The 288,358-nt window shown below is 41.0% G+C and overlaps 4 protein-coding genes, 1 long non-coding RNA gene and 1 pseudogene across 26 annotated transcripts; 3 read left to right on the top strand and 3 right to left on the bottom strand.

Annotated features, from left to right (window-relative positions):
- The first annotated feature begins 47,200 nt into the window (after positions 1–47,200).
- On the top strand, positions 47,201–91,719 carry KLHL24 (kelch like family member 24). Of its 9 annotated transcripts, XM_064584605.1 has the most exons (10): positions 47,226–47,348; positions 47,850–47,940; positions 52,175–52,305; positions 53,831–53,889; positions 61,149–62,125; positions 73,014–73,198; positions 74,165–74,283; positions 77,878–78,066; positions 79,608–79,796; positions 86,733–91,719. In XM_064584605.1, exons 5-10 carry the CDS (start codon positions 61,206–61,208, stop codon positions 86,931–86,933), a joined length of 1,803 nt encoding a protein of 600 aa, XP_064440675.1. In that variant the 5' UTR covers positions 47,226–47,348; positions 47,850–47,940; positions 52,175–52,305; positions 53,831–53,889; positions 61,149–61,205; the 3' UTR covers positions 86,934–91,719. The 9 variants fall into 9 exon arrangements, with proteins under 9 accessions (XP_045759246.1, XP_045759248.1, XP_045759244.1 ...); XM_045903288.3 differs by lacking the exon at positions 47,850–47,940 and having other exon boundaries at positions 47,213–47,348; positions 52,175–52,301; XM_045903287.3 differs by lacking the exon at positions 47,850–47,940 and having other exon boundaries at positions 47,213–47,348.
- A 23,932-nt stretch (positions 91,720–115,651) lies between these two features.
- YEATS2 (YEATS domain containing 2) lies at positions 115,652–220,869 on the top strand. 6 transcript variants are annotated; one of them, XM_064584548.1, is made up of 32 exons: positions 115,652–115,847; positions 133,954–134,032; positions 135,499–135,616; positions 139,514–139,611; positions 140,460–140,552; positions 144,329–144,574; positions 146,563–146,678; positions 156,862–157,023; positions 160,035–160,146; positions 166,049–166,097; positions 168,419–168,595; positions 174,485–174,724; positions 176,595–176,753; positions 178,194–178,297; positions 179,847–179,954; positions 180,642–180,824; positions 187,325–187,583; positions 189,975–190,136; positions 191,750–191,901; positions 192,918–193,076; positions 197,181–197,357; positions 199,492–199,675; positions 204,656–204,784; positions 205,273–205,371; positions 209,928–210,030; positions 210,920–210,993; positions 212,334–212,413; positions 213,060–213,261; positions 215,317–215,543; positions 216,434–216,508; positions 217,476–217,549; positions 219,119–220,869. In XM_064584548.1, the coding sequence occupies exons 3-32, from the start codon at positions 135,517–135,519 to the stop codon at positions 219,225–219,227; spliced, it is 4,212 nt and encodes a 1,403-aa protein (XP_064440618.1). In that variant the 5' UTR covers positions 115,652–115,847; positions 133,954–134,032; positions 135,499–135,516; the 3' UTR covers positions 219,228–220,869. The 6 variants fall into 6 exon arrangements, with proteins under 6 accessions (XP_064440618.1, XP_064440622.1, XP_054360281.1 ...); XM_054504306.2 differs by lacking the exon at positions 133,954–134,032 and having other exon boundaries at positions 115,653–115,847; XM_064584546.1 differs by lacking the exons at positions 115,652–115,847; positions 133,954–134,032 and adding an exon at positions 115,893–116,041.
- Positions 131,147–132,862, bottom strand: LOC123862873 (small ribosomal subunit protein eS27-like; annotated as a pseudogene).
- Positions 220,254–233,839, bottom strand: MAP6D1 (MAP6 domain containing 1). Of its 4 annotated transcripts, XR_010409423.1 has the most exons (5): positions 230,151–233,839; positions 225,179–225,296; positions 224,416–224,564; positions 223,541–223,744; positions 220,254–222,545 (listed from the first exon to the last, which is right to left on the bottom strand). XR_010409423.1 is itself a non-coding variant. In XM_064584584.1 (3 exons), exons 1-3 carry the CDS (start codon positions 230,525–230,527, stop codon positions 224,484–224,486), a joined length of 576 nt encoding a protein of 191 aa, XP_064440654.1. In that variant the 5' UTR covers positions 230,528–233,839; the 3' UTR covers positions 220,254–224,483. The 4 variants fall into 4 exon arrangements, 2 of the variants coding, with proteins under 2 accessions (XP_064440654.1, XP_064440645.1); XR_010409418.1 differs by having other exon boundaries at positions 220,254–223,744; XM_064584584.1 differs by having other exon boundaries at positions 220,254–224,564.
- A 148-nt stretch (positions 233,840–233,987) lies between these two features.
- PARL (presenilin associated rhomboid like) lies at positions 233,988–281,857 on the bottom strand. 5 transcript variants are annotated; one of them, XM_064584558.1, is made up of 11 exons: positions 281,681–281,857; positions 273,479–273,674; positions 271,758–271,898; positions 269,207–269,255; positions 253,253–253,381; positions 251,351–251,446; positions 250,617–250,766; positions 247,995–248,065; positions 238,909–239,010; positions 238,672–238,830; positions 233,988–234,313 (listed from the first exon to the last, which is right to left on the bottom strand). In XM_064584558.1, the coding sequence occupies exons 1-10, from the start codon at positions 281,803–281,805 to the stop codon at positions 238,708–238,710; spliced, it is 1,182 nt and encodes a 393-aa protein (XP_064440628.1). In that variant the 5' UTR covers positions 281,806–281,857; the 3' UTR covers positions 233,988–234,313; positions 238,672–238,707. The 5 variants fall into 5 exon arrangements, with proteins under 5 accessions (XP_064440628.1, XP_064440625.1, XP_064440634.1 ...); XM_064584555.1 differs by having other exon boundaries at positions 238,672–238,769; positions 281,681–281,854; XM_064584564.1 differs by lacking the exon at positions 238,672–238,830 and having other exon boundaries at positions 281,681–281,856.
- A 71-nt stretch (positions 281,858–281,928) lies between these two features.
- On the top strand, positions 281,929–284,264 carry LOC135363600 (uncharacterized). Of its 2 annotated transcripts, none has more exons than XR_010409425.1 (2): positions 281,929–282,214; positions 283,979–284,264. It is a non-coding gene; the product is annotated as an uncharacterized LOC135363600 (long non-coding RNA). The 2 variants fall into 2 exon arrangements; XR_010409426.1 differs by having other exon boundaries at positions 281,940–282,188.
- The last annotated feature ends 4,094 nt before the right edge of the window (positions 284,265–288,358 follow it).

Below are 288,358 nucleotides of genomic sequence, written 5' to 3'. Positions count from 1 at the left end.
TTTACTATTTTTCTTAGACTGGCTCTTTTAGCTTCTTCATCTTTACAAGAGAAAACATGACTGTTACCACCACCCACATTTATGTACAACTGTCTCATCTTTCATGGCAAACAATTACCCAGTGCTTAAAGGGATATGTAAGATATTACTTGTAAAAGGCTAGAAAACAGAGGCTTTGAAGAGATTGAATGACATGTGGAGGAATTAACATAGCCTCATCAGAAAGCAAATGGTTTTCCATTTGTCTACTGAGAAGTTGAACTGACCTAGATTGTCACTTCTCTGTTTAGACTTAATCTCTTATGATTCAGCCTGCCACCTTTTAACCATGCTAATTCCTGGTAACCTCCTATTCCTTGGAATTAGATTACCTTTTGTTTCCAGCATGGATCACAGGTACCTCCATGTCTTAATATACACTAATGATATGTTGGATGTCAATCTTGACCCAAATTTACTTGAAATCAACTTTTTTTTTTAAAGATTTTATTTATTTAACAGAGAGAGAGACAGCGAGAGAGGGAACACAAGCAGGGGTACTGGGAGAGGGAGAAGCAGGCTTCCCGTGGAGCAGGGAGCCCGATGTGGGGCTCGATCCCAGGACCCTGGGATCATGACCAGAGCCGAAGGCAGACGCTTAACGACTGAGCCACCCAGGTGCCCCTGAAATCAACTTCTTGCTTTACAGCATTCAGCTTCTCTAAAAGGCTCACATCCTCCAAGATTTAGCATAGAGATGGTAGGAGAAAGGTAAGACAGGCTTTGCATTTTATTATGCCTATGAAGTGTTTTAGCACAGTGAGGTATAAGCAGAAGATCTCCCACCATAATGATCATACCATCATTTGTCAGGCCCTTTCCATGTATCAGAGCCTTAAACCTGAACAACTTAACAAAGGTAATTATTCCTTAAATGGAGAAATTAAGATTCAGAGAGGTTAAGTAACTTGCCCAAGATCATTAAGCCAGTAAGTGACAGAGATATAATTCAAAATCACATGTCTGGCCACATGCTCATGTGCTTCCCACCATACCATGTTGATCAAATATTCATGGTCATCTATTGCTATTTGCAATTTGAATTTGGTTGTGGAGGAGGGCATGGAAGTTATAAACATAGGATGGTATCACAGAATTTCTCATCACTTCTGTGACTCACAGCAACTTATCCAAGTCACCTTGGATCCTCTATTAGCTGGGTGTACATTAAATCAGTTTTCAGCTGTAGGAGGTCTTGAGGGCTCCAGTAGAGGCAAGCGCTCTGTCCCTGAGAAGGGAGATCTTCACCCAGGCCCTCTGACTGAAGGATTTGTTACTCAGTCTGGCCATTACAGAGTGAAATACTTAAAGTGTTGCCCTTTTCGCCATTCTGATAGGATTTTCTTGGGGAGAGGCTGCCCAAGCCTTAAGTAAATTTCCTTCTCTATCATCTTCTGGCTGCAGAAAAGAGAAAACAAATTAATGATAACATGTATCTTCTCTGGACCATGAGGATACTATACCCCTCTTCCCAGGTAACATGGCAGAGTGGAGCATGTCACCGTGAAGTGACATCCTCCCCTCTGAACAAACTTTAGGGCCCCTATGATTTCACTCTGGGCTCTTCTAACTCAGGTCCACCTGGTTTCTTCAGAGGATACCTACTCATTGTTGGATGTTTCCCCCATTTGTTAAATAGAAAATAAAATAAGTAAACAGATAAGATCATTTAAATTTGTGATAAGTGCCATCGATACAAGAAATAAGGTGATTAGATAGAGAATAACAGAGGATTCAGAAGGAGCTCCTTTAGACAGGTTGCTCAGGAAAAGCCTTCCCAAAGAGGTGATATTAGAGCAGAGACATGAAGGCTGAGAGGGAGTCCGTAAAAGAGCATTCCAGGCAGAAGGAACAGAAGTGCAAAGTCCCTGCGGTAAACAGAAGACTGGGCCATTCAGGGAAGAGTGACTGCAGCCCAGTGAACAAAGAGGGGCTGGTCAATATGAACTTAAAAAGGTAGACAAAGACCAGATCATAAAGGCTTCTGTAGGCCATGATTAGGAGCTTGAATTTTACTTTTATGAAATAGGAATAAAATAGAGGATTTAAGCAGTGATATAGACTGGATTTAAATGTTTAAAATTCATTCTGGTGTAGGACACCTGGGTGGCTCAGTTGGTTATGTGTCTGCCTTCAGCTCAGGTCATGATCCAAGAGTCCTGGGATCAAGTCCTGCATCGGGCTTCTTGCTCAGTGGGGAGCCTGCTTCTCCCTCTGCCTGCCGCTCTCCCTGCTTGTGCTCTCTCTCTCTGACAAATAAATAAATAAAATCTTTAAAAAATAATAAAATAAAATAAAATTCACTCTGTGATGTAGAAAACAGACTAAACAGGGATAGAGTGGAAGATAAGAGACCAGGAAGGAGGGCTTGGACCAGTCCAGGAGAAGCTGATGGTAACTTGGAGGAAGGGATGATAGTAGAGATGGAAAGAAGAGGATGGACTAGGGATATATTCTTCAAATAGAACTGATAAGACTTGGTTATGGTCTGGAAGTAAGGGATAAAGAAAAGAGGAAAATCCAAAATGACTTTTTAAATTTAGGGGTGAAGCAATTGATGCTCTTTATTAATTATGGGAAAGAACTGGAGAAAAACAAATGATGGAGATGGGACAGGAAAATTTGCAATGTAAAGATGCCTATTAGACTAGCAAGAAGTGGAGTTGCCAGTATATTGGATTCATGATTCTGGGGCTCAGAAAATGTTTGGGCTAAAGGTACACATTTGGTACACATTTGGAAGGCAGCATTAAGTGAGTCAAAGCCATACAATGAGATAGGATAACATATCAAGAAAATGTAGACAAAGATGAGAAGAAGACCTAGGAGAGGTCTTGGGCACGATCTCATTTAGAAGCTGGATGAAAGAGGAAAAGGTCCATCTTAATGATACATTGAGCAAGAGGGATGCACTTGGTATTATCAGAAAACCACTTTATTCTTTTTTTCCACTACCTGTTCAAATCATCCCTTCGGTGGAACTGGTTGTTCCCTGCTCCTTAAATAAAATCAAAGGCAATTTTGTGACTTTTCTAGACTTTCTTAAGTAATAAAACGCCATCAGGTTACCTCTGGTCAGACACACAAACAGTTTCATTTCAGTAAGTATTACAAGTGGTCCAAAGCAATAACAACTTCCCAATCGATGAAGAGGTGAAGCTTCTCCACCACCCCGCAACTTGAGTGTGCTCCAATCTGGCTGCCTCTAGTGGGAAAAGGATATAGTGGCTCTTTTTTTCTTCTTTTTTTTTTTTTTTTAAAGATTTTATTTATTTATTTTAGAGACAGAGCACAAGAGTGGGGAGGGTCAGAGGGAGAAGCAGACTCCCTGCCGAGCAGGGAGCCCGATGCGGGACTCGATCCCGGGACTCGATTCTGGGACTCGATCCTGGGACTCGATCCTGGGACTCGATCCTGGGACTCGATCCTGGGACTCCAGGATCATGACCTGAGCCGAAGGCAGTCACTTAACCAACTGAGCCACCCAGGCGCCCCAATGTGGCTCTTTTTTTCTTTCACCTAAGACCTTCAGCTTCTGCTTCCTCAGGGTGGAAACAGACTAGGGAGGGAGAAAAGGTATGGGACAGGAAAGATCTTAATTGACTTATGAGCTAAACAAAGTTACTTAGGTTTTGTAGGTATTTAAAGCATATTCTTTATTTCATGGGACTATTTTGTGGCTTTTTTAGAGCTCCATCATCTCAGGAAATCTCACAATGGCAGTTCCCTTTTTCAAAATAAATGCATTTCCCATGGTTGGTCACTTAAAATTCTCCCCTTATTATCCCAGAATCTAAGGGTATATCTCCAGGGTTTGTTTGTTTTTCCCCAAGCAGCTCTCTTGGGCAGGATCTAAGAAAACCCCATACCTGCTCTCTATGCATGTACTATATAACATCTGTGGGAAGTTCTGAAGCATCATTTGTCCAAAACTCTGGGAGAGCAGCCATCCCCAAGACAGCATCACCTCTTTACCCTGCCATCAGAGCAGCTAGTCAGCCACAGTCAGACTCCAGTCCTCTGTGCCCCCACTCTCCAAGTGCTCCCCAATGAAGCCCCTTTCACTAAACTGACAGAGAAGAGCAAGCATCCCCACTGCTTCCCTACTGTGGGAGAAAACTTGTATTGCAGATCACTAAAGTAATTTTCTCTCCAATTTCTTAAAAGAGGTCGGTCTCTTCAACCTCTTTTATAAGGCTGGATTTTTAATCAGCTAATAGACATAAAACCCACTCTTCGCCACCTCCTTTGCAAGTCCTGGCTAATCATCTCATTCCTTACTTTGAAATGTTGGAATCATCTGATTTGTTGGGAAGATAAAGCTGAAGACAAAATAGGATGAGTCCTGTTTTACAATCCTGGTACACAGAAAACCAAGAAAAAACAACTAGAGAGAATAGAAAAACCAAGAGAACATGATGTGGCAGAAGCTAAAGTGTACTCAAATAGTCAAATGTTGCTAAAAGGTGGAATTAGATGAAGACAAAGAATGCTCACTGGAATTTGTGTCTTATGCAATTTCATCCCAGTGTAGTGTTGAGGACAAAAGTTAAACTGGCATGTTAGATACTTCGCTAAAATCTGTTCTCTCTTTCTTCCTTCAAATAGAATCCTATGGCCAGCTCCCATGTAAATCCTGATTGGTGCAAGCCAACCACTATAATCTACTTTCCTCTAGCAATATGTTTAGGAATGGGTATGTGATATAATTCTAACAAAATGTGAGGGGAAGTTTGTTGGAGGATTTCTGTAAAGGTCTTTTTTTCCTTAAAAAGAAACATAAAGAAAAGACAGCTTTTCTTCCATTGGCTACTGTCATTTCTGCATGTGACATCTAGTTCTGTAGAAACCGTCTTGAGGGGCGCCTGGGTGGCTCAGTCGTTAAGCGTCTGCCTTCGGCTCGGGTCATGATCCTAGGATCCTGGGATCGAGCCCCGCATCGGGCTCCCTGCTCCGCAGGAAGCCTGCTTCTCCCTCTCCCACTCCCCCTGCTTGTGTTCCCTCTCTCGCTGTGTCTCTCTCTGTCAAATAAATAAATAAAATCTTAAAAAAAAAAAAAAAAGAAACCGTCTTGAGGATAAAACCAATGCCAAGGAGAAGAGCAGACTCAAGAGAATTGTCACAAAGCAGAGCCAGAACTCATGCCTGAAGGCTGCTCTATCTGTGCTGTTCTTGTTATTTAAACTCATAAATTCCCAGTTGATTCAGAGTTTTCTGTTATTTTTTTAGACTTCATTTACTTATTTATTTGAGAGACAGAGAACACCCCGGGGGAGGAGCAGAGGGAGAAGGACAAACAGAGCCCCATGTCCCATCCCCAAGATCACGCCTGAGCTCAAACCAAGAGCTGGACACCCAACCAACTGAGCTACCAAGGCACCCCAAGAGTTTTCTGTTATTTAATGCCAAAAGCATCCTAAAGATAAAGTATAGTCTTAATGGAGGTGAAAAATTAAAGGCAGAGTGTAGGTAATTCTTTTGAGATGTTTTTCTGGGAAGAAAGGCAGAGAGATGGTCTGACAGCTGAAAAGGGACGAAGGATCTAGTGTAGGCTTTTTTAAGATGGGAGACACTATACCCAGTCTGTAAGTTGATGAGGATGAACAGTAGAAAGGGGAGAGGGCAGAGCTGCAGGTACAAGCATGTTCTTGTCACCTCATTTAATGTGCACAACCTCTCTTGGAGTCTCCATCACTGATCTTGCTGATGCCCCAACAAGGAAGAACCACCAATTCTCACACTATTGTTTGCACTGTCTGACTACAACTGCTTGCATACTCCCTCCCTGGTAGTCTGTTGGTAGAATCCTTCCAGCCATCTCTGAGCTGTTTCTTTGTCTGGAGAAAAGTCAGTGGCTGATCCCTGCAGGGCTGGGCCCTTTTTTTTTTTTTTAACACGATTTTATTTATTTATTTATTTATTTATTTATTTATTTATTTATTTATTTATTTATTTGACAGAGAGAGAGAGAGAGAGAACACAAGCAGCAGGGAGCGACAGGCAGAGGGAGAGGGAGAAGCAGGCTCCCTGCTGAGCAAGAAGCCCGATGCGGGGCTCAATCCCAGGACCCTGGGATCATGACCTGAGCCAAAGGCAGACACTTAACCGACTGGGCCAACCACGCACCCCACGGCTGGGCTCTTTAAGACAAACTCTGGGCTCAACTGAGGCCAGCAAGAGCCCAGCTTTTTATCCTCTTGAGGTTATTCTAAAGGAAGGGCCAATCCTCCAAATTTTTACTTACCGTCACAAAGAAACTCAAGAGGCTAGGCTACCCAAGAGCCTAGCCTGCAGTTATTTGTTTATCCCCAAGCTGAGCCTACCCCTAAGCCACACTTCACCAAGGGCTGCAGGCAGATCAACTTAATGGAGCTTGTTGTTACTTAACCCCTCCCTCCTTAACATTCCTATTTTGTTTTTTTTTAAGATTTTATTTATTTATTTATTTATTTATTTATTTATTTGAGAGAGAGTGAAAGCGAGAGAGATCACAGAGAAGCAGACTCACTGCTAAGCAGAGAGCCTGATGCGGGCTTGATCCCAGGACCCTGGGATCATGACCTGGGACAAAGGCAGACACTTAACCAACTGAGCCACCCAGGCGCCCCATAACATTCCTACTTTCTAATTACAATTGCACGAAAGGACATGCACCCATGCCTGTTGGAGAATATAGCCCCTCTCCTCAACTGGGGGAAGCCTGGTCCCCAAGTCAGCACTCTCTCCCTTTCCTAGCCACCTGAATCATATGCAAATTAACTCAGGTTATAGGGCCTTTCCCCAGCGGAAAAGAAACATTCAGTCCCAGCTGGGGTTTGCACTGTATCAGATACCCATTTACTGATCAACTAAATGATGATCCAAAAGGGCATTGCTATAAAGTATTTCCAGTAAAAATATAAAAACAATACAAAGGACCAAGTCAAGAACAACGTTGATTTACCTTTCTATTGCTTCCTGTCCAGAGTAATGATTTGTTCCACATTTTACTTCCCCTACTCAGTTAGCAGTAAAACAAGATACCTTGCCTAAAATGTTTAATACCCATGCTATGGGGTACAATTAGCTATAGTCATATAGAAACACCTGGTAAAGCCAGACAACTGGGTTTCATTTCCTTATGAAATTTCAACAATTCGTTAACCAAAACATTACAATTGACCAAGATATTTTAAATATGTAAACCTAGCTCCCTCTGTTGATTAAATTCAAATTGATTTACTAGTTCTTGTTTTATTACATTTTCTTACTAATTTAATTTTGGCTAAAATACAGACTGCATTTAAGTAAAAAGAAACAAACCAGCCAAATACTCACTTTTTAAAATCTCCACACTTAACTGTAATCACTAGGAATAAAACTTTCCACTTAGAACAATAACTTAAACTAAGCCACACTTGAAATTTTTAATGATTTTGGAGTAAAGTATTTTAATACTAAATTTATGTATTTTCCAGGCTTATTATATTAAAATCTGCACCTGTACATACTTTAAGAATTAGCTGCCTCATATCATTTTCAGAATAAGGCAGTTATTAATTAATTATTTTGTAATGATCTTTCTCTTGTTGATGAGTCCTTGCAATGAACATCAATGATACCTGGCTGTAAGAGACTTTTTCTGGGATTCTCCTCTGAGAACTGCCCTTTCCTAAGGGGGTAATTTCCATAGGTATGTTCTTGTTGATTTCACATTCCTGGCCACATTTGATTGGTCCAAGGATAGACACCTGGCCAAGCTGGGCCGAGCAGATTGTCTCTTACGGAAATTTGGAATTGGATATAGCCATTCTAGTTAGGCTATAAGGCTACTGAAGAGAATGGATGAGAGGCTGAGCAGACAAAAAAGCAAAGGAAAGAAAAGAATGAAGCACGCTCTCAGAACAGAAATAAAAGACCATGAGGCCTCACAGAGAGAGGTAAAGAGGAAGAGACAACTTGGTTTCTAAACGGTGGCTTTCTGGAATCCAATCTGGTGCCTCACGAGGCTCTCTCTAGACCTTTGGTTCTGTGAAACACGTAGTCTTGTGTCTCTTTTTAGCTTATGCAAGTTTGAGTGAGTTTCTGGAACTCTGAATTAAGTCTTCTCTAAAATAACCTCAGGGCCTACTAAATTATGGAGAACAACTGGCAACAACAATAACACTAAATTTCCACAATTTATGCTTGCTGAGTTCTTGAGTCTGCTCTTTCTTTGATGTGTTAAGCACCTATATAGACTGAATAATGCTTTCAAATGTTTCTGACCACAACACACAGAGTGAAGTCATCAAAATGGTGAAATAAGAGTTTTCTATGATCTTCCTCCTAAAGAACACTAACTCTGACAATCACCCATGAACAAGAGTGCCTTTGTGGAAGTCCAGGAATCCAATGGAGAAGTTCCAGCACACTGTTGGAGCAAAAAAATATCTGATGTTGGATACACTGAAGAAAGTAAGAGGAAACAATTTCTCTTTACCCATGTCACCCTTCCCCCAAGGCAGCACATCTCAGTGCCAAGAGTGACCTACTCAGCCCATGATTTCTCCCACAGGGGAAAGTGAGAGTGTGTAAGTAAGTGCCCAGCATCCCCAGATGTCCACAATGCTGCCAAGGGCCCACTACTTTTTCACCCATCCAGAATACTGAGGAGTACTGCATGACCTGGCGGTGGGGCCAGGGGAGGTTGGGTCAGAGAATGGCTGGAGACCAGCAGACAGGGCTCTTGAAGAGCATCGGAGGGACAGAGATTTTATTAACTGTGTCATGTATTCCATCAAGAAGCCCAGCTATGAGGTGCTGGGGATGCCTGACCTGAAGATCCCCCAAACAGCCCACAGGGACCCACAACAAAGCTCAACATGCCTCACCCACATACATCCACATCCTATGGCCAGCTCCCTGTGTGTGTCCTGAAGGGCAATGAGAGTGAGGTTTGCAGAAAGCCTAGTGAGCACACACAGAAAGCTGACCAAGCCCTGCAGATTTAGGTGAAAGTAAACAAACTTAAGCATTCAGCATCACCCCAGAGAAAGCAAAGGGGAGGCTGTCAGCACCTAGCCTGGCTTTGCATACAATCTTAAGAATTCCACCTGGGGGCGCCTGGGTGGCTCAGTTGGTTAAGCGACTGCCTTCGGCTCAGGTCATGATCCTGGAGTCCCGGGATCGAGTCCCGCATCGGGCTCCCTGCTCGGCGGGGAGTCCGCTTCTCCCTCTGACCCTCCTCCCTCTCATGCTCTCTGTCTCTCATTCTCTCTCTCTCGCAAATAAATAAAATCTTAAAAAAAAAAAAAGAATTCCACCCGCTCCCACGAGGGAACAAGAAATATGAAGCAGGGATATCCATAGAAAAGATCTGAGAAAGCCTCAGAATCCTTAACAGGGCTGACAAAAGGTATTTCTCTCCCAAAGCCAGTCAGTAAAGGCTAAAGGTAACTGTTTCTTCAGATGTGAAAGCAGTAATGGAAGACTTTGGGAAACATTTTAAAAATCAAGGAAACATAATACTAGCAAAGAAAAACAGTAAGTTTCCAGTAACGGACCTCAAAGAAATGGAGGACTGTGATTTGCCCAATAAAGTATTCAAAATAGTTGTTTTAAGGAAGCTCAGTGAACTACAAGAAAACACAGAAAGACAATTCAACAAAATCAGGAAAACAATACATGAACAAAATGAAAAGTTTAACAAAGATAGAAATCACAGAAAAGAACAAACAGGAATTCTAAGAATTAAAGAATTCTTATGAAAGAATACAATGAATGAAATGAAAAACACAATAGAGAGCATCAACAGCATACTGGATCAAACAAAAAGAATATGTGAAGTAGAAGACAGGTCATTAGAAATTATACAGAGAAGGGGCACCTGGCTGGCTCATTTAGAAGAGCATGTGACTCTTGATCTCAGGGTTGTGAGTCAAGCCCCATGTTGGGTGTAGAGATTACTTTAAAAAAAAATAAATAAAAACTTAAAAAAAGAAAAGAAATACATTATTCAGAGGAGAACAAAGGAAAAAAGAATGAAGTAGAATGAAGAAAGCCTAAGTGAAATATGGAACAGTGTTAAGAAAAACATTCTGTGCATTGTTGGAGTTTCAGAAGAAGAGGGAGTAAAGGGAAGAAAGTTTATTTAATAAATAATGACTGAGAACTTATCAAATCTGGGGAGATATTCAGACATACAAGTTCATGAAAATCACAGGTTCCCAAAATATTTCAATTCAAAAAGATTTTATTCAAGACATATTATAATAAAACACTCTAAATTCAAAAACAAAGTGAAAATTTTAAAAGCAGCAAGAGAAAAAGAAATTCCTCACATACAAGGGAACTCCCATAAGGCTCTCAGTGGATTTCTTAAAAGAAACTGCAAAGGCAAAGAGAAAGTGGGATGATATATTCAAAGTGCTGAAAAAAAAAAAAAACCCGCCAACCAATAATACTTTACCCATCAAAGCTGTCCTTTAGGAATGAAGGAGAGAAAAAGACTTCCCCAGAGAAGCAAAAGCTGAGGGAGTTCATCACCACTAGAATAGCCTTACAAGAAATGCTGAAAGGAGTTCTTTAGAGGTTGAAATGAAAGGACACTATTAGGGGGCCCTGGGTGGCTCAGTCAGTTAAACGACTGCCTTTGGCTCAGGTCATGATCCCAGGGTCTTGGGATCAAGCCCCTCATCGGGCTCCCTGCTCAGCAGGAGCCTACTTCTCCCTCCCCCACTTCCCCTGCTTGTGCTCTCTCTCTTTCTCTCTCTCAAATAAATAAATAAATAAAATAAAAGAACGGACACAATTAGTAACATGGAGATATATGAAAATATACAACATGCTGGTAAAGGTAAATATATAGTCAAATTCCGAATACTCTAATACTGTAATATGTTTAAGTGTTAACCATTAAACTCTAAGTATAAAGGTTAAAGGACAAAAGTATTAAAAATAAGTATAACTATAGGGGCGCCTGGGTGGCTCAGTTGTTAAGCATCTGCCTTCGGCTCAGGTCATGATCCCAGGGTCCTGGGATTGAGCCCCACATCGGGCTCTCTGCTCAGCAGGAGGTCTGCTTCTCCCTCTCCCACTCCCCGTTTGTGTTCCTTTTCTCACTGTGTTTCTCTCTGTCAAATAAATAAATAAATAACTCTTATTTGTTATAGGATACATAATATAAAAAGTTGTAAATTATGACATCAAAATTTTAAAATGGGGGGAGCGAAAGAATCAAGTTTTTATATATAATCAAAGTTAAGTTGTTATCAGTTTGAAGTGGACTGTTATATCTATAAGATGTTATATTTATAGGATGTTTTATGTAACCCCCATAGTAACCACAAAGCAAAAACCTACAGTAGACACACAAAAAATAAGCACTATGGAAAACCATCAATTCACAAAAGAAGACAGCAAAAGAGGAAAAAAGGAACAAGTGAACAAAGCAGCCAGAAAACAATAATGTGGCATTAGTAAGTCCTTACCTATCAATAATTAGTTTAAATGTAAATGCATTAAATTCTCCAGTCAAAAGGAGCATCTGGTGGCTCAGTTAAACATCCAGCTCTTGATTTCGGCTCAGGTCATCATCATCTCAGGGTCATGAAATCAAGCCCCACATTGGGCTCTGTGCTGAGTGTGGAGCCTGCTTAGGATTCTCTCTCCCTCTATCTCTCTCTCTCTCTGCCCTCCCCCCCGCCCTGACTAACATGATCTCTCTCTCTCTCTAAAAAAAAGAAAGACAGGGTGCCTGGCTGGCTCAGTCAGTTGAGTGTCCAACTCTTGGTTTTGACTCAGGTCATGGTCTCAGGGTTTAGGATATAGCTCCACCTTGGGCTCCACACTCAGCGGGGAGTCTGCTTGGGATTCTCCCTCCCTCCCTCTCCCTCTCTCTCTGCCCCTCCCCCCAAATAAATAAATAAATCTTTAAGAAAAAAAGGCACAGAATGGCTGAATGGATTTTTTTTTTTAAAAGGCAAGATCCGACTTATATGCTGCCCACAAGAGACTCATATAAGCTTTAAGGACACACGTAAGCTCAAAGTGAAAGATGGTAAAAGGTTTTCCATGCAAACAGAAACCAAAAGAGAGCAGCAGTAGCTATCCTTAACATCACACAAAACAGATTTTAAGTCAAAAACTGTAACAAGAAACAAAGAAGGTCATTGTATAAAAAAGGGGTCATTTATCAAAAGGATATAAAAATTCTAAACGTATAGATTACCTTTAAAAAAAATCAGAAAGGGGCACTTGGGTGGCTCAGTTGGTTAAGCGCCTGCCTTCAGCTCAGGTCATGATCTCCAGGTCCTGGGATGGAGCCCTGCATTGGGCTCCCTGCTTAGCAGGGAATCTGCTTCTCCCTCTCCCTCTGCCTGCCACTCCCCCTGCTTGTGCTCTCTCTGTCAAATAAATAAATAAATAAATGCAATCTTAAAAAAAAATAAAAAAGAAAACATAGGGGAAAATCTCCTTGACATTGGTCTTGGCAACAACTTTTTGGATATGACACCAAAAGCACAAGCAATGAAAACAAAAATAAATGAGTGAGACTACATAAAATTTAAAAGATTCTGCACAGTAAAAGAAATAATCAACAAAATGGAAAGGCAATCTATAGAATAGGAGAAAATATCTGATAAGGAGTTGAAGTCATAAATATGTAAGGAACATATACAACTCAATCGCAAAAAACCCCCAAATAATCTGATTTTAAAATGGACAAAGAACCCAGAGAGACATTTTTCCAAAGAAGATATACAGATGGCCAACAGGCACATGAAAAGATAGACATCATTAATAAGCATCAGGGAAATGCAAATCAAAACCACAATGAGATATCATCTCACACCTGTTAAATATCCATTATCAAAAAGACAAAAAGTAACAAGGGTTAGCACCATTGTGCACTGTTGGTGGGAATGTAAATTGGTACCATTACTATGGAAGACAGTGTGGAGGTTCCTTAAAAAATTAAAAATAGTACTACCATATGATCTAGTAATTCCACCTCTGGGTATATATTCAAAGGAAATGAAATCACTATCTTTTTTTTTTTTTTTAAAGAGGTGGAGAGAGGGGGTGCCTGGGTGGCTCAGTCGTTAAGCATCTGCCTTGGGCTCAGGTCATGGTCCCAGGGTCCTGGGATCGAGCCCCGCATTGGGCCCCCTGCTCGGCAGGAAGCCTGCTTCTCCCTCTCCCCCTCCCCCTGCTTGTGTTCCCTCTCTCGCTGTGTCTCTCTCTGTCAAATAAATAAATAAAATCTTTAAAAAAAAAAAAAGAGGTGGGGTGAGGAGCAGAGGGAGAGGGAGAGAGAGAATCTTAAGCAGGCTCCACATCCAGCACGGGGCCCATCATGGGGCTCGGTCTCACAATCCTGAGATCATGAACTGTGCCAAAATCAAGAGTTGGACGCTTAACCAACTGAGCCACCCAGGCACCCCTGAAATCGCTATCTTGAAGAGATATTTGTGCCCTCATGTTCATTGCAGTTTTATTCACAATAGCCAAGACATGGAAGCATCCTAAATGTCCGTTGATGAGTGAATGGATAAAGAAAATGGAGACACACACACACACACACACACACACATAAACACACACATACATATAGTGGAATATTATTCAACCACAAAAGGGTGCCTGTGTGGCTCAGTCAGTTAAGAAATCTGCTTTTGGCTCAAGAAGTGATCCTGGGTTCCTGGGATTGAGCACCCAGTCAAACTCCCCACTCAGCAGGGAGCCTGCTTCTCCCTCTCCCTCTGCTCCCACCCCTGCCCATGCTTTCACATGCGCACTCTCTCTCAAATGAATAAATAAAATCTTAAAAAAAAGAAATGGAGGGGCGCCTGGGTGGCTCAGTTGGTTAAGCGACTGCTTTCGGCTCAGGTCATGATCCCGGAGTCCCTGGATCGAGTCCCGCATCGGGCTCCCTGCTCTGCAGGGAGTCTGCTTCTCCCTCTGACCCTCCCCCCTCTCATGTGCTCTCTCTCTCTCATTCTGTCTCAAATAAATAAATAAAATCTTAAAAAAAAAAAAAAAGAAATGGAGAAAATCAAAATAAAATTAAAAAGGTAAAGAAAAATAATGTTTAAGGCAAATAAAACAACAGAATGTAAAACTATAGAAATAAAAAACTATAGAAATCATCAATATTTGGTTTTATGAAATATTTAGCAAAATTCAAAGTTAGCTGAATTTTTTAAGTAAAATCACAAATGAGAAAGAAAACAATTTTTTTTTAATTTAGGAAGAACTGGGGTGCCGGGGTGGTTCAGTCCATTAAGCAGTCAACTCTTGACTTCAGCTCAGGTCATGATCTCAGGGTTGTAAGATTGAGCCCTGTGAGAGGCCCTGTGAGAGACTCCGTGCTGGGCATGGAGCCTGCTTAAGATCCTCTCTCTCCTCTGCCTCTTCCCTGCTCTCCCCTGCTCTAAAATAAATTAAATAAATAAATAGATTTAAGAAGAACTATTACTTATATTCTATTAAATGGAATGTCCAACAGAAAATTTGTAATCAGGGGCACCTTGGTGGCTCAGTCGGTTAAGCGTCTGCCTTCGGGTCAGGTCATGATCCCAGGGTCCTGTGATCAAGTCCCACGCATCAGGCTCCTTGCTCAGAGGGGAGCCTGCTTCTCCCTCTCCCTCTGCCTGCCACTCCCGCTGCTTGTGCTCTCTCTCTTTGTCAAATAAATAAATAAAATCTTAAAAGAAAATTTGTAAGTTGTTACACAGATATTAGTTTGTATAGTTTCTGATAAGAACTTTACTCTCAACCTCACCTTTGTTCCTCTTTGTATAATTGTCCCTTTTCTGTTTTTAAGACTGCCTTTTTTTTTAGATTTTACTTATTTTTATTTGAGACAGGCAGCGCATGTGTGCACCTGGTGGTGGGGCAGAGGGAGAGGGAGAAGCAGACTCCCCACTGAGCAGGGAGCCTGGGCTCCATCCCAGGACCCCAGGATCATGACCTGAGCTGAAGAAGGCAGATGCTTAACTGACTGAGCCACCCAGGCACCCCTAAGACTGCTTTTAAGTTTTTTCTCTTTATACTGGTTTTCAGCAATTTTATTATAATATGCCATGGTATGGTTTTCTTGGTGTTTGTTCTGCTTGGTATTCATTATACATGGGTTTATAGTTTGCATCAAATTTGGAAATATTTTAGCCATTATTTCTGCAAATACTTTTTCCTGTTTCCTCCTTTAACCCCTCCTTACTTCTCCTTCTTGACTTCCAATGACATGTATGCTAGACCGCTTATATTATCCCACAGATCTTAATACTTTGTTCATATATTTTCAGTATTTTTTCTCTGTGTGCCTCACTTTGAATTTGAATTACTATGATTCCAGATTCACTGATTTTTTTTCTGCAGGAACTAATCTCACATACCATATTTTTCATTTTATATATTATATTTTTCATCTCTAGAAGTTGCATTTGGATCCACTTTGTATCTTCCATTTCTATCTTAGGTTTTCCTCTACCTTCTTGAAAATATGGAGTGTATTTATGGAAGCTGTTTTAATATCTTTGTCTTCTCATTCCATCATGTCTGTCATTTCTGAGACTGTTTCTATTGATTGACTTTTCTCTTGCTTATGGATATTTTCCCACTTCTTTGCATACTTGGCAATTTTTTTTTTTATTAGATGCCTGACATTGTGAATTTTATCCCTCCAGTGCTAGATTTTGTTCAATTTCCTCAGTTGATTTTGGATTGTGTTCTGGTGTAATCACATCACTTAGAATCAGTTTGTTCTTTTCAAAGCCTCCTTTGAAGCCAGAGTAGCCTTTAATTTAGTCTAGGGCTAATTCAGCCTTACTACTAAGAAAATAGCTTTCTGAGCTGTCTCCCTGATGCCTTATGAGATCCTTCTACTCCAGCTGCTGTAGAGCACAAACTATTCCCATCTCCATGGGAGCTCTAGGAATTGTCTGATTTACAGCTTCGTGGTGATCCTTTCCATGGCCTCAGTAGTTTCCTCTTACAAATGCGCAGATCACTTGGGGCGCCTGGGTGGCTCAGTCAGTTAAGTGACTGCCTTCAGCATGGGTCATGATCCCGGGGTCCTGGGATCGAGCCCCGCATCGGGCTCCCAGCTCTGCGGGAGGCCTGCTTCTCCTTCCCCCACTCCCCCTGCTTGTGTTCCCTCCCTCGCTGTGTCTCTCTCTGTCAAATAAATAAATAAAAATCTTTAAAACAAAAACAAATGTGCAAATCAGTCAACCAAACACTTAAGGGGATCTCTCTGTAAATATACAGAGCTCTCTCTTTGTGAAGTTCCCTCCCCTCCTTTACTCAGCCCCACAAGTTCTATCTGCATTGACCTCTCCAAGGGAACTCCAATTTATATTTACAGCCTGCAGTGTTAGTTCCTTTTCCCTGCACTCAGTCCATCCAGGCAGTATACTGAGTCAATTGTAAAACTCACCTCATTTGTTTTTCTTCTCTCAGGGATCACAGGTCTATTCTACCTGCTGTCCACATTCCAAAAACTGTTATATATTTTGTCCAGAGTTCTAGCTGCTTAAGGCTGGAGGGTAAATCCAGTCCCTATTATACTCTATCATGTCTGGAAGCAAAGTCAGCTCATATCTTTCTTTCTTTCTTTTTTTAAGATTTTATTTACTTATTTGAGAGAGAGAGAGAACGTGTGAGAGAGAGCACAAGTTGGGGTGCGGTGCAAAGGAAGAGGGCCAAGCAGACTTCCATGTGGGGCTCGATCCCAGAACCCCGGGATCATAAGCTGAGCAGAAGGCAGATTAACCAAATGAGCCACCCGGGCACCCCAAAGTCAGCTCATTTCAATCAAAAACAGAAATCAGACAGAAGTCACCTCTTTTATTTAATTTATGGCAACTGTTATTAGCACAATAGAAATAATATCAAGGTGACACTGTTATGTATTTAGCAAATTCAAACAAACTACCTATACTGTGCCAAGATTATTCCTGGTCTTGCAAGTCTCAATGTGGTTCTTTGACAGTTGTAGTTAAGAATAAAATGTTCCAGGAGCGCCTGAATGGCTCAGTCATTAAGTGTCTGCCTTTGGCTCAGGTCATGATCCCAGGGTCCTGGGATGGAGCCCTGCATCGGGCTCCCTGCTCCAAGGGAAGCCTGCTTCTCCCTCTCCCACTCCCCCTGCTTGTGTTCCCTCTCTCGCTGTGTCTCTCTCTGTCAAATAAATAAATAAAAATCTTTAAAAATAAAAAAAATAAAGAATAAAATGTTCCAGTGCTCAATAAACAGGACAGCTTGGCGAATCTACGTAAAGAAACCAGTAAGACAATGACCCACACTTCTCTGCCTATTTCAATCAATGCTTAGTTATGAAGTTACAATCATGTTGCCCTCTTACACTTCATTACCACTAAAGATCCTTTATATCATATTTTTCTTATTTTTAAATGTATACTGTTTCTGCATGTTCGCTATAGAAAAAATTAGAATATACAGATAAAAATAGAATGAACATTCACCCAAAATTTGCACACAGATTGTAGGAGATAACAATTAAAATACCATATTCCAAAAAACTAAAACTCCTTGGTGAATTTTAATAAAATAAAACTAGCAAGAATATGGGGGCACTTGGGTGGCTCAGTCAGTTAAGCATCTACTATCTGCCTTTGGCTCAGGTCATGATCCGAGAGCCCTGGGATGGATCCGAACTGGGCTCCCTGTTCAGTGGAGTCTGCTTTTCCCTCTCCCTCTGCCCCTCCCCCTGCTTGTGCTCACATGTGCTCTCTCACTCAAATAAATAAATAAAATCTTTAAAAAAACTAGCAAGGGTCGCCTGGGTGGCTCAGTCGGTTAAGCGTCTGCCTTCGGCTCAGGTCATGATCCCAGGGTCCTGGGATTGAGCCCCGCATCAGGCTCCCTGCCTGCTTCTCCCTCTCCCGTTCCCCCTGCTTATGTGCTCTCTCTCTGTGTCAAATAAATAAAATCTTTAAAAAAAAAAACTAGCAAGAATATGAATGACCATTTAAACAGACATATCATAATTAGGAAATCTGTTTGATATGGGTCTATAATCAGAAAAAATGACTCTCTCAAATAAATAAATAAATCTTTAAAAAAAATGACAAATGAAATTGAATCAAGATCCCAGAAACAGACTCAAAATATCAGACCATAAGCATAAGCACCTACTGTACAAAATAAGCAACACATATGAAACATTAGGTAATAAATCTTGGCAAATGGATTAATAATAAGTCTTTAATACCCACAGTTAACTATTTAAAGCTGCAGATGTGTTAGAGAACCAAAAAATTTTTATTTTAATGGATGATAAATTTATAACTATTAAAGAAAAATAAAATGCATTTTCTATTATAAGATAGATATATTTTATAGAAAGATATATACAAAAACTTCAGCACAATAAAATGGAATAGGACTGTACCACAAATAACACAGACTGTAGAAAAATATGCAAGGCAAATATGATTGAAAAAGCTCATTAAAAGTATGAAGATTTGAATCTTATATAAAAGAGAAGGTCTCAGCACCCATCACAAATTTAAATATTTTTAAAGTATCATTATTGACCAGACCTTGGAAATAAATGCACCCAGATACTGCATTTGCATTTCAAATTGGTCCAATGTCTCTAAGTACCAACTGGCAGGCTACAAAGCTGTTTACACCTTTGACCTAATCATTTCACTTCTAGGAATATAGTCCTAAGGAAACCTGCATTCTGGGCAAAAGTGTTTATGGTAGTACGGTTTTGAATAGTTTAGACAAACAAGACTTAGAAACCTTCAAAACCTTAGGATGCCAAAAACTACAGCTACAGAAATAATTACTCTAAGATATTTTAGTGGAATATTATACAGAACAATATTAACAATTTTAACCATCTACTGAGCACTTGCTATGTGCCAGGTACTGTGCTGGGTGTCTTGAGTATTCTATTTTGTATTTGCATTTAATTGCTTAATAGTCTCTACCTTAGGTAGATATCTACAGATGGAGAAATTAAGGCTCAGAGAGATTTTGTAATGGGCTCAAGTTTGCAGTTAATAATAGCAGACAACTCAGATCTGCCTGACTTCAAAACCTTTCAAAAACTCCTTCCACTTTATCATGAAGTTGCAGGATCCAAATAGGGCAAATCCCAAAGTTCACAGAAAAATATCAGGAAACATAAACCTTTGAGGACACAGGATGCAGTAATCAAAATTAGATGCTCTTTTACTGGCCACCTATAGAGATCTTTCCAGGAAGATTTGTAATTGTGATTACAATATAAATTTCAACACTGTACTCGGGCACCTGGGTGGCTCAGTTGGTTAAGCGACTGCCTTCGGCTCAGGTCATGATCCTGGAGTCCCAGGATCGGGTCCCCCATCGGGCTCCCTGCTCGGCAGGGAGTCTGCTTCTCCCTCTGACCCTCCTCCCTCTCATGCTCTCTGTCTCTCATTCTCTCTCTCTCAAATAAATAAATATAATCTTTAAAAAAAATTTTTTTCAACACTGTACTCTTTAAGTACCGTGTGTTTTAGTTGATGTAATACCATTTTCAGTCAAAAATTTCATGCACCTGCCTTGGTCCTCCTTTCAAACCCTTTCTCCGTACCTTCCTTCTGTCTCCTTGACACCCTTGTTGTCACATGTACCCTCCTCTTGTTCCATCAATTCCTGCCGGTCTCTTGCCTTCTCTCATCTCTTTCACCCATCCCCCATGCCTTCCCTGCAAAGAGGCCGATCTTTCCGCTGTGGAAGGAACCAAGCACATCTCTCCAGAGTTGGGAAAGAAAATTCTAAACTGATGAAACAAATGGTCCTGAAAGCTCATTGCTGGGTGCTAAACAGAGCAGAAAGATACTGAAGAGGGTGGATCCCGCAACTCCAGGAGACCACATCCCAGACAGAGGGGACTGAAGTCCAAGGGGCCCAGGATTCCTTCACTATATCGAAGGCATGAATTTAAAATGCAACTGGTAGAAGAAGAACTATAGATTTTTAAACAGTGTCATCAGGAAAAGCCTCACATACAGAATACTTCAGTGATTGATAATGCAAGAGAAGAGAGAAAATCTACCTGCATTTACCTAGGACTGTCCACAGGAGACAGACAGGACTCGGTGACTTCTAATCTCTGGAAAAGTGCACCTTATAAAGGAGGAGAAATTCACACTCTGTCACACCCCAGCTGAAGCAAAGGGTACACACACAAGAGAAACAAACAGGAAACGGCTTTGTCTCCTAACAGTGTCTTTTAATGTGCCTTTTTAAGCCCCTGGACAACCAACATCCCAGGAAGATCTTGAAGTTTTCCAGGATCTCCAAAGGTTATATGAATAGCTTCATCTGGGGCCCTTTAAAAAACAGACACACACACACACACACACACACACAAAACCAGTCCATAGTAAACAAACAAACAAAAACACCTTACATCTAATTCAATACTTCCCACCCCTCAGGCCTGACCTGTGGCTGGAGGATCCACATTGGATAAGGAGGCATGTGTGGTGTGCCATTTCTCTGGCTACCTCATCCACCGCTCCTGGCTCCTGCGGGATTGGGTTAGGGGGTCGGGAAAGGTCTTTTAACCTAGTCTGGTACAGTTTGTGATCTCTTGACTAACACTGGACCGATGTTTAAGTGTTAGGTCTTTTTTCCTTTTCTTTTCTTTTTTCAGGCCAGGAAGAGCACTGGGCCCCACCTGGCGGGAGGACCCCTCGGGGGGAACAGAGGGGCTCGGCCCACACCCGAGGGTAGGTAGTGGGGGGTGCATTTCCGCGGAGGAGGGGCGGCGCGGGGGGGGGGGGCGTCTGGCACCCCAGGGCACGCCCTCAGGTCCGTGGAGAAGGCTTTCTCGCGAGGGCACGTCGCCGCCACCGACTGTCCCCACCGGCGGGAAGGCATTCAGAGACGCCAGGACGTTGGGCAAGGGTGCGGTACCGGCAAGCCTAGGACATCGCAAGCGTCTGCGGTGGGAGCCATAGCCCCGTGCTGCCACAGGCTCGTCCCCTTGCCTTCCTCGTCTCCTCGAAGTCTTACTGAGCATCCCGTGTTGCCTGGAAGTTCGCTTTCCGGGCAGGAAAGGAGCCCAAGCGTACACACATATCGGCCACAGGGCAGCTCTCAGATGGCCAAAGCGCCGCGTGGCTGGCTCTGCCCGCCACCCTAGCCCACAAGGCCGCGTTCAACCCACCACCATCGCTCACACGGCCGCATGCAACGCGGCAGAGACGACACGCGGTGCGCCCGGGAAACAGCGGGACGACGAGGCCGCCCCCAGAATGGGACCGCTGTGCCGCCCTTACCTACTCCACCCGGCTCCTCCGACACTCCGCCGCCGCCGCTGCCGCCTCAGCGGGTCGCTGGGAAGGGGAACCCGCGCCTCCGCTCGGCCTGCCGCTCCTGAGCGACCCCGACGCCGCCTCAGGCGCTGCGGGGGCACCACCGAGGGCCGCGCGCCGGCGCCAAGGCTGCGCGCGCAGCTGCCCGGCCCTCCAGCCGCGCACCGCCGCGAGGGTGACACGCGGTCTCCTGGGAGAGCGCTGCGAACGAGGACGCGGCCCCGGAGGCAGAGGGCGCCGGACTCGCCAGCCCCACACGCTCCCCCAACCTGCAACCCCACCTCCTCCTTCCACAGGCTGCCAGTGCGCGGGGAGCACAGGTGAGGAGCGGTGGGCAGAGCGAGAAGAGCGGCCCCTTCCGCCTGAATGCCGCTCCCTCCCCTCCTGTGGTGTGGCTTAGGCCCAGCCAGGGAGAGCGTCGTCACATCCATGAGTACTTCAAATGCTAGGTCTTCAGAGGGGAAGCATCTGCGGGTTCTTCAGAAGGCCCCCCACTACCTTTGTAGCGCATGGTTCCCTGATGCGGGTGATGTCTTCTCTCACTAATTTATTGTGATCCACCGCCTTGGCTTCTGACCCCTGGAGATAACCCCACTTTGCCTTCTGCTAGAGTCCTGGCAGCTAGCTCTGCGGGACAGGATCCCAACAAGTAGCTCAAAGCCCACCCCTTACTGCAGAGTCCACTTCACCAAGGAGCTCACACATCCTTGCCCCACCAAACTGTTGCCCTCTCTCTTTGACCCTCCATCAAGGTCTGCTCTAGCCTGCCTTCTCCTTTCAGAATTCTCCAAGGGAGAAGAAAATACCAGTGTTTATTTCACTAGGACCACCCCTAACCCCATCACTACCTTCCACCTCAAACTTCAGGGTCTGTATATCAGGCTCCCCCTAACTCTCTTAGCCCATAACTCTGGCTCTATGAAAGCACAGGCACTGTGATTACTTGTCAGCCCATCACTTAATCACATCACATCCTCATAGGCAAATTCTGAAATAAGCCACCTTTGAAATCTTAGCTTCCTATGAGGCTGGAGGTAAATGGCAGGTTGATTAGTCACAGGGCCAGCTGTCATCTTTTAGGAAGCCCTGAAGGTATGTATAATGACATTCTTTAGAAAAGGAGAGGTACTTATCCTTATCACCAGCTTTGAGAATTTAACCACAATTCTGAGACTCTAGAAAAATTCCATTCCATATCCTTTTATATTAACAACAGCAATTCAGTTCTATTTCTTGACACAGTTGCTGGTTACTTGGGTGTATTCACATTGGGAAGAATTCACCGACCTGTGTGTTTATGCTTTGTGTACTTGTCTTTATGTATGTTATACTTGCATAAAAAGTTTATTTACAGGAAACGATCCTGAATCCATTGTACATTGGATTCTTTTTTTTTTTAGAGATTTTATTTATTTATTTGACAGAGAGAGAGCACAAGCAGGGAGAGCAGCAGGCAGAGGGAGAGGGAGAAGCAGTCCCCCCACCCCCTCGCAGTGCAGGGAGCCCAACGTGGGGCTTCCCTTCCACCAGAGTGGAAGGCAGACGCTCAACCGACTGAGCCACCCAGGCGACCCTGTACATTGGATTCTGTGCCAGGTGTTTTGCATATCTTATCTCTTTTAATCAGGGTGACTAACATATATTAAGTGCCAGCTATATGTCAGCATTATTTATTATTATTTACATTCTTTCTTTAAATTTGTACTGTGATATGTAACATATACCCAGAATATGTTCAGTTTAACAAATAGTTATAAAGTGAAATGTAACCCAGATAAAAAAATATATTGCCAGCACTCCAGAAGTCCCTCATGACCTCCTGATCATACCTCCTGCAATATTCCGATCATAAGCATTATTTAATTTAATCCTCACAACAATCCTGGGAAATTATAATCAGTGGCTGCCATTTGAAAAATTCTCAGAGTTTACCTAGATCTGGGACACATTTGAGTTCTGATCAGTGCAGAAACCTCTTAGAGCACCCGAGATACTCAGTAAAGACCCCAGAGTCACATCTCACTAACAGGACATTAGTCCAAGAATAAAGGCTACTCTAGACCTACAATAACAAAACTTTAAAATAAGCTTCGGGGCGCCTGGGTGGCTCAGTCGTTAAGCATCTGTCTTTGGCTCAGGTCATGATCCCAAGGTCCTGGGATCGAGCCCTGCATCGGGCTCCCCACTCGGCGGGGAGCCTGCTTCTCCCTCTCCCTCTGCCTGCTGTTCCCCCTACTTGTGCTCTCTCTCTCTCTTTCTGTCAAATAAATACATAAAATCTTTTAATAAATAAATAAATAAATAAATAAATAAATAAATAAATAAATAAATAAATAAAATAAGCTTCAATGGGTGCCTGGGTGGCTCAGTCAGTTAAGCATCCAACTTGATTTCAGCTCTGCTCATGATCTCAAGGTAGTGAAATCAAGCCCCACCGGACTCTCTGCTGGGCATGGAGCCTGCTTAAGATTCTCTCTCTCCCACTCCCTCTGCCCCTCTCTTCCCCCCACTCATGTACAAGTGCTCCCTCTCTCAAAAAAATAAAATAATAATAAAATAAAATAAGTTTCAAAAGGATCACACTGATCTTCTAATAATTCAACTCCTACCAGAACAAAGGTCAGCATTCTTTAAAGGAAGAAAGAAAACTCCCATGCTCAACAAATGTCAAAATGCCCAACATCCAATCATATATTACAAGATATGCAAAGAAACCAATAAAAAAAAATTAAACCATGGGCCATCTGACTGGCTCAGTCAGCAGAGTGGGTGACTCTTGATCTCATGGTTGTGGGTTCAAACCCCACATTGGGTGAGAGTTTACTTAAAAAAATAAAATCTTTTTAAAAAATTGAACCATGACAAGGAGAAAAATCAGTCAGTTAAGAACAATTAGAAATAACAACAGTAATGGAATTACCAAAAATGTATGCCAGAACAACCATTATAGCTATGTTAAGGTATTTAAAAGAAGAATAAACATAGGGGCGCCTGGGTGGCTCGGTCGTTAAGCATCTGCCTTCGGCTCAGGTCATGGTCCCAGGGTCCTGGGATCGAGCCCCGCATCGGGCTCCCTGCTCGGCGGGAAGCCTGCTTCTCCCTCTCCCACTCCCCCTGCTTGTGTTCCTCTCTCGCTGTGTCTCTCTCTGTCAAATAAATGAATAAAATTTAAAAAAAAAAAGAAGACTAAACATAATACAGAGAGAAATGGAAGATATAAACAAAACCAAGTGGAAATTCTGGAGGTGAAAAATAGAACGTCTGAAATAAAATTTAATAAACATCTGAAAGGGATTAACAAAAGGGGCACCTGGGTGGCTCAGTCCATTAAACATCCAGCTTTTGAGTTCAGCTCAGGTCATGATCTCAGGGTTGTGAGACCCAGCCCCACGTAAGGCTCCACACTCAGCAGGGAGTCTGCTTGAGATTCTGTCTCTCCCTCTGCCCTCCTTCCACCCCCCTCCACTTGCTCTCTTCAAAACAAATAAATAAATCTTAAAAAAAAAAAAAAGTTTAGGCACTGTGGAAGAAAAGATCATGACCTTGGAGACATAATAATAAAAGTTTTCTAGCCTTTTTCTAAAGCACACAGAGAGAAAAAGGCTAGAAAAAACTGTACAGTCTCAGTGACCTATAATAGCAAGTAGTCTAACATATATATAATAGGATTACAAGAGGAAAAAGTGGGGGAGTGACAGAAAAAATATTAAATGGAACAGCTGCTGAAATTTTCTAAATTTAATGAAAACTCTAAACCCATGGATCCAAGAATCCCAACAAAGCCCCATGCAAGATAAATACATACACATAGACCGCCCCCCACCTCCTGCCGCACACACACATATTTAAAAAAACAAAAAAGCAAGGCATATCATAATCAAATTGCTGGAAAAAAGGTGGTAAGAAAATATTAAAAGTAGACAGAGGCTACTGGTTGACTCAGTCAGTGGAGTATGAAACTCTTGATCTCAGGGTTGTTGAGTTCAAGCCCCACATTAGGTGTAGAGCTTATATAAATGAATGAATGAATGAATGAATGAATGAATAGTCTTCAAGCAAAGGGAAATAATACCAGATGGAAACTTAGATTGTCTAAGTTTAGACTTAGCCTGGGTGGCTCAGTCGTTAAGCATCTGCCTTTGGCTCAGATCGTGATCCCAGGGTCCTGGGATCAAGCCCCGCATTGGGCTCCCTGCTCAGCTGGGAGCCTGCTTCTCCCTCTTCCTCTGCCTGCCATTCCCCATGCTTGTGCTTTCTCCCTCTCTCTATCAAACAAATAAATAAATATTAAAAAAAAAAAGAACAAAGAGTGACAAAAATGGTAAATATGTGGGTAAATATAAAAGAATTTTTTCTCTCATGTTTTAATTCTTATAAATGTTAACTATTTAAAGCAAAAAAAAAAAAAAAAAGACCCCACAAGTTTTTGTAGAACTTATAATATATGTAGAAGTACAATGTATGACAACAGAAGCACAAATGACAAAAGGGGGGGGAATGGAAGTATACTCTTATAAGTTTCTTACATTATACATGAAGCAGTATAATATTATTTGAAAATAGACTGTTCTAAATTAAAGATGAATATTATAAATCTTATAGCAACCACTAAAAAATAAGCCAAAGAAAAGAGATATAGATAATAAGCTTATTGTGGAAATAAAATACTCCATTAATCCAAAAGGAAACAGGAAAAGACAGGGGGAAATGAGCAAAGCAAATGGGACAAATAAGAAATGAATGGCATAATGGTAGATTAAAACACAACTATATCAAACATTACATCAAATGCAAATTATCTACCACTGTACTTAAAGGATAGAGATGATCACACTTGATAAAAAAGCAAGATTCAACTCTCAACTGTAAACTGCCTATAAGAAACTGACTTTAAATATAAGGATACAGGGGTGCCTGGCTGGCTCAGTTGGTGGAGCATGTAACTTCTGATCTCAGGGTTGTGAGTTCAAGCCCCACATTGGGTGTAGAGATCACTTCAAAATAAAATCTTTTTTAAAATAAATAAATAGGGATGTCTGAGTGGCTCAGTCGGTTAAGCATCTGCCTTTGGCTCAGGTCATGATGCCAGGGTCCTGGGATTGAGTCCTGCCTGCATCAGGCTACTTGCTCAGTGTGGAACCTGCTTCTCTCTCTGCCTGCTCTGCCTGCCGCTCCCCCTGCTTGTGCTCTCTCTCTCTCTGACAAATAAATAAATAAAATCTTTAAAGAAAAAAATACATGAAGCAAAACTAATTGAACTGAAAGAAGAAAGACAAATTTATAATTATATCTGGAGTTATAAATACTTGTCACTCAAATATTGACAGAACAGTAAACAAAATCAGTAAGGACATCAAAGATTTGAACTCTTATCAGGTCGCGTGGGTGGCTCAGTTGTTAAGCGTTTGCCTTCGGCTCAGGTCATGATCCCAGGCTCCTGGGATCGAGCCCCGCATTGGGCTCCCTGCTTGGCAGGAAGCCTCCTTTCCCTCTCCCACTCCCCCTGCTTCTGTTCCCTCTCTCGCTGTGTCTCTCTCTGTCAAATAAATAAATAAAATATTTTAAAAAAGAAAAAAAGATTTGAACTCTATCGATTAACTTAGCCTAATTGACATTTATAGAACACACCACTCAACAACGGAAGATACCTTCCTTTCAAGTGTACATTAAATAGTCACCAAGATAGACCATATATTTGGGCCATCAAACACAAATGGGACCACTAATGTTTTAAATCCTGTTTTTTGGATCAAGCATCTTTTTGGGGGGTAACTCCATGGTTTAATGAGGTATATATTGTGTCACTCTGTCTATACAGCAGAAAACGAAAATGCCAAATACTACAAATTTTTAAATATTTCAGGTTAAATGAAAATCCTCTCAAATGATGTTAAACACAAAAAGACACCACAAATATCTTTTACCCAAATCAATAGGAAGTCCCAAGTCCCAGATAACAATGCCCAAACTCATGGCCACGTATTATATATACATTTTTTTGTCTTTTTATCTTTTGACCCCCTTTACCCATTTCTCCCACCCCACCCCCACCTCCCAGTAACCACTAATCTGTTCTTTGTATCTATAAACTTGGGGTTTGTTGTTGTTGTTGTTGTTTTGGTTTTTTAGATTCCACATATAAGAGAGATCATATAATACTTTTCTTTCTCCATTTGACTTATTTCATTTCACATAATGCCCTCAAGGACCATCTATAGATCAATCATCTTAATCAGGAATTGAGTCTTAAGTCCCTGCTCAGTTTCTATGATACTGGGTTCTGCCCTGTTCTCCATACCCCAGAGGGTGGACCAAGTTCCTAAGGTCCAGTCCCTGTACCTATAACTCTTGCAATGCTCTGCTTATCTCCCTGACATTGAATTCCTAGACTTGCCTGACCACTGGCCACCAGAACTTACTCCCTAGGGACCCTCATGAGTCCCTATGCTCTGGTTCCAATTACCCAGGGTACCGCTCACTCATTCATTCAACAAGCATTTATTGAGTACCTACTATGTACCAGACACTGAGCAAGGTCCTGGAGATACAACCATGAACAGGGCAGACATAGTCACTTTTCCAAAGTAATTAGTGTAGTGGGAGATATAGATAAGCAGTAAGACAATGACAGAACATTGTGATAAGTCTTATGAGCTGGCAAGCCCAGGGAGCTTTGAAAAGACAGAGGATAAATGCTTAATTTGGACTTCAGGTTTAAGAAGGACTTTCTAGGAGGGCACCTGGGTGGCTCAGTCGATTAAGCGGCTGACTTTGGCTCAGGTCATGATCTCGGGGTCCTGGGATGGAGCCCCGCATTGGGCTCCCTGCTCAGCGGGGAGTCTGTTTGTCCCTCTCCTTCTGCCCATCCCCCCTGCTCATGAGCGTGCTCTTTCTCTCTCAAATAAATAAATAAATAAGATCTTGAACGAAAGAGAGAGAGAGAGAAATACTTTCTAAGGGCCCCTGGCTGGCTCAGTTGGTAGACCATGTGAGTCTTGATCTTGGGGTCATGAGTTTGAGTGTTAGGTGTAGAGATAACTTAAAAAAATAAAGCATTAAAAAAAAGACTTTCTAAAGGTAATAAAATCAAAGCTGAGACCTAAAGGATGAGTAGGAGTTAGCCAGAAGGATAGGAAGAGTAATAAAATGTTTTAAGCCAGCACTTCTCAGAATGTGTTTCCAGACCAGCAGCAGCATCAATTGAGAACTTGTTAGAAACACAAGTTCCCAGACCCTTCCCCAGACATACAGAATCAGAAATTCTAGGTACTGGGCCCACCAACATTTGTCTTAACAAATCCTCCAGGCAATTCTGGTACCTGGTAAAGTTTGAGAGTCACTGTTCTAGGCTGAGGAACAAAATGTACAAAGGCCTGGAAAATATGTGTCCTTCTTGTCACACAAGTCAAACTCCAGTTATAAGAATGTGATTCCAGTGCCTCATCTGAGATGGTAACTCCAGGCCCAACCTAGTCCCTTCATAACAGAAAAAAGAATGAGGAAGGACTACTATTTGTTAAATACATCACGTACACCAGGTCCTACACTTCACATTGTTTCTTTTATCTAATCCTCACTACATCTCTATTATTGTGCCCATTTCACAGATATGGAACCTGAGGTTCAGACACATTAAAGAACTGTCCAACATCACTCAGCTAGTTAAGTACCAGAACTGGGACTTGACTCCAGAACCCAAAGAGTTTTCTACAGCCCACTACTTCCAGGGAAAAGAATTTAAGTTTAAGAGATTAGGACAAGATCTTGCCCTATCTTGTTTGGGCTCTTGCCCAAACAGTACCAGCTAGGGTGGAGGAGGGAAATTCCAGTCTCTTCCTATGTTCCCATCTCTCAGACTCTCTACTCCACAGAAAGGAGATGACCAATAGGCAAGAGCAAGGAGGCCAAGGGGGCCCTGGTTGGCTCAATTGGAGGAACATGTGACTTTTGATCTTGGAGTCATGAGCTCAGGATCAAGAGTCTCACACTCCACCGACTGAGCCAGCAGGTGTCCCTCACACACAGTATTTCTGTGACCACAAGAATAATCATGATATATTATTAAGGAAAAAAGTGGTATAAAAATTTATATATACACTGTGATTCCAATCGTGTTAACATGCTTAATAAAAAGACTAGAAAGAGGGGCACCTGGGTGGCTCAGTCAATTAAGCATCCAATTCTTGATTTTGGCTCAGGTAATGATCTCAGTGTCCTGAAATGGAGCCCCCACATTGGGCTCGGCACTCAGCAGGGAGTCTGCTTGAGATTCTCTCTCCTTCTCCCTCCCCCTCACTCTCCCACGTATGCACGCTCTCTCCCTCTCTCTCAAATAAATAAATAAATCTTTTTAAAAAAAAAAGACTAGAAAGAAATGTACCAAAATGTTAAAATAGCTTCTCCCTCATCTAATATCACAATCCTGTTATAATAATCATGTCCACTCCACAGATGTAGAAGCAGAGTGATTGCCTCTGAAGAATGGACTTGTGGTTGGCTTATTCCAGTTCTTTACCACTTCTTTCTATATTTTCTCTAATTGCACCCCTTGTAACTATCCCAAGAGCTAGGAGGGTGGGTCTGAAGGAAAAATCCAAAAATGATCCCTGAGGTTCAAATGAGTCCCCTCTGCCCAATGACACAGCCTGTCATCTGTCATGAACCTCTAAGGAAGTGAATGGAGGTGGGCATTTGGCTTCCCTGAGACGTCTAGTCGCTAGAAGGTCTAGGAAGACTATCTTGTGGGTGCAATTGTCCGTAAAATTTAATTTAATTTTTAAAATTTAAAAACCTGAGCCATCCCTGATTAATTAAAATTAACTCGATTTCATTTTTAAAAAACCCCATCTAAGGCTATAGGGCTGTGACCTCCTCTCAGGGAAATTTGAAAAATTCCTGATGCCATCTCTGCCCCCCCACCCCCACCCCACCCCCGCCCAGCCTCCATTTCTGCCTTACCCACTGCCCTGGTTCAGAATCTCTTTGTAAACCAGAGAAGCTGACTTCCCTCTGATTGTTTACTGATCTGATACCTCTTCAGGCCTCAAGCTTGCCTGGATCCTGTCTGAGCCTGTTGGTGACCCAGCCCTTGGCTTCCACTATGCCCCTGACTCCCTGCTCCCTGCCCCTGCTGGCCACTGACCCAGCCAGCACCCTTGCAGCAGCTCTTGGTCATGTCTTCAGCACGCTTTTATAGACACAACATTTGTTAGCGAAGGTAGCGATCCAGAGAAGTCAGATTTTATTTCTGATGGTGACATCAGCAGTGTTAGAGTAGCTCCTGGCTATAGTTAACAACAGAAACCAGCTCAGACAATTCGAGTGCTCTCTATTTTTGCCATTTCTCTTTGTCTGTACTTGCTGCTGCCTCTCTTTTTCCACCAAGCTTTGCTGTTACCATTAAATTTGTCTCATATAGAAGTTCTCTGAAAAAAAAAAAGTTCTCTAATTCTGAACAGAGTCAGATCCATCAACCAGACCTGAAACGCTTCAGCTGCCAATGGTTCTTTTAAAAAAATTTCGGTGCTCGTGAAATAAGCAGCGGGAAATGTTCTGCAGTGCTTTAAAATTCTATGTCTCTCGACTACAACTTCAGCCTAACCTTACACTACTGGGCAAATTTCATTCCTGGGCAATTTGAGGCACCTGGACCAATAATTCAGACCTCTGTATCCTAGTCTGGTGGCCGGTTCTATTCTGAATCTGCTAAAAGAATGGGAATGGCTTGTAACTAAGCCCCTGTCTTGAAACCTCAGGTGACCTTGATCTCCTGTCTGGATCTCCAAGGCAAAGCCAGCCTGGCATCCCAGGAGCATGAAGGCAGTTCTCTTGTAGGAGAGCCTTGTCCTCCTCAGCTACTATCTCAGGTGCAGTGATGGGTGCTGTTGTGAAATGTGAGCAGAGGTAAAAGGACATAACCTGGCCCCTTGGCTCAGCTCTGGCCCAAGGCAAAGAGGATGGACTTTGGGTACTCACCAAGGGGTGTCAGCCAGACTGCAGGGAGAAGGAAGCCTTAGAAGTTGATCCCAAGCCACCAGCTGCTGGCACTCTGCCCTTTTCCTGTCAGACTCTGAGATGGCTCCTAAATTAGGTTGGGGTTAGTCAACAGAGGACATATAAGATGACAGTTGGGAGGGATGGGATCAATCAAAGCCAGACTTTCTTTCCCTGTGTTATAGTCTGGGTTTCCCAGAGAAAAAGAACCAATGGGACATGATAGGTAGATAGATAGATGATAGATAGATAGATCATAAAGAATCAACTCACACAATTATGGAAGCTGAGAAGCCCCAATATTTGCACTTGGCAAGTTGGAGACCCAGGAGAGCCAATGGTATAGTTCCAGTCTGAGTCTGACCCAATGGCAGGAAAAGACCAATATCCCAGCTCAAAGACAATCAGACAGAAAGCGAATTTTCTCTTCATCTTTTGTTCTATTTAGGCCTTCGACCGATTGGATGAGGCCCACCCCCACTGGAGGGGGCACTCTGCTTTACTCAGTATACAGACTCAGGTGTTAATCTCATTCAGTAACACCCTCACAGACACACCCGGAAATAATGTTTGACCAAATATCTGAGCACCCCATAGCCCAATCCAATTGACACTTAAAGTAACAATCAGACCCTCACTGGGCCTGTTTCCTCAGTTTTACAATGAGGAGATTGGTTATGGTGATCTTCAATCTTATTTCTGGTTCTATGAACTTACCAGAAGACCTAGCCCATTCTGTAATCAGACAGGATAATAATATCACCTAAAGGTATGCATTGTAAAAAGCAAATTATACAATATGTATGAAAGTGTAAAATGGGGTGCCTGGGTGGCTCAGTCGTTGGGCGTCTGCCTTCGGCTCAGGTCATGGTCCCAAAGTCCTGGGATCGAGCCCTGCATCAGGCTCTCTGCTCCACGGGAAGCCTGCTTCTCCCTCTCCCACTCCCCTTGCTTGTGTTCCCTCTCTCGCTCTGTGTCTCTCTGTCAAATAAATAAAATCTTAAAAAAAAAAAAGTGTAAAGTAGTGACATTATTATTATTTATTGAGATTATTGAAGTGCTCTGTAAGTTTATAAAATTATTGTTGCTACTAATTATCATAATTATCATGCCCTCTCCCTGGCTGTTAACCACTATACCCTATAGTTAGTGCCACTCGTCCTGTCGGTTACATCTTACAGCCCTACTGTCCCCCTCTGTTGTCACAGTATCTCAGCCACCATTATCTTAGTCACTGTCAACCTTAGTACCCTGTCTGAAAATGCAGGGGAACAGTGGCCCAAAGGTGAGAGTCCTGTGAGAACCCAATAAGGCAAGCGATGGGGATATGGTCTTAGATTGGCTGGTTTACATACAAAAGATACTCTCCTAGGGGAGTTATTTGCTATCTGTAGGAATCTGTAGGAATTTGCTAACCGTGGAATAGACAGCACCTTCTAGTAGGCAAGGCCCCACAGAGCATCAAAATAGAAAGACTTAATACACACCTCAATATTTAATACATACCCTAGGAGGTATTGATCTTTACTATCATAGTTAATCCCATTGAAACTCAGAGTTCACAGTTAAGAGAAGTCCTTTCTCTCTCTATCCTTCATTTGTTCACTCAAAAAGTATTAAGTACTTACTATGTACTAGATATTATGTTAAGTCCTGGGTACAAAGGAGAAAAACAGTCCTTTCTTTAAGTGGAGTAACATAATGAAAATGTTAAAATGCTTGTGATAAATGTTATGATAATAGGAAGTCTAGTGTTCTGTAATAGGAGAGGCACCAAACACAGCCTGAAAAGGACAAGATTCCTCAGTGCCATCTCCCCTCCCCCCACACTATAAAGTTGGGGGGCTCAGGCTCAGAGCCTGTGGCAAAAGAACTGAATACACTCCCCTTGCCTTCTCTCAACAGCTCCTCCAATAAGGTCCTTCTGAATAAAATTTTTGAGGAAAATCATTTTCCCTTTCCATTTCTGAGAACTAAGCATAAGGAAATCATGCAGTAGAAGCAAAAATCTATATGCAGAAAGATGTCCATTGCAGAGTTATCAAAATTGGAGGAAAAAAAACCCTAGATACAATAAAAGTATCCAAAACTAATGGAGTAGTTGAACAAAATGTAGCACATCTAGCAATGCACAATATGACGCACAATAACTGTAATGGTTCCGAAGGAGCACAGACCCTGGAGTCAGATTTTCTAAGCTTCATTCTTTGGGCAAAGTACTTACTGTTCCTGAGTCTCAGAGGCACCTGGGTGGCTCCGTCAGTTAAGCATCTGATTCATGATTTAGGCTCAGGTCATGATCTCAGGGTGGTGAGATGGGGCTCCGGCTCAGCAGGGCGTCTGCTTGAGATTCTCTCTTCCTCTCCCTTTATCCCTCCCCCCACCCAAAATAAATAAATCTTTTTTTAAAAAGATAGTTAGTGTACCTGAGTCTCAGTTTTCCCATTTAAAAAAATGCAGTTAGCTGATTGGGGCGCCTGGGTGGTTCAGTCAGTTGAGCATCTGACTCTTGATTTCCACTCGGGTCATGATCTCAGGGTCATGGGATCGAGCCCCATGTTGGGATCTGTTCTCAGTGGGGAGTCTGCTTGAGATTCTTTCCCTCTCCCTCTGCCTTTCCCCCCTGCTCATGGGCTCTCTCTCTCTCTCTAAAATCTAAATTTAAAAAATGGGGTTAACTAATAATAGTTGCTATCTTACAGTGCTGTTGTGGAGATTAAATAAGCTACTCCAGGTAAAGCACTTAATGAACACCTAGAGTGGTGCTCAGAAAATGTTGCCGTTACTGGTATCATTATTAATGTGAAGTTAATTGGGTGCACTTAATAAAGGGGCACCTGGGTGGCTCAGCCGTTAAGAGTCTGCCTTCGGCTCAGGTCATGATCCCAGGGTCCTGGGATCGAGCCCCACATCAGGCTTCCTGCTCAGCAGGAAGCCTGCTTCTCCCTGTCCCACTCTCCCTGCTTGTGTTCCTGCTCTCGCTAACTCTCTCTGTCAAATAAATAAAAAATAAATAAAAAATAATAATAAAGCATAGAGAATGTTCCCAGTACAGTTTTAAGTGAAAAAAATATATAGAATAGTACATAGGGGCGCCTGGGTGGCTCAGTCGTTAAGCGGCTGCCTCTGGCTCAGGTCATGATCCCAGGGTCCAGGGATCGAGCCCCACATCGGGCTCCCTCCTCGGCAGGAGGCTTGCTTCTCCCTCTCCCACTCCCCCTGCTTGTGTTCCTCCTCTCGCTGTATCTCTCTCTGTTAAATAAATAAAATCTTTTTTAAAAATAAATAAATAAATAAATAAAAATAAAATTTAAAATGTGAGGATGTGGTGCCTAGGTGGCTCAGTCAGTTAAGCATCTGACACTTGATTTCCAATATGGTCATGATCTCAGGCTTGTGAGATCAAGCCCTGTGGGGAGCTCAGCACCCAGCACAGAGTTTGCTTCAGATCCTCTCTTCCTCTCCCTCTCTCCCTCTACCCCAACCCCCCGCTTGCCTGTGTGCACATGCAAAAGCGCTCTCTCTCTAATAAATAAATAAATACATAAATATTTTTTAAAATTCTCTAAAAAAATCAAAAATAAATTTTCCCTGGGTTTCATGTTTGCAGAGTTGATGAGCCTATATGACCTTCAGTTTGGGGAGAGACATCTTTCTTTTAGCATATAAAACTCCAATTGATCTCAATATTTAGTAATAATATACAGATGAAAGCTAATTCCAAGATATAGGTCAGCATGATTGGGACTGCCAAGAGGTAGATTGAAACAGATCAGAGAGAAGAAAATAGAAAGCCACATATTAAATGTTAACATATAAGAGTTTCTTTCGTATGTATAGTATTAATTCAAATATGCAAAAAAATGTATAAATAGTTGTAGATATATTAATATAAACATAAAGAAGTAAAAGATTGGAAATAGATTGCTAAGAGTAGCTATCTTTGGGCTGGAAGATCACAGATAATACCCAATTTCTTCTTTGTCCTTTCTAAAGTTGCCTACATGGCATGTAATACTTTTAAGTTGGGGGAAAGGGAACTTTAAAAATTATTCGTTTATTCTTTTTATAGCAAGGGCCTCTTAATGAGGACGTAAGAGGGAGAACGCAAGCCAGTAATGTCGTAAATTCCCTAGTGCATGTGATTGTTTACTCTAAAAGTCCCCCAGTTAGGACCTAAAAATAATAAGAGCTGGGGGCTGAATTTGGCGGGCGGCGGCGGGGAGGGGGCTGTTACAACAGGTCCCACAAGAAAGGCTATGAACGGGGCAAACTGGGATTCAGCACAGGAGCAGGGTGACTGAGGGAGAGGGCAGGTTGGCTCAGGGCTCCCCATTAGGAGTGGGGACTGTATAGGGAAGAGGTGCTCAGCCAGGGATGCATCTTGGAGAGGCTTTGTGGAGGGCACTGCTTCATGAGTGGGAGTTGTCTTAAAGGTTCAGTGGAGAAGCCAAGTTCAGTGTGATCCTCCCCAGTCTTATTAGCCTGTCAACCAGGTTTCCACTCCCAGACCTGCAACCTGATTTCTGGTGATGTGTAGCCTTTTATATCCATCCAATTTCTTCCCAAAGAATTTTTTGTACTCCCAGGTATGTCCTGATGTGGGTGCTTCTTGAACTAAAAGAACTCTTCCAATGAAGTCTTTTCAATAAAGAAATATGCAGACTTCCTATACTTCCAAAACTAGACCAGGCCTTTGGAAACACCTTAGCCAAATGCCCTCATGGGCTCAAGGTACTATGCTCCTTTTAGAGCACTAGGGCCTGAGGGGTTTAGGTGATTTATCCAGGGTGACTGAGTAAGCTATGGCAGCCCCCCGCCCAGGATCCCTCTTTTTTCTGTGGGTTTTTTTTTTTCCCCATTACTCCATGTTGTTCCTTGTTAAACAGGAAGAATCTTCCTTTGCTAGGATACATCAACACAACATTAGTTCCTGTCATATTGGTACTTATCATTATATCTTGACAAATAATACTTAGCATATGTTCTGACTGAATAACAGTTACCATTTATTGAGTCCTATGTGTTCCTTTTATAAGCTGTCATTTAATTCCCATAATAAAAACGTATATAGGCTATACCACCTGTTAGTGGTAGCAGAGTCAGGATCTGAGCCCAGTCCATCTGAATCCAAAATTACCTTCTTGATTCTCCATAAAAACACCCTGGTTGAGGGGGGCCTGGGTGGCTCAGTCACTTAAGCACCTGACTCTTGATTTCAGCTCAGGTCATGATCTCAGGGTCGTGAAAGTCATGAGCTCGAGCCCTGAGACAGGCTCTGCACTCAGCGGGAAGTCTGCTTGAGATTCTCTCTCTCTCTCCCTCTCCCTCTGCCCCTCCCCACCGCTCTCTCTCTCTCTCTAAAGTAAATAAATAAATCTTTTTTATTTTTATTTTTTTTAAGATTTTATTTATTTGCGAGAGAGAGAATGAGAGGCAGAGAGCATGAGAGGGAGGAGGGTCAGAGGGAGAAGCAGACTCCCCGCCGAGCAGGGAGCCCGATGCGGGACTCGATCCCAGGACTCCAGGATCATGACCTGAGCCGAAGGCAGTCGCTTAACCAACTGAGCCACCCAGGCACCCCTAAATAAATAAATCTTAAAAAAAAAAAAAACCCGGGGGTGTGTGAATGTGTGTGTGTGTGTGTACATATACATGTTATATAAATATATATATATAATGAAATATTATTCAGCCTCAAAAAAGAAGGAAATCCTGCCATTTGCAACACCACGGATGAATCTGGAGGACATTATGCTAAGTGAAATAAGCCAGACACAGAAAGACAAATATTGCATGATCTCCCTTAAATATGGAATCTAAAAAAAGTTGAAGCTATAGAAGCTGAGAAAAGAATGGTGATTGTCAGGGGCTGGGGGACCAAGAAAACTGGAAGATTTTTACCAAAATACAAAGTTTTGGTTATGCAAAATGAATAAGTTCTGAGATCTAATGTACAACAATGTGACTATAGTTAACAATATTTTATTGTATTCTTTTTTTTTTTAGATTTTTTTTTTTTAAGATTTTATTTATTTATTTGAGACAGAGAGAATGAGAGAGAGAGAGCACATGAGAGGGGGGAGGGTCAGAGGCAGAAGCAGGCTCCCTGCCGAGCAGGGAGCCCGATGCGGGACTCGATCCCTGGACTCCAGGATCATGACCTGAGCCGAAGGCAGTCGCTTAACCAACTGAGCCACCCAGGCGCCCTATTTTATTGTATTCTTGAAATTTGTTAAGAGGGGAGCTTGTAAATGTTCTCACCACATTAAAAAAAAAAGAAGAAAACAGTGGGGCGCCTGGCTGGCTTAGTTTCGTAGAGCATGCGACTCTTGATCTCAGGATTGTAAGTTCAAGTCCCACATTGAGAATAAAGATTACTTAAAAATAAAATCTTTAGGGACGCTTGGGTGGCTCAGTCAGTTAAGCATCTGCTTTCTGCTCAGGTCATGATCCCAGCATCCTGGGATAGAGTCCCACATTGGGCTCCTTACTCGGTGGGGAGCCTGCTTCTCCCTCTGCCTGCCCTCCCCCTGCTTGTGCTCTTTCTCTCTCTCTCTCTCTGACAAATAAATAAATAAAATCTTTGAAAAAAGTGATAACTATCTGATATGATAGATATGTTAATTTGCTTGATTGTGGTAATCATTTATATATATAAATTTCATATATATATATGTATATATATATATATCTTGACAATACTTAGCATTATGTCCTGACCCTCTCTCTCTCTCTCTCTATATATATATATAAAATCATCAAGTTGTATACTTCAAATATATACAATTTTTAATTGTCAACTATATCCCAGTAGAAATTTTAAAATAAATAAATAAAAATACTTTGACTATACAAAAAAAAAAAAAATACCCTGGTGTGGCTGTCCTTTCAAGGAGCTGGTTCTTATCAAAGTAAATTCATCGTGGGGCACCTGGGTGGCTCAGTTGTTAAGCGTCTGCCTTTGGCTCAGGTCATGATCCCAGGGTCCTGGGATCGAGCCCCACCCACATCAGGCTCCCTGCTCTGCAGGAAGCCTGCTTCTCCCTCTTCCACTCCCCCTGCTTGTGTTCCCTCTCTCACTGTGTCTCTCTCTGTCAAATAAATAAAAAAATAAAATCTTTAAAGTAAATTCATCATTCCCTAAAGTTCTCTCATTTGTGAAATTGTCTTTTCTTTGATGAAAATGGCAACATTTAAGCATCTTGACATTATATGAGAACTAAATTCCTAAATTGTATTAATTCTAAACACCTCCATAGAGTTACCAGGATAAGAATTTTTACCCTGGACTTGTTTTTATTTCATTTGAGTGTGCAAAGTATTATTATGATGTATTACTATAATATGGTAATGCTTTGCATACTCAAGTGAAAAAAAAAAGGAGGGGCGCCTGGATGGCTCACTTGGTTAAGTGTCCAACTCTTGATTTCAGCTCAGGTCATGATCTCAGGGTTATGAGTTCAGGCTACATGCTGGGCATGGAACCTTCTTGTGATTCTGTCTCTCCCTCTGCACCCCCCCACCTCTCTGCACTTACTTGCTCTTGCTCTTTCAAATAAATTAATTTTTAAAAAAGAAAAAAGGGGGGCGCCTGGGTGGCTCAGTCGTTAAGTGTCTGCCTTCAGCTCAGGTCATGATCCAGGGTCCTGGGATGGAGCCCCCCATCGGGCTCCCTGCTCTGAGGGAAGCCTGCTTCTCCCTCTGCCACTCCCCCTGCTTGTGTTCCCTCTCTCTCTGTCTCTTCTCTGTCAAATAAATAAATAAAATCTTAAAAAAAAAAGAAAAAAGGAACTCAGGGTAAAATTTTTGTGAGAACTGTAAAGGAGAAATCTTAGGGACTCCCTGTGTTTTATTTTATTTTCCGTTATTAACAGCAGTCTTCATAAGTTTTATATTATGAAACATCTACTCTGACACTTGAATTAATAAATAAAAAGCAAGGTGCCCTCCAATTCCTTACTAGTCTTCAGGACAAAGATCATTCAGAGTTCATCCTGAAAAGCATCTAAATTTAGAGATTTGCTGCCGGAGCAAAACTTTCATGTACCAGTAATAGAACCAGGCTGGCTATCCAAAGTATGTCAGACATGTGCTTGCGATGCTGTCACAAGCAGGGTCCCTGGCCTATCAGTGTATGGGAACTGCTCTGAGATCTGCATTAGAGCTTTGGGGAGGTTACACTGTTCAAAAGGAGTGCGTTAGACAGAAGATCTGATGAGCACAGCATCATCAGATGAGCTAGGTGACCTAGGAAGCCTGCTGTTTCTAGGCCAGTCACAAAGAGATCTGAGGCTGGAAGCAAAGGAGGTTGCACAATAGTGAGTACATTTGTCAGGCAAGGGTTTTTTAAAACATTTTTGTTTAATTTTAAAACTGTATATATGCACATAGTGTTATTGTTTTTGTCTTAATGTCAAAAGCTTACTGAAGAGGACATAGGTCTCCCTCAACCCCTGACTACTAGCCCCTTGATCTGCAACTCAGAAGCAATCACAATTTAAGCTCAATTATGTGGCCTTTGAGTGTGGATATTTTAAGAGCAGAGGAAAACTGCTTTCCGACATCCGGTAGTCAGTCTCTCTTTTTTAATCTTACAAATGCCCACTGGCAAAGACAAAAGAAGTTAGAGGACAGGACCCTGTTGAGTATTCAGAAAGCCTGTTTTGCCTTGTTTTTCAAATATAGATAACAGAGGTTATAAGTTCTATTACTCTTCCTTTGTGTCCTTCTTTACCCCTCCTATTCTGGAGCAAAGGACAAAGCATAGAGGACATAGCTAGAAATGGTGGGGGAGGGGACAATAAACACAACAGTAACAGCTGTGGTTGTTATGGAGCACCTACTATATTCCAGGCACTATAATATATTTTTTGCTTTTCTCATTTCGTCTTCATAACAATTCTATGAGGTAGGTGTTTTTATCCTCATTTTTACAGACAAGGAAACTGGGAAAGATTAAGTAATTTACTCAAGGATCTATAGCTACTAAGAAACAAAGCAAAATTTTGAAAGATTTTTTTTTTTTAATTTGACATAGAAAGAGAGAGACAGCGAGAGAGGGAACACACGCAGGGGGAGTGGGAGAGGGAGAAGCAGGCTCTCTTCTGAGCAGGGAGCCCTGGAATCATGACCTGAGCCGAAGGCAGACGCTTAATGACTGAGCCACCCAGGCGCCCCAACAAAGCCTAATTTTGAACATAGACTCTTCAACTCTGAAACCCCACTGGAAACAGATTTTCAGTCTTCGTAGGGAGACAGAGGACATGACCGGCAGAGTGCTGAACTTGCCTAAGGAGTGAAAAATGACCTAGCACAAATTAGGGTGGTCCCTGGCCTATCAGTGTATGGGAACTGCTCTGAGATCTGCATTAGAGCTTTGGGGAGGTTACACTGTTCAAAAGGAGTGCGTTAGACAGAAGATCTGATGAGCACAGCATCATCAGATGAGCTTACTAAAGTGAGAATTCTCAGGCGGGAGATTAGTGTGCCAGTCTCAACAGACACAATTTCTTAAGAAACTGGATGGGGGGGAGGGTGGAGGGGAGAGGCAGAGAGAGAATCTTAAGCAGGCTGCACACCCAGCGTGGAGCCTGACATGGGGCTCAATCTCATGACCCTGAGATCATGACCTGAGCCAAAATCAAGAGTCGGACGCTTAACAGACTGAACCACCCAGGTGCCCCGAGGTTTCTTCTGAGACCAAAGAAACCACCTGAATTCTCACTACTGGGGAACAGAAGGGAGGTGAAATCAGATGTCCTCGGGGCAGAAGAATGAAGAGCAGAGCGGGGTTTGGCATCACAGAGCAGGAAGGGTGCAAGTATGCCTCAGCCATCTGATGTCAGAGCCCGGGACTCATGGTGATGACCAGTCACCCTTATCTGCACATACTGTAGCAAGTTTGGTAACAAACAGGATCCTGAAGCCATCAAGGCACCGACTACTAGTATCTCATTGACCTCAACCTGTGATAGTTCCAAGAAAAAAGCAAGGATTGCCACCCTACCCTACCAGCAAGAGATGGGTTTGTTTCAATTGTGGGGAAAGATACCTTGTGGCAGGCAAGAAAAAGCTCATGAGGAAAAAGCTCAGGGAAGAGGAGAGGGAGCTTACCTTCCAGGTGGCAAAGTTACCTCTTTTCCCAGATCCCCAAATGGAAAATTTTCCAGCTGTAACTTCCCTTGTTGAATCCTAATGCTACTGTGTTTGACCTTAAGCTTTAACTGGCCCAGTCTGGGTTGGGATAGGAGTAGGACCTCACCAGGGTAACCAAAAACTTTCCCAGTAACTATACAGCGATGGAGAGTCAGAACTCTGCATTCAAAGGGCTTCAGAGATGAATCACATCTCACCTCACCAGAGAAGAAGGGAGGGAAGGGGTGGGCCTCAAGACTGGAGAGACTCGGGTGCCAAGAGCAAATAGTGTACTGTGCTTACTCTCCCCTTCACTCAACACTCTGAGGTGGTATCGTGTAATAGACTTGCCGAGATGTTAAATTGTCTGTGGAGGAAGATAAGGTGGGGGTGGGGTGGGCAGAGATCATTTGTTATTTATGCTATTCTCTGTCTTCTTTTTATATTTTTAAGTTTTATTTATTTAAGTAATCTCTACACCCAACATGGGGCTTGAATTCACAACCCCGAGATCAAGTGTCGCACGCTCCTCCAACTGAGCCAGCCAGGTGCCCTGCTATTCTCTGTCTTTTGAAGAATGGCACGCTCTTGTTTGAAATATGATGAGCATGTGGGGTGCCTGGGTGGCTAAGTTGGTTAATAGTCCGACTCTTGATTTTGGCTTAGGTCATGATCTCAGGGTTGTGGGATCAAGCCCTGAGTCGGGATCTGTGCTCAGGCAGTCTGCTTGTCCCTCTTCCCTCTGCTCCTCCCCCTACTTGCTCTCTCACTCTCTATCTCTAAAATAAATAAAATCTTTTTTAAAAATTAAAAAGAGGGCGCCTGGGTGGCTCAGTTGGTTAAGCGACTGCCTTCGGCTCAGGTCATGATCCTGGAGTCCCGGAATCGAGTCCCACATCGGGCTCCCTGCTCGGCGGGGAGCCTGCTTCTCCCTCTGACCCTCCCCCATCTCGTGCTCTCTCTCTCTGTCTCATTCTCTCTCTCAAATAAATAAATAAAATCTTTAAAAAAAAAATTAAAAAAAAATAAAAATTAAAAAGAAAGATGATGGGGCGCCTGGGTGGCTCAGTTGGTTAAGCGACTGCCTTCGGCTCAGGTCATGATCCTGGAGTCCCGGGATCGAGTCCCGCATCGGGCTCCCTGCTCGGCAGGGAGTCTGCTTCTCCCTCTCCCGCTCCCCCCTCTTGTGCTCTTTCTCTCTCCCACTCTCTCTCTCAAATAAATAAATAAAATCTTTTAAAAAAAAAAAAAAGAAAGAAAGATGATGAGTGTGAAAATGCAAATTGCAGAAAAAGAGATGGGCGTGTCCCAGAGGAAGGTGGCAGAGATTATGGAAAGGGAAGAAGCCCAACTTTGTGGCTGAAGAGAGGCCCAGAGAGAGGGCGTCTGGTGGGCAAAGAGGAGTAGCTGGTACCAACAGAGAAGCTGAGATGAAGGAGCAGAAATGTTTGAAGGGATTTGTTATGTAGTTTTTCAGTGTGAAATACCTTATGATTCTCATTGTAAAACCTTCAGTAAAATCTCCATTCATCAGTACTTTGTAACTGGGATTTGTTGCAGGGGAAATCAAATGACCCCTGCATTCCAGGACTGGGTATAAACACAGTGCGAGTGTCACATTCTAAAAGACCTGAAAGGGGTGCGTGGGTGGCTCAGTTGTTTAAGCGGCTGCCTTCAGCTCAGGTCATGATCCCACGGTCCTGGGATCGAGCCCCTCGTGAGGCTCCCTGCTCAGCAGGGAGTCTGCTTCTCCCTCTGCCCTGCTCATGCTCTCTCTCTCTCTCTCTAATAAATATAATCTTTAAAAAATAAATAGGGGCGCCTGGGTGGCTCAGTCGTTAAGTGTCTGCCAAACCCTGGGATCGAGCCCCATAGGAGCCCGCTTCTTCCTCTCCCACTCCCCCTGCTTGTGTTTCCTCTCTTACTGTCTCTCTCTGTCAAATAAATAAATAAAATCTTAAGAAAGAAAGAAAGGAAAGAAAGAAAGAAAGAAAGAAAGAAAGAAAGAAAGAAAGAAAGAAAGAAAGAACCTGAGAGAGATGCCCAGCCTCACAGCAAGTCAGGGAGAGAGGAAAGAATCAGAGGAAGCCCCATAGGAGAGGTGGCACAAGAGATGAGCCTTACCCAATGACCAGCATTTCTACTGCAATAGTGCAGGGGGACTAAGTTGTGAGAGGCCAAGAGGGGAGGCAGAAAGGTCTGAAAGTGTTCCATTGATGATTTACTATGTCCTGACAGGCTGGAGAGGGAAAAAAAAAAAAAAAGAATGGCTGGAAGAACTATGGATGATGGGCCACCTTCAAACATTTAAGGCTGTCATGGATGCATTGGAGAGCAAAACACGGCCTGGAATGGGGTATTTGCAAGAATAGACTATGGCACAATTTGCTATATCCCTGAAAGGAGAGGAAATAGGTCTGAAGATTCTCTGATCTCCCTACTCCAAGTAGCTGCCTCCTTCAAATGACTAAGCCAACCTGGATTGTAAACACTGCAGAAAATAAACCATGTTACAACTTAATTTCACTCAACTTCAGTAGATTCCCCCTGGACTTGACAGCTCTGCTTCTATTCCAGTCCTAGCTGAGGAAAAGGCTGCCACCCAGCCATGCTCACTGATTTGTGGGGTAGGTCTAACTCCCAGGGCCCTCCACCAATGCTGAAACTACCTATATTCTGGCTGCCTGAGGAGCTCCCACACCCACCAATAGGCCTCTGCTTGTCTTCAGGGCTGCCTGTTCCGTGGGTCCCCTCAATCTCCTCCACTCTCAGAACTGTGGTTGATCACCCCATCTGCCCCAAGAGTCTGAGGACCTCCTCATGTAGATCCAAGTGAATCCTAGGGCATATGGTGGCAGTTTTTTTTTCACTCCCGTCCCCATAACCTCAAGAAGTAGAGATCATTCCATCAGTTAACAGATAAATATTGAACATCTACAAGGGATGCTATGATACAAAATTAATTAGACATGGTCCCTGGGGTGCCTGGCTGGCTTAGTTGGTGGAGCGTGTGACTTGGGGTTGTGAGTTCAAGTCCCACATTGGGTGTAGAGATTACTTAAAAATAAAATCTTAAAAAAGAAAAACAAAGGACATGATCCCTGACCTCAGGGATCTCAGTTGAGAGAGACCTGTAAATAAACATGGACAATTAGTGTGAAAACTGCTGAGAAGGAGGTAAGGAAGTGCTGCTGTGGGAAGACTGAGGGGAGATCCTTAGTCCAGAGGGCAATGAGGAGGAAAGGAGAGTTTCCCAGGATTCTTGGAAGGAAAAGCAGGAGTTAGCCAGTGATTAGGATGAAGGAATGGAGGTGGTATAAGAGGCATAGGGAACAGGTATGGATGGGAATGGCCTGGAGAGCGAGTCCTTCGGGCAACAGTGGGTAGTTCATTGAAGCTTGGTGTTCAGGCAGCACAGGTGGACCCTAGGGTGCATCAAGAAGGATCCTGTGGGGTGCCTGGGTGGCTCAGTCGGTGAAGCGTCTGCCTTCAACTCAGGTCATGACCCCAGGGTCCTGGGATCGAGCCCCACGTCAGGCTCCCTCTCCTCCCTGTTCCTGCTCTCTGTCACTATCTCTGTCACTATCTCTGTCTTGCAAGTAAATATATTAAAATTATTTATTTATTTATTTATTTATTTATTTATTTATTTATTTATTTATTTATTTAACAGAGGTAGAGAAAGAGCACAAGTAGGCAGAGCAGCAGACAGAGAGAGAGGGAGAAGCAGGCTCCCTGCCGAGCAGGGAGCCCGATGTGGGACTCCAATCCCAGGACCCTGGGATCATGACCTGAGCTGAAGGCAGCCACTTAACCGACTGAGCCACCCAGGTGCCCCAATAAATAAAAAAATTTTTTAAAATTTTTTTCTTAAAAAAAAAAGAAGGATCTTGTATGCATTCCCAGGAAGTTGAGACTTTATGAAGGCAGTGAGGACCACGGCTTAATACTCTAGGAAAAAAAAAAAAAAACATACAAGAAAGGAAATTGTATACTATTTAACTCAGCACTGAATAATAAATACACAGTCTTAATAACATAAACATTAAATATTAATTTAACCAGAAATTATAATATTGGAAGGATGGGGGACTGGGATAACAGCTTTCTTAATAGGAAATAACCATGTTATGTGAAAAAATATATGTAAATAACCAGAATCACTCAAATAATTGTGGTTTGCTTCTGGAGAATCAGGAGTGGGGAAGGATGGGAGATGAGACTGCTTTTCACCACTAGCCTTGGTTATTTTTTTTTAAGGTTTTATTTATTTATTTAACAGAGAGAAAGAGAGCACAAGCAGGGGGAGGGGCAGGCAGAGGGAGAGGGAGAAGCAGGCCCCCCCCCCACCCCGGCAGTGCAGGGAGCCCAACGTGGGGCTCAATCCCAGGACCCTGGGATCATGACCTGAGCTGAAGGCAGACGATTAACTGACTGAGTCACCCAGGCACCCTCACTACTAGCCTTGTAATATGTAACTTTGTAAATAAGCTTTTTAGAAAGATAATTATGTACTTATATTAATATAAATAAAAACTTTTTTTAGTATTTATATGTGAACCTCAGCTTCATCACTCAATAACTGAGTGACCAGGGGACAATTCTTTATCCTTTCTGTAGCTGAGTTTCTTCATCTGTAATAGGGGATAACAACACCTATTTTGCAGGGTTATTATGAGGACTAAATATGTAAAGTGCTTAGCACTAAGTTTGGAGCTTAATAAATAATATTACTATTGTTCAATATTTATTACATACTTAATATATAAACTTAATAAATGACAGGCACTTTTTTAAAGTTTTATTTATTTATTTTAAGTAATTACTCTACACCCAAGGTGAGGGTTCAACTCACCACCCTGACATCAAAAGTCACCTGCTTTTCCGACTGAGCCAACCAGGCACCCTGAGCTCTTTTGTTTAAAATAAGAGATGGAAAAGAGGCCTAAAAAGCATATTTTAAAGGCCTGAACACATGCTTTCTTTATTATTTCCATCACTGGTCATTGGAACACGTTCCATTATTTAACAAGAGCATGGCTGTATTCATAAAGTATAGAAGAGAGAGAAGTTATAATTCCGATATCAGAAGCCAAAAACTAGTTAAATGTTTCAAAATCAGGAGGTATACTCATCCTTGAAAAAAATATTTGCAGAAACAAAGGAACAAAATAATGTGCTTTGAGCAATCTATCTGCCTGGGAAAACAGGGCTTTGCGATAACATTGTTCCACTTGCACGTACGTTTAAAATTAAAAGGTAACCTAGGATTTGATATGACTGACATGAACAGATTTGCAGGGAAAGGCGGTTTCCCTGGGCTGTCTAGCGACCAGAGTTCTAGTCCCTTTCACCCCTCAGGCCCTCAAATTTCCCGATTGTGTATCAAGGGGTCAAATAAAAAGATCTCTATGTCCTCGGCCCACTCTCTAAGGTTCTGATAATTCTTGGTAATGTGCTTTTGCCTTGGGACGTGGCAATAAACATACGACTCAGGTTTCTCACTAAGGCTCCCAACATGGGTGGATTTCCTTAACCCGTCTCTAACTAAAAGTGTTTCCGAATCAGCAACCCCTGGACTGGGTCTCCTCACACTCCGCACCGACACCCACCCTATACCGGGAAACCCAAGTGGCCCCGGCGGGCGCCCCCAGAGTGGCAACTACATATCCCAGGGTGCCCCAGGGCGGGGGGCGCTCACTCGGATTGGCCAGGGGTCGGTGACGCTCAGTGTTTTGGCCCGGACGGTCACATGTTTCCTTTGTTGTGAGCTGCCGCAAACACTGGTGGCTGGAGGGAGACGCCGGCGCTGCAGAGAACGCTACGCTGCCGGCCGCTAAGGGAAGGCCGGGGCTGCCGCTGCTGGCCGTTTCCAGCCTTCGCCGAGAGGTACCCGGGGATGACAGCTCTGGAACTAGCCGAGAGGCGAGGAACCGGCTAGAACCGGGGGCGGAGGGGCGACTGAGGTCGCGACCATGGGGGTGTCTGCAGGAGGGAAGCCAGCGTCGGCCGACTCGGAGCCAGATGTGGGGTCTAAGGAGAGATTGCGGCTGGGACTTGCACGGTCCCTGTCTGGGGCGCGGCGTCTCCAGGGCACCCTGCGGCGGGGGGGGGGGGGGAGGGGGGTGTCTTCAATGTCCGCACGGTATCGGCAGTCCTGAAGGGAGGGCACCCCCTCCTCCTGGCACTACCGCCCCGGAACCGCGGCGTTGCTGGCGCGGCCCGCCGGGGGCGGGTTGGGAGGAGCATGGCCGCCGGGGTTGGGGGTAGCAGGTGCGGGTCACCCCGCTGCCCCAGGGGCAGGGGCAGCTGGTGGACGGGGCTGGGCAGACGGGCCCCGCATGTTGCCGGTGGGCTTTGAACCGGGCGCTGCTCTTTTTTTAATCGAAGGAAGCACTGAGAATGCGAAGGTCTCAAGTCAAGTCGTGTCGTTTGGTGGGGGCAACCGTTGGTCCTGTTGGGGAGGACTGACGGGGTCAAGGTGGGTCTTAGGGCTTCGGGCCAGAGAAGCCCCATTAAAGCGGTTGCGAAATGTGCTAGGCACCGTCACCTGACCGTTACCCCCGCCCCCACCCCCGAGAGCCTTTGTTTACCACGGATGGCGGCTGAGCCAGCGCCGGGAACCCGGCCCTAGAGCGACCGTCCCCGGGGAGTCGGGGCGGGCGGGGGCGCAGGATTTCAGCTGGCCGAGTCTCCGCCTAGCCTCCCCACCTTCCTACCAGTCCAGGACGAGGTTTCTTAATTTAGTTCCTAATGTCCCCGCCCCCAAGTTCTGGAAGCTCGGGGCGCAGACTGTTACCACAGCTGGGATTGGTCGCCTGCGGCGGACTGCGGGCGGGACGACTGGGCAAGTTCCGAGTGTTTATTGGCGGGTGTCTAGTCGCTCTGCCCAAGCAGTTCTCCCCCGCCCCCTTGAAGGTGATCTGGAGGACGCGCGGGAGCGCGCGCTCTCCCCTCTGGCGCCCCTGCGGCCCAACTGGAACTAGCGGCGCGCGTTTCCGCGCGGAAGGACTGGAGCTTGAGGCCGAGCCACCCTGCTGTCCCTCGGTGACCGCTGCAGCTTCTGCCCAAGCCTTAGGCAGTTCTGGGACAGCAGCGGACGGCCCTCCTTTCGGAGACCGGAAAATTAACCCCCTTTAACTAGTGTTTGATTACCGACATGGTGGAAGTCCTCTTACGAAATTGTCCTTGCTGGTTCTGTAAACAAGATTTAAGTAGCAAAATAAGGACCTTAGGATGCCTCACTCACCCCTAAGGCAGTGACTATTCACAGTTGATTTTAGTGATTAATCACTTGGTTTCAAGTAGCTTTTTCTCAACCAGTTTTTTTAAGAATTACGACTTAGTATTTGCAGCTATAGCCTTTTAGGTCCACCAGCTGAGTTTGATTTTTATTAGGAATGTAAAATAGATTTAAAATCTGCCTCGTGTCGACCAAGATTAAAATTAGAATTCTACTTTTTAAAAAAAAGTAGCTTAAGGGTATTTTCCTAAAAGTTAAGAGTCTTCTATACCCCGGTTTAGATGAATAGTTTTCCTTGTTTAGAGGACGGTGGCACATTCTTATATATTAATCCCCGTGGTAATTCAAAATTTGAGTGAATTTCAGATGTGTTGTTTTAAAATTGTAAATTAAGAGGACATTAGTAAAATCTCCAAGAAAGTCATTGTAGCCGTAATGTGTTGAAGATATAATTTGCCTAATTTCATGAGTTAATAGCGTACTTGGGCTTTTTCAGATTTTCTTTTCCTGTAAATTTGTAGGAATTGACCCAAGACCCAATGCATATTTGTAGAAGGTAGATGGAGTTCCCTGCGTGAAGCACGAACTGAATATGAACAGTTCTCATTTGTTATGCATTCTTAATATATTTTTGATATTTGAGTGGAGATGACTACACCATAAGGGCAGCTTCTGTGATCCCAAACTGTCTCATCACTTGTGCATTGAGGGCATTTAACATATTTAAATAAGTGCAAACTGCAAACCTCTAACCTTTTTTTAAAATCAACAGTCAAAAGCCTGCTTATCTAGACAAAGCCTGCAACTTAGTCTAAGAACAGGAAAAAGAAATATTTTGAGTTAAGGTTATAAGTTTTAATTTAAACTTCCCTAGCTTTTGTTCAAGTTGCTAAAACCTTAATGCTGTTTAAAAAAAACAAACTTTAACTTCCTTGTTTTTCTGCCATTTCATTAAAACCCAAAAGTCAAGCCTGTGAAAAATAAATACTATTACATAAATGACAGCAGTTATTTTTGTAAATTTGAGATCCTTTTTCAATAAATATTTAGGTATGGACTGTATGCTGAAAAATGTAAATAAAATAGCCTTATAAGTATATCCATCTAACTATATGAAAAATACATTTTGTATAATTCTAATTGTGTGACTAAAACAAAATGTGGCCATGTGACAACTGTTGACGTTTTAAAACCTTTATTCTTTCTACTACTAAAAACACAATAGCTAAACTTTTAATTGATGAATTTGTCACTCTGTCTAAATTCATCATCCAAGGGCTTATAATTTTTCAGCATTTGGCACATCTTAAAGTCTACTAATTGATGTTTAAAAGTGATTAGGCCCGGGCGCCTGGGTGGCTCAGTCGTTAAGCATCTGCCTTCAGCTCAGGTCATGATCCAGGAGTCCCTGCATCTGGCTCCCTGCTCGGCGGGAGGCACGCTTTTCCCTCTCCCACTCCCCCTGCTTGTGTTCCCTCTCTTGCTGTGTCTCTCTCTGTCAAATAAATAAATAAAATCTTCAAAAAAAAAAGTGATTAGGCCTGGGGCGCCTGGGTGGCTCAGTTGGTTAAGTGTCTGACTCTTGATTTCAGCTCAGGTCTCTATCTTGGGGTTGTAAGTTCAAGCCCCACATTAGACTCCATGCTGGGCTTGGAGCCTACTTAAAAAAAAAAAAAAAAGTGGTTAGGCTTTACTCTTTACTCAAAAGTTTCTAAAAGTTATTTCTGTAAATAATTTGTGTCACCGCTAGGTAAATAAAAATCACTGACAAAGATATTTTTATACATAGAGAAGTCATCTGAAATACTAGATCTCAAACTTGTTCGAGTGGCAGAGCAGAGGGTAGTGTCCTTGCAGATTTAATTTGATTTTAATAAAGAACATGCATTAAATACTTAAAAGAAACATGTTAGCAGGGTAAAACCAAATGACGTTAAGTTTACATGTTAAGTCTAGTGAAAAGCATGAGTAGGCTCAATAGGCAGCTTGATTGCAGGTGTGATGCTTGATAACATTTTTTTTTCCTTTGTGGGTTGGGGAATATTAGTAACCAAAAGTTTTAACGCAAGCGAGAGAAACAATGAATGGAGATACTTGATTTTTTTTGTTCTGTGATTTAAGATTGTTTAGTTATAGAACCATATTGTTAAGTCTGACACATTGTTTAGGCACTGCTAAATTTTTCATCATTAGACACTTACTTTTTTTCTCTCATTAATCACAGTCAGGGGGCGCCTGAGTGGCTCAGTCGGTAAGCGTCTGCCTTCGGCTCAGGTCATGATCCCAGGTCCTGGGATCGAGCCCCGCATCAGGCTCCCTGCTCCGCCGGAAGCCTGCTTCTCCCTCTCCCACTCCCCCTGCTTGGGTTCCCTCTCTCGCTGTGTCTTTCTCTGTCAAATAAATTAAAAAAAAAAAAAAAATCTTTAAAAAAAAATCACAGTCAGAATGTATTGACCATTTGAATTCTAGTCAACAAGGGATAATCACTAGTTGCTGTAATCCTAAGCAAAGAAATTTAAGTGTCAGTTGGTTTCTGTTGTCTGATGGTGGGTAAATATGTTCTTGGTGGTTCCATTAAGAAAATTAAAATGTTGAAAATAACATCTTGTTTATTTACTATTTCTTAAATTATTTTTCATTAGCTATGTAAAATAAACTCTTCTTCTTCCCCTCAAAAGAAAAGAACAGAACATCTTGAAGACTGGACTTTAAATACTGCATTTGTAAAACTTGGTTCAGGAACCACTCACTGCTCCCAGAGTAAAACTTTAAATTGAAATTTTAAGAGTGTAAATTTATAGTTTTTAAAAAGTCATTAAATAGAATATTTCTAATAAATAAATTAGCTTTTGAGAAAATAAGGTGAAAATACTTGAAATGTATAAAAACTGCATGGTTTTATGTAGTACCATGTTAAGTATAATTTTCTAGTCATTTTTAAATAATGGACTTACTATGTTGTACTTTTCTGGCTTTCCTTCTTTTGCTTTACTTTATATCTGTATAGCTTTATATATCTTTAAAGATAAACCTCTTCTTGGGGCACCTGGGTGGCTCAGTCGTTGAGCGTCTGCCTTCGGTGCAGGTCATGATCCCGGCGTCCTGGGATCAAGCCCCGCATCGGGCTCTCTGCTCAGCGGGAAGCCTGCTTCTCCCCCTCCCACTCCCCCTGCTTGTGTTCCCTCTCTTACTGTCTCTGTCAAATAAATAAATAAAATCTTAAAAAAAAAAAAGATAAACCTCTTCTTGGTTAGTCTTCTGGTTGTCTGCTATGTTTTCTGCACTCAAAGTTAAATTTGAGAAAATGGAGTGGTGTAGAGCATAGTATTTGGCAGTTCACTATCACTAGTTGTAGGAATCACAATAGTGAATATGTTGGTTTCCTTTGCTATTTGGTATTTATTAGTCTTTAAAGCTCCTCCTTAATCCACACTATCTTTAAGACTGATGGTAATTTCTTTATTTTGTATAGGATTCCTGCATTCTAAAGGAAAATTAAGCTTGGTTGCAGTACAGCTACATTCTAGATCAATTCTGATATTATAACTCCTTTGGACTTTGTACACTGACCTCCTCTGTCCCTTGCCCTTACCTATTAGGTTGGTAAGTATTACCTTAAAACTCCACTCAAAATGCCCTAGTAAATTGCCTTGCCCTTCTTCTCCTCAAGGTAATAGTTCTAGACCAGATCAGTCATGAGAAAATTTATTCCAATCTGTGTTTTCTACTAGCAGAACACTAAAAATTTTAATCTATTTTAGTATCAGTTATGGAGTTTTTTGTTTTTTTTTTTAAGTTTTATCTATTTATTTATTTAAGTAAACTCTATACCCAGTGTGGGGCTTGAACTCACAACCCAGAGATTGAGTTACATGTTCTACTGACTGAGCCAACCAGGCACCCCAACCCTGTAGAGTCTTGAATTGGATCTGAATCCAGTATTTGTGACCCCAGCGCCAGACGGAAAAATAAACATTTCTTTAGTTGACCTGGATACCTACGTTGGCTCAGGATTTTATTGTCCACTGGGAAAAAACACTTAGCTAGGATTAACAATCTCCTAATTTGACTAAGTTGAAATATTCTTTACCAAGGGTACACACAAGTTAGACTTACTTCCCGGAGTAAGGAAACATTCAAAATAACTTTTATTTCACGATTGTAGCAAAATCAGGGCATACAGATACGTGTTTGTGTACATATATAGGGAAAAATCAGTAGTCCATATCTTGGTTTTCATGATCAACTTTTTTTATTTGCCTTAATTTGTTAAGACATTATGAGTTCTGTTTGTAGATATTTGGGCCAGACACCAGAATTGCTTATGTTTAATTACCATTGCCATTCTGTGCACAGTTCAAGGTTCTGGTATTTTCTCTTAAGCATTCCTCTCCTTCCCATCCACCAAAAGAAAAAAAAAGAATTGTGCTGAATTAGTTGGTTTCCACAGGTACTAAGTTTATAAGGTTTAACAAAGCAGAAGAAATAATATATATTAATGCATTAAAATGCATATGTAATAATGCATTTGTATATTCTAAAATAATTATTTGAGATTCTATATGGATAATCTAGATAACTAAGGATTAAAAACTAAATTTTTTTTCTTGAATTACCAAGATATTTTCTGATTTTCTCAATTTGAATCCATACTTTTATAATACATAATGACTAAACTGTCAATTTTTGTAGTATTGCTAGACCAACTCAGAATTATTTAATGGCTGCAAACTCAGATGAGACCTCAATTACCAGACACTCTTCAAATATCCATTGCAGAATTATCACAGGATATATATTTTGTCATCTCAGTGCCACCAGTTAGCTTGCTGTTGACAATAATCTTTGTTTACTCATCTTTCAGGAAACTTTACTCCAAGATAATATTGTCAAGTAAGGAAGTTGACAAATAAGGAAACTAATTTGTATGTAAAAGAGCATAATATTATTAATTTGCTTTAAGGAATTGTTATTCAGTAATGATTTCCTATGCAAAAGTAAACTTTTAAACTATGCAAAAGTAGAAACTGAAGTCTAAAAACTTTTTTCAACATATTAGTAAATAATGCCAACTATGCATTAAGTGATTAGTATCTGATAATATATTACTGTTCTCCATTTATTTTAGGTGTGGAAATTAAAACAACACAAATATTTTGGGGATTTGATCAAGCAAATGCTAAAAAGGTATTATATTTATAGTATTTATAAAGTATCTAAGGGGTGCCTGGGTGGCACAGTTGGTTCAGTGTCTGACTTGTGGTTTTGGCTCAGGTCCTGATCTCAGGGTCATTGAGATAGAGCCCTGTGTCAGGCTCTGCGTTCAGTGCGGAGTCTGCTTGGGATTCTCTCTTCCTCTCCCTCTCCCTCTACCCCTCCCACTTGTGGGCTCTCGCGCTCTCTCTCTCTCAAATACATAAATCTTTAAAAAAAAAACCCGCAACTAAACATTGTTATTAGGGAATCTAAACCATTTTCCTTTCTTTAACCAGGGATTACTTAAGCCAATCAGAGTAATGGGGAACAATTCTGTCCTCAAGATCATAAAAGAAAACAATATCATAGTCATTTTTTTTTTTAAGATTTTATTTATTTATTTGACAGAGAGATACACAGTGAGAGAGGGAACACAAGCAGGGGGTAGTGGGAGAGGGAGAAGCAGGCTCCCTGCCGAGCAGGGACCCCGATGCTAGGCTCGATCCCAGGATGCCGGGATCATGACCTGAGCCAAAGGCAGACGCTTAACACCTGAACCATCCAGGCACCCCGTCATAGTCATTTTTGTTACCAAATAAAGTATCCACTCTTTTCACTTCCTCCCTCCCTCAGTCCCTCTTCTACATTTTTCTCTAGCCTTAGAGATACTAAAATAAGTTATCTCTCCTCATTTTTCTGAGACATAGGCCAAAAACAATTTTAAATCTACCTAGCAATTAGGAACTAGGTCTACAACATGCATGAGTTCTGCAATTGGAAATAAACCCTAGAGTACCTTTAACCAGAAGAATCTTTGTGTTAAGAAAAATCTTCCTTTCAAGTGAGGGTATCACTTCAGGAATTAAGCTCCTGAAGAAATGAGGGAGGGAAAGAAAGATACTAGCTTTTCTAGACAAATCATGCAACTGGCAGTCAGTTGCTGACAAGACAATCTGATCACCCTTGCATTTGCTATCTTTATCTAGATAAAACTTTGTCATTGTATTTCTTTGGAACAAACATTTTCCCCTCTTATTTTATCTAGAGATGCTTAACTTAGTTGCTTACTTTTTCCTGAAGGGAATGATGATACTTTGATATTTGCTAAATTTTTAGAAGAATTCTATCTGTAATTTATGTTTTGTTTGCTTGATTGTGTATGAATTCGTTTATTATAAATCTTGAACCTATATTAGATACTGTACTCTGAGATGTGGTTAAACTTTATATTTTTAACCATTACTTAGTTATTGTTATTAGGGAATTAAGTTAAAATACTTCGCTTGTGTAAAATGGGAAAACAAAAGCTAGTAAATTACATCTGGAAGCCCAAAAGATGCACTTTGAAATGTATCTCCTATTTCTAAGACCCTCCTGTGTGAATTATTTACCCTGTCATCAATAGGCAGAGTTTACATTTTGTGTTGTGGAGATTGGTTAATGGGCGAGTTCTCAGAACTTTCTAGGGGAAGTGAGGATGTACAAAAGCCAGGCCAAAGCTGCTTGGAAAGAAATAGCCCAGATCTATGAGATAGCCTATCTACATACAAAGCAGTAAACAAGTATCTTGTTGCTGTTGAATACTTTGTAATAGCAGGTGATTTTATAGCTGTTCTAATCCAGGATTTTCAGTTTTACACTGGGCGAAAGCAGTGGAAGACTTGCTAGTCAATAGTCAAGGAACTAGCTACGAGAGTAAGAGGCAGAAAATAATGTAAGACAAACCCTTAACTCCTATAAAGGTTTTATCAGCCTTATATTAATACATAACTTGCTCAATCTGCTATCTCCAAATTTATCAGATAGAGATATCAGATAACAAATACCAGACACAGTAAAATTATTGGATACAGAAAGCAGAGTACCTTTTCATTTGTTTTCTTTTTTGTCCCTTTTAGCCAAAAGGGAAATTCTTAGTTTTTGCAGTATGTTATTTTATTTTGCATTTTGTTTGTATTCTGTTGCATTGTTTTGCATTCATTTAAACACTGAGAAGGGGCAGCTGGGTGGCTTAGTCAGTTGGACATCTGACTCTTGATTTTGGCTCGGATTGTGATCTCGGGGTTGTGGGATTGCGCCCCGCGTCTGGCTCTGTGCTCATCGCAGTCTACTTGGGATTCTCTCTCTTCCTTGCCTTCTACCCCTCCCCTGGCTTATGAGCCCCCCCGCAAAATAAGTGAATAAATAAAAAATCTTTAAACACTGAGGGAACAAAAATGTAGAACAGAAAAGGCATAAAGTTGGAGATTGTTTTCAGTAACACCAGTAATCACACCACTAGTCAAAAACAATAATTTGTGAATTTTTTGAATCTGAAATGCAGTAAGAAATTAAGTAAGCTGATTTGAAGATAAATTCCTGTTTTGAAAGCTGACTTGTGACTGATTCAACCATAATTTGAATTTAGCTTGGTAAAGCATTAAAGTAAGTTATATTCCATATCATATTTGTTTATGTTTATCATAATTGAATGGTTATCACTTGTGATATTACATGCTTTGAACATTTTTCAGTTTCAACAACAAAAAATTGGCATTCAGGCACAGTAGTGATCTCTCATCTATGGGAGATAGGTTTCTGTGTATTGAACCATTACTGAGATAACTTCAGATTAAAAGTGTATTTGAGATATGTGCTACTGCACATGTATGGGAGCTTGCAATTTAAAAGTGATGATATGTACTATACGTGAATTTTTAAATTTTAACACATGTATATGTGCATGTATTTATGGATGGCACACACATGTGTGGGCAGCCATAACCCAAGAAGTTGAATGACCTGTAGTAAGGCAAACATGAACTCTCTAGTCAGGAAAATCTCAAAAGAGATGGGAAGAAACATCTCCCTTTTTTTTAGTTTGTGATGATACATTTTAAAACTAATAGTGAAATATTTTAAACCCATGCAATTTTATTCATTTAGTTATTAAAATTAACAAAAGAAGATTTTTATTCTCAGGCAGAGATCTGTTACCTAAAACCTCCCAAACATAATTAGATTACAGTTCAAAATCTGGCATTCTTGGACCATAACATATGTGTAGACAAATATTCTCTCAAATTTAAGAAAAGCTAATTTTACTGACTAAATATCCAATAATTGACATTGCTCCAAAAACCAGTTATTCATAAGCATTCTCTTAGGTTTATTTTTACTTGTGTGTTTATTTAAATAGGCCTTCTACATGAGTTTCCACTGTTCTCTAACAGTTTCATTATATTATAAACTTTGTTACACATTTAAAAAATAAATGACATACGTATTTGAATACTTAAAATTTTCTGTTTGTTTTCTTAAACTTAAAAGTGAGGGTAAAGTTTATCCCTGTCAGTCTTTCACTTACCTTGTAAATAGTTCCTGCCTATTTAGAAAAATCTGTCTTGGGGAGCCTGGGTGGCTCAGTCGTTAAGTGTCTGCCTTCGGCTCAGGTCATGATCCCAGAGTGCTGGGATCGAGCCCCGCATTGGGCTCCCTGCTTGGCGGGAAGCCTGCGTTCCTCTCCCACCCCCCCGCTTGTGTTCCCTCTCTCGCTGTCTCTCTCTCTGTCAAATAAATAAATAAAATCTTGAAAAAAAGAAAAAAAGAAAAAAAGATCTGTCTTAATCCTGTATATAAAGTCCTAAGGCTGTAAACAATTTTCTTGTTAATTGTAATAACTTCATAAGGTTGTTGGGAGGTTTAAATTAAATCTGTATGAAGAGTTTAGAAAGTTGGGGCACCTGAGTTGGGCATCCAACTCTTGGTTTCGGCTGGGGTAGTAATTTCATGGGTCGTCGAATCAAGCCTGGTGTTGGGCTCTGCACTGAGGGGGAAGTCTGCTTGAGGATTCTCTCCCTCTGCCCCTCCCGCCTCAAATAAATAAATAGATCTTTTTATTGTTTTAAAGATTTACTTAATTTATTTGAGAAAGAGAGAGCAGGGGAGGGGCAGAGGGAGAGGGAAAGAATCTCAAGCAGACTGCCTGCTGAGCGCAGAGCCCCTTGTGGGGCTGGATCTCATGACCCTGAGATCATGACCTGAGCCGAAATCAAGAGTCGGTTGCTTAACCAACTGAGCCATCCAGGCACCCCAATAAATAAATCTTTAAAAAAGAGAGAGAATTTAGAAAGTGCCAGGCACATGGCAAGCAGTTTTAAAAAAAAAGAAGATTAGTGTTGTTCTGTTTTGTTTTTTAATGTGTATAAGGAAATACAGCCCCCATGGTATCGTCAAACCAGTTAATACCCAATTAGTACACAGATTTGGCTCTTAATAGTTCCTACAGCCTTACTTGGTAGATTTCCAAGAACTTCCTCAGTTTTTGCCAGAATTCTTAGAGGGAACCTAAATGACCCTTCTTCGGTCATTTTAGGACTTTTTAAATTCAAACAATCCACAAGAACACAGCAGGAATTTCCCTATTAGCATACTGTCTCTGAATCCCCACCTGGTGATCCCAAATGAAAAAAGTATTTGTTTTACTTGCATCTTTATTCCATTTGACTAATAAAATTGCTTGAATTTTTTTCTGACTTTACCTGCAAAATTAAGAGATGAAGAGAGGAATGGAAGAGAAAGGATTTTGTACATGCAAACATTTAGGTGTCCTTCAAATGTGATTACAACCAGGTACTTTGCCCTAACAATTAGAATAGCCTGCTGTACATCTGCCTAGGGAAAATCCTAACACCTGGACTTCAGAAAGATTAAGTGCTAATTTATATGAAGAGGTAGAAAACATTTAATAGAAACTTAAGTGGGAACTGTGCTATCCATACCGGTGTGGCATCATATCGCACATACTACCTTACTGTTTTATCTTTTTGTGAATATGCTTTGTTGCAACTATATTAAAAAAAAAAACCAACCTCAACAGCAACATCCAGTAATATCTTACATCTCTGAAAACCATAGGCTGAGCACAGTATCCTGACAATGGTAGGCACACAATAAATATTTGTTGATAGGAATGGAAGTGACAAAATTAAGTACACTCAGTGAGGGAATTGATGAAAATTGGAAGTATCTAGTGAATATTGTAACTAGGGTATCTGGGTCATTAGAATGATGAGAAAAGAAGGCAAATATAAGAATAAATCAGGGGGCACCTGGGTGGCTCAGTTGGTTAAGCGTCTGCCTTTTACTCAGGTCATGATCCCAGGGTCCTGGGAATGAGCCCCTCATTGGGCTTCCTGCTCGTGGGGAGTCTGCTTGTCCCTCTCCCTCTGCCCCTCCCCCCGACTTGTGCGCACGCACTCTCTCTTTCTCAAATAAATAAAATCTTTTAAAAAAGGATAAATCAGAATATGAAAGAGAATGTAATAGAATGAGTTGCTTCTTGGTTTGGTTTTGTTTTTTTTTTTTTAAAGATTTTATTTATTTGACAGAGAGAGGCACAGCGAGAGAGGGAACACAAGCAGGGGGAGTGGGAGAGGGAGAAGCAGGCTTCCTGCCGAGCAGGGAGCCTGATGTGGGACTCATCCAGGACCCCTGAGATCATGACCTGAGCCGAAGGCAGACGCTTAACAACTGAGCCACCCAGGTGCCTGGTTCTTGGTTTTGATAGTTCATATTTTCTATCTTACTATGTCACATAAGGATTCTAAAAATGGGGTACAATTTAATGTGTGATGGGTATACAAAATACAGGGTTTTTTTAAAGGATTTATTTTTAGAGACAGAGTGCAAGTGTGGGCACACGTAAGCAGGGGAGGGGCAGGAGGAGAGAATCTTTCAAGCAGACTCCCTGCTGAGCATGGAGCCTGCCCTGGCTCAGTCTCAAGACCCATGAGATCATGATCTGAATTGAAACCAGGAGTCAGTGGCTTAACTGACAGGGCCATCCAGGAGCCCCACAAAACACAGTTCTAAATTAAGATTGTTAACTCTCAAGTCTCCATTTTATTTGTGGCTGGTGAATGTAGGACAGCATTTCATTTGGGGGTTATCTTTGATGTTCTTAAGCATTCTTTAGGCTTAGTTAGGCCTGGATGTCTGTTGAAATATTTCAGGAAGAAGCTGGGACCTTTAGAAAGAATTGTGTATGAGATTATGAGAGAATGGGAATAGTTGAGAGTTATTCTCAGTGCTCTTAAGCCAGTTACAGATACATTTTGGATCACATATTAATTTATGTAGATGTGAAAAGAGATTAGCTGTGGAAGAACCACCTTAAAAATCAAAACTTAAAAAGAATTGATAGCCATAGCCCAGTGCCTCAGTCCATTAGTTTACCTATTCATATTCATTTCTGAGAGAAGTTTGGGGATGTTTCTTATTAGTGAAAGGGAGAAGGGCATAGATACATGTGTTTTAAAGATCTGAAAACAAAATACTACATATTTATAGTGGAAATTGGGTGAAATAGAGGAAAACAAAAGATAAATAAATCACTTAACATTTTGGCATATATGCCTCCTTTTTTCTATCCCTAAGATACACTGATACAAAGTTTTTTCTATTTTGAGCATATGTTTTACGATCCGCTTTTCACTTACTATTTGACATACTTCCCTGTGTCATTAAATAGTCTACATAATTTTAAATGGCTGCATAGACTAAGATGCGGTATGGTTTAACTCATCTGCTATTGTAGGGCATTTAGATTGTTTTAAGTATTTTCTATTAATAGAGCATTGAACATCTCTGTAGATCTTTCCACATATTCCAGATTATTTCCTTAGGATAGATGCTAGAAATGGACTTGCTGGTCGAACAATACACAATTTTTTTAAGTAATCTCTATACCCAACATGGGGCTTGAATTTACAAATACAAGATCAAGAGTCGCATCCTGTACTGACTGAGCCAGCCAGGTGCCCCAATACCCATATTTTTAAAGGCTGCTGGTAGATATAACTGAATTCCTCTCTCACAATATTATATTAAGGTAATAAACATTTATATTAGGAATCTGAATATAGTCAAATTCTTTGTCTTACAGCATTCAGACTTAACTCTACAGTCAGTAGATAAAACCCAGTTGTGTAAAAGGGGAGACAGAGGTTATTAGTAATTCAAAAAGTATATAATATCTTTGGGGGGGTGGGCTTAAGGAGTACTATGGCAGATTATACCCATAATGCAAATTTTTATTTATCAATTCTTATTAAAATGAGATAGTACTCTATACTCCACATAAGATAAATATATATATAAGATATATATATATGAATTTGTTGTAATGTTTACATCAAAATGAGACTATGTAGTCTGAGTCCTGAATTTTTCATATATTGAAATGTTTACCTTTTTTTTTCTACTTTTAGCCACATAAAGAAGATCCTTAACATTTCTCAGCAATTATATAGTCAACTGATGTAACAATGGTACTAATATTGGGACGAAGACTAAACAGAGAGGATCTTGGGGTGCGTGATTCCCCAGCAACTAAGCGTAAAGTTTTTGAAATGGACCCTAAATCTCTGACAGGCCATGAATTTTTTGACTTCTCCTCAGGATCATCCCATGCTGAAAACATACTCCAGATATTCAATGAATTCCGAGACAGCCGCTTATTCACAGACGTCATCATTTGTGTGGAAGGCAAAGAATTTCCTTGCCATAGAGCTGTTCTCTCAGCCTGTAGTAGCTACTTCAGAGCTATGTTTTGTAATGACCACAGAGAAAGCCGAGAAATGTTGGTTGAGATCAATGGTATTTTAGCTGAAGCTATGGAATGTTTTTTGCAGTATGTTTATACTGGAAAGGTAAAGATCACTACAGAGAATGTACAGTATCTCTTTGAAACATCAAGCCTCTTTCAGATTAGTGTTCTCCGTGATGCTTGTGCCAAGTTCTTAGAGGAACAACTTGATCCTTGTAACTGCTTAGGAATCCAGCGCTTTGCTGACACCCATTCTCTCAAAACACTCTTCACAAAATGCAAGAATTTTGCATTACAGACTTTTGAAGATGTGTCGCAGCATGAAGAATTTCTTGAGCTTGACAAAGATGAACTTATTGATTATATTTGTAGTGACGAACTTGTTATTGGTAAAGAGGAGATGGTTTTTGAAGCCGTCATGCGTTGGGTCTATCGTGCTGTTGATCTGAGAAGACCACTGTTACATGAGCTCCTGACACATGTGAGACTCCCTCTGTTGCATCCCAACTACTTTGTCCAAACAGTTGAGGTGGACCAATTGATCCAGAATTCTCCAGAGTGTTATCAGCTATTGCACGAAGCAAGACGGTACCACATACTTGGGAATGAAATGATGTCCCCAAGGACTAGGCCACGCAGGTGAGAAAACTGTTTATAAATGAACTACAACATAATTAACAAACGTTTTTATTTTTAAAATATTTTTAAACCTCCTGAGTGAAATCTCAGTGTAGTCATTTATATGTATTGTCTACATGTGGCTTTCCATAATTTAAGATTTGTTTTGGATTATGTAAATCATTAAAATGTCTCTCCCCCTCAAAAAAAAATTTTTTTAAAAGCCTTTGCCAGTGAACACTAGATTCAGCAGTATCATTCTTTGTTATTCTGAGCTATGAAAGGGTATTGCAAAGGGTCTTTGCAACTGTGAACATCTCAACATATTTCTGCTTATTTCTCTTAATCTTTTCTCTTAATCTCTAATCATTCCACTTTTCTTTCCAAAGAGTCTTTGGATATAAAGTAGACTAAAGATTTTGGTAGACTGTCGGGCGCCTGGTGGCTCACTTGGTTAGGCAACTGCCTTCGGCTCAGGTCACGATCCCAGGGTCCTGGGATCGAATCCCACATTGGGCTCCCCCTGCTCTGTAGGGAGCCTGCTTCTCCCTGTGCCTCTGCCTGCCACTCCCCCTGCTTGTGCTCTCTCTCTCTCTGTCAAATGAATAAATAAAATATTAAAAAAAAAAAACAAAAAACTTTGGTAGACTCTCTTGTACTGCCTCTACATATAAAAAACAATTGGTAGGGGTGCCCAGTTGGTTAAGTGTCTGACTCTTGATTTCAGCTCAGGTCATGAACTCAAGCCCTGCATTGGGCTCTGCACTCAGTGGGAGTCTGCTTGAGATTCTCTCTCTCTCAGATAAATAAATAAATCTTTAAAAAAAAAATTGGCAAATTCACAGACTTCCTTTTTTCCTAGCAGACAACTTGAGATATAAAGGTGAAGTAAGTAAGCTGATATATATTGAGTACATTCTTTTTTTTTTTTTTAAGATTTTATTTATTTGACAGAGAGAGGCAGTGAGAGTGGGAACACAAGCAGGGGGAGTGGGAGAGGGAGAAGCAGGCTTCCCACCGAGCAGGGAGCCCAATGCGGGGCTCAATCCCAGGACCCTAGGATCATGACCTGAGCCGAAGGCAGATGCTTAACAACTGAGCCACCCAGGTGCCCCTATTGAGTGGATTCTTGATGTAAAATCCAGGTTTCAGATCTCTTCTCATTGTCACAGTAATTTAATGTCAATCTTAATTTTTTAATTTTTTTTCTGATTATAAAAATTATATCATCATTAGAGAGAATTTGGAAAACATATTTAGAGGTAGGAATTCAATTCAGTATTACACTTGTATCTTCTTATAGTGCATTATTTCAGTAAAACATACAGATTTTAATTTATAAGCTATAGGAAAATAATATCCATGTCTTAATAATTGAAGGAATAATATTAAATGTACTATACTGTGCATAGGCAAGAAATGGCTATTGTGAGAAATATAGTAAAGAATCTTGCAGGGCGCCTGGGTGGCTCAGTCAGTTAAGCGTCTGCCTTCTGCTCAGGTCATGATCCCAGGGTCCTGGGATCGAGTCCCACATCAGGCTCCTTGCTCATCAGGGAGCCTGCTTCTCCCTGTGCCTGCTGCTTCCCCTGCTTGTGCTCTTTCTCTCGCTGTCTTTCTGATAAATAAATAAATAAAATCTTTTTTAAAAAAATCTAATATTTTTCAACAAAGTTAATTTTTTTAAATTGTGGTTAAAAAACGAATAGCATAAATTTATCATCTTAACCAATTTTAATAATTGTACCACTCGGTAGTGTTAAATATATTCACATTGTTGTAAAACTGGTATTTACTTTTATTTTCTCATATCATCTCCACTTTTCCTATAAATTTACTAGAGCGTAGCTCTCAAACCAAAATTTTAGCTTTGATTTTGATTATTATTGTTTTGGGATATGATTAAAATTCAGCATATGATGAGATAGCATGTCTTTAAAATCTAGTTTGAACATAGCAAGATTTAATCTTTTTCCTCATATGTAAAGTGAGAATGATGATAAATAGTACCTATCTCACAGGTTCTGCCATTGAAACTATTAAATGCAATAATCCTTAAGGTACTCATCATCGAAAGTGGTGTAGAGAAGTAGTTAAAAATTATTAGCTATTATTATTTATATAGTGTAGTGTAGGTTTGACCCACTTAAGAAAACTCCCAGGGGTGCCTGCTTGGCGTGGTTGGTTAAGAGTTCGATCCTTGGTTTCAGCTCAGGTCCTATATCAAGGTCTTGAGATCAAGCCCCGAGTGGGGCTCCTCTCTTAGCTCAGGGTTTGCTTAAGACTCTCTCTCCCTCTCCCTCTGCACCCCCTACTTGTGCACTCACATGTGCGTGCATGTGCGCACTCTCAAATAAATAAATCTTTAAAGAAGACTCCCAGTACTTGACAGTCTGAACTTTTTATAAATTGGATACAATATTGGGTAATTATTATTATAAAAAATTAATACTTCTTTGTATTTAGGGTTAGAGTACATTTTTTTCTTCAAAGTCAACTGAATTTAGTGAAAAGTAACAATTGCTTTGTAAGAAAGAAGTATATTTGACCCTTTCAGTTTTTTAAGAAGGAACAAAAAACATAGAATTTTATTATATAAATATACTAATTTTTTAAGTCGTTATTTTTTTTAAGTACTATTAAGAAACATGGGCTGAGCTTAAAAATGTGAAAGACCAGGGGGCGCCTGGGTGGCTCAGTTGGTTAAGCGACTGCCTTCGGCTCAGGTCATGATCCCGGAGTTCCGGGATCGAGTCCCGCGTCGGGCTCCCTGCTCAGCGGGGAGTTTGCTTCTCCCTCTGACCCTCCTCCCTCTCATGCTCTCTGTCTCTCATTCTCTCTCTCGCAAATAAATAAAATCTTAAAAAAAAAAAAATGTGAAAGACCAAGGTTCTTTTTTTTTTTTAAGATTTTATTTATTTATTCATGAGAGACACAGAGAGAGAAAGAGAGAGAGAGAAGCAGAGGGAGAAGCAGGCTTCCCGCTAAGCAGGGAGCCCAATGCGGGACTCGATCCCAGGACCCTGGGATCATGACCTGAGCTGAAGGCAGACACTTAACCATCTGAGCCACCCAGGCGCCCAAGACCAAGGTTCTTAAATGTATTGATTAAGAATGCTGAACAGCGGGCGCTTGGGTGGCTCAGTCAGTTAAGCTCTGCCTTCAGCTCAGGTCATGATCTCAGGGTCCTGGGATTGAGTCCCACATCAGGCTCCCTGCTCAGCGGGGAGTCTGCTTCTCCCTCTGCCCCTTCCCCCTGCTTGCTTGCTCTCTCTTGCTCTCTCTCAAATAAATAAATAAAATCTTGAAAAGAATGTTGAACAGCTTTGGGACTGTTCAGAACTTTTCTGGACACATAGTATCCCTCCAAGGGGAAAATTGTGTATTTTTTCAAAGAGACTCCCCTTACAGCAGACAGAATGGCTTTGGGTCAAATAGGGCTAATAATAACTTTCCAGCATATATCTCCTATATACGCATAGGATTAGAATTAGGGACCAAGGGTTGTATGTTGTAAAATCAAATAAGTTATTTGTTATTAACATTATTTATAAAAATATGATGTAGATGAAATCAGATTGCAGTCTAAAGGTAATTAGCCTTAGATAATACATAGATAATTTTCCAATTCCCTTAATTATTTAATTTGTAAAAATGTATTTTATATCCAATTTTTAAGGGAATCAATCCATTTCATACAGTGAAACACATCTATATATAAGATTTCAATGTCATCTTTCTTTAGGAGGTAAGTAGGAAAAAAACCATAGTTATATTGAGTTTACAGACTATTGTAAATATAATAGAAGATATTTATGTAGCCATTGTATAAGGAGTATAAAGAGAAATACTTTATGTTACAACTCTACCATCACCTCCTGTTCCTTCTATTCCTTCACTTACCTGTTACTGCATATTAATACCAATCACTAGGAATTTCATTATCTGAACAATGTGTATTGTTTTTCAGGTTCTCATCTTTCTGAGAAACTCCAAACTTCTTTGAAAGAGGAGTGATGTCTTCACTTCAACTACAGTTCACTCCTCTGACTTCCCCTCCAGTCACTTGACTGAAACTCCTCTCAGGTCATCACTGACCTTCTATTTGTTATTTGTTAGCCTCTTTTCAGTCTTTATTCACCTTGATTTCTCTTTAGGGTTTGACTTTATCAATTGCTTTACTTTTTCTTGAAATTCCTCCATTAGCTTCTGGAACACCATTTTCCTCATGGTCCTCTTCTCCAGCTGCTCTTTTTCCATTTGATGGTTCTATATCTGGCCTTTGAAATGTTGATAATCCCCTCGGTTCACACCTCTCTGTTTTGCCTTACATCACATCTTCCTAGATGATCTCATCTACTCTCTTGATTTTAATTACCATACATGCTATTGACTAGCAAACCTATAACTCCAGCCCAGACTTTTCTCTTTCATTTATTCACCCATTCATTCAGCCGATTTATTTGTTTGCTTATTTTTACCTCAGGATGCATCTCTTTAAAACAATAACATAGGCTAAATAACATCCCATTTGAAGTTAATATTTCTTTCATATTAACTAATACCCAGTCTGTATTCATATTCCCCAGTCTTTTCCAAACTGTTCTTTAATGAACCTTGATCCGATCCAGTACCGCTTATTGCATCTGGTTATTCCCATGAAGTCTCTTATTCCAGAACAGTTTCTTTTTCATGATTTTGTTGATGGGCAAGTTGTCCAGAAAATATCCACCTTCTGTATTAGGTTGCTTCCTTATGCTGTCACTTAGCTGAATTTAGCTATGTTTTCTGGAAACTGGAAGTTAGCTCAACAAGCTTCCACTTGATGGAGACAAGTTAAATATTTTTGGCTAGAGTTCATCCTAGGTAATGTGTATATTGTATTGCATCACATTAGGAGACACAGCATATCTGGTGGTCCCACCATTAGTGATGCAAAGATTAACTCAGATTAGGGTGATAACAGTCTGTTTCCACCATTGTTCAGTTAGGTTACAGTCCTCACATCAGCCAGGATTTCTTCAGGGAGTGTTCTCCAGAGTTCAGTCCATACTGAATATTCTACCTATATATACCCACATGTCTCTTAAATAAGAAAGAAATAAGAAAGAAAACTCCAACATACATTGTATTAAAAACAGAGTATGATAACGGGTACCTAAAAAGAGGATAAGGACCAATCTAAGAGCACAGAAACTTTGGTAATCTGCACTACCAGTTGTAAACCCTCGGGAGAAAAAACAGTAGAGACCAATCATAGGAGTAAAGCTTAGGAATAGTTGTCTTTTTATTAATATATATGATGCAGCTTGAAATCTCTGTACTACTACATAATGACTACTTTTTAATAAATGACAAGTGCAAGTATCATGATGTGTTCAGAGTACTGGCTTCAGAATCAGGTCTGGACTGGGATTTGGCTCTATACAAATAGTTAATACCATAACCTTAGGCAAAACATTTTAACTTCTCTCAATTTTCTCATCTGTAAAATAAGCATAATACCACCTCGTAAGATTGTGAGGATTGGAAATAGATATGAAAAGTACATAACCTAGTATTATACACAAAAATGCACAATAAAAATTTTTGCTGGTTTCATGAAGAAAATAATCAAAATTCATTGTAAATTTGTGCTCTGCTTTTACAGAATAGGAAATGTGGTTTGAAAGACAGATATGCTTGATATCAAATAGTTTAAGAATAGTTTGTTCATGTCTATGGAAAAAATTGATGCTCTTCGCCACATTCCATTGAGCAATAGAGATAGCTAAGATTTAATAAGCTTGTCATTTTAAGGTTGGAATTAGTTAATTAAGTACTTTTCTAAAAACTTTCTACTACCTCTTGTCTAACAATCAGTTATTACATAATGAAAATTATGTCCATAATGAAGACAAAGTTCAAATTCCTATTGCAAACCAATAAAAACATGAAGATAATGATTAAGATTTTTTAAAAAGATTTTATTTATTTATTTGACAGAGAGAGAGAGCACAAGCAGGGGGAGCAGCAGGTAGAGGGAGAAGCAGGCTCCCCGCCAAGCAGGGAGCCTGAGGTGGGGCTCGATCCCAGGACCCTGGGATCATGACCTGAGCCGAAGGCAGACGCTTAACCGACTGAGCCTCCCAGGTGTCCCTCATTTTTATTTTTAACTCAAACATTTTTCATGAAAGTATACATGTAAGTCTCCATCCACCTGATCCTTTATAGATCAGTTCTCCCCAAAGGATACCACTGTTAACCAGTTTTTTGAACTCTTTAAAAATATTCTTTGTGTGTGTACATATTCTAGGTATATGTATATACACACACATACTTCCCTGTTTTTTTTATACACTCAGTTCTGTGCCTTGTTTTTATCATTTATAAGTATCTTGGAGGTTATTCCACATCGGCACATACAGATCTTTAAGCCAGTCTGTTCAGCATATTCTTTTTTTTTTTTTTTTTAAGATTTTATTTATTTATTTGACAGAGAGCGAGAGAGGGAACACAAGCAAGGGGAGTGGGAGAGGGAGAAGCAGGCCACCCGTGGAGCAGGGAGCCCGATGCGGGGCTCGATCCCAGGACCCTGGGATCATGACCTGAGCCGAAGGCAGACGCTTAACGACTGAGCCACCCAGGCGCCCCTAGCATATTCTTTTACTATGGACAAATCACTAAGTGGGAAGCCAAAGTTTTCAAAGGTTGTTTGGCAAGCATGGAATCCAAACAAAGAGGGTTAGTAGATCTTTAGAACAGGAGTCCCCTCAGCTAGTATAGCTTGAGGAAGTCTGACCCACCATAAAAATATTCTTACCAAAGAACCAGTAATGTTCAAGTTAGCTAAGCTAAGATTCTCTCTCCCTTAGACAAGACCTTGAATGGGCACAGGAGATGTTTGCCTTTGTGATTATTTACTTTTTCATTCATTTACTTATTGCTTCTATGATTAACCAGTCCCTCTTTTGATACATAGTTCTTTCTTTAGATATATTAATACATTGAGTTTAGTAACTATCATACCTTACAGACTAGAGAGCCAGGTGGTCTCTTTAGGGCTTTAAGTCTCATATCTCTATTTTAGTTAATTATTTTGTTTGATAGCTCAGTTTTCAGGTATTTTTGAGTCTTGGAATGATGAATAGATTATATTACTAATATCATTCCCTTCTTTCTTCCAATTTCCTACTATATGTAAACACTGCCTTTCCTATTGTGCTTTTTAAATACGTTCAGTTATTCTTCCCAGTAGCCATTAACCATTTCCAGTGACTCCTTTTATTGGTAAGAATTAGTTTAGCCTATCTCTGGCATATTTGGCATTAATAATAAGTAGGTCTGTTATTTCACCCAACAAGTCCTGTATTTTGCCTTTTGAGATTCTTTTTTTTTTTTTTTTTTAAGATTTTTTTTTAAATTTGGGGCGCCTGGGTGGCTCAGTCGTTAAATGTCTGCCTTCAGCTCAGGTCGTGATCACAGGGTCCTGGGATCAAGTGCCTCATCGGGCTCCCTGCTCAACGGGAAGCCTGCTTCTCCTTCTCCCACTCCCCCTGCTTGTGTTGCCTCTCCCACTGTGTCTCTCTGTCAAATAAATAAAATCTGTTAAAAAAAAATCTTTTTTTAATTTATTTATTTGAGAGAGCACGAGCAGGGGGAGGGGCAGAGGGAGAGAATTATTTTATCTTTCACATAAATCAAAGAATGTAATCTTTTAATTTGATCTTTTCTTAAATTCATGATAAAAGAGGATGATGATTTTTTAAAAACAATATTTGCCATAGTAAAAAAAAGGATAATTTAGTTGTCATACTTTCCCAGGAACAAAGGGTAAGATTTAATACTAAAACAGCAAATATTTGTTATTTTATCACAGCAGAATCAGGATTTTCACTTTAAAGCATTAATAAAATAATGTTCACTCTAAAAAATAGGTTGAATAGGGTATCCAGACTTTTATTCATCCTGTACTATCATCTTGACTGCCTTTTTGTTCCAGTTGCCATTATCAGCTGTAGTAACTTACTTCCGTTAAGGCAGTCATCTCCCTGCCTTAGATAAAAATTTTTCCAAGCTCAAGAAATAAAAAATAACTTTTAAAAAAGATTTATTTATTTTAGAGAGAGAGCCCTCACACAAGCAGGAAGAGGGGAAGAGGGAGAGGAACTCAAGCGGACTCCCCACTGAGTTGGGAGCACGATGCCAGGCTTGATCCCACAACCCTGAGATCATGACCTGAGCCAAGACCAGGAGTCAGCCACTTAACTGACTGAGCCACCCAGGCGTCCCTAAAAATAACTTCTGGATTAACAGTCTCTAATGGGAACACCAGACTTGTCTCTAATTAAGTTAAGAGCCATTTGGTTGCAAATAAGACCTTCAGTACAGGTAAAACTACTAGTTTGTTGATCCTTTCAGATAAAAACACATTTCCATAGACACTGAAATGATCCTTTACTTAGTGGGACTAATTGTTTTAGCCATTAGTTTTTGGTGCTATTTTCTCTTCTTATTCCAAGGTATAAAAAGAGACAATATATGTTTATTAGGCTAAGAAGTCTTGAAAAAAGCAAGCAAGTTTAAGCAAAGAGAAACTGTAAAATAAATCATATTTTGGGACACCTGAGTGGCTCAGTTGGTTAAGTGTCTGACTCTTGATTTTGGCTTAGGTCATGATCTCAGGGTTTGAGATTGAACCCCACGTTGAGCCCCATGCAGGGTGTGGATCCTGCTTAAGATTCTCTCTCTCTCTCTGACCCCCCCACCCGTGATGCCCCTTCTGCTCTCTGTCTCTTAAAAAAAAAATAAAAAATAGGGGCGCCTGGGTGGCTCAGTCATTAAGCATCTGCCTTCGGCTCAGGTCATGATCCCAGCATCTTGGGTTCGAGCCCCACATCAGGATCCCTGCTCCGCAGGAAGCCTGTTTCTCCCTCTCCTATTCCCCCTGCTTGTGTTCCCTCTCTCGCTGTGTCTCTCTCTGTCAAATAAATAAATAAAATCTTTAAAAAAATAAATAAAAAATAAATAAAATGTTATAAGGAAAGTGTATAAAACACAATTCTATAATATATAATAGTTACCTTGATTTTACATTAAAATAATTGGGGGTGGTTGAACCCCAGTGACAGTATTTAGCAACTTTTGTTTTGATCAATCAATAAGTAAGGAAAATCACATGGATTTGTTTTAGAGGTATTTGAAGTATAATTTTAGGAAATGATACTTTTATGGAAAGCAGGATAAGTTAATAGTTATACCAAGTATCTGCTGTTATTCTGTATTTACTTTAATAGTTTCATTTTAGAATTATTTGGAAAATAGTATTGATAACATTTCAGTCCTTCTGATAATGTCTAACTATATACTAGATTAGGGTTATATGATTTGCTGGGTTCCTAAAAGTAATTTTTATTACATCTATGAATAGGATTCTTTTCTATAATATATTTTTCTGATTTTATAATGGAAAAGTATGCCTGGCATGGAACAGGTGAATGATTATTAGTTGAAAAAGCTATGAGTAAATGTAGCTAGAAATAGTATCTGTGTTAAAGTGACATACCAGTATTACTTAATTTTGTTTTTTTTTTTTCTAGTGTAATTGTGAAACATCATACTGACTAAAACTACAAATCAGTGTTCTGATGTGGTCTTTTTTCCGTCCACATTTAAGTTAAGAGAAGAGGGATTGTTAGCATTTTGCTTCATGAGATCAAAATTGTAACAACCATAAAATGTAGTTACAGGACCTTTTTCATTTCAGTTATATTTGTGAAAAAATATAAAAGCCAAATAATTTTAAAATTCCAAACTTTCTATTGAGCCTTATGAATAACAACAAAGAACTTGAATAAGCTTTTAGTTTTTCCTGTATCTATCTTAAATTTAAACTATAAAATAAAAGAAGTCCATGATAACATAAACCTTAGGATTCTCTTAGTGCTCTAAATGTTGTTTTTTTTCCACTCTAAAAATAGTCCATGTTCATTATCATTTTGAAAATTTGTGTTGATAGAAAGAAGGAAGCCGCAGTATCCAGAGATAACCATCATTAGCACTTTGGTATATTCTTTCCAGACACAGTTTTTACATAGTATTGATCAGACCTTCTGTACAATTTTTTGTCTTGCTTTTTTTCCTTTAACATTCTTTATTGTAAACTCTGTTAACACTTTAAGGACTGCTTGGTGTTTTGATTTGGATTACTTTCATGTACTTAACTTTAAAAAATTATTTTAAAAAATAGATTCTGAACAAATACATACACTCCTTTAAAGGGTACTTAGATTATACTATGAATTAGTTTTTTTAGAACTAGCAATATGAGGTGCTTGGGTGGCTCAGTATGGTAAGCGTCTGACTTCAGCTCAGATCATGATCTCGGGGTCTTGGGGTCAAGCCCCTGCATTGGGCTCCCTGCTCAGCAGGAGTCTGCTTGTCCCTCCCCCTCTGCCCGTCCTCCTGCTCTTGCTCTCTTTCTCTTAAATAAATAAATAAATAAAATCTTAAAAAAAAAAGAACTAGCAATCTGATGAAAAATCACTATTTTCCTATATTATCTTACCTTAGTATGGTTATACATATCTGAATTACTGCAAAACTGCATTTGAAAGTCATCCTTACTATTCCCAGGATTCCAGTTGAGTTAGGTAGGATCTTTGGATTGCTTTACAATTTTTAGGGCAAAACTCAAAGAAAAAAAATACCCATAGAAATTTTCTGTGGAAAATGATGTCACTAAAACCCCTTGCAAATGTTCTCAAAGTCATTGGCAGCCTGTATTATTTGGCACATGCTCAGAGAATAAACTTAACTGTTTACTTTATAATAATGTTCTACTTTCTTTATGTTAGTGGTATGTTTTTAGAGTTTTCAACAATCTTGAGTGTATTTTATTATTTATACATTCTTATAATAATTATTTTAGGTCTACTGGCTATTCTGAGGTGATAGTTGTCGTTGGAGGCTGTGAACGGGTTGGAGGATTTAATCTTCCATACACTGAGTGCTATGATCCTGTGACAGGAGAATGGAAGTCTTTGGCTAAGCTTCCAGAATTTACCAAATCAGAGTATGCAGTCTGTGCTCTAAGGAATGACATTCTTGTTTCAGGTAATTAGAGAATTATTACAGTAGCTACTTTTAATTTGAACACAGCTTGGCTGTTTTAAACAATAGTAGTGTCTCAGGAGAAAATATGAAAGTGAATATACCCACTTTCAGCAGAAAGTATTTGTTATACAACAAATAAAACTGAGAATGACTTTTTGCTCTTAAAAGCAGGCTCAAGATGATCCAGAATGATTTATAAAAGATCCACCAGAAAAATGCCTTTAATTGTCAATTTTAAATGATCTCAAGTGCATATAGGATATGGTATAATTTTTAGAACTTTTACCTGTTAGCTTTGTTTTAAGGAACACAGTGAAGTATGCAAAGTGAAAATTACTCATAGAATTAATTAAGCATCTCTGGTCCATCCAGGTTTTCTGAAATTCTCCCCAAAGTTTATGAAATAGGATTTCCCTTAAAATTCTTAACTTGAACTTCTTTTATGTGATGTTACATCTAAAATCTGAGACAATAAAATGACAGACTTAGACAAAGTATAACTACATTATCAATGGTTTTGAGTCTGTTATTTGGTTAATAATTTTATCAGCTTTTGAGTTACTCTATTACTACATGTTGAACAATATAACAACACACACTTTATTTTGTACAATGGTATGCTTTTGAAAAAAATGGGTGATTTTTTAAAAATCTTTTTAAAATTTTGTTGTTTGGGTGCTTCTGATGTCTGATTCAAATCAATAGTCTTACACATTTGTAAAATTCATATTCTGCATTTTATTATTTGGGGCCTATAATTCTGAAGATCACAGTTGGCAAAGTTTAAATCTGCTCTGTAGAACTGTTTCCATTAAGATCTAAGACGGTCCTTTTTCATTTATTGAACTGAATTCACAAATTCTTAGACGGGATGAATAGCTCCCATGTTATAATATATCTATGCCTTGAGCATAAATCCCTTGGTGATATACATATTATTGTGTGTACATTGTTTTGCATTTAAAGGTGGAAGAATCAATGGCCGTGATGTGTGGATTTATAACTCACAGCTAAATATTTGGATCAGAGTTGCTTCTCTAAATAAAGGCAGATGGCGTCACAAAATGGCTGTCCTCCTTGGTAAAGTAAGAGAAACCACTTTTTACTACTATTGCTGGCACATTTCCAAAATAAATACCACAGTTGAATCCTTCATCTCACTGTCTGGGTATCTTGGATTCAAATTGTATTTCCTTCCATTTCTAACCTCAATAGATAAACTGAAGGTATAAACAATTTGACACTGTACTTTTGAATGGATACTTTGTTCTCCCAATTTGGAATTTGTGGCAGTGCAGCACATTTCTCTTTTCATGCTCCATTGGAGTCTGAATGCCTAAGAAGCATTGGAAAATAAAGGAGTTACATCAAGTACAAAAACAGGCCAATGTCTAATCCAAGCAATCGTTTTCCCTTTACTGACTTTGGCAGTCAGGCAGAGATATATTTATCTAGACTGATGTTATTTTTTTTCTTTATGCAAGTTAGGGACAAAACAAATTTAAAATAGTGTTAAAATAAATTCACCAATGTATTTTATTTTTTTATTTATTTTTTATTTTTTATTTTTAGATTTTATTTATTTGAGAGAGAGAGACAGAAATAGTGAGAGAGAGAGCACAAGTGGGGAGGAGAGGGAGAAGCAGGCTCCCCATAGAGCAGGGAGCCCGATGCAGGACTCGATCCCAGGACCCTGAGATCATGACCTGAGCCGAAGGCAGACGCTTAACCGACTGAGCCACCCAGGCGCCCTCACCAATATATTTTAAAGAAAATTGATTATTGACTGCAGCTAATAAATATTTAAAAATATATAATTTGGGGGGCGCTTGAGTGGCTCAGTTGGTTAAGCGTCCGACTCTTGATCTCAGCTCAGGTCTTCATCCTCAGGGTTCAAGCCCCATGTTGGGTTCCATGCTGGTCATGGAACCTACTTTAAAAAAATAAATAAATAAATGTATGTTGGTCCTGAACCATTCTCTGTCCTTAGGAACCTGAGAAACACTTGTGGACTAGTGGTTTCCAAACACTTTAAAAGCAGCCACACCTTCTTTTTTAAAGTTAAAAAAGTTAAATCTAATATAAAAAGCCATTACATAGATAAAAATACAGCAGTATGCCAAGGGCTCTTTAGCTTTTCTTTGCCTCCATCTCTCTTAGCTCCTTCAAAGCTACCATAAATTAATGAGCAGTCTGAATAAAAGCAGCATACTTGCTTGCACATGTATTTCTGACTGGTTCCCTGATACCCCCTTCTAAAAAGATTGTTGCCTCTTGGGCCCTCGCGGAGACATTTTAGAGCAACCAGTGAGAAAACAGAACTGCTCTAATAGAAACAGAGATGGTGCAGGAACCCTTCCCAATCAGCCTCTCATCAGCCCTGGTCTGTTTCCCCATAGAGGCTTCTTGAAATTTCTATACTACAGAATATTAGAGTTTCTCAAAGCACAGTTTTGAAAGCTACTGTTAATTCCTAAGGATATTGGTCTATTGTGCTGCTGCTGTCAACAAGGTCAGTGAAATAATGAGGACCTTGGGATAGATGTAATGGAAATAAAATACTAATTCTAAAAAAAAAATTTAAAATTAAATAAAATACTAATTCTTTTTGGATATTTTCCAAAATCACTAGTTTGCCAGTAATTACTATATTATATATAGTTTTGGTAGCCATGCCTCAAGAATGATAAAATACTACTGAAAGGGACAGCTAAGATATTCAAGGGGTTGGAAAGAGAAGAGATCTTTTAAAAAAATTGTAATTATTTAGCCTGGAAGTACAAAGGCAAATGCATATGACTTATGTCTCAAATATCATGTATGGATTGGTGAACACAAATTTATTTGACAAATGTTAGTATACTTGTCTTGAAGTTACTTAAAACTTAGAAGCAGTAAATCAAGACATGAAAGGAATCTTTCCTACCTTACATAGCAAGTACTCACATCATGGAAACTGTTACCCTAAAAAAATTACAATATAAACTGAATTCAAACCTATAAAAGTATTTAAATTTATAAATGGTCTCTATTTAAAAAACCTAGGTAAGATGATTTGGAATAGAGAATCTGAGAGTAGGAAGGAATCGTAGAGAAAATTTCGTGTAACTTTTTCAATTTATAAAGAAACCTAATTCAAAGAGATCAGTCACTTGCCCAAGGTTACACAGAAAGTGATAAAGCTGGGGCAAAGCAATGTTCAGGATTTTCTTAATCTAGAGTCCTTTCATCTTGGTGCCCACAACATATATTTTTAATTTATGCATGCAGGAGAATGGTAAAAAGTTTAATCCTCAAAATTATGTGATAGGTACTATTACTGTGTACATTTTTATTAAGGAAACAAAGACTGACTCTCAGAGGGTAAGTAAACTGCCCAAGGTTTACATTTCATAGCAATGCTAGATATTGAACCCTGCCTCTCCTGACTTCAAAGCCATGCCCTTAATTGCTACATTGTGCCACAGTTTCCATATACTCTTCCAGCTGGGTGACCTTGAGTAAGTTACTTAACCGCTCTGAACTTCATAGTGTTTGGAGAACAAACCCACCAAGAGATCATTTTAACATAATATGAGAAATACAACATTGAAATACAAAATAGCATTGGCTACTCAAGAAATTTGGAGGAGTACAGAAAGATAAATTGTGGACAGACTTGAATGTCGGTATATGAAGTTTGGCCTTGACCACTTAGGCATCTGCTGTTGAACTATTAAAAGGAGTTGATGAAGTATTTTAGGAAGATGAATCTGTGGTTGAGGGAGCACAAGAGTGGAGACCAGGAGATTAATTGAGAAGTCTAAAATGGTATGGATCCTGAAGTAGGATAGTGGCAAAGGGAAACAAAAGGAGGGGACAGATGTGAGATGCTATGAAAGAAGACTCAGTGGGACTTAATAGTTATTTAGATATGGAGGGAAGAATTGATAATGACTGTTGATAAAGGAATTGTGCATGTTAAACTGAAAAAACTCTTTTAAGTTAAAGTTTCTTGTGTATCTCATGATTCTTAATGGGTTATCGGCATATAGGTCATTTAATAAATGGCTTGTTGATTAGTTCAGATGTCACATAAAGATACTAATTTGTCTGCCTTCCTCATATTGTGGAAGCCCTTTGAAATATATAGTATAGAGTTCATTATGTGTCAGGTACTTTGCTAAGCACAGTAGATAAGTAAAATGAAAAACAAGATAGGCACTGCCCTCAGTGATCTTACAGTCTAGTATTCCTTATCTAATATTTTAGTTTTATAGCTTTATTACTTTATAATAGTCAAACATTTTCATCATCCATGAGTGTGAGCATTAAAGAATCATGTAATTCTCAGTGCGAGCAGTATCACTCTTAAGGGTGTGAAGATTGGTTCTTGGGGGTGAAAAAATTATACTCTTTCATATATAAAGCACACAGATATACATACAGTACATAAACAGATATACAATATATCTGTGGTATTAAAACTTCATTGGAGGGTGCTATTATGAAAAAAATGTCTAAAAAGTCTGCTCGGTGGTGAGAAGGTGCTAATAAAAGTTTCAAAAACTAAGCTAAATTTATTGCAATTATAGTTATCAAGGGCTTTTTAAAGGGGACAGATCCCTTAACTCCTTAGCCAACTAGTTAAAAATTCAGACTTTTGACAATTAGGATTTTTCCATGTATTTTGCATATAGGTATATGTTGTTGGAGGCTATGATGGACAAAACAGACTTAGCAGCGTAGAATGTTATGATTCCTTTTCAAATCGATGGACTGAAGTTGCTCCCCTTAAGGAAGCAGTGAGTTCTCCTGCCGTGACTAGCTGTGTAGGCAAATTGTTTGTGATTGGTGGAGGACCTGATGATAATACTTGTTCTGATAAGGTAAGCCATGTTCTCTTACAGAAATTACCAATGATGTATACGGGAAGAAGAATACACAAAGCTTATCAAATAGATAGCAAGGTCCCTTAGTGTGAGGGAACCTTTTAAAAGTTGTCTAGTACTTTATACTTTGGGGGAAAAACACTGAGTTTCAAGTTACTGAAGTGAACTCCTAATATATCTACCAATTTTCTGTAAAAAGCATTACCTAATCTTTTTTAAATGAAACTAATCTCAGCGTTGGGATATTATACTAAATAAATTGTTTTAAACCTTTTACTGCTATAGTCTATAGAATCAAAAAATTACTGACAAAAAACACAGTTGGGAAGTGAATTAGCAGAGGGTAAGATACAGTAACTACACTGCTTCCAAGTGGGTCATCTTCTGCATACTTTAAAAGTATTTTTTAGAACAAAAAAGAGGAAAGGAAACCCCTGTAATGTCAATAGAGGGCAGCTCAAAGTTGCTACAGTTTATCGAATTCCTGGGACAAAAGAACATTTCCTTCCTGACATCTCAGAAAATACTGTTATTCTGGAAACAATTGTCTGATGCCTAACCTGTTTAGCAATTGTTAACTGAATTTTGTCAATCAATTATTTATTTTTCTAAAGATTTTATTTATTTGAAAGAGAGAGAACATAGGGAGGAGCATAGGGAGAGGTACAAGCAGACTCCGTGCTGAGCACAGAGCCTGATGCAGGGCTCCATCTCACAGCCCTGAGATCATGACCTGAGCTGAAACCAAGAGTTAGACACCTAACCGACTGAGCCACCCAGGTGCCCAATCAATTATTTAATTAAACTTTAATATAATGTGGTCAAATGTTACATTTTTAGAATTCAGAATTTGTGATAATTCAAAGTATACTAAATTGAAGTTTACTTGTGTTCTTTTGAAGAAAGGACTTCCTAAAAGCATAAAGAAATTGTATTCAGATTGAGGCATTGTTATCCTATATGACACAGTTTTTTAAAAATCTAGACTGTTGGGGCACCTGGGTGGCTCAGTCGGTTGAGTGTCCGACTCTTGATTTCAGCTCAGGTCATGATCTCAGGGTTGTGAAATCAAGCTGCACATTGGGCTCCATGCTCAGCAGGGAGTCTGCTTGAGATTCTCTCTCTCTCCCTCTCCCTCTGTTTCTGCCTCTTCTCCCGCTAACGTGCATTCTCTCCTCCTTTCTCTCTCTAAAATAAATAAATCTTAAAAAAAAAAAATCTAGACTGTTAGTTTAGTGGAAGTAAGTAAAGAAAACTTATCATGGTAGTGTAGTATCCATTCATCCTGGAAATAACCTGTGTTTGTTACTCTATTCTGTTTGATAGTAATAAATTTGCATTTCTTTTGAGAATTTTATAAATCAGACATTTCCCTATCAAGCTAACCTTTCTTAATTCTGTGAATTAATGTGAATTAATTGATGTAGTTAATGGGATTTAATTTTTAATCATGTTTCTATGTATTGGTAGACTTTTTTATTAAGTAAATTTGCATTTTTGTTTATAAATTTCAATAAAATATTTCTGTGTATTACTAGGTTCAATCTTATGATCCAGAAACCAATTCTTGGCTACTTCGTGCAGCTATCCCAATTGCCAAGAGGTGTATAACAGCCGTATCCTTAAACAACTTGATATATGTTGCTGGTGGACTGACCAAGGCAATATATTGTTATGATCCAGTTGAAGATTACTGGATGCATGTACAGAATACATTCAGCCGACAGGTAATGACATAAAACAGTCCAAAAGAAAAAATCAATCAAGGAGGGTCCAAATACGTGGCCATTATAAATATACTGTAATTTCACTGTTAATGTATTTCATGTGTGCTTGAATTATTTCATAATTTTTAAAGCCACATAAAGCATATAGTATGCCTGTTTTGAACTCATTTCAGGGAGTTGTTTCATTGAAATAACTTATTTTGTACCATCCCATGGTGAAGCAGCCGTTGCACTTGGGCTGGTAGTTTTTTTTCCCTTGACCTCTTTCAGAATCTACTCCTGTCCTTATCCCTATCTCTTACATATTTTGAAAGAGAAGAAATGCTCCCAAACTGGTTTTCTTTCCTTCTGTGGTTTTTATTATAAAAGAGATGGATGGGCTCAGGTCTCCCTCATCCGTGCACACTACCTATACCCCTACTCCACCTCCACCCCCTGCCTCCCAAAAAGCCTTCTCTCAGCCTCTGATTCATGGCTCTACCCTCCCTCCAACCACCAACATGCTTGATGGTTCTAATGCTGGAAATCTGGATCTACCTATATACTACTCTAGAGTTCTACTCAGAGGTCATTACAAATAATCTCCTCAGTCTCATCCATATTCTCTTATTTTTTCTGTCAACCCTTCAATATGGGCATTCCTTGAGTCTCTTTCCCCTACCTGCTTCCTAGTTTATTCCTGAGTGGTCACATTTATTGCCCAGTTCTGATGACTTCAAATCTTTTATCTTCATTAAAGCCTCTCTCTTGTGCTCCAGACTCAAATTTCCAACTGCCTATTTGGTATTTTTTATGATGTCCTAAGAGATCAAACTTAAAACAGAATTCACCTTCTTCCCCAAGCCTACATTTTCTGTTTCCAAACAACCCTAGTGAATGGAAAAACTGTTGCTTCCTTACTAACACTCACAACACTTCTGGCACCAGATACTGGATTTATTCCCACCAGTTCTCCATCTCCAGCTGAATGTCTTACAGTTCAGTTCTGACACTCTCTACCTGGAGTTAGCATCAGATTCCGCAAGTTGAGGGCTCAGTTCAAGACTGCCACTGCTTTAGATGCCAAACGCTAGTTCCAGCTTGTCCCCAGTACTTTCGACTGACTGGCTATAAATTAACATTCCCACAGCCTCCTCCTTGGGTTCAATTATTTGCTAGACCAGCTCACAGAACTTAGGGAAATACTTATGTTTATCAGTTTATTATATAATAAAGGATATCATAAAGGATACAGATGAAGTGGCACATAGGGTGAGGCCCCGGAGGGTCCCAAGCACAGGAGCTTCTGTCCTGGAGTTGAGGTGCACTACCCTCCCAGCACAGGGATATATGTTCACTAACCCAGAAGCTGTTCACATCCTGTATTTTGGGAATTTTTATGGAGGCTTCATCATGTAGTTACTAAGGTAATTTCCAGCCCCTTTCCCCTCTCCAGAGAATGGGGAGTGGGGATGAAAATTTTAAGATTCTAATTATGGCTTGATCTTTTGGTGAGCAGCCCCCCCCATCCAGGAGCCAACCAACAATCACCTCATTAGAACAAAAGACTTTCCTATTGATAACTCAGGAAATTCCAAGGGATTTAGGAGCTCTGTATCAGGAACTGGGGGCAGAGACCAATATATGTTTTTCTATTATTTCATACCTAGACTTAATTTCTTAGATTTTCCTCACTTTCTCCTAAATTTGAATCCATTATATCAGTTCTATGTCCTCAGAGTTTTTCCTGTTCTTTTCCATTCCTGTGGTTCCTGCTTTTGTTCAAGTTCTTATCAGTTCTTCCCTAAACAAAAACAGGATTCTAATTAGTGTTCTTTAATGTCTTCTCTCACCCATTTTGCCACTAGTTATTTTCCCATAAATCTTATTATGTCTCTCCTCTGATTGGAAACATACTGAATAAAATCCAAGTTTCCCCACTTCATTCTAGGCCTTCTGTCGTCTGACCTCTGCTTGCCTTTTCAGCTTCACTTTCTGCAACTTTATCCCAATTATATTAAGTGTCTGTAAAATTGCATTTGCTATATAGATCGTATGTGTTCTTGCCTTGGTTCATGATGTCCTCTCAGACTCTAATGTCTTTTCTACCCTCTCTACTTGTAATTCTACTCTTTCAAGGATGACTTTATAGTTAGAACAAACTGAAGTTTCCCTGTTCAGGATTAATCTTCTTTTCTGATATGTCACTCCACTTACACCTCTATTATGGCAGTCATAATATTCTGTTATGGGTATAAATGTTTATTTCCATACCAGAATTCCATCTTCTTGAGAATACTATTTTTTCTAACTCATTTTCTATGTATCTTGCATTAATTGGTGCTCAGTAAATACTTATTGAATAAATTAACAAATGAGACAGTGCAGTAACAAGGGACCTAATTTTAAGAGTCTTATATGCAAGATGCATAAGAGATACAGACTGTAAAGGTAATGAGTAGGGTTTGAATGTAACACCATTTTTCTAAAGTTTTTGACATTGAGGTATAGTCTCTAATTAGTAATGTATTCAAAGTAACATTGCCTCAACTGATGAAAGGGACATAATAAGACCTTCAGCTTCATGGTATAGAGGGAATATAATCTTCTATCCCTCTTGTATCACATTTAAGTAAAAATGATTCACATTTCTCTAGTTCAGTGGCCTTTCCTGGAAAGGACAATCTCCAGGTCTGTAGAGGTGAGGGTGTGCCCTACCATATAAGAACCCATATTATAGTCACATTCACCTGTGCGACAAGTGTTTACACTTATTTCTAAATTTTTTTTAAGTAAACTACCCCCAACATGGGGCTTGGACTCCTGACCCTGAGATCAAGAGTCACATCTACCAACTGAGCCAGCCAGATGCCCCAATTTCTAAATTTTTTAATCAAAGCTAATCTTTATTGGCTTATAGTGAATATTTTAAAGTGTAACGCAGGGGCGCCTGGGTGACTCAGTCATTAGGCGTCTGCCTTCGGCTCGGGTCATGGTCCCAGGGTCCTGGGATTGAGCCCTACATCAGGCTCCCTGCTTGGGGGGAGGCCTGCTTCTCCCTCTCCTACTCCCCCTGCTAGTGTTCCTGCTCTCGCTATGTCTCTCTCTGTCAAATAAATAAATAAAATATTTAAAATAAATAAGGTGTAATGCATTTTTGCCAAGAAGTACTGTTCATTCAGAACTTGGCTATACTATAGAAAATGATAATTTAGGAAGATAATTTCCAGCATCTAGTATAATGCAGGGCATACAGTGAATATGTTTCTAACTACATGATTGAGATAAAACTAAGGAAAAACAACAGGACAAACATGGAACATTTTTTCTAATTAATGAATAACCCTGACTTTGAAAATTTCAAAGAAAAAACATTTAGCTCAGAAGTGTATTAAATCACGGGGTGCCTGGGTGGCTCAGTCCTTAAGCGTCTCCCTTCGGCTCAGGTCATGATCCCAGGGTCATAAACCTGGGATCAAGCCCTGCATTGGGCTCCCTGCTCAGCGGGAAGCCTGCTTCTCCCTCTCCCACTCGCCCTGCTTATGTTCCCTCTCTTGCGGTCTTCCTCTCTGTCAAATAAATAAAATCTTTTTTAAAAAAAAGTATATTAAGTCTATTATGACAAAGACAAATCATTGAAGTCCAAATTAAATATTCTACATCAAATCTCTTGAAACAAAAAACACTGAGATTTCTGGGATTATCTTTTCTCCTCAGTTCATTCTTACTACCAGTACCTCTAAGTATATATCTTTGTTAGGAGTGCCTGGGAGGCTCAGTTGGTTAAGCGTCTGCCTTCAGCTCAGGTTATGATCCCAGGGTTCTGGGATCAAGCCCCGTGTGGGGCTCCCTGCTCAGCAGAGAGCCTGCTTCTCCCTCTCCCTCTGATGCTCCCCCTGCTTGTACTGTCTTCTCTCTCTCTCTGTCAAATAAATAAATAAAATCTTTTTAAAAATCTTCATATCTTTGTAAATGTTATTGATTGGTAATTTTTGAACTATCTGTGTTTGCCTACCATTTAATGCTAATCAATGAAAAAGGAAAAATCAACTGTAATTTCATATTAGACAGTTGAGTCAAACTTTTTTTATTTTTATTTTTTTTTAAGATTTTATTTATTTGACAGAGAGAGACACAGTGAGAGAGGGAACATAAGCAGGGGGAGTGGGAGAAGGAGAAGCAGGCTTCCTGCTGAGCAGGGAGCCCCATGCAGGGCTCGATCCCAGGACCCTGGGATCATGACCTGAGCTGAAGGCAGATGTTTAATGACTGAGCCACCCAGGCGCCCCTGAGTCAAACTTTTTTTAAATGTTTAGAATATTAAGTGACAAAAACGCTGAAAAAATGAGCTCTTCGTTTTGCAGATCTAATGGACCTAATGCAGCCTTTTTCTCTTTCTGTCCCTTACCATTTCCATGCCTCTTGACTCTGCATAGTTCCTAAAAGCCACAACTTGCTATTTTAAACATATTTTGCTTTTTAACTCTTGTCAGGAACATCCTTTGAAAAATTGTGGAATTTTTTTTTAGGTCCATGATGAAGTTTTTTCAATCCCTCTTCAGTAGCCCAGGTATTTAAAATGTCATTAAAGTTTAGAATAATAAATGAAAAAAATCTGACTCTAAGTTGGAATTTTAACATTTAAGCATTAAGCGTTATAAAAAATAATAATTAAGGGGAGGGTTTTTTTTTTTTAATATTAGGATCTGTTTCATTCCAGTCTTGAAAAATAACATTAAAACTTCATGTATTGGGGCACCTGCCTGGCTCAGTCAGGAGAGCATGCAACTCTTGATCTCCGGGTTGTGAATTCGAGCCCCAGGTTGGGTGTAGAGATTACTTAAAAAAATAAAATCTTGGGCGCCTGGGTGGCTCAGTTGGTTAAGCGACTGCCTTCGGCTCAGGTCATGATCCCGGAGTCCCGGGATCGAGTCCCACATCGGGCTCCCTGCTTGGCGGGGAGTCTGCTTCTCCCTCTAACCTACCCCCTCTTGCACTCTCACTCTCTCTCTCTCTAATAAATAAATTTTAAAAATCTTAAAAAAAAAAATGTTAAAAAAAAAATAAAATAAAATCTTAAAAAAAAAAACTTCATGAATTAAAATATTTTTCTCTTTTTTTAAGACTTTATTTATTTGACACAGAGAGAGAGAGCATACAAGCAGAGGGAGCAGCAGAGGGAGAGGGAGAAGCAGGCTCTCTGCTGCCCAGAACCCTGGGATCATGACCTGAGCTGAAGGCAGATGCTTACCGACTAAGCCATTGAGGCGCCCCAATAAATTATTTTTCTTACTAGCTGTCATTACTCTTGAGATTCTAATAGAGTGAAATAAGTTACTATATCTGATACAAGTAATTTCCTGATCTGAAGGAATAACTGATTTCAAGGTTGCTTGCTTCATTTATTTCTGAGCATTATTACCTGAAATGACATTGTTTTTTGTTTTTGTTTTTGTTTTTTAAGATTTTATTTATTTATTTGACAGAGACACAGCTAGAGAGGGAACACAAGCAGGGGGAGCGGGAGAGGGAGAAGCAGGCTTCCTGCGGAGTAGGGAATGACCTGAAGTGACATTGTAATAAGATCCTGTAATTATATAGTTTAAGAATCACCATTAAAGTGACCGTAAGGTTCAATACTATAGGCTAGGTTCTATATGAAAACTGAGGATGATATTGTTTTTTATTGTATTCAGAACTTTTAGAATTTATAGAAAGAGCTCCCTGTGCTTTAGATGAAAAATGTTGTACTTTGGCACATAATTGGTACAATTCATGGGTGATATTCTAGATAAAAGTTTGTCGTTCACTAATGATAATGGGCCAGGTTATTCTGGGTATGTGTAAACTCTAATATAGGTATTTTTAAGTACTCACGAATTTAGACCTGAAGATATTATCTTCTATTATGTAAGTCTACCAAGATTTAATTTCTTCTATAAGAGCAAAACTTAGGGGCACCTAGATGGCTCAGTCTGTTAAGCCTCTGCCTTCACTGATCTCAGGGTCCTGGGATCAAGCCCCACGTCAGGTTCCCTGCTCAGCCAGGAGTCTGCTTCTCCCTCTCCCTCTGCTCCCCTCCACCTGCTCATGCTCTCTCTCTTTCAAATAAATAAATAAAATCTTAAAAAAGAGCAAAACCCTACATACACAGCAAATCTTGTCAAGTAAAAATGTTTATTGTACTGATTGGTAGAACCTATCTTATTAGTTATATAGAAACAGGATGATAGTAATATGTAATAACTTTCTGAATTAAAGTAATTGAAAAATTAAAGTAATGTAAATAGAATATTTGACCTGCAGCATAACCAGATCCATGAAATAGGGAGACAATTTTAGTGTCATTTCTTTCTTGGAAGGATCACTCTCATCCTTGCAAGAATATTTGTTTTTTATAGTAATTATGTATTGACAGAAAAGAGTAAAATTCAGCTAAGAATCCCATTGTGTACAAAGTTAAAATATTATTTGGGGAGTTTCTATATCCCAGCCAAGCCCCTATAACAGTGCTTTGTTAATTTGTTTATAAGTCTTCCTCTCATTCATTCATTCAACTTGTGGGTAATCCCACATAATGATTAATGTTCCTACACCTTGGCCATGTAATAGCCACTTGCTGTAATAAAGGACCTCCCTGTAATAGGAGAAGCAAGCCACACTCTCCGAAAATATTTTTGTTCAACTGCTGTTAAGTTAAAACCCTTCTCTCAGTCCACTACCCCCACTTCACCTCCTACATCTGGGCCCCAATCATAACATATATTTTATTTTAACATTTCATTCATGCACAATTATCTAGCACTCACACATAGAGCAGGAGTTAGGCAAAAGGGAGCTTATTTCATGACTTCTTTGTCTGTTAAAGCAGGTCTTATTTTACTTTTCAGTTTGCTACCAAATCCCTTACCTTCAAGAGTTAATTTTTTTTTTTTTTTTATGTATTTGGTTCAACAGGAAAACTGTGGTATGTCTGTGTGTAATGGTAAAATATATATCCTGGGTGGAAGACGGGAAAACGGAGAAGCCACAGACACTATTCTCTGTTATGACCCTGCAACAAGTATCATCACAGGGGTGGCCGCAATGCCCAGGCCAGTGTCCTATCACGGCTGTGTGACTATACATAGATACAATGAAAAATGCTTTAAGCTCTAAAGCCAGGATACCTCACCCAAGAAGCCACACTGATCCAAAATGAGAGGCTCTAAGAACTCCAGAGTGGGAACTTGACATATCTCCTTTGTGCCATGTACACAAAAAAGTAAAAATAGTAATTGTGGTGCCTTTCCCCCTGAAGTATCAATCTTTCAAACTGTAATAAAGCCTTTCCTGTAATTGGGAAAAAAAATTTGTTGTTGAAAGTAATAGTGGTTATTGCTTGGGTTTTGAGAGTATACCTTTGTAAGTATTTGTAGAAACTCATGTGGAGTAGGAAATAATGTCTGCCTGTGTAACTTTTAGGAACTTGTGAATGGTTTCTCCATTTATATATGTTTATCTGTAAGCCTGTATGTTCCTTATTTTGTCATACATGTATAGAAAATTGCATGACTTAGGCTCCATTTAGGTTGACTCACATAATGCTTAGAATGCTTACAAAGGGAGGAAGTCAGTTTAAAAAATCTTTTTCACTAAAAATATATCCAAACTGATTAATTTTATTGAAGGTTTTTTTTTTCAGTAATTGATAAAAATGTAATGACAACAATTTGAGTATTATAAAATACTGAATTATCATGACTTCTTAGAATTGCTTATATTAAACGTATTTTTGGAAGAACATTGGGTAGGAGATAGAAAAGCAAGTGCCCCTAAAATGCAGATTAAAATTATAGGTTAATTCCTAAGAAAAAATTATGTAAGACCATTGAAGGGAAAAACGATCCACTGTGGCTCTCAAAGTACTTATGTATCATCTCTAAATCCTCTAAGGAAGCACCTTTTCTTGAACCTGGCAAGAGAGTCGAAATCCATTTTGTGATACTATTTTGTAGAAAACAAGGACAGGTTTTCTCCCTAGCCCAGTAGGGTTTGACTTCATTAGTATGGTGCTTTGGGTGAGGACCTCTTCCCTGGTTATCCTCCTTTCCTGTGAACAGGAAAAATGCTGGAGTCTCCACTCTTGAGTTGCCTTTAAAGGATAAAGCAGGGACCACCTATCAGTGGGTCCATTTTTTAGCTATCCAAAAAAACTAACAGTGGTATTCGCAGTCTTTTAAGATAAACCTTTCAGTTGGTACCAATTGTGGAAAATCCTGGTCAACATGCTCAAGCTTCTCTACAACAAATTGCCTTTGTCTGGGTTTTTCAACTCCAGTTTATAAGCTTACTGGTTTTCAGAGAGGAATATAAAATTTTTTCTAAGGCAAATGGAATGGCAGGAAGTGTAGTATAAGTGATTACTGTTATTCCTGGGTGAACATATAATTCACCACATTTTAGGGATGTTCCAGGGCTGTACCAGGTAGCCTGCTGGGTTTCGGCTGCCCAGGCACTATTGTTGTCTCACATAATTATATACTCCTTGTCACAGGAGAGATGATGCAAATGTGTGATTATAGTGCCACCAGATTTCTGTTAAAACCAAGTTAGTAATAAAAAAAACCTAACATAGATAAACCATTTTGTTTTCTCATCTCAGAAGGATACAGAGATTTCTAAAAACTATATGGCATCAATGCCAATTTAGCTGGAATCTGAATTCTGAGGAAAATTCTAAAGATCTTATAAATGTTTAGGGAATTAAATTTTTCAAATCATAATTTGGAAATGATATGTACCTTTTTCTGATAATTGTCAGAGCAATTCAGGAAATAATTTTCTATCATTTTAGTTGAAAGACCATTGTAAATACAATTGGGATACTTGTTTTAATTCTAAAGTAAACATCTGCAATATACCTTTTGTAGATAATGGAACCTATTTAGTTCAGAGATTCTTTGCGGTAGATGAGATAATGTATGAGAAAAGTGTTTTGTAAATGCTGAGGATTATACAAATGACACTTGTTATTTTCATGTCTATTTGTAAGATCATGCCCATCCATAAATACAGACACTTCACACACAAACTTTCTCAAGATCACTTGTATTGTAGTACTTTTGTCTATTGTAAAAGTATTAAGTATTTACTTGTATTTCTTTATACATTTATTTTTAATATCCATGTGTTTATTGTACTAAATTTGAAATGAAATCCTATAAAACAATTTGTTTAAACATAGACCTCATGACAATATTGTTTAATTTTTTTCTACGTAATTTAAAGCTACATGAATTAAGCCACCAAAAACTTAGCTTGAATCCTATGAAATTAACAATTTTTGAAATTACTCAACTGGTATTTTAATATCCTTTAACTATTTATCTTCCTTTACCGATTGTTGATAAGTAATGGTGTTAGCATTGATAAAAGAATTTTAGGGTATAATTAGTATACCAAAAGGGATTCATCAACCAAATTGTGTCAGATTATATTCATACTGTCATCGCATAGTTGACAGATTTCCTTTTGATAGGAGATGCTCATATAAGCCTTTGGGTTAGTATGTATGTATATACATGTATAGATAGATAGTATGGCCATGTACACACATATATACAAACACCAAGAATTTGATCAGTTTGTGATGATCAGAAAGTAAGAATTGGTTGACTTCATTAAATTCATTTCCGGAAGATTTTTTTTATTGAGACATTTCTATAATACTCTTTTACATTTGAAAGTACATGATGAGGGGCACCTGGCTGGCTCAGTCAGTAGAGTATGCGACTCTTGATCTTGGGGTCATGAGTTTGAGCCCCACATTGGGTGTAGAGATTCTTAAAAAAGTTTGAAAGTACATGAGTATTAGTATAATGACTTGTATACAGTCAGAATCTATGTAATACATAAATTTTCATGAGATCAGAAAACAAATTGGAGGTAGAGACAAGTTTGCTAAACCCATCTGTGATATCTCGGTGGGAAAAGGAATTCAAGTGTATGTTTTGTGGATTAACAGGAAAGTATACTTGTTTTTTGTTCATGAACGTGTGTTTTCCTATTGATGAGTGGTCTAAATTTACAACAGTAGACCTTTGTTTTCAAATTTAATCTTCCCACTGACTACTGCACAGGTATGAAATAGCTTATTGAATCTTCAGTGACCTTTTGTTTCCCTAGATGACTGAAATATATTTACTCCATTTAAACCAGGTGGTAAGAAAAAAATGATGTAAATACTCAGGGAGGATATTAACTTGTCATTTTTGCCTATTTGGGGTGTTTAAAGTGCCATAACTATATAAACTTCATGATCCTAGAGTAAATTTAATTCGGTAAAGGGGCTTCACACAGGTGGTGGTTGAACATTCATTCTTTTATATTTAGAAAGATGAAAATGTTTTGTGGACTGATACATTTTCTCTTAGTGAATACGAATTGTTTATGTCTCTCTACTGTCATATACCCTTGTGAAACTCAGGAAAGACAAAGGTTCAGTTATACTACTTTTGTCAATACGCAAACCAGGTGTGTATTTTTTTTTTTTTTCCTGTTGTCTGGATATGGCAATAGATTTTTTTAAAAAAAGAATTGCTGTGAGAACCCAAACATGAAAAGAGAGGGTTTGAATTGTTGTGTGTGCCTTTCGTGTCTTGAGATTTATATGTGGAAAAGACATCTCCAGAGTGTATTTTCAAAGAGAAGAGAGAGCTATTTATGTGGTGCCAAGTGATAAGATAATGTCTCTTAAAGGTTTCCTATGGAAGCCTTTATTTGACTAAACTCAAGACACCAGTTAACCTCAACATAATTTTGGCCTTACTAGAATTTCTTGTGCATTATATTGAAAGCCAGGTTTACATCACCTCACCCCATTATTCTTTTTAGTTAAATAAACAAATTCGCCATATCAGGTAACCAGAATGGGGGCAATTTGGTTGGCCTTTAAGTAGGTTTGACTAGGTAGCTCTACTTACTGTCACATCTAATGCTAGACATCAGAAAGCACTTGAGCCAGAGTGTGAACTGATAATTCCAGAGACATTTTCAACATATTTCAGACATTTTTTAATGTTTTTTATGACTGTTACATTTGTGTGATTGCCTTAGATATTAAATTTACTTAGTGCTAAAGATGATCATCATAAATAATTTTTTTAAAACAGCAGTAGTCATATAACTTATTTTATATATTGTTCCAAAGAAAAAGAATTTGTTCTAATGTTTTCAAAATAACTGCATCTGAATTTGTTTATGTGCCTTAAGTTCTCTAGTGCTATTTCAACTTTTGTTTTCATACTAAATGAAGCTTACCTTAGATGAGTTTCATATTGGTTTCCTACAGAGTAAGTAAACTCCCCTTCTTAAATTTTTTAATAAGCACCATGTGGTTGCTTGGCAGAATGAGAATATTAAGAAATGTTGTTGACTGTTTGGAGTTTTATTATATTTGAGGGTTTTGTTTTTGTTACCAAGGTGCTTTTTAAGATATTCAGACAAACATCTAACATTGATGAAACGTTTGAAAACATCATTTGCAATATCTACATCTAATGTCAGAAAAGTAAATGTACTTATTTTTGTTCCATCCTTATGTACAATTTTTTTCCTTCTATAGTCTTTTTTATTTCCTGAAAGTTCTTACTCTTGCTGTCCCCATCATCCCTCCCCGCCCCCAGTTTCTTTATTTAAATTATTGAGAATTTCTGGAGCTAAGACAACAATTACAGAGTTGAAAAAAAGCATAATATGCTTTACAACTTGTATAGACCTATGGCAGCCAAATGTCATTGGCTTTCAGTGAGAGGCTCCAAGAATTCACAGTGAAAAAAAATGCTTTGTCATTTGTTCTCAATTTGGTTGTAGCACAGTAATACTTAATGTCTTGTTTAGATATACTTTGTGCATAGTTTAATTTTTGTAAAGTTGTATCTAATAAAATGTCCTTTAACCATTATTATTTGACTATACAGTTGTATTAAATTTTGTTTACCAAAAACTTGTTGTTTTGTTTTATTTTAAATACATCCAAATGAGGGGTGCCTGGGTGGCTCAGTCGTTGGGTGTCTGCCTTTGGCTCAGGTCGTGATCCTGGGATGGAGCCCCACTTAGGGCTCCCTGCTCAGTGGGAAGCCTGCTTCTCCCTCTGCTGCTTCCCCTGCTTGTGTTCCCTCTCTGTCTCTCTCTCTGTCAAATAAGTAAATAACATAAATACATCCAAATGGTTGTGCAAAAAAAAGGGATGGAGGAAAATTCATATTAATATATGTGCAAATTTACTGGTATGTCCATAAAGTAACTAGAAGAATAAACTAAAACATTGGTGTATATGAAGAAATACGGTGGCTGAGGAGCAAGTAAAAAGGAAACACCCCTGCATACTCATTATATAATTGTATGTAATTATGTATAAATATGCATATAATCAATGTTTTAGTCTGAACCACATGGAAGTGTTACCTATCCACAAAAAAAATTTTAATTACCAGAAAGTTACCCATAACGTGTACTCTAGTGTTCTTTGATTTGACTCTCAAAAGTACCCCTGTAGTGATATTAAGAGTAAAGGACTTAAGAAATTTTCTTTCAGATGTCAAAGAGAGGGCATATTACTTATGGGAGAGGCAATGTCTGATTTTACATTAACAAAAGTAAAATTTTGAGAAGATAACAAATAACGTTATAGAAGCATGTGGCTTAGCTTTTTATGCTTAGTTTTTAAATTGTGCCATAAAAATGGCAAGTTAGAGTGCTTCTTAAATAATAAATGCTAACAATTTTTCCTTTGACTCAATTCCTTTGTAGCAACACCTGGAAAGTGCATTGGCTTCATCAGAACTGATTCCAACCAGTGCTCTACCATAAAGCCATTTAACCCCTGAACCATACTTTCCTTATTCTAGGACAGGTCATGATCCCCACTTCACAGGCTTGTTGTAAGAAGATGAGCTAAGGGGACGTGTGTTAAAGGGTGAATAGTTCTGGCACGGAAGAGAACATAAATGTTGGCTCCTTGTCCATGCAGGTGGTTTAGGACAAAAATGCAATACGTAAAAGTAGGGAAGGAGTTGAAAAAATAAAAAGTATTTGTTAGCTTAAAGTTGGAAAACCATGGACAATGGTTAAGGAATAGAAGCCTCTTGTAATTTCAATTTTATCTTTAAAAATCACCTGCACTCTTGAGGCGCCTGGCTGGCTCAATAGGTAGAGCATGTGACTCTTGATCTCAGGGTTGTTGAGTTCAAGCCCCATGTAAAACATAAAGAGCTTACTTTATTTTTTTTTTTTAAGATTTTATTTATTTGAGACAGCACAAGCAGGGGGCGGTGGTGGGGGCAGAGAGAGAGGGAGAAGCAGACTCCCCTGCTAAGCAGGGAGCATGACTCAGGGCTCAATCCCAGGACCCTGGGATCATGACCTGAGCTGAAGGCAGACACTTAACCAACTGAGCCACCCAGGTGCCCCGGGTAGAGCTTACTTTAAGGAAAAAAATCATCTGCACTCTTAATAGAACGAGGGAAAAAATGGGCTAAACCTGCCTTCTGCTTCTCTGATATTAACCATTGATGGAGATTCAGAAAATCAAAAGGCATGGTTTTCCTCCTAATTTTGTTGAGGCCTTTATTTTTTGTTTATATTATATAACGTTTTGACATCTTGGGGGAACTTTGCTGGGAGAAACTGCCCTTCCTAAAACTAGCTAATTCCTGGAAACAGTAACCAACTTGTCAGTGAACCTACGTTTCATATATAAATCAAACAATCTTTCGTCCATACCCCCAGGCACCTCCTTTAATTCTCACACACCAAGCCAATATTTTCCCTACCCTGAATCACTCCAGGGCCAGGTACCAGACAACTGTGAACAGCTCCTCTGTCCTGAAGCCTGCCGGAATTATTAAAACTAGCCAGTCTTAAACTGTACACCCTGTCCTGCCTTGACTTCCTCATGGAAACGCCAATAAAAGCTCTAGCATATGCTCTCCCCTCATTTCTTTTTGCCTCCTGACAATGGTGCTTTCTCTGTGGCCCTGCATGACATGGAGGAACCATGAGTAACATTAAACTTTTATCTCAATGGCACTGACCTCTTTGTATTGTCACTCAGTCACCTTTATAAATTAAGACTCACAAAGCACAGAGGGACTTAATGTTTTAGGGGGTAAAAAAGCACCAATTTCTGTTTTTTATGGCAATACAAGAGCCTGTTCAGAATAGACCTTAAAACAGGATTTTTGAGTCATAGTTTGATAAACATAATAATCAGTACATATGTACTGCAACCAAAGCGCTAAAGAGGAATCAGTCCAAAGAGTCCAGGCTTTGAGCACTGATACCCTTTTATTTAGAGAAAGTACAGTAAAGGGAGGCATCTTGTCCAAATGGAAGAAGAAAAGGAGATTTTAAAAGATCACATGGAGGGGTGCCTGGGTGGTGCAGTTGGTTAAGCCTCAACTTGGTTTCAGCTCAGGTCATGATCTCATGGATCATGGAATCGAGCCCCAAGTCAGGCTCTGCCGTCAGATTCTCTCCCTCTGCCCCTCCTCCCACTCTCGCACACACACTCTCTCTCTCTCGAAGGAAGGAAGGAAAAGGAAGGAAGAAAGAAAATCAAATTTATTTGTTCAGGGGCGCCTAGGTGGCTCAGTCATTGGGCGTCTGCCTTCGGCTCAGGTCATGATCCCGGGGTCCTGGGATTGAGCCCCGCATCAGGCTCTCTGCTCTGCCGGGAGCCTGCTTCTCCCTCTCCCACTCCCCCTGCTTGTGTTCCCTCTCTCTCTGTGTCTCTCTCTGTCAAATAAATAAATAAAATCTTTAAAAAAAAAATTTATTTGTTCACACACACTCTCCATCCTACTGGGATTTGGTGGATGATACCAAAGATGGTAGGGCTTTATAGGAATTCAGTGTCCACACGTGTACAACAGAAGAGGTAAAACAAAAGAGAAAGCAAAAGCAACACTTCAGAAAGCTTTCGAGTATGGTATGGCAGCCATGGAAATGGGCCTGGCCAGCCTCCAACTACAGGGAGCATAACTGACCAAATAATGCCCCAGCTGCTGGCTTTGAAGTCCATCTCACATTTGCACAGAGGCCATGCATCCCACCAGCTGCTCCCAGCCAATGCCATGTGGCAGGGCTACTTAAGGCACATGTGTTCCTGAAAGATAGGTCTCTCCTTTTCGTTTCTTTTCTCTCCTTCTTCTCCTTCTTTTCCTTCTTCTTCTCCTCCTTCTTCTTTTTTTTTAAGAGGGGTGGGGGGTGATGGGCAGAGGAAGAGAGAGAATCTTACGCAGGTTCCCTACTCAGCGTGGAGCCCGACACGGGTCTCGATCTCACAACCCTGAGATCATGACCTGAGCGGAAATCAAGAGTCCAACACCTAACCAACTGAGCCACCCAGGTGCCCCGAGACAGGTCTTTCCTGATGGTGAATTTTGGCTCCATGCCTCCCATTCTAATTTGTACAGCCTTCATTAGGTTACATGGTAATGCAGGATGTTTCTATCCAACCTTCTTTCCCTCTTCCCTTCACTTGCTTTTAGCATCTAACGGCTCTCTCCCCATGTTTTCCCTCACAGAGCATTTCCTTGCATGTCTTCATTAAAATCTTTGCATATTTGATCTCATCTTCTCAGAGGACACAGGACTGATTTATGTAGAAAAAAGTCCCTTGGGAATCATTGCCCTAATGATAAAGTTAGCACTGTGGAGCCACCCACTAATCCTGGTTTTCTGAAAAGTCCTAGTTGTCACACTTAGACTAGGCTCGGTGGCAACATAATGTGAAAATAGGTTTTATTTTATTTTTTTTTAAGATATTATTTATTTGACAGAGAGAAACTGCGAGAGCAGGAACACAAGCAGGGGGAGTGGGAGAGGGAGAAGCAGGCTTCCCACCAATCAGGGAGCCCCATGCGGGGCTTGATCCCAGGACCCTGGAATCATGACCCAAGCCGAAGGCAGATGCTTAACAACTGAGCCACCCAGACGCCCCGTGAAAATAGGTTTTAAAATCAACTGTTTATAGGGGCGCCTGGGTGGCTCAGTTGGTTAAGCGACTGCCTTTGGCTCAGGTCGTGATCCTGGAGTCCCGGGATCGAGCCCCGCATCGGGCTCCCTGCTCAGCAGGGAGTCTGCTTCTCCCTCTGCCCTCTTCCCTCTCGTGCTCTCTGTCTCTCATTCTCTCTCTCTCAAATAAATAAATAAAATCTTTAAAAAAAAGTTAAAAAAAATAAAATCAACTGTTTATAGGCACCTGGGTGGCTCAGTCATTAAGCGTCTGCCTTCGGCTCAGGTCATGATCTCAGGGTCCTGGGATCGAGCCCTGCATCGGGCTCCCTGCTCAGTGGGGAGCCTACTTCTCCCTCTCCCTCTGCTGCTCCCCCTGCGTGTGCTCTCTGTCACTCACTCTCTCTCAAATAAATAAATAAAAAATATTTTTTAAAAAAAGTCAACTGTTTACAAATGCCAGCTTTAACATTTACTACCTATACGTCTTTGGGTAAGATATTTAACCTTTCTGAGTTTCAGTTTCCCCCTTCCCACCTAGGCTTGGTTTGAGGATTAAATTAGAACGTAAAAGCACTCAGCACTGTTCATGGCAATGGTGCTTCATCAGGAATGGTAGTAATTAATAGTTTAGAGATTTCATTTGTTCATTTATTCATTTATTTGGCAAGCATTGGAGTCCTTGATGTGGATCGGGCAGAATGTTTCCTACTGGCATTGCAATGATGAATGTTACAGTCCCTGTTCTTAAGGTTTATAGATTGATAAGGGAAGCGGACATGTGAACAGATAAATTCTATATAGTGTGATAGAGGAAGTTATAGGCATTCCAGTTACCGAGAACTGTGTAAATAGGAATAAAGAATCATCAATTTTCAGAGTAAAGAGATTTTATGGTCTCTTCTTTCCAATTGTGCCAAGCACTGAACAAGGTGCCATGGGATTAATACATCAAATGAGATAGACCCTGTCCTCCAGAAGCTTTCTGTCAAGTGAGGAACTGCATAGCAATCAGAGTAGGGCTGCTTGCTAAGACAAGGAAACATTGCACTAATGCCTGGGTTTCTTTGGTTGTGGCTTTTGGGGGGGGGTTTTGGCTTTTAAGTAGGCTCCACACCCAATATGGAGCTTAAACTCATAACCCTGAGATCAAGAGCCGCATGCTCTACTGAATGAGCAAGCCAGGCGCCCACTAATGCCCTGGTTTGTTGCATTTTTCACTTCTCATCTTGCGGCTTCCATATACCTACCATTCACCATGTTGTTGATAGCAAATTTGACATCCGACTCACAGTCTTGCTCTTAATTTTGATTTCTGCCATTATCCTGGGTAATTTATCCACTTCTTCGGCTCCAGTTATAACTGTATTTGAAGACTCCTAAATATAAATATTCAGTCAATATTCTTGTATCCAGATGTCTTTTTTTTTTAATTTAATATTTTTTAAGTAAGCTCTACAGCCACCACGGGGCTTGAACTAACCACTCCAAGATCAAGAGTTGCCTGCTCCACCAACTGCACCAAAAAGGCGCTCCTGCTTGTATCCAAATGTCTTTTAGAAATTTCTGCCTTAGTCTTTAATATGGGACTACTAGCACCTGAAACTCTAGAATCTCTTTCTCCAAAAACACTCACTTATCTTGTATTCTCTCTTCTGCAACAAATAGCAACAAAATCGCTTCTCAAAGACAGAAATCCAGAAGTAATTTTTTTCTGTTATTCAATCATGCATTCAAATATATATTGAGTATCTACCTTGTGCTTGGAATTCTTCCTCTTTGATATCTAAATCTGCCTATCTATCTATCTGTCCCTCCGTCTAGCTATCTTTCCATTCTCCCTCCCAATGTCTTAGTTCAGGCCTTCATCATCTCTTGTGTGGAAGAGCCTCCCAAATGGTTTGCCTAAGATCAAAGCTGGCATGTGACTGAAACCAAATATATCTGAATAAGGAATTTATTGGAAGGCAGTAAAGGCTCACAGAACTGATGAGAGAGCCAAGTATCAGACCTGGAAAACAGGCAGAAAAGAGCCATGAAGAAGGACACACAACAGTGATCTTTAAGCGGAAACAATCTGAATGGAACATCCCTGCCGATCCACCATAACTGCTAATGAATTTATCTTTACCTCATTTACTCCTTGATTGAAATCCCTGGTGGAAACGATCAATTGATTGACAGTAGTTCATATACCTACTGGTTGCTAAGGGTCAGGGAGAGAGATCTGAATTCTTTAGGGAGAGGAAGGCTTTGCTTCTTGCCAAAATAAATACAATATGGAATTCCCCAAATCTTGGAGGGGAGGCAGGGGAGTGGAATGCTTCATGGATTTACCAATCTCTGTGCCTTGGCTTTCTTCTTCTGGAATACATGACCTCCAGCTATCTCTCCCATTCTCTGAAAGAGTTTAGAATTCATCTCCTTGGGGGAAATCCCATGACCACTCTCTTCCCACCCCAGTCTGAGTTAGATGAGTTCTTGCGTATCCCCATTACCCCCTTTATATACCTCTGTCATGGTACTTTTCTGTTTATTTGACTCTTTACCTACCTCTCCCAGGTTATGGACTCTTTAAAATCAGGAACCATTTCTTATTTGGTGAAATCCAAGGATCTAGCCAAGAATCCAGTCCAAGGGAAAGGACGAGCTGGACTAAGAAGACTTAGTGGATAGTATCAGAAAGCCCCAGGTCACTGAAAAGTGAAAGAGAGAAGAGAAGGTAGAGCACCAGTGACAAATGACCTATTTTGAATATGCCTAGAACTGGAAAATCTCATCAATATATGTTAAATTATATTCCTAATGATTTCATAGCATCGTACATAACAGTGACTTCCCCTGACCTTATTATTAGGTTTTGGGTTTCTGTCTAAATTTAGGTTTGGAGCAACCCTTTCCTTGCTTCCGAGTCCAACTCAAACGCTGCCTCTTCTATAAAGCCTTTCCGATTTCCGAACGGATTTATTCTTCATTCCTTGAGGGCAAGGACCAAGTCTGTCTTATTAACCTAACTCTATTCCTAGGACCTGACAAAGTGCCTGGTACAGAGTAGGTAATGAATATTTATTTTATTGATAATCACTAGGGGAAGCATGAGGGGTATGTCAAAAAACAAAGGAATAGGGAAGTTTTAAAGCCTCCAAAATTTTTTAGCGGTCCCCAGTTTGGTTTACAGCTATTGCCCTCTTTTGTTATGCTAACTGGAAGTCTTAATTGATTGCTACCCAATCTTCTATTCCTGACTTATTCTGCTACTGATATCCCTACCCCCCACCTATTAACCCTACCCCCACAGCTACAATGATCCTGTTTTTATCAAAATGTTATAAATTACTCCCAGAATAGTGGTGTGAAGAGTTTTATGGACCCACACCCCAGCAAAACAACTGTAACTGGTGAAATGATTAAAAAAAAAAAAAAAAGAAAAGAAACCATTTAAAGTCTCTAGAAATTGCCCTAAGGGCATATAGTAAGTGAAGAAACATTTATTCAAGAAAATCTACTGAAATTTAGTAAGAACAGACAGAGTCTGTAGCACTTAAGCCACCTCACATTCTTTTTTTTTTTTTTTTTTTTTTTTTTAGATTTTATTTATTTATTTGACAGAGAAAGACAGCGAGAGAGGGAACACAAGCAGGGGGAGTGGGAGAGGGAGAGGGAGAAGCAGGCTTCCCGCCGAGCAGGGAGCCCGATGCGGGGCTCGATCCCAGGACCCTGGGATCATGACCTGAGCCGAAGGCAGACGCCCAACGACTGAGCCACCCAGGCATCCTGCCACCTCACATTCTTAACCTCACCCTCCCACCTAACTCAATGTGACAGAAGCTACACTCCAAGCCAGTGTGATCAAGAAGGTGAGGCTCATCCCAGTTTTCAGTCAAGAATATCTCTTTGGGAAGCGCAGGCCATTAGCATTCCTCATCCCCCACATCTCCGCGTTGCCTAGGCTGATTTCCAGGTAAATATCACTGAGAGGTGACGACACTCTTCCCCCAGCTCCCCGCTTGTATGTTAGAGGTTCCACCCCCAAAAAGACCGAGCAGACCAGAGGCTACCACCCCAACCCAGCACTCTGCTTGTAAAACTGACTATTTTATTTTATTTTATTTTAATTTTTTTTAAAGATTTATTTATTTATTTGAGAGAGAGAGAATGAGAGAGAGCACATAAGAGGGGGGAGGGTCAGAGGGAGAAGCAGACTCCCTGCCGAGCAGGGAGCCCGATGCGGGACTCGATCCCGGGACTCCAGGATCATGACCTGAGCCGAAGGCAGTCGCCCAACCAACTGAGCCACCCAGGCGCCCCTAAAACTGACTATTTTAAACAAGTGTGGGGAAGTTCAAACCTAAGGGAGGTCTTGAAAATCATGGTGGTGAGCCATTAAGAAGTTCCTGGTGACTCCAAGAGACCAATGAACAACATCACAGGCAAGCTAGTTTATCAGTGAGAACTAGATTAAGAAACCGGCTAAGAAGACCCTTCCTAGGATCAGAACAAACCTCAAAGACTGGGCTCAAAAATTAACCCTGCAAGGGCACCTGGCTGGCTCAATGGGAAGAGCATGTGACTCTTTTTTTTTTTTTTTTAAGATTTTATTTATTTATTTGAGAGCGAGAGAATGAGAGACAGAGAGCATGAGAGGAAGGAGGGTCAGAGGGAGAAGCAGACTCCCCGCTGAGCAGGGAGCCCGATATGGGACTCAATCCAGGGACTCCAGGATCATGACCTGAGCCGAAGGCAGTCGCTTAACCAACTGAGCCACACAGGCACCCTTTTTCTCTCTCTCTTTTTAAAGATTTTATTTATTTATTTGAGAGAGAGAGAGAGAGAATGAGAGACAGAGAGCATGAGAGGAAGGAGGGTCAGAGGGAGAAGCAGACTCCCCGCTGAGCAAGGAGCCCGATGCGGGACTCGATCCCGGGACTCCGGGATCATGACCTGCGCCGAAGGCAGTCGCTTAACCAACTGAGCCACCCAGGCGCCCGAGCATGTGACTCTTGATCTTGGGGTCATGAGTTTGAGCCCTATGTGGGGTGTAGAGATTACTTAAATAAATAAAACCTTAAAAAGAAAATTAACCCTGCAAAGGAGTAAAAATTAAATTGAACTTCATGAAAATTAAAAACTTCTGTGCTCCAAAGGATACTATCAAGAAACTGAAAAGACAATCCATAGAATTGGAGAACATATTTTCAAATCATATTATCTGATCAGGGATTTGTATCTAGAATATATAGTGTACGAGTTTCCTGGGGTTGCCGTAACAAAGTTCTATGGACTGAGTGGTTTCAACAACAAAAATGTATCGTGTCCCAATTCTAGAGGCTGGAAGCCTGAGATCAAAGTATCAGCAAGGCTGGTTTCTTCTGCGGGCTATGAGGGAGAATATGTTCCATGCCTCTCATCTAGCTTCTGGTGTTTTCTGGCCATCTCTGGTGTTTCTTAGCTGCTGCTATATCATCCTGATCTCTGCCCTCATCTTCATATGATGATCTACCTGTGTGCTTGTCTGTGTCCAGGTTTCCCCCCTCCTTTTTTTTTTTTTTGATTTTATTTATTTATTTGAGAGAGACAATGAGATAGAGAGAGAGAGCACGAGAGGGGGGAGGGTCAGAGGGAGAAGCAGACCCCCCACTGAGCAGGGAGCCCGATGTGGGACTCGATCCTGGGACGCCAGGATCATGACCTGAGCCGAAGGCAGTCGCTTAACCAACTGAGCCACCCAGGCGCCCCTCCCCCCTTTTATAAGGATGCCAGTCATAACTGGATTAGGACCCACCTGAAGACTTCATTTTAACTTGGTTATATCTGTAAAGACCGTATCTCCGTAAATTCACATTCTGAGGCTTTGGGGGTTAGGACTTCATATCTTTGGAGGGAAGGGAGGCCACAATTCAACTCATAACTTACAGAGAACACTTAGAATTAAAACTAAAAATAAAGTAGGGGAGGGGAACCTGGTTGACTCAGTCAGTACAGTGTGTGACTCTTGATCTTGGGGTCATGAGTTCAAACGCCGCTTTGGGAGTAGAGTTTACTTAAAGTAGAATAAAATTAAGGGGCCCCTGACGGGCTCAGTCAGTAGAGCATGCAACTCTTGATCTCAGGGTCACGAGTTTGAGCCCCACACTGGTCATGGAGCCTACTTATTAAAAAATTAAATTAAGGGCGCCTGGGTGGCTCAGTTGGTTAGGCGACTGCCTTCGGCTCAGGTCGTGGTCCCAGGGTCCTGGGATCGAGTCCCGCATCAGGCTCCCTGCTCTGCGGGGAGCCTGCTTCTCCCTCTCCCACTCCCCCTGCTTGTGTTCCCTCTCTCGCTGTGTCTCTCTCTGTCGAATAAATAAATAAAATCTTTAAAAATAAAATAAAATAAATAAAAAATTAAATTAAGAAATAAAATAAAATAACCTAGTTCAAAAATGGACAAAAGATCTGAGTAGACATTTCTCCAAGGAAGTTATACAAATGGCTAACAAGCACATGAAAGGATGCTCAATATCATTCATTATCAGGGAAATGCACATCAAAACCACCATGACATAGCACTTCATACTCACTAGAATGATTATAATAAAAAAGATAAGTTCTTTTTAGTTTAAATAAATTGAATTTTTTAAAAAGGCAAATAATGACAAATGTCGGCAAGAATGTGGAAAAAAATGGAATCCCCATATCGCTGCTGCTGAATATTTAAAATGATGTAGCTCCTTTATTTTTATTTATTTTTTTAAAAGATTTTATTTATTTATTTGACAGAGAGAGAGAGCGAGATAGGGAACACAAGCAGGCGGAGTGGGAGAGGGAGAAGCAGGCTTCCCGTGGAGCAGGGAGCCCGATGCAGGGCTCGATTCCAGGACCCTGGGACCATGACCTGAGCTGAAGGCAGACGCTTTACGACTGAGCCACCCAGGTGCCCCGATGTAGCTCCTTTAGAAAAGAGTCTGGCAGGTCCTCAGATACTTAAACACAGAGTTACCATATGACCCGGCAATTCCACTCCTAGGTATATAACCAGAGAACTGAAAATGTATGTCCACACAAGAACTTATACAGCAGTGCTCATAACAGCATTATTTATAACAGCCCAAAGGTGGAAGCAACTCAAGTGTCTTATCAACTGATGAATGGACAAATAAAAAGTATCATATCCAGACAATGGAATTTTATTCAGAAATAAAGAGAAGGGAAGCACTGATACATGCTACAGCATGGCTGAATTTTTAAAACATTAGACTAAGTGAAAGAAGCCAGTCACAAAAGGCTACCTATTGTGCCATTCCATCCATGTGAAACATCCAGAATCGACAAATCTACAGAGACAGAGAGGTAGGTTCGTGGTTGCCTAGAGTTGGGGTGCTGGGGGCAAACAGAGAGTGACTGGCTGAAGGGCATGCAGTTTGTTTTGGGTGATGATATGTTTGAAAACTGATGGTGGTAATGGTTGCACAGTTCTGTGGATATATTAAAAACCACCAAATTGTGCACTTTAAATGGGTTAATTGTGTAGTGTTTGAATTATATCTCAATAAAGCTGTTAGATTTTTAAAATTCATGTACACTCTTTCCTTCAAGAAGCTCATCCTACCCAAAGTTGCTATCAGAACTGGAGTTGACAGTGAGAAAGAACAAAGATTCTTCCTTGTTTTTATCCTTGAAGACTAGAGACTTTGCCCAGAGCAGCATTTCCTTACATGGACAGGGAGCCAGATCTATGGATAGATAATTACAATGCTATGTGTGAAGACCCGTCATAGGGAGACAATAGGTATAATACGGCAAGCACGGGTTTTTTTTAAGCCAGATGGTCCTAGGTTTGAATCCCAGCTCTGCTACTACCAACCTCTTACTTCTTCAATAAATTGTGGGCAATAATAATGAGCATGGGACTCCTGAAGGGATCAAAGGAAATAATGTCATCAAACCACCCATCACAATGCCTAGCATGAGGCCGTGCCCAGCAGTGCTTCTCACACTTCTTTTTGCACAGGAATCACCTGGGGATCCTGTTAAATTGTAGATTCTGATACAATAGGTCTGGGGTGAAGCCTGAGAGTCCACATTTCTAACACGCTCCTAGGTGATGTCTCTAGTATTAGTTGAGGACCACAGTTTAAGTAGCAAGACTATAAAGTACCCTATGTATGAAGTGCCAAGGAGTATAGAGGAGGAAGCAGTAAATTAATTTTTAAGAGAATGGAAGGTCAGAGCTGGACTTTCCTTGAAGAACTGGTAAGGGAGTTTGCCAAGAATGAGAAGAATGACATGCATTCCAGGCAGGGGGAAGAGAATGAGTCAAGACCTTGCGCGTCTGTAGAAGCGGAAGGTGACTCTGGAAATAACTTCAGGAATGTGGGGGGCAGCAGCCAGAAACTGGGAAGGTACGTTGTAAATAATCTTAAACCTGACGTTAATGAGTTTTCATTTTAGCCAAGGCCAGTGGTTCTCAAAGTATGGTCCTTGATCAGCATCATCCCCAAATTTGTTAGAAAGGCACATTTTAGGGGGCGCCTGGCTGGCTCAGTCGGTAGAGCATGCAACTCTTGAGCTCAAGGTCATGAGCTGAAGCCCCACGTTGGGTGTGGAGCCTACTTAAAAAAAAAAAAAAAAAAAGAAATGCACATTTGAGGACCCACTCCAGACCTACTGAATCAAAAACACGGGAGGACGGCCCAGGAATCTGTTTGAACAAGTCCTTCAGGTAATGCAGATGCTAAAATTTGAGAACCCCTAGCCCTAAGCAAGGGGGGTGAGGCATTGGGAGGCATTTTAAATGGCAGAGGTGGTCAGATTTCTGTTAGAGGAAGTTGGGCTGGCAGGTGAGATGCATTAGGTAGGGAGACCAGGAAGGCAACACACCAGTTAGGAGGTGCATGAATCCAGGTGTGAGAGAGTGGGCACCTGGCCCAGGGCAATGGCTGAGGGAGGAGAGGAGAGAGAATTAACCAAGAATTAAGAAGGTGGACTCAGTAACTAACACCTGGAGACCAATTAATTGGATGAGACTTGTGAGGGTAAATGCGGAGTAGAAGATTCCAGAGTTTCTATCTTAGATAACTGAGTTGATGGTGGAACTGCTAACCAAAATAGGGGAGAAAGGAAGAAAATAAGCTTTGGAGGGGAGAAAAACGAGTGTAACTGTGGTTAGGCTGAATTTTCTTCAGGGCCATGCAAGGAGAAATGTCTTAAAGGTACTTGAAAATAATGGTCCAGGTTCAGGATAGAGGCCTAAATTTATGGTCTAGATTAGAAACTCATTGGTATGTAAGGGGCAGTTCAAGCTGTACACATGGAGAAAATTATTCAAGAAATGAGAACTAAGGGGTGCCTGGGTGGCTCAGTTGGTTAAGTGTCTGCCTTTGGCTCAGGTCATGATCTCAGGGTCCTGGGATGGGAGCCCTGCATCAGGCTTCTTGCTTGGCGTGAGCCTGCTTCTCCCTCTCCCTGCTGTTCCCCCTGCTTGTACTCTCTCTCTCTCTGTCAAATAAATAAGTAAAATCTTAAAAAAAAAAAAAGAAATGAGAACAGAACAATGACAAATGACATAGAAACCTTAGTATCTAGGCATTGGCAGAGAAAGAGAAGGAGGGGAAAGAGATTGAGAAAGAACTATCAGAGAAGTTGAGGAAAATCAGGAAAGAAACACATTGAAGAAATCTCCTGTGTCATACAAGAATGTCCTTGGCTAGAAATAATAGAAAACCGGGCTACAAGTTGTTTAAACAAAGGATATTTTTCTTACATAGCAAGTTGGCGGTCTAGACCTGGTACAGAGGATGAATACCATCATTAAAGACCCAGACTGCTGCTTTCTTTCGGCGCCACTATTTTTAAGGTGTTGGTTTATAATCTTATGGTTGAAGGATGGCTGCTGGACCTTCAGGAATCACATCCAAATTCAAGGGGACAGAGGGGCAACAATTCTCTTCCTTCTTTGGGAGTTCTTTTATTTAAAAAAAATTTTTTTTAATTAACATATAATGTATTATTTGTTTCAGAGGTACAGGTCTGTGAGTCATCAGTCTTACACAATTCACAGCGCTCACCATAGCACATACCCTCCCCAATGTCCATCACCCAGCCACCCCATCCCTCCCCCCAGCTCCACTCCAGCAACCCTCAGTGAATCTCTTATGATTTGTCTCCCTCTCTGGTTTCATCTTGTTTCATTTTTCCCTCCCTTCCCCTACGATCCTCTGTCTTGTTTCTCAAATTCCACATATCAGTGAGATCATATGATGCTTGTCTTTCTCTGATTGGGGAGTTCTTTCATTCGTTGAACTGTGGTTTCATCTTGGATACTGAGTCACATGGTTACTTCTGGCTGCAGGGGAGGGTAGGAAATTGAGTGTTCAACTGTCCAGCTCCTATAGAAGGAGGCAAGGGAGAACAGGTCGAGAATGGATGTGAAGTCTACCAAGTTGCTGTGTATATCACATCTAAAAGGAAAGAGTTCAGGGGGCCTGGGTGTCTCAGTCAGTTGGGTGTCTGCCTTCAGCTCCAGTCATGATCTCAGGATCCTGAGATGGAGACCCACCTCGGGCTTTCTGCTCGGCAGGGAGTTTGCTTCTCCCTCCCACTCTCCCTATGTGCTTTCCCTCTCTCTATCAAATAAATTTAAAAAATCTAAAAAAAAACAAAGGAAAGAGTTCATGAAGGAGAGAGACAAGGTGACACAAGGGGAAGAGGAGAGGCACAGCTTCTTATGCCTTTGCTGTTGCATAAATAAATCTTTTATGCAAAATATAAATGGCAACATTGGGAGGCCTGGGTGGCTCAGTTGGTTAAGAGTCTGACTCTTGATCTCAGCTCAGGTCTTGATCTCAGGGTCGTGAGTTCAAGCCCTATGTTGGGCTCCACGCTGAGTGTGGAGCCTACTTAAAAAAAAAAAGTGTCAACATTGTACCAGCAGTATATATAGTCAAGGGTCACACAGAAGTTTTCCCAGCTTTTATACCCAATATTATGGGGGTTTGTTGCTTTGTTTTTTTACTTTAAAACAGACTGCCCGCATTTGGAGCTATGAAGACCCAAATTCATTCTATACACAAACTCTGACTGCTCAGATTCTCCACTTGGTCTTATCTACAATGACTACAATACAAAACAGCAGGGAAAATTCCCTGACAGTTTCTCCTCCTTTTGTTCCTTTTATAATGTGAACAATTCTTCTCTAGGCACATTTATGACTGTTCTGACATTATCTGCTGCTCAGTTGGGGAACACCAAATCTGGATGAGTTTACTCTGAACATATGAATGAGGCATTATATAAGCATAGAAGGAGAATCATAATGGTCATACAAAGTATAAGAGTTCGGAGATGTTTGGAGAATGAAAATTATTACCCATGTGGTTCGAATCAGTGCCAAGGTCAATTTGTAGAAGATTGCTTTTACCAGCGAAAATCCCCTGCTCACTCGCACTGGAGGAACTGAGATCTGATTACAGGGGTAACATCCCAAAATCTGCCATTGTGAAGGCAGATTAAGAGTTCCAACATCAGGGTCGACAGGATAGCACTCTCCACAGCAATTGATTTTTGAAACCTGATATATGCAACATTCTTTGTTTTGGCTCAGCTGAGGCCACCAGAGGCCTCTTATTATATTTGGCAATGAGGGCTATTTACAGTCAGGATTATACCTCTTGACTAAGGGCATTTGGGGGCATTTCTAGAACAGATGGATCATAAAATAAGAAGCCAGGAAAACATCATGATAAAAACTAGCAGAGGACAGGTGGCGCCTGGGTGGCTCAGTCGTTAAGCGTCTGCCTTCGGCTCAGGCCATGGTCCCAGGGTCCTGGGATCGAGCCCCGCATGGGGCTCCCTGCTCGGCGGGAAGCCTGCTTCTCCCTCTCCCACTCCCTCTGCTTGTGTTCCCTCTCTCGCTGTGTCTCTCCCTGTCAAATAAATAAATAAAATCTTAAAAAAAAAACAAACTAGCAGAGGACCATACAAGTCAATACCATCAAGGAAATTAAAGGATATTAAAAATTATGTCAACCAATAAGCTCAGCACTTATTTATCTTTATTCAAAAACAATAAATAAATGAAAATATCTCAGTACTATATTAACTGGACACCTAAAAGCTAATTAAAAATATAAGAAAATGTAACCAAATTAAAACCAGAAGTCTTCAGGCTTTTTTTTTTTTTTAAAGATTTTATTTATTTGACAGAGAGAGAGAGAGAGAGAGAGGGAACACAAGCAGGAGGAGTGGGAGAGGGAGAAGCAGGCTTCCCACCAAGCAGGGAGCCTGATATGGGGCTCGATGAGGGGCTCGATCCCAGGACCCCGGGATCACGACCTGCACCGAAGGCATCTAGATGCTTCACCAACTGAGCCACCCGGGAGCCCCTAAAGGTTTTTTATTTTTTAAGTAATCTCTGCACCCAATGTGGGGCTTGAACTCACAACCTGAGACCAAGAGTCACCCGCTCCACCGACTGAGCCAGGCAGGTGCCCCAATAATTGTTTATTTTTAACTGCCTGAGTGTAATTCCCAGGCATTAACTACAGTTTGCTTGGGGCTGTAAATAAGTGAGATTCTCATTTAAGAAGTCTAATTAGTATTGCAACCTGATAAGGGAACGCATTATCTTAAGGGCTCTGGGGTCCCACTCATGTTTTTTTTTTTTTTTAAGATTTTATTTATTTATTTATTTGAGAGAGAAACAGCATGAGAGGGGCTAGGGTCAGAGGGAGAAGCAGGCTCCCTGCCGAGCCGGGAGCCCGATGCGGGACTCAATCCCAGGACTCCGGGATCATGACCTGAGCCGAAGGCAGTCGCCCAACCAACTGAGCCACCCAGGCGCCCCCACTCATGTTAATCTTAGGAAGGGTGGATGGTCTTTCCAGGGAATAGGCCAGGACACCTGAATCTCTGGGTCAGAGATTAGCAGCAATTTCCCATTTGAGCCAGTTTCGGCCTCAGGCAGAACTTTGAGTTCACCATCCTTCTCAGGCTTTCCTTGTTTCCCTGATTGTTGCTTTCAGTCTGCCCCCAGGGCCCCGCACCCTTGGAGCCTGGCTAGGAGCTGTTTGGCACATCTCCCAGAGTGAGGCCCCTCCAACTACAGGCTCTTTTTCCTGGGTCAGTGTCACTACTCCTGGAACCTTCTTGACTAATGTTAATGACAGTTGCTTTTTTTCCCCATTAATGCACATTTAACATCCATATCTGCCTCTTTCCCCCCACACATTTACTAAGGAAGACACTGGTAAGCAATCTAGACCACCCATCTTGGGGCGCTTGGGTGGCTCAGTCAGATAAGCATCCGACTCCTGATTTTGGCTCAGGTCATGATCTCAGGGTCTTGGGATCAAGCCCCACATTAGGCTCTGCACTCAGTGGGGAGTCTGCTCTTTCCATCTTCCTCTGCCCCTCCCTGTACTCCCCTCCATGCTCTCTTTGTCTCGAAAATAAATACATCTTTAAATCACCCATCCCCCTTTCCCACTTGAGAGGCTATAAGAGATTACATAAATTATATTTTTTTCCTAAGAGTTGAAACTAAGTTTAAGCGTATTGCCAAAATCTCCCTGACCTCAGTCTAAGGAGATCAACCTTATTTAAATAAAACCGTTCCAAATGTAAAAGTTACTTAACATTTTAGTTGCCTTAGCTCTATCATTTTAATCTTATATACTTGGGAATAAGAGATCACCTCAGAAGTATGATTGTATCAGAAGCATGGAAACATAGTTAAGAGTTTCTCATACGTATTTAACCTGAATATTAATCTGTTTTTACTAGTTTTATCTGATCAGATAATGTACAAACAAATTTACCAAATAATTTTTAAATTCTTACCCATAGAAATTACACGTGTCAATTTAATTTTTTTTTTTTTTCCTTTTGAGAGAGAGAGAGTGCACACACGAACAGGGTTGGGGGACAGCACAGAGAGAGAATCTTGAGAATCTTTTTTTTTTTTTTTAAGATTTTATTTATTTAACACAGAGTGAGAGATCACAAGTAGGCAGGCAGGGAGGCAGGCAGAGGGAGAAGCAGGCTCCCTGCTGAGCACCGAGCCGGATGCTGGGCTTGATCCCAGGACCCTGGGATCATGACCTGAGCCGAAGGCAGACGTTTAACCTACTGAGCCACCCAAGCACCCCGAGAACCTTGAGAATCTTAAGCAAGCTATAAGCCCAGCTCTTAGCCCTACACAGGACTCAATCTCATAACCCTGAGATCACGACTTGAGCCGAAATCAAGAGTCGGATGCTTAACCAACTGAGCCACCCAGGCACCCATCAATGTAATATTTTTAACTTTCTACTTGGTACAGAGAAAGAATTCTCTAACATCTGAAAACAACAGCTCAAGTAAAACAGTACATGGCAACTGCCGCTGGGTATGGAATTGGGGGGGGCAGGAGCACACTGGGGAGGGGGTGGGGCCACCCGCTGCAGCCAATAGGGCTTCTCTAAATGGGGTGCAGCTTTCCAGCAGCCTGCGGGGTGTGGCTAAGACCCTGGTGCCAGAGGGCCTCGCTGTGCCGCCCAATTCCACCACTTCTTAGCAGTCTGCCGAGTTACTGAACCTTTCTGTGCTTTCGTTTTTCTCTTCCTTAAAGTATAGAGAAGAAGTAAAAAGTTGTCTAGATTAAATCTGTGACGTGCTTGGAACACTGCCTGAGAGATACATGGTGTTAGCCAATATCTGATTATAGCAAGCTGGGTCCAGGTTACCACAGCTGCGGAGTTGTCACAAGAGGAGAAATTCAGGTTAGTATGTGAGATTTCTCAATGTTTGGAGTGTTGGCTTTTTTTTTTTTACGATTTTTATTTATTTATTTGAGAGAGAGAGAGAGAGCATGCGTGCATAGGCGAGCAGGTGGAGGGGCAGAGGGAGAGGGAGAGAGAATCTCAAGCAGATTCCTTGCTGAGCCTGGAGCCCAACGCGGGGCTAAATTTCAGGACCCTGAGATCATGACCTGAGCTGAAACCAAAAGTGGACGCTCAGCTGACGGAGCCCCCCAGGCGCCCCTGGAGCGTTGGCTTATCTGAAGCAAGGTGTGACATTGTAGGCTATGGCTCTGCAAGCCCTCCGACCTGTGTTGTCCTTCACTGCAATCTCGCAGCTCCCCCCAGCTGCCTGGTAAAGGCATGTTGACAGCGCCACCCACCAGATCCCCCCTGAGCCCCCATGGTCATGTGGACAGATGCCTGTTTAGCCTCTTCAGGTGGATGGCTCATACTGAAAAGGTCCCAAAGGGAATTCTTGATTCACCCAACCCCCAACACACAAAATCTGTTCTTCCTTCAGACTTTCCTCCCCTCCTCAGGAAATGGCACCACTATCCCCCATTTGCCAATGCCAGAAACCTGGGGGGAGGGGGTCAGCCTCAGTTCTTCTCCCTCCTAGTCTTCTCCTCCCAGGCCTACCTCCCCTCCATGTGCGGGCGAATGCCGGCTGAAGAGGCCTGGTTAAGGAGGGGCCCGAAATCCAACCTCCAGCTGTGCAGGACTCTGTCTGCTCAAAGGATGGTGGCTTTGTCTACATGCATTTGACTTAGCAGGGTCAGTCTCCTCCCAGTTCATTACCAAGTCTCTTGGTATTCACTCCACAATTCTTGAATCTATCTACTTCCTACCATCTCCACTGTTCAGGGTAAGCCATCCTCATTTTTCATCTGGGAGACTCAGATTGCTTTCCAACCGTCTAGTGGCCGCTTTGTTCACATACCCCTCCAGTCATTCCCCACCCATTAGCCAAGGTAAGCAATCTTTTTAAAGGGGCAAATAAAATACATGACACCCCTGCTTCATACCCTTTAATGACTTCCTGTTGTTCTTACAGCAAAGATCAAAATCTTAATGCCACCTCCTTTGAGCTCTTGCTCCTAGCCTCATCCCCAGCCACTCTGCTCTTCTCTAAGTTACCCTGGGCGTCCTTCTCACCTTGCCTCAGGCATTATCCTGCTTCTACTGCCTTCAGGTTTCACTTAATGTTTTTTTCAGGGAGGCCTTTTCCACCTCCATATTAAATGTGCTCCCCCTATGCTGGGCTGTCTTTACTCTGCCCAGTTCCTTAATAGAGCTTACCTCTGTTACGGAAATGTGCACATTGTGTGCATATATGTAAAAATTTGTAGCTTTGTTATATCTCATTAAATGAGGCAAACTTTTTTCAGAGGCTCTCATTGCTATCTGGGACTGGGCTAAACTTAAACTTGTCAATAAAGTTATCGGGTCTTCAAAGGTCTCATTTGGGGTAAACATTCAGTCAGTTTAAAGTTGCAGTCCTGCCAGAACTTTCCCTTCCCCACCTTGACTTCCCAAGATGGCCTGTGGGATCAAAGGGAAGCTTAGAGGCAGTGGCTAGAGGAGTCCCGGATCAGTGCGGACAGCTGTGAGCTGTAGTCTGGGTCCTTATTGGCTTCTGCTCCCTAGTCACTCCTGGTCACCACAGCCCTGCTGGCATCAGCTGCTAAGGTTGTTGGCTGGCAAACTCATGATCTGTTGCTTCAGCTCCTTGAGATTCAGGTGTCTGGATCTCTCTCACCCCCATCCCTCCATCCCTGCTCCTCTCACCAGCGGACTTGGGAGCACTTTAGCTCTTGCTGGGGGCTTCAGCTCTGCTCATCCTTGGGGTCTTAGTCACATTCTCCAGCCATTCCCTGCCAATCAGTCCACCACTGCCCCTGGTTTAGGATCACCTGGTCCCTGGCACAACACCCATTGTCCCATCCATGGCTCTCAACCATACTACTTTGCCTTGCAGGGAGCCTACAGAGAAGTCTGGGTTTCTGGCACACCATCTGTAAGTTGAGGACAACTAGAAGCAGCATCCTCTCTCCCTAATACCACTCTCTGCACCTGAGCCCCGCTCCATGTGAGGTATCTGCCAGAATTAGGCAGCCAACCAAGCTGGACTAGGGGAAGTGGGTTTCTAGCCCCACCCCTACCCTCAGTTAGCCAGACACTTCTATGTGGTGTCTACATGTGGTGTCTGTCCGATCGGTTGGGGGCCCCCAAATGTGGGTCGATGATCAGGTGGCATGGGCAGTGAAAGGATTCACCTGAGGCAGAACAAAAGAGATAGAAGTTTATTGAAAACACCACAAGGGAGCAGCAGGTGGGACAGCAAAGAAGAGGCTGTCTGCCATGAGGCAGTGGGTGGGGGCTGTTTTTAAAGGGTGACGGTGAAGGGGGCGCCTGAGTGGCTCAGTTGGTTAAGTGTCTGCCTTCCATTCAGGTCGTGATCCCAGGGTTCTGGGATTGAACCCCATGTCGGGCTCCCTGCTTGGTGGGGAGCCTGCTTCTCACTCTCTCTTTGCCTGCCACTCTCTCTCTCTGTCAAATAAATAAATAAAATCTTAAAAAAAAAGGCGGGGGGGATGGTGAGGAGGTAGGGCCATGTATGGAATTTTCCCTTTTTTGGTACTGTGCCTGGTGGTAAGTAGCCCATGGGTTGGTTAGGGCCTATGGATATTCTGAGATGGGTTGCCTGATGGGCCTGTCTGTATTCAGCCAGGTGGTTGCTGCAGGCCCTTTCTTCATTCCTTTGCTCAAGCCTGTTTGCCTAAAAGCAGTCTCTATCTCATGGTTAGACCTCAAAAGCAGGGGAGCACTGACACACTCATGCTGAACTCTTACCCTGCCTCTTTCTCCATGAAACTTATTTTCTACCTCTCCAGTTCCTATTCTCTCTTTGGGTCTTCACTTCAGGATCAGGGAGGACTTTCCTGGCCTTTCAGATCACATTGTCTATGAATTTCACAAGGGCAGGAACCGTTTTGTTCCTTTCTGATCCTTAGTGCCTAACGCAGTGCTTGGCACACAGTGCCAGAACAAAGAACAGAAACACAATAAAGATTTGCTGAATAAATATTATTAATCTGTCTTTACCTGTAATAGACCTTAAGGTCAGGGTGCCAGGGGTGATGTATTTTTTTTTTTTAAAGATTTTATTTATTTATTTGACAGAGAGAGAGGCAGCCAGAGAGGGAACACAAGCAAGGGGAGTGGGAGAGGGAGAAGCAGGCTTCCCGCCGAGCAGGGAGCCCAATGCGGGGCTCGATCCCAGGACCCTGGGATCACGACCTTAGCCGAAGGCAGACGCTTAACGACTGAGCCACCCAGGCGCCCCGGGGTGATGTATTATAAATCCTTCAATTCCCTTATCATGCAGAGCTTTGCAGTCAGTTCCTGGCCCTACTATTCATTCATTCCACAAATACTTTTTTTTTTAAAAAAGATTATTTATTTATTGAGAGAGAGAGAGTGCAGGTGCATGCGGGGCGGTTGGGGGGGGGCATAGGGAGAAGGAGAGAGAGAATCTCAAGCAGACTCCCTGCTGAGCAGAGCCTGAGGAGTGGCTCCATCCCACCACCCTGAGATCAGGACCTGAGTGGAAACCAAGAGTAGGAGGCTCTGTGTCACATTCTCCAGCCATTCCCTGCCACCCAGGTGCCCCCAACAAATGCTTTTTGAGTGCATGCTGTGCAGTGCGCTGGGCTTGCTATTGGAGATAAAGGAATAAATTCTTCAAAACATTTTTATTAAACATTAAATATGTCCCAAAATTTGATAACATATGTAAAGCCTAAAAATTATAAAGTGAACTCTCTCTAAACCTACTACTCAGCTCCAGTGGTAAATCGTTTTTTTGGGGGTTTTTTTGTTTTTTTTAAAGATTTTATTTATTTGACACAGAGAGACACAGCGAGAGAGGGAACACAAGCAGGGGGAGTGGGAGAGGGAGAAGCAGGCTTCCCGCTGAGCAGGGAGCCTGACGTGGGGCTGGATCCCAGGACTCTGGGATCATGACCTGAGTCGAAGGCAGACGCTTAACGACTGAGCCACCCAGGTGCCCCATTTTTTTTTTTTTAAGACTTTATTTGTCAGAGAGCGAGCACAAGCAGGGGGAGCGGCAGGCAGAGCAGGCAGAGGGAGAGGGAGAAGCAGGCTCCCCGCTGAGCAGGGAGCCCGATGCAGGGCTGGATCCCAGTACCCTGATCATGACCTGAGCCAAAGGCAGACACTTAACCAACTGACCCACCAGGCATTCTGGAAAATCTTTACATAGCGAGTTGAACAGAGTGAAAGGGGAAAGAAACAGATCCCTGGAGAGCTATAGCAGTCTTGGGCAGATAGATGAAGGCGCCTGAGGTAGGGAGTTATAGGAAGAAAGGGAAAGGTGGGCTCAAAAGATATTTAGGAGGGGGGCGCCTGGGTGGCTCAGTTGGTTAAGTGTCTGCCTTCGGCTCAGGTCATGATCCCAGAGTCCTGGGATGGAGTCCCGGGGCAGGCTCCCTGCTCGGCGGGGAGCCTGCTTCTCCCTCTGCCCCTCCCCCGCTCATGCTCTCTCTCTCTCTCTCTCTCTCTCTCTCTTGCGTGCGCAAAAATAAATAAAAATTAAAAAAAAAGATATTTAGGAGGTAAATTGGATTTGATGGACTATCACTCACTAGTTGTGTAAACTAGCTAAGTCCCAACATTCCGGAGCCTCAATTTCTGCATCTGTACGATAGGTTAGTAATAACTATCGTTATATATATCCCTAGCACCTAACACAAAGCTTAGCACAAGATGATAAACACACACAAATCATAACTACTGTTATTACTGTGGAAGCTTCATATATGCTGGCAGAAAGAATATTCTGTCAAACTTGAGGGTGGAACTCGCCATTTCTGGGGACGAAAATGATAAATGACGGTGCCTTTGCCAGAACGGACATCCATACTCCCCAGGCAGTGCGGTAGCACAGGCCGGGATCAGAGTCTGGGCCACCGCCAACCCCAGCTCCCGCCTGGCCCGCGCCCCAGCACCAGCTGGAGCCCTGGCCCCGCCCACATCCCTGCAAGTCCCGCCCCCGGGGCCGCGCGCGCCGCCGCCGCCGCCGCCGCGCGCGTCCCGCCCCGCCCCTGCTGCTGACGTGCAGGGCCGAAAGGGACGGGCGGGCTCCGCCGAGCCGTGTGCTTCCGCGGGCTCCGGGGTCGCTGGGGCCTCGTGGCGGGGCGGCTCCGCGGGGCTTCGCCCGCTCCCTCACCTCCCTCGTGCCCTCTCGCGGCGCCCGGCGGGCCCTGCGCTTCGGCTGGAGATCGAGGAAAGGGTGAGTGTTGGCGGGAGCGGGATCGGACCGGCCGGGCGCGCGCTCCGCTCTCCGGGGCATTGTCTGGGCGGGGGCGGCGCGGGCACGTGCGCTCCCTTCCCCCACCCTGCCAGCCGCGCGGCCCCGGCAGAGCAGAGGGAGGGAGCCGGTGACTGCAGAGAGCAGGGGACCCGGAGGAGGAGGCTGGTGCTGGGGTGAGTGTGTCCGTCGGGGGGAGTCTCCGAAGCGGGAACCTGGAATTGGGGTGTGTTGGAGGGTCCTTCTAAGGGGCACAGCGCTCTCTGAGGAGATGGGGGTCCCTTGAGCCCCAATGGCCGGAGCTTTCAGGATTTTAAGCTTGGTGGCCTGTGATGGGATTGGAGACGAGATTCGGCTCCAGCACCGGCAAGTTGTGGGTGTACCGACAAGAACCGGGGAAATCTGCCTCCAACCTGTCGCCATCCTAACTGTCCCCCTCCCTCGTGAAGGATGCGTGGGATTTAGAAAGGTTGGAGGATATTCCAGGGATATGCCCGAGTTAGAGCACCAGAGGTGTGACACAGTGCGGGGTTAGAGAGAAAGCTTGGGAAAGTGAGTACTTGGAAGAAAGGTGGGTTGTGGCCAGATTGCAGGAGACAATGAATGAGGTTTGTATCATAACCTTTTTTTCTATCATGAGTGTAATTAGGTTAAAAAATAGAAAGTAGAGGAGGAAAATATCACCAATAATCTCACAGCCCTGACGCCTCATTCTTAGAGTGTTTATAGGTGTTTGCTAGTATTTTCATCTAAGCTTGTAACAGAGTTTACCTACAGTTTTCATTTTCTTTTCTCCTTAAGGTGTAAAAATGCGATGTAATATACAGTACTCAGCAATATCCTTTTTTAATAAGTAGCATGTATTCATCGTAGAGAAATTAAAAAATATAGACAAGCAAAGTGAGGAAGAGTATTCATAGTTTTACTGCCTAGAGATATTGTGATTTTTGGTTGTGTATATTCTTTCAAAGATAGGAGCAGATAATGCCCTAATTAGGAATTTAGTTTTCATAGGAATCCTTTGAAGGTTTTAAGAAGGCAGGTAGCGTAATCTGACTGCTATGTGCAGGAAGAGGGCAAGAGTGGGAGCTAGGAGATAGTTAGGATGCTCTTTGCAGTACCTTGGTCCATGGCAGGAGAGATGAAGAGTACAAAGATTTAAAAATATTTTGGAGGTAGAATGAACAAGACCTGGGAGTGGGTTAGTGAGGGAATGGGAGAATTCTTTGCTTTTTTTTTTTTTTAATATATATTTTTAACGATTTATTTTTTTTAAGATTTATTTATTTATTTATTTATTTTTTTATCTGAGAGAGAGAATGGGAGACAGAGAGCATGAGAGGGGGAGGATCAGAGGGAGAAGCAGACTCCCCGCTGAGCAGGGAGTCCGACGCGGGGCTTGATCCCGGGACTCCAGGATCATGACCTGAGCCGAAGGCAGCTGCCTAACCAACTGAGCCACCCAGGCGCCCCACGATTTATTTTTTTATTTGAGAGAGAGAGAAAGAGATAGTGTGAGCCCAAGTGAGCAGGGGAAGGGGCAGAGGGAGAGAGAGAATCTCCAGCAGACTCCCTGCTGAACATGGAGCTGAAGTGGGGCTCCATCTCATGGCCCTGAGATCATGTCCTGAGCTGAAATCAAGAGTTGAATGTTTAACCAACTCAGCCACCCAGGCACCCCTTAATATGTTTTTTTAAATTAAGTTAAACTCTGTGCCCAGTGTGGGGCTCGAACTCACGACCCTGAGATCAAGAGTTGCATGCTTTACTGACTGAGCCAGCCAGATGCCCTGAGAATTCTTTGCTTTTGCTATTTGTTTTGAGTAACTATGAGTAGGTTGTGACATTTACTGAGAGGAAGAAGAATGGAAGAGAAATTTGAGGTGGGAAAAATCTTGAGTTCTGTTTTGGCTGTATTAAATGTGAGATGACTATCAGTTATGAAGTTGGTATATTGAGGAAGCAGTTGGATGTACAGGTTTGGGAACTCATGGAAGAGAGAACCAAGACTTGTTAGATAAAAATTTGGAGTTCATTGCATAGATGATATTGAAAGATATGGGACTGTATGAGATCACCAAGGGGAAGAGTATAGAGAAGTGAAATTGGTGCTTTGAGGTGCAGTATGGGAAGAAGATTGAACACAGGACAGAAGAAACAGCCAGTGAGGTAGGGAAAAAAAGCAGAAGACCGGTGTTACGGAAGCCAAGAAAAATAAGTTTATAGAGGATAGAGAATTGGTCCATCCATGCTCTGAGTTGTTTAGTGAGGTGCTCAATTGGATTTGGAGGTTGTTAGCTTTGTCATTGGTATTACTATTACTTTTTTTTTTTTTTAAGATTTTTTAATTTTTAAGTAATCTCTACACCCAGCGTGGGCCTTGAACTCACAACCTGGAGATCAAGAGTTGTACACGCCACCAACTGAGCCAGGTGGCACCCTTAGTCATTGGTATCATTATCCAGAGTTCTAGAAGTGGGAGGTGGAAACCAGATTGGAATAATTGGTTGGGGCTTGAGGAAGTGAAGATAATGAGTATGGATTAGAAAAACCTAGGCCTTTTTTGAGATGCCTTAGTTCCATTTGCTCCAAAAGTAAATTTGGTAGGTGAAAAATGGTGTCTTGTTTAATTTTTCCCTCCTTGATTACTAGTGTATTTGAATATTTTTTTCACATGTATTGGCCATTGGTGATTTTCTGTTTCTGTCCTGTGTATATCTTTTTGTGTTTATCACTTACAGGAATTGATTGTCAAGAGTTCTTTTAGCTATTGAAAATATGTAGTTTGATGTAGAGCTTGCAGAATTTCCCCCTTAAGTATTTTTCCCTTCTGGGAATAAATGAGTTTATTACATATGCTCCATCAGGGAGGACATGGTTAATAATGGAAAAGCCATATTTAACATTTCACTCCTACATATGCTTTTTTTTTTTTTTCAATTTTAGTAGGATACACATAAAATTTACCACCTTAACCATTTTTAAGTGTGCAGTTCAGTGGTATTAGATACATTTGTAATGGTGTGCAACCATACCACCATCCATCTCCATCATTCTTTTCATCTTATAAAACTGAACATCTATACCCATTAAACAATAACTCCCATTCCCCCTTTCTCCTAGTCCCTGGCAACCACCATTCTTTCTTTATCTGTGATTGATTTTTACTACATTAAGTACCTCATATAAGGAGAATCAAACTGTATTTGTCTTTTTTGACAGGTTTATTTCACTTAGTATAATGTTTTCAAGGTTCACCCATTTGTAGCATGTATCAGAATTTCCTTTTTAAAAAAAATTTATTTTTTAAGTTTTTAATTCCAGTTAGTTAACATACAGTGTTATATTAGTTTCAGGGGTATGATATAGTGATTCAACACTTCCGTACGTTACCCTGCGCTCATCACAAGTGCACTCACCTATTTCACCCATCCCCCTGCCTCCCCTCTGGTAACCATCAGTTTGTTCTCTGTAATTAAGTCTGTTTCTTGGTTTGTCTCTCTTTTCCCCTTTGCTCATTTGTTTTGTTTCTTAAATTCCACATGAGTGAAATCATATGGTATTTGTGTTTCTCTGACTGATTTCACTTAGCATTATATGTCTAGCTCCATCCATGTGGTTGCAAGTGGCAAGATTTCATTCTTTTAAATGGCTGAATCATATTCATTGTGTATATATTCCACATCTTCTTTATCCAGTCATTAATCAGTGGACACCTGGGCTGTTTCCATATCTTGGCTATTATAAATAATGCTGCTATAAACAAAGGGGTGCATGCATCCCTTTGAATTAGTGTTTTTGTATTCTTTGAGTAAAGAACTTTCCTTTTTAAGGCTGAATAATATTCCAGTAAATGTATATATCACATTTGTTTACCCATTCATCTGTTGATGAACACTTGGGTTGTTTCCATTTTCTGGATATTGCAAATAATGCTAAGAACATGGGTGTACAGATATCTCTTCAAGTCCCTGCTTTTAGTTCTTTTAGTATGTATATACCCAGAAGTGGAATTGTTATACCATACAGTAATTCAATTTTTAGTTTTTTGAGGAACTACCACACTGTTTTCCATAGTGGATTGCACATATATTCCCTCCAACATTGTACAAGGGTTCCAGTTTCTTCACATCCTCGCCAACGCTTGTTTTCTGATTCTTTTTTTTTTTTGGATAGCCATCCTAATGGGTGTGAAGTGATAATCTCACTGTGTTTGGTTTTTTTTTTAAAGATTTTATTTATTTATTTGACACAGAGAGCACAAGCAGGGAGAGTGGCAGGCAGAGGCAGAGGGAGAAGCAGGCTCCCCGCAGAGCAGGGGGAGCCCAATGCGGGACTCCATCCCAGGACCCTGGGATCATGACCTGAGCTGAAGGTAGTCACTTAACCAACTGAGCCACCCAGGCGCCCTCTCACTGTGGTTTTGATTTGTACTTCCCTAATATTACTGATGTGGAGCATCTTTTCAAGTGCTTCTTTGGTCATTTGTATATTATTGGAGAAATTTTTATTCAAATCTTTTGCCTACTTTGAGTCAAGTTTTTTGTTGCTTTGAGTTTTAGAAGTTCTATATATTCTGGATAGGAATCTTTTATCGGATATATGATTTGCAAATATTTTCTCCTGTGACTTGCCTTTTTACTCTGTTGATAGTGTCTGATGCACAAAGTTTTAAAATTTTCATGAAGTCCAATCTATTTTTTTATTACCTGTGTCTTTGGGGTCATATCTAAGAAATCTTTGCAAATCCAGTGTTTTATTAGAAGTTTTATTGTTTCAAGTTTACATTTAAGCCTTCAGTCCATTTTGAGTTAATTTTTGTATATGTTGTTAGGTAAGGGTCCGACTTCATTCTTTTGCATGTAGATATTTAGTTTTTCCAGCACCATTTGTCAAAAAGACTGTCCTTTACCAATTGAGTGGTCTTGGCATTCTTGTAAAAATTGATTTGACCATATATATGGTCAGTTTTATTTCTGGGCTCTCTGTTCTGTTCCATTGGTCTGTATTATTTCTGTTTATAGCAATACCACTGTTTTGATTACTATAGCTTCTGGTACATTTTGAAATCAGGAGGTGTGAGTCCTTCAGTTTTGTTCTTTTTTAAGATGGTTTTGGTCAGAGTCCCTTGATATTCCATATGAATTTTAGGATGGGTTTTTTCTATTTCTACAAAAAAATGTCATTGGGATTGTGATAGGGATTGCATCAAATTTATAGATGGCTTTGGGTAGTACTGACTTTTAAGCAATATTTTCCAATCTGTAAACATGAGATGTGTTTCCATTTAACTATGTTGTTTTTAATTTCTTTCAGCAGTGTTTTGTAGTTTTCACTGTATAAGTCTCTCACCTCCTTGGTTAAGTTAATTCCTAAGTACAGTTGACCCTTGAACCACACAGGTCTGAATTGTGTGGATCCACTTATATGTGGGTTTTTTTTGACACAGTACTGTAAATGTGTTTTCTCTTCATGGTTTAATATTTCCTCTAGCTTATTTTATTGTAAGAATACAGTATATAATACATATAACATACAAAATATTTGTTAATTGTTTATGTTACTGGTAAGGCTTCTGGTCAACAGTAGGCTATTAGTAGTTAAATTTGGGGGGAGTCAAGGTTATACATAGATTTTTGACTGTGTGGGGATTGGTGCCCCCAATTCTTGCATTGTGGAAGGATCAACTGTATTTTATTCATTTTGATGCTGTTACAAATGGAATTGTTTTTGTAATTTCCTTTTCAGCTATTTCACTGTGTAGAGAAATGCAACTGATTTTTGTGTGTTGACTAAGTATCCTGCTACTTTGCTGAATTCATTTATTCTTACAGTTTTTTTGTGGAATTTTTAGGGTTTTCCACATATAAGATTGTATCCCTTCATATTAAAATGCCTTCAGGGGCGCCTGGGTGGCTCAGTCGTTAAGCGTCTGCCTTCGGCTCAGGTCATGATCCCAGATGGGATCGAGCCCCACATCGGGCTCCCCGCTCGGCGGGAAGCCTGCTTCTCCCTCTCCCACTCCCCCTGCTTGTGTTCCCTCTCTCGCTGTGTCTCTCTCTGTCAAATGAATAAATAAAATCTTTAAAAAAAATAAATAAATAAAATGCCTTCATATTCATTCACTGGATACACTATAATTTGCTGTAGACTGCTTCCAGTCTTGTATTATAAAATAAATATACAGGAAGAGGAGAACGAACATTTAAATTCTAGCTCTGTAAGTGGAGCCCACATATGACAGTAAATTCAGAGCAGTTTCTTAGGATAGATTCTCAGAAAGTGGATTCTCATTTAACCAGAGATTTTTATTTGAATTTTCATTGCCAGTCCTTGAATTTACCCCCATCTTCCTGCCTTTAATCCTGCCCCCCCTTTTATCCTGTTTTCTACACTGCTGCCAAATAAAGGGTAAGGGTCAGTGCATTTTTCCTTCATAGAAAATAAGACTTAGGAAGCAAATTGTTTCTATGACATCTGTTTTGTAAGTTAAAAAAAAGAAGTTTTTGAAGACTGGAGTGTACTTCATGGATGAGTTGGAATTTGATTTGATTTTTGAAAGATGAATAGCATTTCAGTAAGCAAGAGAGAAGGTAGAGTGAAATATGAATCCATTGAAAGGTAATTGTGTTCAGGCATGCGAACTTTGATGACTACAGACAAAGAGAGGTAGAACTAGTTCTCCAGCCAAAGATTGTTTATCCTGTTTACCTGAAGAATGAGCTTTAAGGGTGTGTGTGGGGGGAGACCTGTTATGTATGTGTTGGTAGTGAAGGCTGAGGGTAAGGAGAATGCCAAGAGGGACTTCAGCTTGATTTATATGTTTTTATTCATTTAGTTATGGATACATTGGTGATTGTTATCTAATTTGTTTCTTAGGCGCTGTAGGTTAAGCATCTGACTCTTAGTTTCGGCTCAGGTCATGATCTCAGGGTCATGGGATCCAGCCCTGCGTCGGGCTCCACACTCAGCGTGGAGATTGAGATTCTCTCTCTCCCTCTCCCTCTGCCCCTACCATTTGTGCTGTCTCTCTCTCCATCTCTCTAAAATAAAGAAATAAAATCTTAAAAAAAAAATAGTTTGAGAGCATGTGTACTTTTTTTTTTTTTTAAGATTTATGTATTAGAGCATGAGAGCCTGTGTGTATGGGCGAGCAGTGGGGAGAGGGAGAGAGATACCCAAGCTGACTCCACCCTGAGTGCAAGCCTAATGTAGGGCTCCATCCCAAGACCCAGAGATCACGACCCCAGCAGAAACAGAGTCAGACGCCCAACTGACTGCACCACCCAGGTGCCCCTAGAGAGAGAGAGAAAGTGTGTGTGTGTGTGTGTGTGTGTGTATTTTTTTTAAAGATTTATTTATTAGGGCACCTGGGTGGCTCAGTCGGCTAAGTGTCTGTCTTTGGCTCAGGTCATGGCCCCAGAGTCCCAGGATTGAGGCCCATATCGGGCTCCCTGCTCTGCAGAGAGCCTGCATCTCCCCTTGCCCCTCACCTCACTCATGCTCTCTCTCTCAAATAAATAAAATCTTTTAAAAGTTATTTATTTATTTTAGAGAGAGCGCACACGAGCACAAGGGCAGGGGCAAGGGGCAAAGGGAGAGGGAGAGAGTCTCAAGCGGACTCTGCGTTGAGTGTGGACCTGCAGTGGGGCTTGATCTTATGACCCTGAGATCACCACCCCAACTGAAACCAAGAGTTGGACACTCAACCAACTGAGCCACCCAGGTGCTCCAAGAGTGTGTATACTTTTAAAAATTGAGATGTAATTCACATAATGTAAAGTTCATCACTTTAAAATGTATAATTCAGTGGGTTTTAGTATATTTACAAGGTTATGCAACCATTTCTACCATCTAATTCCAAAATATTTCTATTACCCCAGAAAGAAACCCCATACCTATTAGCAGTCAGTTCTGGTCCCCCCCCCCCCCCCACATTTCATGTAAATAGGGTATCGTATAACATGCAGCCTTTAGTATCTGGCTTCTTTCACTTAGCATGCTGTATTCAGTCCATCTGTGGTGTAGCATGTGTCAGTACCTTATTATTTTTTATTGCTTAATATTCTACTGTATGAATATACCACATTTTGTCTAGTCATCAGTCGAGAGAGATTTGGGTTGTTCATACTTTTTCACTATTGTGAATAATGCTGTAATGAACATTTGCATGTAAGTTTTTATGTGGACATGTCTTTTCAGTTCTCTTGGATCTATACTGAGGAGTGGAATTGCTAGGTCATTTGGTAAATCTGTTTAACTTTTTTTTTTTTTTTTAAGTAATCTTTACACCCAACATGGACTCAAATTCACAGCCCTGATATCAAGAGTCGCAGGCTCTTCCAACTGAGCCAGCCAGGCACCCCGATTCTGTTTAACATTTTAAGGAACTGCCAAACTTTTCCACAGCAGCTGCACCATTTTACATTTTCACTAACAATGTATGAGAGTTCCCATTGTGTATTCTTTCTATGTTTCTTTGGCAGACTCTTCAGTAGTTGTGTGTGTCTGTATGTGTGTTGTTTTTATTATTTATTTATTTATTTTAAAGATTTTATTTATTTATTTGACAGAGAGAGACACAAGTGAGAGAGGGAACACAAGCAGGGGGAGTGGGAGAGGGAGAAGCAGGCTTCCCGCGGAGCAGGGAGCCCGATGCGGGGCTCGATCCCAGGACCCTGGGATCATGACCTGAGCCGAAGGCAGACTCTTAACAACTGAGCCATCCAGGCGCCCCTCATTGTTATATTTTTATAATGACTTTTAAAAAAAATTTATTGGATGGAAGGGGAGGGTATTATACTAAGCGAAATAAGTCAATCAGAGAAAGACAATTATTTGATTTCACTTATATGTGGAATTTAAGAAATAAAACAGGAACATAGGGGAAGGGAGGAAAAAATAAAACAAGATGAAATCAGAGAGGGAGACAAACCATAAGAGACTCTTAATCATAGGAAACAAACAGGGTTGCTGGAGGGGAGGAGGTGGGGAGGTGGGGTAACTGGGTGATGGACATTAAGGCGGGCACTTGATGTAATGAGCACTGGGTGTTATATAAGACTGATGAATCACTGAACTCTATCTCTAAAACTAATACTCTATGTGTAATTAATTGGATTTAAATTTAAAAAGGGAAAAATTTATATTAAGTAATCTCTGCATCCAGCATGGGGCTTGAACTCATGACGCTGAGATCAGGAGTCCTGTGACAGCTCTTCTGACTAAGCCAGCCAGGTATCCCTATTATGACTTTTGAGGTCTAATTAACATACTGTAAAATTCACTTTTAAAGTATAAAATTCAGTGTTTTTGCTTTTATTTTAGTAGATTGACACAGTTGTGCAACCATCACTATAATTCCAGAAAATTTTTTTCAATAGTTTTTTAGACTAGGTAGGGAGCGTTGATTTAAAGAACAACCAATTTTCTAAAAAATCTTTCATGTTTGGGCGCCAGGGTGGCTCAGTTGGTTGGGCTTCCAGCTCTCGGGTACTGATCTTGGGGTTGTGGGATTGAGCCCTGGGTTGGGCTCATGCGCTGGGTGTGGAGGCTACTTGGGATTCTCTCTTCCTCTCCCTCTGGCCCTCTCTCTCTCTCTCAAAGGAAAAAAAAAAAGTCTGTTAGGTACTTGTTTCCTTCTTAGAATCTCAGTTTCACATAGAAAAGCATGAGACTTATCCCTGTAGAATGTACTGTCCATTTGAAAGCTCCAGTGAAAAATCCCTACTTAGTGAAGTATGCAAGATTTGGCTCAGTTTATATATTCTCAGTGACTGTCTCCAAGAATTTGACACAATCTTGATCTGGCCCAGTTTCTTCCTGTCCTTTTCAACCTGGATTTGTAGACAAGCTTTGTTTTCTTTCGCTTCTCTTGGAAAAAAAAAAAAAACAAAACTTCTATGGCTTCACAATTGAAACAACAGGATTGTCATATGAATCAGAACTGTCATTTCAGACAATTCCAGTCAGTGATCTTTGTCTGAAAGTGCCACCAGGGAAATCACTGGAAGGTTATAAGGCTTCCCTTCTTTCTCTTTTTTCAAAGTTTATTTATTTATATATTCAAGCATTCTGCACCCGACATGGGGCTTGAACTCAGACCCTGAGATCAAGAGTCACATGCTCCTCCAACTGAGCCAGCCAGGTGCCCCCGTATATTCTTCCTTCTTTCAGCTTAAGAATTTGCCTTAAATATCTCAAAACCCTTAAACATTTCAAATAGCTCACTCTGTCCAGAGAGAAGGTATGTTAAAGGAAGAGTAAAACTTACCTAAGGCCAGCTCTCTCCAGTTTTTGCACTAATAGAAGCAGTGGCATGGATTAACTTAGAATAGCTGTTTTATTCTAAACTCTATTACATGTTGCTTTGCAGATTAGAGACAAAGTACTGGCCTGAATGGATCCTGGGGCTGACCTTATATAGCAACTTGTATGGTCTTTAGCAACTTCATTTATAATAGGAAAGTAGGTATTTCTAACCTGGAAATATGTAATACTTAAATAATAACACAATCTTTTTTTTTTTTTTTAAGAGAGAGAGAAAGTGAGGGAGAGAATCTTCAAGCGGACTCACCACTGAGCTCAGAGCCCAGGGTGGGACTTGATCCCATGAGATCATGACCTGAGCCAAAACCAAGAGCTGGATGCTTAACTGACTAAGCCCCCCCGGGCACCCCAATAACACAATTTTTTTGAGCTCAGCTATCTAGCTTTTCTGTTTTGCTGAGCTCTTTACATGTCATACTAGGAATAGCCCATAGCAGATGCTAACTACCGACCTCTGGTCAGCTCCCCACCATTCTGGTCCAGTATAAAATTGTGACTATTTTTACTTAAAAGACCTATTATTTTTTCTATACCAGATGAGTTGAAGAAATAGTGATTGTTTTGACCAAGAAATGAGAGTATATTCAGATGGTTTCGTGTATAAAATCTGGCTTAGAATAATTAGGATACAGAGTTTTTGTCAGTACCAACTTAAAATCAGAACAGAATCTTCTCCCTTTTAGATTTCCCTTGATCTGAATCTTTCATATAAGATACTACTTCAGATTGCTTGTATTGCGGAAAAAAGCATGATTTGGGGGAGAAAATTACTTGTGTATATTTTCAGTTATCTGTGTCAATGGGAGATGACAGTTGTATTACTAATCTTCAAATAGAAGAAAAAATTTAAATTGACATTGAAATATATTTTGATTTTTTTAAGAAGTTTATTTTTTTAGTAACCTCTGCACCCAATGTGGGGCTCAAACTCACAACCCTGACATCAAGAGTCACACGACTCTTCCACCTGAGCCAGGCGGCATCCTTATGTTTTGATTTTTTTTTTTTTGTTAGGACTTCTTCATGCCAAATGATTTTTCTCAGTATAATATTAAAATGGATATTTTTTCGGGGCGCCTGGGTGGCTCAGTCATTAAGCGTCTGCCTTCGGCTCAGGTCATGGTCCCAGGGTCCTGGGATCGAGCCCCGCATCGGGCTCCCTGCTCAGCGGGAAGCCTGCTTCTCCCTCTTCCACTCCCCCTGCTTGTGTTCCCTCTCTCGCCGTGTCTCTCTCTGTCAAATAAATAAATAAAATCTTTTTAAAAAAAAAAATATTTTTTCTTTTTTCTTTTTTTATTTTTTTGTGGTGAACACTCTAGGTTTATTTTTTTAAAATTTTTATTGTTATGTTAATCACCATACATTACATCATTAGTTTTTGATGTAGTGTTCCATGATTCATTGTTTGTGCATAGCACCCAGTGCTCCATGCAGAATGTGCCCTCTTTAATACCCATCACCAGGCTAACCCATCCTCCAACCCCCTGGATATTTTTTCTTACAGTACACATTGGGCAATCTTTGGGAAGCCTTGGATGGTGTTGGGGTAAAAGCTGCTATTTTAAATTTCCAATATGTAATTTATGAAATGGATCGTATATATTTGATTACTGAAAGTCAGTTGCATTAATATATTCCTAAAGGTTCAGCATTAGACAAGTGCAGTGCAAGTCACCCTGCTTCTAGATCTCCCTAATACTAAAAGCTTCTACTTATTTTTCTATTTTTCTAATGCCCGGCTGGATTGGGGGCACCCAGATGGCTCAGTTGGTTGAACGTCCCACTTCCGCTCAGGTCATGATCTCAGTGTCTTGGGATCTAGCCCCCTGTGGGGCTCTGCATTCAGCATGGTGTCTGCTTCTCCCTTTCCTTCTCACTCTGCCCCTCCCCCTGCTCATTCTCTCTCTCTCACTCAAATAAGTAAAATCTTGAAAAAAAAAAATACCCTGCTGGATTGGATTTGTATCTGTATTCACAAATGAAAACTGGTTTGTCATTTTTCTCTGCTGATGCCTTTGACCACATCTTCATAGGTTTAGAAATAGTGTTCTCTTTGTTGATAATTTTAAAATAGTCTTATTTTAATTTTCTCTTTGAGCCATGAGTTATTTAGAAAAGTATTTTGTTTTTCATATCATAGTGAGTTCTTGTTAATGATTTCCTATTTAATTTTATTAGGATCAGAGAATATGGCTATAACATTTCCATGTTTTGTAATGTGACTTCATATTCCATCTTATGATCTAATTTTTTTAAAGATTTTATTTATTTGACAGCGAGAGAGCACAAGCAGGGGGAGCAGCAGAGGCAGAGGGAGAAACAGGCTCACCACTGAGCAGTGAGCTCAATGCCAGGCTTGATCCTTGGACCCTGGGCTCATGACCTGAACTGAAGGCAGACACTTAACCAACTGAGCCACCCAGGCGCACTGATTTCATTTTAATGACTTTTTATGGATATTTTAAACAGAGTATTCTCTGTTGCATTCAGAATTGTATGTAGCTGTATTTGTTTGTTTGTTTGTTTTTAAGTAGGCTCCTCACCCAGTGTGGGGCTTGAATTCACAACCCTGAGTTCAAGAGTCGTGCCCTGTACCGCCTGAGCCAGCCAGGCGCCCCTGTATGTAGCTGTCAAATCTGGCTTGTAAATTGCATTATCTATACCATCTGTATTTTTATCAGTTGTTTTCTTAATCTTTTAAATTTCTGAGAGACATATGTTCAAAAACTCCCCTGTAATGATTGTGATTTCCTTAAAATTTTCTTGTATTTCTGGTTTATTTTGTACGTTTTGACATCTTGTTTGATGTCTAATTTATGGCATATCTTTGTGATTGTATCCTTTGTTTGTTTATTTATTTATTAAAGATTTTATTTATTTGACAGAGCACAAATAGGCAGAGCAGCAGGTAGAGGGAGAGGGAGAAGCAGGCTCTCTGCTGAGCAGGGAGCCTGACGTGGGGCTCGATCCCAGGACCCGGGGATCATGACCTGAGTGGAAGGCAGACGCTTAACAGACTAAGCCACCTAGGCCCCCCTGTATCCTTTAATAGTAACATAACCTTTATTAAAAATTTTTTTTGTTAAATTATCCTGTTTATTATTAATGCCATGCCAGCTATCTTTTCATCTGCATGTGTCTGTGTTTAATAACTTTACACATCCCAGAGCATCTGGGTGGCTCAGCCCTTTAAGCATCTGACTCTTGATTTCAGCTCAGGTCTTGGTCTCAAGGGTCGTGAGTTCAAGCCCTGCGTTGGATTCCACTGTGCAACCTACTTTAAAAAAAAATTAAAAAACCCACAAACTTTGACCACCCTTTATTTTAAACATTTAGCTGTAATCCTTTTGAATATGTAGTAATATCAAATAGATTTATAAGTATTAGGAGTGATAAAAGTTATCGTAAGTTAGTAGTTATGTTCCCTGTGGGTATTTATATTTTGGCATATATTTGTTATCCCTTCATTTATTTATTCAACAAATAATTTATTGAGAGCTTCCAGGAACTTTGGAGGGGAAGATAGGGAAAGCTATGTTGGATAGTATTAATAGGGAAAGCCTTCTTTGATAAGGTAGACATTTGAGGTGGGATCTAGTAAAGCTACTCTGGGGAAAGAGCATTCCAGGTAGAGGGAACCTTAAGTCCAAAAACCCTAAGTAGGGGCACCTGGCTGGCTCGGTTGGTAGAGCATATGACTCTTGATTTTGGGGGTGTGAGTTCAAGCCCCATGTTGAGCATAGAGCTTACTTAAAAACAAACAAACAAAACCAAAACCCTAAGGAAAGATTGAGGTGTATTTGAAGAATAGAAAAAACCACTGTGTCCGGATCTTAATTGATTAAGGATGGTGAGGGAGGCAAGGCCCAATTCATGTAAGATCTTGTAGAACATGTTAAGGAGTGTGATTTTATTCTTAAGTGTTAGGGCAGGCCATGGGCAGATTTTGAGCAGGGAATAACATGATTAGATAAATATCCTTATAGTCCTTGTGTAAATTGAAGTGTAATTTAATTCAGTGAAATGTACAGATTTTAAGTGTACAGTTGGAGAAGTTTTCACAATTGCCTATGTGAAATGCACCCTTAAGATAAAAAATTTCCTCTCACCCCAGAAAGTTTTTTTATTCTTCTTCCCAGTCTGTCCTCATCGTCAGTACCTAAACTATTCTTTTTTCCTTTCACCATAATTTGTCTGTCCTAGAACTTCATATAAATGGAATCATTCATGTATGTACTCTTGAGTCTGGCTTCTTTTGCTTACCAAGATGAGTTGGTTTTTCTTGTTTGTTTGTTTTTTTTAAGATTTATTTATTTATTTTAGAGGGGCAGGGAGAGAGAGAGAGAGCGTTGCATGTGCGTGAGCTGGGAGAGGAGCACGGGGAGAGGGACAGGCGGACATGCTGAGCATGGAGCCGGTCAGCTGTGGGGCTCAACATCAGGACCCCAAGATCACGACCTGAGCTGAAATGAAGAGTGGGACTCTTAACTGACTGAGCCACCCAGGTGTCCCTATAATTGTGTTTTTATTTATACAATTTCCTTTTAAAATTATTTTTTTCTTGAGGTTTATTTCAAAGTATAGAACTCTACAAGGTTTTGTTTGCTTTTGGACTTTAACTTTTTTCAAAAACTCTGACTTGTTTATGTTACTTGAATGGGTATGATAGGGTAATTTTGCTTTCTTACATATAATATAAGGGAAAATGTACTTTTTGAGTTTAAATTGACAATATTTAGTTTTTCTTTTCTTTTCTTTTTTTTTATACTTGAGCTCCACACCCAGTATGGGGCTTGAACTGACAACCCCAGGATCATGAGTCACATGCCCTACTGACTGAGCCAGGCTGATGCTCTGACAATGTTTCTTTCTTTCTTTCTTTTTCTTTTTTTTTTTGAATCCAAAATGTGTTTATTGGGATGGTTTCCCACTCATCTTGGTTCAGGATGCTTTTAGTGCTGCTTCCGTCTGAAGGAGCATCCTTCTGTAAGCCTTGTTTTTCTCCTGTAGACTGGCAGGGGACAGTGGAGCAGCCAACACACAAAACTGTTTGTGCATGGCTGAACAGGTGATTTTGTAGCATCCTGGGTGCTTCATGTCCATGAAGTAGGAGGTAGGGCTCTGCACCAGGCGCTTCTTCTCGTGCTTCCTCTCCTCCTCTGCCAGGGGACCAGTGCAGGAGGTCCTTTGTGAGGGGATGTTCTTACACATGGAGAGGTCATCACTGCCAGAATGGTGTTTACTTTTATATATATATATATATATATATTTTTTTTTTTTTTTTTTTTTTTTTTTTTTGAGTAGTCTCCATCCCCAGTGTGGGGCTTGAACTCACATCCCCAAGATCAAGAGTCATACACTCCACTGACTGAGCCAGCCAGGTGCCTCAAGCCGTTTATTTTTTATAGTGAGTCTGTTTAAATGACATAAGTATTTTAAATTAGAGGAATCAGCATTACATATGTTTTTGAATATGGATTTGGTCCCATGGTGTGGGGAAAATCCTTTCTCACAGACTAATTATAAACAGTAACAGACTTTTTTTTTTTTTTAAGCAGTTAGCATTTACCATCTCTGTATTCTTTTGTTTCATCTGATTCAAAACCTAGAGGATTAATAGGACATTTTGTTTCAAAGTTGAATCTGACAATATTTAGCAACTGTTTATATTTTCTTTCCATAAATCTCAAAGTCAGACAAGAATCTGAAACTTAACATGACCACACGTCATTTGTTACACATTCCATTCCCTTATTCATTACATCATGAGGAGAGCATGCCCCAGCAGTTGTTCCTAGCCTTAGCTGGCGTATACTTGAATGTGGCACGTGTATACTTTGATATTGTTCTTGCTAGACAGAAGCAGACATGAGTTATTAAAAAGTCACAGTATAGATCTAAATCTTCCTAAACATGTTTATCAGAAGCACAAATCTGTGCCCAAAGATGACAGGAAAAGCTTTATTACAAGGGCTGCATGAATTATGAATGACCTTGGCAGCACAAGTTAACTCATTGGTGGTTTCTTCCTTACCTACTCTAACCCCTCTACAACCAATTTCTTCTCTTTTTTTCCTCTTTGTTTCCCTAGTTTTAGAGCAAAAAGAGCAAAGGAGAGTTTTGCTTTATCCCTTAAATGAGGGTGAAATAAAATACTCTTTTCTTCAAAGATCCCAGCCTTCCTGGAGAGGAGCTACTCTAGGGAGGTAGGAGGAGAATATTCAGATGATGAGGACCATGGAATAGATGAGTGAAGGTGATGCTGGACTCACTCATCTTTACAGATAATCCCATAAGATTCTGGCAAGCTGTAGGAGACAGGGGGTCACCGAGGAAATGGTGTGGCACAGAAACAGATTTGGAGATCTGCTAGGATGTGTCTACCTCTGATTCTAGGTTTATCAGAGAATAGGAGGTATGTTTTTTCCCATCTGCATTAAAGAAGAAAGAATGAAGTTTGTTGATTTTTTTTTTTTAAGAATGTATTCTTTATCTAATGGCCCAAGATTTTTTCACATTGTCTAAAACTAGTTGCAAACCAAATAGAGAAGGCAAGACCTTACTCTCACTTTAAAAAAATTTATTTTATTTTATTTTTTATCTTATTTTTAGTAAGCTCTACACCCAATGTAGGACTTGAACTTACGACCCGAGATGAAGAGTCGCATGCTCTACCAACTCAGCCAGCCAGGTGTCCCATTACTCTTAACTTTTTATAAGCTTTAGAAACAGAAAATAACAGTTGGATTCAGGGCCTCTACAAAAGTAAAGACTCATTTATATTCTAAATTATAGCAGGTATGTAATGATGGTGAAGAAACATTAAATGGCTTGATTCTGGATGTTTATAAATGCTGGAGTTTTTAGAACATTTTTGAGCTTATTACACAAGGTCGCAGTAACAGGAAAAAATGATCTCTTAGATCTAGGATTTAAATATCTATCATTACATAATGGGTCGCTTTTCCAGCTGAATCATGTGAGCCTATCTCTGGGATGGGTGATAAAACTGGACTAAGCCAAGAAACTTTTAAATTGTTACTTCTTTTTAAACTTTGAATAAAAAATATTTTTGAGGGGCGCCTGGGTGGCTCAGATCGTTAAGTGTCAGCCTTCGGCTCAGGTCATGATCCCGGGGTCCTGGGATCGAGTCCCGCATCGGGCTCTCTGCTCCTTGGGAGCCTGCTTCTCCCTCTGCCTCTCTCTCTCTCTGTCTCTCATGAATAAATAAATAAAATCTTTAAAAAAAAAATTTTTTTTTTGAGTTAACATTTTTTAAATTAATTTTACTTTAAAATTTTAATCACCTCAGTAAATATGTACTGTGTATTTTTGCCTTTGGTTAGATAAATAACCATTAGTGGTAGAACAGAGGTTTGGAAATCAGGGAGCTCTTCTTGTGTTTTCTGTGTCATAGATTAATGCTCTAAGGGACAATTTATGTAACTACCCTGAGCCTGGCTTATCTGTACACTGTATACTGTATTGGTAGGCCCTCGCTGCCCAGTAAGGGAGTCACTAGCCACAGGTGGTTACTGAGCCTTTGAAATGTGGCTGGTCCAAATTGAGATGTGCTCTAAGTGTAAAATATACACTGAATTTTAAAGACTTAGCACAGAGATAAGAATGTAAAATATTATATTGCTAATTTGTTCATATTGATTACATTGTTGGAATGATAATATTTCGGGTACATTGGTTAAGTAAAAATATTATTAAAATTAATTTCACCCATTCCTTTTTTTTTTTTCCCCCAAAGTATCTCTGCGCCCAGTGCGGAGTTCAATCTCATGGTCCTGAGATCAAAAGTTGCCTGCTCTACTGACTTAGCCAGCCAGGTGCTCCTTTTATTCCTTTTTTTAATGTGGCTGCTAGAGAATTTTAAGTTCCATACATGGCTCACATTATATGTCTTTTGGACAGTTCTGTTTTGGGCAGCATTTCCTAAACTAATTAATGGAATATTAATAAGTGCTCAATGAAACAGTTTGGAAGATGAACAGTGTCCAGTAGAACTTTTTGCAATGATATAAATGTTCTGTATCTGCGCTCTCCAATATAATAGCTACTAGCCACTGATGGCTGTTGAGCACTTGAAATGTGGCTATTTCTGACATTGAAAAATTGAAATGTGGAGCACCTAGGTGGCTCAGTCAGTTAAGCTTCTACCTTCGGCTCAGGTCATGATCCCAGGGTCCTGGGATCAAGTCCTACATTGGGCTCTCTGCTTGGTGGGGAGTCTGCTTCTCCCTCTGCCCCTCCCCCCTGCTCGTGTTTTTTCTCTCTCTCTCTCAAAAATAAATAAAATTAAAAAAAGAAAAATCGAAATGTGGAAGAAAGGAACTGAATTTTGAATTAGCTTTATTTTTTTATTTTTAATTTTTAAAAAATTTAATTAACTTTAAATAGCCACATATGAGTAGTTGCTAATATATCGGGACAGTACTGATCTAGAAGATTTATGGGATTGTTTTATTCAAAGACCTGTATATAAGGACTTGTTTACTATATTGCAAACTTGCTTAATATGTCTGTGATTTGGATTTATTATGAGTAATGATAAGTGATCAGTAACAGTAATATTTATTGAGCACCTGTTATGTATCAGGTACTGTGTAAGTACCAGAAAGGGGATTTGTATGATAAATTATTTATTAAGAGCTTAACTATATGTATTGCTTATGTTTTGTAATATGCTGGATGCATTGTGAATTCCGAGGTGCTATTTGGGCTTTACCATGTTTTCATCAAAGTCTGGTTTCTTTCCTTTCCTTATAAGTCCCCTTCTGTGAAAGCCTGGCTCCTCTTGAAAAGTCTGAGTGATGTGCTGCCTTGTTAAAGGATTTTTTCTTGAAAGGGAAACCTACACTTTCTGACAGATGATGATGGCTTTGTTTTTGTTTTTAGTAAACTTTTTTTTTTTTAATTTATTTATTAGCGAGTGTGTGCATGCAGCGGGTGGGGGGTGAGTGATAGAGGGAGAAGGAGAGAGAATCTCAAGCAGACTCCCTGATGAGTGGGGAGCCCGACACCTGGCTCAGTCTCACGACCCTGAGATAATGACCTGAGTTGAAATCAAGAGTTGGGACGCTTAACCAACTGAGCCACCCAGGCGCCCCTGTTTTTACTAAACTTTTGAAGTTAGTTATGCTTTTTACTTTAACAGGAATATGTACATGTTTATACAGAGACTTTGAGAGTTCGGTATTATGTAATATTTATTTTCTTTGTTTATGTGTATACATATATTTATAAGTACTAGCATCGAGCATTGTTTGTTTATTTATTTATTATTACTTCACAGTGAAAAACAAATGTCATCATGTCTGGAATCAAGCGAACAATCAAAGAAACCGACCCTGATTATGAGGATGTATCTGTGGCCCTTCCAAATAAGCGTCATAAAGCAATTGAGAATTCAGGTAAAACTTCACCTGCTTTAGGAAATTACTTCTTTATTGAGATATGCTTCCTTATAAGATTTATAGTAACTAAAACAAAATGCATTTCCACTGTTTTGTATAATTTGAAGAGGGATTAGTTAAGTGCTCTGTTAATAGCAATACACCATGTGTGTTGAAAAAGGCCAGAAGACAATCAGTAGACAGTGGAAGTGTCAATAATGAGACTGGCTGTAAGTTTTAGCTGTCATTGTATGTTAGGCATAACCATAAAGTCTTATAATATGCAGTGTGGGTACATGATAATGGGTGGTACATGGATTAAAGTTTTTTATTGTAATAGTGGCATATTAATGTCTTTTGGAAAGATATGGTCTCATCCAGCTTGTAGTTTTGTGACTACTTTTGCTTAGGATAAGGCTAACATTATTTTAAAGTATTATTTAATTATGTTAATTGGATGTTTCATATGGTTCTCAGATGTGGTGTAAGTAACTTAAAGGTGGTATACTAATGATTTAAATTTGGAAAATAGTGATCTAGTTTAACCCCTGCATTTAGCTGCTAGTAGTTTAGGCTCAGAGGCATTAAATTACTTGCCCAAGATCATGTAATTAGTTGAAGAGCAAATCATCAACTATGTGTCTATAGCTACCCAGAATATTTTTATTTATTTATTTATTATTTTATTTATTTATTTATTAAAAAGATTTTATTTATTTATTTGACAGAGAGACAGCGAGAGAGGGAACACAAGCAGGGGGAGTGGGAGAGGGAGAAGCAGGCTTCCCGCTGAGCAGGGAGCCCGATGCGGGGCTCGATCCCAGGACCCTGGGATCATGACCTGAGCCAAAGGCAGACGCTTAACGACTGAGCCACCCAGGTGCCCCACTACCCAGAATATTTTAAGCTATCTCAGGAAAAGATGCTAAATTTGAGTTTTTAAAACAAATTATTGCTGAAATTCACTACTGTTTATTTAAATAATAAATCTATGTAAGCTTACACTTACGGCTGGGTAAAGAAGGCATCCAAGTCATAAAGTGTTGTAGCTTCACAAAGATTTGTGCCCCTAGAGTTGAAGTGGTGAAAGGAAATTCGTGTCTCTATGCAGTCAAGTCATTTGTACCCCCCGAAAGTCTTTGTGGACCAAAAATTATCAAATTGAATTCCAGATAATAATAACATTTCACTGCAACCTTTCCCCTCATTCAGTTATAATTTTATTTATAAGGAAATAATTTCCTTTCAATAATAAGCCAAATAAATGTGACACTTATATCCATTACTCAAATGCATCAGATGGCATAACTTTTTTAATAAAAATAAGAGGGAAAAGTGATTGTTATAGTAAACATAATAATTTCAGTTTAAATCTAGTGTAAGTTCCCAGATACTCTGCCTAAGCAGGGACAGTTTTTCCTACTGAGGGATAATTTGCTATTTTGCCTCTTGGTGACCATACTGTGCCTAATCCCAAACCATATTTTTATTTTTCAGAATTTTGCTCAAAGTAGATTTGGTAGGATGCTTCCTTTTGCTTATATTGTTTTGTTTATTGTTTTTGTTTTTATTTATTCCATGAAAGACATAATTTAGAAGAGTTTCTCTCTAAGGAGCTTAGATAAAACTGCCTTCAGTGATCACGGTCTCTGACTTCAGCCTCTCCCCTAAGAGTATCTGCTGGTTTCTACAGACATATATGTATATGTGTCTCTGTGTGTGTGTGTGTGTGTGTGTGTGTGTAGAAATACTAGTAATACTAGAAAATACTCTTTTTTTCATAATGACAAAAACCAGTCATTTCCCTCCATGCAGACATATCCACAAGAATGCTCACTTATACCATTATTGGTTTGAAGTTGCCAATTTAATGGCATGTTAATTTACAGGGAGAGAAGGACATGGGTCATCAAAGGGTCCAAATTTTCTCTGCAATTTTTCGTATACTCCAAAGCATGAGTGAACATTTTTTTCATATTACAAACACAGGCTCATTTTGCAAAATTCCCAGGTTTTTCTTTTTTCTTTTTTAAAGATTTTATTTTTAAGTAATCTCTACACCCAATGTGGGGCTTGAACTTACAACCCCAAGATCAAGAGTCACATATCTCTACTGACTGAGCCAGCCAGATGCCCCAAAATTCCAGGGTTTTCAAGCAGTTATTTGGCTCTTTTTTCCCCTTGTATCTGATATTTTAGATTTTGAGTTGCATATTACTTTGAGTAGTCATCATCTGAATTCTATCACCCCTAGAGGCATTTTCTTTTTTGCTTTTTTTTTAATTTCAAGGTTTTTTTTTTTTTTTTTTTTAAAGATTTGTTTATTTGATAGGGAGAGAGAGCATGCCCGGGGGAGAGACAGAAGGAGAGGGGAGAATCTCAAGCAGACACTGTGACACCGGACTGTCATGACCCTAAGATCATGATCTGAGCTGAAACCAAGAGTCAGACGCTTACCTGACTGTGCCACCCAGGTGCCCCCCCTTGAGTTTTTATTTAAATTCCAGTTATCATATAGTATAATATTACTTTCAAGAGTAGAGGCTTTTGGGGGCGCCTGGGTGGCTCAGTTGGTTAAGCATCTGCCTTTGACTCAGGTCGTGAGCCCAGGGTCCTGGGATTGAGCCCCGTGTCGGGTTCCCTGCTTGGTGGGGAGCCTGCTTCTCCCTCTCCTCCCTGCTCATGCTCTCTCTATCTCTGTCTCTCAAATAAATAAAAAAATCTTTAAAAAAAGAGTAGAGGCTTTTTTTTTTCTTTTTTTGCAGAGAGAGGGTGGGGAGGGGCAGAGAGAGAGAGAGAGAATCCCAAGCAGGCTCTGTTAGATGCTTAATGGACTAAGCCACCCAGGTGCCCCAGAGGCATTTTCTTTACTTTTGAATTCTTTTCTTTACTCATTCTTTTAGGTAGTTGTGATTAGGAACTGCTGAATTGCTTGCTAGATCCTTCTCTAGGGAAGGAAGCTTCCTGCCTTCTTATGAACTGCTCTTATGTCACAGACTACTTCCCCTCTATCTCTTTATTTCCTTTGTCCTCAGGGCTGTGGTTTTTCATAGGTCACCAAATATTTCTCTCAGAATCTTAATGGATTTCTTTTTCTTGTTCAGTAATTTTATTTTGATATAATTCCAAGCAGAAAAATTGCAAGGAATACTTGTGTGTCTTTTATCCAGATTAATTTGCCAGTTGTTTATATTTTGCCTCATTTGATTTATAAGTCTTTTTCCTCATCCCCAGACACACACACACACACACACACACACACACGCTCAAATACATGTACGTTTGCATGCAGGTATACATGCACATCATTCTTTTTAAATCATTGGAAAATAAATTGGACACCTGCAAATACAAGTGTATTTCTTAAGGAGATTCTCTTATGTAATCACAGTATTATTATCAGAAGCAGGAAATTTTAACATTCATCCATTACATTATGTGACGTCCAATCAGTATTCAGTTACCAGTTTCGCAGTATTGTATTTTATAACTATTTCTCCTCTCTAGGCTCCATCCAGTCCAGGATCACACAGTGCATTTTGTTGTCATATCTCTTTAATCTCCTCAACCTTTCTGCCTTTCTTGACTCTAATGTTTGAATCATGTAAGCCAGTTATTTTGTAGAATGTCCTTCAGTTTGGGTTTATTTGATGTTCCCTGTAATTAGATTTAGCTTTTTTGGCCAGAATGCCTTAGAGTGATGTAGACTTCTGAGTGCATTATATCAGAAAACACATGAAGTCAGTTTGCCCCCATATTAGTGATGTTAACTTTTCATCATTGGTTAAAGTGACAGCTACTAGGTTTCTCCACGTAGGAGTTACTGTTTCCTGGGTTTCTTCTATTGCATACTGACTTAAATCATGACAGTCACTGAGTAATTAGACCTTGAATTATTTTATGTTCATTATGCAGCTCGAGATGCTGCTGTGCAGAAGATTGAGACTATTATCAAGGAACAATTTGCACTTGAAATGAAGAATAAGGAACATGAAATTGAAGTCATTGACCAGGTATAATGGTGATAAATTAAAAAAAACAAAGCTGTTGCAAAAAAATCTATTGAGATAGAATCATGGTTTTTTCCCCAGCAGCGGGGAGGGGGAGAGGGAGAGGGAGAAGCAGACTCCCCACTGAGTGGGGAGCCTGATGCACATGCGGGGCTCAGTCCCAGGACCCTGAGATCATGACCTGAGCCGAAATCAAGAGTTGGATGCTTAACTGACTGAGCCATGCAGGCGCCCCCTCCCCCTTTGCTGTTCTTTTAAAAGGAGTGTTCTCATTTTGGAAAAAAGGCATATGTCTTTTTTTTCCCCCTATACATGAAATTGCAGAAAAACATAATGAAAAAAATTACTTGAAATTCCATCCCCAAAAATAATTTTTGCTCGTGCTTGACATTTCTCAATGAATATGCATACATATACATAAATATACACATTAACATGTCTGTATACTCTTGTAAACATTGGCTTTTGTCATTTTTTTTTTTTTTTTTAAAGATTTTGTTTATTTATTCATGAGAGATAGAGAGAGAGGCAGAGGCAGAGGCAGAGGGAGAAGCAGGCTCCCCGCGGAACAAGGAGCCCAATGCGGGACTCCATCCCAGGACCCTGGGATCATGACCTGAGCTGAAGGCAGACGCTTAACCGACTGAGCCACCCAGGCGTCCTGCTTTTGTCATTCTTTTAAAAAGTCTTTTGCAATTTGACAGGTGGAGACCATCATTTTTATTTGCCTTTCTTTGATTATTAGAAAATTGAGGTTTTGGTCGTTTGTATTTCTTATTTTATGAATTTTTTATGTATATCTCTACTGTCATTTCTGTTTTTTAAAGTAACAAGTTAACATTTGTTTTTAGCGACTGATTGAGGCAAGAAGGATGATGGATAAACTTCGTGCCTGCATTGTTGCAAACTACTATGCTTCTGCAGGACTTCTGAAAGTTTCTGAGGTAAGTCTTCCTCCTATACAGTCATTTCTGGCTATCCATATTTGTTGTGTGAAGGGGAAATTAGTGTTGATGTGAAATTCCTGCCTTTGAAACATTTCTTATAGTGACCTTTGGAATTCAAGAAACCTAGCCTACTACCTTCCTGGGAAAATACATAAACTGTCAATAATCCTAAGTATCATTTTTCCCTTTATTTATTTTTAGTTTTTTTATTTAGAGGGAGCATGCGCGTGGGGTGGGGAAAGGGGAGAGGAACAGGGAGAGAGAGAATATCAAGCAGGCTCCATGCCCAGCACGGAGCCCCACACAGGGCTCAATCTCATGACTCTGAGATCATGGCCTGAGCTGAAGTCGAGAGTCATACACTTAACCAACTTAGCCACCAGGCACCCCAACATTTTTTCCTTTATATTAAGTCCTTCTCCAGCTAATATTTAACACTGTCCCTAGGCTTTGTTAGATACAAAGTTGAGTGAGACCCTATTCTAGCCTGCTTTATTTTTCATTTGATTGTGATCAGCTTTGGAGTAAGTTATAGATAGATTGATTTTCCTACTGAAGAGCAATTTGTAGTTTCAGTAGATATATCCTATTCAGGAAGCCCTGATTTTTTTCCCTCACTTTCTGTGAAAAATTTCAAATCCACAGAAGAAATGAAATAAGCACCTGTTTGTGCATGACTTAGATTCACCATCTTAACATTTTGTCATCTTTGCTTTATCTATCTTACTTTTCTGTAAAACATTTGAAAATAAGCTCCAGGCATCATGACACCTCACCCTTAAGTACTTAAATCATGTATTTCCTAAAGGATATTCTTCTATGACTTCCTGATATTATTTGATGACCAGTCCATATTCAGATTTTCCCAGTCATCCCCAGAATATCTTTTAAAGCTGTTTTTTTGATGTAGGATCTAATCAAGGTTCATGGGTACATTTGGTTATTTGGTTTCTCTAGACTCATTTTATCTAAACTAGTTCACCTTTCCCCCCCATAATATTGACTTATTTAAAGAGATAGGCCATTTATCTTTATAGAATATCCTACATTTTGGGTTTTTTTTTTTCCCCCTTGGGTTATTCCTTCATTCTCTCTATTTTTCTGCAAACTGGTAGTTGGGTCTAAAGATTTGATTAAAGTTAGAGGTTTTTGGCAATAATAACTTCATAGGTGATGCTATATACCTCATATTGTATCACATCAGGAATCCTAGTAATCAGGTTGTCCTGCTGTTTGGAATATTAAGTTTTATCACTTAGGTAATGTGATTGCCACTGGATTGCTCCATTTATAACGGAATGGGGATAGGATTGAACTGAAACAGAAGTGTTTCTTCTTGTTTGACATTTTGATAATTTCCTATAACTTTTGTTCATTTTCATTCTAAAATTTCTTTTTCTTAAGTTTTCTCAATTAGAATTAGATAATTCTCTTGGATAGTACTGGCTCAGTGAGAGTCGTGGCAGACCTGGGAAAGGTGTGATGCCATACTGGTTTGCATTGTCCCCCATGGTTTTTAGAGATAAGACGTACCACGTTTTGGCTTTCATGTCATCCTGTGTTGCTTGAGGGTACCTGGCATCAGTCATACTCCCGATGTTGTCTTAGAGAAATCTGGAGCATTATTTGAATTTAATCTTAGATGTTAGATAGTTGTTTCTTCTACTACAGGAGTTTCCCTAATACATACTAGAGTCTGAACTATTTTTTAGAGCTACCATAACAAATTACCACTAGCTTCCTGGCTTAAAACAAGAGGAATTTATTATCTCCTGATTCTGGAGGCTAATAGCCCAGAATCAAGGTGTTGCTGGACCATGTTCTCTCTGAAGGCTCTAGGAAAGAATCCTTCCTCACCTTCTCCTATCTTCTGGCAGTTGCTGGCAAACCTTGGCATTCCTTGGCTTGTGGCTACATCACTCCAGTTTCTGCCCCTATCTTCACATGGATGTTTTCCCTCTTGTGTGTCTTCACAGTTCTCTCTCTCCACATTTCCCTTTTATTAGGTAAGCCCTAATCCAGTATGACAGTATCAACTTGATTACATCTGCAACGACCCTATTTCCAAATAAAGTCACATTCACAGGTTTGGGGTGGACATGAATTTTTGGGAGACACTCTTCAACCCAGGGCAGATTTTACTGTTATCTGTTACATGGCTTGCTATTGGATCCAATAAGATGGACATTACAAGCTAGCATCTGCGTGACATGGCACTTGTAGCTACTATGTTTGAAGAGCTGGTTGTCTGTTTAATGTTTTGTTGTTGTTGTTTTTAAAATTTATTTATTATTAGAGTGTGTGAGTGAGGGCACGGTAGGGATGGGGAGCAGAGGGAGAGAGAAACTCCAGCAGACTCCGTGCTGAGTGGGGAGCCCAACATGGGGCTTGATCTCATGACCCTGAGATCACAAGCTGAGCTGAAATGAAGAGTTGGATGCTTAACCAAGTGTGCCACCCAGGCAGCAGCGCGCCCCCCCCCCCGCCTTTTTTTTTTAACTGTTAGCAGTTCTGAACTGTGTTATTTGGTAGTCTAGAAGTGCACTGATTTTTATTTCCCCGTTATATTCTGATTAGAATTTATTCAAGGATATTTAGGTGTATTTTTGTCTATTATGGTCTGCCATTTAATTGTTTTTAGTTTGCTGTAACAAAATACATCACAGCTTAAAAAATACCCTTTATTGGGGCGCCTGGGTGGCTCAGTTGGTTAAGCGACTGCTTCGGCTCAGGTCATGATCCTGGAGTCCCAGGATCGAGTCCCACATCGGGCTCCCTGCTCGGCAGGGAGTCTGCTTCTCCCTCTGACCCTCCCCCGTCTCATGCTCTCTCTCTATCTCATTCTCTCTCAAATAAATAAATAAAATCTTTAAAAAAAAAATACCCTTTATTATTGAGATTCATTAATTTTGTTGCTTTGAAATACTAGCCTCTGGCTCCTTTCTTCTTGCTGAATTATGTTAACTGTACACTTTTTTTTTTTTTAAGATTTTATTTATTTATTTGAGAGAGAGAATGAGATAGAGAGAGCATGAGAGGGGAGAGGGTCAGAGGGAGAAGCAGACTCCCTGCCGAGCAGGGAGCCCGATGCAGGACTCGATCCCGGGACTCCAGGATCATGACCTGAGCCGAAGGCAGTCGCTTAACCAACTGAGCCACCCAGGCGCCCAACTGTACACTTTTTAAAAGCTGGGCTTCCTAGGAACTGTAGATGTATCCCATTATAACAGAATACACTGTATTTTGTATCCAAGTAACAAGATACACAAAAATACTCCAGGCTTCAGTACTGGACTGATGACAAACTTTATATGTAGGTATGAATCATTTTAAAGCATTCTATACTACATTTTACTCCTACGTGGGAGCCATTTTACATATACATTTTTAAAAATATTTATATATTTTACAGGAACATTTTATTTAGAGCAGTTGATGTGTTTATGTTAAAGCAGTGTGAGGCTTATTTTTTTTTTAAGTCAAATCTTACTTTCCATATGTTACTATGTATTTTTATCTCTATTTTTCATTTAGCTTCAGAGAACTTGCACCTTTAGCTTTTTAGTGTTAGGACCTTCACATAATTATCACTTTCTAGCTCTTGTTGGCTCAGACGATGTTAAGGAGTTTGGACTTCATTTTCTGGGTGTGGGCAGATTTTGAAGGATTTTAAGCATGACCCCTAAATAGATAAGGGTTTTGGAAAAATTAAAATTTTACCACTTTTGATGGATTTGATTAAAAGTTTGTTTTGTTTGCTTTCATTTTTGCAGGGATCAAAGACATGTGATACAATGGTTTTTAATCATCCTGCTATCAAGAAATTTTTGGAGTCACCATCTAGGTCATCCTCTCCTGCCAATCAGAGATCAGAGACACCATCAGCCAATCATTCGGAAAGTGATTCTTTATCTCAACATAATGATTTCTTATCTGACAAAGACAATAACAGCAATATGGATATAGAAGAAAGACTCTCAAACAACATGGAACAGAGACCAAGCCGAAATACTGGAAGGGTATAGTTTGATGGGTGGGAGGGAGAGGAGAAGGGAACTCGTATTTATTAATTATGTACATGTACATGTTATTCCATTTCATCTTCATAGGAACCCTAGGAAATACATTAATTATATCCCTTTTGGAGATGGGGAGACTGAGTCTCGAAGAGCTTACAGTTACCTTTGTCCACAAGTATCAGAACTGAGAATTAAACTGAATTAAGCTGAGAATTAAACTGAATCAGAACTGTGCATGTCACAACTCCTAGATGCCATCCACATTGATAAGAGAGAAACCTTGAGGAATTGGCAATTCTGTGACCTTGTCCAAGGTCTTTCCATTCTGTCATGTTTGTTCTCTCTTCATCATTTTCCTTTGTGAAACTTCAATGCTTTAATGATGCTTTAATAACTGGGGGAAACTTGACAAATAATAAATAGAATTGAAAACCATTTATTCCTCTTTGATCCTGCCAATTTCTTATTTGAGTTCCCATCTCAAGCTGCTCTGAACTTCTTGGTGTAGTATTTGGCTATAGAGCCCTTATTGGATGATTTTTCTCAGCCAGGTGTTCTGTGATAGAGGAAATCTCCAGGTTGCTTTTCACATATTCAGACATCAAGAATTTGATTTATTTTTTATAAAAATCAAATTTAAAAAATTTTCTGGTTATAAATTCATACGTGTTCATCGTTGAAAATTTTAAACTACAAGAAAATAAGAAAGAATAGAAAAGTCATTCATAATGCCACCACCCAAAAATGAAAACTCTTAATGTTTGGATTTACTTGTTTCTTACCAGTATTATTTCTGGGCAAGTACTGCATGGGTTTGCTTTTTGTTTTTGCGGGGGGGTGATTTTTTGTATTTTGTTTTGTTTTCTTAAGATTTTATTTTTAAGTAATATCTGCACCCAACATGAGGCTCAAACATACAACCCCGAGATCGAGAGGTCGCATGTTCTACCAACTAACCCAGCCAGGCACCTGTTTTTTTGTTGTTGTTGTTTTTTGTTTTTGTTTTTTAATTAAGAATTTAGGCAATACTGGTCATAGGATTTAGAAACTTAACATCTTGTATGTAATACACATGCTCATGTTTATGTAACATATATTTGGTACTATGTACCCGGCACTTCTCTGAGTACTGTACAAAACAATTATGTGAGACAGGTACTGTTATCCTTATTTTTTTTTTTTTTTAGAGAAAGTGGCAGGGAGGGGCAGAGGGAGAGGGGAACAGAGAGAATCTTAAGCAGGCTCTATGCTCAGTATGGAATCCAGCTCAGGACTCAATCCCAGGACCCTGAGATCATGACCTGAGCTGAAATCGAGAGTTGGACGCTTAAGCGACTGAGCCATCCAGGTGCACCTAGGTTTTTTTTTTATTTTTAAGTAATCTCTACACCCAAGATGGGGCTCAAACTCACAACCCAGAGATCAGCCATCACATGCTCCACTGACTGAGTGAGCCTGTTATCCTTATTTTATAGGTGAGGAAATTAAGACAGAGAAGTTAAGTAATTACACAGAATTTCACATCTAGTAAATGGAAGAGCTAAGATTTAAACCCTGGCAGTCTATCTCCATAGTCAAACTTTAATCATTTGTCTATGGCACTTCTCATTGAAAAATTTTTAGTAATACAGAAGATTGAAAAGAAAGTGAATTCCATTGACCCCTTTCCCCATTTCCATTTTCCAGAGGTAACCACATAATAGTTTCTTGTATATCCTGCCATATCCTCTTTGCTTATACAGCACAGATGTGTCTGTTAAAAGCACATATACACACATGGGGTTATAGCGAACAAACATTTTGTGTTTGTGTTAAAGATACAATAAAATTACTTCTATGCTGAGAGGTGCCATAAAGCCAGAGAATTTTGTAGTTAAAAAAAAAAAAAAAATCTGAGTTGCTCCATTCATACCTTGAATGATTTTGTGGTTTCTGCCTATTGGAAATTGTCCAAATTGAAAGTGAAAATTGATTATGATTTCTTTCAGGACACTGCTAGTATTCCTGGCTCTCATAAAACAGAGCAGCGGAATGCTGATCTCACAGGAGATGAGACTTCACGACTTTTTGTAAAGAAAACTATAGTAGTGGGCAATGTGTCCAAGTGAGTATCCAGTTGAATTCTCTCATTTTCAGTTTCCATTTATCTTAATACTCTGGCATACTTTTATTATCATAGTATTACTGTAGGAAGAGGTCTTACGGATTTTTTCCCTCAAACTCTTAGTTGTTTTAAAAGTAAACTAAGGTCCAGAGAGTTGAAACTGCCTCAGTGTGTCTACTAATCTTTGACATAGAATAAAATTGTGCTTGGTAAAAATTTCTGAAACATGAGCTTTTATTTTATACAAATGGGTTTTTTTTGTTTTAAGAGTTTATTTTTAAGTGATCTCTATACCCAGCTGGAACTCACAACCCTAAAATCAAGAGTTGCACACTCCATCGACTGAGCCAGCCAGGTACCCCATATACATATGGTGTATTTTATCAAGCATATTAGTGTGGATAAGTTTAGAAGAACTTTTTTTTTTTTTAATTTATTTGAGACAGAGAACGAGAGAGAGAGCACATGAGAGCGGGGAGGGTCAGAGGGAGAAGCAGGTTCCTTGCTGAGCAGGGAGCCCGATGCAGGACTCGATCCAGGGACTCCAGGATCATGACCTGAGCCGAAGGCAGTCGCTTAACCAACTGAGCCACCCAGGTGCCCCTAGAAGAACTTTTGACTTTTTCTGACTTAGGTCTCTCCTTCAGGGCCTTAGCTAATTGCTAAAAAATGTTTGTTCAAATTGAAATGTTTTAGTGCTCGCTTCGGCAGCACATATACAAATTGAAATGTTTTAAATTTTTAACAAAAAGTTGCAGAGCATGTCTTGAAGACAGAATTTCTCCAAGCTGAAGGTCTAGCTCTTTAACAATATGCTCTCATGATGTCTTGTGGGAGCACCATTATTTTGCCAAGTATCTAGAAATGGATAAAGACATAAATCTTCAAATAGCATGAGAATGTTATTTTCTCACAAAGTCTTTATTTTCCTTTCTCCTCCCTCATTAGGTATATTTTCTCTGTGCTCTCATCATCTTTATCATATTATATAGTCATTTCCTGTTTTTATGTATTTTTCCCAAATCAGACTGGAATCTCTTTAGGTAGAAAGTATGTCTTGTTTTGTATCTTATAGTAGTTGGTATTCACTAAATATTTGATTGTTGAATAAGTTGATATATTTATGAAAATTATAATTAGATTCAGTTATTGAAAATAAAGGATTCAGGCAGACAGTAATTATTTGGGGGGAAAAATCAGGTTGGGGGGAAATCTTCCAAGCCCCAGTTAATGGACCACAAATAACAAACAAGAAGTACATTTAAAAATCTCAGGATAATAAAAGCAAAGATTTCTAATGGTCCGTGTGATAGTATTTAAATAGACGCATAAAATATGATTAAGCAATTAGATTTCTATTTTGTAGATTATTTTAGAATTATCAAGGGGACTCTTAGATCATGTGAAATGTTAAGAGTTGGGATCTTAACAATAGTATGAGACCTGTCAGCTCAGAAAGTCCGAAACTGGAAATGTAGATGGACCACCAAAAGATTGGGGAGAAACCATCATTGACATTTTCAAATAATTACATTTAATTTGTAGGTGTTTGGGTTTTTTGAAGACCAGCTAGAACTGATTAATCATGGATTTTAGGTAGAGAGGGAATGATTGGCGTAAGAGTTGTAAAGTTCTTGTTTGTTCTGGAAGAGGGAAAAATTACTGATTTACTTTAGACTTGTTAAGAATGTTAGAGTATCTAAGATAATAACTAGAAGAGTAGACATAGAGATTTTTTAAAGATTTTATTTATTTGTCAGAGAGAGTGAGCACAAGCAGGGGGAGTGGCAGGCAGAGCAGGCAGAGGGAGAAGTAGGCTGCCCACTGAGCAGGGAGCTTGATGCGGGACTCTGATCCCAGGATCCTGGGATCATGACCTGAGCCAAAGGCAGACGCTTAACCGACTGAGCCACCCAGGCATCCCTAGACATAGAGATTTAAAGTTTAAAGTAGTCAGAGGAAAGTGGGGAAATTGAATGAAAAAAGGCCGGGCGGGGGGCGGGATCCTGATTCCAAAAGAAGGCACAACCCCAAGATCAAGAGTCTCACACTCCACTGACTCAGCAAGCCAGGTGCTCCCAGACTACATTTTGTTGTTGTTTTTGTTGTTGTTGTTGTTTTGAAGATTTATTTATTTATTTGACAGAGTGCACTTGAATGCGTGGGGGAGAGGCAGAGGGAGAGAGGATCTCAAGCAGACTCGGCTCTGAGCACAGAGCCTGATGTGGGGCTCTATATCACAACCTTGAGACCATGACCCAAAACCAAGAGCTGGATGCTCAACCAACGATGCCACCCAGGCCCCCCACCCAGACTACTTTTTTGACTACTGTTAGAGTAAAGTTAATCAATGACAGTAGGAAAACTAGGAAGCTTTCTTTTGTTAAAGATTTTTTTTTTTTAAGATTTTATTTATTTTTCAACAGAGAGGCAGCAAGAGAGGGAACACAAGCAGGGTGAGTGGGAGAGGAAGAAGCAGGCTTCCCGCTGAGCAGGGAGTCCGATGTGGGACTCGATTCCAGGACCCTGGGATCATGACCCGAGCTGAAGGCAGCCGCTTAACGACTGAGCCACCCAGGCGTCCTCTTTTGTTAAAGATTTTATTTATTTATTTATTTATTTGAGAGAGACAGCACACAAGTTGGGGGTCGGGCAGAGGGAGAGGGAGAAGCAGACAATATGGGGCTCAATCCCAGGACCCTGAGACCATGACCAAAGCCAAAGTCAGACACTCAACTGACTGAGCCACCCAGGCACCCCTAGAAAACTTTGTCTAGAAATTCAAACTACTTCTAAACAACGCATAAGTCAATGAAAAATCACATTAAAGTATCCAAAACTAAATAATAAAATCAAAATTTGTAGATAACACTAAAGAGATATTTATAAGGAAATGTCTACAGTAGAAGAAAATGCAGTAGAAGAAAAGGGTAAAATTAGTGAACTAAACATCTCAATTAGACAAAATAATGCAGTGGGGGAAGCAAAGAAATTAGGGGAAAAAAGTATACACAAACCTGATGAAATTAAGGAGAAAGAAGACAAAACTATTAGAAATGAAAAAAGACAGCTACAGATGCTGTACTATTTAGGAGATAAATAATGAACATCTTTATGCCAATACATTTGAAAATTTAGGTGAAATGGAGAGTTCCTAGAAAAATACAACTTGGGACTTAAGAAAGGAAAAACCTTGAATAGTCTTAGAACTACTAAGTAAGTTTAATTACTGATTTTTAAAACATTGCCGTCATAAAACCAAACCAAACTACTAGGCTTAGATTGCTTTACAGGCTGAGTGAGCACATAATTTCAGTTGTATACAAAATCTTCTGGGGAGGGGCACCTGGCTGGCTTAGTTGGTAGAGATTCTTGATCTGGGGGTCATGAGTTTGAGCCCCACATTTGGGGTGTAGAGATTACTTAAAAAACAAAAAAGTAACCAAAACCCCCCAAAATCTTTTGGGGAAAAAGAGACAACACTTGTCAGTTTATTTTATGAGGGTAGCCTAACTTTTTTTTTTTTTTAACATTTTATTTATTTATTTGTTGGAGAGAGAGAGTACACAAGCAGGGGGAGTGGCAGGCAGAGGGAGAAGCAGACTCCCCACTGAACAAGGAGCCCGATGCGAGACTCAATCCCAGGACCCTGGGGTCATGACCTGAGCTAAAGGCAGCCACTTAACCGACTGAGCCACCCAGGTGTCCCTGGCCTTTTTTTTTTTTTTTTTAAGATTTTATTTATTTATTTGAAAGAGAGAGCGCGAGAGGGAAGAGGGTCAGAGGGAGAAGCAGACTCCCTGCTGAGCAGGGAGCCCAATGTGGGACTTGATCCCGGGACTCCAGGATCATGACCTGAGCCGAAGGCAGTCGCTTAACCAACTGAGCCACCCAGGCGCCCTCTAGCCTAACCTTTTAAATAAAGCCAGACAGTTTGTAAGAAAAGGAAAATTGTAGGACATTTTCAGTTGTGAATATAGGTGCAGAAATACTGAACAAAATCATTAAGAAACGGAATTCATTAAATGCAGAAATGATAAAACTTCATGACGAAGATATGCAAGTTTGGATTAACATTAGAAATCAATATAACTTGGCCCACTGCATTAAGGGTAACCATAGGCATAGATAAATGTATAGAAGGCCATAACCATATTTTCCAACAGAATGTAATAAGGAGGCCTCATGAAATAAGGGAGAGCTAAAGATACTAGTTTTGCCATGGTCAGGACTGAAGGGAACGGTTTGTTTTTGCTTTTAAAAGGTAGGAGACCAGTTGGAACCTTCCTGGCAGTAATGGGTCGGAACCAGAAGAGTTCAGAATTCTAGCACCCTGAAACCCGAATGAAATCAACGCAAAGGCTAGAGTGTCCCTAACCCAGTAATATGTCAATTTATTTCTATCTCATGTATCTACTTGGAAAAGCAAGGTTGATTTTTTTTTTTTTTAATTGCATGGTGGTAATCAGAATATAAAACAAACTTTAAGGGAATGTTCCTTAGACCAGGAAAAAAAAAAAGTTTAAAAGAAAAGGATTAACTGCTAAGACTCACTTTGCTTGGTTAGGTGATAGAGCTGTTAAATTTTGATGGGATTAAATTTTTTAAGTAAAAATAATTTTTAGGGGAGTGGGGATATAAGCTTCCAGTTATGGAATGAATAAGTCATGTGGATGAAAGGTCCAGTATAGGGAATATTATAGTCAGTTGTATTGTAATAGCGTATAGGAACAGATATGGTGAGCATAGCATAATGTATTGTTGAATCAGTCTGTTGCAAACCTAAAACTAATGTAACACTGTGTCAATATACTTCAGTAAAAAATTTTTTCAACCTTATTGACATATAATTAACAAAATTAAAATATTTAAAGTGTATATAATGATATGATGCATGTATACATTTTGAAGGGATTCCTGCCATCAAGTTAATTAACAATACATCCCTTATCACCTCACTTTTTTTTTTTAAGATTTTATTTTTAAGTAATCCCTACACCCAGTGTGGGGCTTGAACCTGCAACCCTGAGATCAAGAATCTCAAGCTCCATCGATTGAGCCAGCCAGGCGCTCCATTACCTATTTGTGTGTGTGTGTGTGTGTGTGTGTGTGTGTGAACATTTAAGTTCTGTTCTCTCAGCAAATTTTACAGTGTTATCTACTTTAGTCACCAGGTTATACATTAGATCCTCCGACCTTATTCATCTCAAAGCTGAAAGTGTATACCCTTTTACCAACTTCTATTTCCCCTACCTCCAGCCTCTGGTAACTGTTTCTCTGCTCTGTTTCTATGAGTTTGACTTTTTTTTACATTTTATATATAAGTGATACCATGTAGTATTTATCTTTCTCTGTCTGGCTTATTCCACTTAGCATAATGCCCTCCACATTCATCCATGTTCTCACCAGTGTCAGAATTTCCTTCTTATGGCTGAAGAATATTCCATTACACACACACACACACACACACTCAGTTGACCTTTGGGCAATCTTGAGCAATTCGAGGGTTAGGGGCCCCAACCTTCCGTATACTTAAAAATCCACAGTGAAAAATCCACCCAGGTGGCTGTGTTGGTTAAGCATCCAACTACTTTTTTTTTTTTTTTAGATTTATTTATTTGAGAGAGAGGGTAAGGGGAGAGGCAGAGGGAGAGGGAGAAAGAGAATACTCAAGCAGACTCCCTGCTGAGCATGGAGCCTAGTGCTCAATCCCAGGACCCCAAGATCATGACCTGAACTGAGATCAGGAGTCAGACACTTAACTGACTGAGCCACCCAGGCACTCCAGCATCCAACTCTTTTTTTTTTTTTTTTTAAGATTTTATTTATTTATTTGAGAGAGAGAGAATGAGAGAGAGCACATGAGAGTGGGGAGGGTCAGAGGGAGAAGCAGACTCCCTGCCGAGCAGGGAGCCCGATGCGGGACTCGATCCCGGGACTCCAGGATCATGACCTGAGCTGAAGGCAGTCGCTTAACCAACTGAGCCACCCAGGCGCCTGCAGCATCCAGCTCTTAATTTTGGCTCAGGTCATGATCTCAGGGTTGTGTTGGGCTCTGCACTGAGCATGGAGCCTGCTTAAGATTCTCTCTCTCCCTCTCCCTTTGCCCCTCTCCCCACCCCCACTCACTTGTGCACTCGTTCTCTCTCTTAAAAAAATAAAAAATAAAAATCCACGTGTAACTTTTGACTCCCTAAAAACTTAACTATTTTTTTTTTTTGGTTTGTTTTTTTCTAAAAACTTAACTATTAATAGCCGACTGTTAACCGGAAGCCTTACTGATAACATTAACAATTGATTAACACATATTTTGTATGTTACATGTATTTATTTTGTATGTTACATGTATTATATAATGTATTCTTACAATAAAGTAAGCTAGAGAAAAGAAAATGTTACTGAGAAGATCATAAGGGGGGCTCCTGGCTGGCTCAGTCAGTAGAAAATGCGCCTCTTGATCTCAGGGTTGTGAGGTCAAGCGCCACATTGGGTGTAGAGCTTACTTAAAAAAAAACAACCACCAAAAAATCAGAAAAAAGAAAAAATCATAAGGAAAAGAAAATACATTTACAATATTGTAAAAAGAATCACACATATGGGACACCTGGGTGGCTCAGTCGGTTGGGTGTCTGCCTTCCACTCAGGTTGTGATTCGGGGTCCTGGGATCAAGTCTCACATCGGGCTCCTTGCTCAGCGGGGAGCCTGCTTCTCCCTCTGCCTGCCACTCCCCCTGCTTGTGCTCTCTCTCTCTGACAAATAAATAAATAAAATATTTTTTAAAAAAATCACACATAAGTGGATCTGCACAGTTCAAACCCATGTTGTGCAAGGGTCAACTGTATATGTATATACTTCTTTATCCATTCATGTCTTTATTCATTTATCTGTTAATGGACATTTAGGTTTCTATATCTTGGCTATTACAAATAATGTTGCTGTGAACATGGGAGTGCAGATAGCACTTTGACAACCCATTTTCATTGTCTTTGCATATATACACAGCGATGGGGTAGTTCTGTTTTTAATTTTTGAGGAACCTCTTGTTTTCCATAGTAGTTGCACCAATTTATGTTCCCACCAGTAGTGCCCCAGGGTTCCCTTTTCTCCACGTTCTTGCCAACACTTGTTATCTCATATTTTTAATGATAGCCATTCTAACAGGTGTAAGGTGATACCTCGTGGTTTTGATTTGCATTTTTCTCATTATTAGTAATGTTGACCATTTGTATATTTTGTCTGGAAAAATATATATTTAGTTCCTCTGCCCATCTTTAAATCAGATTTATTTTGCTTTTTTTTTTTTTGCTATTTTTTTTTGCTATTGAATTCTTTATATTTTTTTAATATTAACTTTTTATCAGATACATGATTTGTAAATATTTTTTCTCATTCCCTATGTTGCCTTTTCATTTTGTTGATGGTTTCCTTTCCTGTGCAGTTTTTAGTTTGATGTAATCTCACTTGTTTATTTTTGCTTTTGTTGCCTTTGCTTTTGGTGTCAAATCCAAAAAATCATTTCACAGACCGGTGTCATGGAGCTTATCTCTGTTTTCTTCTAGGAGTTTTATGGTTTCAGGTCTTAAATTTAAGTCATTCGTGGGTTTTGAGTTGATTTTTGTGTGTGGTGTAAGATAGGTGTCTATTTTCATTCTTTTGCATGTAGCTGTCCAGTTTTCCCAACACCGTTTATTGAAGAGACCTTTCCCTCTTGTATATCTTATCTCCTTTGTCATAAATTAATTGCTCATATATGTGTGGGTTTATTTCTGTGCTCACTTCTCTTCCGTTGAGCTATGTGTCTGTTTTTATGCCAATACCATACTGTTTTATTACTGTAGCTTTGTAATACAGTTTGAAATCAGGACATATGATGCCTCCTGTGTTGTTTTCTCTAAAAAAAGAGGTTATTTGGGGGTCTTCTATGATTCCACACAGATTTTAGGATTGTTTTTTCTTTTTTTGTGAAAAATGCTGTTAGGATTTTGATAGGGATTGCACTGAATCTGTAGATTGCTTTGGGTAGTATGGACATTTTAACAATATTAATTCTTCCAGTCCATGAGCATGGAATATCTTTTTATTTATTTGTGTCTTCTTCAGTTTCTTTCATCAGTATCTTATAGTTTTCAGTGTGCAGGCCTTCCACTTCCTTGGTTAAATTTATTGCTAAATATATTATTGTTTTTGATGCAATTATAAATGGGATTATTTTCTTAATTTTTTTTCTGATAGTTGTTAGTGTTAGAAACACAGTTTTTTATGTTGACTTTATATCCTGCACCTTTACTGAATTTATTAGTTGTATTTTCATTTATTTTTTAAAGATTTTATTTATTTACTTATTTGAGAGAGTGGGGGGAGGAGCAGAGGAAGAGTGAAAGGGAAAGCAGACTCTGCTGAGTGCGGAGCCTGACATGGAGCTTGATTTCAGGACCCTGCGATCATGACTGAGCTGAAATCAAGAGTCAGACATTTAGCCAGCTGAGCCACCCAAGCACTCCTGTTTATTAGTTTTAACTGTTTTTGGGTGGAATCTTTAGGATTTTCTGTATATAATATCTCATTATGTTCCAATAGAGACACTTTTACTTCTTCCTTTGCAATTTGGATACCTCTCATTTCTTTTTCTTGCCTAATTGCTCTGGCTAGAATTTCCAGTACTGTGTTGAATAAAAGTGGAGAGCATGAGTATCCTTGTCTTGATCTTAGAGGAAAAGCTTTCAGTTTTTCACCATTATGATGTTAGCTGTGGGCTTGTCATATAAGGCCTTTATTATTTTGAGGTATACCCCCTCTATACCCAGTTTGTTGAAAGTTGTTATCAAGAATAGATGTTGAATTTTGTCAAGTGTTTTTTCTGCATCTGTTGAGATGATCATATGATTTTTATCTTTCATTTTATTAATGTGTATCACACTGATTGATTTGCAGATATTGAACCATCCTTGCATACCTGGAATAACTACCACTTGATCATAGTTCATGATCCTTTTAATGTACTGTTGAATTCTGTTTGCTAATATTTTGTTGGGGATTTTTTTGGGGGGGTGGATTTTTACATCTATGTTTATCATAGGGATGTTTATCAGGGATATTGGCTTATGATTTTCTTGTAGTGTTGTCTGGCTTTGGGATCAGGGTAATGCTAGGTTTGTAAAATGAATTTATAAGTGTTCCCTCGTATTTTTTTGGAAGAGCTTGAGAAAGATTTGTATCAGTTCTTCAGATATTTAGTAGAAATCACCCTTTTCGCCATCTGATCCTGGAATTTTCTTTGTTTGGAGGTCTTTGATTACTGATTCAGTCTTCTTACTAGTAATTGTTCTGTTCACATTTTCTATTTCTTCATGATTCCTTCTTGGTAGCATGTATGTTTTTAGGAATTTATCCATTTGTTCTATGTTGTTCACTTTGTTGGCATATAATTGTTCATAGTTTTTTTTTAAAACATTTTATTTATTTATTTTTAAGATTTTATTTTTCAGTAATCTCTGCACCCAGTGTGGGGCTCAAACTCACAACCCTGGGATGAAGAGTCACATGCTCTACCGACTGAGTCAGTCGTGTGCCCCTATAATTGTTCATAGTTTTATGATCCTTTGTATTTGTGTGGTGTTAGTTGTAATGTGTCCTCTTTATTTATAATTTTATTATTTGGGTTCTTTCTCTTTTTTTCCTTGTTAAGTCGAGGCAGAGGTTTGTGTATTTATCTTTTTAACAAAACAGCTCTTTAGTTTCTTTAATCTTTTGTCTTTTTGTCTCTATTTCATTTTTTTTCACTCATCTTTGTTAAATTTCCTTTTTTCTACTAATTTTGGGCTTAGTTTGTTCTTTTTCTAGTTCCTTGTGGTGTAAAGTTAGATTGAGATCTTTCTTAATGTAGGCATTTATTGCTGTAAATTTCCTCCTTAAAATCTTTTGCTGCTGCATCCCTTAAGTTTTGGTATGTTGTATTACCATTTTCACTTATTTGTTTTTCATTTTCACTTGTCTTAAGATATTTTTTTACTTCTCTTTGATTTCATCTTTGACTCATTGGTTGTTTAGTAGCGTGTTGTTTAATCGTCACACATTTGTGAATTCCCAGTTTTCTTGTAACTGATTTTTAATCTTAAGTAGGAGTTAATTGTTAGGTTTTTGAAGGAAAAAAGAATTCAAGTTTCTTTCTTTTTTCTCCTTTAGGTACATACCTCCTGATAAGAGAGAAGAAAATGACCAATCAACCCACAAGTGGATGGTATATGTCCGAGGGTCTCGTAGAGAACCCAGCATTAATCATTTTGTCAAGAAAGTTTGGTTCTTTCTTCATCCCAGCTATAAACCAAATGACCTTGTGGAAGTTAGGTAAGCACAGTTGAGTTATTTAATTTAAGAAGTACAGATTTACTGAAGTGGAAAAAGAGTGACTTAACTTGAGACCATTCCCTTTAATTATTATATTATTAATAATTTACTTAGCTTTGGCTCTTAGGTAGAGTTTTAACTGTGGTTCCCTCTTGCAGATTATTGTCTCCCTGAAAAGGCAGTATTTCCTCCTGTCAGAATTATATTAGCGGATTTTGCTCCCCTTGGAAATAGCTGAATTTATTTATATAGATACAGATAAATATAAAAGTGTTCCTGTATTTTATGAATATCAGAATATAGTAGAATTAAACATGGGAGTCTAACATTACAGAAATATTTAATATTGACAGTTCCTCATGCTCTCATCCTCTCAGAAGTAACCCCAGTGATATTTTTCCTACATATATTAACCTTATATAGCTGTTATTTGTTGTTGTACAAAGATGGAATGATTATATATATGTGTGTGTGTGTGTGTGTGTGTGTGTGTATGTGTATATACACTCTTCTGAAATTTGTTTCATTTAGGTGTATTCTTTTTTTAAAAAAATTTATTTATTTTAAATATTTCTTTATTTTTACTTTAGAGAGAGAGCGAGAGCATGTGTGAGCAGGGGGGGAGGGGCAGAGGGAGAGAGAGAATCCCTAAGCACATTCCCGACTGAGCATGGAGCCCAATGTGGAGCTTGACCCCAAGACCCTGAGACCATAATCTGAGCCAAAATCAAGAGTCCGATGCTTAACCAACTGAGCCACCCAGGCACCCCTATTTTATTTATTTATTTGAGAGAGAGAGGGATTGCGTGTGCCTGAGAGTGGGGGGAGGGGCAGAGGGAGAGAATCTCAAGCAGACTCCACACTGAGCATGGATCTCAATACAGGGCTTGATCTCACAACTGATGAGATCATGACCTGTGCCACCCAGGCTCCCCTTTAAGTGTATTCTTTATATCTTTATATGATACTACATATTACATATACATTCATTGTGTGAATGTATTGTAGAAGTGGTTTTGGTTTATCATCAGTGAAATTTCCTATATCCTCAGCTCTCTTTAGACCGTTCCCTCCACTCCTGACTCCTAAATAAAACATGGCTATCTTCTGAGAACACTGCTTTTAAGAACAGCTTTCAGGTGGCAGCTGATTTTTCTCTCACACCATGTGCCAGTGGGCCTGGGGGTGGGTGTGTCTTCCTTGCACATATTTGTGGCTTCTAGACCATCTTTTCCCTTTTTCTGCCTAAAAACCCTCAGCTCTTTTGGGGCATTGTATGATCCTCCCAGTATTCTGTGGTTTTTCCTTCTTGGTCATTGATACATTTCACCTTCTGTGAGGAATCCAGAAATAAAAAAGTCTGTTTGGGGGAGGCAGTCCTTTTTTTGTGTGAAATACATGTATCTTTTTGAAGTTTAACATTTCCATAGGTGATGTCTGTTGGTAAGCCTTAGGTTACTTTTTTGCTTCCAAAAATATGGTTAGGGAGATATTTCCTGTTAAAAGCATTGTTCCTTTTTCCTGGCCTTTATGCTATTTGTCTTCTCTGGCAGCTGTCCTTCCTGTTCATCCACTAGAGTTTAGTCAATGTACATAAATTGAGGAGCACAGCTGATTTGCTATATCCATTTTAAGAGAAATCCAACGTAAAAATAGTATAATTGACGCATACTGCAAAATGAATTTAGGCTATCTACTTTACTGGAATTTAAATGACCAAACATGTCATCAATAGAACTTTAATTATTCTTCTAAAGTTCACCATGCCTCTAGGCCCCACTGCATCCCTTTTCAAACTGCTGTCTCAATTCGACCTTCTCCTTTGACCCCAAGCCTGTCTTTTAATTTCTGTCTGAACCTATTCCAGCATCATGGCTACTTCTTTTACTAACTCAGTCAGTGTTCAGCTGGTTTCTCCCATCCAGGGCACTCTAGTTTTCTTCGCTTTCTCCTCTCTCTGGGTTATAACATAGCTATTGCTTTTTCACCTTTCCAGGCTACTCTCGTACTCAGGGATTTTTCCTGTCTTGAGTCCTCCTGGTAGCCTCTGGCTCTGTTCTTGATAATTTGGATCTGTTGTTAGATTCTTCTCAGGTTGTGTTCTTGGAGTTTGTCTTTACTGAATTCATGTCTCCTCTTAGTTTTGCAAAAACACATCCTTGCCATCTTGGCATCTTCTCTCATTTCAGTAATTCCAAGCCACTGATTCATAATGAACATTTTCATTTTAATGCATTCTCTCTCCCCCATTAACTTAAACCGTATTATTTTTGAGTACATGACGTTCTCTCAGTTAAATTTTAAATGTTTTTATTATGGAAAATTCCAAACATACTCAGAAGTAGAGTATCTTGAACCCTCCTATACCGAACATCGTTAACAATTTGCTAGTCTCTTTTTCATCAACTTTCCTTTTTCTTCCCTTCACAAATTATGTTTTGACTGAAAATTCTCTAGTCCAATTAGCATTCACATACATTCCTCCTCTATCCACTAAAATCATAGTCACTGTTTGGTGAAAATCATATGGTAAACATATGTTCTTTTAAGTCCTGTTAGCGGATAGTTTCAAATAACTTGTCACTTTCAGATTGAGCATTTGTGATTTATCCTGTTTTTGCCAGAGTGGAGGAATAAATATGAGTGTCTGGGGTAGGAAACATATACCTCACAGCCTGTGTCTGTCAAGTAGCAGTCAAGGATTCTGGCTTCTAATATGTAACATCCATCAAATCACCTTCCCTGCCTGTGGAAATGATGATGTTGGATTATATATTATAAGTCTCTTAGCTCTAAGTATTCAGTGATTGAAAGTTTAATGTAGGTTTGAGTTGAATTTTTCTTTTAGCATTTCAGCAAAAATTCAGTGTATCAATTGAGCTTCAGATGAGAAAAATGTAAATTATTGTCAGAGGCTGTGAATTTCTGACTTACCCAGTAGGAGAAAATATTTCCTCTCTAGAATGAGAATGTGACTCTGGCTTAATGTGTTAATATTTGCTTTTCCCTAGAGAGCCTCCTTTTCATCTAACCAGAAGAGGCTGGGGTGAGTTTCCTGTCAGAGTTCAAGTTCATTTTAAGGACAGCCAGAACAAGCGGATAGATATCATACATAATCTGAAGGTATTGTAACAACACGTTGCTCCCCCGAAATGATGGACCTCTTTTTACCTGGTTACTTAAAGCCGTTGGTTAGGCCTTCTGAGGGAAGTGGCCAAGGACAGTGGAAGCAGGACTAATCTTTTTGATTGTGTTACGCAGACGGCTATGACACTCCTTTGTTCTCTGAAGGCTGGGGAAGGGTTGCGTTATAGCAAAATGTATATTCTTTAAAAAGATGAACTGGTCAGATTATCAGAAGACTTGAATCTCTGATCAAAGCTCACTGTTACTGTGTTACCTGGGACTAAGTGACTGAGCTCTTAAAAACAAAATCTATTTACTGTTCTGTAAAATGAGGCAAATAATAAGCCTCATCTGTTTATCTCATAAGGATATAGATATGTTTATCTTATAAGGATAAAGACAGAAATGAACATGTTTTAGGAAATTGAAAGTACTGTACAAAGTTGTAATTCTTTTGATTTGTATTTGAAGAAATTCTTCATTGATATATCCACACGTTTATTATGTAGCCATTATATTTTATGAAGTGTTTCTATACATGGGGAAAAACTACCAATTATAGTAAGTGAAAAGCACAGAGTACAAAACTGTTTGTTATAGTATGAAGTCAATTGTGATTTTAAATAGGTGGAAAAAAAAGAAATATACCAAAGTTTCGGAGTAATTGAAGTAATGACATTGTGGGCAATTTCTCCTGCCCTTATTATCTGTTTTTTTTTTTTTCTTCTAATTTTATATAATAAACATGGTTAACTTTTATAATTGAAAGGCCATTTTTAAAATGTTTTCCTAGTTCCTCACTCTATATAGTCTCAGGTAGATTTTCTCTACATAAGATAAATTTCTAATATTAAACTTACTCCAAAACACTCTTACTTTGTGGTTTACCACATTGTTCCCATTAATGGCTCACAAAATTGAACTCAATGAATATCAGTACATTTGCAGAATTCCTGTTTTGTTCCTTTTGTTCTACCAATACAACCTTTTCAATCTTAAGGCTGAAATTTGCCCTCCATTGGTAATAGTACTGCTTAACTTCATGTTGCAGTTATTTTTTTAGAGATTACTCTAAGACTAGATTGCTTTCTGACCTCAGAAAAGAACTGGAACAAAATAAAGAATATGCATGGGCGCCTGGGTGGCTCAGTTGGTTAAGCGACTGCCTTCGGCTCAGATCATGATCCCAGAGTCCCGGGATCGAGTCCCACATCGGGCTCCCTGCTGAGCAAGGAGTCTGCTTCTCCCTCTGACCCTACCCCCTTTTGGGCTCCCTCTCTCTCACTCTCGTTCTCTCTCAAATAAATAAATAAAATCTTCAAAAAAATAAAATAAAGAATATGTAGCCACTTTGTTCAGAGGGGCAGGATATGGTCCCACTTAATTAGAGGAAGGTCTAAAATAGTTTGCTTTCCTTTTATCTTATTTTAAGCATTGCACATACCATCTTATATCACACTGGCCCCAGCCCTAATTTCTAAAATAAAAGGAATTGTTTACATAGCTCTCATACTATTATATTGTTTACATCACTTAGAGTTCCTGGTGGAGTATTGAGACACAGTTTATTATGTTTTATTTTTTTATTTTTAAAAGTTTATTTAAGCAATCTGCATCCAGCGTGGGCTCGAACTCATGATCTTGAGATCAAGAGCTGCATGCTCTACTGACTGAGCCCGCCAGGCACCCCAGAGGCACACTGTTTTAAAAATGACAGTATTTAAACTTTCTTTTTTTTTTTAAAGATTTTATTTATTCATTTGAGAGAGAGGATGAGAGGAGAGAGAGAGCACATGAGAGGGGGGAGTGTCAGAGGGAGAAGCAGACTCCCCGCTGAGCAGGGAACCCGATGCGGGACTCGATCCCGGGACTCCAGGATCATGACCTGAGCCGAAGGCAGTCGCTTAACCAACTGAGCCACCCAGGTGCCCAGTATTTAAACTTTCTTATCAGCTTTTCTGGAAAACTTAATTTTACTGTTTGTTATGTATTGATTTGCCTTGAGGCCTTAAACGCCTGTGTTGTACTTATATGATCTTTGTTTGTACTGGAGTATTCTTTTGCCTGTTATTTCTGTGTTAACTCACAGAGCCATCTTGGGTTCTTGCCTCTTTGTTCTAAATATTTGTTCAGTTACTATTATTCTTTCTTCATCATCTTTCCTACCCTTTGCCTTTCCCACTCTTGCCTAGACCATTATTCTACTGTCTCCTGATTAGCTTTTTTCATTCTGATCTGTCTCCTTTACCCTCAGTCCATTCTGCACACCACCATCCAATTAGTATTCCTGAAATAGGAGAACCATTATGCTATGCCTCTCAGAAACCTTCATTGAATTCCCTTCACTCAAGTTCAGACTTCCTGCCTACTGTTCAGGGCTTTTCACATTTTGACTGAACATACTTCCCCTAAATTATCTCACACTAATCCCCTGCATGGATATACTACTCCAGCCAGGTCAGTTATTCATGTCCCAGAAGTGCCTCGGGCCTTCTTCTCTTGTGTCTTTTTTTTATGCTCTTGCCCTCCTAGAATGCCTGTTTGAATTCTTTCCATTCTTAAAGTTCAAGTTCCTTTGTACTTTTCCTAACTGTTTAAGCCCATAGTGACCTCTCGGTATACTGAAATGCTGAAATACTTGATCTGTATTACATTAAATACTAAATACTCAAGTGTCAGAAGTACGTACAATTTAAAGTTCCCAGAATGTATGCAATTCCCACATTCTGCATTCCTGATCAGCTGTCAGCCATAGAGCACAGTAATTCCCAAAACAATCCATTTATCCATTTAGTAAATAAACTTTTGGTAGGTTCTTTCATAAATTTAACTAAAACTGTGTTTTTTTTTTTTTAACCTTGATTTTATTTGTGCTCGTTTGATTCCTGGAGTAGCACAGGACAGGACTTTGTTTTGTTTATAAGAACCCTAAAAATGTTTAATGACAGCCTTCATGTCTCTCCTTAAATCATCTCCAGGCAGAACCTGTTCTTGTAAAATTCCTTGTATGTTGTGCTTTCTAGTTCCTCTTGCTATTTTGATAACAGTTCTATTTTATCAATGTCTCTCTTAGAGTGTAGTCCCAAGAATGAAAAATAAGCCAGTGCACATTATGGAGAGACTATTATTTCCATGCTCTGAAGAATATGAAAATGGATGTATCCTAAAATTAATAGTCATACTGTTGGCTAAGATTTAAGTATTAAAACTAGATCTCTTCCATGGAACTAGCATGAATCCACCCTGCATTGTCTTTCTTTTGTGAAACTAGATCTCATGACTGAGTTGTCATGTCTGTGTTGGCTGCTAAGGAACTGAGCCCGACTTGAAATCTACTTTTTGGAAGTCTTAGAGTTTTCTATTTATTGATTAGTAAATCATCTTTCCTTTTTACCCACCTTAATAGTTTTTCCCTGTCGATCCTACTGTGTAATGTTTATTTCTTTTAAAAAGACTTACTTATTTTTGAGAGAGTGGGAGGGGGGAGGGAAGAGGGACAATGATAGAGAATCTCAAGCAGACTCCCTGCTGAGCAAGGAGCCAAACTCAAGCTTGATCTCAAGACCCTGAGATCATGACCTGAGCCAAATCAAGAGTCCATTGCTTAACCAGGTGAGCCGCCCAGGTGCCCCTGTGTAATGTTTATATTGATAAGCTCCACAGATCCTTTTTTTTTTTTTTTTTTTTTGCAGAATGCTTTATTGCTTCAAACAAAGCAAAAATGCTATCAAATAAATTGTTTATGCTAAACAAAAACTTTTTTTGATTTTCATTTTTTTATTGAAATATAGTTGACATCGTGTTGTACTAGTTACAGGTATACAACATAGTGATTTAACAAATCTATACATTATGCAGTGCTCAACTCAATAAGTGTAGTCACCATACAAAGTTACTACAGTATTATCGACTATATTCCCTATGCTGTACTTGTCATCCCTGTGACTTATTTATTATATAACTGGAAATTTGTACCTCTTAATCCCCTTCACTTATTTTGCCCAACACCCTACCCCTGTCCTCTCTGGCGACTATCAGTTCTGTGTGTTTATAGGTCTGTTTCTAGTTTGTTTGTTCATTTGTCTTGATTTTTAGATTCTATATATAAGAATTTGTCTTTTTCTGACTGAATTCACTTAGCACAATAGCCTCTAGGTCCATCCATGTTGTTGCAAATGGCAAGATTTCATTCTTTTTTGGCTGAGTAATATTCTATATTTGTGTGTGGGGGGGGTATACAGATCTTTTTTTTTAAGTGGTAGAATATAAATAAAATATAGGAATAAGAACAGCCTCTTTGTAAGTGTAAATTTTGTTTATATTATTAACATTCGCTCAGGTTATACTCCTTTCTTTCCTCTAAAATAAATCATCCATGATGCTAATACATTGGAAGTGATTATTAGCATTGCCTATATTGCTTAAATTTTCATTCATTTTTTTCAAAAATGCTTAGTAAATATACTTTAAGTATATAATTATGTCATCACACTATATGTGTATTTTTATAGCCAATCTCTTTATTTTTAAAAGATTTTATTTATTTATTTGAGAGGGAGAGAGAGAGCAAGAGCACAAGAGCAGGGAGAGGGAGAAGCAGGCTCCCCACTGGGTGGGGAGCCCAACATGGGACTTGATTCTAGGACCCTGGGATCATGACCTCAGCCAAAGGCAGATGCTCAACCGACTGAGCCTCCCAGATGGACGTCCCATTCTCTTTTAAAAAAAAAAAAAGATTTAAAAATTTTTCTTACTTATTGATTTTTTGTTTTATTTTGTTTTGTTTTGTTTGAGAGGGAGAGAGAGAATCTTCAGCAGGCTACATGCTCATTGTGGAGCCTGACTGGAGGCTCGATCTCACAACCCTGAAATTATGACCTGAGCCCAAATCAAGAGTCAGGCATTTAACTGACCAAACTACCCAGGTGCCCCTAAAAAAAATGATTTTATTTTTTAAGTAATCTCTCCACTCTACATGGGGCTCACACCTACAACCCCAAGATCAAGAGTCACATGTTCTAGCGACCAAGCCAGCCAGGCCACCCCCATAGCCTGTCTTTTAAAATATTTTTTACATCATCTTTGTAAACATCTAAGTGGTTATGTAATACTTTACAAATGATGGTTCAAGATTTACTTAAGGGGTGCCTGGGTGGCTCAGTTGGTTAAATGTCTGCTCAGGTCATGATCTCAGGGTCCTGGGATCAAGCTCCACACTGGGCTCTCTGCTCAGCAGGGAGTCGTCTTCTCCCTCTGTGCTCTGCCTCTCTCTCTCTCTCAAATAAGTAGATAAAATCTTTTTTTTTTTTTTTTAGATTTTATTTATTTATTTGACAGAGAGAGACACAGCGAGAAAGGGAATACAAGCAGGGGGAGTGGGAGAGGGAGAAGCAGGCTTTCCCACCAAGCAGGGAGCCCGATTTGGGGCTCCATCCCAGGACCTTGGGATCATGACCTGAGCCAAAGGCAGACACTTAATGACTAAGCCACCCAGGCACCCCTAAATAAGATCTTAAAAAAAAAAAAAAAAAAATTTTACTTAAGCACTTCTTTATTACTGGTTGTTCATATTTTCAGTTTGTGGTTGTAAATAATGCTGTAGTAAATATCTTTTTGTGTAAAACTTCCTCCATTTTTAGATTGTTCTTAGAATGTTTTTAGAAGTATATAGTTTATATTAAAAGTACAATACCTATATGTTTGAAGTTGTTTTTATTAATTTTACTCATTCCACCCCAATTAAGAGGGTTTTTATTGAAGTGATTGATAGTTTATATCATGAAAAAGTAGATTCTATGTTATGAAGACTTGTGGTGAAAGGGGTTTTAGATGAGATTGTATCCTAAGATTTATAAGTAAGCTCAGTGAAACTTTACACTCTTCTTTTGTCTTTCAATAGCTGGATAGAACTTACACTGGCTTGCAGACTCTTGGAGCAGAGACGGTAGGTTTTTTCTTACAGTATTATTTGGGAATAAGGTAGAATGGAAATTGATCTTCATTTTTAATTAGGAAAAATGAGTGCTTAATTTTTAAAAAAGTTTGTCTTCCCCTTTTTAATTTAAAAAAATGATAAACAGAACTTACCATTTTAACAATATTTAATTGTACAGTTAGGAAGTATTGAATATATTCACATTTTTTGTGCATCTGTTGCTACCATCCATCCCCCACACTCTTTCTCATCTTGGAAAATTGAAATGGTACCCATTTACAACTTCCATTCCCCTCTCCCTTCAGCCCCTGGCAACCACCCTTCTACTTTCTGTCTCTCTGAATTTTTGACTACTCTAGGTACCATATAAGTGGAATTATACAGTGTGTTTTTTTATTATTATTGGTATATTTCACTTATCATAATGTTCTCAAGGTTCATCCATGTTGTAGCATGCATCAGAACTTCCTTCCTAAAAAAGGCTGTATAATACTCCATTGTGTGTCTATACCACATTTTGTTTATTTATCTCTGTTAATGAGCACTTGAGTTGCTTACATCTTTTGGCTATGTGAATAATCCTGCTAAGAACATGGATGTACAGGTATCTGAGTCTGTGTTTTCAGTTCTTTTGGGTATATACCCAAGAAAGTGGAATCGCTGGATCATATAGTACCTCTATTTTTTTTTTTTAAAGTAATCTCTACATCCAGCATGGGGCTCGAACCCACAACCCCAAGATCAGGAGTCACATGTTCCGCTAACTAAGCCAGCCAGATGCCCCATGGTAGCTCTATTTTTAATTTTTGAGGGACTGCCACACTTATTTCCACAGCAGCTGCACCATTTTACATTCCTACGAACTGTGCATAAGAGTTCCAGTTTCTCCACATCTTTGTCAATACTTATTGTTTTCTATTTTTTTGATAGTAGCCAAACTAATGAGTGTGTGAGGTGGTATTTCATTGTGGTTTTGGTTTGCATTTCCCTAATGATTATTGATGTTGAGTATCTTTTCATCTTTTTATTGGCTGTGTGTGAATCTTCTTTGGAGAAACGTCTAGTCAGATCCTTTGCCCATTGTGAATCATGTGTTTGGGTTTTTGTTGTTGAGTTTTAGGAGTTCTCTTTACATTCTTGATATGCATCTCTTATCACATCATTCGTGGGTTGCCTTTTCACTTTGCTGATTGTGTCCTTTGATACAAAGACGTTTTTAATTTTGATGTAGTCCAATTTATCTATTTTTTCTTTGGTTGCCTGTGCTTTCAGTGTCATCCAAGAAATCATTGCCAAATTCACTCTCATGAAGCTTTGCCCTATATTTCCTTCTAAGAGTTTTATTGCTTTAGGTCTTATGTTTGGGTCTTTGATCCATTTTGAGTTAATTTTTGTAAATAGTGTGAGGTAAAGATCCACCTTCATTCTAATGCATGTGGATTTGCAGTTTTCCCAGCACCATTTGTTGAAAAGACTGTGCTTTTCCCAGTGGTCTTGGCACCCTTGTCAAAAATAATTTGACCATATATATGAGGGGGCATTTTATTCCAGTGGTCTGTATGTCTTCTTGATGCCAGTACCACACTGTTTGGATTACTGTAGTTTTGTAATAATCAGTTTTGAAGTCAGGAAATGAGACCTTCAACTTTGTTTTCCTTCCCCATACGCCACCTCCCACTTTTTTTTTTTTTTTTTCCCATGATAAATCAGCAGTAGCTATTAGGTGAGAATTAGCTAGTTAAACCGTATTCTGTTTAGGGAAGTGTGCTGTGTTGTATCAAAAGATATTTATTGAGCATATACTGTATACTAGACACTGGTCCTGGTACTGGGGATACAGAGATGAATAAGATAGCTACTGCCTTTAAGGAGTTATCTTCTTGGTTGTGTTGAAAATGGGGAGAAAGTATATAGTAAACAAAAGCAAATGAGATAATTTCACTTAAAATAAGTGCTATAAAGAAGAGAGTTGCTGGGGGACAAGGGGGTTACTTTAGGTTGGTTAGAGAAGGCGTCTCTGAGAAGGTGACATTCAATTGAGACCTAATGATGAGAAAGAGACAGTTATGCAAAGATTTGGGGTGGGAGTAGTGTTCTAAGGCATAGAAACAGCAAATGGAAAGGCCCCAATTATATGATTGGTTTCACTGAGTTATCTGTTAAACTATATTCTGGGATAAATCCTTTAGTTCTTAGATTGAAATTACCTTTGAAGTAGGATTAGAAATCATTTGTCGCATCTCTTAGAGCGCCATGTTCTTGGACAGGTTTGGGGGTTTCTGTGACATTGATCATGGATTCATGAGCCCAATTGTTGCCTGATTATGTAGGTAGTGGATGTTGAGCTTCACCGACATTCTCTTGGAGAAGACTCCATTTATCCTCAGTCCTCCGAGTCAGACATTTCTGATGCCCCACCATCATTGCCTTTGACCATTCCAGCCCCAGTGAAAGCTTCCTCACCGATAAAGCAGTCACATGAGCCAGTACCTGATACATGTGTGGAGAAAGGTAATATATTTTTCCTTGTATGGAAATGAATTTTTCCTTGTACAGAGGAGTCACTCTCTGGGGTATTCCTTTCTTTCATTTGTGTAATATGATTTTGAACTGCTGCCTATAGAGATTTAAGAGTGTATGGAAAATAAATTTTCCATTAGTAGGCACGCTGCCTCTACTATATAGTCCAATTATGAAAATAGCCAAATCTTTATTCTTCTCAGAAAATATTTTTCATGAAGTTCTACTGGCATTTTATAGAACATTAAACTCACAAAAAGGCATTAAATGTTTTTTTTTTTTAATTATATTGGTTTCTTCTAGTATGTTACAGGAAGACTTTTTGGTTTGGTCCCTAGTTGTGTGAACAAGAAACTGAATGTAAAGTGTCTAATCTTATTTAAAATACAACAACTGACACCACAGAAATACAAGGAATTATGAGAATATTATGAAAAATTATATGCCAGCAAATTGGACAACCTAGACAAAATGGATAAATTCCTAAAAACATATCCTCCCAAAACTGAATCAGGAAGAAATAGAAAATTTGAGCAGACTGATTACCAGCAATGAAAATGAATCAGTACAAAACCTCTTGGGGCGCCCGGGTGGCTCAGTTGGTTGAGCATCCGACTCTTGGGTTTCGGCTTAAGTTGTGATCTCAGGGTCATGGGATCAAGCCCCACATCAGGCACCGTGCTCAGCAGGGAGTCTGCTTGAGATTCTCTCTCTCCCCCTCCCCCTGCTTGCATGCATGCATGCTCATAATCTCTCTCTAAAATAAATAAGTAAATCTAGGGCGCCTGGGTGGCTCAGTTGGTTAAGCGACTGCTTCGGCTCAGGTCATGATCCTGGAGTCCCGGGATCGAGTCCCACATCAGGCTCCCTGCTCGGCAGGGAGTCTGCTTCGCCCTCTGACCCTCCCCCCTCTCATGTGCTCTCTCTCATTCTCTCTCTCTCAAATAAATAAATAAAATCTTTAAAAAAAATAAAAAATAAAAAATAAATAAAATAAAATAAATAAGTAAATCTAAAAACAAAAACAAAAAAACCTCCCAACAAACAAAAGTCCAGGACCAGATGGCTTCATAGGTGGAATTCTACCAAACATTGAAAGAAGAGTTAATACCTATTCTTCTCAAATTATTCTAAAAAGTAGAAGAGGAAGGAAAGCTTCCTAATTCATTCTATGAGGCCAGTGTTACCCTGATATTGAAACCAGATAAACATACTACAGGCCAATATCTCTGATGAACGTAGATGCAGAAATCCTCAACAAAATAGTAGCTAACTGAATCCAACAATAAATTTTTTTTTTTTTAAGATTTTATTTATTTATTTGACAGAGAAAGACACAGCGAGAGAGGGAACACAAACGGGGAGTGGGAGAGGGAGAAGCAGACTCCCCGCCGAGCAGGGAGCCCGATGCGGGACTCGATCCCGGGACTCCAGGATCATGACCTGAGCCGAAGGCAGTCGCTTAACCAACTGAGCCACCCAGGCGCCCCCAACAATAAATTTTAAAAAAATCATTCACCATGATCAAATGGGATTTATTCCTGGGATGCAAGGATGGTTCAGTATTAAAAAATCAATCAGTGTGATAGGTCACATCAATAACAATGTATAAAGGCCATATGATCATTTCAATAGATGCAGAAAAAGCATTTGACAAAGTACACCATTTCTGATAAAAACCTTCAACAAAGTAGGCTTAAAGGAATGTACTTTGACATAATAAAGGCTGTATATGAAAAACAGCTAACGTCATACTAGTTTCCCTAAGGTCAAGAACAAGACAAGGATGTCCACTCTCACCACTTCATCAAAATAATACTGGAAGTCCCAGCCATAGCAATTAGACAAGAAAAAGAAAAAGCATCCAAATTGGTAAGGAGGAAGTAAAACTGTCACTGTTCACAGATCACATGATACTATATATAGAAAAATCTAAAGACTCCACCAAAAAAATTACTAGAATTGATAAATGAATTTAGTAAGGTCACAGGATACAAAATCAGTGTACAGAAATATGTTGCATTTCTATACATTAATAAGCAGCAGCAGAAAGAGAAATTAAGAAAACAATTGCATTTACAATTGCACCAAAAAGAATAAAATACCTAGGAATAAACTTAATCAAGGAAGTGAAAGACTTATACTCTGAAAACTATAAAACACTGAAAGAAATTGAAGGTGACACAAACAAATGGAAAAATATTCCATACTCATGGATTGGAAGAAAAATATTGTTAACATGTCCAGGCTACTCAAAGCAATCTACAGATTTAATGCAGTCCCTACTGAAATAGCAACAGTATTTTTCACAGACTAGAACAAATGATCTTAAAATTTGTATGGAACCACAAAAGACCCTAAGGGGCACCGGGTGGTGCAGTCGGTTGAGCATCTAACTCTTGGTTTCGGGTCGTGGTCTCAGGGTTGTTGGATCAAGCCCTGCGTCAGGCTCCATGCTTAGCCGAGTCGGCTTGGAATTCTCTCTCCCTCTCCTTCTGTCCCTCCTGCTCTCTCTCTAAAATAAAGATAAATCCTCTTTTTTTTTTTTTTAAGGCAACTTTATTTATTTATTTTAGAGGAACTGTGTGAATGCGAGTAGGGGGAGAGGCAGAGGGAAAGAGAGAATCTCAAGCAGACTCCTTGCTGAGCATGGAGCCTGATGTGGAGCTCGATCCCATGACCCTGAGATGATGATCTGAGCCAAAATCAAGAGTCAAGCGCTTAACTGAGTGAGCCACCTGGCACTCCATAAATAAGATTAATCTTTAAAAAAAAAAAACAAAATTAAATAGCCAAAGTCTTGAAAAAGAAGAATAAAACTGGAGGTATCACAATCCCAGATTTCAAGATATACTACAAAGCTGGAGTAATCAAAACAGTATGGTACTGGTACCAAAAAAAAGACACGTAGATCAATGGAACAGAATAGAAAACCCAAAAATAAACCCATGCTTATATGGTCATTTAATCATTGACAAAGGAGGCAAGAATATGCAATAGGAAAAAGACAGTCTGTTCAACAAATGGTGTTGGGAAAACAGAACAGCAACATGCAAAAGTATGAAACTGGGCCACTTTTTTATACCACACACAAAAATAAACTTAAAATGGGTTAAGGATCTAAATGTGAAACCTGAACCATAAAAATCTTAGAAGAGATTCCGGGCAATGGTTTCTGTGACATTGACAGTAGTAACACTTTTCTACATACGTCTCTCAAGGCAAAGGAAACAAAAACAAAAATAAACTCTTGGGACTACATCAAAATAAAAAGCTTCTGCATAGTGAAGGAAACAATCAACAAAACTAAAAGATAGTCTCCTGAATGGGGGAAGATATTTGCGAATGACATATCCAAAATATATGAAAAACTTCTACAGCTCAACACCAAAAAAACAAATAATCCAATTAAAAAATAGGCAGAAGACATGAACAGACATTTCTCCAAAGAAGACATACAGATGGCCAACAGACACATGAAAAGTTGCTCAGCATCACCCATCATCAGGGAAATGCAAATCAAAACCACAGTGAGATACCACCTCACACCTGTCAGAATGGCTAAAATCAGAAACACAAGAAAGAGCAAGTGTTGGCGAGGATGTAGAGAAAAGGGAACCCTCATGTACTGTGGGTGGGAATGCAAACTGGTGCAGCCACTGTGGAACACTGTGCAGATACCTCAAAAAATTAAAAATTGAAGTATTGTATGTATGATACAGTAATTCCACTACTGCGTATTTACCCAAAGAATACAAAAACATGAATTCGAAAAGATACATGCACCCCTATGTTTATTGCAGCATTATTTACAATAGCCAAATTATGGAAGCAACCCAAGTGTCCATTGACAGATGAATGGATAAAGAAGGGGTGGTGTGTATGTATACACACACACACACACACACACACACACACACTGGAATATTACTCAGCCATGAAAAGAATGAATCTTGCCATTTGCAGCAACATGGATGGATCTAGAGAGTATAGTTCTAAGTGAAATAAATCAGAGAAGACAAATACCATATGATTTTACTCATATGTGGAGTTTACAAAACTAACAAAAAAAAGAGACCAACAACAACAAAAACAACCAGACTCTTAACTGTAGAGAATAAACTGTTGGTTACCAAAGCGGAGGTGGGTGGGGGAATGGGTGAAACAGGTGATGGGGATTAAGGAGGGCACTTGTCGTGATGAGCACTGGGTATTGTATGGAGGTGTTGAATCACTGTATTATACACCTGAAACTAATGTAACACTATATGTTAACTGTACTGGAATTAAGAGTACAATATAAGGGCGCCTGGGTAGCTCAGATGGTTAAGCGTCTGCCTTCGGCTCAGGTCATGATCCCAGGGTTCTGGGATCGAGTCCCGCATCGGGCTCCCTGCTAGGTGGGGAGCCTGCTTCTCCCTCTGCCTCTGCCTCTCTCTCTCTCTGACTTTCATGAATAAATAAATAAAACATTAAAAAAAAAGAATACAATATAAGGGGCGCCTGGGTGGCTCAGTCTGTTAAGCGTCCCACTCTTGATCTCAGCTCAGGTCTTGATCTCAGCATCCTGGGATTGAACCCTTTGTTGGGCTCCACGCCAAGCGTGGAGCCTACTTTAAAAAAAAACAAACAAAATAAAAAAACCAATAAAGATCCATCATCAGGGCGCCTGGGGGGCTCAGTTGGTTAAGCATCCTGCTCTTGAGTTCTGCTCAGGTCATGATCTTAGAGTCCTGGGATTGAGCCCTGCGTCAGGCTCCCTGTGCTCAGCAGGGAGTCTGCTTGAGATTCTCTCTCTCCTTCTCCTTCTGCCCCTCCCCCTCAAATAAATTAATTTAAAAAAAAAGGTTAATCAACAAATGTATTTTGACTATGGCATTTTTTCATTTAATAAGTATCTAAGTGATAAGTAAATCATTTCTGTGACCTCTACGTATAAGATACAAAGCTGGTTCTAAATGGCGTCAGTTTAATCTCTAAACCTACATTTTTATTTTTATTTACTTGTTTATTTATTGATTGATTTTTGAGAGAGAGAGTGGAGGGACCGGCAGAGGGGAAGAGAGAGAATCTCAAGCAGGCTCCACGTTCAGTGTAGAGCCCAGTGTGGGGCTCAATCTCACAACCCTGAGATCATGACCTGAGCTGAAGTCAACAGTCAGACACTTAACTGATTGAGCCACCCAGGTGCTCCTCTAAGCCTGCATTTTAATGTGATGTTAATATTTTAGTCCTTTTATAAATCTCAGTTTTATTCCTCTTTAAATTTCAGTTGCATCGGGGCGCCTGGGTGGCTCAGTCGTTAAGCGTCTGCCTTTGGCTCAGGTCATGGTCCCAGGGTCCTGGGATCGAGCCCCACGTCGGGCTCCCTGCTCAGCGGGAAGCCTGCTTCTCCCTCTCCCACTCCCCCTGCTTGTGCTCCCTCTGTCAAATAAATAAATAAAATCTTTAAAAAATAAAAATAAATAAATAAATAAATTTCAGTTACATCTTCATGGGCATTTAATAAAATAGAACATTATTAGATTAAGTGAATGTTTTGAGTTTTTCTTCTTTTCTAATTTAAACAGCTTTTCAATTCAGAACATAATACACTTGTGTACTTTTTATATTGTACATGCTTTATAGTTAATATGTTTTCTAATTTTTTGAAAGAAGCATTTTAATAAAAGATTCTAAACATGATAATTTACATTTCATCCAATTATGTATAAAGGGCTTATAAATACTGTCAATTGTATGTATTTTACTGGGAAGTGGTTTAAATGGTTGTTGAAATGATAAGGGATTTTTATCATTTCATTCTTTTCCCACAGTGGAAAAGTTTTATTATTTCTAAGTGATTCATGACTTATCATTTGCCTGTTTCATTCCAAATAGGCTTCCCAGCCAACACTGAAGCTGAGAGACACACTACATTTTATTCTTTGCCGTCTTCATTGGAACGAACACCCACCAAAATGACAACATCCCAGAAAGTTACCTTTTGTTCTCATGGCAATTCAGCTTTTCAGCCAATAGCATCAAGCTGCAAAATCGTGCCACAAAGTCAGGTTCCTAATCCTGAGTCACCCGGAAAATCCTTCCAACCCATCACCATGAGCTGCAAGATTGTTTCAGGTATACAGATGATGTGTGTCAAGTTGATGTGTATAAAAATTGTTGTAATGGCAAAAGAAAGTATTATGGCTTTTCTTAAGTTCTTTTTTTTTTTTTTTTTAAAGATTTTATTTATTTATTTGACAGATTGATAGCGAGAGCAGGAACATAAGCAGGGGGAGTGGGAGAGGGAGAAGCGGGCTTCCTGCCGAGCAGGGAGCCCGATGTGGGACTCGATCCCAGGACTCTGGGATCATGACCTGAGCCGAAGGCAGACGCTTAACGACTGAGCCACCCAGGCGCCCAAGTTCTTTTAAGTAGGATTTTTGTTTATTTAACAAGTAATCACTATTGATTAGCAAAGCTGTCAACAAAAGTCATTTCATATGCAAATAGTTTTTAATAAGGAAAGAAATGAAATTCAAAGCAGTCAGGTTTTTATCTCCAAGAAGTGGTGCAGGTAAAATGTTTACTAGGATGTATGGTTGAAACTAAGATAGGAATTAAGTTTTTGAATTATATATGGAAACCAGAGTGGCTAGTAATAAAAAAAAACTTAGAGGCAGGCCTTTTGGTGTGGAGTTAAAGCTTGAAAGGTAGGAATTGGTTTGGAGTTGAAATGTCTTTTATACTAACCACACTGAAATTTAGTCATTCCTGTTACCGGTAGGTAGTTTTGAGCCTTCATTTTCACTGAGATTGAATTGTCTACTGTCTCATGACAGTTCCACATTTATGTTAGGTAGACCTCTGGTAGGAATATACTTTATGGTGTAGGTTGCATCACTTCAGAAAAGGCTTGAAAGAGAGTCAGTAGAAATATCTAGGCAGTGGGAAGCCTCTATATATGAAGTTGGAGAAAAGGAGTCTTCAGTGCTAAAAATAAACAACTAAGCAGAAATATGATCCAAGTCTTTGAAATTGATGAAAGGTGAGGAATGTGTAATTTTACCTCCCAGTTAGAAGCATTTTGGAACTTGCTGTTCCAGAGGCGGAATAGGCTGAACATACAAATTGGTTAGAAGTTTAGAGAAATTCATGGATGACAAATTTGATCCATAAAAAAACCATTGAGCATGTTGGATGATACATGGGTAATCTTTGAGAGTGTTCTGTGGGAACAGGAATCTCTGGATTGTAGCTGTGACTTAGTATTGACAGACTTTTGTTTTGGGTGGGTGAATTTCATGTTTTTCTGTAGGAAATTAATTGTAAATTAAGACTCCTGGTTTGTAAGTCTAGCTGTTCACTTACTAATTCCCTGTAATTTTAGTGTCTTTGAGTATAAACATTATTATAACAATTTGCCCAAGTTGTGAAGAGTTTGATTATCTAGGGATTTAGGAGTTCTATGCTGTTATGTAAAGCTCTACTTTTTTATTTTATTTTTTTAAGATTTTATTTATTTATTTAATTGACAGAGACAGCAAGAGAGGGAACACAAGCAGGGGGAGGGGAGAGGGAGAAGCAGGCTTCCCACTGAGCAGGGAGCCCGATGTGGGGCTCGATCCCAGGACTCTGGGATCATGACCTGAGCCAGAGGCAGTCACCCAACCAACTGAGCCACCCAGGCGCCCAAAGCTCAGCTTTTTGAACTTTAATGTACCCATGGGATGGGTGTGTGTAGGGGGAATCTTGTTAAAGTACAGATTTATATTTAGCAGGTCTGGGGTAGCACCTCAGAATCTGTTTCTCAAAAGCTCCCTGCTGATGCTGATGTAAGGATGAGTCCCTGCCTCAGCTACACCACTGCTCTTGCTTAGTACCTGAAGCAGAGTCCCATTCTCTTTTCCCCATTTGTCACCTTTGTCCTCCATTATCGTTAGCATTTTCTTAGATGGGTTGAGTAGATCTCTTTTGTTCAGTTTGTTTCTCTTTTTTATTAATAAAGGTTCCCCCATATCAACCCCAAGTCCATCACCGCTGCCTCGAACCCCAACTTCCACTCCAGTCCATGTGAAGCAAGGCACTGCCAGCTCTGTCATTAATAACCCTTATGTTATCCTGGATAAGCCAGGGCAGGTTATTGGAGCCACCACTCCCACTACAGGTACGTATGTGATCGATATTTGTGTGATCCGAAAGGCGACATCCTAGGGTGACTGAGTAGCCATATAATGGGAGGGTGAAATCGTCATCTGTAAACAAGAGGAGGAGCTCTAGAACAGTAAATCCAGTGCTGTTTCTCAGAGAGAAGATGTACTTTCTGTAAAAGTCCTATTTTTTAGGAATTTACTTAAATTTTCTTTTTAATTTCTAAAGATTAAAAGTGAGCCATAATTAATTAAAAAAAAAAAAAAGCTGATTTTGAATTCATTTGGAAGACACTCTTTTTGGGCCTGCAAGCAATGTGGTTATTTTCCAAATTAAGCTTCAGAACAAGAATACCTTTGTGGCCCACATATGTTTCTCACCAAATAAAAAAGTGATCTTTACTTTTCTGTGAATAAGGTAAATTTTGTGTGTGGGAGAGAAATTGAACTCTGCAGTTAAAAAAAGGGACCTCTGATAGGAAGAATAAGAACTGGATTTATTGTGTTTGTCATCATAATTTCCTATAACTACAGAGTGCTTTTCAGGTTTTTTCCAAGTATTTTCACAAACATTATTTTATGTATTTGTTTCATTTAAACTATGTGAACACATGCTTCTAAGTGTAAACTTTTCTGTAGCTCTCACTTCTAATTAAGAGAAATAGTGAAAAGAGAAGTGACTATAAGGTAGTAAGACTGATTTTTTTTTTTTTTTTTAAACATAATTGATTTTAACACATGAATGTATGCTGGATCTTTCCAAGTAGCTTTTTGGAAAAGTTAGGTCCTTTAACAGTGATTATAATTGTGGAACTCCTTTAAAAAATGCTGCTTTCAGAAATTACTTAATAGCCTTTTGAATATATTTAGGGATGTCAAATAGGTTTCCTTTGAGGATGGTTAGTTTTAGGAATTAGCCAGTCTTTGCAGGCAAGTTTGATAAATGGAGCAGGTGATCAAATACCATTTTTGGTCTTGACTTACTTTTGACTATAGGTAGTGGGACTTGTTTTTATCAGACCCTAAAGGCAGTTATACACATGGAGTATAAATTGCTTAACGTCAGCATCACTTTGGAATAGGTACGACCTCCTGGTGAAACTATTTTGAAGGAGCTAGAATTCACTTAGATTCATACATGTGGTCCATCATTATGTAACCAATACCCTTATGTTCTGGTATCTGTCTCTGTATACAGGTAGCAGAGTGTGTAATACCTACGTACTTCTACATGTCCTTACTAGCTTCTTGTCTATTTTTAGGTTAGTGAGGTGGTCAGCTTCATAGGAGGAATCTTTAAGTATTTTTTCTATAGTAATTTCATGGTTGTGAGTTTTCAACACTTTAAAAATGAAAAATGGTGGAGGAAAAGGGGAGGGGATGGTGGAAAATGCTTTAAAGTTCCATTTTGTAAATTTTACTTTGTACTTTATTTTAAAATCTGCCTTGCTTATCAGGAAGTCCTACAAACAAGCTCTCTACTGCCTCCCAGGCCTCCCAAGGAACAGGTTCCCCTATTCCTAAAATTCATGGAAGTAGTTTTGTAACATCTGCTGTCAAGGTAACACTCTTATTGCATTATTGCACTTTTCTAGTTTGTAAAGACAGTAAGTTCAAGCCCAGCAAGAATTTGTCAGTTGATGATGCAAATTTCATTAAGTAGAATCCTCAAGCTACTAAGCATCTTGAAGATCATCTACTCCAGGCCCACCTGTCTTACTCTTGATCTTTTCCTAGTGTGGAAAATGTTTCTCAGCACTTCCATCAGTTGGACAGTCAGTATCTATTTGAAAATTTACTATGATGAGGAGGCAGCTATTTTTAGGAGTGGGGGGTGGTCAGCTTTGTTACAGATTTTTCCTTATAAAAATATTCATCTGGCAGAATACTTCTTTTCTTCTTATATTTGTACCAATAAGGAGTAAATATATATTTTTTCTATTTGTCAGCCATGTAGTTACTTGAAAATAATTCTTTCCACAATTTTTCTTTTTCTTTTTTTCCTTCAGGGTAAGAAAACCTTTAAAATTAGAACTTCAAATATGATCTGACTTGTTCAGCTAAGAGTGCTAGGTATCTGCTCACTGTTTGGCAAAGACAGCCCCTGCTGTTTTGGTTGGTTACTTGTCATTGTCATGACTGCCTAGAGCCTTTGAGGTATAAACTCGTGTGTGAGAACTGAGAATTCAGAGATCCTCTCCTACATGACGAGTGCTAACACATTTCTTACATATAGGTACTTAACGGTGATGATATTGAATAGCTTTCTGGTCCAAGACGAGGTTTTTCACTGAGTTCAGTGCTTCCTGTGTTACATGAATGCCTAAATTGTAATAATTGCCTTGAAGGTCTTAATTCTCTGCCAGTCTGTTTTTAATGTTTGTTGATCTTTTCGTTACATGGTTAAGCAGTATTAACTTTGTTACTTGTCCCTAATTTGTGGCATATTGCCTCTGAGAGTTACATTTTATATTTGAGAGAGACAAATGCCAGTAATTTTGAATGTTGACCTTTGTTGGTTTTGGATTTATTAAGTTCTTTTTATTGTTTTGTTTTTTAAATCCTTATTGAAAGTATTTCCCTGTGTATTGGGTATTTATTTGGAGTAAAAATAACAAATCAGGTTGTGTGAATACTATTGAAAGGATGTATATACTGAAACACTCTGTTTCATTTATTTATTTAGTGCCTAGGCTCTAGGGATAGAGAAGAAATAAAATACAGTGCCAGGCCTTTAGTGGCTTACCATTAGGCAGGGGACTAGACATGCAAACCTGTGAGCCAACCAAATGTTAGAAGTGTATAATAGTCTTCCCAGCATATACCGGGGCACAGATGACTAGGTTCTTGCCAGGTCATGGCCTTTCCTTGCATTTGGTTTCTAAAACAATAATTAAAATGTGAGTGTGGGGGCTTGGAAGACCCTAAAGAGTTTTGAGCTTTTGGGTCTTTTTGTTTTTTGATTATGTTGGTAGAGAATGTCACAGGTTTATATTAAATATAAGGACAGTTATATTATATTTTATATATATATTATATTGTAAATATAAGGACTATCTGAAGTCAGTTATTTTATCCTAATTGTACAATGTGTATTTTTACATATGCAGCAAGAGGATTCTTTGTTTGCATCTATGCCACCTCTTTGTCCTATTGGGAGTCACCCTAAGGTTCAAAGTCCCAAACCTATAACTGGAGGACTTGGAGCTTTCACAAAAGTGAGTATTTATTAGGGCATTATCCCACAAGGCAAAATGGTTTTGTTACGTAATTGTTTCTGTGGCATGTTGGAGTTGATTGACACTACCCCACAACATGTAACTTTTTAGCATGTCATAATTCTAAGACCAGATCCTACTTCTGCGACAGGGCAGCTCTTGGTATCAAGCAAGATGGTAACTCCTGAGAGCACAAACTGTGTGTGTTTCTTTCTGCTGCCATTTGCCACCAAAATCTAGAACAAATGGACTAGGTCGAGTTTGCAGAAACACAGGATCAAATCCAGATCCCACTTTTGGTCCCTTTGATAGCTGTTATGGGCTGTATTTAAGCAATATTTCTACCCTTCTGGTGGAGTCATTTTTTTATAGAGCAGGCTTCGTCAATTCATTAATTCCTGAAAGCAGAATAGATTCAGATATTAGTGGCTTTTTTTTTTTTTTAAGATTTATTTATTTATTTATTTGACAGAGAGAGAGAGAGTGAGAGAGGGAACACAAGCAGGGGGAGTGGGAGAGGGAGAAGCAGGCCTCCCGCGGAGCAGGGAGCCAGATGCGGGGCTCGATCCCAGGACCCTGGGATCATGACCTGAGCCCAAGGCAGACGCTTAACGACTGAGCCACCCAGGCGCCCCGGGCTTTTTTTGTGGGATGATTACTCAGCATCATTATCATGTTTGTTGCCAGGTAATCATCAAACAGGAACCTGGTGAAGCCTCTCACGTGCCAACAACAGGAGCTGCCAGCCAGTCACCACTCCCTCAGTATGTGACAGTGAAAGGGGGTCACATGATAGCTGTGTCCCCTCAAAAACAGGTCCTAACTGCTGGAGAAGGGACTTCCCAGTCACCAAAGATTCAGCCCTCCAAGGTTTGTGTTGGATAGTGTTGGGGAGGTTAATATGTCAATGAACTTTATTTGCCTAAGTAACAGGCAGGTGCTGAATTCAGATGACAGGGTTGCTGATCCCAGAAAATCCTGTAGATGGAAGCCGTGTTGGAAAAGCAAGTTAGACAGTGCTAAACACATCTGCTCTTGCAGTACTCAGTGACAAGAGCAGGGCCTGTGTTACAGAGGATCCAGGAACAGTCGAAGAGGCAAGGAGATGCTATGTTATCTCTCTAACAGTGAAGATGTTAGACTTCACAGACACAACTTCCAGCTGATTCAAGTGTAAAATGGGTAGTTGACAGGACCAACGTCTGCTATTTTATTTATTTCTGGTAGATGAGTGCTGTAGTTTACACTTCTGATGTCCAGGCTGTGTCATCTGTTTACTGATTCTTGACTCTTTAGAGAATTCATTTGCTTTATAATTTGGAAGTGTGGGGAACTAATATATCAAGAAAACTGTAAAATGGCATATAGGTCCATGTTTTCCTGCATTGGTTGTGCTTATGAGAGCCTGTCTGTGTCCTGTTAGCATTTACACACCATCAGTAATCCTCATGTATCCAACCTTGCAGGGTGGATACTCTCAACCCCATTTTACAAACGAGGAGACTGTCGTCTCTGAGAGGTGAGGCAACTTCCTTGAGGGCATTTAGCTAATAAGTGACACAGGATTTGAACCGAGGTCTGCTGACTCCAAAATCTTCCATTGCAGAGCTAATTAAAATTTGTGAGCTATTGTCTGGAACCTAAGCATGCTTTTAGAACATACAGAGTTAAATTATTTTATTTGGGGGGGCAGATATATTCTAAAGCTATCAAGAATATTATGTGAGGTGTTTGTTTTTCAACTTGAAAGCCAGCCTACCTAGAGTTGGATGAATTGCTTTGAGAGGAATACTTTAATATAGAAAAATGGTTTCAGGTATTTTGGTTTAGGCTAGATAGCTGCACATGGATTATAACAAAAATTCATATGTTATAGTTCTAAAACCTGTATGGTTCTACTATAAGAGTCCACTAACTACTTTCCCAAACTTAACCTGGTCATGACTCATCTGATGATTAAAAATATATAGATACTGAGACCCCCATCTCAAACTTTCTGAATCAGAATCTTCTTGGGGGCCCTGGGAATCTGGATTTTTATCAAGCTCTCCTGCTGACTCATGTGATTTGGCAGATTTAGGAACCAGTAAGCTATAGCATCAGATTTGACTTTGGGGCTTCCCTACCCCAAATCATTAAGACAGGTACCCCCAACTGCTTCCTAATGCTCTCACTATTGTTTTGGCTTTATGGGTAAGCCTTTGTCAAAGTCCTTTCATGAATCAGTTATTGTTATCTGGACTTGCTACTCAGACACATCATAATTCTTTAGAATCTATTTTGCTTCACCAAAGAAAGATACATGGACTCACTGAGTTAGGTTTTTGAGTCAGTATAGCCTTGCTGTTTATGCCCAGAAGCTCTGGACAAGTTAGTTTCACTTTTTTACACTTTGCATTTTGCAAATCCACTCCTCCGTAATGCTGAACAACTGTATTGGCTTTCTTGTCACATTGCCACCTACCTAATGGCATTGTTGGACTAAGAAAAATTAGATGGTTTTGTGCTAGAATGCCCTGAATAAAGTTTAAGGGCACTTGAAAAGCCAGAGAAGAGGGTGAAAGAAATATACAGAAGCAGGAGAGCATGAGAAAAGACATTTCCTGTTTATCCAGGAAATTTAGTACATGCTTTAGACTCCAGATAAGGAGCTGTCTGCAAGTACAGACTGTCCCTGGTTATTGCCGAAGTGCATTCCTAGAAACTATGCCAGAAAACAGAAGCGTGAACAAAACGATACTGTTTTACCTTCCATTCAACTTTGGCTTATCTTTTTTCATGAAAGTAAAGAGGGGTGCTTTTGCCATAAAACGGGACATCTGAGCACTTAGTGGGTTCGTGTGGGAAGGAAGCAGTGTGGCATATAAAAAGAGTGTGAGCTTTGGAATGAGAGCCTGTTAACAGATCTCAGCCACTCATTACTTGCGTGACCTGGGCGGGTTTGTCGTTCTGAACCTTGTGTTTTTCCATCTAGTAAAAGGGAATAATACCCTCTGTCTTTCAGAGCTGTAGGAGAATTAGAAACCATTGTATGGAAAGGACTTAGCACAGAGCAAGTACTCAATAAATGATAACAGCTAATGTTACATGACTAAGGACAAATCCTGTGTAAATATACGGGAGTACCATGATCTATTTTCTCATCAAGTGTTAAATTGTAATTGGCTATATTTTTCAGTGTCTGGAGGAAAAATTACACACATAGAATCCTCACTTTCTGGTTGTTAAAGTAAATTCTGACTTGCAGAACTGTACAGAGGACAAACAAAAACATTGAATCAAAGCATGAGTCAAAGGGAAGTATTTATAACAATAGAAAACAAAGGGTGTCTGTTTTGTGAAGCTAGAAGGAAATGAGGCATGCAGAGAGAAGTGCTGTGGAATGGGAAGAGTTCAGGTTCTGGGCTAAAATATTGTCTTGTTAAAAAAAGAAAAACTAATTTGGGGTTGTAGTGTCCTACTTAAGAGTCTTCTTTATGATGTCAGTAGACAGCTGTGCGTAGGATTTTCCCCAGTAGAATGCCAGGCTTCCTCATTCTCCCTTTTTTCAAACAGAGGAGGTGGGGGTTAATCTTGTGAGTGGTATGCTCTACTGGATGAGCTCTGCTAATAAGAACTGACCTCCTGTGGCCAACTTGGGATACCACATTTTATTTAGTTCTTGGAGAGATTAAGTATGTCATATTCTGGAAATTTTGAAGCAGTTAAGTGAGGATAGAGGTTGGTACAGATGGAAGAAGCAAATTAACATGCATGGAATTTCAGAAAAGAAAATAGGTCCAATCCATATGTATTTTCCTTTAAGATTTTTTGCTTTCTTTGTTGGCTTAGGAACATGAAAATAAATTATGTAATTTAGCTTATGCAGTAAATTATTAAGTTTGATATATTTAGGAAACGTGAAGACTGTCTCAAAAAAGTTTGACTACTATAATAGAGAAATCCAAAGCCCAGAAAGCTTAAATAAGTTTTTTTCTCACACATAAAAGACCAGTAGGCAGTTCTAGTATGTTGGCTTCACAATCATCAAGAATCTAGACTCCTATCTTGTTCCCTCTGCCATTCTCAAAATTTGGTTCTCAGCTTGTGGACTGCGATAGCCATTTCATTTCATGCCACCATGTTCGCATTTCTGGCCAGCAGGAAGAGGAAAGGGGGTGTGGGGAGGCATAACCCAAAAGTTGCACTGATCACGTCTCTTCCTATCCTTTTAGCCAGTATGAGATGACCAATGCTAGGCTGGGAAATGTTCTATGTGGCCATGTCCCTAGCTGAAAACTGGGGGCTCTCTTACCATGAGAGAGAAAACAAAGAATGGATATCAGGGTTCAGATGGCACTTTCTGCCATTACCCAAAGTTTTTCTACATTAAGAAATCTTTTTTCCATAAATACATAGAAAAGTTTTGTTTGTTTGTTTTGAGAAAGGGAAAGAGAGAGAGAGCGGGGGGAGGGGCAGAGGGAGAGGGAGAGAGAGACTCTTAAGTAGGCTCCACACCCAGCAGGGAGCCTGATGCGGGGCAAAGTTCTTGATTAAAAAGAGTTTTTCTACCTCCACATCTGGTGTGTGTGTGGGGTGGTGACTGTGCCCAGCTCTGTGGCCACAGCAACACTCCATGTTGCCTGCAGAATAAGGCTCATACAGTCAAAATAGAGAGATTTGGATCATCCTAAGGGATTGTTTTAACCAAGCCAGGAGAGTGGGAGGAATTCTTTTCCATTCTAAGTTAACTTGCTTTTTTCCCCATTGGTTCTTTGAGTCTTTTTTTTCTTCTTTCTTTCCCTCCTTCCTTAAATGTACATAAAAGTAGAGAGACTATTATAATGAATCCTATATGCCTGTTACCCAGTTTCCATAATTATTAGCATTTTGCTAATCTTATTTCTCTTCCTAGGCTATTTTAAAGCAGATACCAGATGTTACATACTTTAATTTCTATTAGACTAAATGAATCTAGGATTTACAATGAAGGTCCTCTGCCCTAGCCAACCATGGATCCACTTGGCGCTTTCTATCCTTTGAGTCTCCATGTAGCCTCATAGATTACTGTTCTTCGGTTGATAATAACAAGTGTCGTGGGCAGCCGTAGCTGTCATTTACTGTGTACATCATCTCTTAGGAGATAAATATTATCCATATTTTATATATGAGGTGTCAAAGGCTAAAGCTCAGAAACATTAAATAACTTATCCAGCTCCTAACTAGTGGAACAAAACTGGGAAACCAAGTCTGACTGCTTATAAAATCCTGCACTCTTTCTTCTGTATTACACTGTGGTTTATAATAGTTGATTAGGGGACCATTTTCATTATATTAGCCATAGTGTCCAAGCACATGGCAAGTGTATTTTACTGTATTTACATTCTTTGAAAAGAAACGATGTATGATTTAGTAATTATTTAACTTAAAATTTCCATTTATCAGTTGCATATGGTTTATCATTTTGTTCTACTTAGGTAATCCTATTGTTGTTATTATTATTGGTAATCCTATTATTTTTAATTTAGAAAGATTCTAAAGTAAAATACAGAGAAGAATATAATCAGTGCCCATGTATCCTCCACCCAAAATTGACATGGTCGTATTGATTTCATCTCATATTTTCCCCAAATGAAACATGACAGAGTTGAAGTCCATTTTGTTTTTCCCAAAAGCAGCACTATCATGAATTTGGATGTGTAGCTTTCCAGTTCATACTTTTATTGCATAAATCCATAGCCACAAATAACATGAAATGTGTGTTTTGCAGATTTACATAAAAGATATTTATACTCATGTATTTCTGCAGCTCCCCTTTCAGTATTTGTACTGTCAAAGTTTGTTGCTCCTGATTTATGTAGTTTTGCTTCATTCATTTTTACTAATGAATGCTATTCCACTGACTGTCTTATACCACAGTTTATCCATTCCTCTACCTGTAGACATTAAGCATGTTGTTACATGTTATAGATATTATGTTTGTTGACAATTTTCTGTAATTATAAATAATGCTACCTTGGACATTCTGTATATGTTCCCTTGAGCACATGTCTAAGATTTCTCTAGGATATGTTTCTAAAAGAGGAATTGTTACAACATGGGATATGTGAATTTTCAATTTTAGTAGATATGCCGGTACCTTTTGGGAGTGGCTGTACAAATTTACTTTTCTTTAGCAGTGAACAAATGTTCCTGTTTCCTCATACCCTCCAGTCACTTCTTGGTGTTACCAGACTTAAATTCTTGTCTCCAATCTGATGGGTGAAAAGTACTAATACTTTATCATTTTCACTTTTAGAAGGTAGATCTTTTTGTATTCTTTTAACCCTATAAAAGTCTTTTCATCTAGTTTCTGGTGAGAAGTTCTTTTTATGAAATAACTGAGAAGTGGGAAACACTACCCCAATTTGCCGTTAATTAAATTGTTTTTTCTAATTTAACATCCTACTATTGACTTTTAAAAGAGTTCTATAGTATTTTCTTACTTGAAAGAGTTCACTTTATTTTTTTTTTAAAGATTTTATTTATTTATTTGACAGAGATAGAGAGCACAGATAGGCAGAGTGGCAGGCAGAGGGAGAAGCAGGCTCTCTGCTGAGCAGAGAGCCCGATGCGGGGCTCAATCCCAGGGCCCTGGGATCATGAGCTGAGCTGAAGGCAGACGCTTAACCGACTGAGCCACCTAGGAGCCCCTATTGCAGTTTTTCTTAATGTGAAGTTTAAAATTACCTGGATATCCACACAGTAGTGAAATGTTTGCATAGATTATGGTATATCTGTTCTAATATATTTGGCCGTCTAAAAATGTCTTTGAAAAACAGTAACATTGGAAAATGCCTGTAATATGTTAAATTTAAAAATTACAAATCTGTACATGGCGATCCTCATCTGTGTTTTAAAATGTACATTAAAAAGAATTGGAAGCAAACATATTAAAAATATTAAGAGGTTATTTCTGGGGGTGCCTGGCTGGCTCAGTTGGGCAGAACGTGTGACTCTTGATCTTGGGGTCATGAGCTCAAGCCCCACCTTGGGGATGGAGTTTACTTAAAAAAAAAAAAAAATTAAAGAATAAGAGGTTATTTCTGGATAAGTAGAATTTTTTTCTTTGTATTCCTGTATTTTCTAAGTTTTTTATTGAAAAACACATAAGGTAAGTTCTAGATAGTAGCTGGGGTTAAGACAAAAGCCTTTTATTTTAGTAATACCCCAAATGTAAGAAATACTGTTGTTCACATCTGTCATAGGTAGCATTCCTAGACAATTAAATTAGGCTCCATGAGTTATACCTAGGGCTTTGCTTTGATCTTTGCTAGAACAGAGTGACTGTTCTAAGAGCCCTTGAAAGGACTGAGAAGCAGCACTGGTGGATTCTCCTCTATTTTCAACAGGTTGTTGGGGTGCCAGTTGGGTCTACTCTACCTTCAACAGTGAAACAGGCTGTGGCAATCAGTGGTGGCCAAATCCTTGTAGCCAAGGCCAGCTCTTCTGTTGCCAAAGCAGTTGGTCCAAAGCAAGTTGTGACCCAAGGAGTTGCCAAAGCCATTGTGAGCGGAGGTGGAGGAACCATTGTTGCTCAGCCGGTGCAAGCCTTAACCAAGGCGCAGGTCACTGCTGCCGGCCCGCAGAAGACTGCATCGCAGGGCTCAGGTACCTGATACTGTTGGGGGCCCTTTCAGCAGCAGCTCCTTCTAGACTGTTCTTTGCTAGTGGTTTGATTTGGTTGTAAGAAAACCTGTTAGGTTTATATAGCAAGTATATAAAAACATGTTAATCTTTTCCGGGTAACATTTTACATAGAGGTCTGTAAGTAGGTGTATGTGTGTGTGTGTTTTAGCAAGCGCAATAAAAATAGAGGGTATTTCTTGCTACTGCTTTCAGGTCTCAAGGATAATTTTCATTTGACCATCTCCATTTTGGGTTGTATTCAGACTTAAATTCTTGGGATGGTCGTTTGTCAGCAGCATTTTAAGATACTTGACTAATGCATTCTCTACCAAATAAGTTTAAACACCTTGCATGTGTTTGTTGTTTCTATGAGGGCATGAAAAAGTATACCTAAGACATTAGATACATTTACTGATTTTTGAAGGTCTTAATGAGGCTAAAGAATTGTCGCAGTGAGTTAGAAGGATAGAAGGTAGTGGATGAATCATTATAATGTACATCTGCTACTCATGCTGTATGTTAATTATACTTGACTAAAAAAATTTTAAAAGAAAATGTAGAAACCAAATAATAAATTGAAAGAATAACCAAAATCAACTTTATATAAAACATAAAATAGATTCAGAAGAAAAAAGAGAAAGAAGGTAGTGGATGTCCAAAATAAAGATTTCAGAGGTGATGAATTTTGTTGGTGATGACAAAGTCCATGCAAACAATGAATCATGGAACACTACATCAAACACTGATGATGTGATGTATGCTGATTAACATAACATAATAAAATAAAATTTTAAAAAAGAGTGCTTCAGATGGGTTGGAGGAAGTGATCTTTGGAGTTTAGAAAATGAAGTGCCTGAGAAGCCAGAGAATTAAACAGGTCACTTACAGTGCTGTCACTGAGGATGACCATGGTTGGCGTTAGAGCAAGACTGAGTCGGGAGTCAGTCTTCAGCAAGTGAGGGGAAGTGATTGGGAGTTCAGTAAATGAGAGCAGAGAGGTGAGGGGTAAGGTGGTAGAGCCAAGCGTGAACCGCACAGGAGCCAGCAGGTTTTTTCTTCTGGAATGAAGGGTGATAATGGTCTGAAAGCCTCACTGGAGAGCACAGAGGCTCCTCCCCTAGTCCTGGCCCTCAGACACTGAGGTAAGATTCAAAAAACAGCTTTTAGCTAAGGGTGCTGCTGGGGAAGTCCTATATTTTCAGAGGACTCAGTGTTAATTACCACAAAAAGAGATAGCGTTCCAACAGGTCGAGGTTCTAGAGGGTGTAATGACCACAGCAGGAATTCCTGGGGGTGCGGTGAAAGAGCTGGAGGAGGAGGAAGGGCTGAGCAGGTGGGTTCAGATCAGGAACGCAGAGCAACGAGGGGCTGGACTCCAGGTGCTGGTGACTGGCCCGAGAGATTTGCTGAGCTGCACAGTGGTGTGAGGTGGGATGAGTTGTGGCAGTGGTGGAGAGCGCTGGCGCTCAGTTTTCAGTCTCTGCTGTTCTGGGGCAGCTTCCAGGGTTCTTGCTTCCCCAGGCTTGCACGGTAAAGCGGTCCTGAGGAAGAGGACTCGTGCAGCTGGCTGGAGGCGGCTCTGTGAGTCCTTTGCCTGTGGTGATGCACGTGGCTCTGTAGGCTTCATTTCATGGAGATTTGAATTCAGAGTAACTGCAGAAATTTTGATGTGTAAGTTTTCACTGAGGAGTCACGTTTAGAGGTTTACAGCCATGTGCAATCGAGAAGTATATTCTAAGAAATACGCGAAAGCCCTTTGACATAGGTGAGACTTTAAAAAGGTGAATGATCATTTCATAGTATACGTGCCAGTTGTTGATTATGGCATTTTTTTAGTTCTTAGAAAGTGAGAGAGGCGAGAAGTCTTGTTTCAAATCCATAGATTCATTCATTACTAGAAATTGATTAAAGGGGCTTTAAACAGATTTCAGGAGGAAATATATATTCATCCATAGATAAGGTTATTATTTCTTTGATTGTCTCAACCATAGTACTTTTGAGAGTAAAAAGAGTCACTGTTCATGATTGGGACATAGGTGTAAAAATGGGACACAGGTGTAAACTGGAACTGTTCTGGGCAAACTGGGGCATATGGTCATCCTGTTTATGTACAAATATAAATTCCTTTGTAATTTATAGCAAGCTCTTCTAGTATGTAAATTATTTTTTGATTAGCAAGATATTTAAGAATATCAGCCTTTTGAGTATTATGTATCTAGGAAAACAAACTGGAGTTTTACTGAAGTTTGTGTTTTTTAATAAGTATTTTACTAATCTGTGTTTTTAATTTTAGCAATAGCATTGCCCTCAGTTCCAATTTACCTTACTGTTTTTCCTCTTTATTTTTTTTGTTTTTGCCCTTTATCATTTTAGTAATGGCAACATTGCAGCTACCAGCCACTAATTTGGCCAACTTGGCAAATTTGCCTCCTGGCACTAAACTCTACCTTACAACGAACAGCAAGAACCCTTCAGGAAAAGGGAAACTGCTGCTGATCCCTCAAGGAGCCATCCTGCGAGCTACCAACAATGCTAGTCAGTCTGTCATTAAATCATTTGGTTCTATGTTCATCTCATCCACCCGAGGGGCAGCTCTTACCTGTTCAGGACGCGTTTCCCTAGCTCTGTGTGGTGGTATGATGGTAGTATTTGCCCACATGGATGTAAAACATACACATAACTAGAAGTGGGTTTAAATAATCATAGTCCTAGGAGGTGACACTGTTATTTTGGGTTTATCCACTCAGAGTTTGGGGTCAGGAAGAAATCACACTGGAGAGGGATGGTTACTGAGGCTGTGCTGGGAGAGAGCTGTCCGTGTGAGCTGTAAATGAAAGTGTTCTTTTCAGTGGTATCTAAAAGCTGGGGATACCTGGGGAGACGGTAGCTGGAAGCCTATGTTCATTTATTTTGGAGGGGATAGGAGTAGGAGTAGAATCAAGTATCTCTCCCTGCCATTATTTAGATGTGCCTCTTAAGTTGGCCAGGTTTAGAGATGGAAAGAAAAATACAGGGTCAACCATAGTGTATAAGCCTTAAAACCCCAAGGAAATTAGGTGGTTTATCTAGACTTACAAACTTTTGCTTTGACATATAGAGAAAAACAATTTGGATAGTGTTGGAAAGGAAAGGGAAAAAGGAATTATTTCCCTCTGAATCAGAAGTATAATTGGTATAGCAATTAGGTTCACTAGAAATGAGCCGTCCTTGCCAAATGTAGCGTGTGAGCTAGTCACCATTTTGTTTACTGACTGTAATGGGTGATTTCTGTTCTCTCACCCTGGCATTTTTCCTTCTTACCTAAGCAGTGGTATATAAAAATGAAATACGTAAGAAAAGGACAGTGTAAGGATTCCATAATTCACCCAGAGAGCCACTCAGGTTTTAGTTTATGTACATTATGTCACCAAAAGGGAAGTAAAGAGGATCCAAAGGCTTTAAAATAGAATTTAAAAAATTCTCTGGAGTCAGTATCAATATGAGGAAAACACATTTTTTCCAGGGCAGAGGGAGACAGAAAAGAGAGTACTGTAAAATTGCACTAAATTCGAGCAGTGTCACTGAAATTGGATGAGATGCCGGAATGTTTAGAAGCACTTCTCTCTCTGAGCACATTTTAGTCAACACTTGGTTAGAAAATGTCAGTATCAGACTCTTGTCTCCCACAACGAAATCAGAACTCTTATTAAAGCTAAGTCTTCATTGTACTGAGAGCTGAACTAGTCAGATGTCCTTCAGTTGAAAGGAAATCAGTTTCAGTCCTTAATTCTAGGACATTCCCCTTACTCTTTTTTTTTTAAGATTTTTTTAATGTATTTATTTGTTAAAGAACACAAGCAGGGGGAGTGGCAGGTAGGGGGAAAAGCAGGCTTCCCACTGAGCAGGGAGCCCAGCACGGGGCTCGATCCCAGGATCCGGGGTCATGACCTGGGCCGAAGGCAGACGCTTAACTGACTGAGCCACCCAGGCGCCTCGACATTCCCCTTACTCTTGTCGCAGAATAGGTATATTACCCCAGAAAGGGGGGAGAACATAGGAAAGGGAAGGAATGTTGCTGTAAAGGGAACGTCACTCTGGACTCATCTGTTTTTTCCGGTAAGCCTCTTACTACTTCTTGTGAAGTTGCTGTCATTTTGTTGTATTTTCAGACCTCCAGTCTGGCTCAGCTGCGGGAGGCGGAGGCGGAGGAGGAGGCGGAGGCGGAGGAGGAGGAACAGGAGGCACCCAGAGCCCCGCCGGCCCTGGAGGGATCTCCCAGCACCTGACTTACACATCTTACATCCTGAAGCAGACTCCTCAGGTCTGATCGTTTGTGACTGGTATCTTCCAAATCCTTTCGTTATTTAACAACTGCCTTTAATTATAGTGGATTTATCTTTACGACTCTGGGATCAGGAGTCAGTACTAACATTTTAGCCACGTTATAAATCTATATTATTTTGGGCTTGTTTCGCTTTGAGAGAAGGGGATGTAGAGAGACTTAAGTAACTTTTCCAAGGTCTCTCTGTTAAGCCTGTTCCTAGAATTTGGATTTAAACCCGGAGCTTTCTGACTCAAAGAAAAATTTTTGCTATGCTGTTGCCTCCTAAATCCATGAGGTAATGAATAGTATTAATAGGCACTTGAAAATTTTCTCTTGGAAGGGAGTAACCAAAGAGATACTATCAAGTTTTGGCATTTGGAATTAGGCTGGATTCATGATTAGAAACAAGTTTCTATCTTCTTTCCCCTTGCTGCTTTTATTTATTTATTTATTTTTAAAAGATTTTATTTATTTACTTGAGAGAGAGAAAGAGAGAGAGAGCATGAGATGGGGGACGGTCAGAAGGAGAAGCAGACTCCCTGCCGAGCAGGGAGCCCGACACGGGACTCAATCCTGGGACTCCAGGATCATGACCTGAGCTGAAGGCAGTCGCTTAACCAACTGAGCCACCCAGGCGCCATCCCCCCCTCGCTGCTTTTAAAGTCTTGACGCCTCTCTAAGGAAGGTCATGAAATTTTGGTCTAGATGTTCGTATTGAGAAGGATGGGTAGTTACCAGCCTGAATAATTCAGATTTAAGGACTAGGTTGTAAAGCTTGAGTTTCCAGCAGCCCCCTCCATAACTACTATGCCGAGTTTCAGAAGTGGGGATAGCTATTGCTAGTGACACTGAGAGTGGAGAGCTGTTCTTTTCGGTTATTTTGGCTGAGTTGCAGAATTGACAGAAGGGCATTATATATAGCTTGTAACATGGTACCTTGTGATTTAAAGAGTCAGGGCAAGTCATTTGAACTTAAGAAATTACTGAGTAGGTCTTCTTTGTTTCTAACTTAGGGTACATTTTTAGTTGGTCAGCCATCACCCCAGACATCTGGAAAGCAGCTGACTACTGGGTCAGTGGTCCAAGGAACACTGGGAGTCAGCACATCTTCTGCACAAGGACAACAAACATTAAAAGTCATCTCTGGACAGAAAACCACTTTGTTTACCCAGGTAAATACACACACATATACTCCAAATACAGGGTGGTGATGGCATTTATTTAAACATTTACAGCTTATCTCTTTCCACAAAGAAATTAAGGTTGCATGAGAAAATGAACAATAAAATAGTATAGAAAAATAAGAATAAAATCTTGAGATTCGGGGAAATTGTAAGTAGAATGAGAAGATAAGGCCAGAGAGTTCTTAGATATGCAAACAGTTATGTCCTGTGTAATTAATAGTATTTGCCAAAGCAAATCAGAAGCACGATCAGTTATACAATTCACAGTATTTGTGAGAGGCAAAAAAAAAAATACCTACATAATATTTCCTTGAAAGAAACAAAATTTTCTTGATAACTCATTCTAAAATTTCTCTGGAGGAACTTCTTATAGGAGATTCTGAGTAGTATAATAGCTAATGACAGCCACAGTATCCATATACACTTGACCCTTGAACAGTGCTGGGGTTAGGGGCGCCAACCTCTAACACAGTGGAAAATTCACATAACTGGACTTCCTCCACTATTAATAGCCTACTGTTGACCAGGAGCCTTACTGAAAACATAGTCGATTAACACACATTTTGTACGTTGTATGTATTATATACTCTATTCTGACAGTCAAGTAAGCTAGAGAAAAAATGTTATTAAGAAATCATAGGGAAAAAGAAATATTTACAGAACTATTACTGTATTTATTTTAAAAACAAACAAACAAACCCATAGGGGCACCCGACCGGCTCAGTCAGTAGAGTGTGTGACTCTTGATATCAGGGTTGTGAGTTCAAGCCCCAGGTGAGAATGGAGCCTTCTTAAAATAACAACAACAAAAAAACCCACTTAGTGGACCTGTGTAGCTCAAACCCCATGTTGTTCAAGGGCCAGCTGTAAAAAGTAAATGCTGTAGGGGGTTTGGTACATGTTTCTACAGCATTCTTTAGTATAAGCCAAAGAATAATGACTGTGAATTTTAGCTGGGTGAAGGATGTCATAATCACCTGTGGGAGAATCTATAGCTAGATCTCAGAAATTTACCAAACAAAGCAAACAAGGTATGGAAGGATGTAGGCAGTATGATACCATTTATCAAATACAATGCATTTTCTCTGTGTATAAATCAGTAGTTCTTAAAGCATGGAATGTGGATATTGGATTTTTGTCAAATGTTTTTTCTGTGTTTATTGAGAAGATCATATGGTTTTTCTTTTTTTTGTTAACATGGTGAATTACATTAATTTTTAAAATGTTAAACCAAGGTGTGCCTGGCTGGCTCAGTTGGGGGAGCATGTGACTCTTGATCTCAGGGTCATGAGTTCGAGTCCTACATTGGGCATAGAGATTACTTTAAAAACATAAAAAATGTTTTTAAAAAGTGTTAAACCAGCCCTGTACTGGAAAACCCACTTGGTTTTGACATGTTACCCTGTTTTAATGTATTGTTGGGTTTCATTTGACAAAATTTTGTTTAGAATTTCTGTAAGGGTTTCTGTAAGAATTACAAAGAACACCACAAGTCAGTGGTTTTCTTTGTAATTCTTGTCTGGTTTTGTTATCAGAGTACTGCTGGCCTCCTAAAATGAGTTAGAAACTTTTCTTTCCTGTTCACTTTGTTTTGAAGATTTTATGTAGAATTGGTATTGTTTCTTAACTGTTTAGCGTATACCAATGAAGCCATAATGGCCTGAAGTCTTGTTAATTGGGAAGGTTTTTAACTACGATTTCAATTTATTTACTAGATACAGGACTATTCAGGTTATTTGTTTTATATTGAGGGAGGTTTGGTAAGTTATGCCTTTAAAGGAATGTGTCCATTTCATCTAAGTGGTTGAATTTACTAGAATAAAATTATTCATAATTTTCCTTTATTATCCATTTAATGTCTGTAAAATCTTTAGTGTTTGCCCCCTTTTATTTTTTTCTTTTTTCTTTTTCTTTTTAGAGCAAGTGTGCCTGAGTGGGGATTGGGGGGTTGAGGGGAGAGAGACAGAGGGAGAGAGAGAATCTTAAGCAGGCCTCCACGCCCAGCATGGGGCCCACTGTGGGGCTCAGTCTCACAACCCTGAGATCATGACCTGAGCTAAATCAAGAGTGGGATGCTCAACCAACTGAGCCACCCAGGCGCCCCCTCCCTTTCATTCTTGATTATGATAGTTATGCATCTTCTCTTTTTTTTTCTTGATCATTGATCTTTTCATATTCATAGTATTTGGTTTCTTTGAGTACTAATTTCTCTTTGGTCAGATGTGTTTAGTATTTAAACAGATATGAGGCCCCAAAATTCCTTAGGCAGTTCTTTAAAATCTTAGCTTATTTCTTCTTACCTGTTTATGGTTGCAGCCAGTGTAGTGACATTCTCCCTGTTCAGCCACAGCAGAACAATTACCGTTGCTTTTTAATAAGTATTATTTACATAAAGCAATGCACAGATCATAAGTGTACTGTTCAATGAGTGTTGACCAGTGTGTAAACTCATGCAAGCACTATCCCAATCAAGATACAGAACATGTCCATCACTCTAAAACGTACCCTCATTTCCCTTTCAGTCATCATTTTTCTATTTCTGTCACCATAGATGGGCTAATCTGTCTGTTCCTGAACTTCATGTCAGTAAAATTATATAGTATATAGTCTTTCATGTCTAGCTTCTTTTGTTCCAGCATGTTTTTGAGATTTATCCATATGTGTATCAGTAGTTTATTCTTACGTAGTATTTTGTTGTATGACTTTTATTCTCCTGTTTATGGACATTTGGATTATTTCCAGTTTTTGATTATGAACCATACTGATACGAACATTCTTGTGTAGATCTCTTGTACAGTAGAAGAGCTAGGTCCTAGGGTAAGTATATGTGTCTAAGAAAGTTTATAAGAAACTGACAAATTGGTTGCAAAGTGGTTGTACCGTTTGATGCTCCCATAAATAATGTGAGAGAGTTCCAGTTGTCCTGCATCCTCAACAACACGGAGGACTGTCTTCCTTTTATTTTTAGCCGTTTTTGTGAGTATGAAGTGATATCTCATTGTGGGTTTTTTTTTTAACTTTTAAAAAAAATTTTTTAAAGATTTTATTTATTTATTTGACAGAGCGAGACACAGCGAGAGAGGGAACACAAGCAGGGGGAGGGGGAGTGGGAGAGGGAGAAGCCCAGGACACTGGGATCATAACCTGAGCCGAAGGCAGCTGATTAATGACTGAGTCACCCAGGCGCCCCCTCATTGTGGTTTTAATTTGCATTAGACTCCAATGCAGATTATGCCATGGCTGCTACTTCTGGATTCTAATCATGGCCCCTCCAGTTACTGTGTGACCCTGGTAAAATTACTGAGCTTAATCTCTTCCTCTGTAAAATGAAACTAAAATCTACCCTATAAGGTTTATGAAAAGATTGAATGACATAAGGTATGTAAAAATGCTTTCTGCTATTCCTGACACAAAGTAACTCCTTGGGGACTGAAGAATGGTATCTGCTTGTGGAGTGTATTAATTTGGGCACTAAGCAGTCATTTGGGCCAGGGGTCCGCACACTATGCCCAAGGCTCCCTGTTTTTATAAATAATAACTTACTGGCACACAGCCACCCCCATTTCATCTATAACGTAGAGCTGAGGAGTTGAAACCAAGACCATATGGCCTGCAATGCTGTACATGCTTATACCGTTCTCAGAAAAAATTTGCTGAGCCTTGATTTAACCCACTAAAACTATAATTTGTTGAATGGTAGTAAAATGCTCAGCCTGTATTAGCCAGGAGCACTTAATGTACCCATTTAAATCTGGCCCATCTTGTTTAGATTTTCATGTTTAAAGATTACATATACATTTAAGAGTGTTTTGGACTCACTTATTTTGATAACACATGACCTGGTATCTTTGAAGTCACTGCTGCCAAATAGTGGCTTACAGATGCATTCATTTACTTGTTCTACATTAGGGGTAAAGGAACATCTGTACGTAAAAAGTCAAACTTGAGAGCTTATTGGAAAGGTGCATAAACACCTCATATGGTGACTCTTTCTTGGCTCTGCTCTAATTCTTGGGCCCAGCATAGGTAAAGAATAAATTGTGCCTGTGAACCAGGGCAACATTATTACTTCAACCCATTTTGTTTCTGCAGGCAGCCCCTGGGGGACAAGCATCGCTAATGAAAATATCTGATGGCACACTGAAGTCTGTGCCAGCCACCTCACAACTCTCAAAGCCTGGAACCACAATGCTGAGAGTGGCAGGAGGGGTTATCACGACTGCCACTTCCCCAGCTGTGGCGCTCTCAGCAAACGGTCCTGCCCAGCCGGTGAGGATTAGCATGACAGTAGAAAACCATAATGAAACATAAAGTAGTAAAAATATAGGATATTTAGCAGGTATACCAGTGGGTCATATTTATCTTTTTTAAAAATCTGAAATACAGTTCACATGCCATGAAATTCTCCATTTTCAAGTGTACATTTCTCTGGTTTTTATTATATTCTCAAGGTTGTGCATTCGTCACCACTCTCTGTTTTAGAATGTTTTATCACTCCTAAAGCAAACTCCATACCCAGTAGCAGTCACTCCCTGTTCCCTCCCCCCCCCTTGCCCCCCGGTACTAGACAACCACTAATCTTTCTTGTGTCTGGCTTCTTTCTCATATTCTCAGGGTTCATCCGTGTTGTACCGTGTATCAGTACTTTATAGCTGAATGGTCAATATCCAATTTTATGGCCATACCACGTTTTGTTTATGTATTTATTAGTTGACGGACATTTGGATGGTTTCTACATTTTTACTATAATGAGTAATGCTGCTGTGAACATTTACGTTCAAGTTTTTGTATAATCATATGTTTTTGGTTTTTTTGGCTACATACGTGGAAAAGGGATTCCTGGATCATATCTTAAACTGTTTAACATTTTGAGGAACTGCCAGTTTTCCCAGACATCTGCACCATTTTAGACTCCTACCAGCAATGTGTGAGGGCTCCAATTTTTCCACATCCTTGCTAATGCTTGTTCTTGTCCTTTTTTGTTGTTGTTGTTAAGCCATTCTAGTGGGTGTGAAATGGTATTTCCTTCTGGTTTTGACTTGCATTTCCCCGTTAGCTAATGATACTGAGCATCTTTTCATGTACTTATTGTCCATTTCTGTATCTTTTTGGGAGAAATGTCTCTTCAGATCCTCTGCCCATTATTTAGTTGGATTATTTTTTTATTATTGAGTTTTAAGTGTTCTTTAGATATTCTAGATATGAATCTCTTATGAGATTTGCAAAAACTTTCTCCCACTCTGTGGGCTGTCTATTCACTTTCTTGAAGGTACTCTTTGAAAACCACAAAATTTTTTAATTTTGATGAAGTCCAGTTTATTTATTTTTCTCTTATTGCTTATGCTTTTGATATAGCTAAGAAACCATTGCCTAATCCAAAATTACAAAATTTAAGCCAATATTTTCTTCTAAGAGTCTTATAGTTTTAGCTCTTACATGTAGGTCTTGGCTCCATTTTGAGTTAATTATTATATGGTGTGAGGTAGGGACCAAACTTCATTCTTTTGTATGTAGATAGCCAGTTAGTCCAGCAACATTTGAAGGCTCTTCCCCCTTGAATTGTCTTGGCACCCTAAGGTCTTTTTGAAGCCGATTTTGCTTGCTTTTCAGGCTTTATCTCCTCCTACTGCCTTTCATATGCCTATTCATACCACTCTTCTTTGTAGTTCCTTGAGCATATCATGTTCTTTCATGCCTCTCTTTCTACCGTCTATCTTCTGCCAACTTCTGCCAAGAAACATTCTTTTGTCTCTCCCTTTCCCTGTCTTAAATCTTGAAGATTCCCCTGAAGTGCCATATTTGTACATGAAGCTTTCCCCGGTACTCTCCCCTCCGCATCCCTAGACAGAAATAGTAATTTTCCTGTCAGTCTTAGTAGTGCCTTGTGCCTGCGCCTGTGGCAGCACTCCTCACAGTTTGGTAGCCCTGTCCTCCTGGAGGGCTGTTACCTCTGGGCCCTAGCGTTTAACACTGTGCCTGCGTGTGGTAGATGTTGTTTGGTTGAATGAGACAGATGTTAAAACATTAGATTGAGTTTTTAATAAAACTCATCTTATTTCACTTTTGTATTCTGAGATGATGTCCTTTTTTTGGTGTTGAAACATCCTTTTATAAATAGGTGGTGAGGGTTTTTGGGTTTTGTTGTTGTTGTTTTTAATGTGGTAACCCTCTGATACCTCCTTGTTTTAAAACTGAAAATTTTTTCTGGTCCATGAACTCTAAAAGTGTAGGAAACACTAACAAGAGAGGCAGTCTTTTTAAATGGCATGGCATTTAATAGGTAGGTAAAAATAATAGCTAATAGAGAATATTTATTGAATATACTACATGGCAGTCACTGTTCTAAGTAAGTTACACTGCTTTCTTCTTAATTTCTACTATTTTGGGCCCTATGTGTGAGCAGTCGGAAGGAACAACTCCCAGTTCATCGTCTGCTATCGGTTCTGTTGTGAAAACTTCTGGGCAGCAAGCAGTGTGTGTGAGCCAGGCCCCCGTGGCAGCCTGCAAGGCCGCTGCTCCCTCCGTCATCAGCGCCACGTCCCTGGTGCCCACGCCAAACCCCATCTCTGGGAAAGCCACCGTGTCAGGTCGGTTGTATCAGAAGGACATTCTTTCTCTCTTCTGTCTTTGGGCTAGAATATTTTTGGAAGGTCTTAAACGATATTTTGTATAGTAAGTTGTTAAAAATAATTAACTCAGCAATATTTTCCATATGGCTGCTTTTTTGATAATTTATTCTTAAAATCGACACATAAATCCTTAGTCTGAAATGGTTTATGGATAGAATAAGAATTTTTAAATGATACAATTTTAGCCATCTGGAGCTCTGTGGAGTATTTTAGCTGCTTTCATCACGTAACTTTGTGGAGAACTGAGTTTGCTCTCCTTACATTGCCATTTTCTTTTTTTTTTTTTTTTTTTATCAATTTTGAATGGAACACATTATAAAACATACTTTCATAAACAAAGTATATAAAATATAAATTGGCCTTGATGACTCCAAGTCGTGATTTTTGACATTAGGTACTAGATTGGGTAGTATTAGAGTGGCATGTGTGCGGTCTGGTAATATGGGTGACATCTTTGTGCCCACACCAAATGGCCCCAGAAGAGTGTGCCTTTCACTTCTTTGGTTAACATACAGCACAAATCCTGAAGCTAGATTGCCTTAGTTAAAATAACTTGCTTCGGTTTCCTTGGCTGTAAAATAAGCTTGATAATAATACGGACCTCATACAGTTGAGAGGATTAAATGAATCAATATGTAAATGCTTAGACTGTTGTCCGACATATGGTAGCCGTTATATAAATAATTGCCGCTATTAGCATGTTTAGTATCCTTGTCCACATTTCCTTGAATTCTAAAGTTCAAAAAAGCTGTGAAAATCAAAGGTGTTTTTTTGTTTCTTGGTCTGTGTGAAAATTTTAGTGTGAAATCTGACTTCCATTGGATAAGCTGTTTATACGACTAAATATGAATATTTGTGTTTTGCCACAAAAATACTAATGTGCTTGATTACATTGTGCTGCCCAGATGCCAGTGGGCTGGTATAATATACAACATTGCTTCTCAAACTTGAAAGATCAGCTTTGTTTTTCTGCAATCCACCACAGACAGATACTCCCATAAAATACAATAACAATGTCCTAGCAGTGTCCCAGTGTTAGAAAAGTTTCTGAACACTCTTCGCTTCTGTATTACCTTGTTGCAGATTGTTACCAGCTTACCGGCTGGCACTGATACACAGAAGAAGCTAAGTATTACTGAGATACATGTATACACACATAAACATACGTTAATACATGCATACACATACGTACCTTAGTACCTTTGGATAAAAGATTGTGAATATTTTTATTCTTATTGCTATTACTACATTTCATACATGTCTCCAAGCCCCCATGTCTTATTTTTTGGGTAGTTCGAGACCAAAAGATTAAGGCTGGTAGTTTTTCCCATGACTTCTACCTCCCAGTTACCATTGACCAAGTTCTGGTATAGGGAGTGCTGTTCTCTGCTCACAGAATGTTCTCAGGCACTGTGTTAGGACTGGAGTAGAAATTGTAGAAATAGAGGATTACTTTATGAGAAATAAATGCCCTTTCCTTTTCTTTTTTTAGAGAGAGCTCAAGCGGGGGTTGGGGGTGGGGCAGTGGGAGAGGGAGAGAATCTCCAGCAGACTCCCCACTGAGCGTGGAGCCCGGTGCAGGCTTGATCCCACCACCATAGATATGACCTGAGCTGAAGTCAAGAGTCGGACGCTTAACCAACTGAGCTACCCAGACACCCCTGCCTTTCCCTTTTCTTTTTTTTTTTTTTTTCATTTTTGAATTATTTATTGCACATGTGTAGAAATACAACTGGTTTTTTTTTTTATATTCTTATGTTAATCCCCATACATTACATCGCCTTTTCCTTTTCTAATTAAGTTTTTAACATGAAGTAAATGAAGTCTCCTGGCTTTAAGTTCTTGTTTCCTGAGATGCTGCTGATGAAACTTTCTATGTATAATGTTTTTTTTTTTTTTAATGTATAATGTTTTCATAGACAAACCAAACTATTTTCTGCTGCCCGTTAATTTTTCATGTATATGTCGACTCTATTTTTACTGAGGTAATTAATTTTTTAATTAAAGTGTGTGCGTTAGGGAGTATTTTGAACAAGGTCACTGTTGTGACTAGAGCAGGGTGAGCAGGGGAAGGAGTATTGGGACATAAAGTCAGAGGATGGGGGCCAAATCACATAGAGCCTTTGTAGGTCATGTTAAGAACTTTGACTTTTACTCCAAGGGAAGCCATTGGAGGATTTAAAACTAAGGCGTAACATGATTGCCTTACCTTTCAACAGGATCACTGGCTGCAGCATTTAGACTAAACTGTGGGGCACAAGGTGGAAGCAGAGAGCAGACCAAGAAGTAGACACTAAGAAAGAAAATTCAGTGGTGTATCAGGGAGTCCTGGCAACATCAGACTAAAAGAAGTACCAGAAAGAAAACAGAAGATAGTGGGAAGGAAGTGATCCGAGAGAGGAAACCGTTTATCTCAGGATTGAAGGGACAGACTTCCAAGCTCAAAAGCACAGTGTGTGATACAGCAAATGAAAGACGGCTCACATGGAGGCAGAGTTTGTTCATGAAATCAGAACACCAGGGGCAAGGAGAAGGTCTTACAAGCCGTCAGAAGAAGAAACAGGGAAGTTCAGAAATTACATTATTATTGGGCTTCTCAGCAGTGCTGGAAGCCATGATCCTACTCTTCAAAAGTCTAGGGGAAAATGACTTCCAGTCAAGAATTCTGTCGTCAGCCAGATCATTCCTGAGAGTGAGGGTAGAAATATATTCTGACAGGCAAAGTTCCATTTCCTATGCTCCCTGTCTCGAGCCATTACTAAAATAAATATTTTTTTACCAGAGTGAAGAGGTGTAGAGCAAGAAAGAGGAGGAAATGGGATCCAACATGGAAGGCAAAGGGAATTCCAGGGTCATGGTGAAGGGTGTCCCAGGATGGCAGCCAAGGACAGAGTGGAGCAGATCAGGGAGCTGGGGAAAGTTATCTCTTAGACGGAGTGGAACTAGAAGTTATCTAGGAGAGCTGACCATAGGGAGAATTATATAAGGGGGGGGGTTGTAGCATTTCTGAAGGAAGTGGGGAGACTTGGTAAGAGGTTGAAGGAGAACTAAGAACTGAAAAAAGAGGAGATATCTCCAGAGAACAAAATGGAATCTCAGTGTTATATGGTGTTCTTTGGATCAGCAGAGAACAGTACTGGTGGCTTTAAAATACCTATATCTACTCTAATAGCAAGTCAGTGTGTACCATCAAAATGTTACATCAAAATCAAGGACTACAGTAGACACAGTCTTTTTTTTTTTTTTTTTTTTTTATTTATTTGAGAGAGAGAGAAAGAGAGCACGTGAGAGGGGGGAGGGTCAGAGGGAGAAGCAGGCTCCCTGCCGAGCAGGGAGCCCGATGCGGGACTCGATCCCGGGACTCCAGGATCATGACCTGAGCCGAAGGCAGTCGCTTAACCAACTGAGCCACCCAAGCGCCCTAGACACAGTCTTTTAAAGTTACTGGGATAAGTATTAAAAGAAAGAGCCAAAAGGGTTGAAAGTAGATGCTGCTGAGGAACTACATGAGGACAGGGAGGTGGAGGAAAGAGTGGCTGTATTTAATTAAAAACCTTGTTAGCACTTTTTTACTTTTCAGCTGATAAGCATGTTATATTTTGATAAAAATAAGGATTTTAAAAATATGAAAAACCAGGTCATTGTTGTCTGTGAGGGCACATCTCAGAACTTACCACCTGACTGATTTCACACACATCTATTCCAAAGAAAGATTTTCTTTTTTATTTAAGGCTTTGTTTCAGAAAGTGTGTAAGATGATTCCTTTCCTTTTACTCATACCTGCTGTTTTCCATTGCCTTAAAGTATCTTGAGCCTCCAATCCTGTGTTTTTGGTTTTTTTAGAGAGAGAAGAGTGCACGTGTGAGCGGTTGCGGGGGGTGGCGGGGCAGATCTTAAGCAGGCTCCCCGCTGACCGCAGAGCTCGATCTCACCACCCTGAGATCATGACAGAAGCCAAAATCAAGAGTCCGATGCTTAACTGAACCAGCCACCCAGGCGCCCCTCAAATTCTGTTTTTAAGTAGTTGTTATGTGACAGCATGTATTTATGTTGTGTTTTATGTGCTGTCTCATGATAAAAGCCCTTTGTCGTTTTTTACCGGCCCTCTGAATGCCTCCAGTAGTGTGTAAGGGAAATGGGAGTATGAAAGTTACCCCTAAAGGAAAATGGGAGAGGATGACCCTTTCTAGAATGGTAAGGGGGGGCGCGTCAGGCTGGCTTGGTCAATTGAGCGTGCTACTCTCGATTTTGGGGTCTTGAGTTTGAGCCCCACATTGTGGGTAGAGTTTACTTTAAAAAAAAATAATACATGGAGAATGTCTGATGTTTGGAAAATAAGAGCTGCACAGAGGTAGAAATTAGAAGGTGTGGTGAGTACACACATTTTCAAAGTATTCGATCTATAGGGATGGTGTGAGCGGGACACAGATAAACTGGGACCAGATTAAAGTGGACTCTGAATACTCTGAAACTAATTTTGGAAACATTCTCTAGGCAGCCAGGAGCCAGAGAAGGTTTTTAAGTAGGAAAATGACAGTTCTCCAAATCAGAATATAAAATTTTACATCCAATTTGTGCCTATCACAGCTGGATACAGAATGAAGAAATTGTCATAGAAAACAGACATGGAAAAGAACTATCTTAAGATGTTAATACTGTTGTCTCCACCATTGGACTCTGGGTGACCTTTTCTTTTTTTTCTATTCTATTTTTCCAAAAATTTCTCTTACTTTATGATTGTGGGGCAAAACTCAGTCCTCACTGTCACATCATTGTTTCATTGTGAAATCTGGCATATCCATTGCTTCCCGCTCTGTTTATCGAAGGGGTAAATGTCCTAAGACCTTCCTCCTATGAGAAAATGTGACTGCTCAAGAGGGCAGGACTTTAAGGAAGCATCTGATCTTCAGTTTGGCCTTATCTTCCAACTTGTTTTAGGATTGCTAAAGATTCACTCCAGTCAATCCACTCCCCAGCAGGCTGTCCTGACGATCCCCAGCCAGCTCAAGCCACTCGGTGTAAATACATCCGGAGGTGTACAGACTATCCTGATGCCTGTGAATAAAGGTGAGTCTGTCCCCTTGGGGCATGCGGGCCTCCACCTCCGGGCGGGCCGCGTGCCCCCATTCTGCCCGCGGCCCCTCCCCGTGCCGCCTGCCCTTTGGCCATCTGCTCTCCTTGGCGTTTTGAACTCTGGAGCACCAGCTCTCGCACTGAACGTGAACCCCAGATGACCCATTGGTTTCTAAATAGCTCCCCGTTTCTAAAGTTGAGTAGAGGGGGAGCATTTTAAGCATTTATGAGAGTTCCAGGCTAATTGGATTTTTATTTTCTTAGTGACAAGCCCCCATTTCCACAGTTGAAGATCATAGCTCAGGTACCCTGTTCCCGTCAGTAAACAGCCAACCTTGTCAAATCACTATATTAAGTGAGGACCTTTTGAATATTGTACTGAAATTGTTTTTGTGCCATTCGTCTAAAATGAGGCCATCACCTGGGAGTAATAATTTCTATATTTCTTACATCCTCTCCTTTTTTTTTTTTAAACCTGTTAGTGGTTCAGTCATTTTCTGCCAACAAATCACCTGCCATTCTGCCTGTAGCTGCCCCAACTCCGATTATCCCCAGCTCTGCTCCAGCGGCTGTTACAAAAGGTAGGGAGTTTCTCATGGTATTTTTGCCTGCAAGTTTTGTGTAAGACATCATTGTAACCTGGGTGCCTTGAATTTCAGCCTGTCTGAGTCAGTCACGTCAGAAATACTTACCGAGTGTTTATATATAGACTTGACACTGAGGGAAACAGAGATGGGTAAAGGATCATCTGCACTTTAAGAACTTATAAAATCAGGGGCGCCTGGGTGGCTCAGTTGTTAAGTGTCTGCCTTCAGCTCAGGTCATGATCTTGGGGTCCTGGGATCGAGCCCCGCATCGGGCTCCCTGCTCAGCGGGAGGCCTGCTTCTCCCTCTTCCACTCCCTCTGCTTGTGTTCCCTCTCTCGCTGTGTCTCTCTCTGTCAAATAAATAAAATCTTTAAAAAAAAAAAAAAACAAAACTTCAAATCAGGTTGAAGAGAGTAGTAGTAGACCACAAGCAGTGATTGATAAATGCAGGATAAGTGATCTGGAAAGTGAATGCTGCAATATTTCAGTCTAGGATGTCTGCTCAGGGTTGGTGGGGGTATGGAGGGGGTAGGAATTTTTATGGAATATGGATTATAACCTGGACTTGACTGAAGCATTTTGAGGGAGCAGTAGAGACAAAGACTCAGAGGGCTTGTTTGGGGAAGTAAACCAATTAGGGAGACTCATCTGGGGTGTATAGTTGTGGTAAAGGAGCTTCAGGTAGGGCCAGGTTTTGGCAGGCTGGCAAGGGGGACATTTCTGACCACTGAGTAGATTGAGATGGTGTGGTGGGTTAAAGCAGCACACTGTGATGTCTGTAACATCTAGAATACTGAGAGCTGCCGTGTGCTAAGAGCCTTGGGAGTACCAGGCACCACGCTGGCTGCTTTATGTAGATCACTAATTATCACAAGGCTTCCAGATAGCTCTTATGCCCATTTTGTAGATGAGGAAACTGAAGTTCGGAGATATGAAGTATCCACTTCCTAAATCTTGAAAGTTAAAAAGCAGTGCAGTCAGGATTTGAAGTAGTCTGCTTTTCAGACATGCCAGATCTTTCACACCAGTCTTGAGAAAAGGTGGATTTGTAACTTAAGGCGTGACCAGCTAAAATGGGTTTGCTGATTACAGTCCCCTGCCTGTTTTTTAAATAAAATTAATTGGCACCCAGCTATTCCCATTTATTTACATATGATCTGTGGGTGCTCTGCCAAGTCCAAGTTGATAAGTTCCAGTCGAGATCACTGATTGGTCCTTTATAAGAAAAGTTTGCCAACCCCTGATCAGAAGGTAGCTGATAAAAGAACTTGTATTAGCCTGGACCAGCATTTCTCCTCAATAATGGTTCCATTTCATAGGCCTTCCTCATGCAGATTCGGATTCAGTTCATTTTGGACTGGGGTCAGAGCATCTCTGTATTTGAATTGTGATAAAATCTTGTATATTGAAATGCAAAGGTACTAAGCATGCCATTTGATGAACTTTGTTATAAACCCATGTAACCCATTTTCCATTCAAGATACAGAAATTTTCATCACCTTGTGCCCCTTCCTGTCAGTTCCCAACCCCCATAGGCAACCACTGTTCTGATTTCCCTTACAGTAGATCAGTTATGTCTATTTTTTTAACTTTATATGAGTGGAAGCACATGCATTTTTTTATGTCTGGTTGTATTTATTTACCATAATGTTTTTGAGATTCATACATATTGTACCTGAATAGTATTCCACATTGTAGGGAATACACCATAATTTGTTTGTCATTTCTCCTATTGGTGGACATTAGGGTTGTTTCCAGTCTGGGGCTGTATGTACAAGTCTTGGAGAACATATGCTGTCCTTTCTATAGTAGAATAGCTGTGTCAACCTGAAAATGCTAATTCTATAATTCCGTAGTTGTTGGAGGGCCAGATTAATGTGAGTACACTTGTACCTATAGAACTGGAGTATCTGAACTTTTTCTAAGGACTTCCTTCTGTTTCTTGAAGTCTTGGAATCACTAGGGATTGGGGGGATATATATTGCTAACAGTGAAATTAAATTAGGGTCATTCAATACAAGTCAATATAGACATGTAAAAAATTAATTTTATATAGAAATGAAGTGCTAACAACCTACTAAACAGTTCTGAGAGAAAGTGAAAAGACCTAAATAAATGGGAGGATACACCTTATTGTTTTAAATACAGTTGACCCTTAAACAACGCAGGTTTGAACTGTGCAGGTCCACTTACAGATTTGTTTCAATACAGTACAGTACTATAAATGTATTTCCTCTTCTTTATGATTTTCTTAATATTTTCTTTTCTCTAACTTTATTGTAAGAATACAGTATATAATACATACAACGTACAAAATATGTGTTAATCAACATTTATGTTATCAGTAAGGCTTCCAATCAGTAGTACACTATTCGTAGTTAGGTTTTTGGGGAATCAGAAGTTACGCATGGGTTTCAACTGCAGAGATGTGGCACCCCTAACCCTCCGAGTTGTTCAAGGCTCAACTGTAAATTTTATAAATATGAGAAATTATATTAATATACAGAAAGACCTGATGTGTTATCAGCTCTCCCCCCAAAAAATGACATACAGAATCAATATAGTCCCAGCCAGAATGCCTACAGTGTTGTTTTGTGTGTGTGTAGAAATGGACAGACTGAGTCTCAAATGTATGTGGAAATGCAAAGGCCCAGAATGGCTGAGGCAGTTTTGAAGAACAAAATGGTAGGGCACTTGGATCACCAGATACACATACTGTAGTGCTACAGTATTGAGATAGTGTTGTATTCAAGGGTAGACAGAATAATGGAATAGAAGAGAGCCCCGAAATAGACTCACACGTTTATGGTCTCTTGATTTATGACATTCGGTAGGGAAAGGAAGTCCTTTTCCATAAGTAGTGCTGGGTTAATTAGATATATCCATTTGGGAAAACAGTGAACCTTATACCATAAACAAAAATTAATTTGAGTTGGATTACGGACCTAAATGTGAAAGGTAAAACAGGAAAACTTTCTATCAGAGAAGATAAGAATATCTTCATGATTTGGGGCACAGATGTTTTAAGAGCAAAAAAATGTGAACAGAAACTGCACAGAAGAGGTTATCCAGATAGCTCATAAAGATGTGAAAAGTTGTTCAAGCTCATTAGTTATCAAGGAACTGCAAATTAAAGCCATAGTGAGATGCTGTTAGATCACCAAAATTTAAAACACTGGCCATACCAAGTTTTGGCAAGGATGCAAAGCAGCTGGAACTTGCATACACTGCTGGTGGAAGTGTAAATTGATGTAATAAAGCAGTTTGGCATTGTCTAATAAAGCTAAACATACATCCGCCCTGTGTTCCAGGAAATACACTTCCAGGAAATGCACACATATGTCCATCCACCAAAAGACATATGCAAGAATGTCCATTGCATTGTTATTTTTAATAGATAAAAAGATGCTGATGCAAAGGATTATGTACAGTATGATTCCAGTTATGTGAAATTCAAAGTGGGTAAAAGGTGGTTATCTTTGGCAGACAGGAACTGCCAAAAGCATAGGGAGCCTGGTTGAGGACTAGGAATACTCCATCTTTTTTTTTTTTTTTTTTTTGAGTTTTATTTAAGTAATCTCTGTACCCATTGTGGCATGACCCCGAGATCAAGAGTCCCATGCTCTTCTGACTGAGCCAACCAGGCGCCCCAAAATACTCTATATCTTGACTGGAATGCTGTACATGGGCGTATACATAGGCAGTTGAACTATACATTTGATATTTGTGCATTTATGTAAGTTATGGATCAGTAAAAAGGGGGAGAGATGTATGAGTAGATGTCATTTGTAGACCCTTGTTATATAGGAAAGTACTGAGGATGTTGACTACGGAAATGACACGAGAAAGGTCACTTAGGAAAATTTTCTGGTGCTGATGTGCACGGTGAGTTGTAAGGGGAAGAGATCGAAGGCAAAGAAGCTAATGCAGAAGCAGAAAGTGTGTGGTCATGGATCAAAAGATCCAGGAAGACTGCGGGAGTACAGGGAGGCACGTGCACTGAGACATTGCTATCTTCCATCAGTAGATTTGGTAAGATTAAAGCCTACTGTGCTTGGCGTGGCTGTTGCCAAGCACAGCAGATCTGATTTTTGCTTTCTGCCTTATGTCTCAGAACACTAAGATAATGCCAAAAGTTGATAATCTTAGCTGGAGAGATGATATCCAAAAGGATACTAGAACTTAGAACAGGCCAGCATTGTATTTTAATGTGGCAGTGTGCGTGTGCGTGTGTGCGTGTGCGTGCGCGCGAGTGAGGGGGATATTGCATAGCAGTGTGGTTGACTCTGTAAGAAATATGTAAAAAGCCACTTTATTGCCCCACCTTGTCATGAGCCTGGAGTTGCTCCCCGAGACCCAGGGTAACAGTGCCTCCCTTGTCTGCTGATCCCGTGACTCTGGGTGCCATCTCAGTCCCCTGGCTGTGTCCCTACAGCAGCTGTGTGGCAGTTTCCTCACCGAGTCTCAGTGGAAGAGCTTTTGTTTCTGCCTCACGTGTCCTTCCGTCATTGAAGGCTGACAGCTCTCTTTTTGTTGCTCTTCCCTTGTAGTAAAGACTGAACCGGAAGCGCCTGGGCCAGGCTGCCTCTCTCAGGAGGGCCAGACAGCAGTGAAAACAGAAGAAAGTTCTGAGCTGGGAAACTATGTCATTAAGTAATTATTTCAGTCCTTTCTAAGGAAGTTGTGCATTTGGTGTTTTATATGGTACTTTCTTAAAACCCATACCTGTGACAGCTGCGTATGTGTAGAGTTGTGTGTGTATAGACGTAAGCCCCTTGGTGGGTGGAACCCTCTGCGCACGTGCAGTGAGCAGGTGTCAGCACTTGATGATGCACAGCTGCGGAGTCTTCGTGTAACACAGCGGTATCACCTCTGGGTGGCCCTGGACTTGTCGCCTCCAGAGCCTCGGGTGGTACAGATCTCCCTCCAGCAGAGCTTGACAAGCATGTACTTTCTTTGCTGAATCCTTGGGCATGAAATTTCTCATGGTGTAATTCTCAGGTGTGTATACATTTTACACCTGAGTATCCACACACCTGCCTAATCGTAAATACCTGCCTTTTCATGGGCTCTACACGCTCACTCTTCTAAAAATACTTCAGGAGGTTTTCTCATTTCCCAATTGGGAACCCACCTCTGACCATGTATTTTGAAGTATGTCAGGTTATTGGGGACAGTGGAAACTTAGCCACTTTCACATGAATGGTGACAGCATGAGCCATATTAATCCTAAGAATAGGCATTTGTATATAGAAATGTTCTGCCCTAGCGGCGAGCTGCAAAAAGGTATGTGACTATTTAATTTTAAAATATAGATGAAATGTGATATTTGCATAATTTGCCATTCCTGGGTCTCATCTAGTTTATATTTAGAAGGCTATCTGTGGAAGGAAAGACATGCCCAGTATAATTGGTTAATTTTAATTCCCTTGGAAAGAAGGGAATATACACATGAATTCGTGCGTGTGTGTGTGCGTATACATATGTGGCTAGAAACTGCTGTACTTACTACCTTAATATTCTTTTCTTTTATCTCTCTCAGGATAGACCACTTGGAGACTATCCAGCAACTCTTAACAGCAGTAGTAAAGAAGATCCCTTTAATCACTGCAAAAAGTAAGACAATTAGTCTGAATATATGGATGCATTTTTAAAGCTGTGAACTACTTGGGCTATTAAGTCAACTTAAATCATTTTGTATTCTAAATTAATAACGGATGTGGTGGTTACCTTAGGCGGTTTGAGTTCTAACTATAGCTCATTTGCAGGATTTTAGAATTCACAATATCTTGGTCGTCAACCAACCAGTTGGTCTTTTACTGTTTTCACTGTGTTTGATCCAAGGAAGGAATTTTTTACATTTATTATTGCATGTAAATTGTAAGTCTGTTGTGTATATAATGAAAACTGCATTAGTTTTTAATGTTTATTAATAAGGAAAGAGATTAACATTTGCCTACAATGTGCCAGCTTTTGCGGGCTTGGTACTTTTACGGTCTCTTGTGGGATAGGTGGTATCATCTCGCGTTTTACAGATGAGAAAACTGAGGATAAGCAAGGTTAAGTAACTTGCTCAAGATCACTAACTATGGGGGGCGAGGAAGGATACTAACCGAGGCCTGTTTGACTCCAGAGCCATTAATCTTCTATCACTCACTACCCCGCACTTTGCTGAAATGCACGACTATCAAGACTTGGAGCAGTGAAGTCTGCTCTGTTGCTGCCCTTCGTCAGCAAGACTGAACGCTTGCTTCTCAGCCTCAATTGTTTTGACAGAACCAACCGCCTTTAGGGGGCAGATAGTCTGTTGATACTTAGGTGAATGCTTTTGAGCAAGATGACTGCAGACATTTACAGGCAAGGGATAAAGCAGATTATCATACTACATTCATGGGAATATGAAAACGAAAGTACAGACTACCCTGCTTGTTTTTTTTCTAACGGCAAAGAAATTACCTCTTTTTCCCTTGGTTGAAGTCTGGGGGTCGTTTTGCGGTAGTTCCAAGTAAATACTCAGGGACATTTTCCTAGCCCAGCAGGAAAAAATTTAAAAATCTCTGTGTTTAAAAATTTTAGATACTAAGACAGAATATTAGAGCTGGAAGGCAGGTCAGAAACCCAACTTTCGCAACAGTCATTTTAGAGATAGGAAAGCTGAGGCCCAGAGGGGTGCTGTGGGTTAACGGCGCAGCAGGGCTAGCCCTCAGGTCTGCTCCTGCTGGAGAGCTGGGCGCCCCGTGCTGCGCAGGTAGGTAGTCTTCTGCCGGAGAAGCCGCCGGTTTCCCAGAGGGCGTGCTGTTTGAGTACACACGATAAAGACGCCGCCCTCCCTCTTAGGCAGAAGGCCTCTGTGTTAGGCTGCAGGTGAGCTTGGCTGGTAAGGATCCCTCTAGTGAATACGATTTGGTTTCAGTCTAACAACTTTATTCAGAGCGTGCTGGATATGTGCGCCCTAGGTGAGGACGCCAGCTGCTTTTCTGCGAAGTCCGTGGAGCAGTATTACGCCTGGAACATTGGGAAAAGGAGAGCTGCCGAGGTAATACCAGTTGCTGTGCGGGCTGCCTCTGGGAGCCTGGGAAGGCCAGACCTGGAAGCCGTGCGGGCTGGCCGCTTCCGGGACAGTGATGAAAGTTACAGCGTATTTTGTTGACTATTTAATGGGAGACTTTTTTCCTCCATGTAAAATCTCACCTTCGAACACTTGTAGCTAGCCTTTGAAAGGTCTGCTGCTTGTTTCTGCATTGGTAAAAATTTCTAAACATCTTTTATGATTTTCTTTCAATATATTACAATGAAACCAAGTATTTGTTGAGTCCTTACAACGTGGCAGCTACTGTGCCAATGGTGGGGCTGTGGGAGAAGGTGGCACGTCGGGAGGCGTGCCTAGGAAGCTGTGAGAAGGTTAGTGTGACGGGTTCGGAGAAGTTCGGCAGGAAGAGGGAAGCTGGAGACCACAGTTGGAGACCAGGCGAAAAACCTTCTAGGCCAGACCTGGGAGTTTCAGTGTTATTTCATGAACATCAGTTACTTCGCTTCTTTTTAAAACTTTCTAAAAACACAATCAGATTAAAAAAAAAAATTCTAACAGGTTAAGTTAGCATGGTCATTTACTGTTGGGTGATGTATTTGAACACACTGCAAAGTTTGAAATTGATATTGATTCAAAAAAATTTGTTTTTAAGTGGCAAAGAGCAATGACAATGAGAAAAGTCTTACAAGAAATCCTGGAGAAGAATCCCAGATTTCACCACCTAACTCCTCTTAAAACCAAGCACATCGCTCACTGGTGTCGCTGCCATGGCTACACCCCCCCCGATCCCGAGACCTTGAGGAGTGACGGTGACTCTATTGAGGACGTGCTGACCCAGATCGACAGCGAGCCAGGTGCGGCTTCAGTGGGGCTCCCTGGGCCCCGTCAGCAGCCCAAGAGGCGGTTTCACGGAACACGCTCTCATCTCTTCAGCTTCTGCGGTTCTTGGGCTGCTCCAGCCCTGGAGGACTTGAGGGACAGGAGCCTTGGCACACCGAGAGCCGTGTGTTCTGTCTCCCCCCGCCCCAGAACTGTTTGTGCCCCAGTGTCCCCAGCACTGGGCCCCAGCCAGGAATGTTCCAGCCCATGGCATACAACGGGCACACGCTGTTGTTCGACGGTCCCCCCTCCTTCGCATCATTTCTTCTTTTTTTCTTTTTTAAGATTTTATTTATTTGACAGAACGAGAGAGGGAACACAAGCAGGGGGAGTGGGAGAGGGAGAAGCAGGCCTCCCACGGAGCGGGGAGCCTGATGCGGAGCTCGATCCCGGGACCCTGGGATCATGACCTGAGCCGAAGGCAGAGGCTTAATGACTGAACCACCCAGGCGCCCCTTTTCTTTGAAGACTTTCCTAATCCCCCTCCTTTCCTCCAGATAGAACTGACTTCTCCTTCCTTTGTGACCTTATGACCCCTCATAGACAAGTCTACCCGATTTCTTGAAGATGGAGGCACTGTCTTACCTGTTACTTTATCTCCAGACCTAGCTAGGAAATAGACTACCCAGTGTTGGAGACACAGATGGAAACCACTAATAATGTTGCAGATTAGAAGAATTGTTTATTTTTTTTATAAACATTTCTTCTTTTTTTTTTTAAGATTTTTATTTATTTGTTAGAGAGAGGGAGAGAGAGCACGCACACGAGCAGGGGGAGTGGCAGGCAGAGGGAGAAGCAGGTCCCCGCTGAGCAGGGAGCCTGATGCGGGGCTTAATCCCAGGACCCTGGGATCATGACCTGAGCCGAAGGCAGATGATTAACCGAATGAGCCACCCAGGCGCCCCTAGATGAATTGTTTTATGGTAAAGAAACAAACAGTTGTGCTGTAGAGGGGAGGGAGCAGGGCATAAAGGATACATGGAGAGAATATTTTTGAGTTTCTCCTTAAGAAGGGTTTTCTCCTCCTAACCCTACTTCTGTAGAAAAGCAGGAGCTCCACTCCCCATCTGAGGGAGCCTGGAATACAGGGAGGGGGTGTGTGTGTGTGTGTGTTGAGGGGCGGTCCTTAAGACTTAGCCCAAGTTCCATTTTCTCCTTGCAGCTCTCCTGAGAGCCCGAATGCAGGATGACCTCTCCTTTCTCTGAAATCCAGCAGCACTTAATATCAGACCATAATGGTTTGTCAGAGATAAATATCTAAGCTCTTCGGAGGACAGAAACCATGTTGGTTATCTCCATGCTTCATTGGTAGCATGTGTGAAGCACAACACGTTACACATACTAGGCTTTCTGTTACAGTGACGGAGTAATTTCTAAGTGCCGGTCAGTGAAACAGAAGAAGCCAGGAGCTGGATGCTCCCCCACCAGCCTGCCTGGGTATCCTTAAGCCTGTCTTGTACCTGGTGTGGACCTCATTTCCTCCTCCATAAGGTTACAAGGATGCACTGGAAGATTCCGAGGTCCTTTCTGGCTTTAAAGTTTTAGTACTCTTTGTTAGACTTTGTGCACATCTACTTATTAAAGACTAGATGCACGGTTTACACTAAAATGTTAACAGTACTTCCTCTGAGCAGTGAGAGGGGCTCATATGGGCAATTTTTATTTTCTTCACTGGGCACTTAAAAATTTTCCAGACTTAAAATATGAAAATCAGTTTAGTCATTAGTATTTGGAGCTTCAGGGCATGGCCTAGTTTTTGGTGGCATAAGTCAGAATTACATATTGTTTTGTCTTAGATTGCAGTCGCATCACGTATATATTGACACAAGTCGCCTGTCTCTGTGCTTGTCTGTCTTATGAATTACTAGTTCTCACACTTATCATCCATAGAATTCTAGAACTGGAAAGAAGGTTAGCTCCCTTGATACTTATCCCTTCTTCTCTGAGTCTCGGACTGTGGTGTTATGGAGATGGGGAGTCCATTCCTGTGGCCAGCACAGCTGTCCTGAGACTGATCCCCTGTCATTTAGAGTGCCCGTCATCGTTCTCCTCTGCCGACAACCTCTGCCGGAAACTGGAGGACCTGCAGCAGTTTCAGAAAAGAGAGCCAGAGAATGAAGAGGAGGTGGACATCCTCAGCCTCCCGGAGCCGTTAAAGATCAACATCAAAAAAGAACAGGAAGAGAAACAGGAAGAAATGAAGTTCTACCTGCCACCAACACTGGGGTCGGAATTTATTGGTGACATCACCCAGAAGGTAGGGGTTGTGGCCTCCGGTGTGAGATGCTCAGACCTTCAGCCTTATACACAGACACCAGACTTTCCTGGTGAAGTAAAAGTGTGAGTTTCTTCTGCCTGATGAACTTAGGGTATGCTCCCTGGACATCCCCTTTCCCACATCAGGGCAAGAAAACGAATTCCATGTGAAAAGGTTGCTTGCTGGCCATGGAATTGAAGCAGAGGCATCTAGGGATAGACCATTTTTTACTTTCCTCTTTGTTCTCATTTGCCTCCGTGGAAACACCACTCCCTCCTGAGGCACGTGTCCTAATACTGCCAAGTGGTACTTGAGAGGCCGAGCCTTCCCTGACATTTTTCTAGCTCCCAGGGGCCCTGCCCATGGTGTGGGTGCGGCCCGCGCACTCCCGTGTCGCGCAGGAGGGGATGCCTTCTCCACCTCTGGCCGGGCTCAGCAGCGCGGCGGCGTCTGCCCACCTGTCCCCGGTACGGCTGCCTGGGACCCAGAGCGGAAGGTGGGGTTTGTTTCATTTAGAGGAGAAAATGCAAAACGGGGCGAGCACAGGTTCCAAGTGTATCTTCGTCAAACAGGGCCTGAAGTCTGATTCCAGGCTTCCCAGTGGGTCGGTCCCACAATCAGAATTCCTGCAAATCCTGGCCATGTTCTTCCTGAAGGAGATTTGGGGGTAAAAGCGGGACTCTGCTAGCATGTTTAACAAGCACTCAGAAACTGAGATAAACAGGATCGTGTGTTCTTCCAGCTGTTAGGTCTCGCGTCCCTTCCCCCGAGTTTTGTCCAGAGAGCTTGTAGAGTTACTCTTTCAACTGGGTATTCGACAAGTGTGCTTGTTTGGAGAGGTGGGTTTTAGTGTAGAGATAGGAACGAATGGCTTTCTTCCGCTTTTCCAGATTGGGATCACTCTGCAGCCCGTGGCACTTCACAGGAACGTGTACGCCTCGGTGGTGGAGGACATGATTTTAAAGGTGGGCGCCTGTTGGCAGCCGCGGGCCTGGGAGCACCAGGGCGCCAGCAGGCAGGATAGTCTGGGTCCTGGGCTGTTCTGAGTAAGGGACAAGGGCACAAATGGAACAGAGATGATAAGTTTTAAGAGTTTTCATTTTAATCAGGCTTAGTGTTTTCTCTTTTTTCTCTTCTGATTTTTAAATGAACTAAATCACAGGTCTTCTGAGTGTGAAAGCATCCATAAGAGTTTCTGTGTTGATGTCACTCGAACGATTCTTTTTGGTGCCTTCTGAAGCAGCCTGAGATGAGAGTGCTCTCATTGCTTTAGGAGGTGACAAAAGCAGAGCCTTGGGTTTTCTCCACATGTCACAACAACAGAGAAACAGCCACAATTGTCCCAACCCTGGGCAAGAGGATGGCAAACTAGCTTCCTTACCCGGCCTGATCTAGCTCCATCGGACCCCTTTTCCAGCAGGGACAACTCGCAAATAACCCTCACCGGTTTTCCTTTTTTTTTTTTTTAATGGAAATAACCCAGATTTTATTTATTTTTTTTTTAAAGATTTTATTTATTTAAGAGAGAGCACGAGCGGGGGAGGGGGGGTGAGGGGCAGAGGGACAGACTTAGTGCTGAGCAGGGAGTCCGAGGCAAGGCTCAAGCCCAGGGTCCTGGGCTCACGACCTGAGCCGAAGGCAGATGCCCAACTGGCTGAGCCACCTAGGGGACCCCCCCTCACCGGTTTTCCTTAAAAACAATGTCTGATTAATGAACATTCCCCCCATTCATAATTTCTCAGAATCATGGCCTTTATATTTGTGATGTAATATTTGTGGTCTATTATTTGGACCTTTAGTGTTTTCTTAAGGACTTTTGCTCCTTAGGTACAACTGTTTCCAAAGTTTTGTATATGGGATGGGGTCAGATGTGTCCCTTCCCACCAGCAGGCATGTGGCCATTTTCGAGAGTAACCCTATCTTCTGTCGTAGGCCACGGAGCAGCTGGTGAACGACATCCTGAGACAGGCTTTGGCAGTTGGATACCAGACAGCATCTCACAACAGGTACTGAGATCTCTTTAGTCAGTGGTACTAGGCTTACAGGTATTTCCTGACAGGTAAGTTGCCCATGAAGAGGTTTTATACCTCATCCAGTTGGAGATGGAGGTGACAGTGCTTGGGACATTCTCAGAGCCCGACATACTCAGGGGTCTGCTTGGTCGTTTTGAGACTCCCGTGGTGTGAAAGCTCAGCTTTGCCCAGAGGTCTGTATCTTCCTAATCACTCCTTCAGACACACTATTCATTAGGACTCTGTTCCGCTACCAAGTTGAACAATACCAGCTCTTCGCAATTAAAGATGATAATATTGTCCATGACGTATCAGATGTTGGGGTCAGACATTGCATACGTTACCTGATTTGTTTTTCATTGGAGAACTCTAGCCCCCTTTTTAGAAGTCAGGAAACCAGGCTCTGAACGTTCACGTTACCTGGCTTTCCCAGCACTTGGGTGATAGACCTCATTGGCTCTAAAGCTCCCCCACTCACCACTGCTTTGCTGTCGGGACACTGAGTTTTGCCTTTTTCCTAGGCCCCAGAGCATGGCAGACAGGCCTTTCTTTGTTCCACATCCTTTCAAAGGAAACAAGTATTTTATCCCAGTATCCTTAAAGCCTGTCCTAAATTTGTAAAACTGTATTAAAAGTGCCTGAGGACATAAAGAGGCCTACATCAGAGGACTGTTAGGTCAGACTTCACAGGATTAGAATACCTCAGGCAGTGTGGAAGACATCTTTAAGAAAGAAGGAAGGAGAAACAGGAGTTCCAGGAATGCTCCTTGTCCTGTGTGAAACCCAGCAGTGGGCTGATGCCTTCTGTGGCCCCTGCTCACCTCCCTTGTCCTGGCTGTGGAGATACAGTAGCTGGGGTGCTCTTGATAAGAACATTTATCACCCTGGCCTGGCACAACTCTGTATCCCCTCCCCCCGACAGGTGGAAACATGGTCCCGCAGTTCTGTAGCCCTTTGACTCAGCTCTGTCTGCTAAGACTGAATGATGAGAACATCATTCTGTTTTGCTGTCCACTTTACTTCCTTCTCTTTTCTCAATCCTCAGAGGTTTTTTTCTTCATTGTTCAACCAAGTTCTTGAAATCCATCTCATGCCTGTGACTGAGAAGTCAGATTTGAGCCGTAGGGCAGGCTGTGAAGAGGGCAGGCCAGTCTTTTTTTTTTTTTTAAGATTTTTAAAATTTTGACAGAGACAGCAAGAGAGGGAACACGAGCAGGGGGAGTGGGAGAGGGAGAAGCAGGCTTCCTGCCAAGCAGGGAGCCCAATGCGGGGCTCGATCCTAGGACCCTGGGATCATGACCTGAGCCGAAGGCAGACGCTCAACGACTGAGCCACCCAGGCAGCCCGGGCAGGCCAGTCTTTACCAAAATTAAAGAAATTAATGGGAAAGGAGAGCAAGCAAGAGCACGCACCTGGCCATCCCCACGCAGGCGGCCCTAAAGCGTGCCTCAGCTCTGTCCCCTTCCAGGAGGCCTGGGGGCGGGGGGGGGCTTTTGATAAGTGGATGAAATATTATTAAATGCTTGAGAAAACTGCACCTAATAATGCTTTGTTTTTGGACAGGATTCCCAAAGAAATTACAGTGAGTAACATTCACCAGGCCATTTGCAACATTCCTTTTCTGGACTTTCTCACAAATAAACACATGGGGATATTGAATGAAGATCAGTGAATGGAATGAAGATGCCCCTAGAAAAGCAGGATTTGCAGATGTAGCCGAAGCTTCGAACTGTGACGACTCTTCTCTTTGGGGAAGGAGGTTATTTTCTGTGTGCCTCGGAATATTATGGCTCCCAAACCATTGCCTCCACCTAATTCACTGTAACACCAGAGTGTTCGGTCCCAAATCAGATCCCTTTAGGACAGAAGTTTCTGAGTTTAGAATGAAGTTGTGAGTGGGTATGTGCTCTGTCAGCTTGCATTTGCTCTCTCTGGAAAGGCTCCAGGAGAGAGTTTCCGAGCTGGGCCAGGCCACACATAGCAGGTCCTTCTCTGGGTGTCATGGGGCACCTTGGGCTTGAGTCTCCCTCCACGAGGCAGAAAATAAGTCTGGCATGCTGGTGGTTCACCCATTCTGGGGTTACAGGAAGCTCCAGTAGGGGCTGGGCTTCCGCACTCAGCAGGTGGCCGTGGCGTCGGGGACGCAGTCAGCTGTAGGAAGCAGTAAAGCCTTGCAGAAGTCAGAAGAGCCTGGGAGCCCGCATTCTGTGCACTGGTGTTTTTTCATGGAGCACGGGAACGTGACTACAGCCAAGGTCAGAGTGTAGTCAAGGGGTAGGCAGGTCCCAGCATGGGTCCGGGAAAGGTGTGACTAACCAAGCAGCTCTTTCTATGTCAGTAATCCCAGGCACCTGGCCGACTCAGACCAGCTTTGCATGTGTGCCGGGCAGAGAGCTGGTTCCACAGCGTTTGCGGGGCATGCGGGTTACCCCGTGTTGAGTGACCAATGGGGAGCAGCCCCTGGGCCAGGCCTGCTGGCATCCCACTAAGTCCTGTCAGGGGACTTAGTGTCCTGTTCTTTGCCACTCGGCTTTTCCAAAGAAGAGCGTTTCAAGGAAACACTGTGAGTGCCTTAAAGATAGAGAAATGACTGCTGAAGCCACAAGACAGGAATGTCCGTGCTCAGAAGCAGTGAGAATAGATTGTGCCCAGATGCGGAGCCCTCTTGGTGGGAGAAGTGAACAGAAGGAGGAAGGTCTGCAGGGCCCTGCATGATGCCCAGTTCCATTATAGATACTCTGTCCTAATCTTCCTAACATAGTCTGTGTCGAAGGAAAGGAGAGAGATTTGTCAGGAATCTGCAATTTGAAGGCAATTTGAAGCCTGTGAATCAAACTTACCCAATCAACATAATTGAAGTTTTCGTGAGTTCTGTAGACGTTTGGGTCAGGAGCAGAAGGCAGGGAGGTGACTAAGAGATCTGCCCTTTATTCAGCATCTGAGGATTGCAGATGCACAAGGAAATCTGTTCAGTAAGGCATCGGGCATGCCCGGGCTTAGTAAAAAAAATAGTTTAGTACATAAAGGCTCAGATACTCTATACATTAACTACTGCAAGCGAGGTTAGTGGGCAAGTGCATAGATTTATTCAGCAGTGGACTGTGACAGATCTGCAGGATGGAGGATTTGATCCAAATGAGAACAGATTGATTTATTACAGGTATGAAAGCCTAAATTATCTTTTTGCAAAAGAAATATTAAATCATTTAACAGTTCCCATATGTGTTAATGTTTCAAATGTATTTGTATCATAATGTGTAACATAATTGTGTAACAGAAATCTACAATAAATCTTTTAGTATTTGTGATGGGTTTTTCTGAGTTCGAAGCACTACTTTGGTAGGTTCTTCTTCCGTGAGGTCAGGAGGAGCTGGGATGGGGCAGTATAGGTAATTGGTGTGTTTACATTAATTCTGCCACTTCTTTCCAAAAAGCATTTGCAGCTATGCAAGATAAAGGATTTCAGTTACATAAAAGTCCGAAAAAAATTTTGGAAGATGCACACTGACCCTGGAAATAAGGATTTCTGACAGGTTGGGGCAAAGGAAAACTACCTAATGGAGCTCACAGCCTCCTCAAAGTCCAGGCAAGGAGGGAAACCATTCCTGTCGTCTGACAAAGCACACCGGTCTGTCCAGAAAGCTGGAACCGGTCTATGCTGAGGTCTGGAAGAAGTTACTCCTGTGCCACAGTCCTGCTGTGACCATCTGCTAGCAGAGCGGCTAAAAACAAAAATGACCAAAGATGCAGAAACACTGCAGAAATGACCACTTTTTATAGCCCCCTTAACAAGACTAAGGGCTTTGAAAGCTTTGGTTCTTCAAAGGCAGGAAGTTCTGCAGGGCTGAGGCTTCATGAGAGAGCGTAGGTCCGTGGCCTTCTTGGGACCAGGCTTCGCCGCAGCCTTTAGGGAACTGAAGTGTCCGGAGGAAGAACAGGGGTGTTGCTTAGGCTCCTTTCCTGAATGTTGACCTCAGCCACAGTTTTGACTGGAGCCACGGGACAGAGACTGACGTCACAGGCAGACCCTCAGTTGGGGACTCCCTCTTAGCGACTGAAGCCTGTGTGAACAGCGCTGGCGGACTTGACCCCACTACAGGGGAGGTTCCCCCGTCTGCCCAGGTTGGGCTGCAGGGTCACAGTGTTTCAAAAGCTGCTTTTGGAGTTTGGCCTAAAATCCTGGTGTTAGTACAGCGAGGAAAGTAGTCCCACTTGGGCTGGGTTTTTCCAAGCTTTGAAGCCCCGTGGAGCACAGAGGCGGGACCTTGGTCTCCGTGACTGGAGGGGAGGACTTCAGGGGCCCCTCCACTTGGGCCTCACGCCGCATCCTCAAGGCGGCTGCTGGCAGGGCTAACACTGGTTGTGGAATCACTGATAGATACTGAACGCTTTCTTTTGGCCGAAATTCGCTAACAGATTGAACTTTTTATTTTAAAAACATTGCTCTTTACAGAATTAATACAAAAATGCTTATTATATAGAAACTTTGGCAAATATAGTAAGGTGTAAAAAATTTAAAGTTACCCATAATTCCCCTTCCCAAAGATAACCACTGTTAGTATGCGCTGCATTTTCCTCTCTCCGTTTTATATGTGTGTATGACGTATGTGGGTTGGTACCACACACTTGCGACTGTCGTCCCATTGCTTTGCAAGGCCACTCCAGTGACGTGATGTTGGGCTTTACAAGACGGAGACTGGGTGGGAGGCAGGTCCTTCTTCAGAACCCCAGTCTCCTAATTAATAATGAAGCCTGGTAACGAGGATTATTGAGTTCGGGGTTTTGTGGAAAGCTGTCCGTTCTGGTGCGTTCCAGAAAGGCTCTTGGGCAAGCAGTCTGCCTTCAGAGACAGGCCAGGTGAGGCGGGGGTGCGCCCGCTGCTGAGGTGCCAAGGCTGCCGGGAAAGGCGGGCCTGTGGTATCGGGCTGAGGTACAGCCCTTCAGTCTGGTCTGCACGCTGTGGCGGAGGGAAGGGCGACACAGGCAGGGTCTAGGGAGAGGGACTGTGTCAGTGGCATCAGATGGGCCAAAGCTGCAAAGGAGAATAGAGCTGGCTCCCTGGCCTGGGCAGGAAGGGACAACTGTCCTGTGTTCTGCTGGCCATTCACTGTACTAATAAGCACCCCGCCCACAAACAGGAACTCTCTGAGCCACTCTTACTCTGCAGGGAAGGAAATGGAAGCTGAAACTGCTCGCAGCTAGTGAGTAGGGAAGTCAGGATTTAAGCCCAAGACTAGCTTCAGAGATGGTTTTTCACCCTAGCCTTGGGGGTGCGGAGGGGCGGTGCACGTGAGAGAGGGGAGGTTGGTGTGTCCTGTGACTATTGCGTCCGACACCACTGTGGGTGGCAGTCCGGAGGGACAGACCTTGGGATTTGTCAGCCTCCAAGGGGCAACCAGTAATAGCCTTGATCCCCCAAAGTCCAGAGGAGGATAAAGACGTATGAGAAGGCGCTCCAGGTTTATAATTAAAGAAATGAGCTAACAAGAAATTGTAACAGTGCATTTTTGCATTTTAGTAAAATCTGAGATTGTACGGTTACTCTGCTCATTTCCCACGGAATGCACAGCAGCAGGCAGTCTCTTTGCTCTTAGAAACGTCTAACATGCAAACCAATGAAGTCAGATAGCAGAACCCTTTGTGTAAGCACATAGTTGGGGTTCTGCCTTTAAAATGATTCCGAGCATTTGCTTTGCTGCGCTGAAGAGGAAGGCCGTGCCAGCCAGAGCCAGCCCTCCGAGGACCGGCCCCGCTCCACGTCTGAGGGGCTGGGAAATGGCTTAGGTAAACGCTCGCCAGACAGCGCGCGAGGGCTGGACGGGGAGGAAGAGCCACAGGGAAATCCTTGAGTTTCCTTACCAAAAACTGCCCTTAGCCTGTGCCTCTAATCTCTAAGCGGGGACAGAAACTCCTTCACATGTCTGACCGCCGGCTGTGCAAACTGGGCCAGGCTCACGCCGTGTGGCCACGTGGGCTGGGACTTACCGGCAAAGGAGGCAGCTTCCCGAAGCCGACAGCTGCCTCCTCACAGTGAGCTCGCCCCACTGTAAGTGAGGGAGCAGGGTGGGAGTCATCTAGGTGTAGAGAACGGGACTTAAAGTCTTTCAGGGAATGAGGCTAATGCCACTTCGTCCCAAAAAAGCTCCCAGTTCTTTGCCAGTGTGTATGCTGTTCCCTTCTAGTCGTCAACTGTAAGGGAAAAAACTGGAATTAGTAATAAAATGTGGTTGTACTTACAACCTACAAGGTCAATGTCATTCATTCAGTACTGAAAGCACTTCTCACACGAAGCCTTTTGTTAAAACATAAGGATAGGGTCACCTGGGCCCCAAATTATGTCTTTGAAATTGAAACCCTATGATTGATACTCTGTTCCTTTTGGAAATGACATCCTAGTTACTCAAGTCACGTGCAGGGGATAACCCAAGATTTCTTCAACCTGAATGCGTGGGGCCATTTGTAGGCATCTCCAAGGACAGTCCCTTGGGTTACCATAGGTTACAAAGTTCTCATGCAGCCTGGGAAAACAACCAAGTGGACATTACTAGTTCTTTCAAGCACCTGTCCTGTCCATATTCCTCAGCCAGCACAGACCAATTCAGTTTACAACAGAATTGATCCTTAAGTTCTTCAGATTTCAAAACTGAAGGGTGGCCAAAAGAGGCAATTAAAAAAAGATCTGAAGCCTTCTGTACAGTCGTTGAGGAACAAGAGGATGGTTCAGGCCCAAAGCCGAGCTGGGTGGTGCCAGTGTCCATCTGCGCCAGGCCCACAGCCTGGGGGGCAGCTGGGGAGGAGTGGCGCCCACGCAAGACGGGCCCTTCCCCTCAGACGGCAGAGGGACAGTCCCAGGATCTCACCCCAGTCCCTGAGTGGCCGAGGACAGCCCCGTCTTGGTGGCAGTGGGTTCTGACTCCGCTGTGGCCGGTCACACATTGAGGATCCGGGGAGCTGAAGCCTGAAAGATGGCTGATGGGTTAGGGGTGAACTTCTTCCTCCCCTCAGGAGCCTGAAAAATGAAATGTGGCCCCATATCAGTGTGCCTTTCCCTCAACACTCCCTCCCCACCACCTCCCGCCCCCAGCTCCAGGAAGAAAATTCCTGCCTCCTCTCCTCCTCTTTGTCCTCCAAGAGTTGAAAATGCTGACCTGAAGGGTCCGTGGGGGAAACGTGCAGGGGGCGGAGTCACCGCATTAGTAGGTCAAATACAGCACCTGGACCTTCCGTTCCGCTCCCGGATGCCTCCTCTGGGTGGAATCAGGAAGCTGAACAGTCCCAACCTCCTTTCCACCTTCTCTCTGACACAAATGCCAGGGACGTGGAAGGCTCATCATGAGTGCTCAGCGGTCAAGGGTAAGATTGGGATTTAGGAGGGAAAGGGACACCTTGCTCGCCAGAAAGCCAGCACTAGGGAGACGCGATGCCCCCCCCGCCCCGCACCCCCCCCCCCCCTCGGCTGAGGGAAGACTGGGTGCTCAGACGCTGCTGTCCTCGGCCCTCATGCCATTTTGCATCATCAAAACCTGACTCCTAGTCCCTAGCCTGGAAAAAGGGCCTCTGCTCCCACATCCTCTGCAGCCGGGAGCCCGGCCCCTGGCCCTGCGGCGCCCGCTTCAGGCTGACCTGGAAGCCGCCCCCAGGGCTGCGGTCCCATCCGGAGCTGTGGGTTGTGAGAACTGTGGTGGCTCTTGCCTTTGTGGATCTCGGCGGCTTCACTCCGGTCCAGGCCTGGAACTCCTGTCTGGAAGAGAGAACACGGTCACCACCTGGCTCAGGGTCAGTCATCCCTCCCGACTTCAGGGGCCGCCGCCATTGTCCTGTGCTTCTTGGAGTGTCCTGGCCAATCTCCACTGCTAAAATCCTGCTTTGGATCTAGAAGTGAGCACCTGGTATGTGCTGGGCATTGGAAACCAAGTCCCAGCCCTTCCTTCGATGCTCCCCATTTTGTCTCCAGGCCACTAAGGGGCCCGAGACACCCAGAACCAGTGCAGGTTGGTCACTTCCAGACCAAGTCACTGGGGGCCTTTACATCCATAGGAGGTGCTGGTTACAATGAGGAGAAATAAGGTTCGGTATTAGGTTTACTTTTTAATAACTGGTCTTACGAACTCCTACAAAACAACAGATTGTAGTAACTGTCTCAAACCACAAGCCGGTCTGGCTTCTGCAGGGCACCGCGCACACAGGCGCTCCTGCCTGGATGCGGGAGGGGAGGGGTGGGGGGCGGCTGACTCCCTAGACAGAAGAGCCAAGGCGGGCACACACCAGCTCCGTGTTCTCAGAGTGCTTTTGTTTTTTTTTTTTTTTTTTAGATTTATGTATGTATTCTTTTAGAGGGGGAGGAGGCAGAGGGAGAGACAATCTCAAGCAGATTCCTGGCTGAACTCCCCGCTGGGCGGGGCTCGGGGCTCGATCCCATGACCTTGAGATCATGACCTGAGCTGAAATCAAGAGTCGGACGCTTAACTGACTGAGCCACCCAGGCGCCCCTCAGAGTACATGTTTTGACAAGGATTTAATTCCTCAATTCTGCACACAAAGTAAGACCTATTTCTTTTAATTCTATCGACCCCCGTGCTAGACAGTGAGCTCAGGAAGGCGGAGACCTGTGTCCCTAGGAGCACCCGGCCCAGGCAGCGTTCTGTGGAGAAGTGCCCGGCTGGCCAGGGGCAGCGCCCACATGTGGGCTGGACCCATTCTGGTCTCCTCCCACCCACAGTCCTGGCTGGGTTTCAGGCCCAGGGGTCAACAAAGCTGCCTCTGTCCTTGAGAGCAGCCCAGCTGGGCCCCACTGGGCTGGCCGCTGGGGTAGGGAGCAGCTGTGTCTGTCTGTGGTCGGCACGCGGGGCTGCCAGGAGGCGAGCTGGGCCAGGGCCCGAGCAGATCACTTGTGCTTCTGAAGCTGCAAGGTTCCAAGGACCAGCTGCCTGAGCCATCTGCCATTCTGTTTCTCCTGAGGAAGCAGGTCCTCCCCTGGGCGTGCCCTTCTGTCCCCAAACTGAGCTGAGCCTTGGGCCTGGCAGCCCAAGCCTGTCGCCCCAGGGTGGCCGCAGGGGTCCCAGCACAGAAAGCCACCAGAGCCAGGAGCTAGAGCGATGCCCCTGGCCGCTCCTGGGGCAAGGCTGGTGCCGGAGACCAGGGAGGGAAGACTGCAGTGGGGATGGAGAAGGAACCTCAGACCTAGAATCAGCTGGGCCCGGTGACTGCCAGGGAGAGGAGGAGGGCAGATTTATGGCTCTGGCAAAGAGGATAAGAAAAACACAGGGCAAGCCACATACACCAGGTACCTCCCCTGACCAAGCAGGCTCTCCTGTCCGCCTGGCCTGGGCCTCAGCTGGACCCTGAGGGCGACAGTCCCACTGAGGGCCAGGGGCCACCCGTGGCAATGCCGAGCGCCCTAGGTCCTCAAGGCTTCAAATCCCTTCGTTTCTCGGAGCCTCAGCTTCCTCATGAAAAGGGCTACTGACCCACGTGCAGGAGGTTAGAATGAACCTTGGTGCCAGGCACTTCAGTGGTCTTCCCTGCCCACCCAGGAAGGAAAGAGAAAGGTGACTGAGGAAGGAGGTCTTCTAGAGTGAGTGGAACTAGAACCTGGGCCAAAGGTGCTGAATGGCACCTAGAGAATTCCAGAGGGGAGGCTCTGGTTGCTGCTCAGGAGAGACACAGGCCGGCTGCGAGAGCAAGAGCCGCTGCGCCCATCTGGCCAAGCAAGTGAGGCCGGTCAGTTTTCACGAGACGAGCGGGGAGTGGCGAGCGGCCACGAGGACTCCAGTGACTTTGGGTTCCCTGGATCTGTTCATTTTTGTTTTGTGAATCTCTGCAATCAGTTCGCTCAGATAACATGCGTCCTACAAGGAGTCAGAATGGAGTTTCCCGCGTCAAGTCCTAGAGCTGGGAGGTGAGGGGTCCCAGAGGTCAGCTGGCATGGGGTTGGCGGAGCCAAGTTCAGCAGCGGTCCTGGGTTCTAGGCTGGAGTTGGGGGTGTGGGGACCCAGGGAGTCAAGCTCTGGCTCTTTCTGTTTTACAGATGAGGAAAGGGTCAGAGAGGCCAAGTGACCCGCCAAGTTTATACCCCAGGAAACAAGAGCTCCAGTGAGTCCCAGCTCCTGGCCGTAGCTTTCCACCACTGCAGGACACAGCTCAAGAAACGAGGGGGTTGGGGCGCCTGGGTGGCTCAGCTGATTAAGCGTCTGCCTTCGGCTCAGGTCATGGTCCCAGGGGCCTGGGATTGAGCCCCGCATTGGGCTCCCTGCTCCGCGGGAGGCCTGCTTCTCCCTCTCCCACTCCCCCTGCTTGTGTTCCCCCTCTTGCTGTGTCTCTCTGTCAAATAAATAATCTAAAAAAAAAAGAAAGAAAGAAACAAAGGGATTCAGAGGCAGCAGCATCTTAGGGGGTGAGGTCTTGGGGAGATAATCTATGGGAACTCCTGAGCCTGGCTTCTGGTACTTGGTAAGCAGAGAATAACAACTTGTACTTTTAGTATCACTGGAGCTGGGAGGACCCAGCGAGACGTTCAAAGCCGCTATCTGCTCAACACAAGTGAAGGGCCGCTTCTAAAAGCCCCGCCTTTGCTTGAATATTACCAGTGAGGAGGAGCTCAGCCTCACCCCGGAGGCCACTCACTTCATCATCAGTCCACTGGAATTACTAGAAAGCTCTTCCTTCCCTGAGCTGAAGCTAGCTCTGCGCGGGCTCTGCCCCTGGTCCTGCTCCTGGCCCGGAACATCAGTCATTTGAAGGTACCACACACCCAGACCCTCGGGCCTTGCGGACCTCTCCCCATTCAGGCCCCTCCAGCTGGCTCCCCGCTGGCTCGCAACAGCCCGAACCCTCCGCGGCGGGGTGAGGCCACAGCTGGGCTCGGTGGTGGCCCTGCCCGCTGACGTTCCCCTGTGCGTTTTGGCAACCCAGCTTGAGCACGCATCAGTGGACACAAGACCCATCCTGCAACTACCTTTCCCCGTCAGGTTCCTGAAAAACTGCATGCCCATGAAGGAAGCCATGGGGAGATGGAACCTTCTACCTGTCTTGATAATTACTCTATAGAAATTCTACCTTAATACAGTTGATTTTAAAAATAATAAAACTGAGGGGGAAAGTTCATACCTTTTTGCTCTAATTCCACAAGTCAGAATTTCTAAAGAAACTGATACGTGCATAGACGGCTAGCTATAAGATGCTCATCACAGAAATTTTTTTTTTCCCTTAAAAATGTGTTTTTTTAAAGGTGACACGTGTACATGTTTAAAAAAACAGTTCTTTAGAGGGTGAGAAGTCAGTCAGTGCCCTTCCACCCCTGGCAGCATCCCTTCCTCCCCACCCCCTTCCTCTCACCAAAGATTCCTGTGTTTCCACACATCCATCCAGAGATATCTGTGCTTATTTGAGCAGATACGTGTATATCAATATCCCCTTTTAAAAACACAAACAGCAGACACACTGTTCTGCATTTTGTTTTTTTGACACGTACCCATTCAAGATCTTCAGACCTTCTGCTATGAGTACATCCTAGGCCTCCCAATAGCCCATCCTATGGTAGAGCTATAATTAACCAGCTACATCAGTAGGACGGTGGGATTGTTTCCAGCTTCTGCAGTACAGTGTTGCAACATACCTTATATTCCTTAACTCCCACCCCACATTCAAGGATACTTGCAAGGAAAACTCCTGGAAATGAAGTACTGGATCAAAAGAAGTGTTTTTAATGGTCCCAAATTAGAAACATCCTAAATATTCAATAATGACAGATTAATAATTGGACATATATATCAATATATGGACAAATGTATATCCCTAGGATAGAACACTGCACATCTACTAAAATTCGTGTTGTAAAAAAATCTAGTAACATGCAAAAATCCAAAATTGATGGAAAAATGTGTACAGAATCTAAACCTGTAAGAATTACAAATGGATATGAACTCAAGGGTTAAGGATCAGAAAGAACTACCAGTTTGGGTGAGGTTAAAGGAATTAATTTGTTGTAATTTCCAGTTTTTCTACAGTGAGTTTATATTACTTTTGTAATAAGACAAAGAAGAAAGCCCTCAGTTGTCCAGGGCCAGAGCTAAGGTGGGGGCAGGGTGGACCCGTAGAGCTCAGTCACGTGGCAAGATCCCCAGGGGGCCATCTACTGGGAGCCCCAGCTGGTCCTCACCACCAATGCCTCCACGGAGGGCACCGGGCAGGGGGAGCTCTGGCAGTTGGCCTGCACGCACCCTGCCTTTCGCTAGCCCACCTGGTGGAAGTTAAAGCCGATTTTAACTCAGTTGAAGGCAGGGCTTTCTGGTAGGGCTGCCTCCAGAGGGGGAGAGGGGAGGGGGCTGTGAGCAAGGTAGTGAGCTCCCTGTCAGCAGCAGAGATGCTCACTCATTCACTCTGAGGCTGGTCAGGGAACAGCGAAGGCGACACCTCGCAGTGCCCGGGGACCAAAGGGGAGGACCTCCGAGGCCGCCTACAGCTCTCCAAGTGCTGTGGGATGGAGGCTCCAGGTGCCTTCTCCCTCCCCACCAAGCTGGTCCTCATGGTTCACGGCCTCCCTTTCCTCCTACCACGGGGTCCCGACTCGACGCGCTCCCCTGCCCGAAGCCCATACCTGTAAGACGTGGTTACCGCGGCCGAGTCCGCGTCGCCGATGGGGAGCACGTAGACACCCCGGCCAGGGGCCGCGGGGGGCTTGTTCCTGCGGCCGCCCGCACCCGACCCGCGCCCCTGCGAAGCATCTCTGGGCCCCGCGGGCGCCGTCCACACGCCGAAGTCCCGCTGGTACTGAGTGAGCGGCACGTCCCGGCCGGGGTCCCGGGCGCCTGCAGGGGACGGGCCCCTGCGGGGAGCGGCGCCGCCTGGGCCCGGCTCCTCACTCTCGAGGTCCGAGTAGCTGTGCAGGGTCAGCGGCACTGCCACGTCGGAGCGGTCCAGCTGGTTCCAGCGCCGCGCCAGGCAGCAGAGGCGGCTGATGCAGGGCCACGCCATGCCGGCCCCCGGTGCCCGCCGCTCGGCTCCCGGCGCTCCGGGCCGCACCGCCCCCGCCCGGCGTCCCCGCCCCCGCGGCCCTCCCCGCGCCGTCGCAGCACCGCCCCCTGGCCTGGGGGAGGCCGTCCGGGGAGGGGAGGGCTCGGTGCCGGGCCGGCTTGGCCTGGGGTCGTGTGCGCGGGCGGGCGCAGAGGCGGGGAGGTGGGTGGGGGAAGGCGGGGAGGTGGGTGGGGGAGGGCGGGGCCCTCCCCCCGGAAACGCCTGCAGGCAGTCACTAGTGTCCAGCTTGAAGGTTTCATAATTTAATCCAAAGTTCCTTTAATGCTATTTTCTAAATGGGACCTGGTTTCGCCGAGAGCGAGAACCGGCTGGCAGCGATGCCGTCGCTGATGGTCCCGGGCCGGCGTGGGCGCAGGCCGCCGCTGCCAGGGTGTTGGGGCTCGTAGAGCGGCCGGGGCTGCAGCATTTGAGCTTAGGCTGCTCCGCGCCGGGAGCGGAGGAGCCGCGATGCGGAGGATCGCTGGGCAGACCCGGGGCCATGCTTCCGGAGGACACGTGTTTGAATCAGCCAGTGAGTCACTATTTGCCTTTACGATGCTGAATTTGTAACAACCAATCCGGTTTTCATTGAGAACTGGCATTAGCCCTCAACTGACCTTTCCCTGGGTTCTAAAAATCCCTCATTTTAAAGCATGGCAACAGAGGACTTGGCGTTATAAAGCTGCCGACAAATCTTTGGCCATTGCGTTACAAAAATTCCCTCCCCTCCTGTGCATGCATTCTTTTTTTACTGCAAAGTTTGGGTAATCCTCCAGGCTAAAGGTCAGTCTGTTTAATGCATGACAGGGCATCAGAAACAACTCCCTGGCCACACTCAAAAGACTTCCTGAGTATTTGACACATGCCCTCAATGTGCACTGCAGACCAAGGACTAATTAATCACACTACTGAAACAGCATTAATTACCCAGAGCTCCATCTCCAGCATATACTTGGACGGTCTCCAGTCTGCATCTTAGAGGAGAAAACTGCAGTGCAGCCCTGGCCAGTCAGGGTACAGATTCCTCTCCCACACCATCCCCTCTCAGCTTCCAGTCATAGCAAAGTGACAGACAGCTGCCCTGGCCACGCCATGGCCCAGGAGGCAGCAGGAGAGAGGCACACTGGGAAGACACTGGGAGGTTACACACCTGCTCTCCCTGGGCCCGGCAAACTTTGTGTGACTTCTGTGCTCCAGGGCCCTGGGTTAGCCACTTGGGACATTTGGTGACAATACTCCATCCTGCAGGAAAAAGAAAAAAAAAAAAGGTAGCTCTTTTTATTTCTTCATTCATTAAGCAACAAAGAGCACTTACTGTGCACCTGGAATAATGCTGGGGGACTCCAGGAGGTTCAGTGTAGTCGGCGCAACAGAACGGGATAAAACAAGTGAAGTGGGCGGGGGGGCGGGGGGGCGCCTGTAATGACGGAGAGTAGTTGGGTCAGGGTGGAAATGCAGGGTAGGGGGTTGGGAGGTTCAGCCAAAGGCATCAGAGGCTGGATCACGGAGAGCCTCGGGAGCCACACTAAATTTAAAAGCTTTTCATGGAGGGCAATAGGGAATGACTGACGTGTTTTCAGCTGTGGCCGTATGAAGACACACAAGGAAATTTTAGAGACCAGCTGGAGAAGAGTCTCAACAGTCCAGGTCAGAGACAAGGGGCTGAACTAAGGCGCAGGCGCTGGGAATGGAAGGGGCACTGGATTCTAGAAATGAGAAAGAAATCTAGAATGGCTCCCAAGTTTGTGGCTTCCAGCTGGTGAGATCACTCCTTAAGCTACGAATGACGGTTGAGGCGCCTGTGCAGTGGGGTCCCGGCACCTGAAGCCATACCCGGCCTGCAGTAGATGCGCGTACTGAGGACAGAGACAGTCCACGGGCCCAGAGCTCAGAAGCCATCCTCATGAAGACAACTGAAGCCAAGGGAGGTGGAGCGAGAGGAGACCGCTGCATTCCTGGGGGCACCACACTGAACAGGCCGGTAGAGACGGCACAGGCCGAGAGACACACGAGCCGGCAGACCATGGCCTCGGGGGGCTCAAGTGTCAGCAGAGAAGCCACAGTGAGAAAACACCCTAGTGGGCAAAGAGTAGGGACAACTGCCACAGCTACAGACGGTAAGGCTCGTGCTTCCAGGGCTGGGCTCTGAACCTTCACAAGGCCTCTCACGGGGAGAATGGCACTTGCCTGTTCAAAGGTGCCAGCTCTGGGGGATGTTACGGATGGAGAAGTGGTTTCGGGACTTGACCTTCTAAATGCTCCCTCCCTAACCATGTCCTCCTGGCCTGCGTTCCTAGTCTGCCCACAGCAAGACCTAAATTTCATTTTGGACTCCATACGGAATGTCTGTGTGATCTCAGCCTCCCATCCCATCTCTGGGAAATGCTTCTTGCCTCATCTGTGTATCATGGGGTTGTTAGCTTAATATATTCAAAAATGTCAAAGCACAGCAGTTCCCACACACAACCACCCTGGTTCCTTACCAGCAAGATAAGGGCTAGGTTAAAAACCAACAATACAAACAAACAAAACACCTCTCTCCTGGAAGTGACATTAGTCTAGGATAGAATCCTCTCTGCCTGGTAAGAATAACTGGTATTTCACACTAGAGAAGATCTGGGGGAAAAGAGTATGAAGACCCGTCAAATCCTAGACAATTCCTACGTGCGGGGACATGCTGTCATTCAGCTCAGCACCGTGAGGTAGGCACAACCCGCTCCTTTCCATGAAGCCCGCCCCCCTCCAAGACAGACGGCTGCGTTCCTCTCCAGCTGCAAGGACCAGCATTACCTCTTGAGGCCCCCGAACACTGAAACTCTCCTATAAACCATCTCAACAAATACTCTTAGATTCTCAACATGCATTTCTTGGAAATAATTTTCAATCATGAGGGCAAACAAGAATTCTACAGGGAAGCTGTTCCGATGACCATGGTCTAGTTCAGCATGATGCTTCAGTTCAAAAAATGTACATTTTCAAATATAAGATGCAATTAGGCTCAGATTCAAGTGTGAATTTATCCAAGATATTTCCTTCTAACTCTTAAATTAGCTACAAGCTACAATTTTAATCTAGAAAGCAAAGCCTAAAAATAGCTTTTTGTATATGCCACTCGCTGCCGGAAAACATTACCTTTCTTGGGAAAATTTAGAAAATACTACAGCTGTTATTTCAGTTCACGCCAGACAGAAGACCCCCCCCCTCTTTTTTTTTTTTTCTACCTGCCAACCAACCGAAGAAAGGGGTAGGTGGGTAAGCAGAGATGGAAGAAGGCCAAAGTACAAAAACAAGCATCTCTGAGTCTCAGGTCTTTCCCTGTGCACTCCCGAGTTCATGGCTCCAACTACATCAAATATAACAACTAACAGCAAGATTCCAGGGCAGCATTAGCGCTCTTCAAAAGGGACACACACCCTCTGTATACAAACTAGAGATAGAAACCTTTATTTCACAACTTTGTCATAATTCACTTTCTAATAAGACATGTACTGGGGACAGAGTTTAAAATACTGGGAAAGCTAGATGCCGGGTGTCTTCCAGGCAGGAGCAAAGATGTGGTCGCTCCGGGGCCGACGTGTTCCTGGGGCTCTCCAGGCAGCGGGGGCCACACGCACCAGTCTCATCCAATCCCAGTTTTACTTAGAGCCGCCTCCTTTTTTGGGGCTGTTAGTCCTCATTTCATGCCAAATTTTCACTAGAGGCTCCCTGTTCTTCCAAATGAGTTCATGACCGTAAGTAATATACCATCTGGGGAAAAGAAAAACAAACCAGGTTCAACATTCAAACAGTATGACATACAAATGTTAAGTACCATGATGATACCAAGTTGACATTTAAAAAATTGAATGCCATGGTCATTTACTATCTTATTAAATAGCTGATTAATTTATTTGATGTAGATCAATGATTCACCTTTAATATGGAGTACGTGAAAGGCCAAAGTGGGACGGACTATGCACGGCACACACCACTGTTGATTCCCCACTGCAATTAAGCATCAACTCCCTCCCCATTAAGACACGAGGAAACCAAGTCTCAGAGAAAATTTGCTCAGGGACTAACAGCTTCTAAGTGGTCGGTCAAGGACTCACCTGAAGGTCAGACAGATTCTAAGCCTGGTCTCTCTTTACTACATTAAATGTAAGAAATGTCAGCATTCGGGGCGCCTGGGTGGCTCAGATGGTTGGGCGTCTGCCTTCGGCTCAGGTCATGATCCCAGGGTCCTGGGATGGAGCCCCGCATCGGGCTCCTGGCTCGGCTGGGAGCCTGCCTCTCCCTCTCCCTCTGCCTCTGCCTCTCTCCCTGCTCATGCTCTCTATCTCTGTGTCTCAAATGAATAAATAAAATCTTAAAAAAAAAAAAATGTCAGCATTCGAGGTCACTGATGATGGCTTCAATAGCTTTTTTTAAAAAAGATTTTATTTGAGAGAGCATGAGAGAGCACAAGTAGGGGGAGGGGCAGAGGGAGAAGCAGACTCCCCACTGAGCACACGGGGCTCGATCCCAGGACCTTGGGATCAGGACCTGAGCCGAAGGCAGACGCTTAACCGACTGAGCCACCCAGATGCCCTAATGGGCTTCAATAGTTTAAATGCTTCTCCTCATCTTCCACCTGCTACACAAAGGGTCATCTGCTGATCCAAATTCTGCCCATCTTTTAAAATAAAATATAGTTCCAATCCCCATTCTGCTGTTTAAAACTGCCTAAAAGCAGCCTGAAGCAATGAACTGAGGAAGCTGAAGCACCGAGAGGCTTAGTAATTTACCCTGCCCAAAGCTGCACAACTAGGGATCACCAGAAAGGACACCAGGACCAAAGTCTGACTCTGAAAGCTGTGCCCTCACCACCACTGCAGCACCTCGTGAGCATCTAAGTTGAGGCACACACAGCTGAGTGACCAATGAGCAGGGCCTGCCTTTAGAAGCCCTTAGGCCTAGGTACTACAAGCCCAGAAGCTCTACCTGAGGGAGGCACAGTCTTAGCAGAACTCAGGGGCACCTCTACCACCTCCTCTCCCGGGCTGGGGGAAAGCTGGGAGGGCTTCCTGGAGGAGGTGGGGTTGATTTGGAATGGCTGTTATTGAAAGCTGCTATAAGTGAAACCTTTATTTTTGCCCTGGTTTGCCCAAACAGATTTCATGTTCCCTGAGGCGGAGACCAGACTGTGTTAATCTTTGCATCTCCCCAGACACCTAACTGAAAAAATGCTCTATTTAAATGGCTTAGATTTGGGGCGCCTGGGTGGCTCAGTTGGGTTAAGAGGCTGCCCTTGGTTCAGTCATGATCCCAGGGCCTGGGATCGAGCCCCGCATTGGGCTCCCTGCTCGGCGGGAAGCCTGCTTCTCCCTCTCCCTCTGCTCTGCCTGCTTGTGCTGTCAAATAAATAAATAAATAAAACTATTTAAAAATAATAATAAATAAATGGCTTAGATTAGTATCAAAATATCAGTTTAATGTTTCAATTTTTATGTTCTGAATGTTTATTATAAAGTATTGAATCTTTTTTAAAGTACTTGAATCTTAACATTCACTATAGTTTTTAAATGGTCATGAAACTAGTCACCATTAAATAATGTTGAAAAATAATAAATTTACAGAAAGGAAAAAGACATTAAAAAAACATGCAAATTAAAAGGCATGTTACAAAATTCTTTTGGGCTTAGTCAAATTTTATGGTGAACTCAGAACAAGAGAAAAAGGATTTGAAAAAAGATTCAAATGCAATTGTAAAACTCTTGCAAGAAATGAATCACTTGTCAGGAGCTCTCCATTTATAAAGTGCCTTCCCAAATCTTTGTAACCCTCTTATTTCAAGCAGAGAGTCAAATACTTTAATATTACAGGTAAACTGTTCTGATTATACTTGGAAGTTCAAATATAATTGGTCATTTGGCTAAATTAAAATTAGGAAGACACTTTAAAGTGACCAATTTCTAAGTTTTGATTTGGTGTTTTTGGTTTGTTTTGCAGCAGCTGCACAGCCCAGTGCTCACTCTGAAACTCAGCTCTGCAAGGACTAGCTGTGTGACTTCCAACAGTTCCCTTCTTTAAAGCAGTTTCTAGGGCACCTGGGTGGCTCAGTTGGTTGAGCGTCTGCCTTCAGCTCAGGTCCTGATCCCGGGGTCCTGGGATCGAGCCCCACATCGGGCTCCCTGCTTGGCGGGAAGCCTGCTTCTCCTTCTCCCGCTCCCCCTGCCTGTGTTCCCTCTCTCGCTGTGTCTCTCTCTGCCAAATAAATAAAGTCTTTGAAACAATAAAATAAAATAAAGCAGTTTCTTTTCTGTAAAATGGAATACCTCACAGGATCTAAGAGTTTTTTTGTTTTTTTTTTTAAGATTTTTATTTATTTATTTGAGAGAGAGAATGAGAGGGAGAGCATGAGAGGGGTGAGAGTCAGAGGGAGAAGCAGACTCCCCGCTGAGCAGGGAGCCCGATGCAGGACTCGATCCCGGGACTCCAGGATCATGACCTGAGCTGAAGGCAGTCGCTTAACCAACTGAGCCATCCAGGCGCCTAGGATCTAAGAGTATTAAATCAGTTCTTCACTTGGGCACACAGCAAATATTCAATATATGTTAGTGATTACTACTGCAAAAGTACAAGGTGAGGGACACAGAGTCAAGGAAATATGCAGGAGGACACTAATGGAATCTTGACCATCAGTACCGATTTCTAAATCTTTAACTTTATTAACTGAATTAAAGATGTTGGAAAAGATGAATTTTGGATATGACTGAGATCGAATAAATGAAAGGAGTTGAAATTAGAAACAGCAAAGACAAAGGATTCCTTTGCCTTTCAGATACTGTACTTTATAATACATTTGATCCAATTATTTTCAGAATGGAAAAGGTCATCTAATTATAGTTCAGAAGAATAAAAACCTGCTGGGGAGAAGATCCTTTAAGTAGCCATGGGAGGATCCAGAGAGATACATTTAGAGTTCATAAAACAGAACCCTTTTTCCTAAGTCTTTGTTTCTCACACTGTAATATCAGGTCAGTTTCTACTATTTATAACGTGCTGCTGTTAAAGCCAGAACTCACATATGCGATTCTTTAATCATCACTGAAAATTATAAATGGCATAATGGCATTTAGTTCCACCGCCTACTGGGCAAAACTGCTCCACTTAGAATAGATTTTTCTTCTTTTTTTAATTAAAAAACTTCAGTTTTCCATTGTCATGAAACAAAGTAAAAACCAAGTAAGTGTCACAAAAAGCAACATTTATGCAGGAAAAGATAGTCCAACAGGGGATCCAGTACATCATATAGACAATGACTCTGCTGAAGGGACTCTCATGGTCAGACAGGCTCCAAGAGTCCTGAGGAAGTTGTGACAGAGTCGCCCCAGCGCTACTACGTTTTAGGCAAAATTCCATTGTGTGACGCACAAACGGAAGATCTTGTGAACACTACGCTATTGTACTCAATATGGTGTGATGGAGGTGGGAAGGACTTTGGATCTGGGTTTAAATCTTTGCTCTGCTCCTAGCTGTCTGACCTGGGGAAGATCACTTCTGAGCCTGTTTCCCCATCAGTAAAATTGAAGTAATAAGAGTAGAATGGAAACCACTAGCTCAAAGCCTGCCACCTAACAGATGCCCAGTAAGTGGTCAACACTGGTTTATGATCCCCAGCCTCCATTTATTCAGGTAGCACACACCTGGACACTTGTCCCAGGCAGAGTGTCCACTCTGTGTCTGCCCAGCACTGGTGACAGGGAGGTGGGAAGTGAGTGGTGGCAGGAGAGAGCAGGGAAAGGAGAGGGCAGCGCACACTGCGGGTGGGGAACAGTATCCCAATAGGGGCCAGGAACCCTGACAGCTCCCGAGTTGGGGTGAGCGGAGGTGAATGGTAGGGTAAAGGCACAGCATCTCTACAAATGACTGAGGCTGGGGCAGGACTGCTCTTCTTCACCTTCCACCTCACGTGGTGAAACTGGGCCAGGCCAAAGCCAACCATGTGCAAGTTTTCTCCCCCCCCCCCCCCCCACTACCCCTGCTCCCATCCCAGAGTTAACGGCCTTGCTCTGCCTTCCTAAGGTGGGCGGGGGGAGAGGACCCAAGAAGGCAGCGTAGCAATCAGTTATGCTCAAACTTACATTCCAAAGAGCGCTCCCCCAAGATGTGCCGCATGATCAAAAAATTTCCATCCCAGGACCATTCCTGCTGTATCCATGGCAATAATGGCTTTTAGGGCCTGAAAGCCAGCAAAAGATAACAGAACTGGTACAACTTTGATTCCTCCAGCATTGACATTTCTAATTTAAGGGCAAGAATTCAGTTAATGTAAAAATATCACTACTGTCCCCAGTACTTCACTTCATAAACATACTCACATTCCCTGCTGTGAATGTGAACATTGGAAGGAAGATAATGGCGAGCCTCCCTTCCGGGATCTTCGTGCAGACAGCAGCAAGCACGGTCATGATCGCGCCTGACTGCAAATGAACACACGCGAACACGTGAAACTCTCAATGTGCAACTGTGCAGTGACTACAGTAATGCTTTTTCCACAAAATTTATAAGCCACACATTTCTAGGGTGAGCACAAAGCTTAAAAGCTTTCAGTTATTAACATAGAAAATATCAGACAAAGGGGCTGCAAGTCCACTGCACGGTAACCATCTGGACAGAACGAGATGTACAACCACCAGCATGTGAGTGCTTAATGAACTTCAGGGCTTCATTTAATGACCAAAAAGAAATTCTTAAATTTCCACAAAGCCACTTCACCCAGAATGTGACATTTGCCCAAAGAAACCCACATGCATGAACCTCTTCCAAGTATAATGCTTTATCTTAAAAAAAAAAAAAAAATCCCATGAAATTTGCACCCTACTTCATAATAAAACTAACCATTTTCTTTAAAACCTTTGAGCAAATGTTCTGCTCCAGGAAAGCATGCCATGTCTATCCCGTGGCTCTGCATGACCCACCCGTCACAGCATCCTCCCAGGGACACACATGCATCTGCCTGCCTGAGAAGCACTTCTCCCAACAACCTCATATTAGAGAATAAAAATCTAAATGTCAGGGTGCCTGGGGCTGGCTCAGTCAGTAAAGTATGCAACTCTTGATCTCAGGGTCGTGAGTTCAAGCCCCAGGTTGGGCCTAGAGTTTACTTTAAAAACAAAACCCTAAATGTCACAAGCTTATGATCAATAAGTCAACCATTTCTTGTTATAGTTGAAATTCTTGTTGTAGTTGAAATTATAATGGCTGTATTTTTTTTAAATCATGTGTTTTTCCAGGTTGCTATATAATCTTCATAACTTAAATGTATAATGGCTATGAAATATCTTCTGGATAAATAATGCTAATTTAACTAAACTCTTAATGTTAGACATGTTCCCACTTCCTCTAAATGGTAGAATACTTGAGAAATTAGATCATAATCCCTAGTTCACATTAAATCTCACAATAATCATTCATCCAAATACTTGAGGCCTACTTTGTATCAGGCACTATGTTAGATGGTGGGGGTATAGAGGGGAACAAAACCAGCAGTCCCTTCCTTAATGGAGCTTACAGAGGAGCAGAAGTAAAAACAAAATATGATCAGCTATGATGGGGAAGTAGGGCATACTATGGCAGCACGTGGAAGGGAGAGCTGATGTAAGCTCAGGGGTCGTAAGTGACATCAAATTTTGCATGGAAGCGTTACCAGGCACTGGCCAATCTTTAGAAGGGGAGGAGATGAGAAGAGTGTTCCAGGCAGAAAACCAGCTTGAACCAAGCCTGAAGATCAAAGAGTACAGTGAAGGGGAAAAATGCAAAGAAGCTGAGTGCAGCTGGAGACCAAGGAGAGAGCAAAGGAGGCCAGCGCTTTAACTTCACTCTTCTTCTGCCAAAGTTCTCAGTTCTAGTCACTTATTAAAAATAATACAACTCTGGGGCACCTGGCTCACTCAGTTGGTAGAGCATGTGACTCAATCTTAGGGTTGAGTTCAAGCCCATGTTGGGTGTAGAGATTACTTAAAAGTCTTTAAAAAAATAAAAAATAAATATAATAAATAATAATAAAATTTCCATGAGGGACATTCTACAAAATATATTCCTACTATTCTTCAAAAGTATCAAGGTCATGAAAGACAAGGAAAGACCGAGAAACCATCACAGACTGGAGGATACTAAAAAGACATGATAATTAAATGCAATGTAGTATCCTGGAACAAAAAAAAAGAACATCGTGGGAAAATTGGAAATCCAAATATAGTCTGCAGTTTAACAATGCTTTACCAATGTTAATTTTTTAGTTTGGTAAGTTATGGTTATGGAAGATGTTAACATTAGGAAAAGCTAAGGAGATGTACATCTTCACTCTTTTAACAACCATCAGAGCAAAAACTGATTCAAGGCAGAATAATCAATGGATGCTATTTAAGGGGGGTGAGGAGAGTGACAAACAAGAGATCCTGATATTTACATAAATCCCAAAAGCACCTTTTCACAAATTACACATTAATTTTAAAAGGTAAACAGTAACTTTACAGTAGAGAAGCTGGATAACAACCAGTCAATAAATGGACAATAAGGGGCAAATGGGCATTATGTGTCTCCAGTTGTGGTACCCAAGGGCCTAACACCACTCGTGTAGCATTCCAACCAAAAAACACACCATCAGCATCTCTTCATGAGGAAACAGACACACACAACTGATGGACATTCTATTAAATAACTGACCTGTATTGTTCAAAACTGTTAATGACATGAAAAAAAAAAAAAAAGCTGACCAAAAGCAACAAGTAGGACTACAACAAACCCAAAACCTTCTGTACAGCAAAGGAAACTATCAACAAAATGGAAAGGCAACCTTCCAAATGGGAGAAAATATTTGCAAATTATATCTGGTAAGGGATTAATTTCTGAAATAAAGAATTCATGTAACTCAATAGCAAAAAAACACGATCCAATTTAAAAAGGGCAGATCTGCAGACATTTTTCCAAAGACGACATTTAGATGGTCAGCAAACACATGAAAAGGTGCTCAATATCACTAATCATCAGGGAAATGCAAATCAAAATCACAATGAGGTATCACCTCACACTTGTTAGAATGGCTATTATCAAAAAGAAAATAGTAAGTGTTGACAAGGATGTGGAGAAAAAGGAAACCTCATGCACCACTGATGGGACTGTAAATTGGTGCAACCACTATGGAAAACAGCATGGAAGTTCCTCAAAAAATTAAAAACAGAAGGGCACCTGGGTGGCTCAGTCAGTTGGTCATCTGACTCTTGATTTCAGCTCAGGTCATGATCTCAGGGTCTGGAGATCAAGCCCATTATGGGCTCTGTGCTTAGCACAGAGTCTGCTTAAGATTCTCTCTCTCTCTCTCTCTCTCTCCCTTTGCCCCTCCCCTTGCTCGTGCACACTCTGTCTCAATAAATTATTAATTAAATCGTTTAAAAAATGTTTAAAAAAATTAAAAACAGAATTTTCATACGATCCAATAACTCCACTTCTGGGTATTTATCCAGAGACACTAACTCAAAAAGGTATATGCATCCCCATGTTCATACTAGAGTTATTTACAATAGCTAAGATAGGGAAACAACCTAAGTGTCCATCGATGAAGAAAACATGGTGTGTACACACACACACACACACACACACGTATTATTCAACCATTAAAAAGAAGGAAATCTTGGGGTGCCTGGGTGGCTTGGTCAGTTGGGCGTCTGACTCATGATTTCAGCTTGGGTCATGATCTCAGGGTTGTGAGATTGAGCCCTGTGCTGGGCTCTGGGCTTAGCATGGAATCTGCTTGGGATTCTCTCACTCTCCCTCTGCTCTGCCCCTCCCCTTGCTCGTGCACGCTCCCTCGGGAGGGAGGGAGGGAGGGAGGGAGGGAGGGAGGGAGGGAGGGAGGGAGGAAGGAAGGAAGGAAGGAAGGAAGGAAGGAAGGAAGGAAGGAAGGAAGGAAGGAAACCTTGCCATTTGTGACAACATGGATTGACCTTAAGGGCATTATGTTAAGTGAAATGAGCCAGAGAAAGAAAAATACTGTATGATTTCACTTATGTATGGAATCTTAAAAAAACAAAAAGCAAGCTCATGTATGGAGAGAACAGACTGGTGGCTGCCAGAGTCTGGGATGTGGAGAGCCAAAATGGGTGAAGGGGGTCAAAGGGTACAAACTTCCAATTATAAAACAGGTAAGTCATAGGGATGTAATGTACAGCATGGCAACCACAGTTAATATTACTGTGTTGCATATGTGAAAGTTACTAAGAGAACAGATGTTAAAAGTTCTTATGGCAAGGAAAAATATGTGTAACTATAAATGGTAACAGACTTACTCTTAACTATGTTAACTAGAATTACTGTGGTGATCATTTTGCAATATATACAAATATCAAATCACTATGTTGTACACTGAAACTAATATGTTATGTCACTTATACTTCAATTAAAAAAAAAAAAAAAGGGCTGCGGAAGGAAATGTTCCAGCTTTTAGAAGACCAGAGCGACATAACCACTAAATGCAATACATGATCTTAGAGGGGGAAAAAATAGCTACTAGACATTATTGGGACAACTGACAAAGACTGGAATATGTTCTATAAATGAAGTTAAAGTATTGTATCAATACTAAATTTCCTGAATTTGATAACTGAACTGTGGAAAGATACAAGAACATTCATATTCTTAGAAATATACACTGAAGTATTTAGGGGTAAAAGGGCATGATATATGCAACCTACTTGCAAACAGTTCAGAAAAAATAGTATGTATATATAGAGAAAATGGTAGTGAAATGTGGCAAAATGTTAAAAACTGGTGACTGTGGTTCAAGAGTTTTTTGCAGTTCTTTTCAAAGTGAAACACAGACTTAAATGTAAAACGTACACTGATTATATACTTGCAATTAAGATGTGCATATAATTTTTTGTTTCATAAGTAAATTTTCATAAGTAATTCTTTATCCATATAATCTTCATAACATATCATTGTTCACATGTGTGACTTTTTTTGCACGATGAATTTTAAATGAATTTGCTCTAAGGGGCTTTGTGTTTCCACAAGCTAGTGAGTACAGCTAAAAACCCTGGCATTACATGTAAAACAAACATGTAAAACTAAGAAGACTCTAAAAGGCTGAGAGAAGAAAGCAGACCAGCAAGGAACCCTGGGATCCAAGGAATGACACAGTGGTGAGTCCTGTGGGTTTTGGCCTCACATAACTCAGACTTGGCTCTGGAGAACCTCATCACCTGGAAACATCAAAGAACTGAGACAAAATGGGTCCATCCCCACACCCTAAAATGCTCTCTGTAGCCAAAGGACCAAGAAACGGTAGCCTAGCAAGACAATCAACTTTTAGATAATAACCACTCTACACCAGCCGAACAAAAGAACTAGCTGCGGCCCAATCCCCATCAACAAAGGCTGAGGGGAGAGCCTAGACTTCTACCCTTGCAGACTGCAACCTGGTATCCTAATACGGTCGACAGGGTAGTGTCAGTGGAAGTCATGTGGGCAGCAGTAACAAGGCCCTGTTCCTCCTAGCCAGGAGAGGTCTACAAGGAGACTGAACTCCCAGAACTCCCAGTCCTGCCCTTTAGTAACAAGAGCCCTATCCCCTAGGTGTCAAAGGAGGCTGAGTAGGAAACCTGGACTACTTCCACCTCACCAGACACTAATGGTCAACACATCCCTTCCCCTCATCAGAGCAGTGTCAGGGGGCAGCCTGATAAACAATAGATTTAAATAAGATTCAAAGTCTCATAATATCCAATGTTCAGGTTTCATTTAAAAATCACTCACCATACCAAGAACCAGAAAAATCTCAAGTTGAATGAGAAAAGACAATAGACCCCAACAAGATGATACAGATATTGTCTGACAAACATTTTGGGTTTTTTTAAGAATTTATTTGAGAGAGAGAGAGAGAGCATGCGAGCGTGCAAGCAGGGGCGGGGGGGGGGGGTGGCAAAGGAAGAGGATCTCAAGCAGACTCCCCGCTGAGCGCAGAGCCACTCGGGGCTTGATCCCATCCCATGAGATCATGACCTGAGCCAAAACAAGAGTCAGCTGCCCAACCGACTGAGCCACTCAGGCGCCCTGTCTGACAAACATTTTTAAACAGCAATTATAAAAACGCTTTAATGAACAATTACAAACATGCTTGAAATGAGTGAAAAATAGCACAGAAATAGAAAAGCTCAAAGAAACAGAAGACACCATGAACAATGTAAACTTTAGAACTGAAAAATATAGTACCCTAAATAAAAACACTCAATCAATGGGCCAAGGCAGAATGGAAAGGACAAAGAAAATAATTAGTGAACTTGAAACAGAATAGCAATTACCCAGTCGGGACAACAGAAAGACAAGACTGAAAAAAAATAACCAAATTTCAGGGACCCATGAAATTATAAGTGATCTAACATCATGTCATCAGAGTTCCAGAGGAGGGAGGAAGAGTGAGGATGAAAAAGTATTTGAAATAGTAATGGCTGAAAATTTCCAAAAGACAAACTCTAGATTCAAGAAGCTAAGCAAACCCCAAACAAGATCAACACAAAGATATCCATGACAAGACAGGGTCAAACTTCTGAAAACTCAAGACAAAGAAAAAAATCTTCAAAGAGATCAGCAACACCTTACCTATAGGCAAAAAGCTATTTGAACAACAAAGGATTTCTCTTCAGAGCCTGTGGAGGCCAAAAAGAAGTGGCACAATATTTTTCGTGTGCCAAAAGAAATGTCAGCCTGGAATTTTTTATCCAGTGAAAATATCCTTCAGAAATGAAGGGGCAGACATTCTCAAAGAAAAACCTAAGAGAATTTAGCACTAGCAGACCTACCTAAAAGATTGACTAAAGGAAATTCCTTCAATAAAAAGAAAATGATAGATGGAAGAAATCTTGAAACATCAGGGCAGAAAAACAATGGAAAAAGTAAAAATTATGCATAAATACAGTAGTTTTCTCCTCCCTTGGAATTTTCTAAATGATGCTTAGTGGTTGAAGCACATATAACAACAACAGTGGCCAATATTCTAAATGTACGCAGAGGAACTATTTAAGGCAATTATAATTTGAGGAAGATACAGGGATGAAAATGGAGGTAAGGTTTACTTCACTCAACCACCACCAGCACACTGTGGTAAGTGGTGTGTGTGTGTACAGTCATGTATATATGTTGCAATACCTAGAGCAGCCACTAAGAAAGTTATACAAAGAGATACACTCCAAACACTATAAACAAATCAAAATGGAATTCCAAATCTGTTCTAGTGACCATTTTATTTTACTTGCAACCCTGTAGGAAGAGACTAGATACTTTCCTAATTTAGCAGAGAATTCACTTTATATACAGATTAAATCAGTGATACTTTAATCAATGAAGTTACAGTAAGTTATCATAATGTTGGTGAGCAAATTTGGCCTGTGATAAGCTATAACATCAAGTAAAAAAAATTCCTCTAAAATTTTAACAAATGCTGTTTCCTACAATGAACATTTTATTGATATTTGCCATCTCAAGATTAAGGGTCACATTTCACAGACAATAAACTTTTGAAAAGCACACTAGAGAAAAGCTTCCTACCAATAACTACTAAAAAACAATTTTTAAGTGAGATTCAGAACACAGAGCTCTAGCTAAACAAAACCCTTACCAAAATGCAGTCAGTATTCTTGCTCCCTAGTGCCAATATGTTAATTGACAAAACAAAACTTTGTCAATAGTATTTTTTTTCCAGCTTTCTCATTAAAAATGCCATTATTCCTGGCGATTTTGTTTTCTTTAATTACTGGGGACAATAATTTTATCCTGACATGGCTCTACAGAATTTTGATGACTAACAGGAACTCCACAATTCTTAGCACATGCTCCTTATTATGCTAAGCATTCTAAACACACCTGCACTGAAGATCCAAAAGAGAGGTGTTATCCCCATTTTATATAGAGAAGCTGAAGTTCAAAGAGGTTCAGTAATATATGTTCTAGAAATCACAAGTAAGTGACAGCTGGAATTCAAACCAGTCTAATTCCAAATATCATATGCCACACTCTTTTCATCTTGGATTTCAGTTTCTTATTTGTAAAATGAGAATAACACTTGTCTGAGGGCACATCAAAATGCCCTCCCGGGGCACCTGGGTGGCTGAGTTAGTTGGGCACCCGACTCTTGATTTCAGCTAAGTCATGATCTTGGGGTTGTGGGATTAAGCCCGTGTCGGGCTTTGCACTCACTAAAAAGTCTGCTTGAGGATTCTCCCCCTCCCCCCCCTTGCTCTCTTTTTCCAAAGTAAATAAATAAATCTTAAAAAAAAAAAAAAAAGCCCTCCGAGATCCCCTCAGTTAATGAGAAATGTCTCCTCACTCTGAGGACACCCAAACTCCTCTAGAGATCACTCAGCCCTTTTGGTGTGTATTATGTATGTGTATAATGTTTTTTCCCCAACCAAAGTCAGAGTCCATTTATGATTCACCCCAGTGGTCTTCACTGCCTTCACATAACAGATGCTTAGTTGGTGACTGAGGTAAAGGATAGGATTTGAAATATGTAAATTATACCAGCACCAAATTTTATATATAAAACATTCCATGCAGGGAAAAAGGGGTGCTTAAGAAATCAAGTAGGTGATAGGAGAAGATACAGGTCTCACTGAGAAATTAAGTACACACAAATCTGAGGAACACACACATTATGGGATGATTACCTAAGAATTCTTTTTCTAAAAATGAACCTTCAAGAAGTTTCTTTAAATATGAAATCCCCTATATGAATGCATTTAAGTGATTTGCACTTAAATATGTACAAAATGAATGTGTAGTCTTTAAAGAAATGTTATGCAAAGATTTCCATGTGCCTAGAAATCTGCCATTAAACTCAAAAAACACATATGCGCTTTTTTGTTTTTTGTATTTTTGTTTTTAAGCATCCAGAACATAACGCCTAAAGACCGGAATTGTGATCATCTTGCTCACTGGCTGTATCCCCAGTCTCTGGTACAGTACCTACTAGTCTAATCTGCGTAGCAGACACTCAAATAGTGACTAAACAGAAGGATATAGTACCAGAATCAAATCTGTAATTATTTTCAATTTTCCAATGCTAGATTAGGCTCTCTGGTTTTGGGGATTGAACACCCAACTGTTCTGACTACTCTTGATTTGTACTTTTCCAGTGAGTATATATAAATGACCAACAGTTAAAAGCTATGGCCTGGAGTTTACAAGGCTCTACAAACGTATGAATTCTAAATTAGATACAGATTAGTTAGTAGTATTGTTTCAAATGTTAATTTCCTGGCTTTAATAATTTTACTGTGCTTCTGTACTTAACAGTAGGGTAAAGGGTATATAGAAGTCATTGTAATAATTATGCAACTTTTCTGTAAGCCTAAAATTATGTCAAAATGAAGTTAAAAACTAAATTAAGAAAATTTACATTAGAAATACTTACTGCACCAAGTGATGGTCCATATCTTCCTGTGGCGACTTTACATACATAACTGACAAAATTGGAAATAACACCTGGGAAATAAGTCACATTTTGATAATTTTAGTGAAGTATAAAAATGGTTTCCATTTCTGATCTCCACCCCACAGAGACTAACAGTGTCGGATTTCTGCCTGGGTCAGTACAAGGTGCAGGCATGAATACCTATCACTTCAGATATTTTTAAGAAAAAGTTTGACCAACTGTACAACTTACTTACTGAATGACATTAAGGTCATTCACTTTACTTCTCAGTTCTCATTTTTCTCATCTATAACATGAAAGAGACTAGTTCCAAACCCACCAACTGTCTGGGAATCCTCTGGGCTACACTCCAAACACTAAAATCAGATTCTCTGGAGTGGGACCAGGGAATCTATATTTTACTCAGCTTGCCAAGTGACTCTGCTGCAGATCTAGACTAGATGATCTTTTACAAGTCCCTTTGGCTCCAAAGTTATCTAAGCTGAATATGGCTCATTTTTAAAACAACTTCCTAGAGAGCAGGGATTAATGGCACCTGAGAAAGACCCGTTTGTACCTACAACAATACAACTAGTGCTTGGGGAAAGAACTATACACTTCTGTCACAGGCCAAAGATGTTGCTCAGTTTCTAGTTTTGAGGGACCAGATGCATGGATATTTGATTAAAACTGATTAAAATCAGCACCCATTCTGGGCCTTGTGGTAGACGCTTCTATTTAATCCTTTCTACAACCCCTTGTCATGAGAGAGTATCATCATCCTCAGAGAGGTGTATAGTCTTTTCTGCAACATCACACAGCGAGTAGCAGAAATAGGATCTAATAAAACTAGGTCTTCTAACTTCAGGCTCTCAAGTGCTTTTTTTCCACACTACAGTATGATTCCCAGATATACTGTTTTTTATTTTTCAAAAGATTTTATTTATTTGTGAGAGTGCATGAGTGGGGGAGAGAGCATGGGCGGGGGGAGGCACAGAGGGGAGGGAGGGAAGCAGAGGGAGAGGGAGGGAAGGAAACTCCCTGCCACAGGGCTTGATCCCAGGACTCCAGAATCATGACCTAAGCTGAAGGCGGGCGCTTAACCAATTGAGCCACTCAGGTGCCCCAATATACTGTTTTTATTTTTATTTTATTATTTTTAAAATTTTATTTATTTGACAGAGAGACAGCGAGAGAGGGAACACAAGCAGGAGGAGTGGGAGAGGGAGAAGCAGGCTTCCCGCCGAGCAGGGAACCCGATGCGGGGCTCAATCCCAGGACCCTGGGATCATGACCTGAGCCGAAGGCAGACGCTTAATGACTGAGCCACCCAGGTACCCCCAAATATACTGTTTTTAAATGAAGGGATTTTTAGGGGCGCCTGGCTGGCTCAGCCGGGAGAGCATGTAACTCTTGATCTCAGGGTTGTGAGTTGTTTTTTTGGGTATAGAGATTATTTAAAAAATAAACTAAATTTTAAAAAAAATTTTTATTTTTTTAAAGATTTTTTTTTTTTTTAATTTATTTGAGAGAGAGAGAATGAGAGAGAGCAAGCACATGAGAGGGGGGAGGGTCAGAGGGAGAAGCAGACTCCCTGCCGAGCAGGGAGCCCGATGCGGGACTCGATCCAGGGACTCCAGGATCATAACCTGAGCCGAAGGCAGTCGCTTAACCAACTGAGCCACCCAGGCGCCCATTTTTTTAAAAAATTTTAAAAAAAGGGATTTCAGAAATGAATTTTTATGCTGTGTGGTTTTTTTTTTTTTTTTTTTTTTTTTTTTTTTTAAAGATTTTATTTATTTATTTGAGAGAGAGAGAATGAGAGAGAGCATGAGAGGGAAGAGGGTCAGAGGGAGAAGCAGACTCCCCGCCGAGCAGGGAGCCCGATGCGGGACTCGATCCCGGGACTCCAGGATCATGACCTGAGCTGAAGGCAGCCGCCCAACCAACTGAGCCACCCAGGTACCCCTGTGTGGTTTTTAATTAAGTACATTCTGCAAACAGAGAGGTAAAATTTAACTGACCACTTGCCAGTTTAGTAGCATCTAGGAACCTGGAATCCACTACTACCATTTCCTAGTTGAAATAAGGAAATGATGTTATCTCCAGGACCGACTGGAGTGATTCCAGATTAAGATATATGCTTGCAGCAAAGATAGAATATAAACTCATTCTTGACAATATTACAAAGTTGTGATCTAAAGCCTTCTGGAAACTGAACACACTGTGGTAAATGAGCTTAAGGTTATTTAACAAAGATCCAGATGATTGAGACAGCCAGGAAGTCTGGGAAGCACCTATTTATAAAATGGTGGACCTGAGCTAAAGAAACCAAAGCCTAACGAGATAAAAATGACATTCTTAAATTCTACACTAAACCTTAACTCCCGTCTATCCTGAGTTAAAACTAAACATACTAAATAATCTAAGAAGAAACCAGCAAAATGAGAAGCAGAAAAGATAACCCCATCAGTCTGTGGTATCCTTCTCTATAGACAGTTTGTACAATTCTCTATTACAATGTTCATGTGTAGAATATGGCTATAATCATTCCCTTCCTTCCTTCTCCAGATAGGTGAAAGTGTTTATACTCTGAAAGATCCCCAGATTAAAGCTTATTACCTGCAGATAAGTAAACTGCCATGAACTGCTCCTGGCCCAGAATGTTCACTATGCTGGAGGAGAAGCTCCACAAAACATACATATTTGCAGCCATGTGAAACAAGGAGAAATGACTGAATGTTGACAGCAACATTGGAGAACAAAGGACCTCTACAAGAGAAAGAAAAACAGTCTGGTAATCATAGGACACACAGCCATGATCTAAAAATGATCTGTTTTAGATTTTTTAGATTTTTTTCATTACTATTACAAAAAACTAAAAATAGGAAACAAAAAGAGCAAATTAAGAAGTTTAAATAAGATGGTTTACCATAGTATTTTTCAAGGTGGTGAAAAATTCTCTTAAATTTCTTCTACTTAGTAAGCAACCAATAAAAATTCTCAGTTCAATGAAAGCAACTTGTCCTTACGGCAAAAGTTACTTAGAAAAAAGAATTAGTAAATTATTTCAATTACAGATATGAAGTTGTAAATAACAGTATCCTCCAAGAGTAAACTTGTAGTGATCATGGATCTTGGGTCAACATATCTACTATGTGCAAGGCACATTTTAAGTACCTGGGACATAAGACTAAGAGAGATGAGGTCCCTTTCCTCAAGGAGCTTACAGTCTATCTTCTGGATTTTGCTTATAATTGTTGACAAGTAACTCATCCTTTTCACAGCATTTCAATAACAAAGCATATTTCTTTCATATTACCTCTACATCAAAATAAAGTCATAAGTAGACTTACTTGAGGCTGGGTTAGATGTGAAATATCTGATCATTGTCCGCTGTAGAGAAGGTACTCTCCATAAACAGAATACAAAAACATTTGCTGCTATGATACCTACAAAATAAAGATATATAATTTAGGGAGGTTAAAAACAGGAACAAAGAAAGTCTGATTGAAAGTCCACCTGAATAAGATTTTCTACCACAATTATTTACGAGTATTATACACTGGGGAGGGGGGTGAGGGAGGGCAAGTTAAGGAAAGTAAGTGAAATCAATGTTTTTAAGTATCAAACTAGGGGCGCCTAGGTGGCTCAGTTGGTTAAGCACCTGCCTTTGGCTTAGGTCATGATCCTGGAATCCCGGGATCGAGTCCTGCGTTGGGCTCCCTGCTCAGTGGGGAGTCAGCTTCTCCCTCTGACCCTCTCCCCTCTCATGCTCTCTCATTCTCTCTCAAATAAATAAAATCTTTAAAAGAAAGTAAGTATCAAACTATATGCACTGGTACAGTCAGAAAATTCCTGGGAAACTGCAAATGCTCTAGAAGCTGACTTCCTTCACTTAGATCCATATTTTACTTCTATGGAACAATTTACTCTTCTCAATAAACAATGATCAGATCTATACTTATTGTTTGAAAATGGTCAAGCCAGAGACAAGTAATATACAGAATTGGGTTCTTTGGCCAAGACCAGAAAAGCTGTATTATATAATATGCTTCTTTTTTTCACAGGGAATAATATACTTCTTAAACTTATGGAAACATCTATGTATCATCTGGGTAAATGAAGATCCACTTGTCTGAGAAAAATACTTGTTAGATAAGAAGTCAGGAATAACCTGTAAGAATTTTCCAACTGCTTTTGAAACTGTTTTCATGTGGGAATTGGGTGACTGTTTCATTTTTCTGCAAGAACTGATGTTGCTAGAACTACCACTAAATTGAGTAGGTTTATTATTTAATGATAGAATTAACTACTCAGTCACATTTTCGTGAAAAATTAAGTTTTTCTTAAAAACTACAAACTTTAAAAACACACTAATTTTAGGGTACCACGACTCCTTGCCCATGTAGTAGGCACTCATCTACTTGAATTAAAGGAATTTAAACATTCATTCCTCCAGTTTCTTTCAGCAATAGGCAATGAGCCCTTTCAGCTTCTTCAATGACGGTAAGCACTAATTCCAGCAACATTCTGGTAAGAGGATCTATTTTAGAAGATATTTATTGTATAATCCCCACCGGCTGCTACATCTTGGAGTTACCTTTGGCTTCTATATTTGCTCACTCTGTAAGGCTCTCAGCTATACTTTGGCATTACTAGTCTCTGCAGTGTTTGCTCTCCCATTTCAGCGTTAGGCAAGGAAGGAAGCTATCTACCATTTTTCAGAGATTCTAAGACATTTTCTCCATTTTAATATCTGTAATCAGGATGCATCTTACAACTGGTGGTGTGTCAAAACACTTTCAAAGATGGTGAGGAGAACAGTATTCATTAAAGGATGAGGAAAAGAGGTCACAAGCAAGTCAAGTAAGAGTACCATGTAAACCTCCCAATGAGGAGTCTGAAACCCTGGGCAGGGCAAAGGAAGGGTGGAGCCTCCTCAGATGGAGGAACGGATCTCAGAGGGTTTATCCTAAGGAAGTGAGCAGTGATTAGTGTTGCTCGGGTTTTCTTAGTTTCTTTTTAGAAGAGTTACACATCTTTATTACCCAGAGAATTCTCTGAGTTCTAGAGGTTGCTGGACATGGTGATTGGTATTTTGGCATAAAGAAGACCCAAGAATGGTCTGGCCCCAGGCTTCCATGATCACAAAGATAATCAAGGCTATACAGTTTGCTCCAAGTGCGGTACAACGCAAGGAAAGCAAGATGGGGCCCCTGATCCTGCCTGCTAGGCTGGAAAATGGCAACAACTACCCTGTGGGTTCCGCAGGCTACCTTCTGAAACCAGCGACATACAGCATACACTTCTGGAAATTGCAAGCACCACAGCACTGCACAGAAGTAGAGTGTCTCTGGCTGAAGAGATTACAACTAGGGAAAAGACTTGAAAAAGGGTAAGATAACCAAAGATATCAAGGTTAACAGTAACCAAAGAGTTAACATCACCAAGTTTTCAACCAAATTGTAAGAGGCATTTTTTGGTGAATCATGACAGAATATTGGCACTGGAACACATTGTAGTTAAACCCCTCACTTCAGAGACCTCTGATCTATGGTTAAGAATCCCGTCAGTGAACAACTGAACATACATACCCAAATTATGCACACAAATCACTGTAATACACTCACAAATTAAAAAGAAATTACAAAAGTAAAATGCAGTTATTTTCCTCCACACATATCCCATTTTTCAAAAATTACAGATGAGAAAACTGAGATACAAATTTTCAGAGCCAAATTCAGTGGCCAAGCCAGAATTCCTAACCTAGGGCTCTTTCTACTATACACAAAGACATGGATAGCCAACAGGATTACTTTTGACCTTGGTCTCTCCAAGACTTCAGACCTGACAAAGGGCTCCTTATCTAGGAAACAGCATGCATGGTTGGTCCCCAGAAGCCAGTGAACAGGAGAGGATATGTGGTAATCCTGGGTTGGAAGCAGCACTGCACACTGTCTAACGGTATGGGTAAAGGAGCCCAGCAGAACTGACTCTGTCCTACACTATAACCCAGGCAAGAAGCCTAACCCCTCAGCCTCAGTTTCCTCTTCTGTAAAATAGGGGTAATAAAACCGCCCTTTAAGAGCCGAGTGCTGATTAAATGAGAAAGCACAATTAAATGCAGCAGTCACACAATGAAAACCTAAAAATGAGAAATAAAGTAGGGAATGGCCTTTTCTGGTCTGAATCCTAGGTATGCCACTTAGTAGCTTTGTGGTCTGCAGCATTTCATCCCCTTCACTTTAGTTACCTCAATATATATCTTATAAAAGTTGTAGTGAGGCTTAAACAAAATACTACATGCACCTAGTATGCAGAAACTCAAATCATGGTTCCCTCCTCCTCCTCTTCCTTTGAGAGGTAGAACTGCTTAAGGTCTTTGCTTATTTCTCCACTTAGAAGTGTTACCTCCTCCTGACTCAGTAAACTCTTGGACAGGCTTGACACTGCTGATTTGGAAAGTCTGCTGTTGCCCCAACACCTACGTTTACCAAAAGGGATGCAATGGATTACATTAGTGAGAATAACGAAGTAAGGACCTTGAAAAATTCTCTCCTTCAAAGGCAATGAAAAAATTGGCCAAAACTGTCAGAATCAACTTTTTCAGAATTCTGGAAACTAGTTAAAAGCTTGCAGCAACTCAGCATTTAAGAAAAATGGTGAATTTCAATAGGAACAGCAAATTTTGGGCATTTTAACTTGCCCTGGTCCCATCCCTTACTTTCCAGCTACAAGTTGAAGCTAAAAGCTATGAAAACAATCCACATTTCCCATGCAGCCTCACAACCACGAGAGGGAGCACAGGGAGCTGGAACTCTTTCAAAGCCTCATTCCCAAAGAATTGTTATCATCTGACCTATCTGATAATAGGGAGGGAACAATAGTTCCCTGCAAGACCCCATTTGCAAGGCTGTCTATATTTGACCTGACTGGAACCTCAAGTGCAAAATTCCTTTTCCCAGGGGGCATTTGTCAAAAATAATTACAGGAAGGTGTTTTAAGTTCATGGCTGCCTAAGGTGGTGGATAATATTTGGAGTAAACAAGAGACCAAAAATCTTAAAAGGAAAAGCTGAGGAATGAGATGTCCACAGGAGCTTATAAAACCTCAATATATTGCTGGGATCTTGTATACCATAAGCATAACAAGAAAAAATAGACTTTAAGACAATATTTGTTACTAGACACAAAGAAGGACATTATATAATGATAAAAGATATAACATCTTGATATATCAATACAGCTATTATAAACATACATGCTCCTAACAATAGGATCCCAATATATATAAAGCAAAAACTGAACTAAAGGGAGAAATAAACAGTTCAACAATAGTTGGAGACTTCAATACCTTATTTGCAATAACAGAGTAGATGATCAGCAAGGAAACAAGACTTGAACAACACTATAAACCAGCTAGGCCTGACAGACATCTATAAAACACTCAACAGGGGCACCTGCATGGCTCACTCGCTTAAGCATCTGACTCTTGATCTCAGCTCAGGTCTTGATCTCAGGATGGTAAGTTCAAGCCCCGTGCTGGACTCCACACTGGGCGGGAAGCCTACTTAAAAAAAAAAAAACAAAAAACACTTGGGGCGCCTGGGTGGCTCAGTCATTAAGTGTCTGCCTTCGGCTCAGGTCATGGTCCCAGGGTCCTGGGATCGAGCCCCACATCGGGCTCCCCGCTCAGCGGGAAGCCTGCCTCTCCCCCCTCCACTCCCCCTGCCTGTGCTCCTCTCTCAATGTGTCTCTGTCAAATAAATAAATAAAATCTTTAAAAAAAAAAAAAACACTCAACAAGACAATACATTGGGACACCCAGCTGGCTCAGTCAGTAGAACATGTAACTCTTTTTTTTTTTTTTTTAAAGATTTTATTTATTTATTTGAGACAGAGAGAATGAGAGACAGAGAGCACGAGAGGGAAGAGGGCAGAGGGAGAAGCAGACCCCCCGCTGAGCAGGGAGCCCGATGCGGGACTCGATCCCGGGACTCCAGGATCATGACCTGAGCCGAAGGCAGTCGCTTAACCAACTGTGCCACCCAGGCGCCCAGAACATGTAACTCTTGATCTTGGGTTTGTGTGCCACGTTGGGTGTGGAGATTACTCAAAAATCCAATCTTAAGTGGCACCTTCGTGGCTCAGCTGGTTAAGCATCTGCCTTCAGCTCAGGTCATGATTTCTGGGTCCTGGGATAAAGCCCTGTGTTGGGCGGGGAGTCTGCCTCTCCCCCAACTTGTACTTCCTCTCTCTCTCTCAAGTGAATAAATAAAATCTTTTAAAAAAACAAAATCTTAAGAAAAACCACAAATAATATATTCTTTTCAAGAGCACATGCAATAGTATCCAGGAGAGACCATATGTTCAGCCACAAAGCAAATCTCAAAAAATTTTAAAACACTGAAATTATACAAAGTATGTTCTCTGACCACAATGGAATGAAATTATAAATCAGTAATACATTGGGAGAAGTCATAAATATGTGGAAATTAACACACTCCTAAATAACCAGTAGGCCAAATAAGAAATCAAGTGGGAAATTAGAAAGTACTTTGAAATGAATGAAAACAAAAATATAACTGGATTATGTTCCACTAAGATTCATATATTTAAGCCCTAATGTGATGGTTTTGGGGGATGGAGTCTTTGGGAGGTAATTAGATTTAGATGAGGTCATGAGGGTGGGGGCCCCCATGATGGGATCAGTTTCCATATAAGAGAGATACCAAAGAGCTTGCTCTTGCTCTCTCCCCCCTGCCATATGACACAGCAAGAAGGTGCCAGAAGAGAGAAGAGAGTTCTCACCAGAATCCAACCATGATGGCACCTTGATCTTGGAGTTCTACCCTCCCAAATTTTGAGAAATTAATTTTCTGTTGTTTAAGCCACCCAGACTATAGCATTTTGTTATGACAACCCAAGCTGCTAAAATACTAAAACTTACAGAGTAGAGCAAAAGTAGTGCTGTGAATGTTGCATTAAAAAATAAAGATTTCAAATCAATAATCTAACCTTCCACCTTAAAAAACTAGAAAAATAAAAAAAAAGCAAACACAAAGCAAGCAAAATGTTTGGATGAAGGAATAGAAAAATTAAAAAAAAAAAAAAAATCAATGAAACCAAAAGTTGGTTATTTGAAATGACCAACAAAATTGACAAACCTTTAGGGAGTGTGACAAAGAAAAAAAAACACCTCAAGTTACTAAAATTAGGAATGAAAGCAGAATGTTACTACTGAGCTTACGGAAATAAAAAGGATTATAAGAGAATACTATGAACAACTGTATACCAACAAAGGAGAACTTAGATGAAATTGACAAATTCCTAGAAAGACACAAACTACTGAAACTACTCAAGAAATAGAAAGTCTGAATGGGCCTATAAGAAATAGAGATTGAATTTATAATTAAAAGAAACTTCTCACAAAGAAAAGCCCACGGCTAGATGGCTTTACCGGTTTATTACTTCCCTAGGGCTGCTATAATAAATTATCACACACTTGGTGACTTAAAACCACAGACATGTATTCTCTTAAAGTTCTGGAGGCTTGAAGTCTGCAATCAAGTTGTTGCTAGGCCAAACTTCTTTCTGAAGACTCTAGGGAAGACTCCTTTCTTCCTTCTTCCTAGCTTCTGGTGGCTCTTGGCTATTCTTGGCATTATTTAGCTTACTGATGCATCACTCCAATCTCTGCCTCCATCTCTTCACATGACCTTTTTTTTTTAAAGATTGTATTTATTTATTTGACCGAGAGAGACACAGCGAGAGAGGGAACACAAGCAGGGGGAGTGGGAGAGGGAGAAGAAGGCCTCCCGTGGAGCAAGGAGCCCGATGCGGGGCTCAATCCCAGGACCCTGGGACCATGACCTGAGCCAAAGGCAGGCACTTAACAGGCGCCCCACATGACCTTCTTTTCTGTATGTCTTGTCTTCTCTTGTTATAAGGACACCAACAATCGGGTTTAGGGCCCATCTTAATTTAGTACGATCTCACTGTAACCATTTACATCTGCAAAGACCCTATTTCAAATAAAATAACACTGAATTTCTGGACGGACATGAATTTTATGGGGACACTATTCAATTTATTACAACTGGCAAATTCTAGCAAAGATAAATGAGAATTAACACTAATCCTTTTCAAATGCTTCCGAAAAAGAGAAGAGGAAAAAACATTTCCCAACTCATTCTATGCTGCCAATATTACCTTGATATCAAAACCAAAGACATCACAAGAAAACTACCAATATCTTTTATGAACATGGATAGAAAAATTCCTAATACTAGCAAACCAAATCCAGCAGCATATAAAGAATTACAAACCATGACCAAGTACAATTTATCCCAAGATTGCAAAATTGATTCAACATATGATGGTCAATGTAATAGTTCCTTATGAACACAGATGGAAAAACCTTCAGGAAATACTAACAAACCAAACCTAGCAGTACATAAGAAGGATTATAAATAATAAACAGGGCGCCTGGGTGGCTCAGATGGTTAAGCGTCTGCCTTCGGCTCAGGTCATGATCCCAGGGTCCTGGGATCGAGTCCCACATCGGGCTCCCTGCTCCTTGGGAGCCTGCTTCTCCCTCTGCCTCTCTCTCTCTCTCTCTCTCTCTCTCTCTCTGTCTCTCATGAATAAATAAATAAAAAATCTTTATAAAAAAAATAAATAAACAAGTGGAATTTATCTCAAGAATGCAAAACTGGTTCAACATATAACCAAGGTAATACTCCCTATTAATAAACTGGGAAGACTCACTATTCCCAGTTTGAAAGCTTACAAAGATATGGTAATCAAGACAGTATGGGCTGAATAGACATACAGATCAATGGAACAGAACTGAGAGTCCAGAAGTATATCCATACATTTATGGTCAACTTTTTTTTTTACTATGGTCCCAAGACAAAAATCAATACGGAAAGAATGGTCTTCTCAACAAACGGTGCTGGGACAAGTGGATATCCACCCACAAAAGAATGAATTTGGATCCTACCTCAAACCAATTACAAACATTAACTCAAAATGAACCAAAGGCCTAAATGTAAGAGCTACAACTACAAAACGCTCTGAAGAAAACACAGGTACAAATTCTTGTGATGCTGGATTAGGTCACTATTTTCTTGATGTGACATTTTAATTAAAGCACGAAATAAAAAAATACATGAAATAGGGGCGCCTGGGTGGCTCAGATGGTTAAGCATCTGCCTTCAGCTCAGGTCATGATCCCAGAGTCCTGAGATAGAGCCCCGCGTCGGGCTCCCTGCTTGGTGGGGAGCCTGCTTCTCCCTCTCCCTCTACTGCTCCCCCTGCTTGTGCTCTGTCAAAATAAATAAATATAATCTTTAAAAAAAAATACATGAAATGGATTTCATCAACATTAAAAACATTTGTCATAGCATAAGGTATAGAGTTGTCAAATCACTATGTTGTACACCTAAAACTAGTGTTAATATTGTGTCAACTATATTTTGATTAAAACTAAAGAAAACTTAAAAACATTTGAGCTTGGGCGCCTGGGTGGCTCAGTCATTAAGCGTCTGCCTTCGGCTCAGGTCATGATCCCAGGGTCCTGGGATCGAGTCCCACGTCGAGCTCCCTGCTCAGCAGGAAGCCTGCTTCTCCCTCTCCCACTCCCCCTGCTTGTGTTCCTCCTCTCGCTCTCTCTCTGTCAAATAAATAAAATCTTTAAAAAAAATAAAAACAACATTTGGGCTTCAAAGAATACTTTTAACAAAGTGATAAGACAACTCATAGAATAGGAAAAAATATCTGCAAATCATATACCTAATAAAGATCTAGGATCCAGAATATATAAAGAACTCCTACAACTCAATAAAAAGACAACTCAAAAAAACAGGCAAAGGATTTAAACGGACATTTCTCCAAATAAGAATGAATGGACAGGGGTGCCTGGGTGGCTCAGTCAGTTAACTATCCAGACTCTTGATTTCAGCTCAGGTCATGATCTCAGGGTTGTGAAACTGAGCCCCGCATCAGGCTCCATGGAGCCTGCTTAAGATTCTCTCTCTCCCTCCAACCTCCCCTCCTGCTCTCTCAAAAAAAGAATGGACAATTGCACACAAAAAGATGTTTAGCATTACTAGTCACTAGGGAAATGCACGTCAAAACTTGACATACATTAGGAGGGCTAAAAAAAAAAGGGAAATCAGAATTGGCAAGAATATGTGAGAGAAACTGAAACTCTTGGGCCTTGCTGGTAAGAATGTAAAATGGTACAGCTACTCTAAAAAACAGTTTGGCAGTTCCTCAAAAATTAAACATAGAATTATTGTATGATCCAACAATTCCACCTCTAACTATATACCCCAAAGAACTGAAAGAAGGGACTCAAAATGAGACTTGTACACGAATGTTTGTAGGAGCATAATTCATAACAGCCAAAGACTGAAACCCAAATACTCATTGACAGAGAGATGAACAAAATGTGGTGTAAACATACAATGTAAAACGATTAAGCCTTAAAAAAATAAAAAAATAAGTTCTGATACATGCTACAATATGGATGAACCTTAAAAACAGTATGCTAAGCGAAAGAAGCCAGGCACAAAAAAGGCATTTTATAATTCCACTTATATGAGATATAGGCAAACTCAGAGACAGAAATAGAATAGTGGTCACCAGGGGTTAAGGGAAAGGAGAAATGGGAAATGATTTAGTGGATACAGTGTTTCTATTTGGGATGATGAAAAAATTCTGGAAATGGATGGTGGTGATGGCTGCACAACATTATGAATGTACTTAATGCCACTGAATTGTACACTTAACAGCTAAAATGATAAATTTTATGTTTGTATATTTTACCACAATAAAATACAAAAAATATGTAGTCACTGATGTATTAGAAAAAAAAGGCAATAAATGGAATCCTGGGGTGCTTGGGTGACTCAGTTGGTTGAGCATCTGCCTTCAGCTCAGGTCATGATCCCAGGATCCTGGGACTGAGCCCCACATTGGGCTCCCTGCTCAGCAGGAGCCTGCTTCTCCCTCTCCTCCCCGCTTCTGCTCTCTCTCACTATCCTGTCTCTCTCTCTCAAATATATAAAATCTTTAAAAAAAAATGGAATCCTCGGGACACCTGGGTGGCTCAGTCAGTTAAGCGTCTGCCTTCGGATCAGGTCATGATCCCAGGGTCCTGGGATCGAGTCCCGCATCGGGCTCCCTGCTCCGCGGGGAGCCTGCTTCTCCCTCTGCCTCTGCCTCTGTCTCTCTGTCTCTCATGAATAAATAAATAAAATCTTTAAAAAAAAAAAAAATGGAATCCTCATACAGTCTTGAGGGAATGTAAAATGGTGCAGCCACTTTGGAAAACAATTTGACAATTCTTCAAAAAGAAAACATGGGGAAAAGGAGATATCCACATGCAAAAGAATGAACTTGGATTCTTATACCATATACGAAAACTAACTAAAAATGGATTAAAGACCTAAATGTGAACACAAGAACTTAACTCTTAGAAGAAAACGGGAAAATCCTCGTAACACTGAGCTTGGCAACGATTTCTTCGATAGGACACCAAAAGCAAAAACACATAAGCAAAAACAGATAAATGGAACATCAAACCTAAAAACTTTTGTCCAGGGACACCTCAGTGGCTCAGGTGGTTGAGTGTCCAACTCTTGATTTTGGCTCAGGTCATGATCTCACGGTATTGAGATTTGAGGCTCCTCGGTGAGCATGGAGCCTGCTTGGGATTCTCTCTCTCCCTCTGTGACTCCTCCCGCCCCACCCCACTTTCTCTGGAAAAAAAATTAAACCAAAAACCAAAAAAAACCCACAACAAACTTTTGTCCAAAGTACACAATCAACACAGTGAAAAGGCAATCTACAGAATGAGAGAAAATATCTGCAAATCATTTGTTTCATAAAGGTTAATATCTAGAATATATTTAAAAAAAAAAACTCCTACAATCAACAAAAAAGTCAAATAACCTGATTAAAATAAGCAAAGGACTGGAATAGACATTTATCCAAAGATGATAGTCAAATGGCCAACAAGCATATGAAGAGATGTGCAACATCACTAACCATCACAGAAATGCAAATCAGAACCACACACCCATTAGGATAGCTACTATCAAAAAAACCTGAAGGAAATAACAAGTGCTGCCAAGGATGTGGAGAAATTAGAACTCTTGTGCACTGCTGGAAGGACTGTAAAATGTGCAACCACAGGGCGCCTGGCTCAGTCAGCAGAGCATGTGACTCTTGATGTCAGGGTTGTAAGTTCGAGCCCCACGGTGGATGTAGAGATTACTTAAAAATAAAATCTCTAGGGCACCTGGGTGGCTCAGGTGGTTGAGCGACTGCCTTCGGCTCAGGTCAAGATCCTGGAGTCCCAGGATCGAGTCCCGCGTCGGGCTCCCTTCTCGGCGGGGTGTCTGCTTCTCCCTCTGACCCTCTTCCCTCTCGTGCTCTCTGTCTCTCATTCTCTCTCTCAAATAAATAAATAAAATCTTAAAAAAATAAAATAAAATAAAATAATAAAATCTCTAAAAATAAAATAAAATGGTATAACCACTGCGGAAAACAGTATGGAAATTCCTCAAAAAATTAAAAATAATTTTAATCCAGCAATCCCACTTCTAGGTTTATATCCAAAAGAACTGAAAGCAGGATCTAGAGATATTTGCACATCCACGTTCATAGCAGCATTATTCACAATAGCCAAGAGGTAGAAGCAACTCAAATGTGTCTATCAATGAATGAATGCATGAACAAATGTGGTATATACACACAATGGAATAAATTATTTAGCCTTAAAAAGGAAATCTTATCACATGCTACAACATGGATGAAGCTTGAGGACATTATGCTAAGTGAAATAAGCCAGTCAAAAAAGATAAGTGCTGTTTGATTCCACTTAAATGAGGTATATAGTCAAATTTACAGAAACAAAGTGGCATGGTGGTTACTAGGGGCTGAGGGGGAGTGGAAAAGTCGAAATTGTGCGTAGAGTTTCAGTTTTACAAGACAAAAGAAAATTCTATAGATGTTTCATAACAATGTAAACATACTTAACACTACTGAACTGTAAATTTAAAAATGGCTAACATGGTACATTTTATGTTTTTACCACAATTTTAGAAAGTTAAACAAGAGTACCATATGACCCAACGTTTCCACTCGAGGTATATATTAGCAAAAGAAATGAAAACATGTCTACATGAAAATGTATACAAAAAAATCCACTGCATTAGAATAGCCAAAAAATGGAAATAACTCAAATGTCCATCAACAGATAAGTAAACAAAATGTGATATATCCATATAATGGAATATCGGACCATAAAAAGAAATGAGATACTGATACATGCCACAACATAGGTGAACCCTGAAAACATGACACTAAGGCAACATAGGTGATTCCATTTATATGAAATGTCCAGAACAGGCAAATCCATAAAGAAAGAAAATAGATAACAGGCTGCTGAGGGCTGAGGGGAGGAGGGGAATGGGGAGTGACTGTTAACAGGTATGGAGTTTCTTTCTGGGATAAAGAAAATGTTCTGGGATTAGATGAGGATAATTGCACAACCCTGTGAATACAACAAAAACCACTGAACTGCATACTTTTAAATGGCAAATTTTAAGATATGTGAATAATATCTTGATTAAAAGAAATATACACCAATTTAGGAATCACTGCTTGGTTCAGTAATCTCAGTCCATTTTCCTCCTTAGCCCAAGGAAGGTAGTACAACCTCTTTTTCTCTTCTTCTGAAAAGGACCCACTATCCCACCTGGAGTCTAGTAGCTAAGTACAGGATCCCCTCTGCTGATGCAGTAGGCCAGCTCATACCTCCACAGCTTCTCTACCTGAAGGAAACTAGACCTGGCCAGTCCAGAACCTGACCAGTATATACATCTGTGACAACCAAAGAACTGAGCTCAAGTGGTCCCTACCTCAGGTTCCCTGGGAACCAGAACTATAGGCACAGGGATCATCCTCATACAGTGTTGGCCTCATACAGTGACTACAATTTCTCTTCCTGGGCAGTATCAACAAAACTAGTTAAAGACTGGTCCCACAGCTTCCTGGAATTAAGAGGAAATCCAGAAAGACCATCCACCTTAAATCCTCCAACTGGGATGCAGATAGTTAGAAACTGGTAAGGGTAGATGGAAAGAATGGGGCATATTCACAGTAGACAAAAACCTTTACAAACCAATCACAGGTTAGTTTGTAACCTTCCTTGTAGATGAGAATATGTAACCTCCCCTGTGAGCAACTTTTAGAAAATAAATGACTTAAATGACTTAAAGGATGTTTAAATTGGTATACAACTTATTTTAAGACAACCTGACAACATACAAAATTTTAAATATACATACTCTTTGACCCAGCAAGTCTATTTCCAGTAATTCATGCTAAAAATATGCTTGCAAAAGGGTGCAAATATCTCTATGTAAGGATATTCACTGCAGTATTATTTATAGAAGACTAAAACCAACCTAAGTATCTATTAAGAGAAGACTTGTTACATAGTATTCATTGGCATGAACTACTATCATGCTATCAAAAAGAATATTCTGAGCCCAGGGTGCTGGTAATTTCTATTTCTTGATCTGGGTGCTAATTACATGGATGTGCTCAGTTTGTGAAAAACATACATCTGACATGTAATAGACTTACTTGTAATGATACAATGTCCTCTAAAATATTAACAGAATTTAAAAAAAAAATCAAGGTGCAAAGAAGTATAAATGCCTATATATAAACACACAAGTGTAACTAAAAAGGCAGTGGTTATTATGGGGACAGAAACTGCAGAACTGGAAGTTACAGAGATTTTTCACTTTACATATTCTTTAACACTATTTTAACCTGTTACAATGCACATCTATTCATTTTACAATGACAAAGACTAACCTTAAGTAGACAAAAAGGGCTCCCTTTCATTCCTGAGTGCCAGCCTGCTGTCTTGGGACAAGTCACTACAATTTGGGCTGTCAATAAACACCCAGATACCTGGGTTGGGAGCAGGCAGTGTGGTTCACCAGAAAGGTAATTTAATGGTGATCTGCTATAGTAGAACGTGAAAGGATATAATAATATGTGTATTATTTAAATTAAGAACTGAGCTTGGAAAAAAAAAAAGTTTGTTCCCCATCTCTACTCTTTCTAGCTGTGTGAGCTCAGACAAGTTACTTAACCTCTCTGAGCCTCAGTTACCCCATCTGAACAATCAGAATACCACTAGCAGGGCTCTTACAATTAAGATTGATAAGGATAACAGTATGTATGTAAAGTACCTACCCTAGCACTTGAAGCCTAACTGGCACTCAAACATTAGTTTTTTCTTTACCCAGAAATAACTTGTCTGAAAACTGAGAAGCCAAGAATTTCAGGAAAATCAGCAACAAATTAGAAGGTCAAGATTAGCTAGATCCAGTGAGCATTGCCTTACCAGAAACTTCAGGAACAGGAAAGCAGACCTTAGTCTAGGAGGTATAGCTCAAAATCTTTGAAAGGTATAAGGGGAAAGAAAAGTGAAACTAGGGGCACCTGGCAGGCTCAGCTGGTAGAGCATGCAACTCTTGACGTCGGGGTCGTGAGTTTAAGCCCCACTTTGAGTATAGAGACTAATAAAAAATAAACGTTAGAGGTTGGAGCAAAAGGGGCAAGGCCCTAGGGTATAGTGGTGACTAACTTTGGAGCTGACAATAGATATGGACTAGTAGAAAAACGGGGCAATGTTTTCTTGAGATTTCTCTTCCCATCCTCCTACTCCCTATCCCCTCCTTCAGATACAATATTTTAGCAGGTTCTTCTCTCTCAGCTTTACCTGACTCCCAAAATAGTCAAGTCAGCATTCTGCTGAGCTAATAGAAAAACCTGGCAGGTATCTCACAGGCATACCTGGAAGCTACAAAGGTAGGGGAAATACTCTCCTTGGGGGCTGCCTACAGACCTCCAGTGCAGCCTTAAAACCCTTGTAGATCAAAGCAACAGAACAGGAGACTAGCTGAAGTATAAAAGCACCAGGCACAAATCTAACTTGAAAAATGCTACCAGATGCTCCCACAAATACCAAGTGAACATATAAAAACATTTTTTCAAAGCAATGTGAAGTTTGGGGAGATATTTCTGTTAATAATTAAGATTAATACCAGAAAAAAAAAAAAATCCCCAAACCAACCAAAGAGGGGGGGAAAAAAAAAAGATCAAGGCCAGTTCTCTAGTACCTTTGAGAAAGTGATTCCCAGGGACAGCATCTCCTCAACCTTTAGCAGCACTTAGATAACCTCATAATAAGGATTTAGCATGACTGGGCGCCTGGGTGGCTCAGTTGGTTAAGCGACTGCCTTCAGCTCAGGTCATGATCCCAGGGTCCTGGGATCGAGTCCCGCATCGGGCTCCCTGCTGTGCGGGGAGCCTGCTTCTCCCTCTCCCACTCCCCCTGCTTGTGTTCCCTCTCTCGCTGTGTCTCTCTCTGTCAAATAAATAAATAAAATCTTTAAAAAAAAAATTAAAAAAAAAAAAAAGGATTTAGCATGACTGTTCATGTTTCTGTGGTTCAAAGCACCTTACACTCAAGCTGCTAGTTAGATCAAAACATCTGTCCCTACGTGCCAAATAACCTGATCTGACTAAGAGAAAAGCAAAAGGTTAGGGGAAAGAATTCGGATTTTCAGTGGTCTCCAAATACCAACTTCTATGAATAAGCTATTTACTGGCATGAGAAATGTTTTAAATTCTGATCCCAAGTTTCTTCAAATATTTAATGGCATAAAATCTTTACCATCTTCAAAGAACACTAGGTACCAACTAATTATGAGATACTTTGAAAATATCAAAGGAAATCAAAACTTTGCTATCCTAAGGAAATAATGTTAATTTTGGTTACTGTGAGAAAATAAGCAAACAAACCAAAACCCCCCTGTTAATATCAATGAAAACAGATGTGCTATTATAGAGCTATCTTTGAAGGTATCATACTTATTAAGACCTTACTGACTAATCAATTCTACAGTACGGCAATATACCTTTGAAAAATCTCAATCCTTTGATTCAAGAGCCCATTCAATATTCATTCCCTTCACAGATTTTTAATCAAGTGTCTTTAGTGTGTGCAAGACACGCGCTAGTTGCTATAACAAAATGAAAACTCTCATTGTCCTCAAGGATGCTACATGTACAATTACATAAGGCAGGTTGTGTTATAAATTAAAAAGTGTTGACCACCTGGATGGTTCAGTTGGTTAAGTGTCCAACTCTTGATTTCAGCTCAGGTCATGATCTTGGGGTCCTGGGATCAAGCCCCACATGGAGGGAGGGGTCCGCACTCATCGGGGAGTCTGCTTAAGGACTCTCTCCCTTTCCCTCTGCTCCTCCCTCCGCTCATGCATGCACACTCTCTAAAATAAAATCTTCTTTTTTTTTTAAGATTTTATTTATTTCTTTATTTGAGAGAGAGAGAATGAGAGAGCACAAGCAGGGGGAGCGGGAGAGGGAGAAGCAGGCTCCCCAGTGAGCAGGGAGCCAGATGCAGGCCCGATCCCAGGACCCAGGACCCTGGGATCACGACCTGAGCTGAAGGCAGATGCTTAACCAAACTGAGCCACCCAGGTGCCCCTAAAATAAATAAAATCTTAAAAAATAAATGATTAAAAAGTGCAATGAGTTCAGAAAAATTAAAGCACTTCTGTTATTGGCAAGACCCCCTGACCCACTGAACTCAGGAATCTCCCAGAAGCTTCTGCCTGTCACTTTCATCTTTTAGAAACTAATGAACTGCTGTAGCAGGGAAAGAAACATTTGAGGAGGAAGACTGTGCAGATGAATCAGCAAGTGCCTGTTACCTCTGCTTCATTATAATATTAAAATCTTTTATCCTTCTGAATATTCATCCCAAGCCCTGATAAAAGGAGCCTGCTTACCCCTGTTCAGAGAGTCATGGATTTGGAAATAATTCCCCATGGTCTCCTTATTTGTACAAATAAAGATAATTGTGAGGCAACTCCACCTGGTGTAGTCTCTGTCTACAGTTCACCAAGGAACAGACTCACTTTGGTCTGGTAACACTTCCTGCAGGAAGCAATGTCCAAACCATAAGCTTGAAGACCAGTTCAGGTTCCAGCAAGGAGACAGAAAAAGTAAACCTTCCAGACAAAGGAAAGAGCCTGAAGGACTCTTAGACATCCTCTTAGGTAGGTAAAGAAAATTAAGAGTACCATTAAGTCCAACCATATTTAAGAAATAGCAGTATTTTGGGGGCACCTGGGTGGCTCAGTTGTTAAGCGTCTGCCTTCGGCTCAGGTCATGATCCCAGGGACCTGGGATCGAGCCCCACATCGGGCTCCCTGCTCCACGGGAAGCCTGTTTCTCCCTCTCCCACTCCCCCTGCTTGTGTTCCTGCTCTCTGTCTCTGTCAAATAAATAAATAAAATCTTTAAAAAAGAAAAAGCAATATTTTGCTATTATTTCCCTAAAAGATTTTTTTTTCCTATCTGCACAACTGTTAAACTTTCAAATCCATTTCCCCAAATTTCTCAAATAACTAAGTCCATTAAATAATGTACGTTACCATGAAGAGCCAGATTTATCTTTCCATAAAAATTTACAAAGAACAAAAATTAAATTATCATGGTGACATGCATGGCATGCTTACATTTATTTAATAAATGAAGACTTTAAAAACAGCATGGTGCAGGAAAGAGAAAATTAGCTTTAGAATGAGACAGACCTGGGTTTTGAAACTTAGCTCTACTACTTACTAGCAGTGTGACCTTTGAAAAGTTCCTTCTCTGAAAGCCAGTTTCCTTATTGGTAAAAAGGGAGATAACTACCCGGTAAGCAACCCTGTGAGGTAGGGAGAGAATGTGTATAAAGCATTCTGCATAAAGAAGGTACTTAATCAATGTCCCCTTTAATTTCTTTAATAGGATAAGTAATAATTACTCATAACCTATTTCACAAGCTAGGATTCTACAACAAAGATTATTTGATCAATCAGTAACATACTAGATCAAAATTAGAAAATAAGTGACCCACAGCATCATGTACACCTTTATGCCACACCACTTTTTATACTATTACATTAGCCTGAAGGTACAGAGACTCTGTCTTCTAAACCACTGGTGAGCAGGATACAAAAGCCATTGACTGTGACATACTGTACCTTTTGGTTTGATTTCTCTTCCCTTGAATGGCTAAAACGTGTAAGCTAACACAAACCTGTCACAGTCCGCTGGCCATCACTTAGGTTATTCCACCACTTGTTAATCTAAAACAGAAGGAAAATTGCCTATCACCATATGATAAACACTTTCAGGCTAGGAAAATGAAAAGCCAGAGAGAAAATGCTTTGTGCATAAAAAGATTTCTCATGTGCAAAAATTCCAATAAACAAACATAATAGATATGTGGCAAAATAGAAACACAGGTGCTTTATAGTCTACATTCTCCATACAGAGCCACTGTTTAGCTCTGTGACCTCAAATTACTTCTAAACCTCAGTTTTCTGATATATAAAATGGAAACAATAGATACCTAGCAATATTGTTGAGAAATATTAATAACAAAACACCTAGCACACTATCAAGATATACAAAGGTATCAAGCTTAAGTGATTTATTTACCAAGGTCCAATCTAGTCTTAAAATTCTAACCAAAAATATTTTCTAAAACTACCTTTTAAGGTATAATAACAATTTGAGGTTCAGAAAAACAGAGAATCCGAAACTTTCAGAGACGCACACTGAAATATGCCTAGGATTTGCTTTACAGTAATCAGTGGCAGGGAAGGAAAGGAAACAAAGGGGACTAAATGAAACAAAGTTGGCCTTGTGTCAATAATTGTTGAAGGTGGATGACAGGGGTTCATTATACTTTTTAGTTTTGTTTGAAATTTTTCCACGATTAAAGTTTGTTTTTTGTTTTTTTTAAAGATTTTATTTATTTATTTGACAGAGAGAGAGAGAGAGAGAGCGAGAGCAGGAACACAAGCAGGGCGAGTGGAAGAGGGAGAAGCAGGCTTCCCGCCGAGCAGGGAGCCCGATGCAGGGCTCCATCCCAGGACCCTGGGATCATGACCTGAGCCAAAGGCAGATGCGTAACGACTGAGCCACCCAGGCACATGATTAAAGTTTTAAAATAAAAAATATATTCTAACTATGATATTGAACCACACTTTGAATACTAATACAGAAAGAAATGCAAGGTTAAAAACAAAGTTACAGATCCATAAACAATCATTACATTTTTATAATTTGCGTATGAGCTTTCAGACCTTACTCCCCACATATGTAGCAGTATGGCAGGGGTTTCCAGGGCTTTCACTTCCCATGTTATATTTATGTATTATTTTAATTTTCTTTAATGGGCATGGATTTTGTATTTTATAACCTATCATTTATAAACCAATCCATCTTTGGATAAAGATTATGTCTATTGCTTGTGTCACTTTTCACCATTCTAAAGAACCCTTTGAACCATCAAAACTTCATAATATAGGGCACCTGGGTGGCTCAGTTGGTTAAGAGCCCAACTCTTGGTTTCAGCTCAGGTCAGGTCTCAAGGCGGTGAGTGAGCCCCACATCAGGCTCCATGGGCGGAATCTGCTTGAGATTCTCTGCCTCTCCCTCTCCATCTGCCCTCCCCTGCTCAAGCATGCGCATGCACTCGCATGCTCTCTCTCATTCAAGCTCTCTAAAATAAAATCTCCAAAAAAATACTTTATAATATAGACATGCTGGAAACCTATAGCCTTCTAAGGAATCCAGGATTATGGAACAGGTCAGTGTTACTATCTTCCCAAACATACTGTTCTGAATAAATCACTGTTAGCTATCGTAGCTTTCACCTGCAAATGATTACACCCATTGTCCTTCGGACACAAAGTCTCTCTAAAACAGGTAAGGTTCAGGCTTCTTGCATATGTCTATGGGGAAACAAAGAATGAATACTTCTTTGTACTTCGAAAAGTCTTGAATTATCGTTAGGAGAAAATTAAGAGGACATCAACCTTCTCTCAAGTGGAGAGGCATGTGTCATCAAAAAACAGCAACAACAAAACAAAAACAAACCGAAAAACAAAAAACAAAGGTCGCTTGAAAACCAAATGAACCACATATTAACTTAGGGCCTCAGTGCTCAGTTAAGTATTGTCAAGTGTATGTTTTATCTTAAAGGCAGTATTTGTAAAAAAATCAGTTAAGAAGAAATTGAAAGAGGGTCACCAACTTGCATGTGAAAAAATGAAAAGCTCTAAAAGCTCTATATTTGCACCTTTTTCTTGCATCCTCGTCCCCTGAGCAGTTAGAAATATTCCACAGTGGGTATTTATCAGAGCTATGTAAACATCATGTCACAGAGAAGCTTTTTAAAATCCACATAATATCTCTACACCTAAGGCATAGGTGCTTCGAAAAACCGCCTGTGATTCTACTACGTACTCTAAAATATTCCAGCAAGGTAATGCAAAACAGGAGCCCTTAAACTTTAGTAGGGCTTACAGAGACCCCAACACATTAATTTTCAGCAACTATCCACAGTGATTTTTGATACAGGTGGACAGAGGGACAAGCTTCTTAGAACACCGTCAAGTACAGTATTGCCAGACATACAAAGCACTGATACTCACTGCAATGAAATGACTCTAAAGAAGATTAAGTTCAGTAACTTCGTATCTCCTGATCTAAATGTTATCAATCACTAACATTTCACAAATAACCAGACTTCAAAACTTGTGATCAACTAGAACAAAGAAAGCCATGTTTATCCTTACCTCCTTTCTGAAGTCTCCTTCCTTTTGTGGTCTTATGCTATCCAGCCAATCAGCTTTTATACCATCAAAATAACTCTGGACCCTGGATTTCAGTGATTCATACTGCCAAATAGCAGCTGATCCAAATGCACAGCCTGTAAACTATATAAAATTAATATATCACAAAATAAATTCAAAAGAGGAAGAGATCAACACATAGTTCCAAGGACAGTATTTCATTTTCATTGCTTCTTACAAAACCAAGAGAAGGAACAGGAACATCTGGCATAGTGAAACCTTATTAGGTGAAAACAGTATTTAACGATTTATTAACTTTACTGTACCCTGGGGCCTGTTTACAGCTAGAAATTTTCAAATAAAATTCAAAAAATCACATGAAATGTTATCCCAAGTAAGAGGCCCATAAGTTTCTTCTCCAGGGCATACATAAGTGAACCAGATTCTTATAGCAATTATTAGAGGCGCCTGGGTGGCTCAGTAGGTTAAGCTTCTCATTCTTGATTTCAGCTCAGGTCATGATCTCAGGGTCGTGAGATCCAACCCTGTGACTGGCTCCATGCTCAGCGTGGAGGCTACTTAAGATTCTCTCCCTCCACTCCAGCAACCCTCAGTTTGTTTCCTGAGATTAAGAATTACTCATATCAGTGAGGTCATATGATACATGTCTTTCTCTGTTTGACTTATTTCGCTCAGCATAATACCCTCCAGTTCCATCCACGTTGTTGCAAATGGCAAGATCTCATTCCTTTTGATGGCTGCATAATATTCTATTGTATGTATGTATATATATATATAAATATATATATATATATATACACCAGATCTTTTTTCTTTTTTTTAAGATTTTATTTATTTATTTGACAGAGAGAGACACAGCGAGAGAGGGAACACAAGCGGGGGGGGTGGGAGAGGGAGAAGCAGGCTCCCCACAGAGCACGGAGCCCGATGCGGGACTTGATCGCAGGACCCTGGGATCATGACCTGAGCTGAAGGCAGTCGCTTAACCAACTGAGCCACCCAGGTGCCCATATACCACATCTTCTTTATCCATTCATCTGTCGATGGACATCTTGGCTCTTTCCACAGTTTGGCTATTGTGGACATTGCTGCTATAAACATCGGGGTGCACGTACCCCTTCGGACCACTACATTTGTATCTTTGGGGTAAATACCCAGTAGTGCAATTGCTGGGTCATATGGTAGCTCTATTTTCAACTTTTTGAGGAATCTCCATACTGTTTTCCAGAGTGGCTGCACCAGCTTGCATTCCCACCAACAGTGTAGGAGGGTTCCCCTTTCTCCGCATCCCCGCCAACATCTGTCATTTCCTGACTTGTGCTGAAAAACGGACTGAGGGTTCTAGAGGGGAGGGGGGTGGGAGGTTGGGTTGGCCTGGTGATGGGTATTGAGGAGGGCACGTTCTGCATGGAGCACTGGGTGTTATGCACAAACAATGAATCATGGAACACTACATCTAAATCTAATGATGTAATGTATGGGATTAACATAACAATAAAAAAATAAAAAAACAGAAAACAGTATCAATAATGAAAAAAAAAGATTCTCTCCCTCCACCCCTCCCCACCTCGCGCAAGTGCATTTGCACTCTAAAAAATAGTAACAATAATAGCAATTATTAAATTCATGTTCTCAAATTCGTAAGACAATATTTCACCACTACAGCAGCAAGGTAGGTAACTCCTAGTGACATAAGCACTTACCCCAACAGTAAAAAACAAGGGCTTTACAAGGGTCTTTACAGGATAGGGAGAAGGATAAAAGACTGTTTCTTCTACAGGAGGAATCAAAGCACTTCTCTTGTATGCTTCACCACTTGTTCCTGTGTCTGATCTTCGAGGTTCAACCTTCCTGGGTGCTTTTCTGAATCCACATTTTTGCTGAATAAAAAAGTTAAACCTTTAAGGGGAAAATAAGAGATTAGCAACAGCTGCATCTTGCAAACATCAACCTCCACGAGCCTCACTCTTTGGCCTGCACCATCAACATCTCAGTTTATTCTCACCCTATAGCCCCAAAGAAGCCAACATGCCTACTCCCAGCTAGGATTCTAAGTCAAAACACTGAACTGTGCCCTTCTAGAAAAGGGGACAGGGACACACAAACTATGGCAACTTTAAAGGGACCTTGTTTGGGCTGTTAACTGCGTATCAATCAGCAAAATCATCTGTATCCCTCCTCCACACACAGTGTGTAGTCTGGTAAAAAGCTGGAGAACTTTAAGTTGTCAGTTTGAATTTGCACAGACTGGCTTTGTTATTTTGAAGTTTGGTCCATTTCCAGAACAAACACTTAAATGTAAGTATTATCAAACATTTAAATGTATTATCCTCAAAGTCGCTCCAAATTCAAATTGCTTTCTTTTATAGAAGTACTGCCATTCTAAGTTGATGGATTTTTCCTACTTCTCCCCCTATTTATTTCACTCAGTTCTGGGGACACCCACCAAATGTTTTGTAAAGGGTTTTGTTGCTTTGAGCCCTCATAGCTGGACCTTAAAACATTCGACACTACTGATCACACTTACCAGCCCTACCTAGTTCCTGTAAGATTGCATTCCCTAGTCTTCAAATTCACTTTCCTGATGGCTTCTCCTTTCACCTATCCCTTAGTGATAGATATGCTCAAAGGCTCTAACAGTTCCTTTACATGCTCTCCATTCAAACTCAACCCATATAAATTCATGAATTTTCTTTTGTAAAATTTCCCCTAAACTGACAAAGTAGAGGCCCTTTCCTGTTTGTTCGCATCGTATTCTAAACATAACATCCTCCTAAACTCAAAGCTCCTTAGAAGCAGAAATCAGACAGGCCCCCCAACACTTGGGCTGAATAAAAGAATAATTGTATTTCTGTGGCCTGTATGACTTCTAAGTAAATGATTCAAATATATTTCTTTAGTCCTAACCTCAATCTTCTGGTCTTGTATTTCCAACTATATACTGAATATTTCCATTTGGATATGCTCTCAAATACTTTAAAACCAATATATTCAAAAGGAAACTCCTCCTCTACAAACAGCTCCATTTCCTGACTTCCTCAGTCTTTCAGAGGGACCACACTTAATCACTGAGGTTAAAAATCTAGATTTCATTTGGGTGTTCTCTCCTTTACTCTTACCATCCAATTAAAAACCAACTCTGTCAAATAAAAATTTTTTTTCATTCCTGTCCCTCACTTCATGCCTGGATCACAGCTTACGTAACTCCAAACATTTTAACATGTTGCATGTTGTTCTTAGATCAGTCTTCCTCAAACATTCAATAGTTCCTCAAATGCCTTCTCAGAGGGCCAAAAATCTCTCCCAAATTCCCATACAACTCAGCTCATCCCTTCTGACCTGGAATACTCTACTTTTTCCTAACATACCTCATTGCTTCCAGTATTGCCCCCACTTCAATTCATCCTCCACATTTTATTAAACACAAATGAAGTATCATTCCCCTGCTTTAAACCCCACAATAATTTTTCATCCTCCCATCAACTCAGCAGTGCTACTCCTTTGTTCTGGTAGACCCCTTTGTTAACACTCTTGTGACCCCTGAGAATTCATTTCTCTCCTCCTCCAGGAAGCCTTCATTAACCAGGGTGGGTGCCTCCTTTGTACTCCTAGAGTCCCAAAGCATCCTGCATAGACTTTTTTACTTATGTAAGTTATTGCCTGTACCACAACTGGACAATTACTTTAGTATTCACTGTATCTCTATCACCAAGCCCAGCCCCTAATAAAGAAAAGGTCAATAATTATCTGTTAGAAAAAAGAAGGGGGTCAAGAATGATTGTTAGTTCTATTTTGAATAACTGAAAGGAAGGCGGTACTATTCACCAGGACAAGGGAAATCAGAGGCACCAAAACAGGAAATTAGAAGATAAGACATGAAGAATTCCATCTTGGGCAGTGTTTGAAATGCTTGTGGTCATGGCAGCTCTATTTTAATAGCTAAAAACCAGAACTTCAATTCCTGTCAAACGGGGAAAAGACAAACTGTGGTATATTCACACAATGGAGTACTACTCAGCAAAAAAACTACTGATCATACATCATGGATGAAGCTCAAAAACATTGCTGAGCAAAACGTTTATCTTTAGGTGGTGGTTCCACAGGTGCATACATTCATCAGAATCCATGGCTATACACTTAATACTTACACAAAATAAAGTATTGTTAGCATTTGTAGGATACCCAGGTGGTGTCTAGTAGGCATCTGGAAAAAAACTGAAACTCAGAAAAATGGCATAGTGACTATTACTACTATTACTTGCCTAGTATGCTCTTTCTTCAACACTAAGTCCACTCCACAGTTCAACTCTCAGAAGTCACATGGTGAGGATGGGTGATGGCAATAAAGTAATTTGCCTTGAAACTTTAATAATCCATAATTCATACTTCCAAATAAGTGCTATTCCTTTCAAGGAAATCTATTTTGAAAAGTGATGCACTTATTCAAACAAAGCCAATGTTCCTTTGAATGACTGAACTTCCTTCACAGCCCTGTTACCAGTATTATGAATATCCTTTAGCAAATACACTTAAACAGCTAATCCCAAATCTGTATCTATTTCTTTTTCTCTTGCCTTTTTCTGCAGAGGCTAGAAAAGGTAAGTATCTTCACTTTTCCAGCCTCCTTTATAGCACAGGGTGGCCATATTACAGAGTTCTGACAAAATGAGAGACTTAAGAATTTTTATGTACCTCTCGGAAAGATTTGCTTATCTATAAAAATGGACATATCAGCAATGTCATACCCCCTCTTTTTTTTGCCTTGAATAAGGAATGTAATGCCTAGATTTCAGGCAGTCATCCTGAATGCCAAGAGAAAGGCCAAGGGATTCAAATACTAACCTTGATATTTTTGAGCTACTGAGCAAAGACAGTAGCCACTTACCTCCATCATCTTATGCTAACTATCCCCCCTCATTTAAACAGTAAATTTACTTACAGCCAAATGTATTACTAACTGGTAACACCTTTAAAGTGGTAAATGTTAATCCTCTGCAACTGGATTTAATTTTTATTTTGGGGGGATTTAATTTTTATTAAACAATTCAAAGTAACACAGAGGTAGGTTAATAAATAAAGTAACACCACCACTTTGGGCCAAAAAACAAAGGTGTGACATAAAGTAACATGAATATGTTCCCTTTATTTATTTATTTTTTTTAAGATTTTATTTGACAGAGAGAGAGAGAACACAAGCAGGGGGAGTGGGAGAGTGAGAAGTAGGCTTCCTGCAGAGTAGGGAGCCTGATGTGGGGCTCGATCCCAGGACCCTGGGATCATGACCTGAGCTGAAGGCAGACGCTTAACGACTGAGCCACCCAGGTGCCCCCCCTTTATTTTTTTAAAGATTTTACTCATTTGTCAGAGAGAGAGAGTGAGAGACACAGAGCATGAGCACACAAGCAGGGAGAGCAGCAGAAGCAGACTCCCCACTGAGCAGGACCCTGGGATCATGACCTGAGCCGAAGGCAGATGTTTAACCAACTGAGCCACCAAGGTGTCCCGAATGTTCCCTTTAAAGACCAAGTTTGTAACTAAGTGTTGTTTTCTGGCTTTTTTTTTCTTATTAGACCAAGAAATGTGAAGGATGAGACTATACTGCCAACAGTGTAATAATAGAAGACAAGTATTCAATCAGTTCTAATGAAATATTACTTCTACAGTTCATCAACTCATTTAAAATTCTGAAGTGCAATGTTTGAAAAGGAACATAAACACACCAGCAGTTCGGAAATCTAAACCTGAAGCAAAGCCAGACCTTTTGCCTAAAATAATATTTACCTTAGAAAGAAATGTGGGGCCAAGGACACTGAGAATATATTATACAAGTTTTGGCCCCAGGGTTAAGGTCAGATGCAGAATACATATATTAAGAATATATACATATAAAAAAAGAATATATATACGTATTGGGAATTACAGTTGGACACACAACTTTTCGATAGAACTAAGTACAATGTATTGGTTCACTGAACACCTATTCCTATTACCTAGCACACATTCATATGCTGTAGGGGCTGAAAAGCGGGGAGAGATTCTGCATTTCTAACAAGCTCAGAAATTGACAAATTTCTGCCTGCAGGGTGGATCTGGCCTGCCAGCTAAGAATGGTTTTTGAATTTTTGAAGAGTTATTTAAAGTAAAAGAAATGAGTATGTGACAGAGACCATATGTGGCCCTGTCATTTTCTATCTGGCCTTTCACAAAATAAATTCGCCACTCCTGTCGTAGATGATGCCTAAACTGCTAGCTCACAAACCACTTTCAATAGCAAGGAGCCAGAACCGAATCCCTAACAAAATTTCTACTTAAATCAGAATGGTTATCTAGAGTGTAATCCTACCTGACTAGGACTAACAAGAATTCGGATTTGTAACAAAGAATTCAAACACAAAAGTTTCATTAGGGCTGACAATACTGAGAGTTTCTCACCGACTCCCAGCATCCACGTCCATTTCCCCCTCTCCTAACAGTACACTGGAATTTCCAGCCATTTGGTTGGGGGAAGCACACCAAGCTCCTGATTGGCTTTAACCAACCTACAGATCCCACTCCCTGCCAACTTCAAGGGATTCGAGGATGGCAACATATCCCAAATCAGGCCAGTCTGGTCCAGTGAATTTCAATATTTTGTTTGTAATACTGGGAAACTTCTTCTGCTGGATGTGAACCTAGAAGTATATAGCCCCAAGAGCTACCGACAGCCATCTTACGACAAGGAGAGCACACTGAGAGAATAAAGCCAACATTTAGGAAGCAGAGCCAAGCCATGGAGAAAAATGGAATCCTGGTGACAATCTGAAACACCGAATCTTGCCTCATTAGAAGCCAGTCCTACTGTTGGACTTTTTAACTGCATAAACCAATAAATTTTCCTAATTGCTTAGGGTTGGTTAGAGTTGGGTTTTTTGTTACTACAAAAACGCTTTTAGATGAAGTACTTCATCAAACATTATATGACAAGGTACATTCTGCCCTTATGGAGCTTTTGTTTTACATTTCTTAAAATGCAAAAACAAGGAAAAGCATGATAAACCTTTCTAACTGCAAATGTTTGAGGTCATATTTACAAGCTTAGGTTCTTTAGCTTTACTCATTCATATCGGTGCAAAAGATGGAAAAATAAATGATTCAGGGGTGCCTGGGTGGCTCAGATGGTTAAGTGTCTGCCTTCAGCTTAGGTCATGATCCTGGAGTCCTGGGATCAAGCCCACAGAGGGCTCCCTGCTTGGCAGGCAGTCTGTCTCTCCCTCTGCCCCTTACCCTGCTCTCTCTCTCTCTCAAATAAATACATAAAAATCTAAAAAAGAAAAAAGACAATAAATCACTTACCTGAAATAAGTTCAGAAAACAAAGAGAAACAACATGATAAAACGGACGGTGCAAGCAGAGAGTGGAATGGGAGGAGAGGGTCATTAGAGGTATATACCAACTCATGAAGACAGGCCTGCCTGCTTTGGTCCTTTCGCCAATACCAGTCATTTGTGAAAGCAGTCTAATGTGCTCAATGTGCTCAAAGTAACCTAAGTTACTACTGGCCATACAATTGTTATAGGTCAGTTTTTTAACATGATCCCATAACTTTTAAATAGAAAAACTCATATCTATTAGTTGGCTTAATGGTGAGTGAAAACAGTCTTGCGAATTTAACAGTGCAACTTAGGATATACATACAAGTCAGCACTAATGTCTATGTTTCTAAAGATTTTCATGAATAAATTAAGTAGAAATGGCCTAATGTTCAAATGGAGACAACATGTATCCAAGCATACATACAACAGATTCATTCCACTTGAAAAGAAAATAAACGTATTTAGGGGAGACGGGAATTCTACATAAACACTTGCATGACAAAATTTTCTTAAAACCCATCTGGAGTTAATAGATGGTAATTTAAACAAGGAAAATAGCTGAACTACCAACTACTCTCTTAGATAGCTCCATACAACTAAAATTATGCAGGCTTCTTTTAAGCCTAAACCATTTCTTTGAAGTGCCACCAGAAATTTGATAATGGTAAAGCTTCTGAAGAGACTGAGATTTTTTCCTTTTTCTGTAAAGGGACAGCTAGTAAATATTTTAGTTTCTTTGAAGAACACATATGTCACATACTGTTTTGCTTTACAACCCTTTAAAAACGTAGAAACCATTTTTAGCTGGTGGGCTGCGTCAGGCCTGCCATAGTTTACAGAACTCTTGTATCATTACCTGTATGGCAAATTCTCAGCCATGCTTCAGGCCTATCACATCAGAATCAAAAGGACTGGGCCCAGAACTCTGCTTTTTAACCTTATCTCTAACTTCATTCTTCTGTATACTAATCTTAGAACCACAAGAAGTCAAAGCAGACCAAATAAAGTTACATACAAGGTAACTCATTCTTCCTATTAACTTTAAGTGCTTATTTCCAGAGGTGAGCAGGCATATGCTTTTCAGGCTTACTTACCTACATTCTCTTTTAATGCACATTTTTCTATGCAACCATAAAAATGTCATTTTCAAACTCCGCAAACAGCAAACTTAAAAAAAAAAATAGGTGCTAATCATCAATATCACACCATCATTTGTTTTCTTTCAAATGGTCTCCACTTTTTACTGGAGACTCTTCATTAATCAAGTTATTTTTCCTTTGCTTTCCCTTCCTAACACATATTTTTAATATTATCACACCTGTTGCTTCCTGATAGCCATATTCATTTTTCCTCCCCCTCAAACCATGCAATTTTGACTGGGATTTGGAATAAATTATGGAATCTGGACCACTGAAATCTATCACTACCTCCACCTGACCTCATTCTCCATCTCCCCAGGAGTTTAAGAATAGTTCCTGAAGCTCCAAGTTAAGGTGTATCCTGAAGTGATGCTATAATGTATGCAAGTTTTCACAAATCCCTAATCCAATTCACTTGGAATGCTTGCAAGAACTACAGGTTCTTCCACTCCCACCGCCCCACAACTTCTGAGTTGACAGAACTAGGGTGGAGTCTGGGAAATATATTCTACAAACGCTCCGGGTGATTCTTAAAATTAAGCAATGGCTCCACCATACTGGCGCCTCAATTATTTGCCACTGGCTAGCCCCTCTGTTGAACACTCTACCTTAACTTGCTATCATCAATCAGATGGGATTTCAGGCATCTGGACCCAACTCAGAAACCGGGAAGGCTGAAACTCTGGATTAAAGAACAGGAACAAATTTCAAGTCAAATACACATCAAAATCTTGGACAGCTGAGGGATTTTTCTCTTCTCTTTAGAATTGAATTAACAAAAGCAGCAAATACTGATAGAGCATACTCTTCATACAGCTTCTACTTGGGAAAACCAGTACTATAGTTTTCTTTCCAAACCATCCGGAAACTAAATATTCCACGGTCTCCATTCTTCAACAGAAAAGCTCTCCTACGACTTTGAAGAAGGCAAAAGCCCTGTGACTCCGTCTTCCCTTCGTTCTCTAAACGCGAAAGAAGATAACTTGTAGTAGAACACAGGTCTATAAAAACAGAGAATCAGTTCTGCCATTCTATCATCTGCGTAACTGCTCCACTTAAAAAATCGGCCCAATACCTTCTTGGCGGGATTAATGAGGCGTGGCACGCAATGAGCCCTCAGAGACTAGTTTCCCTTCCCCTCACGTCCATCCCGAGGGGAAAGGGGCAGACAGCGCGGGCTCGCGGAAAGCTGCGCCGGGGTCGGTCACTGGGCACCCGGCTCGGGGCACGGTGGCACGGCGAGAAGCGAGGACTGGCAAGGCGAGAGGGGAAAGCGGGACGGAGAGAGGAAGAGACGGGTCAGGACACGGGTGAGAGAAGGCAGCCCCACAGGCCCGCACGGCCTGCGCCCCCGAGGATGCTCTGCCGGAGCTGAGGGTCCGAAGGAAAAGCAGCCCGGAGCGGTGGTCATTACCTGCGTCCGAGCAGTCGCGGCGGGGCCAGGGCCGCAGGGAGCTCCTCGCAGCTGCGGCCGCCCGCCGGCTGAGCCCACGCCTGGCCACAGCCCCATCCTCTGTGTGCCCAGCCGCGCCACGCCATCTTCCCAACCTCTGCCCCACCATGGCCCGACCTTACCAACCCCTGCCGCGGAACTACTTCCGGGGCGAAGGGGGGGGGGAACCATAGAGCGCCGAGGTGCAGCCTAGAGCGCCCCCACGCCCGGCTGAGCCGCGTCTCCACACACCCGGCGGCCGCGAGGGCGTTCTTCCTGCCCCGCGGAGCCCGGGCCTGGGGCGGGCGCAGGAGAGCGCCCCGGCCTCCACCCAGTTTGCGGAGGAGGTCCAGAGGAAAAAGAGAAGGGAAAACTAGCATTTATTTCGTATTGCCACGTAGCAAGCACTTCACCTAAGTTATTGCATTTAATCCTCACCAAACACCTGAGGCGGATAGAATCACCACTGTTCACAGAGGCTCAGAGAGGAGTGAGTGGAGGAACCGCTGCATCATTGTATTTATATTATTTCTTTTTCTAATGCATCGACCATTTTATGTTGTTGTTATTATTATTTTATTTTTTAGAGAGCGAAAGCGCTGGGGCGGGGGGGGGGGGGGGGGGGGGGGGAGAGAATCCCAAGCCAGCTCCAGGCCCGGGGCAGAGCCCTTTCCCGGGGCTGGGTTTCAGGACCCTGAGGTCATGACCTGAACCAAAATCAGGAGTGCCGCGCTTAACGGACTGAGCCCCACCCAGGTGCCCCTCACCGTTTCGTGTTATGACACACTTAAGAGAATGTGCCTCTCATCTTTAACATTAAAGTCCAAACCTGGAATCAAAGTCTGTGTTCTAGATGGAATACAAACTTCATGATTCAGCCCTTGCCTACCTGCCAGGCAGCCTTATTTCCTGCCACTCCAACCCGCCCTCCGACCCTAGCTGCAGCTAGACTGTATGATTAGCAGTTTCCTAAAGGCACCTGCCTGTCCGAGTTCATAGACCACTCTCACTGTCTGAAACACCCTCTCTTACCTCCCTACTCAACCTACCTAACCAACTTGTCCTTCAGACCAACCTCAGTTGTCCTTTCCTAGGAGGCTGTAGGGGAGGAAAAAGTTTGCCTCAACTGTCTTGGGGATCCCTAGCCAGGTCTGAGAACTATACTGACAAGGATTAACAGGAGAAAAAGCATAGAGAGGTTTTTAAAAAGATATTTATTTATTTATTTATTTAGGAGAGAGAGTGCATGCGAGCAGGGGAGGGGCAGAGGGAGAGAAGAATCTCAAGCAGGCTCCCCACTGAGCGTGGAGCCTGACCTGGGGCTCCATCTTGCAACCCTGAGATCATAACCTGAGCCAAAATCGAGAGTCAAACACTGAACCGACTGAACCACCCAGGCGTCCCTAAAAAGCATACAAATTTTATTTTATTTTTACATATACATGGGAGTCTTCACAAGAGAACCAAGATCTGAAGAAGAGACCAGAGCAGGAAGGTTTTATATCTTAGATAAAGAAACAATAATTTGTGAAGAATTGACAGTGAGGTTCAGGTTAGGGTTAGTCCAACTAGGGCTAGGTAGTCCTTATCTTCCTTAATGAGAAAGATCTGGGTTAATTTAACAAGGTTTGTTTGCAGATTCCTCTGGTGCCTGGTTTCTGGTCTTTGGGCTGTTGAGAGTGTTTCTAGGAAAGGAGATATTCCCTGTCTTTAGGATTTACCGCTTCTTAATTGCCTTCAGCTCAAAATAATTTTTATGTCAAAGAGGCATATTTTGGGGTGACATATTTTAGTTTCCTTTAAGGCCTTTCGAGACCTCCAGTCTGATTTAGATGACCTCCATTTACGCTTTTATACTGCTTTATGCTTATCACTGTAATAGTACTGTATTCATCCCATAAATATTTATGAAGCACCTTTAGTATGCCAGGCAATGTGCTAGGATGTATTTTGGATAACACTATCTCCGACCTCACAGAAATCCTGCTCTACTGGGGGAGAAGGGAGCAAGTAAATAAACAGGCAATTACAACACATTGTGAGAAGTGCTATGAGCCAAGAAACGGAAGGCTCTGTGGGAGCTTAGAAGAGGGGGAAACACCACAGTTGAGGGTTGGGGAACGGGAGGCAGGGGAGAAGGCTTCCCAGAGAAACTGATGGAGGTGACCAAAAGAAGAGAAGGGCTGAAATGATCTAGGCAGAGAGAATAGTATTTGTGATGTCTTTCAGGGCATGACTTGTTTGGGAAACTAAAATAAATTCACTTTGGTTATGTCATAGGTGTCAAGTCTGGGATTTCATCGACAAGCTAATGAGTTTGATTGCTGGCAGAAAACAGGAGACTTCTGAGTCGGAGACAAAAGACTATTACCCACAGCACAAACAAGCAGCATGAGCATTGTTTGCAAGGGTTTCCCCTTTTTCTCCAGCTCCCACTGGGGCAATGCCATGGGCCAGATGGAGGCTCAGTGATGCTCTGACACTTTGACTCTGGTTCCTGTAAATTCAGATAATAACACCTACCTTGTCACTTTGAGGAATAAATGACTTTGTATATGTCAAGGACTCACTTGCTCATGGTTGATAATGCATAGTAGCTATCATCGTATCATTATGAGGTAATAATTAGAAACTGACATAGAAGCCCAACCTCAGGAGAAGTCTTCCCTCTTGTCATTTTTATTTTATGACCATAAACAAAGGTACAAAGTGCTTATATGCATGTATGGGAGAAAGAGATTCCCGCCAACATGTACTGAGTACTTATCATATGCCAGGCTCTGTGCTGAGCATTGCACACAACAATCCTAAGAGAAAAATTCCTATTGGCATCCCATTTGACAGATGAGGAAACCAAGGCACACAAAAGTTGGGTTATTAAGAGCAATACTGGGATTTTGGCCAAGGTCCAAGCCCATGTGAGAGAAAGCTTCCTAGAGGAGTTGGCCTTTGAATGGAGTAATGAGCAGGAAGCCAGGCAGGATGAAAGACAGACAGGAGGCTGGATGATGGTAGGGCTGGGCATTGGAGGGTGTTGCAAGCTCCAGAGAGAGGCTCTGAGGTGTATTTTTCAGCACCATCAGGCAATCAACACGATTCTGAAACTTTCTGCCTGGAGATATCGTCAGATTCTACAGGTCAAGAGCTCAGTCCCACAAGACTGCCCCACGCCCCACTTCAGATGTCAGTCACAAGGTCAGGTCATCACCTGTGCTTCTGACCAATTGGCTATAGATCAGAGATGTCCACAACTCTCTACTTGAGTTCAATTAATTTGCTAGAGTGGCTCCCAGAACTTTTAGAGAAACATTTACTTACGTTTACCAGTTTATTATAAAAGATAGTATAAATGATACAGACGGAAAGCCAGATAGAGAGGTGTGCAGGGTGAGGTCTGGAAGGGTCCCCTGCATAGGAATTTCTGTTCTCATGGAACTGGGATGTGCCACCCTCCCAGCAAGTGGATGTATTCACTAACCTGGAAACTCACCAAATCTCATAGTTCGAGGTTTTTTTTTTTAATCTTTTTTTTTTTTAAGATTTTTTATTTATTCATTTGAGACACAGATACAGAGAGAGAGAGAGAAAGCATGAGCAGGGAGAGAGGCAGAGGCCGAGGGAAAAGCAGGCTCCTCGCTGAGCCAGCAGCCCGATGTGGGGCTCGATACCAGGACCCTGGGATTATGACCCGAGCCAAAGGCAGATGCCCAACCATCTGAGCCACCCAGGCGCCCCTCATAGTTCGAGTTTTTATAGAGCCAATCTGCAGCCTCCTCCACTCCCCACTCCCTTCCCAGAGGCCTGGTGAGTAAGGCTGAAAATTCCAACCCTCTGATCTCTTGGTCTTTCTGGTGACCAGCCCCATCCTGACACTGTCTAGAGCCCCCCAAATCATCTCATTAGAATAAACTCAAAAGGGGGCGCCTGGGTGGCTCAGTTGGTTAAGCGACTGCCTTCGGCTCAGGTCATGATCCTGGAGTCCCAGGATTGAGTCCCGCATCGGGCTCCCTGCTCACCAGGGAGTCTGCTTCTCCCTCTGACCCTCCCCCTTCTCATGTGCTCTCTCTCATTCTCTCTCTCAGATAAATAAATAAAATCTTAAAAAAAAAAAATTAAAAAAAAAAAAAGAATAAACTCAAAAGGGCTTCTTATGCACGACAAAAGACACTCTTGTCACTCAGGAGATTCCAAGGGTTTGAGGAGTTTTTTGCCAGGAACAAAACCCAAGTATATTTCTTATTATACCAGAGGGACTCTAACAGGGCGAGAACTGACAGACGCTTAGGAGAGGGAGACAAAAAGCGGTTGGATTAGGGTTGCTGTGTTTTCTCCACCCTATAGCCTGCCTGGGCCACAAACAGGTGAACCTTAAGAGAGCAGGTGAGGGAGAATCTCCCGGGCAAGAAAACCCCAGTCTTTCTGGGGCTTTCTGGGATCCAACTTGCTCAGCGGGTCCCAGTCTGGACTCTCCAGGGCATAGGTATGGTTCTACACAGAAAATGAGTTGTCTGTGAGAGAGCTTCAAGATTTCATAAAGTCTAAAGGAACTGGTAAGCTTGCCTGCAAAAAGGCCAGAGGCGAATTAATCCATTAAGAATTCCCATTCTAGGGGCACGTGGGTGGCTCAGTCGTTAAGCGTCTGCCTTCGGCTCAGGTCATGATCCCAGAGTCCTGGGATCGAGGCCCACATCGGGCTCCCTGCTCAGCGGGAAGCCCGCTTCTCCCTCTCCCACTCCCCCTGCCTGTGTTCCCTCTCTCGCTGTGTCTCTCTCGGTCAAATAAATAAATAAAATCTATTTTTTTTAAGATTTTATTTATTTATTCATAAAAGACAGAGAGAGAGAGAGGGAGAGGGAGAAGCAGGCTCCCCGCTGAGCAGGGAGCCCGATGCGGGACTCGATCCCAGGACCTTGGGATCATGACCTGAGCTGAAGGCAGACGCCCAACCACCTGAGCCACCCAGGCGCCCGATAAATAAAATCTTTTAAAAAAATTTTTTTTTAAAGAAAAAAAAATTTCCATCTCCCACTCAGTGCAGCAGCAATGATTGATATCCTACTAAATGAAATGTTGGTGTATTCGCATGTACATCTTTTAAATAACTCAAAGGAAAATGGTAAGACATACCTTTCTTAGGGGTGCCTGGCTGGCTCAGTTGGTAGAGCATGTGACTATTGATCTTGGGGTCATGAGTTTGAGTCCCGTGAGTTTGAGCCCCAGGTTGGGTGTGAGGCTTACTTTAAAAAAAGAATAAAATATTTTTTAAAAAGGACATGCCTTTCTTAAAAGTCTGATCTATTGAGATATGATTTATATACAATAAAATTCACCCTTTTAGGTGTATAGTTCCATGATTTTTGACAAACATATTCAGTTGTATAGTGATCACCAGTTATCAGACAGAACAGTTCCATCATCCCATAAAGTTCCCTCATGTCCCTTTATAGTCAATCCATAACCCTACTTCCAGACCCTAGCAACCACTTATCTGCTTTATGTCCCTGTAGTTTTGCCTTTTCAAGAATACCATAGAAATAGAATCATATAGTATGTCTTGGTGTTAACATATATTTTCATTTCTGTTGGGTAAATACCCAGGAGTGGGATGGCTGGGTTGTATGGCGTAATATTTAATTGTGTAAGAGATCGCCAAACTCTTTTCCGGTGTGGTTGGACCATTCATTCCCGCCAGCAGAGTATGAGGGTTTCAGTTGCTCTGCACCTTTCTAGTACTTGGGATTCTCAGGGTTTTGTTTTTAGCAATTCTAAAAGATGTGCAGTTGTATCTCATTTTGATTTTGACTTAATATAAGTCAGTCTTGGGGCGCCTGTGTGGCTCAGTTGGTTAAGCAACTGACTTTGGCTCAGGTCATGATCCCGGAGTCCCGGGATCGAGTCCCGCATCGGGCTCCCTGCTTCTCCCTCTGACCCTCCCCCTTCTCATGTGCTCTCTCTCTCATTCTCTCTCTCTCTCAAAAAAAAAAAAATATATATATATATATATATATATATGTGTGTCAGTCTTTTTTAAATAAACAAGCCTTGTCTGGAGATAATGTTTCAAAACTTGGGGATCTTGGCAGGGGCTGGGAGAGGGAGTAAAGGGAGTGCTTGGTAGATAATTTGTTGAGGATAGTTGCGTTGGCTGCTGGTTTTGCTTGGTAACAGACTGGGGAAATCTTTCCCGCGCTGTCAGCAGCGGCCTGCACGTCTCCCCTTTGGTCAGGAGAAGGCAGCAGAGGGCAGAAAATAAACCACCCAGTTTGGGCCTTACTAGGTGCCAGCATCAATATTACTCACATGCAGTATTATATTGACAGTTTTTCTCAAACGTCTTTCCCTCTGAATCTATTTAGTTGCTACAGTATGAGGCTTGACTCCCCAAGTTAATCTTTTTTTTTTTTTAAAGATTTTATTTATTTATTTGAGACAGAGAGAATGAGATTCAGAGAGCATGAGAGGGAGGAGGGTCAGAGAGAGAAGCAGACCCCCTGCCGAGCAGGGAGCCCGATGCGGGACTCGATCCTGGGACTCCAGGATCATGACCTGAGCCGAAGGCAGTCGCTTAACCAATTGAGCCACCCAGGCGCCCCCCCAAGTTAATCTTGTGAAAAAACCTTAAGTAACCTTATCAAATCCTTTCCTGCCAGAGCATAACTA

This window comes from Mirounga angustirostris, unplaced genomic scaffold (assembly GCF_029215605.1).
Source record: "Mirounga angustirostris isolate CCGP_5_RB_7025 unplaced genomic scaffold, mMirAng1.0.hap1 SCAF_1, whole genome shotgun sequence".
In the NCBI taxonomy this organism is placed as follows: domain Eukaryota; kingdom Metazoa; phylum Chordata; class Mammalia; order Carnivora; family Phocidae; genus Mirounga; species Mirounga angustirostris.
The sequence above is the reverse complement of the archived record's forward strand: the minus strand, read 5'-3'. Positions and strand labels throughout refer to the sequence as shown.

Bases quoted from the DNA above. Each gene is read 5' to 3' on its own strand.
- PARL (XM_064584555.1), bottom strand. From the start codon at position 281,805: ATGGCGTGGCGCGGCTGGGCACACAGAGGATGGGGCTGTGGCCAGGCG. The intron at 269,256-271,757 runs GTAAGGATAAAC...CTTCTGTTTTAG, and splicing joins AAGGAGACTTCAGAAAGGAG to ATTAACAAGTGGTGGAATAA. The intron at 250,767-251,350 runs GTAAGTCTACTT...TTTCTCTTGTAG, and splicing joins CACATCTAACCCAGCCTCAA to AGGTCCTTTGTTCTCCAATG.
- KLHL24 (XM_045903290.3), top strand. From the start codon at position 61,206: ATGGTACTAATATTGGGACGAAGACTAAACAGAGAGGATCTTGGGGTG. The intron at 62,126-73,013 runs GTGAGAAAACTG...TAATTATTTTAG, and splicing joins CCAAGGACTAGGCCACGCAG to GTCTACTGGCTATTCTGAGG. The intron at 79,797-86,732 runs GTAATGACATAA...TTGGTTCAACAG, and splicing joins AGAATACATTCAGCCGACAG to GAAAACTGTGGTATGTCTGT.
- YEATS2 (XM_064584548.1), top strand. From the start codon at position 135,517: ATGTCTGGAATCAAGCGAACAATCAAAGAAACCGACCCTGATTATGAG. The intron at 135,617-139,513 runs GTAAAACTTCAC...TTCATTATGCAG, and splicing joins TAAAGCAATTGAGAATTCAG to CTCGAGATGCTGCTGTGCAG. The intron at 204,785-205,272 runs GTGAGTCTGTCC...TAAACCTGTTAG, and splicing joins CCTGATGCCTGTGAATAAAG to TGGTTCAGTCATTTTCTGCC.
- MAP6D1 (XM_064584575.1), bottom strand. From the start codon at position 230,527: ATGGCGTGGCCCTGCATCAGCCGCCTCTGCTGCCTGGCGCGGCGCTGG. The intron at 225,297-230,150 runs GTATGGGCTTCG...TCTCTCTTCCAG, and splicing joins GCGGTAACCACGTCTTACAG to ACAGGAGTTCCAGGCCTGGA.